The 288358-nt window shown below is 37.7% G+C and overlaps 6 protein-coding genes across 11 annotated transcripts; 3 read left to right on the forward strand and 3 right to left on the reverse strand.

Annotated features, from left to right (window-relative positions):
- Positions 1–67909: 67909 nt before the first annotated feature.
- On the forward strand, positions 67910–165966 carry LOC5576634 (pancreatic triacylglycerol lipase). 5 transcript variants are annotated; one of them, XM_021840081.1, is made up of 8 exons: positions 68046–68753; positions 76222–76318; positions 76426–76606; positions 139441–139583; positions 157727–158602; positions 158679–158894; positions 158969–159302; positions 165059–165966. In XM_021840081.1, exons 4-8 carry the CDS (start codon positions 139454–139456, stop codon positions 165162–165164), a joined length of 1662 nt encoding a protein of 553 aa, XP_021695773.1. In that variant the 5' UTR covers positions 68046–68753; positions 76222–76318; positions 76426–76606; positions 139441–139453; the 3' UTR covers positions 165165–165966. The 5 variants fall into 5 exon arrangements, with proteins under 5 accessions (XP_021695775.1, XP_021695771.1, XP_021695773.1 ...); XM_021840079.1 differs by lacking the exons at positions 68046–68753; positions 76222–76318 and adding an exon at positions 67911–68038; XM_021840080.1 differs by lacking the exon at positions 68046–68753 and having other exon boundaries at positions 75767–76318.
- Positions 165853–175487, reverse strand: LOC5576633 (serine/threonine-protein kinase Nek5). Its single transcript, XM_001662740.2, has 2 exons — positions 175213–175487; positions 165853–166888 (listed from the first exon to the last, which is right to left on the reverse strand). The coding sequence occupies exons 1-2, from the start codon at positions 175278–175280 to the stop codon at positions 166108–166110; spliced, it is 849 nt and encodes a 282-aa protein (XP_001662790.1). The 5' UTR covers positions 175281–175487; the 3' UTR covers positions 165853–166107.
- Positions 175488–176677: 1190 nt separating this feature from the next.
- Positions 176678–178019, forward strand: LOC5568438. Its single transcript, XM_001652221.2, has 2 exons — positions 176678–176951; positions 177012–178019. The coding sequence occupies exons 1-2, from the start codon at positions 176937–176939 to the stop codon at positions 177876–177878; spliced, it is 882 nt and encodes a 293-aa protein (XP_001652271.1). The 5' UTR covers positions 176678–176936; the 3' UTR covers positions 177879–178019.
- An 8448-nt stretch (positions 178020–186467) lies between these two features.
- LOC5576635 (probable U2 small nuclear ribonucleoprotein A') lies at positions 186468–188684 on the reverse strand. 2 transcript variants are annotated; one of them, XM_001662738.2, is made up of 4 exons: positions 188475–188684; positions 188259–188406; positions 186905–187374; positions 186468–186636 (listed from the first exon to the last, which is right to left on the reverse strand). In XM_001662738.2, exons 1-4 carry the CDS (start codon positions 188554–188556, stop codon positions 186617–186619), a joined length of 720 nt encoding a protein of 239 aa, XP_001662788.1. In that variant the 5' UTR covers positions 188557–188684; the 3' UTR covers positions 186468–186616. The 2 variants fall into 2 exon arrangements, with proteins under 2 accessions (XP_001662788.1, XP_001662785.1); XM_001662735.2 differs by having other exon boundaries at positions 186468–187374.
- A 17893-nt stretch (positions 188685–206577) lies between these two features.
- Positions 206578–208362, forward strand: LOC5568436 (eukaryotic translation initiation factor 3 subunit G). The gene is made up of 3 exons (XM_001652219.2): positions 206578–206738; positions 206913–207369; positions 207867–208362. The coding sequence occupies exons 2-3, from the start codon at positions 206916–206918 to the stop codon at positions 208229–208231; spliced, it is 819 nt and encodes a 272-aa protein (XP_001652269.1). The 5' UTR covers positions 206578–206738; positions 206913–206915; the 3' UTR covers positions 208232–208362.
- Positions 208363–232730: 24368 nt separating this feature from the next.
- Positions 232731–284729, reverse strand: LOC5576631 (facilitated trehalose transporter Tret1-2 homolog). The gene is made up of 5 exons (XM_021840085.1): positions 284344–284729; positions 274677–275374; positions 261611–261876; positions 234060–235196; positions 232731–233997 (listed from the first exon to the last, which is right to left on the reverse strand). Exons 2-5 carry the CDS (start codon positions 274682–274684, stop codon positions 233810–233812), a joined length of 1599 nt encoding a protein of 532 aa, XP_021695777.1. The 5' UTR covers positions 274685–275374; positions 284344–284729; the 3' UTR covers positions 232731–233809.
- Positions 284730–288358: the final 3629 nt, after the last annotated feature.

Raw genomic sequence — 288358 nt, forward strand, 5'->3', positions numbered from 1 at the left:
TAGTTCAGAAATATTCTAGGAATTTTCAGTTGATACATTCCCAATTTGTCCAAAATTTCTTCCAGAGTTCCAGAAATAATCAAAGAGTTCTTTGTGATCCTCAATAAGTTCAGAAATATACTGGAAATTTTTCGTTATCAGCAACATTCCATAAGTGCCCAAACATTTTTGCAGAATTTTAAATTATTTACTAGCAATTCAGAAAATAACTTGTAGATTTTTGTAGTCCTAATTAAGCTTTGAAATATTCTAGGTATTTTCGATAATTCTTTAACATTCCAAAGTTATTCAAATATTCTCTCAGGATTCCAAAGTATCCATCAACAAAACATAAATAATATCATTTATTTCTGTAATTTTAAAATAATTCTTAAATATTCTAGGAAACTCTAGTAATACTTCAATATTTCAAGGAAAATCTTATTTGTTCACATATTTTCTCGAAACTCCAACGGTATTCATCGAAAATTCTAAAAAAATACTAGTACATACAAAAATAATTTTAGAATTCTTTACTTAGTTCAGAATAAACATACGAATCTCTAGTTACCCGTCTAGACATTCTTCAAGAATTTCAAAATATTCACCAATAATTCATAAGTTATATTTTAGTTCTCTATAATTCTCAAATGGTTCAGAAATATTCAAAGATTTTCTGATAATCCTTCTTTCAAATTTATACCGTTGTATTCTCAGAATTGAATGTATTCATCAACAATTAAAAAAAAACCGTCATCATGCCTCATTTGTCTAAGCATTTTTCAATATTTTCAAATTATTTACCAACAATTCAGAAATAATCTTTAAGTTCTCTGCGATCCTCAATTAGTTAAGGAATATTCTAGAAATTTCTCGTTATTCATTTTCACATAATCCAAAAATATTAAACTACAATTCATATATACCCTCAGGGTTGTCTATACTACTCAATAGGATCAGAAATTTTCTTTTAACATTCCCATTTTGCCCGGATATACTCTCAAATATTCAAATGAATTTACCAACAATTCAGAAATATCCTCGAACATTTCTGCAATACTTAATTAGATCAGAAATATTATTGGAATGTCTCGTTATGTTCAACATTCAAAATCAGTTCAGACTTTTAGAATTTCAAAGTATTCACCAACAATTTAAAAATATTCTTAGAAATCTCTGTGATGCTGAATTTGTTCAGATATATTCTAGGAATTTCTCGTTATCCTTCCACTATCATATTACTTTTAGACAATCTCTCAGAATTCTGAAGTATTCACCAACAATTAAAAAATAATCTTGCAAATTCAAAAGTAATCTTGAAGTTCTGTTCTGTCTTTCATGAATACAGAAACAACTTAGGTATCTTGTTATCCGTATATATTCCAAATTTTGTCCAAATATTCTCCAATAATTCCAATATATTCATCAATAATTCAGAATGAATCTCATAGTTCTTTTTAATGCTCAAATAATTTAGAAATATTCTAGGAATTTCTGGTCATCCTTCAACACTCCAAAATTTAACAAGATGAGTCATCCTGATCAATGTTACCCCGCTGATCAATGTTACCCCGGATTACGGTACATTGAAATTATGAAAGAATGTGTTAACATAGACCCCAAAGATCTTTTATTCTTTTTCTTGGCATTAACGTCCCCACTGGGGCAGATCCGGCTACTCTGCTTAGTGTTCTAAGAGCACTTTCACAGTTATTAACTGAGAGCTTTCTTTGCCTATGTTGCCATTTTCGCATTCGTACATCGTGTGGCAGGTACGATGATACTCATTGCCCAGGGAAGTCAAGGAAATTTCCATTACGAAAAGATCCTGGACCGACCGGAAATCGAACCCAGACACCTTCAGCATGGCTTTGCTTTGTAGCCGCGGACGTTAACCACTCGGCTAAGGAAGGCCCCTTTTGAGGATTATAGAGAACCCTGAGAGTATATTTGAATTGTAGTTGAACACTTTGGTTTTATTAGAAAATGTCTAGACAAATTTAGAATATTGATGATAACGAGAAATTCGTAGAATATATTCAAACTTATTACGTTCCACAGTGATCTCTAGGAGTATATCTAAATTGTTAATGAATAATTATTATAAAATTCTGAAATAATGTCTGGGCACTCAGGGAATGTTGAGAATAACGAAAATTTTGAAGTATATTTCTGAATGTATTAAGCATCACAAAGAACTCTTAGCTTATTTAGTATCATCTGAGAAAATTTCTGAATTGTTGGTTTCTGCAAGAATGTCTGGGCACGGATGGAATGTTAATGGAAACTAAGAATTTCTGATATATTTATGAACTTATTGAGGATCACAAAGAACTCTTCGATTTTTTTTGAATTGTTGTTCAATAACTTGGGAATTTTTTGGACAAATTGGGAATGCAGATGATAACGAGAAATTTTTAGAAAATTTCAAAACTGATCGAAGATTTTAGAGAATTTTAAAATTATTATTATATTATTTTTGGATACTTTGAAAATCAGAGAGAACGTTCGAAAACAATGGTATATGGAAGGATAACAAAAATTTCCCAAAAAATCTGAACTGATTGAGCAGAAATCTATGAGAATATTTTTGAAAGGTTGTTACTTTAGAATTCTGGGAGAATATCTGAATAAATTTTGGAGTGTTGAAGAATGACCAGAAATTCCTAGAATATTTCTAAATTATTTGAGCATTAAAAAGAACTATGAGATTCATTCTGAATTATTGATGAATATATTGGAATTATTGGAGAATATTTGGACAAAATTTGGAATATATACGGATAACAAGATACCTAAGTTGTTTCTGTATTCATGAAAGACAGAACAGAACTTCAAGATTACTTTTGAATTTGCAAGATTATTTTTTAATTGTTGGTGAATACTTCAGAATTCTGAGAGATTGTCTAAAAGTAATATGATAGTGGAAGGATAACGAGAAATTCCTAGAATATATCTGAACAAATTCAGCATCACAGAGATTTCTAAGAATATTTTTAAATTGTTGGTGAATACTTTGAAATTCTAAAAGTCTGAACTGATTTTGAATGTTGAACATAACGAGACATTCCAATAATATTTCTGATCTAATTAAGTATTGCAGAAATGTTCGAGGATATTTCTGAATTGTTGGTAAATTCATTTGAATATTTGAGAGTATATCCGGGCAAAATGGGAATGTTAAAAGAAAATTTCTGATCCTATTGAGTAGTATAGACAACCCTGAGGGTATATATGAATTGTAGTTTAATATTTTTGGATTATGTGAAAATGAATAACGAGAAATTTCTAGAATATTCCTTAACTAATTGAGGATCGCAGAGAACTTAAAGATTATTTCTGAATTGTTGGTAAATAATTTGAAAATATTGAAAAATGCTTAGACAAATGAGGCATGATGACGGTTTTTTTTTTAATTGTTGATGAATACATTCAATTCTGAGAATACAACGGTATAAATTTGAAAGAAGGATTATCAGAAAATCTTTGAATATTTCTGAACCATTTGAGAATTATAGAGAACTAAAATATAACTTATGAATTATTGGTGAATATTTTGAAATTCTTGAAGAATGTCTAGACGGGTAACTAGAGATTCGTATGTTTATTCTGAACTAAGTAAAGAATTCTAAAATTATTTTTGTATGTACTAGTATTTTTTTAGAATTTTCGATGAATACCGTTGGAGTTTCGAGAAAATATGTGAACAAATAAGATTTTCCTTGAAATATTGAAGTATTACTAGAGTTTCCTAGAATATTTAAGAATTATTTTAAAATTACAGAAATAAATGATATTATTTATGTTTTGTTGATGGATACTTTGGAATCCTGAGAGAATATTTGAATAACTTTGGAATGTTAAAGAATTATCGAAAATACCTAGAATATTTCAAAGCTTAATTAGGACTACAAAAATCTACAAGTTATTTTCTGAATTGCTAGTAAATAATTTAAAATTCTGCAAAAATGTTTGGGCACTTATGGAATGTTGCTGATAACGAAAAATTTCCAGTATATTTCTGAACTTATTGAGGATCACAAAGAACTCTTTGATTATTTCTGGAACTCTGGAAGAAATTTTGGACAAATTGGGAATGTATCAACTGAAAATTCCTAGAATATTTCTGAACTAATCGAAGATTTTAGGGAACTCTTAGATTATTTTTAAATATTTTAAGAATCTGAGAAAACGTCGGGATAAATTTGGAAGGATAACGAGATTTTCTTAAAAAAATCTAAACTTATTCAGCAGAGATCTATAAGAAGTTTTCTGTTTTTTTATTGAATACTTTGGAATTCTGAGAGATTGTCTGAATAAATTTGGAGTGTTGAAGGATAACCAGAAATTCCTAGAATATTTCTGAACCATTTGAGGATCACAGAGAACTAATTGTTGGAAAATGTCTGGACAAATTTGTAAAATAAACGAATAATGAGATTCCTAATTCGTTTCTGAAATCATTGAAGAATACAGAGTTCTGCAAGATAACCTTTGAGTTCGCAAGATTGTAATTGAATTGTTTGTGAATATTTCCGAATTCTGAGAGAATGTATGAAAACGATTTGAATGTCGAAGGATAACGAGAAAATCCTACGATATATCTGAACAAATTAGGATCACAGAGATCTGTGGGAATATTTCTTAGTTGCTGATGAATACTTTGGAATTGAGAGAGAATATCTTAATTAAATTTAAAGTGATAAAAGATAACCAAAAAAATTAGAATGTATCTGATTTATTTGAAGCTTACAGAGAGCAACATAAATACTTCTGAATTGTTGATACATAGTTTGGAATTTAGAAACGATGTCTGAATAAATTGAGAATGTTGAATTCCCCTGGAATTTCTTGGAATATTTCTGAATCAATTGAGGATAACAAAAATCTCTAAGTCTTTAAATAGTTTTTTAATAATATTTTGAAATTATGACAAAATTTGTGGCCAAACGTTAAACTAATTGAGCAACACAGAGATCTGTGAAAGTATTTCTAAATTATTATTGTATAATTCGGAATTCTGAAAGAATATCTGAACGAATTTCAAATTTTGAAGAAATATCATGAATGCCTAGAATATTGCTTAAATAATTGAGGATCAGAGAACTATAAGAATATTTTGGTATTTTCAAGATTGTTTTTCTTTTCGAGAGAATGCGTAACCAAAATTAGTATTAAGAAGGATAACGAGAAACTTCCAAGATATACCAAAACAAATTGAGGCATTATAAAATTTATTTTACCCAATTGAGTATCACAGTGATCTCTGAGGGTATATATTATTTTTAGAAAAATACTTTGAAATTATGAGAAAATGTATGGACAAATTGGGAATGTGGAAGGATGTCCAGAAATTTCTAGAATTTATTTCAAAATAATTGAGGATCACATAGACCTCTGGGAGTATTTATGAATTGTTGGTAGTTTCTTTGTTTTACTGATAGAATATCTGGACAATTTGGGAAAGTTGCAAATAACTAGATGGTCAAAGAGACTCTGACAGAATTTCTAAATTGTTGGTAAATACGTTGGAAGAATATAGAGGAAATGTTTGAACAAATTAGGACTGTTGAAGGAATACTTAAAATATTTCTGAACTAATTGAGATCTATAGAGACTTCTTCAATTATTTCTGATTTATTGATGAATAGCTTGAAATTCTGAAAGAATGTCGGGACATATTTGCAATGATGATGGATGATGAGATATTCTTAGTTTATTTTTAAAATTATTGAGAATCAAAGAGAACTTATCTGTAAGTTCTAAAAATTCCATCCATCCATCTGAAAATTCCAAATTATTCTTATAGCTCTCTGTGATCCTCAATTAGTTAAGCAGTATGAAGGAATTCTTTATAATCCTTCAAAATTTCAAATTTGTTCAGACATTCGCTCAGAATTCCAAAGTATTCAAATACAATTAAGAAACACTCTCACAGATCTCTGTGTTGCACAATAAATTTAACATTTGTCCACAAATTCTCTCATAATCTCAAAATATTTGACAAAAATTATCTATAGCCTCAGATCTCTGTTATCCTCAATTGGTTCAGAAATATTTCTAGAATTTGCAGGAGAAATCAACATTTTCAAATTATTCAGACATTGTTTCAAAATTCCTAACTATATATCAACAATTCAGAAGTAATTTTGTTGCTCTCTGTAAGCCTAAAATAAATCAGACATATTCTGAAATTTTTTGGTTATCCTTTCACACTTAAAATTTATTCAGATATTTTCCCTAAATTTCAAGATATACTAAGAATACAACTAAGAAATATTCTCAGAGATCTGTGTGATCCTAATTTGTTCAGATATATCCTTGGAATATCTAGTTATCCTTCGACATTCAAATCATTTTCAAACATTCTCTCAGAATTCGGAAACATTCGAAAACAATTCAGATATAATCCTTGCGAATTCAAAGGTTATCTTGAAGAACTCTGTAATATTCAATGATTTCAGAAACAAATTAGTAATCTCGTTATTCTTTTATTTTCTAAATTTTTCAAGACATTTTCTGAGAACTTATATATATTCACCAATAATTCATATTTTATATATTTTAGTTCTCTGTAATCCTCAAATGGTTCAGAAATATTCTAGAAATTTCTGGTTATCCTTCAACACTCCATATTTATTCAGACATTCTCTCAGAATTCCAAAGTATTCAACAATAATTCATAAATAGGGGAAGATCCCCCAGTACCGGACAGCACCCAATACCGGACAAAGTCGAAACATTGAGAAATCATGGTCCAATCAAGATGGTGTATTAGTATAAAAGAAAGCTATAATGTAGACTAATGTTTGCGTAGAAACACACATCCTTGAAACATGCATCCCTTTTTAAAAAAGTAGAAAAGTTTGAAAATCTTTAAAAAATTGACGTATCTTCTTAATTTTGAGCCTATTTAGTAATTATTTTGAATATGAAAAAATACTTTGGATCCCGCAAGCATGATCGAACATAATCCTTATTTGATAGTATGAATGTATTTTGTACCATTGACATTAATTGAAGTAAATATGGACAGATTACAATTTTGGTTAAGCACCTCCTGTCCCTCAGTTTCGGACAGCTTGATTTGTTATATGAAATTTTTGAAAATCTCAAAATACCTTCATTTTTCATGGGTTCCGTCGACCATGGTATCAAACATGCAATAAAATTAAGAAGAATGAACATTCATAACAACATCGTAAAATGTGCTGTTTTTCATCATATATGAAAGAGGTTTTTGATAGGCATCTTGCAAAACTCAAATTATTTTTGTAAATGTTGCAATTGCATTGAATTGGTAATAATAAACTATTTCTATAGTGTACACATTCAATGATGTTCAAATTTACAGAATTCGAGGCATTTCCAGACCGTGTCCGATATTGGGTGCCACCTTTCAAGATCGATCAATTTGATACTAAAATACATCATCAAAACTCAATGTCAAAATTCATATTTATATTTTCAAATTTATTTTTGTACACTATAAAAATGATAATATTTATCATAAATGGGTAACACGAGCCCATCATATCAATATTTTTCGAATTATGAATTTAGTGGCTTTAGTGTCCGGTACTGGGGGATCTCCCCCTACTCAAAGATCTCTGATCAATTAGACCAGATTTTTTTTTTAAATTTTTCGTTATTCTCCAAATTTATCCTGACGTTTTCTCATATTCTCAAAATATTTAATAATAATCTAAAAAAATCTAGGAATTTCTCGTTATCATCTGCATTCCCAATTTGTACAAAATTCCATCCAGAGTTTCTTAGTTATTCAACAACAATTCCGAAATAATCAAAGAGTTCCTTAAGATCCTCAATAAGTTCAGAAATATACAATAAATTTTTCAGCAACATTCCATAAGTGTCCTAACATTCTTGCATAATTTTAAATTATTTGCTAACAAATTAGAAAATAACTCGGAGATTTATGTAGTCCTAATTCAGCTTAGAAATATTTTAGGTAATTCTCTACTTAGTTCAGAATTAACATACGAATCTCTAGTTATCCGTCCAGACATTCTTCAGGGTTCTCTATACTCCTCAATAGGATCTGAAATTTTCCTTCAACATTCCCATTTTGTCCGGATATTCTCTCAGATTTTTAAATTACTAACAATTTAGAAATATCCTTGAACATTTCTGCAATCTTTAATTAGTTCAAAAATATTCTTGGAATGTCTCGTTATGTTCAACATTTCAGATAAGTTCAGACATTCAGAACTCCAAGAGAACTTAAAGTTGTCTGTAATCTTTCTTGTGTTTAGAAACAGCTTAGGAATCATGTTATCCGTAAATATTCCAAATTTGTCCATACATTCTCCAAGCATTCCAATATATTCACCAATAATTCAGAAGTAATCTTATACTTCTGTATAGTCTTTCAATTATTTAGAAATATGCTGGAAATTTCTGGTCATCCTTCAACACTTCGAATTATTCAGACATTCTCCCAGAATTCTAAAGTAATCAACAACGATTCAGAAATATTATCATAGATTTCTGCTCAATCAGCTCAGATTTCTTGGGAAATTCTAGTTATCCTTCAATATACCAATTTTTTCCAGATTTTCTCTCTGTTTCTCAAAGTATCCAACAACAAATTAATAATAATTTTAAAATTCTCTACAATCTTCGATCAGTTTAGAAATTTTCTATAAATTTCTCGTTATCATCTGCATTCCCAGTTTGTCCAAAAAATGCCTAAGTTATCAAACAACAATTTAATAATAAGCAAAGTGTTCTTTGTGATCCTCAATAGGTTCAGAAATATACCGGAAATTTTTAATTACCATGAAAGATCCATACGTGCCCAGACATACCCACAATTCAGAAATTCTCTCAGAGAGTTATGTGATACTAAATAAGCTAAGAAGTATTTTAGGTATTTCTGATAATGCTTATATATTCCAAATTTATTCAGACATTTTCCCAGGATTCCAAATTATTCATCAACAATTCAGAAATACTTTAATTTATTTCTGTGATAATCAAAGTATTCAACAACAATTTGAAAATAATTCAGCATTATCTGAAATCCATTATAAATTTACAAATAGTCTAGGATCATCAACATTTCCAAATTGTCCAAAATTTCATTCAGAGTTCCTAAGGAATTGACCAGCAATTCAGAAACAGTCCAACAGTTCTTTATGATTTTGAATAAGTTCAGTAAGATACTAGAAATTTCTCGTCATCATCAGCATTTCCCATGTTCCCAGACATGTTTTCAGAATTTTAATGTATTCAACAATTCCAAAATTCGCTTAGAGGTTTCTGTGGTCCTCAATTAGTTCAGATATATTCTAAGTATTTCTGGTAATTTCTTAACGTCCCCAAATTTATACAGATATTCTCTTAGGATTCTCAAAGCATTCATCAACAACTCAGAAATACTCTATGAGGTTTTTCTGCGTGCTAATTAATTAAAAAATATTTTAGGATTTTTTCGTTATACTTCAATACTCCTATTTTTTTCAGATATCCTCTCAGAATTCCAAGGTATTCATCAACAATTGAAAAATCATCTTACAAATTCAAAAATAATCTTAGCAATCTTTGTTACTTTCAATGAGTTCAGAATCTACATGAATCTACATCCCTCATTATCTTTCCGTATAACATTTGTTTCCAGACGTCCTCTTAGATACTCAAAGTATCCAACAACAATTTAATAATAATCCTGGAATTCTCTGAAATCCTTGGTGAGTTATCATCAGCCTTTGTTTTTCTTCCAGGATTCCAAAATATTGAGCAACAATTCAGAAATAATCCAAGAGTTCTTTGTGATGCTTAATACATTCAGAAATATACTACAAAGTTTTCGTTATTCTCAACATTCCCTAAGTGTCCAGACATTATTTCAGTATTTCATAATAATTATTAATTAAAAATTTAGATACACTCTTAGAGATCACTGTGTTACGTTATTAGTTTGAATATATTCTACGAATTTCTCGTTATCATAAATATTCTAAATTTGTCTTGACATTTTCACATAAAACCAAAGCGTTCAACTACAATTCAAATACACACTCAGGGTTCTCTAAAATCCTCAATAGGAACAAAAATGTTCAAAACAATTTCCTCTCAGCATTCCCATTTTGTACGGATATTCTCTCAGATTGCCAAAGTTTGTAAACACAATTCAGAAATATGCTTGAACATTTCTGCAATCCTTGATTGGTTAAGAAATATTCTTAGAATATCTCGTTATGTACAACTTTCCAAATAAGTTCAGACATTCTCTCAGAATTCCAAAGTATATATCAACATTTAAACAATCATCTTAAATATTCAAAAATATCCCTGAAATTCTTTGTTTTTATATTTTGTTCTGAAATAACCTAAGAATCTAACATTTTAAATTTGTATGAATTTCAAAGTATTAACCAACAATTCATAAATACTCAAAGATCTATGTGGTTCTCAATTAGCTTAAACATATTCTGATTTTTTTAATATCTTCCAACTTTACCAAATGACGCACACATTCTCCCATAATTTTAAGATATTTACCAACATTTCAGAGTTTCGCATCCCCAATAATTTCAGAAATATTCTATGAATTTCTGGTTATGTTTCGACATTCTCAATTTTTCAGACGTTCTCTCAATCCTCCAAAGTATTTACGAACAATCCAAAATCAATATTGCATTTTTAAACATAATTTTAAAGTTTCCTGTAATCCTCAACTAGCTATGAAATATCCTAGAGATCTCTTGAATCCGCGATAATTCAAAATGTGTACAGGCATTCTTCATGAATTCCAAAATATTCACTTAAAATTCAGAAATAATCTTTGCATTTTCTGTGATTTTCATTTAGTTCATAAATATTCTAGGTAATTCTTGTTATTTTTCAACATTTAAGATTAGTCCAGAGCGAGAGTTACAAATTATTTTTCCACAATTAAAAAAAAAACATTCAGAAATATTTTGAGAAAGTCGAAAGTTCTCGTTATTCTTATCTGAGTATTTACCAACCTTTTATAAAAGATCTTAGAGGTCTATGTTAACCTTCAGGTTACCCTTCAACATTTCCAATTTGTCCAGACATTCTCTCATAATTTTAATTTATTTTCCAACAATTCAGAAATACTCTCAGGGATCTCGGTGATCTTCAAACAGTTCAGAAATATTCTATGAATTGATCGTTATCCTTCAACATTCTCAATTAAAACATTATGTGGATAATGCAAAAATAATTTTATTGTTCTCTGATATCGTCAAGAAGCAATTTTTCGTTATCATCAACAATCCCGATTTGCCTGGGCATTCTTCGGGAATTTCAAAGTATTACAAACAATTCAGAAATTCTCCTATAGATGTCTATGGTGCTCAATAAATTGAGCAATATTCCAGGTATTTCTGGTTATCTTTGAAAATTTCTAATTCGTTGAAACATTTTCCCAGGATTTCGAAAGTAAATTGTTGATCTCTAAAATAATCTTGTTAATTCAATACTGATCTTAGAGTATTCTGTACTCCAAAATTTGTTGAGAAACAACCTAGGATTCTCTCTGTTATCGTTAACATTCCAAAGTTGTCCAGACAATCTCTCAGAATACCAAAATATACAACATCAATTCTGAAATAATTTACCAATTCTCTGTGGTTCTCAATTAGTTAATAAATTTTCAAGAAATTTCTCGTTGCAATCAACACTTCCAAATTACTCAGACAATCTATAAGAATTTTAAATTATTCACCATCTATTCAGAAATAAAATAAATAACAATAAACTGATTATCTTTAGGAAAAAAAAGCTTTCAGCCGCTGTTTATCCGTCTTTATATTTTGAAATACTTTCAGAGAGAATATTTTCGTGATCTATGTTCGATTCAGACATATTCCAGGAATTTGTCGTTACCTGGCTACAATCAATTTTTTTTTGAGACTTTCTCTTAGAATACCAGGTATTCAACAACAATTCAAACATATTTTTATAATTCTTGGCGATCCTCAGGATTTCTTGTCATTATCCGCATTCCCAATTTGTGCAGAAATTATCATAGAATTCAAAAGTATTTACCAACGATTCAGAAATATTCGAAGAGTTTAATGTGATCTTCATTTGGTTACGAACTAATCTATCAATTTCTGGTTATTCTTTAACATCCCCAATTCATTATGAGATACTCTCAGTATTTCAGAGTATTCATCAACAAATATGAAACATTAAAAAAAAATCAAATATGACCTAAAAGTTCTCTGTAATCCTCAATTAGTTCAGAAATAACCTAAGAATCCCTCGTTATGCGTCATCATTCCAAATTAGTCCAGACATTTTTTCAGAATTCCAAACTATTCACCAATGCATCAAAAATAAGTATTGAGAAACAACTTAGAAATATATTGTCATATATATTGAGGTGTTCGGTAACCAAATCTCACTCGCTCTACGCGCGTGTGTGTACATGAAATTGATAAGTATGGGTTGTAAGAAGCTAAGGGCAAATATGATCTCAACATCGATGTTACTGAATCGATTCAAATTCAACATGTCGAATCGATTGACCGATGTTTGCTCCTAAAATACGACCAAATGCAATTTCGCACGATTTCTTAATTGTTTCCATTGAATAACGATTGAAATACAAAATTATATATGAAACACTTACAGGCTAATTCAAATCTAGGTTTATGATTTATCAAGTCATTAAAAAATACTTATCAATTTCTTCCTCTGGAATCGAAACAAAAAATTAAATGAAGAAAATCGATTCAATCGATTTTTTGTGCTCCCAACATCGATAAAAAAAATGAATTTTCGGAACATCCATTCAAAATCACCAAAATTTTAAAAACTTCAAAATAATCTTATAGTGCTCTGTGAAGTTCAGAGCTTTTCTTCCCTTTCTTACTATCCTCCAACATTCAAATATGTCCACAAATTCTCTCAGATTTCCTGAGTATTTGCCAATATTTCAGAAATACTCAATGAAATCTGCTTTGAAAAATCAGAACAAATTGAGGTTAAGAAATATCACATATTTCCAATATGTCCAGGCAATCCCCCAGAATAGCAAAGCATTCACCAACAATGCAAAAATAATCTGAGAGTTGTCTTTGGTTCTCAATTAATTCATTTTATGCTTCAACAATCTGATACTGATGGAGAATGAATGGACTTCCCCGCTATGTGGTTTCTTTCGATGACAAAACGAAGTTTTTTATGGAGGTGCTGAAAATCGAACCCATGATCACTAATTTTTTTAGCAATAGGGTCGATGTATCAATAGCCGCATAGCTTAGAACAAAAAATCGTATAAAATCGGCAAATAACGCTACCGTCATTATTTTTTCAACATCTGAAAGCTTTTTATCTTGGATTTGTGGGAATAATATGAAAACTACGAAAACTCAAATGTTTGCATTTATTATCGCGTGTGCCACTATAGGAATACATGTGCCTATAGTAGCTCTATTTCTAATTTCTGTTCCTATAGCACTAGCATCACGGCGTTGGCAAAATACTTATCAAAACCGTATTTTTACAAAACTTTTATATTTTTCCTACAAAGTGTGGATCAAAAGCTTTCGTTTGATGAAAAAAAAAGTTGTTAATTCTTCAATTATTTTGTGAAATAAAAAATAGTTTCTCTCAGTAGTGCTACTATAGGAACAATAGGTTTACTATAGGCGCAAGGGAGCTCAAATTTTAAGCAAAACTAATTATTTCGATCATTTTTTGAACAATATCAAGCTGTGTATCAATGGTACTTAGATAAATAGCTCCTGACCTTCATGTCAAAAAATGTTTTGAAAAGGATTATAGCTAAAACGCCGTAAAAAGCCACTAGTGTGACTATAGGGGACTGTCCACTAAGGGAGCACCAACCCTAGATATAAAAAAAAATGTTGCTCACATTTTGTTTGCCGACAAATTGTTATCGTTTTTTTTTTCAATTTTTATCAAACGTTTTGCAATACTTCTTACAATTTCTTTGATACTATTGAAATGGAAAACTAGCCTATATGATTTCAAAGCCAGGTAGATCGAATTTTCGATCCACAAAATATAGTTTATATCTATGCTATATAGTTCGTCGGAGATAACAATTCTCAAAAACTCATATCTATGACTATAGAGAAATTGACTAAAAATTATGATATTTTGCTCCACTGTGACAGGCTACCAAAGTCGTTCAGCCCAAAGTAAGTTATTTCAGTTCCTTGAGTAATTGTTTTGTTAATGTCCACCCAATTATGGCATTCTTATAATTTCCATTATCTGAATTACACGCGATTACAATACTCCCCATAGCGGTACTTGGATGAGCTCACTACTACCAAGAAAATTTGAATTTGAAAGCTGGCTATGTTAATCCCAACGGAAAAGCCTCCAGTTTCGCCTTAAATTCATAGTTTCGGAACCAGATTTTTAACCAAAAATGTGTGAAAAATTTAATCTAAATCGAAGATTATCGGACACGATTCCTTATAATTGCTGGATAGAATTCATCCATTGTTATAATTAAGAAATGGTAAAATTTGTTTTCAAAGATTCATAATAAGATTTTATCAAAATTTGTTACAATTAATAGATGAACACATCACGTTACAAAAAATTATAACAATAACAACTATAACAATAAATTTTGTTATAAGCTACTTGTAATTGGAACAGAGTGTGAGCATCGTTTATAATCAAAATAAAATTATATCATAGTTTGTTATAACAATTTTGAAAAAAAAATGAAGGCAAGTAATGATATTATTAAGTTTTATTGTTTGAGTAATATTTGCCATATCATTTGATGATGTCACTAACTGTGGCGTCATCTTTTTCCCTTCAGAAGGAGTAGCAATTTATACACCATGTCCATGTTCAGATGAGCCGAGAAGACGTAGAATCAATTCAGCTTGTTCAGTTCAGTTTAGTGTGCCAATAGCCTCAATAGTAGGAGCGGTGGTTCCTTCGGTTCGAATCACGTCGTAACCAAGATTTTTAAATCAATGAAAAAACTTGTTCTTATCTCAGTCTAAATGTCATTTACTAAAAAATAAATTCACACTTTTAACTTTCCTGTTGCACACTTTTGAGCGTTTGTAACTTTTTAACGAAATCACTTAGCGCTCTGTAACTTTCTGACTTTTTTTCTATAACACTATATTTCAACAAAAATCAAAAATAAAATTTGGTAGGCATTTTCCAGCTAAATTTCAGACTTTTTATACTCAAAAGAATCATCAACGCACGAATTTGATGAATCTAAGTTTGACCGGGTTTGATGGCATAGAATCAACGCCAAAAGAATCAAGGTTTGGCCATTTTTGGAAGGACATCCTTGGCACGATGCCCACGGAAATAGGGCCAATTTGTAATTTCCATAGAATCCGACAATTCACATCTAAATTTGCAGAATTTAATAAAAAAAAATCGCGAGAAGTAATCTAAGCAGTTCTGATTCATGTCTTGGCCACTCGGTAGCCATATAAACGGTTTTGTAGGTTTCAGAGGTCCTGGTAATGTGGTCAGTTTTTAACTTCCATAGAATATATAAATTTTCAGAATTTAATGAGAAAGTCACCTGAGGTACCTAAACAGAGTTGGGCCATGTTTAGGCCGATTGTATCCCGTTTGATATAAAGTCGTTTGGCATAATGGCCATTTGGCGTAATGGCCGTTTTACATAATGAGTGATTTAGAATGATCAGATTTAAAAACAATTGAAAATATACAAACTTTGTCTTTTTGAATATACCGAATTTGAAATTTTTTACCGAGATCAACACCAACGAGCCCATGGCAAAAATTTTTGGTGGTGGTGTTCGTTCAGAGATTTTCCAATCCGTAGATGCCAAAAAATAGTTGTTACATTAGAGAGCCTAACTTATTAAAACTCGCAGTTGATAATTAGGGGATCGCTTATATAACATTTCGCGGCGTATCAAGCGCTGTCCCAGTTGGGACGTAACACTTGATGAAAACTACTTGCAAATTTATGGAACATTCATATGCAAAATATTGAAAGCGCTAACCCAAAGATCATTGCAGCATAACGAAGAAATAGCCTATACACGAGAGCAGATTACATTGCGGAACACGTTTTTGTCTCAAGTACCAAAATACCGCTATTTACTAAATTAAGGGTTGCTGAAGCCACATTGGCGTTTTCAGAAATATCATAGAACGTCTATTTTTTGAGATATTGACTGTTGAAAATGCAAAATTTGACTATTTCTGTCAACTTGCATGCAAGTTTGTTATATTGTATAGCAATTTATTCACTTAATTTTCCACAAATCATACTTAAAATTTGTTTTATACAACTTTGACCACCTGTAGCTAAAAATTATGACGAGAATTTGGGTTGCTGTATCTGAGAACGGCATCAGATACAGCAACCCCAAATCTACTAGAGACACATAATTTGATCCTTGAGACACATGTTTAAGATATGACACAAAAAAAAATCTTCTCATAGCATAACTTGAACTAACAACACATTTTAAAAAGAAAAAAATATGTTTATATATTAGCAGGTCCAATGTAATGATCATTCTAACAGCTCGGTATGCAAGAGTTGATAAAACAGCAAAATATAAAATTGTATAACAATTAGCTCTCCTAAACATTATTCACAACAGTATTAATATAAAAACCAGCTTATATTTAAAAGAAAACAAAATTTATAATTGAACAAAAGAAGATTGGACGTCAAAAACTGTTGCAACATAATAATACGAAGGAAAGAAAAATTGCGTTCAGAATCATCGGAGTAACTGCAGTAATCGATATCTCTTTTCGCAGATTCCTATAGCGCAACTCAAAATATTAACTTACATTTGAAAGAAGGCTAATTTCTGAATAATAATAATAAAATACTGTTGGAAATTATCCTCTTAATATGCTTTAGTTTATTCAAAATTCAATGTTCAAGCCCAAGAAACGTAAAAACGAATATTGTCTTAAGAAATCCTTGGTTTTAGGCTCATTATGCCAAGCGACCATTATGCCAAACTGCTTCAGGACAAATGACTTTACGCCAAATGATCTCCCACCTTTAAGCCATTCGGTGGCCGTATAACAGATTCCGGAGGTTTCAGAGGTCTCGATAATGTGGTCAATTTAAAGACTGGACTCGGAAAAACTGAGACACATAAAAATGATCACCAAAATTTCATTTTAAATCGGATACTTCTCATATTTTCAGGGATTGAATAACTATAAATAAGCTATTTTTTGGCATAATTTATTTATTGAATTTCCTTCCTCAAGCTGAATGCTCGTACATTTCTCTTAACACTGCTCATGAGATCTTGGGCGAGGCGTTGCCCATCTTTCTTACACAATTCCTCCCAGTTTTTCTTCAAGGCTTCGTCGGTTTTGAATGTTTTTCCGCTTTTCTTCCTTACCGATTTTAGCAACAAGGCGTGATTTTTATGTTGCCTAAATGGGGAAGTTGCTAAAATCGGGAATTTTGAAATGCTTATGGTTTTCATTATTTTAATCTCTAAAAGTATCAGAAAATGCGTGGCAACTATTACGAATGATGTGAGCATTGTCTGGGAGTTTCTTTAATTCATCTTTTGACCCGAAAGCAGTATGGAAATCACTTTTGAATCACCCCTCGGCAAATTTTACTACGGGACGAGCTGTCATTATGTAGATTGAAATGCCATTGAGTCTACAAATTTAAATCTTCATTTATCATTTTTAATGTCAAAATTAAAATATCAAAGCACAATACGAAAAACTGTATTTTTTCCATCGGTAAACAACCCAATTGATGCTTCTGATGAAAATACAATCGGTAAACTAAATATACAATTTGCGATTTTATTTCTGTGGGATTTTCTGTAATATCCGAGATTTATGAGAAAAAGGCTTCGCAATGTTTTCTTCATCAGCTGTTATTGAAATGCCAACAGAAATACCAATTTATGGTGCTTCCTAAACTATGTAGCAATAATTTATTCTGCTTGCCTGCTTTATAGGGCTTCTCCTATACGTTGAACAAAAACTTTGAAATATGCTAGTTCTAATCATAAGTCGTTCATATTACGATTCTTAGCTCGCACTGGTCAGCACCATTTCCATTTTGACTTATTTTTACTTTGTTTCAATTCAAAATGTTAGGTTTCAGTACTTAATAACCAATTGAAAATATTTTCCAATGTGTTGCCAAAATCGGGAAGAAAATGTTGCCAAAAACGGGTGTTGTCAAAATCGTGAAGGCACTGTACTCCTTCGCGAATTTGTCCATCTTTCTCTTCCGGAATTTTTCTGGAACCTCCATGCGGGACGTACCGACAAAAAACTCGAGGCCGGGGATTTTTTTGGTGTCCTCCTTAATGTATGTCTCGTCCTCCATGATGACACAGCCTGGCTTGACCAGCCACTCATGGTACAGCTTTTGCGCACGCAATTTGGCCACCGTGTTTTGTTTGTCAGTCCGGCTTGGCGCCTTCCGAACCTTAAAAACACGTAGCACAGCCCGCTGCATGCTCTAATGGACAAACCACTTCGATGAATTGATCTTTTTGGCCACGCCTCGGGTGGAAAGGCTTGGGTTATTCTTAAAGTACTGCCTAATCGGCGTGGAAGATCAGGGGGTAATCCGTTTTCGGTTTTCGGCTGCTGCACCGCTCGATGGTCTTCGTCTCCTGGAACGTTTTCACAACGCGGGACACGATGGAATGGTGGATTCCAAGCCTTTTGCTGAACCATCAGTGTGACTTACCACGATTGTCTATCACCGCGCCCAAAATTTATTGGTGTAGCTCTTTTTGTTTCGAATGCATCTTGAAAACTACTTGACAGATCGTGATAGAATTTTGCACACATAAACATAACACTTTAAACTAGTTTTACCAAAAATTTTATTAATTTTTACCCACACGATAAAAAATAACACCCAAAACAAAATGTCACATATTTTCCAAGTTAAATCTTTACTTTTTACATAGATCTCAGCCATGGGACATATCAAAATATTCATAATTCTATTAAAAAAAAACCTGCGGTAATCTAAACAGTCCTGGGCTACATTTCGGTCACATGGTGATCAAACAGTAAGTTTCGAAATTCCAAAGGCCCCGAAAATATGGAAAATTTGCAATTTTCGTAGTACCCAAACATGTGACATATCATAATTTGAAGAATCAAATGAAATAAATCACCTGAGGTAATCTGAGCAGTCTTGGCCATTCGGTGGCCATACAATAGGTTCCGGAGATCCCAGAGTTCTCGGTTAAATGGTCAATTTGCGATTTTCTCAAAACGCATGGGTAATAAAGTTCCTAAAATTAAATATTATGATTATGATGATAGTTATATGAAGATTTACAACACATTTGAAGCAGATAGCATTTTTAATTTTTAAAGGCTGTTCATAAATGGTCTCGTAAGATAATGTGTAAAAGTTTTACTATTTTTTACGTTAAATTTACTACATTTGACTCTCCATAACTCGATATTTCTGAGACACAAACAAAACTAAAATCAAAAGAATAAATTCTGAGTTTCTTATACTTTTATAAACGCTTCTGTGAGACAAGAAAATTATTTTATTGATAGTATTCAAATATCATTTAAAAACTTTTTATTTAAAATGCTAAAAAATATGATTAATAAATTTTTTTATTGACAATATTTTTTTTTATTTACATGTTTTTCAACTTTTACTACAACATACAAGACTTTATTCATTTACAAAGAAGAAATAGTACATGCTTCACCGAATAATACGGAATTGAAAATAGATATTGACTTAAAGAGATAAATCCCCCTAGGTTCCAGAGGATCCAGCAATGCAGTTATATTACATATCATCACTCACTCGATATTTTTACTTTCAAGAAATTCTGCAAACTTTGTTGTGTCGCATGGCTGAGTTATGCGGAAAGTTTAAAATGACCACATATCCGGGGTCTCCAGTATCTATACGGGGGATCAGAGTGCCGTTGGCCATTAGACAGTTATAGCTGCTCCAAATTGTTAATAGTGGCAATGATTTCAGTTCTAATAGGAAGCTTCCACATATGCAGCCATTTGGGAACCACCACAGATAATTTCACGTCCCCTTTCGTGAAAAGCATGCGCTTCCAAAAATTGCCAGACCTTGATCTGTTCAGCACCAATTCTAAGCGGCCAAACTCGGTGAATCTTTGGTTTTGGCCCGGATTCGTAAGATTTATGACGGTTATTACGGTTTTTTCAGTATACAATATTGGACAAAACATTTGCAACTTTTTTGATTTTCCATACAAAATGAACAACTTTGGTGAGCTAGATCTCAGTTATTTATGGACCGATTCGAATGAAACTTTCACAGAACATCAGATATAACTTGAATTTTAACATATATTTTTGAATAATTTTTCCAATCACAATTTTATAAGTAATAACGGTTTGACTATAGTGAAATTTTTGACGAAAAATTCAAAACTTTTTATTTCAAAATCTGATACCCTACACAAAAACTGTCCTCAGCAAACTTATTCATATCGTCAAAATCTACAACTTTGCTGAAGATACCATGAAGCTATTCCTTCAATATGTTAAGTTATGTCAATTATAAAAAATCGTCAAAAAGTTCATTTTAGTCAAACCATTACTGCTTTTCAACTTGTGATTGAAAAACCACTCAAAAATATATGTTAAAATTCAAGTTATGTGTGATATTCTGTGAAAATTTCATTCAAATCGGTCCATAAATAACTGAGATATAGTTTATCAAAGTTGGTCATTTTGTATGGAAAATCGAAAAAGTTGCAAAGACCTGTGCGCCGAAATAGTTTTGATCGGCGGCGGCGTGAGAGCATTTTTATACCGGCGGCGGCGGCGTGATCAGTGTCACGCCGTTAACAAGTTTCGGCGGCGGCGGCGTGCATCGGCGTGGAGAAAATTGGACATCAAAATGTTTGAGTTTGTCTTCTTTTTTCTGGCGTTACGTTCCTACTGGGACACACACTACTTCTTAGCTTAGTTTTATACAAGCACTTTCACAGTTATTAAGTGAGAGTTTTCCTTGCCAAAGTTTCCATTTTCGTATTAGTGTTTCGCGTGGCTGGTTCGATGGTACTTTATACCCTAGGAAAGTATGGAAATTTCCTAATATACGAAAAAATCCTGAACTCGCCGGGGACATTGCCATTAGCCTAAGAAAGGCCTCCAAGAAACTTTATGTATTGAAATTTCAAGAAAATTACGTTGAAAACCCTCTAGCGGTGGGACTTGAACCCACAACCCAAACCACAAGATAATATTAATAATATTAATAAATATTTTCGCGTTTAATGCTAGATAAATTTGGGTGCATATATATAAACTACAATCAAAACGATGAAATAGTTAATGCACCATCAAAATAATTCAAATTACAGCTTATGTATGGACTTATGGAAATATTGTTGGTAGCAAATACCTGATATATTCCCTGGTAGGATACTAACCGAATATATTTGAAAAAAATATTCATTATTATTAATCTTTGGACAAAATCTGAAAATACTTCCTGGGCGAATCCTTGAGAAAATGAATAAGAACCAGGAAAAATACTCGACGAACCAGAAAGGAACTCACAACAATATTTGGCGAAATTACCACAGAAAAATGTGTGTGATTTATCAAAAAACTGTGTAAGCGGAATCTTTAGCTTTTTTTTACTGAAATTTTGGAAAAACTATTTGAAGAATTCTTGCACGAATGATTGAAGATTTCTCAAAGCAACCCTTAAAAAAATCAAGGACCTTATTGAAATTTTAGCAGAAACATATGGGCTAGTAAAGACTTGCTTGGAAGATGTTCTGGAGAAAACTTTGCAGGAACGCCTTCAGAAATACAAGAAAAAATCTGGTGCGCATCATTGTAAGTATTACTGAAGGAGTTCTAGGACGAATCCTAAGTTAGTATTTTAGAAGAAATCGTTGCATAATCCCTAGAAAAGTTTTTGGACGTATCCCCAAAGAAACGCTTTGAGATCTATTGTAGTATTACCTAAAAAAGTATATTGAAGTATCGCTAGAAAATGGGTTGAGTAGTTCTTGGAGTAGCTCTTAAATGAATCTCTGGCTCAGTTCTAAAAAAAAATACAAACAAGATTATTTAATAAATATCCCGTTGAAAAAAAAAGGTTACTTGGAGAAACTTTAAGATAAAGACAAAGGTTTCACTTTTTTTTGAAGAATTAATGTTGAGTAATTCATGAACAAGTGAATTATGATCATTTTCGAACACATTTACATGCGGAATTATGAGCGATATTTTGCTTATGCACGTGAAAGGTGAAGAAATTTGTGAATTAGCTGCATGAATCCTGGAAACAATTCTACAGGAGTTCTAAGAGGAATAACTGTACTGCGTGGAACTCCAATTAGCACACTACTTTTCTATCAAATATAATACATTTTCGCCTATTAAAATAATACTATATTAATACATAAGCATAAGCACTGATGACCGTACAATTCGTATTTGCTACTCCGTGATTGACCAGAATAATCGAAATTGTACAGGGAAACAACAGATGTAGTTTGAGAGTAGCATACCATCTTCAATGTACATTTTCGAGGACTCTGAAATTAGTAATGTCAATGGAAGCGCCGGCTTACGGTCATCGGGGAAGGGAAGAAATGTTAGTGTGACATCCCATTGTTACTAAAGACCGAGTATACCTCTGCATCTTCATGTTTGTCATGGGAAGGAGTTTTATTAGTGGAAGGGCTTAAAAGCTAAATGATCAGGATTCACCTTGGTAAGTGATGCGATTCATTTAACCTTTGTATAAAAAGCTATCTATCAATGCGTCGACATCTTAAACATCGAAATATTCAAAGGTTTGAATCTCGAAATTTTATTAATCGTGTATAAGCGCTTATGTCAACACTTTAAGTTTCGAACCATTCATAGTTTGTTCAACAAATACAAAAAACTGCATGTCATGGTACAAATGTGTTAATACAAGCATGAAACCAGCTCACCAGTTGGTAATCCATCCTCGACTGAACAGTTACAATCTCAGCGTCAACACGCATAAGCAGGGATACATAACACTGCGGAACATGTTTTTGTCTCAAGCTACAAAATACCGCTATTCACTTAATTAAGGTTTGCTGAATCCATTGCCGTTTTCAGAAATATCATAGCACGTCTAGTTTTTGAGATATTGGCTGTTGAAAATGCAAAAAAAGACGATTTCTTGTAAGGCAATTTATTTGCTTAATTTTAACACAGAATTCAATCTATATGTGTATAACAACACTTATCATCAAAGTTTGCAATACTTTCGATGCGGAAAAGTTTTTTTTTGATGGATTAGAAAATTGTTGTATTTTTCCATATATAATAAACGAAGAATTTTGTATAGAGACTGCAAGCATGTTGAAAAAAATCGGTTTAATCGAAATTTAATCGTGCAATTTCAATCAAATTATATCTGAAATGAAAGTTCAAGTTCTATTTTGCATGTTTTGTGGATTAGATTACAAAAAAAATTGATAAATTTTACTTTAAATTTCATGTAAACATCAATAAAACCAGTGTTTTATACAACTTTGGCGCTAAAAATTGTGACGTGCTGGAACATTTCTGAGAATGGCATCAGATTCAGAAACTCCAAATCTACCAGAGACACACAATTTAATCCTTGAGACACGCACAAATACCATTTTTGTTGCGCTGTGTAATCACTCCGATGGCATGCGAATGAAGTGCTAACTGAAAAAATCACTCCGAGCGCGCGGAAACTGAATCGGACAGCTTGGACCTTCGCAAAGCACTATCCAAGTGAACCGACAAAACACTCCGAGCGCGCAAAACCAATTCGGACAGCTAGGGCCTTCGCAAAACACTCATAATACTATATTGATACAGTATATATACTATGGAAAATAACCGAAACTCTAGCGAGAATGCAAAATTGAACCAGCTATATATATTACCAGAATTCCTAGTTCAATAAAAGAAGTCAAGTCAATAACAAGTATAGAAATCTATCATTCAACCGCTTAGATAGAACGATAAAAATGTGTATAAAATAATATGTTTGGGTTTATTTAAAAAAAAAGTGGTATTTTTAGCTTATGAAACCACTGTTTTCCATTTTTCTGATGGAAAACGAGCTGTGTTTAGTGAATTACTTTCTTTAGCAGTGGTAGCTTATTTAGTTTATCAATCCATTAGAAAATTATGAAATGAAATTTTTTGAAAGAAATCTCGTTGAAATTTGCAAAGGAATTTTTGAAAGTACATTGGAAAATCGAGTAAAATTTACTAGATAGTCCTAGAATCCTAGAACAAGCTTTGAAGTATTTTCCTTGGAAATATTTTTGAATGAACATTTGATGGATAAAATCGAAGAAGTATCTTCGGTGGTATCCCGGGAGAAGTCGCTGGAGAAAATCCATGTGAAAATTACTGGAAAAACTCTAGGTGATTTGATTGAGAATATTCTGAATAAATTTCAAGAGTGATTCTCAATGGATTACCTACTCACAAATGCAATTGAGAAATGTAGTCATCCTATATCCATGTTATCCTTTGAGAAATTTCAGACTGCTGGCAGAAATCTTGAAGATATCTTTGTAATAATTTCTCGATAAATCCCTATAACAACGTTCGAAGTTATTACTAACAGAATTTCTGAAGTGTTTCTTAATCAAATAATTGGAGGAAAAAGTGCAGAAATATATGTAAAAATCCCGGAAGAGTTCTTTTCTTGTAGGTTTATAGAAGTATTCCTACAAGATTTTTTTTTTTTTGAAAAAAACCCCTGTATTATTTGTTATAACACAATTGTTTTCAAAAAAAAAGATTGTAGGGTAAATCTCTGAAGTAATTTTTGAGAGAATATTTTGAAGAATCCCTTCAGTTTCCCGGAAAAGAAATTTCAAATCAGTTCTATAAGAAACGCCAGGGGAATCTTAAAAATATATGTGGAATTATTTAGGAAGAAATCAACAAGCATATGAGAGAAATCTTTGAAAAATCATCTTTGGCAATAATTCCTGGGCAAATATCTGCTTCAATTATTTGAGAAATATTTGATAATCCTCCTATAGACATTCCTGAGTGGTGTCTTGGAGTAAATTGATTAAATCCTTGATGAATTTTTGTAAGAATCCCTTTAGGAATTCCTTAAGCAACATTGAATTATTTTGTAAAGCATTTTTTTAAATAAAATTATCTAATTTTACGAGCCGAATTATTTATCGGCGTGAAAATACAAAATCGGCGGCGAAATGCTGATCGGCGTATGGCGCGCCGCCGATGCCTCATTCGGCGTTGGTGTGACGTAAAATTGATCGGCGGCGGCGGCGTGGCGCGGCGGCGCACAGGTCTAGTCCAATACTGTATAATATTGAAATTTGATTAGAAAATGCCTTCGAAATTGCTGTGCCAAATCCGGGTGACCCGTAACTTTTTTGAATGATTAGGAAGATTAAAAACATTTGTTATAACCATGCTGAGGGTCGTGGGTTCGAATCCCGCTGGTCGAGGATCTTTTCGTAAAGGAAATTTTCTCGATTCCCAGGGCATAAGAGTATCTTCGTACCTGCCACACGATATACACATGCAAAAATAATCAATCGGCAAAGAAAGCTCTCAGTTAATAACTGTGGAAGTGCTCATAAGAACACTTATCAGAGAAGCAGGCTTTGTCCCAGTTGGAACGTAACGCCAGAAAGAAGAAGAAGTAATTTTCTCACTGCAATTATTTGATATTCATCATCGCTGGAGTGATGATTTCCTTAAGACTGGCATTGGAGTATTATTTCTTGTAGAATCACATAAATTAATAATTGAATTCCAAGATTTCCGCCCATTTTTTCTACTCCAAAGGACTCGAGTAAAGATTCATCGGCTAAAAATCGTTCATTTCACTGTGTCAAATGCAAAATAGCTTGGATTTTATTTTGAATTAAATCTAGTTATTTCTTCTATACAATGTCAGCAATTGTTTCAAGAGAAAAATATGAGACGTGAAGAAATATCCATTATTCATTTAACAAAAATGGACGTTTTCGTAAACAGCTTAGCTTACCTTATGAGGAAATCATCAATATGAGTTAACCGAAACACTTGTAGTTGTAGCATATTCTAGCAAACAGCGACAAACAAAATAAATTCTAACCATATATTCCAATGGTGGCCTGGTATCAGCGAGAACTACTTCAGTTTTTTAGCTATGGTTTCAGTGAAAGTGTACTATATCTATCACAGGCCATCACTCAAATTCTTACTGACGTGATTTGCTCTTATTTATGTAAGAGTAACTAAAAGAACGGCGCTTGTCAACAAAAAGACGATTGAAGTTTTCATTTAGATTATTGAAGCAAGATATGTCCACCTAGAACTCGTTTGAGCGAAGGACAACTCGCTCAGAACTTGTTCTACTGAAGGGTTCGTCGCTAGCTAATTGAAGTCTTTTGATCTGTCTCATTTTGTATGGCCTAGTATTCTATAGCAGAAACGAGAGCAGAATGGAAATTACTTGTTTAATTGGGGTAGTTCTGATTCTAACCATATCTAGAACAAGAACATGATATAAATGACGTAATACGTGAAGAACAAACTTCACACGCTTTGATGATAATTGGAAATGACTCACAGACCCAGTTGCGTGCGGTGTGTGATGTATGAAACTCTTACCAAACCACACAGCCGGTCTCAATAGGCGGAAATTTTCCGAAAACCTACTTCTCATTCACTACGTACGCCATAAGGCAAGCTATTCATTTGCTATCTGATTTTATTTCACTTCTTTTACAGGAGTAGAATTTCAATTAGCCTTGGAGCTCTTCGCGATCCAATTGACGTCAAATGGAACTAGTTAAGAACGTCATGGTTGCGCTTTGAGAGCAATCGGGAACTCATTTTAAATTGTTCAATTGCGTCAGTTAGCTAGGATGATTTCACACTTTTTAGAAAGTTTGACAAATGACCAAATCATACAATCAGCCTTGGCTATCGATCTTATCGAACATTAAGTCAGATTAGGTCCATTGAAAGAAACGCAAATGACTTCCTCCTTGTCCTTTGTAACTAATGCATTGACCGACTGCATTCCACTGGAAGGAAAGTGAAAGCTCGGATCGCTTTGAAACAGGTTCTCCAATACGGCAAAGGGTTCAAGACAAACATCGAGGACACACACGCGGCCCGCAGATGTAAACAAAAACATAATCGCTACCACATTAGGGTTAGATAATCTATACTTTTACACATTCACAAGATCGTTCCAAGATGATCGAATGCAATTAACTCAGGGGAGGCGATGGCAGTGATTATGGATTCAGTGAAGGGTGTGCGATATTTGGAACTCCTATGTCGTTTCGAAAACAAAATAAAACGGAATTTCGCAAAATATCGAATCAAATACGTGAAACAAAAAAAAAATAAAAAATAAAAAATAGCATGCACTGAGATTCGAGCCAAGGACCTTCCGATTGGTTGCCACGTACCCTACCACTCAACCACATCGTAATCTTATATTACGAGTGATCGATACGAATGAGCTGAAGCAAAGTGCACCGCTTAGTGTGTTCACACTGGATGTTACGCTTATGAAAAATCATGATTATGACTCCAGGAACCATAATTTGTGATTTTGATATGATGACCTAACCAATTTATGCATTTCATGATTTGTAAATCATGATTTGGGGATCAGATTTTTATCCGTGTATCCAAATAACTCATGTCCAATTCATTTCATGTTCAAGTGTTTCAGGTGAGATTCACTTCATGTGATTCATGTCTGATTCACTTCATATGCAAGTGTTTAAGGTAATATTCACTTCATATACGAGTAATTCAGGACCGATTAACTTTTTGTTCAATTTATTCAGATATGATTCGCTTTATATCGAAATGATTCATGTCATGTAACATTTCATTTCTGAGTAATGCAGTACTGATTCATTTTATATTCAAGTGATTCAGGTCCGATTCACTCAATTTTCAAATGTTTCAGTTTCGATAAGCTCATATTCAAGTGGTTCATATCTATCAATTCATTCATATTCAAGGGTTTTAGATCAAATTCATATTCAAATGTTTCAGGGATAATTAGTTCCATATCGATTCAGGTGTCATACACCCCAGACTACAGTTATTCAGGTTTGCTTCGTCTCGTTATTCGATTATTAAGGTTTATTTTGATTCACGTCTCAGTACTTCAGAGCTTATTTACTCATTTTAAAGTGGTTCATGTCTGATTCATTTCATATTCAAGTGTTTCAGGTTTGATTCATTTAATATTCAAGTGATTCAGGTCTAATTCACTTAATGTTTCACAAGCTTGAAACGCTCCATTTTACATGCTCATTAGAGCCACCCAGCGGCAAAATTGTGAACCAAACAGTTTGTCTTCCGGATGTCCTTGACCTTCTGAACAACTTTGCCGAAGACCCGAACTGTCTATCTCTTGTGAATCACAAGCTAGAACTAGTATAAAATGCTAGGACTAAAACTAGTTTGAAATGCTCAATTTTACATGCTCACTAGCGCTACCTAGCGGAAAAATTGCGAACCAAACTATTTGCTTTCCGGATGTCCTTGATCCCCAGAACAACTTTGCTGAAGATTCAATATTCAGCTGAGTGTTGCAATTAGAGATGGGCAAAAAGAATTGGAGCCGTTCAAAAATTCCGGATCACTAAAAAGAACGAGTGATCCGTGGCTCATTTTTTGGCAAGAGTCGGTTCATTTGATCAGCACGGATCAGACCAATAGATACCCGGAAAAAGAAAGACCCGATCCTCTTCCCCGATTCTCCTTCGCTCGTTTCTTGACTTTATTATTACGCTTGACACGTGCCTTGCTTTGCGCGCCACGCCACACATGCAAGCATAGTTTTCTGCTGCATCGTGCTCTCTGCACTCTCAGCAGTCAGCATAGACAGACAAATTTGCCTCGCCCACTTGCACACATGAAAATGCAAGATATAGATAAAAAGAGCCCACTTGAATAGCAAGCACATTTCTGCTTCTTCCTTTTGTTTCTGGTCGGGGAAATCGGCCGAGTATATCGTGAGTTCCTGGGGAAGAATGTACGAAGAATGAGAGAGAGAGAGAGAAAGATACGAAAGGTGCATATCGCGCAACAGCGAGTGAACCGCTTTTTTTTTTCGTTCGCTCGGTTCAGTTCGCTATTCTTTTGCGAGTCGCTGAGCCAATGAACCGTTCAAAAGATCCAGTTCCCCAAAATGAGTGATTCGGATCGGATCCATTCACTGAAAAGAGCCGTTTTGCTCATCTCTAGTTGCAATACTTATTTTAGTGAGTCCGTATTTATGACGGGTAGTGTACAAATGCAAAAATGATCAAATAGAAAAGAAAGCTTTCAGGTCATAACTGTGGAAATGCTTTTAAAAACACTTAGCTGAGAAGCAGGCCCTGTCCCAGTGGAGGCGTAATGCCTAAAAGAAGAAGAAGAACGAGAAAATAGTCTGACAATACTAAAGTTAATATTTCAGATATTTTTATGAAACTTCTTAGTTTTCTTTTTTATTTGTACATTTATTTCATAGAAGACAAGAATTAAAAATTGATTACACTGTGTTTCAGAACCCAGAGAATGTAAAAATTAATGTGGGAAAGAATCAAACTTGGCGTTTCTATATTGCAACAGTAGAGAAGCATTTTAAATTTGATACATCAATCAGATTAATCTTAAAGTATGATTTTGAAAACCATAAATGAACGATCAGACAATTGAAAAGCTGCAGAACTTTTTGAGCGAGATATCCATTTAGTTCAAATGGTACTATTGTTTGTACCACACATAACCACTGTTTACAAAATGATGTTTGAAAATGCTTACTCCTTGAATATTGAATTCCAGATATCTTGATCAATATTTCAAGTAATGAAATTTGTTATGGACTATTCGATCATTTTCAGCTTTGATTTTCAAAAAAAAAATACCCATGGCTATTGATTTAAAAAAAATAGTTTTGAGCTTACTAGGCTTTTTAGGAGTCTAAGGGCCAATTTCTTCACCTTCGCTTAAGCCGTAAACCACGTTTACCCATACGATTAAACCAGGTTTAAGGCCTAAGCGGTGGTGAAGAAACCGCTTATAAGGGTTCTAAGCTTACCTAAACATTGATTTCTTTTAGTCATCAGTGGCTTAATTTCGTACCAAGGAGTGATATCAAGTGTTGATCCAGATTATAAATTCATACTCATGAGTACATTCCAGAGAATAACGTTGCCTTGCGCTTCCACTCTTTCATCATAATAGCACGCCTTCCTTTACGCCTGATACTTAGGCAGTCTGCTAACCAAACAGTAAGCCTCTCTGTCATAAATTTAATACCCCTACACCTTCCCGCATAAATAGGCGTAGACGCAGTGGTATATAAGGTCTACTGTGGGAGCCAGTTTGATGCATCATCAATACCTCCCCCTTCTCCACATTGGTCTGCATTCAGACGTGGCAGGCCTAAAAATAGAAGATCATCAGCACTTATACATTGAGGGTGTCTGTTAAACCCAAGCATTCATTCTTTGTGCAGCTGGTCTGGCGATTCTGGAGTATTCAATGGTTTATTACAGAATGATGTTTGGTTCCTACGTCTGACTCTTCTCATATGTCCATGGCTACTATGTTAAGTGAACTACTGTGATGTTGTGAGAAGTTTAGTAATGTACTCAATTAAATTACTACAGGCGACCAATCAAGCTTAACCTCAAGCTCATTATTGTCGAATTGGTCGGTGTTTAGTCAAACTGAACTGAAAGCTTTTTAATGATTCCAGTAAAACTTACTTCAAGAATTCGAAAAAACAGATGTTTTGCATTATTCGCTTTTATATTGGAATGTATCTATCTGATGGATTATCTGTATCAAAATTGCATCAAAAAGATCAGAACTGTTTGAGTTATTGACTAATCTGTACAAGGCTAAAATATCATGTAGTCCGGTCTACACCGACCAATTGTGTGTTGTGAAGTTTTTTGCATTTAAGAATGTTTATTATGTATATTAAATTTCAAAATCATGTACGGTGCGGTATTGACAAACATTTATTAAATTCTAGTTCTAAACAAGGATTTGAACATGGTATAAACCTGAAAGCTTGTGAGGATGCTTATGATATATTCCCAAACCAGATTTTATCTCCAAAACAAGTACCAACTAGCTTATTTGTTTGAAATAATTGAATTTTTGTTAGATATCAGGGAGTTCATTAGAAAATTGCATGCATTTAGACGTTATTCGCGTAATTATTGAAATTTGACTATTCATTATTTATATAAATATTGTATTGTTAAGAATTTAAGAAGCATATTCAGATTCAGGGAGCTTTATTATGTAGGGTTTGAAAACCACCAATAATCGCAAGTGATTAATTTCACCCCGAAATAAGATCCCGCGATTTTTTATTTTAGAGATATTTGTTAGCACTAAAAGGACATTTGTTAAAAAATTTCGATACTTAAGCCAAGAAGGCTCACCTTCGTACTTGTTTTCCTGCATTTAGTTTTGCATTGTCAACATTATAGAAAACAGACAAGAAAACCCGTGACTTTTTCGACAAAATTTATAGTTTTATCATTGTTTGCTTAAAAACAATTTTTAAACATCCTTCTATGTAACAAACAAACTGTTAAAAAATACTTTTAACTACACGAAAAGGTCGTAAAACTGAGTGAAATTGATCCATTGATGGTTGAAATCGGTTGAGCCACGTGGACTTATGAACGGCCTCTGTAGAATTTTTAAGGGGGCCGCAACTCTGAAAGTTTGGGAACCACTATCTTGGACCTTGCTTTGAGACCTCACAAAAAATGGGAATTTTTTGGCATTCTTCTCCGAGAGCATTAAAAAATAACGTCCATCGTTTGAGATGGGATGGTCTACGAAAGTGTGACAGTGCATTTTTTTCTTTATTTTTAACTTACAGCTAGTTCAACACTCGTCAGAAGAGGTTACCGAAATAGTGCTTCTACAAAAAAGAAGAGGACTCTAAGGGGGTGCCCCTTTCGACAGTGAAAGTGCATGTATTAGGTGTTGTAAAAAGAGAGTTCCTAGAGGGGGGGGTCTTAAAATTCCGATCGTTGTCATTTCTTGAATCTTTCCAAATACTACTTTCAGACTAGAGCTTATGGTATTTTAAATCTAGTTTGTACTGGAAATAACAAGTATGACAATTGATATCCAGTTAGCCTATATCCCGATCAAGGTATCTAGAAAGGAGGTATATCAATGATTTCCCCTTCCACCATTTTGAATTAGCCAGCGACACACAGTGGGACGGAATCAAAAAAAGTGGGACATGTGGGTTTGCGCCAAAACTATCGGTTTTAGCGTTTTGGTGTCTTCTGCAATGTTTCTTCTTTTTAAGAGTACTTTATTATAGAAATAAAAAAAAATCGTTTTCAATTGTATACACTGAGAAAAAAAAATTAACTTTTTTATTTTTTCTCAAAATTGAAAACTACCTAAGGAAGTATTGTAGGTAACGTCATTTGAAGAAACTTTGTCGAAGACGAAAAAATTCTAGCTCTCATACTTACTAAGTTATATGGTAAAAATGATGTTAACCCCCTTAAAAATGATTTTTTTACAATATCTTTTTTATATGATTTTTTTAATTTTTACAATGTTCTACAATGTTGTAGAAACTTCAAAAATACACATTTTTGCTGAAGAGACTAAAGCGCTATCTCTTATTTTGAAAGAGCTATGAACTATTTCTTATTTTTTATACGTCACCTTTAAGGGTTAACAGCTTGCAAAGTTGCAGGTAGTAGCAGTTAATTTTGACGTTATACTGTTCAGTAACTTACACACTTTCAAAACATATATGAACCAGAGCGGGATCCAATGGGATCAATAATGTTTTTTAAGTTTAACGATCTTGATGTTATAACATAATATTGCAGTTTTCAACAATTATGATGGTCATATTATGCTTCTGATTAATTTTATATTGCTTTTGAGGTTCATATGTATTGCAAAACAATAGTAAGCAATTGGTTTCAATATTGGAGTACCTTTTTTAACTCATGTTAGAATATTGATTTATTTTCGGAGATGTTTCCTTCATCCAAATTTAGTTCATATTTGTTCAACAAATTCATCGAATTCTAATATTTTCTTCTGCTGGAGTTATAATTAAAGCTCATTTAAATCATTTTCTTCCCAATCTTCATCGTCGGAGGAATTTGACCAATCGTTGCATCAGGAAGATTTCGTCAAATTCACAGCCCAAACACTGGATGTTGTATGAAAATGTATTTGTCAATAAGTTGCAAATAATGACCATTGGCGTAGGAACAAGGGAGGGCTGCCCCCTTCCAGAATCATCCAGGCCCTCCTAGAATGTTTGATGAGAATAAAAATAAAAACAACTATTTAACATGAAGCAAAACCTTAAAAAACGTCAATATCCTGGAAATGTTATTCCCAAAGTTGTTTTTTGTTTTCTGAATAATCCAAATAATGCTGTTTCAGCATAAAGCAGCATACACTGCTTTCTGATTTATTATGTTTGTTTAGGATACCCTGCTCGAGGTGTCCGGTGATGATGATTTGCCTTATATGAATTCACTAAAGAAATCCATACATCAACTTCAAAATTACAGAAGGAATTTCTCAGACAATATATAGCGTGAATTTTTGTCGAAAAATTAGGTTTAACTTTCGAAGAATTTCGGCATAGGTATGTTTTCATCAGATGAATGGCTAAAAAATGTAACAAAATCGACCATAGTGTTTTAATCCAGCAACACATTTTTTTTTTATTTTGATTCAATGTTTTAAGTATTTTCGCATGAATAAGTTTATTACTTAAACTATATTTTTTCACAAAACTTAATATTTCATAAATTATTTGATTTATTTCCAAGCATTCCTTTCAAAAACTTTTCGATATTCTGTATAGCGTTTTAGTATAATTAAATTCCTAAAGGAATATAGAAGGGTGGCTTCAGAACTTTTGCAAATCTCATGGAAATTAGTCAACTAATATTTTGGGACTTGTTCAAACTTTCATATGCCTACTGTTCATTAACAAGTTGATTCCGGAACAAGTTTCCGGATTTACCCCAAAAATGCTACTTAATCTTATAAGTTACAGGTTTGCCAAAGGCCAAAGAGAGCATGCAGACTTACCTTTTTATCCCCAGGGGCTGCCTAGCCTACGTTCTCTAACGGTACGACGGCCTATGCCGCCGGATGCTGGACGCCTTTCGCTCACACCACTTCACCGCGGACACTTCAATTCAGCGGGCCAGCAAAATTGCCTCACCGCACTATTCCCACACTAATTTCGGGTTTGGGATCTCGTTTAGAGGTTTCGTTTCTTCCTCCACCGGTACACCACACTGGCTACTTTCGGGGCACGCCAGAAACACGCGGTCACACCTCAGGGCCTTTTCACCTGGTCCCTGACACTTCTCGACTGCGCTGGGCACTCCCGGGTAACTATTCACTCCACTCCGTTCCACTAATCTTCTTCGCGGCCAAATTAGGCTATTAGGGTTTTAAATGATATTTTGGTATTTACTTTCGGCTACGCACCCTGAATATCGGGTATCCTTTAATCTCGCCAAACACGTCCGTATTCCACGAGCCACAAGTACCAAGAGACCGATCTTCTATCCCTCCGATCGAGTCGGAAACAGCGTCGCATGGTCTAAACTTTTTGACCTTCCCATTTTCGCCCATTCGTATCGCGAGTGGGGTTTTAGAACAGCGGGGGATACTGAGCTTGAGACGTTTTTCCGACGGCGTGTTGATAGGCGAGTTTTTCAAAATAAATTTAGTATTTATTGGATTGTGAGCATATATAATTTGTTTTGTAATTTTATGGTACATTAGAAATGTAACATTTCCCCCGGGGCACAATAAAAAAATGTATGAAATATATTTTTTTGAATAAGCAAAGAAAAAACCAATGAACAAATGTAATAAATAATAACGAATTAACGAAAACAACTAATGGAAACAAAATAATTATTATTACAAATCGAACAAATTGTTTATTTATAAAGTGCTCGAGTTGGGGTTCGCGCATTTGGGGGACTCCCGTGATCTGGCACGCCATCACGGTGGGTCCAAATTTTTTCTGGTCGGACTCCCCGAACACTCGTAATGCTCTGCACTCAAAGAGAGCTGCGCTGGTCAACGAATTAACCCTAAGCTAGTAGGTCCTCATACCTTCTTACAACCTAAACAAACACCGAACAAATGAAGTTCACAAAGGTGGACATACAATTATCAAACACTTTTGGTTCACGCTGCTTGCAATCGGAAGATGATACAAACATCCCCCTGGTCACTTCTTATGATGCATTAGGAATCCCTAGTTAACTATCTTCCCTGCCGAAAGACACACCTGGATTCTAACGATCTATTCATTATTAAATACACATAATGGTTGGCCGGCCATATAGATGTGATCAACATTCGATCCTGAGATCATTCAGTAATACTCGCGCGAGATTTTTAAGAATGAGAAGCCTTTTTGCTTCTTTGAACGGTTGTTTCTCCTATGCTATCTCCTAAACACCCTACTCCTGCTGAGAGAGACACTGGACATCACAGAGTAGAAACAACAAATCCACAGCATGCAATTAATCTCTCTCAGAGCTCATGAGAGAGAAAATTCACCAGTGGATCGGTGAGTAAGTAAGCTTGTACTCTCACCGGAGGCTAGCTTAATGAACCAATTAATAACTTCAGGGCGAGCTCTTTTTCGGAGATTGTATCGGTTCGCACTTGTTTCGTACGACTTTAACAAGCTTTTCTTTACGAGGTCGTAAATTTCACCACTGATTTGCTTTTGCTCATCAGCACATAACCCGGATGAATAGTCTTCCTTTCGACGTATTCGTTGGTGATCTGTGCCAGTCACAGCGATCTCGTGGTTGTGGGTTATAAAAAAGGGGGTAAATCCCGTCGCAGAATGAACGGTGTTGTTAAACACATGTTCAATGTCTGGTATGTTCAGATCCCAGCAACGTTGATTTTGCTTGCAGTAGGTCCGAATTGCGGCGTTTATTGACCTGTTCAGCCTCTCCACTGGGTTTCCTTGGCTGTGGTGCCTAGCGGTGGTCCAATGCTTGATTTCAAACCTATCTAACAAAGCCTTGAACTCCTTGGATAGGAATGTGCTGGCATTATCTGTTAGTACTATTTCCGGGATGGAATTCCGAAGAAACCAACCTTCTCTTAAAGTCTTGCACAGACTTCCTGACTCTATTCGTCGCATCGGATGCAGTTGGCACCACTTGCTAAATAAGTCTTGTATAACAAGGATATGCATGTATCCTGATTTACTTTTAGGAAGTGGACCCACATAGTCCATGGCGATTATTTGCCAGGGATGGTCTGCCACCTTCTGTTTTCCCATAGTCGGTATTGTGGGTACGTATGCTGGCTTACTTTCTTTGCAGGTTTGGCATTTCTGGACGAATTTTCTAGTATCCGACGCCATATGCGGCCAGTAGTATCGGAGTTTTAGTCGAGACAGGGTTTTCTCCACCCCAAGGTGAAAACTTTCCACATGTTCTTTCTCGATGATTTGGTTTCGGTTCGCAGGAGGAGGGACCAACTTCCACTCGAACCTTACGTCGAAGGGTTCATCATCAACGCCGACGTATTTCCACAATTGGTCTTCCTCGAATCGAAAGTCTGAATATTGCTCGGGGTCATCCGGAACCTTTCGTATCAACTCATCAAAGGATACTCGGGATTCAGACGAGCTAGCGGAGCAAATGCTACGGGATAGTGCATCGGGGACTATGTTTTCTGAACCCTTACGGTGCACTATTGTCATGTCCAGGTGTTGAAGATCTAGACTCCAACGACTCAATCGTGAAGCAGGGCGCCATTTGTTGTTGCGAATGTATTGAAGGGCCGACGCATCCGTGATTAGGGTGAAGTGTGATCCTTCGATGTAACCACGGAATTTGTCAATCGCAAGAAGCGCCGCTAAAGCTTCCTTCTCCGTGGCGGAGTAGTTCTGCTGGGCGGAATTTAGCTTCTGCGAGAAAAAGCTTATCACTCTCTCTGAACCTTCTTGAAGCTGCGTTAACACTCCGGCGACTGCGCGGTCACTGGCGTCTGTTTGTACAGTGAACTCCATATCGAAGTCGGGATTAGAAAGGATTGGAGCAGTGATAAGTCGTTCCTTGATGGTTTTGAAGGCCCGTTCGGCTTCCTTCGTCCATCGAACAATCTTAGGTTTTCCAGCCAAAAGGTCTGAAATCGGAGCGGTGATTTCACTGAAGTCACCAATAAACCTCCGGTAATAATTTATTATTCCCAAGAAACGGCGAATTTGGCGGACGGTTTTTGGAGCTTCGAAATCTAAAATTGCTTGTACCTTCGAGGGGTCGGGTTTGAGACCATCGCGAGAAAGGAGATACCCTAAAAACGGGACCTCTGAACGGCAAAATTGTGATTTTTGTACGTTAATCGATAGATTCGCCCCTCGCAGCCTCCTAGCTACTTCCTCGAGAAGCTTGATGTGCTCCTCGAAGGTTTCGCTGGCGACGATAATATCGTCGAGGTACACGAAAATCTGAGGTTCTAATGCACCCGTCCCGAGTATCTTATCCATAAGCCGGGAAAGTGTGGCCGGACTATTGGTAAGACCAAAGGGGAGGCGAGTATATTGAAACATACCTCTGCCTTGAATACAAAACGCGGTCAAAGGTTTCGATTCTGGACTTAAAGGTATTTGGAGAAAAGCGTCTTTAAGGTCGATTGTGCTCAAGTAACGAGTTTTTCCCAATCGTCCCAGTATTCTCCCCACGTGTGCGAGAGGATACGCATCACGTTTTGTTCGCGCGTTAAGCTTACGCGCATCGAGGCATAACCGAATAGATCCGTTCGGCTTTTTTATCGGTACCGCATTAAGAGCCCAATCAGAGTTTGACTCTTCGATGATACCGAGAGCGAGAAGCCGATCGATCTCTTCGTTAAGTGCTTTATGAATGGATGGAGAGTATGGGAAGGGTGTTATACGAATTGGAGCGGCGCTCTTAAATTCGTCTTTCAGTTCTATAGTGTGTTGGACCAGCGAGGTTATCTCTAACTGGTCTGACATAGCGGGCTTGAAGAGTCTCTTGACATGTTCTATCTCTCGATCCTGCTCGGAGCTAAGCTCGACGAGATCAGGAGAGGATGTGAGGCATTCTTCAGCATTTATCTGGAACAAAAACATATTGTCCATTGAAATGTGAATGTCGAATGCATCAAAGAAGTCTATCCCTGCGATACAATCGACAGGCAGATCTTCTACAATAGTGGTTTCCATGACTCTGGTTTTATCCCCTACTGTAAATGGGAGGTAAACTCGACCAGTAACTTGCAAGGGGTCGCCAGAAGCACTTGTTAGAGTCAAATTTGAAGGGAAGATTTTAGTGTTAGACAACCTCCAGATGGGTGATGTTTTATCGGAAAGTAAGGTTTTTTGGCTGCCACTATCTAGAAGCGCCTTAACCGAACGACCGAAAATAGATATATTTATGAATGGTCGGTTGTCAGTTAACACAGAGAGAATGGAGTTCGGGTTCAAGTCTGGCTTGGACAGAGCGTCACCGTTGAGCATCGGCTCGTACCCAAGCGCAAATAGAATTTCATCGATTGTATTCAGTGCTCTTTCGCTGGGCCGGTCTCCCTCCGGCGCGCAGAGTTTTTTGCACAGAAGGGACAACGATGGGTTGGAAAACCGCTGAACCCACACACCTGACAATGTACCTTGTACGGCTTCGTACACTGGTGTGTCAGATGCTCCTGACTACGACAATTGAAGCACACAAATTGGTCATTGAGTGGAGTGAAGTCTTGTGTTTTAGACTCCATGTTCATTGGTGTTTTCGAATCACTTTTAACGTTGTCAGCGGATGTCTTCTTCTCGTCAGTGGCAATTTTATTCGGAACCTTGGCATTAGGATTTCCCGTGCCGGGTTCCTTTCGCGTCCACGGCTTTCCACCTCCGCTTCCCTGATTAGGCCCATAACCCTGGCGTGGCGTGTAATTTGGGTTATTATTCGGACCCTTATTTTGAAAATGGTTCGAATTCGGACCTTTTCCTGACTGGTTATTGTTCCCCCCGGAACGTTTTTCAGCAACCTGAACCGCATTAGTCTGTGAGGAATTTTGTGGTTTTACAAACAAATATGTATTGGTAGCGTCTATTTCCTGTCCTGCCATCTGTAATGAATACAGGTCATACAGCTCTCTACCAATCAATGCACGTTTGTATTCTGGACGTAGATTGCGTCGCACAGCTTGTACAATCTCGATCTCCGACACCGGGGCTGTAAGACTTTTGAATTTCTTTTCAATGTCCAAGAAAAATTCCAAAAATGTCTCCGTTTTCTGCTGCCTTTTCTGGTAAATATCCAGTAAAATAAAATGATCCAGGTCTGGATGCCTAAAGGTCAGCTTCAAATTAGCAATGAGCTCCGAATACGTATTGAATCGGTGCTTATTACTAGTGAACCACAATTTGGCACGACCTGTCAGTAAATTCCCAAATGAGCGCAGAAGCTCATATTCAGATATTTGTTCTGACTTCGTCCAATCACTCACCTCCCACAAAAAGTCGTTTAAACCCATTCCACGGTCTTCACCGGCATATCTCATAGGCCATTTCACAACCGGAATTGTTTTCACTCGGTTGGCCGTTGGATTGAAATCCAACTCTTCGAAAGGATTTATGCTAGGAGCGGGAGTGTGCACTGGAGGAGGGGGTGTTCTCCAGCTTGTTCCCGACAGGCCAACAGCGGGAAGATCACTACTGTAAAATCCCTGTTGGGGAGCATGGGGCACTGAATAGGCCGCGCTCCGCATTGGCTGTGAGATAGAATACGGTGCTGGCTGTGAAGGTAACGGCACATAGTTCCTTTGGGAAATAAAAGGGTTAAACTGGGAGTTACCTCCAAAATTGTCATAATTCCGAGCACCATGATGACGAATGTCATATTGATTTGTTTGCGAAAAATTCGCATTGCTCTGTGAGGGTTGGTGTGGAATATGCGAAAATTCACAAGGATCGGACCACTGAGGTCGAGCTTGAGAATATTCACTTGGGTGACTCATCCTTGGTTCAGGACGATCGATGTTTCGTATTGAACCGGTGGGAAGGTTCTCACGAAATTCGTCCCAGCGTGAAAACACGAACGGTTCACTACGATATATCTCACTGACTCTGGGAGTATCAGACACAGCTGGTCTGGACACGCGGATTTCAGGTGCTGATGAAATCAAATTGTTTGGATCCTCTTCCAAAGAACGCACTGAATCAAACCGAACATGTCGCGATTGTTGAACACTGCACGACACTTGATACCGCGGAGTGGACCAGATGGGAGGCATCTGTCCTAATGAAGTAACACTCACGTAAGAAACACTTGTCGATGACGTAGTCACCATCGTAGGCAACGATGACGAAACTACTACTGTCGACGGAACATCAGAACGTGTGCTTCGCGGAATCGCTCCGGCATTGGTCACAACCGGCACCACTTCGACTCGATCGTACACTCGCGAATCCGTTTCAACCGCACCAATTGAATTCGAACGTAAATTGACATATCCTAAAACGTTTTGCTCCGATCGGCTCTGCATCGAGCTAACCGGTGTTGCTAAATTCGCTTCTGCCCCTACAGGTGGCGCTAAATTTATTAAATCACTTTCTAATGCTGCCCGAGCTCCTAGGCTGACTGCACCTTCCAAATCAACTAAATTCGGCGAGTCGGGGATAGTTGGTAAACGAACATCTTCCACGAAATTCGTTACATAAGTTTGGACCACATTGGAAAAGATCCAGTTTGCTTCATTAACGCAATCTCGAGTGGCATATCTTCTCTTCAACAACTTCAAACGGTTGTACAGGTGTAATAATCCCGTTTTCGACATCTCCTTTACAACATCTTCCAACTGGAGCTCTACCCACGCTCTCTCCAACCTACGCTGACAAATACTCAGCTCTTCGCGCGCTCTCCGATGGTACACGAATACACGTTGGAGCCCTTCTACCTCTTCCCGTATCGCATTTCGCAGTTTCCTACGCTGAACTGTGATAGCACTCTGTCTATCGAAATGCATATTTCTAATCTCTAACTCGAATTTCAATTCATCATCGGTTAGAAATGTAACCGACATTTCATTTTGGTACGCTTTCTCGAAATCGTAGCTCATTTTGCCAAAATCAGAGCTCTTCTCAAACCTCTAAGCTACAACCCTGAATCAAATTGAATATTCTATTGGATATTGTTGCAGAAACGATCATGCAAAAAAGGAGCGGTAGAAATTTGAAAAACAACTATTGCCTTGACACTGACTCAGCTCGGCCGACAAACAACTTTTTTGGCTACTGCTGGTGTGCCTTTTATCTTCCACTCTATAGAAATTTGTTATAACCTAGCTATATGCGCGCGCACGAGTATACTCTACGCTGCCCAATGAATCAACGGATAGTGGGTAGTGAAATGCGATACCACCAACGAATGAAGCAGTGTGAACCAAATTATAAAATTTCGCAATTTGAGAGTTGATTTTTTTCTCTAGTCAAACACCAAAGGAACTTCCCTCAACGTCCAATGAAAAAAATCAACTTTCAGAAAACTGTAGGCCAATTTTCCGTTGGATCGTCAAATATAAGTTACAGGTTTGCCAAAGGCCAAAGAGAGCATGCAGACTTACCTTTTTATCCCCAGGGGCTGCCTAGCCTACGTTCTCTAACGGTACGACGGCCTATGCCGCCGGATGCTGGACGCCTTTCGCTCACACCACTTCACCGCGGACACTTCAATTCAGCGGGCCAGCAAAATTGCCTCACCGCACTATTCCCACACTAATTTCGGGTTTGGGATCTCGTTTAGAGGTTTCGTTTCTTCCTCCACCGGTACACCACACTGGCTACTTTCGGGGCACGCCAGAAACACGCGGTCACACCTCAGGGCCTTTTCACCTGGTCCCTGACACTTCTCGACTGCGCTGGGCACTCCCGGGTAACTATTCACTCCACTCCGTTCCACTAATCTTCTTCGCGGCCAAATTAGGCTATTAGGGTTTTAAATGATATTTTGGTATTTACTTTCGGCTACGCACCCTGAATATCGGGTATCCTTTAATCTCGCCAAACACGTCCGTATTCCACGAGCCACAAGTACCAAGAGACCGATCTTCTATCCCTCCGATCGAGTCGGAAACAGCGTCGCATGGTCTAAACTTTTTGACCTTCCCATTTTCGCCCATTCGTATCGCGAGTGGGGTTTTAGAACAGCGGGGGATACTGAGCTTGAGACGTTTTTTCCGACGGCGTGTTGATAGGCGAGTTTTTCAAAATAAATTTAGTATTTATTGGATTGTGAGCATATATAATTTGTTTTGTAATTTTATGGTACATTAGAAATGTAACAATCTTTCAAAAGATTAGTTTTCCCTCAACATTTATCCCAAAAACAATTGATTCTGTCAAATCTTATACTGAGATTTCACTGAAAGTTATACTTGAAATTCTTCTGTGAACTTCTTTGGATATTTTTTCCCGTTTGGTTTGTTTATCAAAAGTCCTTAAGAAATATTTCCAAAATACATCACAAATGCAACGCGTCAATAATTCTTCTGGTTTTTTTCTAGAAATTTTGTTTTTAATCCCCGGTTTATTCATAAATTGGAAAGAAAATTGTTTTTGGAATGTCTTTTGCCTTCGAATCTTCAGAGGAAATTTGTTGTTCCTGATTTCTGAAAGTCCATCAGAAATTCCTTAACATATTTTCAATGTAATGCACAATACATCTTCGGTAATTTTCAAAAAATACCGGCAGTATTTTCACGTTAAACTTATAGTGTACTGTACTAAAAATACTCAAAAATAGACCCTTCAGAAAAGTTTGTTTGGATTTTTTAGGGTAGGGAAAATGGGTTCTTTCTACATCAATATGTTCACTATATAGTAACATGAAACTGGAGTAGTTTTTGAACCAGAAAATGGAGAGTGAAAAGTTTGTATATGTTATTTATGGAAGAATCCTGAGATTACCATTCGAAATATAATTGGAGTTATTTCTAAAACCTAAAATAATAGGGGGAGATCCCTCAGTACCGGACAGCACCCAATACCGAACAAAGTTGAAAAGTTGAGAAATCATGGTTCAATCTAGATGGTGTATTAGAAGAAAAGAAAGCTATTATGGAGAGTAAAGTTTGCGTAGAACAACACATCCTTGAAAATGCACACCTTTTTTAAAAAAATTAGAGATGTTTGAAAATCCTTAAAAATTTGACGTATTACCTTAAATTTGAGCCTAATTAGTAATTATTTTGGATATGGCAAAATATTTAAATGTATTTTGTACCATATTTAAACTACATGTGGACAGACGAAAATTTTGGTCAAGTACCTCCTGTCCCCCAGTTTCGGATAGCTTTATGTGTTTTATGATATCTTTGTAATTTTTCCACCAGTGTCTCAAAATATATTCATTTTTCATGGATTCCGTCGATCATTGTATCAAACATGCAATAAAAATAAGAAGAATGAATATTCAGAACAGCATCGTAAAACGTGTTATTTTTCATTAAAAATGAAAGAGGTTTTAAATGGACATCTGGAAAACTAACAAAATTTCAAATTATTCTTTTAAATGTTGCAAATGCATTAATTTGGCTATGGAATACTATTCCTCGAGTGAAAGATTTGATGATGCACAAATTTACAGAAATCGAACCATTTCCAGATTGTGTCCGGTATTGGGAGGCACCTTTTGCGAATGGCCAATTTGGTACTAGAAAAAAACATCAAAACATAATGTCAAAATACATATTTATATTTTTAAATTTAATTTTGTACGATACAAAAACGATAATACTTATGATAAACGGGTAACACGATCACATAAAACCAATAATTTTTTAGTAATAAATTTAGTGGCTTAAGTGTCCGGTACTGGGGGATCTCCCCCTACTGGATGGAATTTCTGGAGATATTTTTAAGGAAGTTCAAGAATGAATTGCAAAATCTTAGTAAGTCGGGTGAAAAAATTCTTCAAAAAAATTCTTTTGGGAGTTTTTGGGAGATTTTTGTTTTGGGAATTTTGTTAGTGTGATTCAATGAAAATAATCTCTGGAAAATATTTAGAAGAATCTGTGGTATTTTTTTGGGGGAGAATCTTAGGCGAACATTTATATAATTCTCTTAGAAATCCCTGAACAAATAACTCGGGATATCTTTGTAGATTTTCTTGGAAAAGTTTTTGAAAGAACAGTTGAACGTATTCCGCTAGAAACTTTATAAGAATGTTAGAATTCTTTAAAAATTTCTTAGTTAGGCATTTTTGAAAAAAAAAAACGGGAGGGTTTTGATTTTGCTCCTTGATTTTAAAGAAATCTAAAAAATAATAATCTGTGAAAAAATCAAATAGATCGGCGGAGATTTTTTTTTTTTTTAATCATGAATAACATTTTTACAATTGAATTTTTTAAATCGCTCATAAAATTTTTGTGGAATATTACGATGAATCCTCTGAATAATTTTTGCTGTTTTTTTTTCAAACAATCAAAAAAAACTTTAAGAAGAACTTTGAAAGCAAACTGTCAAAACTACGAAATTTGTGTAAATCGCAATTATTGCATCCGACATTACTTCTAAACAGTGAATCAATTGTCACCCATCACGCAACAACAAAGACATTGTCACCTCCTGCTCTTGTTGCAACAATTTTATTCCGCAACATCAGTTTATCATCACTTGAACAGAATATGACAAAGATCGATCACCACGTGTGCAGAGATTTTGTGGGCTTCGCATTGCAATTTTCGAGAACTTTCTCCTTGTTGGTAAACATCGACACATTATCAAGCAGCATCCATAAAACAAATTTGGTTTTGCGTTTAAAATAACTGATTAATCGTGAGTTGAAAAGGTTACAACAATGTTGCGCACTGTGATTGTCATGACAATTTTACGTTTTAATTTTGTGCTTATCCGCAACAGTAGCGACAAACGGTTGTGAGCGAGCTTGCTTTGTTGTTTGTTTTTTTGTCTATTTTGATGATAATTTGATTCACTGCTAACCCGCCTAGGCCCCCTCCAGAAAGAAATCCTATCTACGCCAATGATTATTACGGATAATAGCAGAAATCGTTAGGGCTTTATGTAGCCTGTTGATTGACAATTCAGTAGTCACGGTGTTGTATTTTGTAAAACAGAGGCGAAAAACTTCGCATTTCGTACACAGCATCAGCGCGGTGCTTCTGTCGGTGGTCAATAGCGCGTCAATCTGGAAGTTATTAGACAAATAAATAAAATTTGCTAAAATTATATTTCTCGGAATGCATTTCAAATTTCGTTTAGTTTCGAAAAATTCCACAACAAATTGGATTTTTAATTGAGTTTTTCTTCTACTTTTTCTTATTATTTTCGTCTTCTTGGCATTACGTCCCCACTGGGACAAAACCTTTTCCTAAGCTGTTCTATTAGCATTTCCACAGTAATTCTGTGTATCATTGTGTTTCTTATCGACATGAATAAAATGCATATCACATACCCTTACGATTCAGCCATGTGGATAACAAAAACAGTCGAGCTTGGACCAGCTGATGGGGCTGTAACTGGTTCGTGCCTCCTATTCTGAAGGTTGTTGGAATCCCCTTATAGTGCTGAAGAACGACGGCCAGCGCATTGACTATCGTCAAACTAGCCAGGGTAGCAAACGACTGATGGTCAATAAATCTTTATTAATCGATCATGACGAAATGGAAACCGACTGCGACGTTCCGAGCTGCGGCTTATGTGCAGCAAGACCACCGTTTCTAGAATATTCAAACGTTGAATATTCTACCGATGGCATCCATGGGGCAGCACGCGGTACAAATGCCATCACTTGGACTTAAATCGGCAGCCGTCGCGGATAATGACGGTACAAAATTATGGAAATGAATCGCTCTGGTGTTGCATACAAATTATCTTCTCGAGTCGAACCATCAACCATAGGACTTTGATGATAACATTTCGAAACACTGGTTCTTCATACTTCGCAACGAAGGCCTGATCAAGTTTAACCGGAGCGCAGTGATCGATCACTTTCCTTGAAAAGGTCAACCCAGCCCTTTTGGTGATCGACAAGTTTTCTAACGGGGGCAGGGCTCGACATGCCGACCTTCGCCGTGATGTTTTTTTTTTTTAATACAGAAGATCACGTCAAAAGTGTATTTAAACCGAACTGTTGACGTTGAACTGAACCGGCATGCAGTGAGGAAAAAGAAGTTCCAATGCTGTCTGGTTTGGTATTTCGTAAGGATTTTGGCTCTCGTTGCCGCCGTTGGGTACACTGAAATCGACGAAAAGTAATGTTCAAAACAAAACGCTCGAAAACCACCTCCAGCGTAGACCAAGATGTTCGTCGTTGTCAGCAGCAGAGCTGACGAAAACGAAAACAAGAAGCTTCATGACCGCATGGTCATCACAGTACATACTCCTTGGAGCTATTTGATGGCACTGATACGATGGAATGATATCGGCTATCGGCTTTGCTTCTTGTTGTATATATTGTTGAGAGATGAATGGCGACAAATACTGGTAATTTGCATATTTATTTGATCGAGTTTTTACATAAATGATTTTCACACGTTTATTTCATACTCAAGCAATCTAAAAGCTCAATTCCTTAATACGAACATTTCAAAACTAACAGTTTTGAATACATTGTAAATTACTGCAAGATCATAGAATAAATTGTAAATTACTACAAGATCATAAAATCTGCGTCGATAACACGGTATACATTGGAGAGAACATTATCTAAAAAAATAAATGTCTCATGATACCCACGATCGGAACCGTCGGTTTGACGAGGAGTTTCAGAAGGTTTAGAGCGAGAAACAGAATACAAACAGAAACGAAAGAAGTAAACCCATCTATTCCGGGAAGAAGAAAAAACGCCGCCTGGAAGAGATGGAGTGATGGAGCAGCTGTATCGTTCTCGGTATGACGGTGTCTTTATGGACGAACATGAGGTGATTGAAAAGTGCAAGCGGCACTACGATCAACACCTGAATGGCACCGGAAACGGAGGACAAAGTAGCAGGCTTCATCGGTACGGCGGAAGAGGAGTCCAACTCTCACAATAAGTGAAGTTAAGTCTTCATATTCGGCGTCAGGGATCATGATGATTTTCAGTATTATCGGACATTGTTTACATGGGTGAGCAATGTTACCCCATAGCATAATTTTTTTTTCAACGCATTTAATTCTTTTAAAAATCAAAAGTCACAAGCGGTGGGTACCAGTACTTGTTTAAAAAAATAAAAATAAAAAAAACTTGCAACGTTTACATTTCAAAAGAAAAAATTAAGAAATACCGTAATCCGAGGTAACATTGATCATTTTTCTGAATGATTCTTCAATATTTCGTTTGAAAATTCAAATGTTGCAGGTTTTATATTTTTAAAACAACTTCTGCCACCCATAGCTCGAGACTATATACTGTATTTTGTTTATTGAAAGATTTAAGCATGTTAAAAAAAAATGTTTTAGGTGTTTTTTTTTTTGATTTAGTTAATATGGGGTAACATTGATCACCTATATAAACAACGCTCGGTAATAATGAAAATGTCGTTACTTACTTAAATCATGGCCCCTGAAGCCGAATATGAATGCCAAACGCTTACAAGTCATTTACTTTTTGAGTTATTTTAAAATTAAAAACACCTCGAACCTCGGAATACGCCTAAAGGTAGGCAATTTCCAAAGGGAATTTTACATTCTCAACAGTAATTCGGTAATGTTGCTTAATTGAGCATACTTATAAAATTTTTGACAACGGAATCGTTTTCGGCGATGTCATTTTTAGTAAGAATCACATTTTCCTTGCTTATATAGTTTGCAGAACTTATGTGAGACATGAATCTTCGGTAGTGTCATCCTAACCAATCAAAATCATTATTTCGAAAAGTTGACAAATTTACGCATAAGGTAAACACAATTTTCACAAAAATATTAACATTTATTAGCTTATGAATATAAGAAAGAGAAGCACCATTCATGATTTGGAAATGTTTCATCAATAAATGATAATACGAACTTTTGATGAGGTGAGTCATTCCGATCAATGTTACCCCCGCTGATCAATGATACCCCGGATTACGGTACCCCAAAAACTAATTAATGTTACTCCGGATTACAACTCAAGAGCAACAAAGCAGCTGGGAAGGATGGTTTTGCAGCAGAACTTTTAAAATTTGGGCCCGAACAGGTTGGCTACTTTGTCTGCACCGATTGATCTCCTGGATCAGGGATACAGAACAGCCACCGGAGGTGTGAAGGAGGTAATTATATACCCAATATACAAAAAGGGTGAACGATTTTGCTCCCACGGTCTTGTGCCAAAAACACCGTTATCCAGTTAAGAATCAATTAAGTAATAGACACAATGCAAAATCCATTCGCGAACAACTATATTTAACACCCTTTCGATATTCTCACTTAACTTTCAGCGTCATCGACTTACGTTTATAAGATATTTCACATTCAAGTTCTAAAACTGCTTATCAAATCTAAATCATTCAATCCATTAGAATGTTGCTAACATTGAACTGAATTTTCATTGGGTTATCATTAGGACACAGCGCAGAAGGTTCTAGGCAGGCTTAAAGCGGTACGCGTTAAGCATGATCAAGAAATCACAACTCTTTGATAGACCGCTACTGAATCGGAACAAGCATTATAGAGCAGCGTTCTGAGAATCGCACATAGATCTACCCAGTCTTAAAAAATCGTACCAGTCTACCACAGTCCAAACAGAACCGTTTTCTCGAAGAAGCACGTTACCGTCCCGTCAGACGACCTCAAGTCAACCGATCGTGTGTCCACATCTCTGTCATACCTATCGATAGCCGAAGTCATTTTGCTCTGTTACAGGTAAAAGTCATACATCGAAACACCCCCGAGAGGCCAGCGATGCCAGATTGTCAGAGCATGGATTTCGTAGGTTTATTTTGCATGAAACATATTTTATAAGAATAAAAAATTCCGGATGGATGGATGGTAAGGCAATTTGGTTCAAACTTACATCGTATTTGAATGACCCGGAATTTAATTTACAAAGCACAATCTGCAAAATTACATGAGTTTACACCATTCATTTCAAATCCGATTGAATAAATGGAAGGGAGTCACTGGAACTTGAAATTCCAGAAACAATCGAAAGAGAGTAAGATTGTGTTCTGAATATTTTCGAAACTATGTTGAGTTATACAGAATTTAGCAAAAAATTTTGATGAAGATGTTTTAGTTTTAAGTTACATATATAGATTTTTTAGAATGCAGTATGGCTTTCCATGAATAAGCTGACAACCCCTACGTATCCCTATCTATAGATTATTTAGAGATTATGTACAAAATATGTAGTTTCTAGAAGGAAACTTAGAGTTTCTGTAAAAAGCGAGGTATTCTAGTTCGGAGCTTCGGATAGTTAGTTTGTTTGTTTATTTATTTTTAACAAATAATTTTGGAAGAGAGAAAAACCCCTTTGAGTGATTTTTAATTAAAATCTTCTAAAAAAAAGGCACAAAACCACTTTATCTTTTCAAAAACATAACAAAAAAAGAAATTCAAATCTAAAGGTTCATCCGGAATGGATCCATTACAGAACCGATATCGAGATGAATGATTATCCTTTTGTCTGTGTTCAGAACACAAACCACCACTACCAATATATTAACAATTGCAGTATATATTTTTGTTTAGTACATTTCGTGTTACTTCGTCACTATCAAAAAAAGATAAAGTAGTCGGTTACCTTGTATGATAACATATAAGACTCTTATAATAAGAGTACAAATGAGAAGGCGATATACGTACATTTTGCATGCAGTCTTATGGCGTATGTACGTTAGGGCAATTCAAAATTTAAAAATATTTGGGAAAATAATCTCCCATATTTTTCTTACCACCCATCTTTTACTATGGGGAGAAAAGTTTGTACCTACATTCCAGTACCAACAGGTCCGTCCCACTCGGGCTCAGATTGGGTACCACTTCTAGTACTGCATTTGGTCCCTCGGTGGCGCAAAAGGTACCCAAGCTTGACAGATCGCAGTACACTTTTCACGGCATTCTAGATTACCTTAAGAGCCATAAAATTTTGGGCAACTGCAAGGGACATGGGGGTCTTTAATTTGACTTTGGTACAAACGTGTTTGAAACATTTCTTAAAATTTCTCCATAGTAATTCCCATATAAACCAACATCGTCTTTGGGTCACCTTTAAATTCCCAACTAGAAAGCTGAAAATTTCACAGAACACTATTTTTATAGTAAGGATGGTAAGGAAGCAATGGAGGATTGGATTCTCAATTTTTTTTGTATTAGGGTAGTTTAATATGATTAGCGTTAGCGTTAGCGTTAGCGTAGTTACGGTATACTTCGTAGATTGGATACTAGCAACATTCATGTTTCTTTTTAATAATCTCATCCTGAGTACTTTCAAGAACAAGGCAGGGGAGTATACCTTGTTCAAATCATAAACAAGAATACTAAAAGCATGAATATCGCTATTCCCGGCCACGCCCATCTTTACCGTAACTTGGGATAGGGGAAGGAAATGTTGATGTAGCACTTACTTAATGAGAGGCCACCGACTCAGCGACACCCTCATAAGTGCTACGGAGTTGGAGGTTGGGGATGGTATATTGTCAGGATTCGCCTAGAAAGCTGGCGATAGACCATAAATATTTGTTGTTTAAGCGTTTTTAGGGTAGTTTAATATGATTCTACCCCATTAACCCGAATCCCATTACCCCGAACGCCATTAATCCGAAGGCCAATACCCCAAATTCTAAAACCCCGAACGACCCATCACCCCGAATGACATTACCCCGAATTCCAATATCATGGGGAAATGTCATCAATATCATCATGTCAAGATAATTGGAAATTCGGGGAAATAGCATTCGGGGTGATGGAATTCGGGGTAATGGTACATTCGGGGTAATGGAATTCGGAGTGATGGCATTCGGGGAAATGGCATTCGGGGTAATGGGGTAGAATCGTTTAATATACGTATATCGCCTCCACTTTTGTACTCTTATGTGCTATCGCATACGAGTTTGTGTTAACTGGGCAGACAATTTTCTTTTATGTGTAATTCCTCGTGACATTACGACAGTATTACTGCTCGTATTACTATAAGCATTTTTGCATTAATTTCGCTAGGAGTTCTGTAAGAATTAAGGTATTTTGCTAAAGATTCAGATATTGCTCCAAAGATTTTTTCAGGAGTTCATTATTTTCTGTGGCATTCTTCCAAGGATTTTCCTAACGGATTCCTCCAACAACTTTGTTTCGGATATCTCAAGAATATATACTGAAGTTTTTCAAGGATAAGGAGAGAAATTACCTTAGAGATTCCACCAGCGATTCTTTGAAATATTTTTCTAGGAAGTGCTAAACCCTCCAGGATTTTATCCGTCGATTCCTCCATTGATTTCCTTAGTATACCCTCCAAATATTATAGCTAGAACATCTTCGAAAAATCTTTGTAAGATCTCGTAGAGTAACAACCGGACAATTCGGTTGAAGGATTAGTAAAAATCATCTGGAGGAACTCTTAGTTAAGTCTTCGGAAAAAAAATGGGGTAATCCCTGAGGAAATTACTGGAGGAAGTATCGTTGGAGTGCCCATGAGCTTTCTGGAGATAATCGTCTATGCATGTTTTGTAAAATTGCTGGAAGAACTTATGGTACAATTGGAAGAGAATCTTTTAGTGTCCCAGATTGAATCTAATGACTACTTGTTTCTTCTCCTTGAGAATTGGATGTGACGGAGAGTCTGGAAATATGAAAACAGGTACCTACGACGCTACTCAACAGAGACCAAAGCAACGGCGGCAATACATGGCTCCGGATATACTCTTAAGATGATCCAATGGTAAATTTCTTCTTAAAATGCTCTGGAACGATTTTCATAAGAAATAAATGCAAAATCTTTTCGAGGTATCTTTGGATGTAATCAGTAAAAAATATTTCAGATGGCTTACTTGTATCTGTGATGAAATTTCTTCAGGAACTTTGGCAAATTGATGTAAAGAAATTCTGCTTTTCCCCTAGCACCTATATGTACTTGAGCAATTCTCGCTGAAACCAGGCCGCCATTGGCGCCCATCGTTAGAATTCCAATTTTATGTCACTGATCGCTAGTTTTCGATAAAACTTAAGGGTGGTCCTTTCGGTTTTCTCAAATTGGTGGACCCTTCGTACGCTAGCTAGCTGAACAGTTTGCGAAAAAACCCATTTTTTGATAAATCGTGGATATTTCTTCACGTTATATGTCTCATATTTCGCTTGGAACACATAGCAATTCTAGTGGCATCGTATATAGAAAAGATATAGCTTTCATTTAAACTTGAAAAAATTTTGTTTCTTTGTTGTACAAAAAATGATGTTTGCATCGATTGCACTCACCATATACGTCAAAATCGTATAACATGATTTAGAAAATCGTTCATTCGATAGGGCAAATACCATTGCTCACCTAGTTTCTGTAGCCTATCTTACGCAATTTTTCCTCAGCTTTCTGATGGTGATCACAGAATTCAAAACTAGCGGTGCGCTAATGGTGAAAAAACGATTTTTCTAACAAAATTCAAAATGGCGGCCAAATTCAAAATGGACGCCAAAATTTTTTCAAGTTTAAATGAAAGCTATATCTTTTCTCTATACGATGCCACTAAAATTGATATGTGTTCCAAGCGAAATATGAGACATATCACGTGAAGAAATACCCAAGATTTATCAAAAAATGGGCTTTTTCGCAAACTGTTCAGCTAGCTGGCGAACGAGGGGTCCACCAATTTGAGAAAACAGAAAGGACCACCCTTAAGTTTTATCGAAAACTAGCGATCGGTGACACAAAATTGGAATTCTAACGATGGGTGCCGATGGCGGCCTGGTTTCAGCGAGAATTGCTCACTTATTAGAAAGTGTCCAAAAATCAGCAAAGATATTTTCAATTCGCTTCGCAATTCGCTCAAGTTTCAAACAAAGAAGTCAAATTAAATGCGGTGTTTTCGTGTAATTCTAGAAGAAATCTCCCTGCAGCATTCCTTTAGAGAATACAAAGAATAAATACTGGAGGAATTGCTAGAGGAAAATAAACAATTTTTGTAGAATAAATCGTTGCATAATTTTTTATTTAAAAAAAAATCCCTCGAGATTTTCTTAAGCAATATATTTATAAGTTGATGGAGAAACTTTGAGGATATACTTCAAAAAATGTTATGGAGCAATTCTGAATAGTTCATAAGGACGATTTTAATGTGAATTTCTGAAGAGTTTTGCGAATATGATAAAAACGCTTGAAGAATACATGATAAAATTGCGTAAGAGTTGCAAAGAATACAGTCGACTATCCATAACATGATGTTCAAGGGATCATCCACTTATAGAAATTTTAAAAAATCTTAAAATTTAAAGAACAAATTTATTTATTTCCAATAATTTTATCACCCATTTTGTAAGAAAGCAGTATTATTTCGTTGATAGTATTTTGAAAGCAATTATTTAAAATGATTGTAAAATCATATAATTTTTACTGATAAACAATATTACTATTTTTTATGTTTATCAGCTTCCATTACAATTCGCATGTATTTATTCACCTTCAAAAAGAATTACTCCAAGTTCCCCCGAGTACGAAAGATTTCCAAATAAATATCGAGTTATGGAAAGAAATTTACCTCTCACGTAACTTCGACTAGTGGAAATATCAAGTTATGGAAATATCGACTTAAGGAAAGCACGTTGTATGGCAATTTGAAGGGACCAAAAAATCCATCGAGTTATGGAGAGTGTACTTAGAAAAAAATGCACAGAATTCGCTGGAGCTGTAATTGATTAATAATTACGAATTAATAACGGAAAAGCTTATGAGATTTTTTTTGAGAAATATTTAAACAAATTTTGAAGTACCATAAAAAGGTGCAACTTGAACAGAAAATCTGATTATTTCTGCAATAATATATATTTTCAAAACAAGTACTGGTATTTTAGTTATCGATTGCATTGCGATTCATTTTGAATGCACTTCTATCGATTTTATGACATTTCCCGGAATGCCGTTTCCCAAAATGACCCATTTCCCGGAATGCCACTTCCTGGAATGCACCAATAATAAACTTTCGCGGATTTTTTTACAAGAGTCCTACACGAAGCGAACTGGACTATCGAAATTCATACATTTTTTCTTATGAAAGATCGCAAAGTCCTTGATTCGATTTTCTTTTGGAATCTTGTTTTAATAAAGCAAATGCATGAATTTCAATCTGATTTCTCGTGGCCAATTTTCATAAGGGATTTCTATGTATTTTGAGAGTCCATTTGCCTGAGTGTAATATTTGCAAAGATTAACGTGCAACTATTCAACAAGATCGATAATCTTTTCGGGTTGGAAAATTCTTCTAATTTTTAGGGGCATAGAATTTCTTTGTCAATTTGCGAAGAATATTCTCAGTTAATCACTGTAGTAGTACTAATATGCACATTCAACCAAGAAGCAGACTCTGTCTTAGTTGAAACGTCATGTCAGAAAAAAAAGAACAAGATGATATTAATTAAAGATTCTATGGCACTACCCCGAACACCACTACCCCGAATGCCACTACCCCGAACGCCATTACCCCGAAAGCCATTACCCCGAATGGGTCATTACCCCGAACGCCACTACCCCGAATGGGTCACTACCCCGAACGCCATTACCCCGAATGGATAACATTTTGAGACATATTTTAGTTAGAGAGTGGGGAGATAATTGTACGATTCCTTTTGAGTATTTCACGAGTTTGGCTCAAAAATGTATTTTTCAAATATTAGAAGATAAAAAAGCAGCTAGTTGTTAAGCAAATATTTTCTACACACTAAGTTTTGTCCTCTAATTTTGGGAAGATTCACACAGCCACATTGTAATGCTCTGAAGAACAGCCTATTTCGAAAAGAAGGGTGAATTTATTATGAGAAGGATAGCTATAATATGCACAAAATTAGAATGTAGTAAAGTTTCTTATTGGATGTCGGTAGCCACTTCCTTTACTCATTTTTATAGGTGTCGGGCATTAGGATTAAGATCTTCTTAAAGATTTTGTTTCGTAAACGATGGTAATGGAAGTTCACCCTGAGATAGTCGCTGCAAGTGTTGTTCTATGGAACCCGCCTAAAAACCAACCTAATAGACGACCGTTCCGCTATCGCACTTGTACACTTGTACATGTTAGAAAAATCGGCGGCCTCTGATTGACGCTACAGTAAGAACTTTTGTTGATTTGTGGGATAATTACCGGGTACCCCCGTTGGTTTGACCACATTTAATCTGAACACTTTTTAATCTGTACCCCGCTAATTTGAACATCGTTCAGATTAAAAATGGTTCAAACGTCATTTAGCTTATGGAACGGAGTGAAGTGAGATGGAACGTTGTGGAACGGAACGCAGAATCAAAACAAAACAGTGAAAGAGGTAACCAGAAACACGTTTCTAGGGTGACTAGTTGTTCAAATTAAAAATGAACCCCGATGGTTTGCATGAGGTACCGTTCAAATTAGCGGGGGTACACGGTAATTTGAATTTCTGTGAGATAACCACAAAAAAAATATTTTTTTTGATTCAAGATAATGAAGAAATGATGATGGTAGAAAAGTGGTGAGTAAATCCATAAGAGACCTGTCTGTTTTAATACAATAAGATTAAAGAAAAGGAAAATTTCCGATTAGAATTATAGCAGGAATCACTTTAGTGAATGCCTTCAAGATATATTCCTTTATAAATAGCTGTTCTATATGGAAATATTAGTGACTAGCTTATCCAACAGAATCGTGAAAGAACAGCCTATTTAAAAAAGAAGGGCAAATTTCTGGTGAAATGTTTGCAGAAAGAAAAATATTTGTTCAAAAACAAAATTGAAATATGAACACCACCAACAAGTCCAAATACCGGTGATTACGCATCTGGTAAGCAACACCATATTGAGGGTTATGGATTCGAATTCCTTTCAGTCAATAAGAGGCTTATTTTATTAAAGCCCATTCACAAATTTCGTAACTCTGAAGGGAGCAAAAAATTTTGTGGGTGGTTGTCCTCAAAATGTTACAGCCCATTCACAATATGTAGAATTTCCATACAAAAAAAGTACGAAGGGGTGGGTAGGTGTTAAAAATGGCAATTTTTGGTGAAATGAAATTTGTGAATGAACCCTTGAATTGCGAAGGTGCCCACTGAGCTGATAAACAGGCACTGTCTCAGAAAGTATGAGAAGAATATAGTTGCCATCAAGATATTTCGAAAGAATAGCTGGCATATAAAAGAAGGGAAAATGCCAGCTATTCTTTCGAAATATGATGAACATTTTACGTGCCATTAATTACCAGCCTTCATTAGAGACGCATTATTGCACGCAAAACAAAATACTGTACTGTATCTCATACTATTCGGGGTAATGGCTCATTCGGGGTAGTGGCGGTCGGGGTAATGACCCATTCGGGGTAATGGCTTTCGGGGTAGTGACTCATTCGGGGTAGTGGCGTTCGTGGTAGTGGAGTTCGTGGTTATGGCGTTCGGGGTAATGGGATGGAGCCTAATTAAAAACCCACATAACTGCATAAATTTCATGTTAATATATTATTCCAAAGGTGGAGAAGGAATTGTGGAAAGCGTCACAAGAATTACAAAATTGACAAGGGGAGATTTGGTCAAATATGTATATTTTTTTGCGTAAAATAATTTGTGTATAAACCAATGACTCAACGGAATAACCTTAGTTTAAAAGAAGGAAAAAATTATGATGTTTAATATAAGCAGCCTTCTCGCCAAACATTTTTCTGTCGATATTTTTCGGAAGAACGGCAGTAGTTCAAAAGAAGAGTGATTCTCTATGAAAATGGCAGTAGCTATAATTGAAATTGATGTTGATGGATTTGTATATCAGTTTGAACATTTCCATTTGTTGTCATGGCATAACTTGAAAGAACAGCCTATGTATGAAAGAAAGACAATTAATCAATGAAAATATAGATAGCATGGAGAATAATAACTCTACCAGAATAACACAAAAATATACCGACCGAAAAATTCCTCACAGACTGCACATAGTATCATAGTATATATTTAAAATGTCATGTGGTTATTTAGTCTTGTAGTAAGCCTGCAGTTGGAAGGGTTTAGAGGTCTAGAAAATTGGTTTACATGATACATAAATAGACTAAACTAATCGGATTGTTTGAGAATAAAATCTTATCCTTGCAAATTCTCGATCTGATAAAATATGTAGCCTAAACTTTAACCTCACTAACTAACTGAAAACAAGGTATAGAATCTTTATAACTGCAAATATTTTTTTCAGAGGATTCACTAGAATAAGTTTTATTGGACTCTACCTCATAATCTCGAATGCTATTTCCCCAAATTCCATCACCCCGAATGCGATTTCCCCGAATTTACAATTAGCTTGACATGAAGATATTGATGATATTTCCCCACGATATTGAAATTCGGGGTAATGTCATTCGGGTGATGGGTTTTTCTGGGTTTTGGAATTCGGGCTAATGACATTCGGGGTAATGGGGTAGAATCGTTTTATTGATGTGCTGCTAAAATAGCCAGGAAGACTGCTTTACAAATCAGAATTTCAAATAGGAGAACAAAAGTTAAAATCACATTGCCTGTTTCTAAATTGATATTTTTTTAATATTCTAATTCAACATAAAAAAGTTAAAATGCAATTAAGCATGGAATTTCTAAACAAACGATACCTGGCATTGGGCCCAGGGGGTGACTTTGACTACCTTTCCGATGCATCTAATGGCAAGCAAGAACGTCTAAAAACTATACAATCTAGTACCTATTTTCAAAGGATTTTTGAAATCTGTCACATTAATTTCACAATTCTGATATTTTTTGTTGTAGAAATAGTGGTCCAAAGTCACCCTTTTGACCCAATGTTATCCTAAACGACGGAACATCATCTGTTCAAAAGATTTCATTGACGTTAACTATTTTGATTATTCTTGAATATCTTTCTGGGAAATGATTTTCCGGAAAATGGGTCATTCCGGGAAATGTCTTTCCGGGAAATCGTATAGAACCCTTCTATCTTCTATCTATGGTGTTTGTATGTCACGAAATGGCCTGGGAATGGAACAACGTATTTGAATGATGATTTCTCCAGTTTATTTATCAAGGGTTCTGACCAGTGCTGGGAATGGTAATAGTAGTAGGCTTGAATTTCGAGAAAGTCACGTGGCTCTCTGACTACAGTAGTTCAAAAACGTTGAATCTCATCAAGAAGCCTATGTTGGGTTAGCTGTGTTCCTTGAAAAAGGCACAATACATGTGTCCGAAACGTCGAATGTAAGCAAAAATCCGTTTTTGAGTATTATTTAAGACTGAAAGCCATAACCTCAAACATCAACATAACAGTCGTACCTCCAAGAAAGTTTTCTAACATAATTTTACTGAATCGTAGGCTAAAATTCTCACATATTCTTGGAAACGAAGCTTATTAACTCCTGAGAGTATGTTAAGAACAGTTTTTGAGAGTACCACAAAACCTTGGGCAGAATTCTCAAACAGATCTGGATACTACTTTCACGGACAACACATTAAGGACCAGCACAGAATTTTGAACAAGATTCCATAGACTTCTAGCAAGGATTTTCATCGAATTCATTTCGTAATTTTCTAAAATCCTGGGCATGATGACAACCCGTAGTTAAAGTCTCACAAAATCTTAGATTAATTTATAATATTATTTCGAACAGATTTCTGTTGAAATCCAGGACAACATTTTCAAACATTTTAATATAGGGTTTTGGAATGAATATTGGATCAGATTCTGAATAAATCCTAGGCAAAAATCATGTAAAATCCCGGACAGAATTTTTAATTAATTTACCCCAAAATTATTGAAAATGCTTGATCATTACACATTTAGAATATCAAATGATTTCAAATGATACTTGGTGAGATTCTGGCGGAATTCTGAATATATATTTTTTTATAAAATCCTGGACATTATTCTCTCAGGGTGCAAAAACTGGAGTAGAATGTTGAAAAAATATTTTGTCAATATGATCAAATAATAAATCTTCGAACTGTTTAGTAGAATACCTATAAGTAGGTGAAAACCCCAAATTTAGTACTATACCATTTAATTCCACTAGAAATCTAGTGGAATTGAATGGTATAGTACTGAATTCGGTTTTTTCATCTATTTAATATGATCAAATGATTTCGAAAAAGACTCACAAAATCTAGCAGGATGTGCTGTTGTTGAAAAAAAAAAAATACTTCGTCTACTGACTTTTCTTAAATTTCATGCGAATATTTGTGCATTTGAAAACATGGCCCGCCACAGAGTAGTGTTTGATCCTTCGACCTTGACGCTTGCTCCTGCGGGGGCGGGCGATGAGGGTAGGATCAAATTTGTCGCGCGTCGTTCGTTCAGAGAAATGGAAAAGCGTCGCAGATCGTTAGTAGTGTTTGATCTATTGATCGCGTCGCTTGCTCCTGCGTGGGCGAGTGACGAGCACTTGTTCGGCGTACAATACGATTATCGGATTATTTCGCGAATCCGGTAAGGCGTGATTATATCATGGATCGCATCACCAAACATTGGTGACTCCCAGATCTCTACCCCATCCTGCTAACCCAATATCCTTTCCATAACAACCGTGGAGATGCAGAGGTGATCTCGGTCTCTAGTAACAACGGTAGTCACACTAACATTCCTTCCCTTCCCCGATGACCGTAAGGACGTGGCCGGCGCCGTTATTGACTTTTAAATTTGAGCTCTCGATTTGTGCACATTGAAGAATGGTAAGCTAATCCCAAGCCCCATTCATTAATTCCCTGTGCAACTTCGATTGTTCTGGTTAATCACGGAGTAGCAACTAAGAATTGTACGGTAATCTATGCTTATGCTTATGCTTATTATTTGAAAACATGGCCCGCCACAGAAAACTATGTCTGCGTTCTACGTCATATGAAAATTATAGCTTTGTTTACAAAAATAGCCCTAATTTGTAAAAAAACGCTAAAATTGTTGAGACCGAATTCAGGTTCAGCTATAAAAACTACGCTCTTTTAAATGTATTTGAATCCTCTGAGCAAAATCTTAGCTTAGCTTAGCTTAGACTGACTACACATATCAATGGTTGCTATTCCGTGATTGACCGAAGTCAGTGAAAATGCACAAAGAATCAACTAGAAGTTCGGCTGGGATTGGCCATAATCTTCTTCAATGTGCATAATTCAGTGCCTCTATTTAAACAGGGTCAATAACGGCGCCGGCCACGTCCTTGCAGTCAGGTGGGATTGGGGGAAGGAATGTTAGTGTGTAACCTTTGCTATTTGGAGACCGTGTTTGCCTCTGCATCTCCACAAAGGTTACTGGGAGGGATGTTTGTTAATGGGAAGGATCGTTGGGTCACAGGATTCACTTTGATAAGCGATTAGACCATGATAAATAATGATTTGTGAGATATATACATGCTTATTTGTAAATATAATATTTTCATTTGATATGAACAATTTCTATGTAGTGGAAAATTATGCAAACACTTGATGTGACGAACCATTCAAAGTTTGTTGAACAAATACCTAAATGTAACATTCCTACAGCTGCCAGGACGAAAGCATGTGTTATTATATTTTACTTATTTGAAAAGAAACAAAAAACTCGATTGGTTGGAACATCATAGAACACTCTTATTCTTATGCCGACACTTACAGTGGCGAACCATCCAAAGTTTATTGAATAAAGTGAACCTTTCGCAAGTCTACACTTGTAGTGTCGAACCATTCAAAGTTTTTTTTTTAATTACAAAAATAAAGGTAAAAAGGGGTGTTCTGTTCTGAAACGAGCTCACCAATTGATCCTTTATCCTTCACTGTGCAGCCACAATCCACTCTCAGCCTCACTCGTTTGCTCGGCTATATAAAAGCACTCAGACAAAAATAGGCGTGCGACCCGAAAAGGAAAAAAAACTTGGCTTTCTTGACGCACTGCCCAGCAGCAAGCGTCAAGGTCAAAGGATCAAAAAGCACTAACCAATCACGCCACTTTTTCACTTACTAGACCGACGCGCGACATGTTTGATCCTGCCTTCGTCGCTCGCCCCCGTATCAGGTATCAGGTATCAGAAGGCCGGCTCCAAAGGCACGTTCCCCACCAGTTGGGAGATTTGTGCCATCGCCATATTTGAGCCTATTTCATCATCTACCCGATGGGAGAGGAAAGGGAAGGGAAAGATGGGAGGAAATAGGAGTGGGGTCCCTTGAAGAGGGAAGATCGCATAAGCGAAATGAGAGCATGAGCTCCATACCACAATGGGTTCGAACAGCGCCCTAAAAAGGGCACTGCAAAACGCATGAGCGTAAAGAGAGCCTATAGCTCATTACCACAGCGGGTTAAGAAAAACAGGATGTCCTGAAGATTCAGGCTTCTGTATTCAGTTTCACTTAATAAGTGTTTACCAAGTAATTGGAATCGCATTTGCGCAAAAACTGGACAGTTACATATCAGGTGATACGAAGTTCCATAATCGGAGTCACAACTATCACACACAAATGAGTCAGCACGCTGAATATTTGCCATGTGATAGTTGAGCCGGCAGTGGCCTGTCAACGCTCTGACCAAGAGACTGCAATTCTGCTTTGACAGATTTGTTAAATATTTCGCCACCTTTGGAGATGGCTCAGTAATATACAATTTTGTTTGACGACACGACTCCAAACTATTCCAATATTGCTTGTGCTGAGTTGCCGCCCAAGAGTTTATCTGAAGCTTCACCCAGCACTTCGAAATTGGAATAGCCGGCTCAGGGCCAATGAAGTCATGCGATGCTCCATCGCGAGCTAGGGTAACGTATATAATTTGGACAGGCTAGTCGTTCTCTGCTTATTTCCAATGAGATGGTGAGGAATACATGTACGGGAATCGTGTATTGTATTGTTAATACCCTATGCTACTTATTAATGATGACAATTTTCATAACAATTACAAATTGGCTTCAAAAATATGAAAATTGTAAATTGTATCTACAGAACATCTGTGAAACCTACGAATGCAGGAGGATGTGCATTTCGAGAACATACATTAAATGCAATAATAGCGCTCAGAATTAGCATTCATAAAAAGTTTGAAAGTGGAAACATGATTAAATATATCTAAAATTAAAGCTAAGTTCATCTAAAATCTTAACATGAGTATATAAGGCATAAATTAGGGGTTGTCCAAAATAGATTATGGTTTTGGTTCAGTTGATATAATTTGACCATCTGATGAAACACACTAGAATGTCGCATGCATGCATACTTGCAGGCGTTTTTTCTTGGATCTGGGGATATTTGCTTGCATTAAAAGAAATTATGGATTTTCACTAATATACACATCCAATAAGCGAAATAATGCATAAGTCACATGTAAACTCTTACAGTAATATGATATGATCGTCTTTTCAAGAAACCATTGTATGGATATTGAGATAACGCCTCTGTCTAAATTATATTCACATGAGGGTGTCCAAAATGTATATTATACTTATGACATACTTGTGGTATACGTACCATGGTACAATTATCTTGAAATGGGTTCCATACTGACAATTGTCTTCATTCAAGATAGCCTTAGAATAATTTTCTTGACCACTTGTACCATGGTATATGTATCAGATGTATGTCCAAGGTATTAGGTGTCCAAAATGTATGACAGACAGGCTGCCAAAAAACGTTATTTTGGAAGCTAATACTACAGTTTGTAAGCTTTTTCTCCCCAGAAACTCAAGGTACAATGGGACGTTAAGCATATAAGCAACATTGCTTAATAAAATATTTGTATTTAATGTAGTTAATCGATCGCTGTTTCCAGACATATCCTTAGCCTGTCCAAAATACATAATTTACCCTAGCTCATCAGCCAATTCATTTCCAGCGATGGAAGAATGGCCAGGTACCCATACAAGGTTTAAAGAGTTGACTGAATTCAGTTCCTCAATTTGAGTTCGACATGCGATAACAAGCTTCGACCTTGAGTTGGCCGAAGCGAGAGCTTTTATAGCAGCCTGACTATCTGAACAGAAGTATATGACTTTACCCATTACGCGCTGTTGAAGTGCTGATTGCACTCCACACATAAGAGCAAATATTTCCGCCTGAAAAACGGTGCAGTTTCTACCAAGTGATTAAAAGTGATTCAGCCTTAGCTCACGAGAATATACTCCTGCACCAGCTCTACCTTCAAGAAGGGAGCCATCAGTGTAACATACTATATTGTTTGATATACTTCTTTCCAAATAGCCAGACGTCCACTCTTCCCGTGAAGGGAATTGTGTGATAAATGTCCTGTAAGGAAAGTGACAAGCAATTGTGAGATCACTTGGAGCAAGGACAATTTTGTCCCAATTCACCAAAAGTGGAAACAACGAAGTGTGTGTAGATCTACGATTCACTGGATTTTTCTCCAGTAGATCCAGTACCCATAAACGGTAAGAGCAAGAAAGTGCTTCTTGTTTAAGTTATATGTGTAGTGGCGCAACGTCGAAAAGGGCCTCGAGCGCTGCTGTGGGAGTTGTAGAGAACGCCCCAGACATCGCCATCAAGCACATCCTCTGGAGATGGCCCAATTTTGATTGGATTATTCTCACTTCGCCCTTTTGCCACCACACAAGACATCCATATGCCAATATTGGTCGAACAACTGTTGTGTAAATCCATTTGATATATTTGGGTTTGAGGCCCCAAGTTTTACCAAAGGTTCGCCGGCATTGAACGAAGGCCATGCAAGCTTTTTTGACTCTGAAATCAATGTGAGGTGTCCATGAAAGTTTGGAATCTAGAATGACTCCGACATACTTTACTTGATCAGTCACATTAATCTCAGTGCCAAAAAGACGTAAAGGTCGAATTCCATCGCGGTTTCGTCTTTCCGTAAAAAGAACAATAGATGTTTTATTCGGGTTAACCGAAAGGCCATATTGGCAACACCAACTCTCGACTACCTGAAGAGCACTTTGCATCAGGTCGAATAGGGTGCTTATGCACATACCAACTATCAGAGCTAGATAGTCGTCGGCAAATCCATAAGTTGGAAAACCGCAATTATTGAGTTGCCTGAATAGCGTATCTGCTACGAGATTCCACAAAAGTGGTGACAAGACTCCCCCTTGGGGGCATCCGCAAACACTCAATTTTCGAATCGCTGCTTGACGCAATGTCGAGAAGAGATGTCGGTTTTTGAGCATTTGATGAATCCAATTGGTAATCATTGTAGGTAGCCCATGGTTTCGTGCGGCTTCCAATATGGCATCGAAAGACACGTTATCAAAGGCACCCTCAATATCCAAGAAAACACCCAAGCACGATTGCTTCTGAGCGAATGCTTTCTCGATATCGTATACAACTTTGTGTAAAAGAGTCACAGTGGACTTTCCAGATTGGTAAGCATGTTGATTCACATGAAGAGGCATGTTTGCCAAATAAACATCACGGATGTGATGATCGATAATGCGTTCCAGACATTTCAGAAGAAAAGAGGTCAGACTGATTGGTCTAAAACTCTTCGCTTCCTCATACGACGCACGTCCTCCTTTTGGGATAAACTTTACAGTAATATCACGCCAGGATTTGGGAATGTACCCGGTAGCAAAACTGCTTACAAGTAGCTTTTTCAAAACATGTTTGATAGACTCAAATCCCTTTTGGAGCAGAACAGGATAAATCCCATCCGCTCCTGGAGATTTGAAAGGAGAAAAACTATTAAGTGTCCATTGAATCGATTCAGTAGTTACGATACTGCGAGCCGAGGCCAGAGACTCGTAACTACATGAAAAGACATTTGGTTCATCCGTAGATGCTATGTCCACACATCCGGGGAAGTGTGTATTGAATAGACATTCTAAAACTTCTTCATCGGAAGAAGTAAAGTCACCATTAGGTAAGCGAATTTCGTTCACTTGGAAATCCTTAGATTTTGCAAGGATTTTGTTCAGCCGACTGACTTCACTCAAACTGGAAACATTTGTACAAAGGTTTTTCCAGCCAGATCGTTCAGCAGAACGAAGAGCCTTCTTGTAAGCCTTGCGAGCCGACTTGAACGACTCTGATCCAGCTGAACGGCGTCTGTTCCAACTCCTTCTACATTGTTTCCTGAGTCTAGTCAGATCGGAATTCCACCATGGGGTCCCTCTTGTAGTCTTTACAGACCGCAGAGGACATGCTTCTTCAAAAGCTTCTTTAATGTAGGATGTTGTAGTATCAACGGCATCATCCAGATCACTTGGATTTTCAATGGACGGAGAATATCCATGAAATTTGGTCGCAACCAATTCAATGTAGAGTTCCCAGTTTGTTGACCGGGGATTCCTAAAACGCAAAGTCTGCGCAGTTACATTTGAATGTTCAAAGAAGATGTAGCGATGATCAGATAATGATTCCTCATCTGATACATGCCAATTCGTCAACTCGTGACTGATTCTATTCGAACAGAGCGTTATGTCTAACACTTCTTCTCTATTAGAAACCATGAAGGTTGGGCGGTTGCCTATGTTAAGTAATCCAAGGTCTGTACTACTTAAGTATTCCATCAGACTGGAGCCTCTCAAATTGATATCCGAGCTGCCCCAGATGATGTGATGAGCATTGGCATCACTGCCCACAATCAGCGGAAGGCCTTTTGTTACGCAGTGTACGACAACTCGTTTGAAGTCATCCGTTGGGGATGGTTCATCATGTGGTAAATATACCGAACAATAGACGTATTTCCTGTTGAGGTCACCAACAGAAACATCGATTGTGACAGCACATACATCTCTGGTAGTTAACTCAGAAATGAGTGTAGCAACGATTGCTTTATTAACGAGCACGCATGCGCGGGGCATGGAGCGCGAGTTTGCCATTTCAAGCTTGCTAAAAGTAGCAAAAACTGGGTCCACAAGGTTACCTAGATAGAAGTTCCCTCTACGAAAGTAGGGTTCTTGAACTAGCGCCACTTGGGCTGCACCATTTTGCATGAGTCTGCAAAGATTGATCGTTGCTGTTCTTTTATGCTGAAGATTGATCTGAGCTAACCTAACCGTAGCCACTACCCAAACTAGGCAGGATTAAGCTTTTTGCAATCTCAGCACGAAAAAGACCAGCAACGAAAAAACCAGATCGGTATCTATTTAAAGTCGCCAAAGGCGAAAGAGCACAGAATACACTGTGTAAAACGCATAATGCGAATCCATAAAGGTGATAATTTAAATTAAATGTCAACATATTCATAATCCCACCCTTATTAAGCCTCAAGATAGAGGCTGAAGAAGGGCAGCCGATTATCTCGGAGAAACACAAGGTCACCTGCACCATTGCTCCGGGTAGCACAGGAAGGACTCAATACTGTGGAGGGCGTCCTGGTACCCCACAGTCTCCGTTTGCGGTTAGGTTTTATTTAGACCCCCCTAACCATTCATTCTTAGGCACGGTACGCATCACACCATAAATTAGGGGTCACCTGTGAGGTGGACTTTTACCACCGGAACAGGCAATCCGTAGTGTTAATTCTTAGCCAGTTGAAACAACCGCTACCGACACTACGCGGCTATCTAGGCTGCTCGGGAAAAGGAGGTTAATATTGATGATTAACTCCTGACGTGCCCAAGCAGCCACACAAAATAAAGGTAAAAAGGGGTGTTCTGTTCTGAAACGAGCTCACAAATTGATCCTTTATCCTTCACTGTGCAGCCACAATCCACTCTCAGCCTCACTCGTTTGCTCGGCTATATAAAAGCACTCAGACAAAAATAGGCGTGCGACCCGAAAAAGAAAAAAAACAACTTGGCTTTCTTGACGCGCTGCCCAGCAGCAAGCGTCAAGGTCAAAGGATCAAAAAGCACTAACCAATCACGCCACTTTTTCACTTACTAGACCGACGCGCGACATGTTTGATCCTGCCTTCGTCGCTCGCCCCCGTAGGAGCAAGCGTCAAGGTCGAAAGATCAAACAGAACTCATTTGAATCCTCTGAGCAAAATCTCAATAGAGAAACTAAAAAGTAGATTGGAGTAACTTGTACCTTTCAATTTCACCCTAAATGCCTTTCTTTGACAGATACGCGTATTTCGACTACCACTTGCAGTCTTCTTCAGAAAATTTCCATATCCGCACGTACCCAGTGGATACGAGTACTGACACTGAAAAAGACTGCAAATGGTAGTCGAAATACGCGTATCTGTCAAAGATAAGCATTTAGGGTGGAATTAAAAGGTACAAGGTACTCCAATTTACTTTTCAATTATAACTACGCTGTCAAGGATAAGTGACGAACTCTAACTTTAACAAATAATGATCGTAGAACAGACTGTTCATAAGCGTTTCAAAAATGCTAATACCTCATCCATTTTTAATATTGGAATATAAAGCCTCAAATGTTCTTGTTTCCAACAAAAATAGCTCTGACATGGAATGTCATATAAATATTCTTCACTGTTGTATTGCTGCAGAAATTATGCTATACCGTATAGTATGTTGTGAGAAATGTACTATCAAAGTTACCTGAATTAAAAAAAAAATACTCCGTATTACGGCAAGAGAAGAGCAATAATTTTCGACCTACAAGAAATCTGTGCCAATTTTCGTATGCCATAATCGTATAGATAGGTCGAAAATTAGTGCTTTTCCCCTATTTTAATTTGGCAACTGTCATTACAATCTAGTTCTGAAAAAAGTTTGTTACAAAAAGTTTTTTTGTTGGATTCGATTGCAGAATTCAATTTCCGTAGCTTTTGTTCAAGAAATCCGTAGACCAGTACAATGTCTTCAATTCCGTAGATCTGCGGAAATTTCCATATTCTGGCATCGCTGCACGGGACTGCCCGACCAACGACGACGACCGCAAGCGACCGCGGGTGTCGCCAGTCGGTTCCAAAGCGAAAACCTTCCCGCGATCGCGCCAACGATCGGTAAAACGGCCCGAAGTGGCGCGCGATCGGTTCAGTCCCCAGCCAACTGCCAGTGAGTGAGCACGTGCTTTTACGCCTTACGTTCGCGAGTTTGCGAGAGTTCGCGCGCGCGAGTTATTGCGATCGATTCGTACGAGCGGTACGAGGTTGGTCAATCCGTTCCAAAAAGCTGTTCGAGTGATTCCTCGAAACGGCTCTTGTACAAGCTGCTTGCATCGATTGCAGCACCAACTGAAGAGTGTGGAAAGCACGAAAAAAAGAGCGTTGGAAAAAAATAAAACGCGTCACGGTGAAGATGCGAATGCAACGTGATGCATAATGTGCTTATATACTTGAATGTGTCACGTATTTTTTTTTGAGTGTATTTGAGAAGTGCCACCTAGTGTCACCGCATTTTTATTACATGTGCACTTTAAAATTGATTTCTCCCTGAAAAATTGACAAAATTTTATAGTTCTGGTTGAGCCAGTTACGATTCGAATTAGTGAACTCCACCCGCAGCTGTCGAAGGCTGCTTGCTCTTGGCTACAGCTTCAGAAAAATCGAACGTTCATTCCGTGCCAAACTCTGAATAGTGTGATCGAATGATTTCAAGTGGTGCCAATTAACGACTCTACACGAGGAAGTGAAACAAATTTGTAATTACCAGGAAGTTTGTCCAACCTTTGAATAGTGTGAGAAAACAACACATCGTGAGCTAATTTTGAACAGTGCATTTCTCTTCCCTTTCCCAAGGAAGCAACGAAGAAGCTCGTGACCTGTCAATCCAGTAGATCGGTTTCCTGTCGAAAAACCCCCGATAACCAAATCCATCTGTTCACTCTCCCGTTCGCTATAGCTCTCGGTTTCAACCGGAAAAAGGTTTTTGCGACTAAAACAAAATGAAAATGCTCCATAGAAAATTGAAACGGCCTCCATGACAAACGCAGTTATTTACCATTACCGTTCATATAATGATCCACGAATAAACGGAATAGCTCCATTAGGGGTATGATATGGCACCGGTAAGACAACCAATTTTCAAATTAAAAGTGAAAAATTTTATCTATCGCTGAATAATTTCAAAATACACCGTCAATGTCAAAGTATGCTCCATATAAAACACAAAATGTACCCATAGCACAACGAAACAAGTTTTTTTTAAGCATCAAAATACCACTATTTACATTATTTAAGGTCGTTGTATCTATTGCCGTTTTCGAAAATGTCGTAGCACGTCAGATTTTGAGATATTTACTGTTAAGAATCCATTATTTATCATCAACTTCCGTGCAAGTTTACCTGCTTGTTTGCCGATATATGTGCTTAAATTATGACACATATCACTTTTTAAGTGCTGAAGAACATGAAACAACAAAGTTTGTAGTGAGCTCGTTACTAAAAAGGTATTTTTTTATAGTTTAGAAAAGTGTTGTATTTGTCCATATAAAAGAAACAATGAATTATGTATGGAAGCTGCAAGCATGTTAAAAAATTCGTTGGAATAGAAACGGACAATTTCAATGAAATTAGGTCTCATACTTAGGTTTAAGTCCTATTTGTATGTTAATTTTCATTGAATCACCAAAAAAATGTAAGTCATGGTTTAAGGTTCATTCAAAAATCAAAGAACAACAACACGCAAGAATAATTTTCAATTAATTACGCCATACACGTAAAATACCCGTTAAACATAACACCAATTTTATACCATAAACTATTCTATTTAAAATTGTTTCATTGACTTTTGAACTAACATTACGATCTTCTATACAGTTTTCGGTGTCCGGCCATTTGGCCAAACGCCGTTTGTCCGAATGCCATTTGGCCGAACGGGTCATTTGGCCGATTGACATTTAGCCGAAACACGAACAAAAAAAAATGGTTCAACGTTGATGATTATGAGTCATAAGTGTGGCTTAATAACTGATCAGGTAATTAATTTGTTGATTTTGATAATATGGCCGAACGTCATTTTTTCGCTATAATAGTGCTCCAATAGAATAATTAAAACGATCCGTTAATTCAGGACGAAGTTGTGAACTCGCGTCAAGACTCTAAGCTGATAGTTGGTTCGTTTCTGGATTACCAACGGCGTGCTAAGTTTACTCCAGAGTGATTTTCAGCAGATTTTTTTTCTTCTTTTAAACATAAGCTATTCTTTCGATTTGTAACTAAATAGTCAATATTGACAATAATTAATCTTATATTTTTATTGGGAGTTTTACCTTCTTTAAATTATCGGCAGTTCTTTGTAGTTATACTGATATAATAATTGTTTGCATTACACTTGCTTATATTTTCATAAGAGATTTTTCCTTCTTTTGATCATAGGCTGTTCATTCATATTTGAATATGTTTCATAGCTTTTTGGAATTATGGCTTATAATACGCTCATAAAGAGTCTTATTAAAAACATATTTTTAGCACAAGAGTTAACTTTGGTTAGATGTCATTTTTCTCCGAGATTAACTCTGCACCGTTGGTTTCGTATACCAATAGTCAAGTGCACGTCAAATAGGCTCACTGTTTCCTCGTTGAGAAAAGAAGAAGCCAAAACTCGTGATTGCTAGAGCTATGAATAAAATTACGATTCGAAGCATTGAAGCGAACCGATGCTACAGAAGGACGAAAAAGTTTTAAACTGTATTTTAGTTACTGTCAAAAGCTGACTACAAACGCAATGCAAAAATCTCTGCTGGCTACTATTACCGATTGCAGGGAAGTTAATAATTGCTTTCATTTAGGATGTTCTTCTTTCAGCATTGACTTTTTCTTGAACTAATACTAACGATGATTTATCCTTCTTTAAGAATAAATTCTTCGTTGAAATTCAGCTTTGAAATTCATAAAAAATGCATGCTAACTATTGTTCATCATCTATTATTTTCAATTTCGGCCAAACGGCATTCGACCAGATGGCGTTCGGCCAAATGATCCGGAACCACAGTTGTCATGTCTGTACAGCATACAAACTACCAAATAGTATTTGTTATATCAGTTAGACTAGGAGATATTTTGAACTTGTAAATTAAGGATGCCTTCAACTCTGATCTTTCCTAATTTAATACAATTTAATCAAATAGCTTATTTACAAAACTATAACAAGTACTGTGGTCATTTGGTATCCCAAATTCGTAGAGTACATTTTATAAAAACACTTTATCCGTATGTCCTCTGTAGTCGCGGACACTACCACTAGGCTAAGGATGGCCCCAGATGCCCTCCGTAAATTGAAATTCTTGATTGTGTAGAGAAACAAATACACTGTTAACTCAATTTACGAACTAGATCAGGGATCGTAAATTAAATCAATTCGTAAAACTAGGTTTACTAGTCTGCTTGTAAGTTATTTTTATTATTTCATGAAATTGTGCTTTTTGATATTCTAAGCATATCATACATATATATTTTTCTTAAGAAGGCTTAAATGTGTATGAGCTAGGCTCTTCCAAAAAATCAATGGAGAACGGTGCTCCCGAGACCGGTATTATAAAAAAAATACTTTGGGCCCGTTTTGAAGTTATGTCCTTTTGATTGTTCGAGTCCAAAAAATCAAAATAAATCTGAGATATATAAGGCCCAAGCTAATGTCAAAATGAAAAAGTAGTTTTCATCATTTCAATCGACAAATCGAAAAAGCACACAACTGTTTTATTTGCAAAATAGAAAAGCCGTGTTTTTGTTTATTTTTCGCTTTGTTGGTTTTAGGGGCGAAAACTGCTTTTCAATTTTTGACATTTACTCCATTTTTCCTTGGGCCTTTAGCGGGTTGTCATTTGCATGATTATCAGAGAAAATATACCATCAAAGTTGGTTTATTTAGTTATTTGTATCTTCTGAGTTGAGTTTTGAATGAGAATATCGACGAATTTTGAATGGTTGCCCTTTTGAAAGTGTAGTCATTAAAAACACTTATTTTAAATACCGTCGATGGGGGTGACAATGGGTCTAGGGGGTGAGATTGGGTCAAAACGGAAAAATATGTTTTGTGAAATATTTCAGCTAATAACGCTGATATTACTAAAATTAATAATTTATATGTTAGGGAACATATTATTACACATAATTCATAACAATATACATTTTTAGAAATAGTAGTTTTGGTTTACTACATCAATAAACTTGCATGTTGAAACTAGATAAAATTTATAACATTAAATTTCTCCTGTACAAAGTATCACGCATGTACTCTAGCCTCTATCGTTGTATTAGTAGAATGTTGAAAGTCTTTTCATTACACATCACAGGTATTTTCCGGAATCTGTTTGATTTTCCCACAAAAAAAAATATTTTTTTCGGTACGATGTCTAAAACATTGAAAATGGGGGTGACAATGGGTCAAGCAAGAACGATAGTAAATGAAATTCCAAATCCACTTTTTTGACATTTTACTGTGCCGGGTGTTCTCTTTTTTCATTAAGATGTGTTTATTCTTTCTATATACAGCATCTCTGAAACATCAAACAAGTCTACTTAAGTATTCCGTACATTGAATAACAATATAACGCATTTTGACAACTTCTCAAACCAGCAACTGTGTTTCGTGCGCAGCAACATCGTAAATTTTTATCAAAAGGGTGTTTTTTTCTAAATTTGATTATTTATCAGTGTTTTCATATAACAGAAACATCTCAAGGAAGTACAAATGAGTTGGATCGCTGAAATACTGAGATTATGACGTCAACTTCTGCCTGAAATTTATTGATCGTGGAATGTCGCACCGAAATTTAACTATTTGCGAAGGTTTAAAATAATCACTGTTTCAGTACACCTTTGGGGAAACTGAATGGGCTTTATAGCAATGGGGATGAGACTTTGAAGACAATTTGAGGGAAAAACCAAGAAAATTTATGTAAACTTGACGATAAATGTTGGGTTTACATATTTTTTCTCATAGCTCTTCAATTTTCTGTATAATCTTTCTTTTAAGTGAGTTTATCATACTTGTGAAACATTTTAGATATCTTTTTGTCTTGTTTGCATCGTTTTTTATCAATATTTTTCAGTTGTGAATGGTTTTGAAATTATATTCTCAAAAACAAGTTATATTAATTACAGTGACCCAATGTCACCCCCTCTATGGGGTGAGATTGGGTCATTTTTCATTCACTTGTGGTGCCGCTGTGAATAAATATTTGTCTTTAATTTTTTGAACAGTTGTTAATGTACCATCAAAGTACATACACACCAAATTTGAAGTTTATTGGAGTTAAATTGCGATAGTTATTCAAAAAATAAATCGCACATATCCCTTTTTGACCCATTGTCACCCCCAACGACGGTATATCAATAATGCTGTTTAATACAGTTAAGCATGTTCAAATGATTTCAATGACACATTGCACTTATATGCCACAAACATATTTCATAATTATCTGATTTTCATAGGCTCAAGTGCTATAAGACATTACGGAGCCAATTTTGTATTAATTTTATTCATAAAATATTGTTATAGCCCATTCAACTGCCCCCTCGGCTGCTCCGGAAAACTTTGTAGTGCCTCAGAACTCAAACTTTAATTGCTGGGTAATTCACTATTGTGATCATTTGTAGCATACATTACTAAATTTACATTTTTCACTAATCTACAATACTACCTGTAGCTTTCGATAACACATGTGAAAGCTCTGGTTGAATAATGAAAGAACCCATTTTCAAGCCCACTCGTGAAGAGATATCCTAATGGCTTGAAATGCGCCTAAAAATAGTAAAAAATCTCGCGTGATTTTTCAAAACGACCTATCTAACAATTCACACATTTCGAGAAAAACGAGCTTAAAGGTTGTGAAAACATATTTTGAAACTATATCAAACTGAAGAATTTGTCTCCACTGTGTAGCCTTCAGAGGGAAGCAGTGTAATAGAATTCAACGTAAGGATGGACATTTTGACAGTTTATTGGTAAATTACAGTGAAATCTACAAAAAATATCTGATGTTTTTGATCAAAACTATGTGCATAGGATGAATCACATAGGTCGTTTTGTTTCAACAATTGTTACATTGGACATTCACTTTGGTCAATTTGTTTCAATTATAGTAGTCTCGGACATTTTAATTAGTGCACACAGAAAACTTGTTTTATTGCATTTTGCACCCACGTGTGCTCATTTTGTTGTGGTGTGATAATCGGAAACGCCAGCTGTACTTTGTTGTGACTCATTCAATGCCACGGCGTCGCCATTTCCCCTCCGTCTATATATTCTATGTAGCAACAGAAGGAGGGAAGGAGCTGTATATAGGACTTATTGCTCTCTCGCTGATTCTCTCTCATTCTTCCCCTCGTTCGGAAATGGGATTTGCTCACACTTTCTCGTGGACATGGGACTCACATGATGCGAGTTTCCTACTACACGACGGACCGACTGCATTCATACCATATATCACGTTTCTTCTCTCTTGGTGTGTGCAAGCAGCGCATTCTCGTTGCTCGTGTTGGTAACGGGAAATTATACATGGATCTGCATGTTATCATGATCTTTACATCCTGCTGCTTAATATCAGCTTTGCAAGCAATATGCAAATCATATGAAGGGGGAGTGGAAGCCGAAAAAATGTTGATTCATATGATAATACATGTTTCATCAAAACGACCAACGTAATTCATTTTGCTTTTCTACTTGAGCTTTTCAATTTTGCAATGCACTACTACTCTGAAAAAAGCGACTAAAATTAGAAACCTATTCGAGAAATGTACTATGTAACCTTGACATCGTGTTTGTTTATTATGTTACATAGGACATATGGTTTATTCTCTGATCAAAGGTCCATTGGTTTTTTTTAATGTAGAAATAGATTATTTTTTGCAAATGTATCAATACGAGAGTTCTCGCATGATGCTAAGTGATGCAAAACCAATGCCTTACAATGATAATCTCGATTTGTTTACATTTGTTACTTAGGACGTTTTGAAAAGTTAAGTTAAGTTATCCCTTATTATAATTTTTTCATTGAATCATACAACTTGCAGAGCTTAATTTTACTGATCTTCCTTAGAAATCAATACTCACATCACCCCGGATTTCATTTTTCCGCATGTATTTAACCTAAGTTCCATCACCCTGAACGCATCGCAATACATGATTGTCAAATTTCCGTTTTATCGCCCGCGGACATTCTTGGAAATCTTCCCTCGTGACAAACAAAACGTTCCTGGCATCCGATCTGACATTTGCTCAAAGTAAATTACCTAGTCAAAGCGGGTCTTCTCACAAGCTGAACAAGTGAGCATTTCTGTATGTAGACAGTCACGGGTGTCCTTGGTAAACAACACGCTGTGAGCTTTTCTCTAGCGGACATTGCCGAGAGCCGTCTTCCCCCGCAGCAAACAACACGCTGTAACTTTCCTGCAGCGGACATTGCCGAATGTCATCTTCCTCCACACGGAGAAAACGGAAAACCCATATTTGAGTATTTTTAAACTTACTTTTGCAAATGAAAACAACTTCTACCACATTATCATAAAATTAGATTAACGCACGAACCTCCGGAATTGAGTGGAATGAACTCACTTTTGAGTACTACATTTTCTCCGTGCACGGCAAACAACACGCTTTCGATCTAACATTTGCACAAAACAAAACAACAAGATTGATTTGAACCTCACCACTACAAACACTCAATTTTTCTCTAGTAAGGGATAATTTAATTGCAAGCTTTTTTCATGTAATGAAATAGGAGCTTTTTCGATACGAAATAATATTTTCGAAAGGACACATTCATGGTCATGAAATCTTTGACATTGGAGAGGATAACAGAAAACATTCATATTTTATGAAACAAAAAAATCAAATGTTTTGTCTTCAGAAATTGTTTCCCAACTTTGTAGAACATACTCCGATCTTAATGTCTGCAGAAACTAGTCTACTAATCGAATCATACGGTTTTTGGTATCAGTTAAAAATGTTGTGTAACATGAAATACAGTTCTATGGCCTATATTTCATATACAAACGCAATAAAATGCTTTATAAGTATGATGAAATTTAAAGATAATGATGTTGCAATTTGATTTTTCAATACTTTCTATGCAGCATTGCTTTAGCAACTATCGGTATAATACGTGTTCTTTATGGGTCATACTTTTATATTGGCGGTGAATTTTCCAATTATTTACTATAAAATATTATCCACTTTGAAAGCCTCGCTAATAAAGAAAATAATAATTATTATTATTCACTTCAAATCATAAAATTAGTTGATTTACCGGTACCACTTACCTTTTTATGAACCAACTTTACTTATTCATGGAACATGCCACAAATTGTAATGGTAAATAACTGCTTTCGTTCTGGAGCAGTTTTCAATTAATCACGGAAATTTTCAATTTATTATTTGTGCGTTAAAAAGGCTCCCGTTTCGTCCAGATTGTGATCGTACCATCCCAAAAAGAGAGTGAGTCGTATCGTCACCAGCTCGCGTAGCTCATTGCACAGAGTACATCCGAGTGCGTTTATATTCGCCTGCAGTTGCATAGACATTTATGGGCCGCCTTCGAAAGTTGCCCATAGGTGACGGCGGCATTTACTCCTCTTCTCCTTATCCCACCCACAGTCTTACATACATATAGTCCCAGAGGACGACGTTTCCCAGCATTAGAAGATAGAGAAGGAGAGTGTTTGCACCGTTTCCAACTTAAGTGAAGAAAAATAGGCTCACCAGCTACAACGAAAACGAGGAGGACAGCAACGGGCAGCAAGAGAGAACCCCCGCTTTGATGCATATTATTGCAAACGTAAGTAACATTTTTTTATCGTATACCTACCTACTGAATGATATGTGTCTGCTTTTTCCTTTCGCTGAGCGTACCTGCAGTGTTTTGGATTCGTAATCCATTCGAGTGTGAATTTATGCTTCTTGTCACGAGTTTTAAGCGTTTTTTGCTTTCTGCTGCAAGTCATGTAAGAGTGCTGGGGTGGTTCCTTTACTTGTTTTTTTTTAGATGTGGGATCCAATATTCATGATTATGTGCGACATGAGTTAAATAGGGAAAGTGTACCAGTTATGGCTATAGTGGTTCCCTATTTGGCCATATGTGTTCTCTCGAAAACTTTCACATTTTGAACGTTTTAACATCAAGATTCATTTGATATCAAAGTACTAAAACAAACAGGATGATTAAAAATTTTATTATTTTTTTACTTCAAATGAAAGCTGCATCCTTCCTTTAGATTTATCAAAAAATTGACTTTTTTGCGCAAAGTATTTAGCTAGCTCGCGTGCCAAACTTGATAATTTGTTTATGGAAAAACAGCCAACGCTCATAGATAACACAGTGGATTTTTTGCTTTGTCATTCCCTGAAATTTATGGCGATAAGATATTTTCCTGTGTGGAATGTCGTCTCAGCCAAAAACTACAAACCGGAATTTATGATACGCACAACATACGGACCGATAATTTGCGTTCTGTTGATAGAAGAACCATCTTCGTTAGCAACTCATCGTGACATTTGATTTTTTTTTATGGGATTGTTATTTTGAATCCACTATACATCGGAATGACATGCAAAATTTTCAAAGGGTTACGAACATACAGACTTGACACCTAGATCAATCACTTTCAAAATCTATCACCCAGTTCACACTATTGTCATCTGGTGAGCATAGTCTCAGAACAAAAGGACCAAAAATGCTTTGCCGAATGACAAATGACCAAAAAAACAAATGGACAAATGGTAATTTACGACTGTTAAGGTGTTTACCGAACTATTCTCTATTTTAGATTATATTAAACTTTTGGTAGCTAAACATGTTAATTAAAATATAACATTTAATTTGAATATTGTCTGTTATTTTAAGATATCCCGCATGCTTCATCTGTATTACCGCATTATAACATACGAATGTACATCGCCAACAATGCCAATGCTTATAGATACGGTAGACTTTTTGCTATGTCATTCACTGAAAATTTATGACGATCAGCTATTTATCTATGTGGAATGTCGTCTCAGTCAAAAATTACAAACCGGGATTCATAATACACAGAACACACGAACCGACATTTTTTTTTCTGCTTGTTGATGGGGGAGAACCATCTCCGTTAGCAAATCATCGTGACTTTTGATTGTTTTATGGGTTTGTTATGCTAAATCTTATATACATCGAGATGACAATCCAAATTTTTGAAAAGCTACGTTAGAATCTTTCAACGGAAAAACAGACTTTACATCTACATAGAACAATATTTTTCAAAATCCATCTCACAGTTAACATTATCATCATCTAGTCTAACCATAGTCTCAGGACAAATAGTCAAGACAGACCAAGTTAGATGATATTTTGGAGTAGTATTGATATGTTAAGAACTCGCATCAGCTCTGATTATTGAGATACTATGTTGATACAGATGAATCATCAAATATTTGCCGTATCATAAAACTCATACTATTATTATTATTATTATTGTTTATTGACATAAAAATTTTGGAAGAGGGAAAAACCCCTTTGAGTGATTTCCATTTGAAATCTTTCTCAAAAAGGCACAAAACCTCTTCATCTTTTCAAAAATACGTTACAAAAAACAAAAATATATAATTAAAGGCTCTTCCGGAGTAGATCCATAACGGAGCCAATGTCTTCCAGGTGAGGTCATCATAATTAAGGATCATCCAAATGTTTCACAGAGCCAATCAACGACACGAAAAAGTTCTGAACTTGTATAGCTGAAAAGAAAAAGAAAAAAGAAAACAAAACAGCAAGTATCAAACATGATAGGAAATTTCATATAAATATTTATTTAAAATTTTCAATATGGGAAGATATTTATTTCCCAAAATATCACGAACAGACACAGGAATATCAAAACCTAATCTGATTATGTTGTCAAAGAATTGTTCTCGTGGTCCTCTAAATCGAGAACATTTAAAAACAATATGATCAATGTCTTCATAAGATTCATTGCATTCACAAATATTTGAATCTATAATGTTCATGCGGTATAAATAACTATTACAAATATAATGGTTGGACATCAATCTAGAGAGGGAACAAATAAAATTACGCCCAACATACAAGTTTTTAAACTAAGGAACTAGCTTTACCTTCGGGTAAATAGAATAACAATAACGCCCTTGGATGCTCGTGTTCCATGAAAGTTGCCAATTATTCAAAGAATACTTTTTCAATTTTGTAAAATATTCAAAATAATAAATATCGCGATTGTAAGTTATACCACAAAAAACACCCAATTTTGCCAATAAATCAGCCTGTTCATTACCATAAATATTACAATGAGCTGGTACCCAAACAAATTTAATAACATATCCCCGAGAATATAAACGATGTAATAAGCTTTTAATTTGCAAAACAGTACGATGTGTTTTGAAATGAAAATTACTACAACTTAAAGCATTAAGACTACTAAGGCTATCAGAACATACCATATATATGTTAGGAGCGGAATTTTCAATTAAATTACAAGTAAAATACAGAGCAGTTAATTCAGCTGTGAAAATCGATCACGGAGATTCCAATTTATAAAAGTGGGCTAAATTGATGTTGAAAACTCCAAATCCTGCCATATTACCCACCAAAGATCCATCTGTAAAAAATATTTGATTTTGTTCCACTCCAATAAATTTTCGATCAAATAAAAATTTAGCCATACGAAAATGAGCATGACAAGGAATTTGTTTTAATTCTTCAAGTAAAGATAAATCAATACATGGGCGGAAGGTATGGACATCCATCATAAAAACCAGGCGTTGAAATTGGGATAATGGTTTCTTCAGAACAATATATGAATGATTGTAAAATTTTGTTAGTTGGATTAATTTCGAAAAGGGATTTTAACAGATCAATTATAGGATGATTATTTGAAAAACAATTTATTAAAAACTAACAATTTAGTTCGTGTAAGCGACTTCTTAGAGGAATAATGCCAGCAAGAATCTCAACAGATTTTGTATGGGTAGAATTCATTAATTTTAAACAAATTCGCAAACACCGAAACTGAATTTTTTTAAGCTTCGAAAAATATGTCTGAACAGCACTTCCAAAAGTAAAACAACCGTATTCCATAACTGAACGAATAGTTGTTTTATAAAGTGTAATCAAATCAGAGGGATGAGCACCCCACCATGTTCCAGTAATCGTACGAAGAAAATTGATTCTCTTTGAACAAATTTTTTGAATATATTGGATATGATAAAACTCATACTATTTGCTTTGAATCGCACTCCATATAAAAAACATCGTAATCTATAAACGTTATAAAATGGTCGGTCGGATATTTTTGCAAAATAAATTAAAACGTTATTTCTGTGTGAAGTAAAGATTTCGGTAAGAGGTGAGGTGATGATCGTTGCAAATGATTTTATTATTTATAAATAGAGCTTCAATTTCAATGTAACTTGTAGCAAATGAATGTTGTTTGTCTTAAGTTGCACCAAATTTTATCTTGTGAAGTTTTTAGTGTTGAGAAAAGTTTATTTCTATGAAAATAATGGGCCGTATGAATAAAATGTAGTAAAGTTGAGTTTACTACATTCTCGGTAGTAAACGCTATATATGGAATACGAGTGGAACATGTTTTTTGTCATTTTCCTTTCTACATCTTTCGAACATACTACAAACAACGCATTGCTATGAATAAAGGTAGCATTTACTACAAAGCTACTGGTAGTTAGCTTCAGAGGTTGCTACACATGCTTTGAGATTGCGGAATTGAATGGAATAATTTACTTTTGAGTAGAAATCATGGGAAAACGATATGAGTTTTGATATTTCGGAAGGTTTTACTTTGAGTTTTGCTTAGGAATTCTGAGGTTACGAAAACATTCACCCCGCCTATTCTGAGATTCCGGTAAAATTACCGGCAGTAGCAATTTGTAATATTCGTGTAAATTCTGGCATTACGATAATTATGTTATTTTCTAGAAATTTTAGGATGTCGGTAGGAATTCAGATATTTATTATGTAATTCTGAATTTTACGTGTATATTCTGACATCTCATATTCTCAGATTTCCTTTGGAATTCCGGAATTCCTGTAGGAACTTTGGGATTCCGATAGGGATGTCGTATGTTTTATGATAATTCTGGAAGTTCAAATACCATTCTAGGAATATTACGGAAATATTAGAAATCTGGTAAAAACTCTAGAATTGGGGTGGGAATGGGATTCCGGATATTAATCTCTTAGAGTTCTGTGGGTATATTTGAGACGGTATTTCTGTACGAATCTATGAGATTGCGGTGGGATTCCTGCGAATTATTGTGTAAATATTTGTAAATCTGAAAATCAATCTTTGTAATTATTGTAAAAACCTTTAAGATTCCGTTGATCTCCAGTTCCGTTGGAATTTCAAAGCAAAGCTTTCATATAAACCTTTGGAATGTCTGTAAATATTTTATAGATTTCAATGGGATTTTTTGTGAAATCTATAAGAATTTTAATAATTTCAAAGGGAACCCTGGTGTTTTAGGGGAGATCCTCATTGAATTCTAACGACTACCAATGGATTCACTACAATTCCCATAAAAATCTCTACATTCTAAGTTCTAGAAATTCCAAGGATACTATCAAAAACCCCACCAAAATAACGACCCAAGTAACCATGGAGCATTATATTATTGCATATATAATGTAGCTGCATTGCCGTAAGCCTACCATTTAAGTAGTTTAAAAGTGGAAAAGGGCCCTTTTACAGTTGCACTAATGCAAAAACGACGATAAAGCAATGAAGCAATTTATAAAGTAACATTAGTGCAGCAGTGCAATTTATAAAGTGATATTAGTGCATTGATACATTTGTAATGTAGAGTTAATGCTATATTTCTTGACAGCTCTTGAAATATGTCGAATAAAGGCAATGTTACATCAATGTTGTTGATATGCAGTAGAATACGTGCAATGTTATAATGCTTGTGGTTACTTGGGGAGAATATCACAGAAACACTTAGAACTTCCGGAATTCAACATGCTGTTAAGAACACACGGGGAGCATCAACATTCTACCGAAATTTCATCAGAATCTCAGTACTGGTGCTAGAAAATATGTGGTTCCTAATTTGATAGCTGTAGTCTCAAGATCTCTTTATAGATAGTAAGCTAATATTAAAAAAAAATCATCAATCACTGGCGTTGGCGACGACCGAAAACCACTCAGAAAATTCTTTGATGTATCATCATCATAAAATCATAGACATAAAGAGAACACCAGCCAAATCGCAAAATTACTCTACAAATCTTGTCAAATTACAGCACCTTCATGATTTTGTGCAAACTGTCGCGTAATCGATTAGATTCCATGCATTTCCTTCAGCGTCACTCTGAATAGATTGTACTTTACGTGCAGAATCACTCTGCACTCTGAATGGAAATTTCTTAACGTGCAGCTTAAGTCACTGCTCATGTTCGAAAGTAGTAAGTACTACATGTTTGAAAAGTTTTTTATTCATACCAAAAGTGTAGTAAACTTTGTGGATTTTGTTTTTGAGTAGATGCTACATGTAGTAAAGTTCAACGTTTTTTATTCATATCAGCCAATGTAAAATTCGTAAATCATATGCGGTACGGTAATGGCAGACATAAATAAATGTCTGGTTCTAAACAAGAATTAAAACGTGGGGATAGCCTGGAATGCTTGTAGAGCGCTTTTGGAAATTTCTTAAAATATATGTACTGAGTACACGCACCCTGAAAAAAGTTCGCTTTTCGTACACAGCTCGAGCAAGGTGGTGTCGGCAATGGCTAAATGTGCGACCGCTCTTTAGTTAAAAAATCACTCATATTTTCAAAAAAAAAAACACAGATCTAAAAGCTTTGTGTTTCAAAGAGCATAACAAAATATGAACTCCTAGGGACGAATGACCTTCGGGTTCATGCTTAGGATACTCGAAACGGGCATCTAAGAGAGCCGAAGGAGATGTGATGTTGTGAAGGACAATATGGGATCGTGACGGACTTTGGTTTCAGGTTGGCCGCTTGCGCTGCAGAATCTTTACCCGTTCTGTGGCGTAGTTGGTTAACGCGCACAGTCTAGCGTATTGGGAGTCGTGGGATCGAAGCTCACCAGAACGATTCCTTTATTTTTCACAATTTTACATCTCAATTTGTCCAAATTGACTTCTATGCCTACGAACTGCAGTTTTTTTTATCAAATATAACAAAACTACAATACTTTTCATTCTTTCTATTCTTGCCTATAATGTTTAATTCTATGGCTCAAATTTGAAGACATAGGTTTCCAATTTAAAACAGGCGTTTTTATTTCGAATTATATCACTAACAAATTACACGTACAACTAAATTTTGGTATCGTGATATTTGTTCATAACTTAGGGCGGTAAGATGCAGCTTTTCAGCAAAATCAAGCTACAACCCTTAGGAATTTTATAATGGTTGAAAATTATTTCTAGTTGGCAATTTTCCCGGCGTTTCAGTTCTCAGAGTACTCTCATACTTGTCACACTACAAACGAATGCAAAAATGATCATTTTACCTTAAGACTCTCAGCTATTAACTGATTCTATTCAATGAACTTTATGTATCTACGAATATTTTTTCTGAATATACACGGTGTCCTAGAAAGTATGGGCACGACTTCACCATACTGCCATTTCAAGACTAGTGAAGATAAAAATTCAATTAGTAATGTGTTGATAATGTAACTTTTTTTTTTTTTGAAGCATCTCTTATCAGTCTTTCACAAATCGCATTATTTTTGAGCGACTTTGTTTTACAAAATTTGTTCTCTGTCAGAAAGTGCGTATAGTAAAAATATGAAAAATATATATTTATCAGCGCCGATATGATTATTGATCAGACTATCACTTATTCAAATTGAATTTTAAACTTAAGCACGTAAAATTTGTATTGGAACTAAAAATCCGATTCCAGCCATGATAGAAACATGAATAAATCAAAAATTAAAGTTGCCTATCCATGGGGGTTCGTAATTCTGAAATGTATTATTTTTTATTACCATTTAAATACCTGAAGAGCCAAGTACCGTTTTGAATCGAATCCCGGACAGCTTCAAATTCCGGACCCTCAACTTTGTATGGGAAAAGTCACTCGAAATGTTTCAAAATTTGCCCTGTTTAACGGCCAATTTGAGAGATGATTTCAATAAAAAAAAGCAATCCATGGAAATTTACAATGTTCAACTAGTTTTGACGTCTTTCTAACGGCATAGTGCATGTAAACAATAATTTAACTATTAAAATTGTGATTTCCAAGACCTGTCTGGAATGTGAATCAAAGTGTCCGGAATATGAAGCAAAAGTTTGATTGTGTCCGGAACAAAAATCATAATGAGGCCAAACATTTCTATTTATTTAATTTTTTTTTTTTTTTTTTTTAAATCTTTATTAGAGTGTATTTTAACACACGAGGGCTAGTTCTACACTTATTTATTTAATTGAATTTAAGATGTGAAATCCGAATCTACACCCATCGTTCGAAATTTAAGTGTTTGCAAGACCTGATTACGCTAAAGTTTCATACAGGACAATTCAGTTTATATGTGTTTTGATTAGGTGTACTTAACTGAAGCCTTAAGTGTCCGTAATGTGAATCAAAACGGTAAAATGTAAATTCCATTTATTAAAAAGTGAGTGAAATCATGAACATTGTAAAAATTGAGAACAGCCAACACTTTATAAATGGATATTGAAGGGATCATCGTTTATGGGAGGTATTGAGATAAAGAACAAGTATTTTTTAATTTAGAAAATTTTCGTTATTTTCACAAAATTCATTCGCAAAAGTCATTTAAACGTTCAAGATAGTGAAATTTCAATACATTGAAACATTGCATGAAAATATCGGGTAAGAGAGGTGAACTAGTATGGTAAACTGAAGCAGATAGCATCCGGTATGGTATCAAATTGGAGAAGTATCGATTTACATTTATTGGTCAAAGTACGCTAAATTGAAGACACTAAGCATGCCATCGAGCTAGGAACACAGACAAAAAAAACAGAATGTCGAGTTATAGAAGTTTACTGTATCTATTAGATTAGATCTTATTGTCATATTATTTCGGATACAGCTTGACTGCAGTATTCATGAAGATGCTTTTCAAGTAAGTAGCTCATTATTAATAGCTCTATTTTTTTGTAGTTTGACATATTTGTTAGATTTTTTCGAAACTTTTTCTTGGCCGCTACATAAAAAAGACATCATCAATCAATATTGCAACTTCTTTGATTTTCTACCAAGTTGAGGACACTTTTACATGATGGAATTCTAGGAATAAGCAAAGTGCTCGTTGAAAGTTAAGAGGCCCGTGTTGAACCATGTTGAAATGTCCGGATTGGAGCAACATACATTTTGTGATTTTTAAACTAGTTGAACACAAATAGTGCATAGGCATATCGAAACCAAATGTTCAGATGAAAGCTAAGGCTAAGGGTATTCGATTTTAAAATAACACACAAAGATTGAAGCTATATTGTCGCTTATAGAACTTAGGAAAAAAAATTGCTAACCGACAGTACACTAGAGCACTTGAAAACACCAAATAAATATTAAAATCAAAAAGAATAATTGAAAGCCGTCAAATTTATTATGCCAGGTGGTGAGAAGAAAAACGGTACAAACGATCTTCACATAAGCGCCAGTATTTAGAAATGCTTGACGGTCCTATTTAGAATAGGATCCGAATTGCAACAGTTTCTCCTACGATTTGAGCTTGCTTTAAATTAATAAAAAGCTGATGAATTAATATTTCCATATTTGATCGTGTTGCAAGCAGTGGTCAGTGGTCTGGAAAATCGGGGAATCACCTGCACCCTGCGTCTGCAGTCATCCTATCGATTGAGCTACAATCGGCAAAATACAGATCGCAGGATGTAGAAAATTCAGTAGACAAACAAAAAATTGCCATTTATCAGGTGCAAGACGGTCGAGAAATTACTATAGGAAAAAAATGATTGTGGTGTCTAATCAGAGACATTACTGTATCATGAAACATGATATACCTTATTATAATAGTCACTGTAGATCATGTCAATAGACGATGGGAAAAACGAAAACAAATTATAAAAAATAACTCAGTCAGCGTATGGAATTGATTATACGATTCACTTTCTCTTGGAAAAAAAATGTTAAAGATATTTTAGGATTGTATCATTCTGTCAATCCAAAAACACCTGAATTCAAGTTCGAACCAAACCTGTTTTCTAAATCAACAACAAACCGTCGAAATTTGACCCAACCCCAACCAATACCCGATAAAGCCCCCCCCGTATCATAGCTGGGGTGGAGATCTAATAACATCGTACATTGTTTACGCCAGCAGCCATTTGACCGCCCAGCCCAGGGGCTCTTGGCTGAACATTCACTCTGTCTGGCAAGTCTGTGGCGATCTCTCGAAGCACGCTGCTTGCTGGCCAGTGCACAGTGGTTCGAAGGCGACCAAAACTTTAAAAATAAAAGTAGTTTTCTCAAATCAGATTTTTTTTTCTCATTGGATTTTCAAATGAGATACTGTTATTTTGGGAAAACTTGCGATTAGGTTTGAAAGTATACGTAGCTCTTTTAGGGCTCTGCATTGTTAAGATTGTATATGGGTTTTTGACGTTTACTGGCCTTGTTGCTTACTAATTTCATTGAAAAGTGAAAGAGAGGGACTGATTTTTGTGCAGAGCCCCATAAGGATTATCTTTCTATTTGATACGCTGTTACTATAGACAAACAAACATAACGCCTAGAACAATTTTCTTTAAAATCCATCGTCCAGTTCACAATATTATCATCTGGCGAGTATAATGCACCAAATACTGTTTATATTTGCAACAATAACTGCAGATGACGGTAGTGTGAAACATCGAAAATGAAGAAAAACGATGGTTGCGCCTCTGGTTATGAGGCTTGAAACATAGCAAATTTGGAATTGCCGTTTAGGCGAAGTAGGCCGTCATTGAAATTTGTACGCGTCGTTGATGATTGTTGCTTATTCATAGGGAGACTTACGGCTTCGGCACCATTCGACTATTATCGGCAACCAAATTTCAAACACCAAATACACAGTATTTTTCTATCAAAACAAATCAGTGGAAACGTTCAGATGATTCTTTGTTCTGCCCGCTTCCCGCTGGCGAGATTTTCGAGACTAAACAAACGATATCGCCGGAGATGTCATCAATTAAAATGAGCACGCCTCAAAATGCGACTGATTTGGAGCTGCCGAAGAGATTCACCAGCAGTTGTTATGGGAATGTTGCCGAAGAGAGTGAGGCTGCCGACAATAGTCACACTGACAAGGGATGTTCGCAGAGTTGTAAAAACGTTTCCAAAAGCATTTTGATTAGTCTGTCGGTGTGAACCGATAGAGGATTGAGCAACGCATAAATGTAAATAGACAAACACGGAATTTGTCAGCTGATGTCCGAGAAAATTCCAAAATAAGCACGGCATCGGCTTAAGCTGCCGAGAATACGTAAGTTCCCCTATCACGAATTCGAATAGAAGAAAATCAGTTGGTTTTGCACTGACACAGCTGAAAAAGTATCAGCATACTTTATGCATGTTAGCGCGTACAGTGATACTTTTTCAAGTCAATGTAAACTATCAAGACTGAGTTTTATCACTTTGAAATGTAAGCTGAACAGTCATCATTGTTGCCAAAACGAATGACGGGCTACTTAGCCTTAAATGAGTGTTCGGTGATAATTTATTCTATCTTATGTGTGTTTGTGTCTGTGCCATTACGTTCATAACAATCTTAGAAGCCATGAAACACATTATAATTAGAGAAGTGTTTAAGATATGAAGAGCCGTTTTTTGCATTCTTAGTAAGTCTGTCCGGTTCTCGTTGTGTGAGTGCGAAAAGATATTCATGTCCTAACGCTTTTATCGTGACAATAAATGATATTTTTATTCGACATTTGTTCCAATGTTCCAACATTAGACATTCTATGTCAGTCTTCAAAAAATCCCACTCCAAGAGCTGCTGAGATCGAAAACCATCAGAGCAAGATTAATTCCACGCGCATTTTTCGTTTAAATCCAGGCATGCAATGAATCATGCCACGTGTATGAGAGGATTGAATCCCAGGATTCAATCGTTGATCAACTGTTAGCCGGGTAAATGAATTGAGTAAGCATTGATACCGTGGTGCATCAAAACCCGGACGGTACCAATATCCGGACACTCCAAACAATGTTATAAGAATAAATGTAAAATCACTGTTAAAACGTTTGAATTTGTTCGTATCTTTTACTTTCAACATCACTGCTCACTTTAAAATCAATTGCAATCTAGTAACCATTGTCAATAAAATAATAAATATAAACATAAAAAAGTCACTCCGGTTGAAGGTCTTTACGTTGCAGAACAAGATGTTTTGGTGAAATACTCGACAATATACGGACGGTTATTAATTCGCGATAATATGTCTGAATTGTATTATTCAAGAAGTGTTTTCAGCAGAGATGTTCATGAAACTGTAGTTTATCGGGTCTGTGGTACCACGGTCGTGAAATATTGTGGGAAAACTGATAAAACTGTGTGATAAAAGACTGTCCGGGATTAAGTGCAAGTGATTTAAAATCCGCACATTACGACATTACCCTATGTTTAACAGGTAAAATTATGAAATTAACATCTGTACCAGAAGAAAAATTATGGAAAAGATTGTGTAAGTGATAAAAGTGATAATAGAAACATTTAGATATGCAGAAAAACAGTGAAAATTTCCAATTCGTACAGTTTGAAGCTCGGAGCACTTCCTTCAAGTAATCGAAATGCAGTTTTACTCATTTATCATACTTTGGAATTTTATATGATACATGTAGACATCCAGTGCTCAAAAATAGGATTAAATAGCTTTAATCTGATGCAGTTTGTAGTTTTTCATTGCTTATGTTCCATATTAAAGTATATGTCCGGATATTGATTCAACGGTGTCCGGATTTTAAGACATGATTTGCATCGTGTGTCCGGATTTAAGGACAAGACATGCTCCAATGTTTCAACGTTTTTCACGATAAAATTGTATCTTTAATGAAAAAACTCGTCATTTCAACCAAAATAAGGGTTGAAACTGTATGTTACATAAAAAAGTTTGAATTAGATCTCAAGAAAACTAACTTCAATTAGAGGTTAAACATTCGTCTCTACTTAAGCGTCCGGATATTGATGCAGCACGGTATTTCATTCCATATCGGATGAAAACTTAGGTCTGACAGGACACATTTGGAATGTGTCTGAAAGATTTTATGTTGCACAGCTGCTTCCAGTGACCAATTTTTGGAAACTAGCAACAATTTTTGATAACATTCTGACCTGACGTAATGGCTCATCATGTAGACGGAACTCCGAGCTCTTGAACAGAAAATATGAATCAGGTGCAGTTGATTGAATTTCCGTTGAAACATGTCTGGATTCAACGAAACTCCGGCGTAAGAATTTTTGTCTAAATTCATTTCTCCTTGACTGAAAATAACTACAAGTAGTCCTAATTTGTAGTGGTATGATACCATTTCTACTCTATCCTTATTTGCTGAATTTCATTACCTTCCTATTACAATGTCTCTTGTTCGGTAGTCAGGTTTCATTTGTCCCAATCCCCTACGAAACGACAAATATTCCACACGAAGAGCATTTTACCTTGAATCGATTGCTTATGAGCATAATGACAGAGATTCAATCGTGGGATTGAATCCTTGCATAAATCACGCACGCTGGGATTGGAAAAATCAGGATTCAAAATGATCCCTCGCATTGAGATGATTTCAAAGCATGCTTGTTTAAATCTGGGAGCAGAAGGATGCTCTTTGAAGACTGTTCTATGTAACTCATTAATACTATACCAGGAGCTTAGGTATAATTTTGAATGTTTAGCCGACATCTGCTCTAGATAGAACCACTGTGCAGGTGCTCGATCGATCATCATACAGTTGGCTCATAGCAGCCAGCCGTTCAAATTGATACCGATCGAACACACGTAAATTTACGTAATTTTTTGCAACGGTTTGTTTTGACACGGCAATTCGCGTTTCGACGTTTGTTCCAATCTCAGCTGGACAAATCGCGTACAAGTGGTGTCTAGTCTGGGGTCGATACTTCTAAGTCTGACCGATGCGTGAACTGTCGACTAAAGGACGTATTGCCCAATTCTATCGAGTGTTTCGCATGCTGGGTGAAAAAAATGTGGATTTTTCCTTCTGAGTATTTTAATTGGCGCTGCATGCCTTACATCTCCGGTGGCTGCCCAAGAAACTCTTCTAGAAGCTTACCCGCAAAGGTCGAAGCACTTGAGATGCTCTCCATAGTTGCACCTCAACGCGCGCGGGTACTCGTACTCGTATTGCCATTTCAAGGATTTCGAGTCTGCGTACCAGATTTTTGTCGACATTTCAGCACGAGTGGTTTACCGATGCACATGCAAAACTCGGATCAGGTTGACGTAGTTAATGGCAGTTGCTCCAGATGATGGCGACACGCTGGAACTTCTACGGCATTGATATGTGACTGAACGGCCTTGCGGTTGCTCAGTGTACTTAGTACCCCGTGTCGGGGTAGGAAGTCTTGTGGAATCCTTTTTTTTTTCTCAGAACGGCGCCAGTGGGTTGTTTTGTAGTTTTTTCATGGTTCTCCCCTTTTCCTTCTTCACACCGTGCACAATAATATGATCGTTAGCTCTTTGCGGACGTTCGGTTTGTTGATCCGATACGGGTGGCAAGCAAAAGTGATAAATTCCTTTGTCCACGGCTATTTTGACGTAGAACTACGTCTTTCTTTTCTATACAGGAGTGAAATTGGAATTTCAAAACCAAGAGCGTTACGTTGGCATGAAATATTTTAAACGTTTATAACTTTTCGCTGGCTTAACAAAATTTCTTGATTAGCACCTCAATCGAAAGACAAGACATCAAAGCTTCATGTCGTTTACTTACTGAATCCCAAATACCTGTTCAAATAGTTTAATAACTGTTTTAAAAGAGAGCATTGATTTCAAGCAAATCTATAAATAGGGGTGGCTAGAGAAAATTTGACGTCATTTGCTTTTCACTCTCCGATTGGCTCGCATCTCAGCAAGCGACAGATCGGCTGACCGGGCGTGCTTCTCAGGCACAGACATCGATAGCGAAGGACGCCCCCGTTTGTCTTGCTTCGCTCAAATCAAACTGTTGAGCGAGCGAGAGAAGATGCCGTCCGAAGCTAAAGCCATTACCGCTGCCACCGCCAAGAAGAAGAAGAGGAAGCAGTCCGCAGGAGAATTTGCGGTCGAACTGTGAACACGGTCGGGCGAGCCATTCTCGCTTTGTGGTTCACCGCTTGTTTGCGTTCACCAAGCCATCGTCATCGCCGCCGCAAATTTCATCGGCCAAGGAGCTGTTGACCCGCGCTTCAAGATTTCGACTCGTGATAAAATCAGCATTGGTGGTCAAGAAGCAATCCCGTTAGGAACAAATACCAGAAGCCCCCTGAGTTGCTGGTCCGAGGAGCTGCTAATCGAGCGTCGGACTAATGTGATCGCTCTAGATTTCAAGAGTGAGCAACGTTTCCAGCAACGAAACATTCAGCTGGTTCGTCGTATAAGCAAATTACTTGCTCAAATTTAGCTAACAAAGCCATCGGCCCTTTTCAGGGCCATCAAATTTGTGGAAAAGAGTTAAAAGAAAAATATTTACGACTTCTTATATTTCTAAATAAATTTCACAGCTACGTACAAAATTTCATTTGTCATGAATAATTTATGACTCAACAATTTGAGACTGTAATCGCGGGTGCTGCTGCAGTGCCGTCGGGGTGAGTGCTCAACATTTCACAACGATTGTAAAATAGAGTGGCATTTCCAACAGCGTCTTTAAAGTTCCATATTTTGTGGGAACACTTTGATTAGCTAAATTATCACATGTAGGGGAACTTACGTATTCTCGGCAACTTAAGCAGATGCCGTGCTTCTTTTGGAATTTTCTCGAACATCAGCAGACAAATTCCGTGTTTGTCTATTTACATTTATGCGTTGCTCAATCCTCTATCGATTCACACCGACAGACTTGTCAAAATGCTTTTGGAAACGTTTTTACAACTCTGCGAACATACCTGGTCGGTGTGACTATTGTCGGCAGCCCCACTCTCTTCGGCAACTTTCCCATAACAACTGCTGGTGAATCTATTCGGCAGCTCCAAATCAGTCGCATTTTGAGGCGTGCTCATTTGAATTTTTGACATCTCCGGCGATATCGTTTGTTTAGTCTCGGAAATCTCGCCAGCGGGAAGCGGGCAGACTGAATGTTTCCACTGATGTGTTTTGATAGAAAAATACTGTGTATTCGGCGTTTGAAATTTGGTTGCCGATAATAGTCGAATGGTGCCGAAGCCGTAAGTCTCCCTAATAAAATTGCGACATATTAAGAATGCCTTTGAAAAGACATTCTCATTGAACAATTGTAATAATTTTGGCACCCATGGATCAGAAATTTACCTTCATAATAAAGAAAACTATTGATTATCAATAGCTCGTATTGAATATTTAGTTAATGTCTACCCTTCCAGCAATTCATGTTCGACCAATTTCTCACGCATTAGCATTCTCCGCAATTTTCAAGAAATTCTAGGCCCAACACATTATTGGCACATACCCATTTCCCATATTGGTCGATCAGAAAACGAACAGCACAAAAGGGAGGAGCATCATCTGCTATTCCAAGGTTATAAAACATGCTGCCTTCGTTGGATTCAGTTTCATTCCAATTCCGCTTTCGAGCTGGTAAGAGCTCCTCCGAACTTGCTTAGCGAGAAGTTTTTCACTGCTAGAAACCTGCTGAGCTGTTAATCCAGCATCTGGTTAGAGAAATCGCTCAAGATTTCTAGGTTGACCGATCCGCGCTTCTAGATTTCGACTCGCGGTAAACTCCGCATCGGTAGTGCAGTCAAGAAACAAGCCCGCCATGCACCAATACCAGAGCCCCCTGAGTGGCTGATCCGAGGAGCTGCTTATCGAGCGTCTGGCTTATGAAATCGCTCAAGATTTCAAGATTGAGCTACGTTTTCAGATTTCAACCAAATCCCTGTGATCCGCTACCCTGTTGCTGTTGTGCACCCATGAAATATTCAGCTGGTTTGTCGTATAAGCAGAGTACTTGTTCAGATATACTCTTTCGTTGGTGATTCTCCGTTTTATCATGGCAACCAACTGATAACATCCCGTAGTGCTATTCATCTGTGACAGCATCCAAGCTCAATCGGGCCTTTTCAGCGCCAACATACGTTCATAAAAGGGTTTATTGGATGATATTTACTGATTTATCTATAATGATCTAAATATCGCGGTATTCTACAAAACTTGATTTGGTTCACATAATTTACCCCACATAATTACATGAATTTGAGAATTTACCGCTGCAGCGCCGTCAGACCGTAATAACATCATAGTGCTTAGCATTGTATGGTTTTTTTAACAGCGTCGTTGATTTATCATAATGGAGGAACACTTCCTAAATTCTCGAGTACGGGAATTGGAAAATGTATTAAAATTGTGACAGATTTTAAATACTGTTCAATAAACTGTTTCTTGACCAATTGTAATGAGCAACTATTGATCTGAAATTTTTCTACATGTTAGTCTATTGCAAATGTCATAGTATATAAATCAGAGCACATTGAACATTGATCAGAAATATTTGAAATTTGCACGAAAGCAAAACATGCGTGATTTTAATTTATTGTAAGCTATTAAATAATGTTGATATTTTTACTGTCCATACGAACGTGCATGTGAATTTTCCAAGATATGTAAATCCCTAACCAAGACATCAACTTCATGTACCTTATCCTAGATTGGTCAATCAGAAGAAGGCTAAAAATACGAAAGGGAGGAGCATCGTCTGCAATTCAAATTATGTAAAACATACTATCTTCGACAGATTCGGTTCATTTAAGTGACGAATGACCTTCGGGTTAAAATCCCTCCGTAACAACAACAGGGTTCGGTTCATTTCATTTACACTTTCGAGCTAGTAAGAACTTCTCGTGATAAACACAGTATAGTTAGTAATATTTCCTAATGTGCTTACCACATACTTGCTAATATCTCTTAATTCATATCGTAGCGTCATACAATATCTGATCACGAATAATCTACAATACGACAATTTGAGGATGTTCCGAGAACGCTGTTGCAGTGCCGTCGGGATGCACTAACAGCATAATGCTCATCTTGTACATCCCTAGCCAAGACATCAATTTCATATAGCCTATTTTCCAGATCAATGCAATAGACAACATGTAGAAAAATCAATTCAGATCAATAGATGCTCATTACAATTGGTCAAGAAACAGTTTATTGAACAGTATTTAAAATCTGCCGCAATTTTAATACATTTTCCAATTTCCGTACTTGAGAACTTAGGAAGTGTTCCTCCATTATGATAAATCAACGACGATATTGGAAATAAAATACAATGCTAAGCACTATGATGTTATTACGGTCTGAAGGCGCTGTAGCAGCGTACACGGGTAAATTCTCAAATTCATGTGATTATGTGGGGTAAATTATGTGAACCAATTCAGGTTTGGTATTATACCGGGAGATTTAGATCGTTATAGATAAATCAGGAAATATTATTCAATAAACTCTTTTATGAACGTATGTTGGCGCTGAAAAGGGCCGATTGAGCTTGGATGCTGTTACAGATGAATAGCACTACGGGATGTTATCAGTTGGTTCCCATGATACGGAGAATCACCAACGAAAGTGTATAGCTGAACAAGTACTCTGCAGATTATGTCGAAATGTCCGATTGTCGCCGGTAGTGGCCGCGGGAGCCGTAGTGCTCGGGATGGATTGTCCTCCATGACTGGTCCTGGCCGGAAATATTCGTGGGGAGAAACTCGACCCTTTGCTGCAGGAATTTCATTAACAACTCTTTGGTAAAGCAGAAATTTTCCGAAGAAAATTCTGCTAAAAGTGAACTTTTTCAAAACAACTCTTATTAAAAGGAATATTTATCAACAACTCTTTGTTAAGTGAAATCATTCTTAACAACTCTTTGCTTTGTTCGCTACTCGCACACTGCTGTGGCTTTCACGCGCTCTTCCTTGCTGCTCCGCTGCTAGATCCGTTCGTTACGCCGTTCGATTTATGAATGAGCTGGGAGCAGAACAACCACTGGTTTTATTTGCTCCAGTTTCATTCACCGCTGGCGAGTGGTGGGGTTCTCGCTTTGTTGCCTCGTCGCTCCGTATGATACTCGCACGCGATTGGTTAATGCTTTCGCGCTATTTTCGATTGCGTGTTTTGTCGCTGTCTGAACGTTCCGTCCGTTTTGACGTTCGATTGACGCATATTTTCAATAGTTTATTGTCGATAATCAACAGGGGGAGGGTTTTCAGACACTATTTGACATGAACAAAAGAGAGTCCATAGTAGTTCTACGTGAACCCCGCGGTAATGTAACAGACATTACCCACCCCAATTTTTTTTATTCCAATAAAGGAACGTTGAAACATTACGTGACTTTTCTAGGTTTCGATGAGATTTCGGCTTGTTACAACACAAAAGTAATTTGAAACACCGTAAACGCCAAAGTTTTCGAAAGAGCGAAAAAATATTAAAGGTAATAGGTGAACGCCTTCCATTCGATCGAATTGACCATTCACCCGAAAAACCTTTCTCCCTAATAGTTCTACGGCACATCTTACAACCATGTTTTGTGAACATAACCTGATCAGCACAGTAGATGTTTAAATACCAATACCAATACGACCAATAGAAAATTATTTGATGATATTTCTTGGGATTGTTATCCATTTCGGTGGTTGTTTTTGTTTTCAGATGCAAGTCCCCATGTATAAGATGTTTATATATACTCGATATTTCAAATATAATTTTTTTAGATATTCTAGATGGTGAAATCTCGGCTCTTAAAAATTGAAGTAGGAAATCAGCAACTATTTTCTTAAACATCTTTGAATTTTTTTGAGCTGCTTTTCAAGCAGGAAAGCAGATCTTTTGATACACATGTTTTAGAGAATGCAGATATTATTTTGTTTGAAACATGGAGTTCAGATGAATTTAAGCTGACCTTTAAGCAATTTTAAGCTTGTGTTCAATATAATTCATTTTATTTAAATATGATTACAATTTCTCCATTTTTAAAAGCAAACCGCAAACAAACATTTTTCCGATGATCGATGATACTGTATGAATTTTCGACAGTAATACGATTTATTTATAAAACGTGATCGTTTGAAATGAACTTTTAATAAGAAACTAAAAGCTAACAATTTAAAATCAAATCTTAAATGATTATTCTAAATTATAAAACTCTTAGAACATGTTATCTGTACAATACGGTTCGCCTTTTTCGTACACTTTATGTAGTTTGGTATACAATAATATAATATGTATAAAATATGGAAGTATCTACACCAAGCCTGACCAACCTTTTTTTTGATCGAGGGTCAAATCTCAGAAAGCATATTGTGACGCGGTCCAAACTTTTTTCAATGCAGCAATTTAAAAATTTCTGTGATAATATTGCCGATGATTTTGTGGGAAGTCTGCTTATGATTACATCCAGCCTAGGATTATTGTGCTTATCATTATATCCAGCCCAGGATTATAAAAAAAACTCCTAATACATTTGTGGAATTATCTCAGAAATTTCATAAGATTCTGTCATTTCATAAGATTCATAAGATTCTCATCTAGTGTACCGTTAAGTCACCAGTCACCGTGCGGCCTCCATTCGCCGTGCACATATACAAATTCCTACAGAATATTCATACAATTTTCACAAATTATTCTTTTGTCAGCAAAATAAGATAAAACTGATGAAATGAAGTAGTTTTTGTCACAAAACATTTTGAAAAACCTAGTTTATGTAGTAAAAATCATGTGAATTCTGTTTGATAATAAGATTTTTGAACACTCTTAGTAGAAACACCAAAAGTTCACATTTTTCATTTTAACGATAGAGTATGTTTTTTTTTTCAAAATTTCAACAAGTTTTCATTGTTGATACTATTAGTAAGATGTATTTCGTCGTATCAGAAATGAGATTTTATGCAAATTAGAATTTTATATTGTATTTCAGTCGAAACCCAAATGCACGGTGAATGGATCCCTCTCAGTATGTATGGTTCCTATTACCGTGCACTAGTGTAAAAGGCATGAAATTATTTGGTAATATTAGATTTATTGTTGTATCGTCATTAAACTACTTCATATTTAGTTTCTGAGTGAATATGGAATGATATGGACAATACAGTTAAACCTCCTAATACGATTTTAATGAAAAAATAATTATTTAGCCAATTTTTATACTTTTTAAGGATTTTATTGTAAATGAAGACTTGAACAGTCTTAAAAATAAGTGCGCTCACTATTAGCAACATAGTTGCTCCATCAACAACGTTTCTTCAAGAAACAAAATTAAATCATGGCGAAATCTATACGCACGGTGAATGGTGCACTAGTGTGCACGGTAAATGGTGACATAGAACGGTACGAAGCGACCTTAAAATGAGATTTTCAAACATAATTTTTGAGTAATTTTTAGTTATGCATCTGTAGTTTTAGATTTTTCCCTGAATTATTATATAATTGTACGCCACGTAGTGGTATTCTAATACGCTTCAAATTATTTGGAAAAGTTATATAATTTTTTGAAGTGCAAATTTTTCTAATGCACGGTGAATGGTAGCTTGACGGTACTATTATAGTCTGAATTTGTGATACTTTCAGCGTAAAGACTGGAACGTGCAAAAGTTGGTCGACAAAAAATCGTATTTCTTTGTCAAAATTCATAATACAAAAACTTTCTTATTTTCCTTTGATAGCTCAATGTATATATTTAATAGAAAAAATGTTCGTTTATTATTTTGGTTTGCCAAATCTGAACTGTCATGCCTTCAGGTTAACCTCTTCCATGAAATTTTGCATAGTGGTATCATCGACCCTATTCGCCGCCAAACGCCTTGGGCCTTGGTCAGATGGAATTTCAGAAAAAAAAACTAATAAATCCATGGAAAACGGAGCAGTTAAATCAGTTTGTCAATCAGTTTTGGGTTGGAGGGTTGTGGTTGTGGTTTTTGAGTACCAAAATCACGTTATTCTTATCGTACCACTCGATTGCCTTTTTCCCATAATGACAGCTCGCCAAGTCTGGTCAGAACAGCACAGGTGCACAGGTCTATTAGGTTTCTCCAGGAATGGTATCTTTTCGAGGCACTCCTAGACGTAGATCTCTTGATTTATAGTTTACATAGTAATGAAAATGTCACTTTTTAGACCACACGTGCATATGGCATGTCGGACGAGGTATTATTTCGGGAATTTAGATAGTTTGATGGTTTTGGAAATTTCGGCCAACTTTACTTTTCCTGATGCGGTATAACACTCCGTTCCAGGAAGCTTCTTGAAATCCGTCGTCACACAAGTTTCATACGAGAACGTTGGATACTCTTGCTGGGCGAGCAAAATTTTGACAAACTGCTCTTCTTACATGGACGTCATTTTGAAAACTGGAGAGTAAAAAGTGAAAACTCTTTAAAGCAACCATGCACTCAATTTTGAAATGCATAATGTCAGATTTTTTTAATGCATTTTCAATAGAAACACATCAATTTGAAGTTGACCAATTTTTGCGCGTTTTAGTCTTTAATATCCCTTTTCGTTGTAAATGTGGTATCGAACGGATCTAGATTTCTTCAAAAAGTTTTGCTTCTTCAATGTATTCTCTAAGATTTTTTTTGGTCTATCATTTTGAATAGAATAGCCAACAATGTTTTAGCGTTTCCGAGCAGTAGCTTATAGCAGAGTTGTAACTAAGTTTGTTGCTCAGTAAACACTACTTTCGTCGACCAACGCAGAATTTTTCTACCAAAAATGTTATTTACAACAAATTTTGATATAGTTTCGATAAATTTAATAAAATTGTAATCCTCTGATCAAGTTGGCGTAAGTCATCAAAAACCGGACAGTTGTTCAAAATGTGTTCCACTGAGTTCGTGATATAACAGGTGTGAACCCAAACTTTTACACGATGACTTGAATGACTGTTTCATTGATTTTGAATAGTTTTTAGATTTTTCCGCCAAGATTTCGTGAGCGCCCTTCAAAGAATATAAAATTAACGATTCTAATGACACCTTGTTTTGAAATTTTGGTCGATCCAATGCTGGAGAAATTAGCTATGTTTTTTCAGTGTGTTATTTTAAAAATGTCACAACTTTAAGTAAAAATTTAGTACACAAAATTCAAAAAACGTTTTTAGAAAACTACATACGAAGTAAGAATAACTCTTTGCCTTTCGAATCCGGCTTAGAGAGTTTCAATTGGACGTGTAATTCCAGAGATATGGACTGAACACTTTTGTATGTTTTTTTAGGCGGTGAATCCAAACTTATGCACGGGAGTGTATATAATTTGAATGACAAGCCCAGCATGTTCTTTACTTCAATTTGAAATCCATGAGTTTCTAACTTCGTAGCATTGACTCATGAATTTGTTTTCCTTAACTGAACAATGCGAAGTTAGTTATTACATGGAGTCTGAAAGGCGACTCTCTCCAAGGAAAAATAAAAAAAAAATCGAAAAAGAAAGGTACGTGTGTATTACAATTATATAACAATAGAATAAGGATCTATGCCGACACTAGTAGTGGCTAATAATCCATAATTTGTTTGAAAATTACGCAAAACGGAACATGGCACAATAAAATTGTGTTATCATAAGCATGAAACGAGCTCACCAGTTGATAATCCATCCATCCATCACTCCCAGCAAAAAGCATAAGCAAAAATAAATCCACCCGGCGGTAAAAAAAAAAGAAACCGCTTACTTGGGCTTTCCAAAGCGCACTTTATATCTGCTCAGTGGGTTGGCATGCAACCAGCGTTGCCAACTTTTCAGATCTGTCTAGAATATTCCAGATTTTTGAGGCCCCATTTTATAAAAGTTTGGAGGATCCAGATGAAATTTTGTGACCAATTTGTAAGGTTTTGTAATTAATGTGTAAGGTTCTTCATATACGACATAGGAATATCAGACTTTTCCAGACAAAAACTTTCAAAATGTTCCAGAGTTTTGAAAAAAAAACTGTTTGCAACGTGCTTTACAAACTTATTCGACAGGAAACAATGGTGCTCCTAGCGGGAAGAATAGATCAAAGTAATCCAGGCTGAAAGTAATTGAACGAACATTTCAGCATGATTTAAACTTTGTTATCAATAATAACAAATTACCCAAGTAACACCAAAAACATCTTTCTACGCAACAGGTAGAAGATAATGTTTTACAGGAGGATTATAGGTGAAATCCATAACAGCTTTTGTAATATTAAAGCTGTAAAATAGTTTTCCTAAAACATATTTCACTCACACATAAAACAAAAAAGTGACGAATTGCCTTGGTAAAAATACAGTTCCATGAGCGTTAATATAGCTTTATAAGAACTTATTACCATTGATACAAAAATAAGATTCTAAGATGTGTTTTTTTTTCATTGGTTTCCTACCAAATGCACCAATATGAAGAGAATCGTTCAATTTGACCTGAATAATTTTGATACCACTCCCGTCTGTCAGTGTTTTCTTCCTAAATTCGGATACCCTGTCTCGTGATGGCAATGAAAGATCAGCTGGTAAAAGCTATACAGACGACATGGAGTTGAGCTTCTTTTTGAAGTATTCTAACATGAGATAGAATTATTATCATTAGGTCGGAATTACAGGATGCTGAAATACTTTATTATCCCGCAAACAATGGTGTACTGCACTTGTGAAAATGTTTTTGTAGGCGTGTTTCTCCGTCAATCGCACCTTAGTCTGATACCAGACAGTTTCATCTCGAGTTCTACAACTTACATTATTCCTAATGGGGCCGTATTACTGTTTTCCGTTCCGTTTCGAACAGTCTACTACACTCGTGTTGGAATACATTTCTTCCGTTTATGAATGTCCCAAAATTGGTTCTAAATCCTCGGTAGATTATTACATGCTCTTAAAACAAATGCATTTGAAAAAATAGACGCTATTATGTTGTTTGCCTTCATCGTTTTTACTGCATTGTTTACAGCTGTTTTAGATTTAGTCGTTACTTCTGTTATGTTAAGAATTCTTTTATAAATCATCCATTCCACGGTATTATTAATGCTCTGATTTCATCACTAGACCTATGCAAGATGTTATATAAGCCGCCATTTTTTGCGCTTTTTGAGCTATACAAGCGTGCGATATTAAGTCAATTATACAAGAAAAATACAACCGAACATGTATAACACGTGCATTTTAAACAATTATATGACAAGCAGTGTTACTTGGGTATCCATACGTCCTATCAAAATGTGGTCTTCGGCAAAGTTGTGACTGTGTGGCTTTCAAATGAATGAAGTTTGTTCAATTTTCCATTATTATGACGAGCAGTTAGATGACTGGACACAAAAAGTTTTTCTATGATAATTTTTACAAAAGCGTTTTCTATAATAATTTTTATATAAACATCAAATGGCGAGCGCACAACCAAATTCCTTCCAAATCACTTCAAATATTGAGAGAATGATTTTCATCATAATTGGCACATTTTAAATACAGGGGAGCAAAAACATCAAAAATTGCATCAGTCCAATGACACATATTCAATATAAATTAAAAGTCACAAATGGTATTTCAATCTCCATAGCGACAACTTATCCCGAAGAAAAATTAGTTACCTTTGCTGGTTGACATGTTAATTGAATAGAATCTGTGTTTTTAACTGATATGAGAAATTCTTACATTGTGACGAGGTTGGTGGTCTAATGGCTACCGTTTCTGCTCCATAAGCAGAAGGTCATGAGTTCAATCCCAGGCCCGTCCTTTTCCTCGTACTTTGTAGTTATATATCTCTCACTTGCTTCTATCTTCCATTCTTAATCTATCACACTCAAAAAAAAACTATTCGTTCATAGCAAACGCCAGAGACGGACAAGAAACCGTTTCCCTAAAGCTACCATCCTTCCATGCGCACGCCTTTCCTTACGCCTGATACATAGGTAGTATGCTAATCACAAAAGCAAACCTCTCTGCCATGCCTTTCCCCCAATCAATACACTCCCACATGTACTGGCGTAGATGCAGTCGGACTCCACGGTCTACAGTGGACCAGTATAAGTGCAACATTATTTCTTCCCCCTTCCCCACATTGGTCTGCATTCTGACATGGCAGGCGCCATTGTTGCCTAAAAGTAGAAGATCACCAGCACTTATGCACTGAGGGTGTCTGTTAGTCCCAAGCAGTCCTTCGGTTTTTTTTTTTTTTTTTTTTCTTCTAAGCAATGGGGGGATAATCTGCTCAACAGACGCCGTGTGGGGTTAGGGACCATTTACTACATGCAAGCAGTAAACAGGACTACACCCCCGACCCACTAAACCATTTCCATTGCCGCCAAACCCTTCGTCTCTCCGGGACCACCAAGAAGGCATTGCTTCGAAGAGGGGCTATTGCACATCGCATCCTCCAGGTTAGCTGCGTAGCCATGCAGCAACGAACATCGATGACACGCTTAGGGGGGTCCACCAAGGTAGCATGCTGGCGCTTTGCCAGCTTCCCAAGTGGTCCTCACCTCCCGTTGTCCGCTGAAAGCGGGCAGGGTCGACCACTACGCCCGCGCCCAGCTGCACCGCAGGTATCAAGAACTGATACTGCGGGCTTCGCAATTTGACCTACTGAAGGCTCAGGCCCTATCAGCTAGCACCAGCTGGGATTGCTGACGAAGGGGCCTCCACCTGCCCCGAACAACCAGAGGCTCGTATCCACCCAGTAGGCCGGCGCCACGACAGCAGCGCTACCAGGATGTTCTCCCCGCGGCCACTTAATCGCTGTAAGGGTCGATTTCGACCGTAGGGCACCGGTATGACCTACGTGGCCGACTGCGAACCCTTGGACCACCTGTTGTTTAGCGTCTGCACTAGCCACTCCTCGAGTCCACTCGCCACCTCCTTTGCAGTTCCGAGACGATGTGGGTGATAGCCGATGAAACGGCATTCCAGCCAAACTCGTCTTCACACATCCTCTGGACCAAATTGTCCGGAGTCGTGTCCCGACCGCATGTGGCTAACATGCGGTCACGCATTGTGCGGAAACGCGGGCACACGAACAAAACGTGTTCCGCCGTTTCCTCTAAACCTGCACAAACTGGACATTCGGGAGAACCCGCATGACCGAAACGGTGTAGATACTGTCTAAAGCAACCATGGCCCGAAAGGACCTGTGTCAGGTGGAATGTTAGTTCCCCATGGCGCCTATTGACCCAGATATCTAACCTCGGAATCAACCTGTGAGTCCACACTCCCTTGGTGGAACTGTCCCACGCACGCTGCCATTTGACCATGGAGGCCAGTCTGGCAGTCCTGCGTATGCCTCTTGTGCCGCGCATTTCGAAGCACTCTATGTCTTCCATGATAAGGATACCAATAGGCACCATACCGGTGATGACGCAGAGTGCATCGTGTGACACGGTACGGTACGCGCTCGCAACCCTCAGGCACATTAGCCTATAAGTACTCTCTAGCTTGCTACGGTAGCTCTTGGTACTTAAGGCCGTGCCCCAAGCCGGGCCACCATACCTCAGTATGGACGAGGCGACACTGGCCAGAAGCTTTCGCTTGCTGGCGTACACCGCAGAGCTATTGGACATCATCCGGGACAGTGCCACAATAGCTGTGGAGGCTCTCTTGCAGGCATAATCGACGTGGCTACCGAAGGTAAGCTTATCGTCGATCATCACCCCCAAGTGTTTGACGGAGCGCTTCGAAGTGATCGTGCAGTCGCCTACACTGATCACCGCTTGCTGCACCGACTTTCGGTTGTTGACAACAACCACCTCAGTTTTGTGGTGAGCCAATTCCAGTTTCCTGGAGCTCATCCACTCCTCCACAATTGCGATCGAGTGGGCTGCAGTCAATTCCACTTCTTCGATCGATTCACCGTAGACCTGCAGCGTAATATCGTCGGCAAAGCCAACGATGACCACACCCGCCGGGAATTTTAATCTCAACACCTCGTCGTACATGACATTCCATAACACCGGGCCCAGGATGGAACCTTGCGGGACTCCTGAGGTTATGTGAAAGCACTTCCGACCCACCTCTGTGTCATAGACTAATACCCGATTCTGGAAGTAACTTCCGAGAATCTTGTACAGGTACTCGGGTATCCCCAGACGCAGGAGCGCATCGGCAATAGCCGCCCAACTGGCACTATTAAATGCGTTCCTTACATCCAGAGTCACTACTGCGCAGTAGCGAATCCCCCTCCTCTTACGCTGGAGTGCTATCTCAGCGGTTTTCTTAACCGTCAGAATAGCGTCTACGGTGGACTTCCCTTTCCGGAAGCCGAACTGGTTGCTTGAGAGACCATTTACACTCTCAGTGTACCTCAACAGTCTGTTGAGGATGATCTTCTCGAGCACCTTCCTCGCCGTGTCAATCAAGCATATTGGTCTATACGCCGACGGGTCACCAGGTGGTTTCCCCGCCTTTGGCAATAGTACCAGGCTCTGCCTCTTCCACGCATCTGGAAATACTCCCTCGTCCAGGCATATCTGCATAGCAGATCTGAACATACCGGGAGCCTCCAAGATTGCGACTTTGAGGGCCAGGTTTGGAACTCCGTCCGGACCTGGTGCCTTCCCCATGCTTAGGGATTTTGCAATCCCTACAAGTTCCTCATCGGTTACTCTATCCTCATCGCCAGCCCCAATCCCCGGCTGTCCTACAAAAGGAGGCCATGGGCTAGGGTTGTGGCGCGGAAAGAGCCCCTCGATGATCCCCTCCAGCATCTGTGGAGATTGCTCCGTAGGAGCAATTGCACCTCTTGTCTTCGCCATAACGATCCTGTAGGCATCACCCCACGGGTTCACGTTGGCACTCTGACAGAGTCTCTCAAAGCAGGCCTTTTTGCTTGCCCTTATCTCGAACTTCAGCGCGACTTTGGCAGCGGTGAACACCGCCCGTCGTTCTTCACGCTCCTGCTCGGTACGTGCTCGCTGCATCCGCCTCCTGGCCCGTAGGCAGGCACGGCGCAGGTTCGCAATTGCAATTCCGAGTACTTGGACTCTTCCGTCTTGATGATGATCGCATCACCCTTTTCGCGCTTGGCACCTACCCTCCTACCTTTCTTAGGTCTGGTATCCCTGCGCTCCTGTTTCTCCTGTTTCTTCTTCTTCTTCTTCCTCACTACGGTTGTCCAGGGGGCGTCCCCCCCCTGCTCCGCCCTGACCTGTGGTGATGGAGGACCTCTCAAAGGTCGCAACACCCTGTTCCCATCACTCCGTGAGGGGCCAGCCTTTTCGGGCCCACCCTTCTCGGCTTTCCGGGACGCCTGGCTGGGGTCCGATTTTCCGGCACTTCTGCCGGTTTTCGGGGTTAATATCCGCCTGGCCTTGCGAGCGCCGCCGGATAGCTCCTCCCCTGACGGCTGCCTCGCGCGCTTCTGCGATTGCTTGTTGTAAGCATTCGCTTCCGCACTTTTGGGGCTACCCGCGAAGACGAAGGGCTCCGTCTGGGTAGACTTCGGCACCTTCAATTTCACGGGTTCTGCCGCAGCCACAGTCGCCATGGGTTCAGCATGGTTCTGCTTGGCCGCGAACATCGACTTACGAAGTCTGAACAGGGCCTGCTTGAGGTCCTTGCTGATGTTAGACTTCGAGGACGCAAAGTCAATTATGCAGTCGAGCTGCTGTGCAGCCACTTCCATCGCAGAGAGCCCATCTCTACTTTTATTGATGGCCCTCATCAACCACGCTCCATCCATAACCTCACCCGATGCGTTAGCCGGGGATGAAATATGGTTTCCAGCACTGGCACTACGTGCACTGCTGCCTCCTCCTGCTTCCGCTCTCCTCAACGGAGACCTAGCTAACCCACTTCTTGCGAAGGGGTTCGCTTCCCTACTACTGCTACTACCTGCACTACTACTATTATTTTGATTTTGGTTTAAGTTTGTATTCATGATTGGATCCCACGAGTAGCACGGGAAAAGAGGTCCACCACGCCAGAGCCCTGCATTAACGCGGTAAGGGACAAAATACTGTGAGGGGTGCCCAGGTGCCCCACAGGCTCCGTTAACGGCCGAACATCTTTTTCACCCCTTCGACCATTCATTCCTCAGCACGGTTTTTCGCATCACACCTTGAATTGGGGTTACCCCGTTTGGTGGACTCTTACCACCGGAACAGGTCGTCCGTAGTTCTATTCTATACGCCGGAACTACACGGCAGTCCTTCGGTTGGTTCCTTGTGTAAGTGCAGCTGTTCTGGCGATACTGGAGTAGCATCCACGGGCGACCAATCAAGTTCAAACTCAAGCTCAAGATATGAGAAATTATTACATTGCTTTTGGGGCCCCTAGGAATCCGGGACCCTCGCACCTCCTAGCTCGTCTGTCTCGGCCAATTGACACACGATAAATTCATTGTAACAGGAGAATTTGTGTAATTAGCAAACTATCAATTCAGCTGACGAAATTTTACCATATTATTTATTCCTACACCAGAAAGACGTTCCTACTGATAGGTGGATTAATCAGAATTAGCTCTGGTAAGTTAAACAAATGTAAGCTAAGAATGAAAAAAAATGATAAAAATAACCATTTGAGATACAAAAAATATTTTTGATTCGCATAACCAGTCTGTAAATTAATAGTATTCAGAAAAACCTGAAGTTCATTGACACAAATATGAGATGCAAAATCATGAAAAATATTGGAATCGTTCTGATGGGCTTCGATCCCACGACACCCCGGTCGCTAGACAGGGTGCGTTAACGAACTACGTCACAGAACGGGTAATGATTCTGCGGCGTCGTCAGCAAACCAGAAATCGAAGTCCTCCACGCCTCCACATTCTCTTTCACAACTTTGTATCACTTTGGGCTCTCTTAGATGCCCAATTCAACACTCCTAAACGTGCATATGAACAACAAAGAGAGATTGTTGTTTTTAGCGTCGATACTGTTCGCCACGCGACTTTCTCGTAAGTCATAAGCAGCGTTGCCAACCTTCCAGATTTGTCTGGAATTTTCCATATTTCTGAGGCCTCATTTTACAAAAATCTGAAAGATCCAGATAAAATTTTGAAATGAATTTGTAAGGTTCTCCATACGACATGGCATAGGATATCCGTTATTTTGTAGAAAAATTTTCAAAAGCTTCCAGATTTTTGAAAAAAATGACTTGGCCTCCCTGTCAGTGAGTGGAATACAAACATCAGTGTAGCCGTACGGTGGCCTGTGAGAGAAACTGAATGCTCGAAAGGTTGTTGCCGGCGTCAGCATTTGAGAATGAAGTAAACAGTCATTTCCCTAATCATCCGCTAGGCGGCGTTAGTTTCAAATTTTCTTATTTTTTCTATATCTCGTGATTCTGATGTGCTGGAAAGTTGGTGTCTTTATCAAAGTTGTTCAGCAGATCAAAAGCTATCTGGCAGTGACAAAGATTCGAAATTCATCCGCATCATGGCGCAAGTAACAAATTTCTTTCTATTTTTCGATTGGGAATGCATTCGCTAGGTGGCGCTAGCAACAATTTTTCTACAATCTTTATCTTAAGCATCTGATTAGCTAGAAGGTTGGTGTCTTCGACAAAGTTGTTGAGCAGATCAAGGGCTATCTGACAGTGACGAACCTCATTCGGAAATAATCCGCTAAGTAGTGCTAGAAAAACAACAAAAAATTCGCTTGGTGACTTTGCAACAAAATACGTCAAGATAAGATAGAAGAGATGCGTCTCTGGCGAAGATGTTTAGTAGGACAATGTTTATTTGGTGGCGAATAATTTGATTGAGAATTCATTTGCTAAATGGCTGATGGATGATTTATCAATGCTTATCATAAGATAACTTAATGTGTTATCTTTTTGCGATTCAACTTTGCTCAGGCATGGCTTTCTAGTTTGAACACGTTGTGCTATGTGGTAATCAACGTTCGTAAAATATTATAGAAAATGCGGGTTACTCATCAGTGGTGTTGTTTATCCATAATATGATTGGGTTTGGAGTGATCCAAACAATCACTTGCAACATCAACAAATTGAGATCAAGGTCATAAATATATGCTTCAAATGCCGTCATCGATCTGAACTTTTTCGTTTTCGTCGGAACGGTTGTTCAACTCGAACCTTGACACCGTGCAAAAATTGGCACCACATGCCGGTCTGTCCGTTCGTTGTCCTACACAGCACCACTCCAATGTGACAGTGTGTGATTTATAACGAGTAAACTGAACGGGACCTTACTTATGTCGGTAGGAGAGTATGGTGTATGCATGGGCAAAGCTCAAATAATATAGCCTGTTTCACAGCTTAGAGTTCATTGAGCACTTCTACAGTTATTAACTGAGAGCTTTGTGTGGCAGGTACGATGAAACTTTATGCCCAGGGAAGTCTAATAAATTTCCATTACGACAAGATCCTGGACCGACCAGGAATCGAGCCCAGACAGCATCAGCAGGGCTTTGCTTTGTAGCCACGGCGCTAACCACTCGGCTAAGAAAGGCCCCACATCACAAGTAAAACATATTTTAGCAATATGTATGATTTTGCTATATTAAATGATTTTCTGAATATTAACCTAAAGGGGAAGTATAACTTGGTTTTGATAGAAGGTTCTTCTTCTATCTGGCATTACGTCCCAATTGGGACAAAGCCTGCTTCTCAGATTAATGTTCTTATGAGCACTTCCACAGTTATTAACTGAGAGCTTTCTTTGCCGATTGACCATATTTGCATGTGTATATCGTGTGGCAGGTACGAAGATACTCTATGCCCTGGGAATCGAGAAAATTTCCTTTACGAAAAGATCCTCGAACAGCGGGATTCGAACCCACGACCCTCAGCATGGTCATGCTGAATAGCTGCGCGTTTACCGCTACGGCTATCTGGGCCCCATAGATGATAGAAGGTTGCACACAGTAGTAAATTGATGGAACAACTATCGATGCCCCAAGAAGCCCCATCTTTCTCTATATGGGTACCGCTACGGGTTGTTACCCTTTGCTCATATATGCCCATGGATTGATTTCATCTAACGAAACTGAAACAACTCTCTCAATCACATGCTGCTAGGGCGTCCTGAGGTTGTTTTCAATCCATATACCTACGCCACAACTCGTCGTCTTAAGAGATTTACTGGCGACTGTGAAATTTCATGGTGCTTTTGTGTCTACACAAGAAACCTCACGACACAACAAAGCAATCAACTTGGTGCAGCAGCAAATTGTGCTAACATACTAACTAAAGCCAAATTCCAAGCCGAAAACAGCTGACTGGTCTGGGTCAGCTTGAGGAATTCACAAACACTGGCCAAGACTAACTGGGTATGACATAAAAGATAACTTTTTTTTAGTGTCTCTTCAATGAACTAGCTGACACGAAACAATGAAATAGGAAGCGGAGTACGGGGCAAATGTGCCTCAGTAAAAAATACATTATAGCTACATTTTACATTTCTCATAATACAAAAACTTTTTAATGAACGGTGTACAAACTTGCAAAATACTATTCAATATATTAAATGTTTGTTTGTTGTTTTGTTTTTTCAAGGATCACAAATCAATAAATTTGCATTGACCCTCGAATACTTCTCGTCCGTTAAAGGCATTTGGGCTAGATAAATGAATTATGTTATTTTCAGATTTGTTAAAGAGAATTATTTTTATTATTTTCAATCGTTTTCTTTTTTTAAGAAGCCTACCCCAAAATAAAGGTGATCTCTAACTACGGTACAACTGTAACATAGTAAAACAAACTCAGACTAACGCTGATCCCCAGAAAAAAAGAGACCAAATTGCTCAAGGTGGCATACTCGTCGCACCAAACTTCGTTATGTGCAGCACTAAACAGACGTTAAAATCTGGGTTTACACTCGGCGCTGCTGTTTGTTTTCGATTAGCACCAATTTGTCAGCGTAGGTAGGTGAAGTTTTCGAGGGCAACCGAAAAAGTGACGCGGATCTTTTTGAGGTCTTGCGCTGCGACGTGCTGTTGGCGTTTTTCGAATATGGGTCGATTTTGGTCAATTGGTTTTATAGTTTCAAAGTGCACCGAACCTGTCAGGTGAATGAACTGCTACTGCGCGTAAAGTGTTTTAGAGATTAATTTGCATTTTCGATTGAGTTGTATTAGGTTTAATGTTTGCGTGTGCATTAAGATTATTTTTGGGGTGTCCATTGATGATTTAGTAAGAAATAAGCTTTTATTCGCATAAAATCAGTTTTTAGTCAAGTGTTTGAAATTTCTAAGAAAAACCCAACTCTGCTATATTACAATTAAAAAAATAAACATAACATATTGATTATTGAAGGTATTTGAACAAGTTACTCTGTCATTTTCAAAGCTAATCACAAAATCTAATTTTCATTACCCAGAACTGTTTTAAAAACTATTTAAAAATTGTGACCAGGCCTTTTTCTCTTCTTTTTTCTGTGGCCTAACGTCCCAACTAGGACAGAAAATGCTTCTGTCTGTAAGGCAGAAAATGCTACTAAGCATCCTACTGGATATTGTAAGCGTCGCTTTCAAAATTATGTAAGCTACCGCGGGGCAAGTGGGAACGAAAAAAACGATAGTTCAAACCAATTGTTCAATAAAATTTTCATATGTCAATTTTTTTCAAATCCAACAACACAATCACATTTTGGCAACATATTTGCTGGTATGTGCATGAAACTGATTGAATAATTTCGAAATTGTGAAAACCTTGAAAGAAAGTTTTAAAATGAGCCATTGGACGCAGTTACCTCGCTAAACGGGGCAAGTGGGACACATCCAGTTTCATGCGACAATCCACATCAGTAAGTTAACCATTACAATAATAGGATTGATAAATCATAGATTTTTTATTTTAAGTACATATTTGATGTACATAAGGGATCAACCATGAAATACGTAACGTTTATCATTTATAAGTTGTTAATTAAAATGTAGCACATAAACAATCAATAATTGACGAAATTAAAAATATATTTTGCTATTATTCATATGCATGGCAGAAAACCACTTAATGGGGTGGAATTGTTTTCCATCATTACTTAATTTGGTAGAAATAACAAATAAAGTTCAAATAAAAGAGAAAAGTAATCGTTCTCATGATGCATTTCAAATTTCATCTTTGTGTTTGTTCAATTTTAAGGGCGTGTTTCATAAATAAAAAAAAAAAAAAAAGAATAATTACACTTTTCTTCTCCCTCTAATGCAATTACGTAATTTGAGATTGATCTTTTTTGATAAAAATCATTTGTTTGAATGTTTTAGTGCTATTCTCTAGGAAAATGTATGCAATGTATACGAAAAGTTTTGATTTTGGTTTTTGTTTTGATAAGTCCCACATACCCCGGGTACAAAGATATTTTGGGGTAAGATAAACCATCGAAGATTTGATATGTTTTATGAACCACATGGTAATAAAAATAACAATATGTTTAGTACCAAATATATTCCTTGTCATTGTATCTTCAACTTTCTAGAAGAATACCCCCATGAAAAACTTTTCCTAAGTGAGCTATGACGAAACGCCCCACTTACTTATATATCCTCCTTGAGATCTCCATGTAGGAACGCAGTTTTCACGTCCATCTAGTGAAAATGGAAACGCTTGTAGACGCCTACTGCTAACACCGTCCTGATAGTGGCTAGTTTTGCAACTGGCGCATAAGTCTCCTCAAAATCCACGCCATGACGTTGCAGATAGCCCTTCGTTACTATGGCCTTATAACGAGCAGCTTGACCATCTTCATTTTCCTTTACGCGGAATACCCATTGGTTTTTAGGGGCTTCACACCACGCGGGCAGGACGGTTGTTCGCAACTAACAATCGGTTGTGGATGCTTTTTAACCGTTCGATGACCCTGGAGGGATCGATTCTGCTTTTCGTATAATTTTGAGCAGAAAAACCGACTGTGGTATCCTAGGGTGTTTAGTTTGAACGCGCTTCCTTTCGTTTTTCGATTATCTAAAAATACAGTACCACCCAGTACAGTTTTTCAATGGGCACAGTACAGTTTTTCAATAGGCGTGAATTTTTTTTTTTTTTTTTTTTTTTTTTTTTTTTTTTTTTTTTTTTTTTTTTTTTTTTTTTTTTTTTTTTTTTTTTTACGCGTATCGTTATTTTATACAATCCGATGACCCTGGAGGGATCGGTTTTGCTTTTTACTGGTTATTGAGCAAAAATATTACTGCACAATCGACAAGCATTTCGCGAAATACTATTTATACTATAAATAAGCTATTGTTTTCTCTTTTGATTGCCGGCATTCAAAAGATTAATTTGAAAACGCTTAAACAACAAATGTTTATGGTCTATCGCCAGCTTTCTAGGCGAATCCTGACAATATACCTTCCCCAACCTCCAACTCCGTAGCACCCCAAGTAGCACTGGTAACAAATGCAATATTTTAGAAAAATAAAACAAATTACATTGCCGTTGCATTTCAGATAATTTGTAGCATACCTTATTGATGATTTTCAATTTTCGTTACTAAACTATTACATTGTAACTTACGCTTTGTTTACATTACATAGGTGTTGCATTTTTACTTGCATGTAACTTAACCTAGAGCTGTCAAAATGAATAAGTTACATTGAAATTGAATCTGAGGTTGCAAAGAAACAAAAAACACGCTAGGTTACATACAGATTACTAAGCCACATGTGTGTAACAGCATAAAGTTTGTTTACCATTTGTCATAGGGGAAGGGGTGAAAAAATGAACAGGATGGTCAAATGAACACCAAACTTGTTACGCATGAACAACAAATTTCAATAATTTTTATTACGCACGGATGATTTAGAGCATAAATAAGAGTGTTTTTGTTGAATTGAATAAATTGAAGTCAGAACCACGTCCAGAAATTAAAACTGATGTAATTTTAGGCACGGAGATGTTGAGGTTTTTCAATGAGGTGAATATCGTAATGATAATATTATGATGTCGAAGCAGAAACCTTAAGAACTGTTTTCGAAGGGGTTATAATCATTCATAGATGTTTTCTTAGGACTGTGATAAGAAAAACTCAAAAAATGTTTGTTTTTGCTCGTGTGTTTTACCACCGACATAAAATGAATATTTCCATAATATTTTAATGACGATGAAAGTATGTGAAAATTTAGCTGTCTTAGTCTTAATTCGTTTCGCTGCGTTAATTAACTTTTCTTTTTTGATGTTGTGCGATAGAACTAGTGTAATTAATAAACAAATTAATAAATGAAGGACAATTTGTGCGAAGACATCGAGTTACATTTGTAATGTTCTCTTTACTACTTTTGTGGGGAAGGCCAATCTTTGAGCCGATGACACGGAATGACGAGAATTCGTTTAAGGGGGCAGGATCCGTCATCAACTCGATAATTTTCAAAAGCAGTTTTTTTGTTCAAAATCATGAATATATTCATGTGTTCACTGTATTTTATTCTCCAACCGAAACACAGTGAACACATTTTCGACGAGTAAATTTCAGTTTTGAACAGAAAATGGCTGTTGAAGTTTCGATGATTACGAAGACGGATCCTTGAACGTTAAAGTGTTTGGGTCCTCTAGACAATTTGTAATCAAACGTCAACATTCCACCGCAAAATCGCTAGTGTTTGGAGGTGATGTTTACTTCAAAATTTCGAAATCAACATCTCCAACTTAGTTCTAATACCCTCCGTCCACGAATTATTGTGGCGCGTCGATCGTCGCAAGTTTCTCGTTAAACAGTCAATCCCGTAAATGATTGTGTTTTGTTAAGCTTAATTACTTTTAGAGGACAGCAGTCAGTGGCTGTCTTCTTTGTTGAATTTTGTTCCGGGATTAGAACTCCCAAAGGGTCCACTTATGCACTGTCATAGTTAGAATTACGTGCAATAAATATGTTACATTTGTCCTTGAAAAACTTATCGAAGGATCAAAACTTCAATCAACTCGTGGGGGCAAAACCCCCACCACCCTATTTCATAACACAGCTGTTGAATTCAAATTTTCCCAAACGTAATGCCACGCTGAGGTAACGCGCAAATTAGAACCTTACAAATGTAAATTTTTCGCATCAGCATTATTGAAGAATAACATCAGAACAAACGCCTGTAGGTATGCATTATATATACATAATCGATGAAGAGAAATAACTCATGTCTCGCGTTGAGTATCATACAGGCGTATCTGCAGTGATCGATTTCTCTTCGTCGATTTTCTCTTTGGCTTAGTATACAAAACTTAAACGATTTTCGGAACATTTTACGATACTGGATGACAGAGGACAATTACTATTTTCTATCAAGACATAAATAGCAGTCGAAAACATTGACCCGGCCGAGTAATTTGCAGAAGAGAAAATCGACGAAGATATATCGATCACTGCAGATACGCCCTTATGATACTAAACGCGAGATGTTAGTTAGGCCCTATTAAAGTGACAGCACAGAAATGCACAAGGGGCTACCATTAACAACGCAGTTATTTTTTCACAATTTTAGACCCACCTTCCCCCTAGTAGTCATTTGTCCATACACAAAATTTACAATTTGTATGGACCGTGGTCATTGGGCAGAATCTCTCCCCTCCCCCAATAAATGACTACGTGATTAATAACCATAAGCACGCATTTTTTTAATTGATTTATTAACCCTAGAAATACTCAAATGGATGGATGTTGTTTCTACTATTTGTTAAAGAACATAATTAGAGAGATTATAATAAAAAAGCATGTTTTTCAAATCTACACATTTAGATTAAATTACTGGGGTCGGTAAAATTTTACTGGGTTTTGGAACTACCGAAAAATTCAGTAAAATGAAAACTGTCGCCACGCGTAATTGAAAAGCAAATTTCACCATGTTTTATTTTTTATCAATATATGATATAAAAAGGAAGCTCTCTGCAAAATTTCAGTGAAAATCTCTGTTTTTCGATTTCTGACAATTTTTTTAGTTTACTGACTTTTTCGGTAGTTCAAAAACCGACTTATTTTTACCAAACAGATTGAGTGTGTAAATCGCTATTTTCCTTATCATGGGCATATTATCCTCAGTCCCTAATATTGGCACAAATTGATCAATTTCTAAATTCAATTCGTTGTTTCACCTCAGGACGCAAGATTGCATTACTTCCTAGCGTCTTGTAGTGAAAAATTGTTAACAAACCCGCATCTAGTCACCTTTATTCACAGAAGAAAGAATCGATGAAAAGAAATCGATCATGCGACTTGCGCCCTTATTATAGCACACGCTTGAATTTACTTTCTTTTGAGCTTTTTGAGCCATTTGAGCACGTCACAAACCATGTGCTTTCTTGGACGGAGCATTTAATTTTCATACTTTTGTAATGTTCCAGTCAATTGACATAGGGGATTTTTGTACATTATTTGATGATTTATCGCAAATTCATCGTTTTTCCCATTAAGAGCAAGACGATATCGTTTAGGTGTTCATTTTAATACCCCTTCCCCTATTGACAGCAGTGTAATTTATTGGCAGTTTCAGTATAGTTACACATCAGTTTCAAAATAACATAAGATTTCCGGGTAACTAATGTGTAACAAACGAGTAACTTGCTGACAGTGGTCAACACTACATGTCAAAAATTTGTATACGTATTGTAAATTTTGATATAAGAACTTTACTATTTTATGACTAGTTATTGTATTCATAGATATTTTTCCAGTGATTAATTAAAATTGTTCAATTTACAATGTGCAGCCTCTCTAACAGCTTTTTAATAGTTTTCATCATTTTAGATTGGCTGTCCTCAAACAGTTATTCGGAAGTGTTTCTGCAGCAAGATGAAATTAAATGGCGATTTATGATAGGCAACCCAGAAAATCCAACTGCGGGACACGAAACAACGTGATTTTGGAATCACAATCTTCACAAACAATTAAATTAAAATAAAAACACTGCTGATTTGAGTACCACTGTTAATATCCATTTTTTTGGGTCAGTTCTAATGGAATAATATCTCAACAATCCAGGTATCATATGTTATTCAATATAAAATTACTATCTATTTTATGAGCGCGTCAATTTTGAGCAAGTAAAATGATTGATTTGACCACAAATTCAAATCGGCATGTTAAATCTATTATGTACTTGTGCATAATTACGCGTTCGAAAATCATACGTATTACTTTTATTGACATTCAATTCTAAAATGGTTGTTCGGTTCCAAAACTGTCAGAAAGTAACAACAACTTCAACGCCGTTTTATTTATTTTGTCGCAGAAAAACCGCAATCAACAAATTACATAGCAGTCGCTTGTAAACTTCTTATGTAACGAACAAACAAGTTACGTAAGACTCGACTTTTTGCGCTTTTTCGGTTACATATCAGTATTTTTCCATGTTGCAAATGTATCATATTGTAACTATTGAATATGTTAAGTAGCCGTTGCTGTAATCTACTTGTAACAATATGTGCTGCTTGGGACTTATGAGGGTGTCGCTGAGTCGGTGGCCTCTCATTAAGTAAGTGCTACATCAACATTTCCTTCCCCTATCCCAAGTTACGGTAAAGATGGGCGTGGCCGGGAATAGCGATATTCATGCTTTTAGTATTCTTGTTTATGATTTGAACAAGGTATACTCCCCTGCCTTGTTCTTGAAAGTAGTCAGGATGAGATTATTAAAAAGAAACATGAATGTTGCTAGTATCCAATCTACGAAGTATACCGTAACTACGCTAACGCTAACGCTAACGCTATGACGAAACGCCCCACTTACCCCGGATTCTCACTTGCCCCGGGGTACCCTAATAATCTATTCCAGAACATTTTGAAGAATCTATCCTAGAAATTTTGGGCCCTGTGAGAATAACCCAAGTAACCATTAGCCCGCTAATTCGCCTTGAGTGCTATATAGTGCTGTTATACAGCTGACACGCTCTATATTAGCCTATAATAGCCCTATAAGGCCAAAAAGGCGAATTAGCGGGCTAATGGTTACTCGGGAATGTTCTTGATTTTATAAAAATAATACTCAGATTCTATCAGAAGCCGACCCAGTATTATTAGATTGAGCAGAATGTTTTGAAATTCTAACACCCGAGCATGGGAAAATTCAATAACTCACCCGAACGCTACCGATAAAAAATAGCAAAGTATCTGCTGCCACCGAATGTTCAGTGACAGCCGAATGCTACTAGGGTGGGCGCGATCCCGACGAATCGCAAACGATTGAGATAACCCGAAAATCTAAAGACTCGCAGAGCAAAGAGAGAACTAATCCGCTCTTAACTGGGAGACATGAAAGAACGCGTTCACCATTCAATCACTGAATGCCTTCGGCTGAATGTACGGATTTCGCGCTCACTGAATCTTTCCGCCGGGTGTATATGCAGTCAGTGAGAGCTCATCAGCACTCAAACACGAATGCCACTCGAGCGGAATCGGAATGTAAATAATCATTCGCTACTGCAATCGGATGCCTTCGGCACACGGATTCTGCGGTGAATCTTCCTGTTGCAGTCTTTTGTCTTCAAAGGTTAGTGAGGCTTCCAGCCACAGACTGGTTCGCCTCCAAAATGAACAAATTAGTCGAAGACACTTCTTACCTAACTCTAAAGTTTATACTCAGGGTGGACCCAAAATATCAGTTTTTGGTCTACCTTTTTTGTTTTCAGTTTTACGTGAATGTGGGCTACAGAAGAGTTGTAGAGGAAGCAATGATACCAATGCAAGTTGGTAATTATGGAATTTAGAAGTTATAAGTAAATTTAAATGAGTTATGTAGCTTTAAAAAAAAAAGTTGAATAGGGTGGCCTTATTAAGGATTTCATTTTGACTTAAACTTTTTTTGTTTCAGGAAATTTGTGACTGCGCTCTTCTGCAATCTACTAGAAAATGTTAATTGGAACAACTTTGTCGAAGACAATTTTGATCTAACTCTTCATTTGAGCTAAGTAAATTGATTCTGAGGGTTTAGCTTTGGATGGATCCGAAAAATCATGGGGTTGGTACGATAAATTTTCTTAGCGGCATTTTAAAAGAAAAACTTTATGTTCACTGTCAAAATGTAAGAACGCTATGTTTGTAAATTGAGAAAAATCACTTCGATAATACACTTTAAAAACTATTTAATTTGTTTACCGGCATATCGGTCTGTTTTGCTCAAAGTAAGAGGGAGCATGGAGAAGAAAGCAATGAATACTAGATGGAGAAGTACCGCAAGGGAACGGCGAAAGAAATGGGATTAGATGTTGAAGAGGGCATACCATATGAAACAGTATTACTTGAAATGTTCTTCCTTGTGGCTAACGTCCCCTATGGGTACGGCTTGGGTAACTCACAAGATTTTATGCTTTTCGGCGTGCTGCCCTCATTAAAGTTGTAGGTTTCAATTAGATCTTCAACTTTTCCATACAACAGTTTTTGGAGAAATGTGAATCAAAAACTGTAGAAATGATGATACGATTCAGATACTGGTCACCTTGTATTTATTATTAAAAACCATTAAAATGTGTAAAAGGCTCTACATGTTTTGTATCACATTTCCCCAAAAAACTGCATATGCAAAAGTTGTACATCTAGTCAAAACCTACAACTTTGCTGAAGGCAGTACGCCGTTAACTTTAAAATCTTGTGAGTTACAGGCAAATTTCGAGTTTTTATAGGTATTTTTTAAGCAAATTTTCTCAATTTACAAAATTTTTTTTTTTTCAGCAAAAGTTGCCAAACGAATGCCGCTAAAAGAAATTTTTATTGAATCAACTACACGAGCTATGAGCATCTAAAAACTTCATAGTATATCACTTAAATTTACTTATAACTTAAAAAATCACAAGAATCACAAAGTTGCATTATTCAGCAAAAATTTGTATCATTGCTTCCTCTACAACTCTTCTCAAGACCACATTCACGTAAAACTGAAAACAAAGTAGTTAGACAAGTAAACGGATTTTTCGGGTTGACCTCAAGCTAAACTTTCAGAATCAATTCACTTAGCTCAAATAGAGATTCAAATCAAAAGTGTCTTCGACAAAGTTGTTCAGAATAACATTTCCTAAAAGATTGCAAAAAAGCGCAGCCTCAAATTCCCCCAAACAAAAAATTTTGAATCAAAATCAAAATACGCCACCTTATTCAACTTTTTTTTTGACATGCAAATCTCTATTACGAACAACTTCTCCGAAGACATCATACGTCAAAATTGTTGATTCGGACCATTGTGCATTGAATGGCGAAAACTTTGGTGTTTTTGATTTAAAAAAAAATAAAAATTAAACAATTTCTTGTTATTACTGTTCAAGCACCGGTTTAGGTCATGTTACCAGTTGTTGCCATAATGAATTAAGCGCCTATGAAAGGATTTGCTGGAGAATTTCTAGTAAACTTACAAAGAAGCAAACAAGTTTCAAAAGAAAAGAAACATAGATTTTCCGTCTTTCGAAACTAACAGTTACCAATTATGGAATCACAAAATTTTCACATATTGCTTAAGAGAATTGCAGCGAAACTCGTAAATAGTAATTTGAAGATGAGTAACTCCTTCCAGTTCTTCTATCGAATACCCGGCCAAGTTTACGAAGAAGTCTTCAAGGATTTTCCAACAAAATCTGGGTGAGTGGATTTTAAAGAATGTCTTTGGTATTTTTTGAACAAATCAGATAGTTTCCAGAAGTTAGTGGATCCCTAGGAAACCTTTAAAGATGTCTTCTAAGAATCAGGTCTACTCTTGAGAATTCTGAAGTATTGTACCTCAAAGATTCCTTCAAGATGTCTTGGAAAACGAAGTCCTTTGGGAAATCCTCAGAAAAGTAGTCTTTCAGAAAATATTCCAAAAAGTCTTTCAAGGAGACCACAAGGAAGTCCTCCAGAAATATGTGCAAGAAGTTTTCCATGAAGTCTTTCAAGAATTGTCGTCAGATAAACTTCATGGCAATCCTCAAGGCTTCTATCACAATGTCATTCATGATGTCCTTAAGGAAGTCCTTCAGAATTTCTCTCATAAATCCCGCAATACGCCCATTAAAAAAACGTTTAACGAGTCCTCCGATAATTGCTACTGTACGTTCTTCAGGAAGCCCCTCATGAAGTCCTTTAGGAAGTAAAGTAAAACACCTACCCCCAATGGTAAATAAGCGAGAAAAATTGGATTTTAACATCGCTCTCTCATATCGCTCTCTTTCGTAGCTGCAATTTATCAAGCTTGTTAAAACTTGCGAATCATTGCTGATTATGGACCGCTTCACATGCGATGTTTTTATTCGCTTGCTTTGATCATGCTTCAAAATCGAATAAGAACGAATTCAAAATCGAATAAGAACGAAAGGCCTGAATAGCAGTAGTTGTAAGCCTACCTTTTTTCTCTTAAATTCGTTACCTTTTCTGCCATTTACCATCGCAATCACTTTCTCTGGAATACACATTTTAAAGCAGAATTCTCATACTGTTGTAAACTCATCCGAACTGATAAATTTTAACCCTAGCTACTAGGATCTTAGAAGCTGTTCTCATACTTCCTTAATCCGTTTGTTATCGTGCCTTTACTGTTGTATAACGATGTTCTATCTGATATCTAATATCTTGAAAGTCCTGTAATAATTTCCGAATTGCAAAGATACTGTAGAAGCCTTTTTAAGATAATTTTTTTTTTTTGCAACGAAATATTGAAATTTTGTTGATACAGTCCTGAGGACAAGACAACTACCAGGATTATTATAGCTTTCTTTACGCTTTAAAATATAGAAGTAATTTAACGATAGACAGTATGACAAGAGATACATGACCTGATGATGTTCTATACAAAAATCATTTCTTCCCAATTTTTCTAGTGGAACGTAAAATATGACTGTTGGGAAGGTGAGTCTGGTTTGTGAATATTTTGTTAACCTATGCTCTAGAAATCACTCCATTAAGTCCTACAGGAAGGTCTCCAGTAAGTTATTTTGACATGTGACAAGAATTTAAAGTAAGGTATATATTTTTAAATGTTTATCTATGAAATAGCTAAATTTAATCTTCTCTCAATCTTTTTACTTCTCTAGTTTGTTTAATCAGCATTTCGGACCCATACATGAACATAAATGTGAGGAAAATGCGAGTTCGATGATCCGCTCTTAAATTATTCCATGACTTCTTCTTCTTCTTCTTCTTCTTTCTGAGAATATATTCAAGCTTTCAGCAGTCTTGCTATGCTGCCATGTACTAGCTAAGCAAACGTCTCACATATCGTAAATTAACTCATGACCTAATCAAGCGTAAGATTGGTTCTATCACTTGAAAAGGGTTCATTGATTAGTTTATTCATCAAGCAAGCAGTTCCAAGCAGTTCCATTCAGGTGAAACCGAGCACGTAACTAATCGTCAATTGAATAACTTTTTTTTTTTCATTTTCAAACGATCGTAGTGGAATCCACGGTCATTTTCCAGCCATGTTCCGTGCGAAAGCACATAAGAAGGTATGCAATTTTCCAGTTTCGATCCTGTCATCGCATTGCAATTATCGAGAACGGTCGGCAAATCGCATTCAATAGAGCATTAAATTACCGAGCCGCATCGTCACGCAATCTAATCGACCTCTGATTGGCGATTTTTGCCATTTGAGCGGATAGGTTGACGGATTGGAAAAATGTGCTTCATGAAAGCAGAAGTTGATGTGAACTGTGTCGAAATTTTAGGAAAAATATGGGACGATGAATTACGTTGTTGAAGAAGACAACCCACGGATTTAACGAGTGGAACGGCGTTAACAGCCACGTAGAAGTTTTGCCAAAAAAATCAACATTAAACCTATGTTATCTGTGTAAATCACATAACTAGACGGTCAGAATCGACAAACACAGACTAACGGGCAAGTACCTCTAGTTTTAGATGCTAGAGGTGGGAACTTTTTGAGGTTCGTCGCTGTTTCAGTTGAAATCACCTAATAGTTCATCATATTTGAGGTTCGTCGTCTGTTTTAGTTGAAATCACTTAACAGTTCATAATCCCACAGATAAAAATAACTCGTTTAGTCTAGTATCTACGACTCCAAACTGGCATACAGTACCTAGTTACATAAGTTTTTCGCACAACTTTGAATTCAACCACCCTTATGGGTTTAATCGTACAGTCGTACAATGTAGTGCTGCCACGCCATAAAACAGCCCGGTGCAGGTCAGCAAATTTGCATAGGTCTAGAAAGTAAACAACGGCAGACGAAAGTTGAGAGATGTTGTAACTTGCTAGCACGCTTGTACTTGCTACCGCCAACTGTAATCACGACCTGGTTAGAGGCTCGCCCGTTTAAGCGAAACTGTTTAAGAGTTGTCCTGCGCTGTGAGCAATATTACTGCAGAAGGCAGATGTGTAGAATGGTCACCGAGCGATAACGTCAATGCAAATTAGCTCTATGACAGTGCTTCTCAATCTTAGATCTGCATTTTATGGCCCATTATGGACGTGTCGTATGCAGTGTTGGGAAACTCGTGAGTACTCACTGAAAACTGCAAACTCACTCGCGAGTATGAGTTGTACAGCTTGAACTCTCGCGTGAGTATACTCAGTCGTGAGTTTCAGTTGTACAGCTCATACTCGTGAGTGAGTTTTCGACTAACATTTACTCACTCGTGAGTAATTTTACTCACTTGAAATATTGTAAATATTCTAAAAGCTTGCGAATGGCTCAAATAAATAATAAGTAATAAGTAAGGCTATTCTTGGGGTGTCCTTATTCAAATGATAACATGAAAATTTTATTCTGAAAACTATTTGTTGCACGCAAAACGTTATTATAATATGAATTCTTAACACAAGCTGTAATTTATGTTTGGTGTTTCGCTGCGCACGTTGCATCGTAAATGCTCTTTTCTTCTAACGTTACACCTCTACTGGGAAAGATTCTGCTTTTAGCTTTGTGTACTTATGATATGAGCATTTCCACATTTATCAACTATGAGCTTGATTTATTTGTTAATTGACTATTTTTTTTATTCTCTACTTTACGATATGCAGCACTACTGCAATAATAAAAACCTGAGACAGAGACTCGACAAAACGTATCTGAGTTTTGTGCCAAAACTAATAAGCCGCTGATTGGTATGCCAAACAGCGTTGCCAGCAATATTTTGTGCGACTACTTCAGCACCAGCTTTTCAATTTTCACTTTTTTTCGGTTTTCTGACAACACATAGATCATAAAAGAGGAGCAGAAATCTAACAATAAGTCAGGTGTCACATGTCTTAGATAGAATCGAACAAAAGAAGTTAAAAAAATATTTCAGAAAATTATTTTTAATTTATTTTTTATTCATTTTGGGACTAGATAAAACGTTGAAAATGATACATTTTTAAATGTCTGTTCCTTAAACAGCGCTATTGAAAATTATATATTGAAAAATTATGCAAACTTGCTATTACCACATAACATTAATGACCAAACAATAATCAGAGGCCCGTATAATGGTTCAATGAGGATTAACTTATCATTCAGTATCTATATAGAAACCAAGCAAAATATAATAAATTCCGAACATTTTTCTGATCAGAAATCTTTATTCGGCAACGTTGCATACAAGTTTTCTAGAACAAACTTGAAAATTACATAAGGTTAGCTAAAAATATTCAAAAGCGAAATTACATATGAAATGGCCAAGATGCCAATCGCAAACCAAATTTATGTGAGGTACCGCGGGGCAAGTGGGTAAATGGGGTAAGTGAAAATAATTTGAATATTTTACTGAATATATGTATTCACGTTTCAAACTCATGCGTAAACCTTTGAGGCCATTCAGAGCATTACGATAGATAAGAGATTCCTGCGATTTTTCAACCATTATTGCATAATAGAGTGAAAGATTGTCTACCTGTCAACTATTACTCCGTTACAAGTTGGTGGCGTGCAATCTTGTATTGATATCTTCAGTAGAAAAAAGTTGCAGAAGATAATTCTCTGTACCACATCTAAGTTGTACTCTCTGACAGTTTTAAACTGAAAATAAAAGTTTTGGGATTAATTCGACCTAGACATAAAAATAACTAAATTAAAACACCATCAACTTTCTAATCACGTGGGGCAAGTAAAAAGTTTCTCATTAGAGATTGATTTTGTGTTTTCTTTTTAGGTAGCTATTAGTAAACAAGGTTCGCAATTATCATAGAAAATCGGAACGTGCTTTAAATTCAAGAAACACAATACTCAAAACGATAAAAGCTATTACCAATCATGGAACTTCTCTAAAAGAGATTGGAAAGGAAAACGTTGATTGAAAAGATGCAATATAAGAGAACGCACGGGAATCTCATGGAATGTAAATGTAAAGCTTGTCCAAAACATAAAAATGGGGTATGGGTCTATCCACACAAAAAATAATCCGAACACTATTGAAGGATTCCGTTCCAAAAAATAATTTCTCTTGAAGAGTTATCTTATGTCATATCCGACTTTCTTTGAAACAAATAACGACCGGTGAAAATTCTACAGAGCCGAAACTGAACAGGAGAAAATTGAATTGACAAGAATAAAATTTTCTTTGTTTACATGTTTCTTACCTAAGGAACAAGACGCCTTAACTAATGTTGAAGTTAATAGAAATCGTGAATATAACTAAATTTCAATTTATTGTTCAAAAACTTGTGAAGCAAGTGAAAAGTAACATTTTGCATGAGCTTTTTCTGTATTTTTTTCATTTTTACATAAAAATCAATTTTAGCATACTGTTTATATTTGGTGGGAGTTAAGTTAAAAAATAAAGACGACCTCATTTATTTCAATTTAAAGTCTTTAGAATTTGAAGAATCTCAACTATACGATTTCCATTACCCACTTGCCCCACGGTACCTTATTCCATTTTTACTAATATTTCAATTCAACTTTGAATATCAATAGCATAAACGCGTTCAGAAAAAGTTACAGTATTTATTTTATGCCACTAAACGAAATAAATTGGCCTGGAAAGTATTTGAACACAACCGGACTTTTGGCCATTATAACTTGTTTATCCATTTTGAAAAACTGGGTCTGAATTCGGTATAGTTTAAACAACCATACTATAAAACTGCATATCACAATACACACTGAAGTCGACAACAGCTGTAAACACATTAAATTATTTACATTTACAGTCTTCCACCTAGTATAGCACATACTTATGTACAATCTTATTTTGCTATGGAAATTGGTTACTCACCATACTCACAAAGAGTAACTTGCTCACTCACCGAGAGTAATGACGTCATACTCACTGCGAGTATTACTCTTTACGTGAGTAATACTCGCAGTGAGTTATGACGTCATACTCTCGCGTGAGTTAGAGTAAGGAATGAGTGACTCACAGCGTGAGTATTACTCGCAAACGAGTACGAGAGTGAGTATTTTTTTACTCGTGAGCACGAGTTTCCCAACACTGACTCGTATGTATAAAATTCACATAACAGCTCGAGGAATACATGTAGTTAAAAAAATAATTCAGATTTTCTGCATCTCAGATGTACAAAGGTCTCTAAAGACGCAAATTCGAAGGGCAAATGATGTAATTTTCCGTATTTTAAGACTTCATATTGCAAACTACAAACAATTTTGATCTTACTATACCAAATTTCACACAAACGACGTAGGGTGATTTACGGCTTCGGTACCATTCGACTATCATTGACAACCAAATTTCAAACGTCAAATACACAGTATTTTTCTATCAACACACATCAATGAAAACATTAAAATGCTTCTTTGTGCTGTCAGCTTCCCACTGACGAGATTACCGAGACTGAACGAACAATTTCACCTAAGATGTTATCAGTTCAAATTAATTCGCCTCAAAATGCGGCTGATTTGTAGCTGCCGTTCTTATGGGAAAGCTGCCGACAACGGTCACACTGACAGGATCTGTTCCAAGCGTTGTAAAAACGTTTCCAAATTATAGTAAATTTACATCGTGCGAACATTTACACCAAAGCAATATTTTTGTGCCTAGAGTGAACTTTACTTTCCCGTAGTGTTGAAACCTGTACAATGTCAAACGTTATGTAATGTTTTCATATCAAAATCTTGTTTTGAAAAACGTTTTGGCCATGTAGAGCGAATTGTCGTTAGGTAGGTCGTAAGAGTCTCGAACTCTTATTTTGGGAAACGCTGCTGCTCACCATATGAATAGGTCATGACCAGCTTATTTACATTCTCATTTGTCTGCTGGCGGCATAACTCACGGTGTCATAATAAACCGTATGAAATATAAATATTGTGCAAAGTGACGATAACGATGTTTGCTTGAAATAAATAAGGACTGTTCATTTTATAAAGTGGACACCTTGTACATGCTGCATCTTTTTAATTTATCAATTTCAATCGGTTTTCTGTAAATCGTTCGACTAGTATTGTATAATGTTGTGATAATAAAAAATCTACAAAATGATTAAATTTTACACGAGTATGGAACAACCCTTAGAACGATCGATTTTTGGAGGTTATCGAAATCAATCATTGTTAGAAATTGGCTGGAAAATTCGACAATATATATATTTTATTTTCAAAAAAAAAACAAGCTTGTTCTTCGAAAGCATTATCAATCAGAAGCCTGATGTACGAAATCAAGTTATTTTTGGAGCAACAATTTAAAAGGTATAATAACATCATTTTCACCGATATTTTTAGAGGAAAACATTAATAATTTGAATGGAATTGATATGAATTTTTTTTTGGTTTAAAGTTCGTCCTGACGGAAGCACTAATATAGTATTAATATGAAAAACAATTTACGCCTCCATAGGGTTACTTATCTAGTCCCCACGTCACATTTTAAGCACAATATAAAAACGATTGCTTTATTTTTAGAACACTTTTCAAAGTTCTTTGACAATCATCAAAATTGGCAACACTGCTGTAATAAAATCGATTTTATTTTCCACATATTATTTTCATAATATGTTATTCTGAGATAACTTATTGAAACATTCGAAGAAAAACGTTTCCAATTTGCTGTAGATCGATAAATATGCGTACAAGATTTATAAAGTATGAGACTTTTTAGTAAAACGATCATAAAGAGTAAAATGTATACTAAAGACTACGGTTTAAACTATTGATTTAGTTTTCATTTATACAAATATAGTTTCGTTAGTAATCTAAACTAGTTTTCAACACACTTTTTACTTTTATTCTTTTGCTGGGAGTGAAAGGATGGTGTATAAGCAAATTTGGTCATAAATGGATAAATCACTAAAGTTACCTAATTTCAGAGAATGGTGGAATATAATTGATTTTTTTTAAGCTATACCTTTAGTAGAATAAAAAAGGATACAAACATACAGTTTGTTCATAAATATGAGAATGTTTGTTTTGCGAAAAATATTGTTAAACTTTGACGATCAGCTTTTCTCAGAAATTTTCTCGATTCCCAGGGCATAGAGTATCTTCGTACCTGCCACACGATATACGTATGCAAAAATGGTCAATCGGCAAAGAAAACTCTCAGTTAATAACTGTGGAAGTGCTCATAAGAACACTAATCTGAGAAGCAGGCTTTGTCCCAGTTGGGACGTAATGCCAGAAAGAAGAAGAACGGGTTTAAATCGTGTAGAAAAGTTGGTTAAAATAGGGGTGGTTCAAAATGTCCAAATGGATGGGGTAGAATGCCATCAAGTATGGAGAACTAGTAGTTAGCAACCATGTTTCTCCATGAGTTAGCTTTGTGGTATGGAAACGCTTATTCCTTAATGAAATCATCGGAAAACCATAATGTTTAGGCAAAATAGGGAAAAATGTTGAATTTCACCGGAAAATTAAGGAAAAATCTATGAGTTTATGTCTAAGGGTTGTGGCGGCAACTCTTGGGTAAACATATTTCAACATCGTTTGGCAAAGAATACAAATTGAAACGTTTTAGGAATGATTTAATTAGGTGGGCCATTTAACCCCATCAGTGCGTCTTGGACCATGTTCCCCTACTGAATCTGCAAAAGGTGCGTTGATCTATTCCGTTTTTTAACTAACTGTGCCTGTGATTAGGGTCAAATGCCACTTTAAGGATTTGTGTCGTTTTTTCCTAATGAGATCCACTTTTTAACGCCATTCGAAGTCCTAACAGTTACTTTACAATATTTGCTAGCAACCATCATGAAAACATTTCCCAAATTAGAGTTTTTTTACGGGTTTAAATCGTATAGAAAAGTTGGTTGAAAAATGGGGGTGGTTCAAAATGATCAAATTGGTGGGGTAGAATGCCATTTAGTATGGAGAACTAGTAGTTAGCAATCAAAGGAAACGCTTATTCCTTAATGAAATCATCGGAAAACCTTAATATTTAGACAAAAAAGTAAAAAATGTTGAATTTCACCGGAAAATTAAGGTAAAATCTATGAGTTTTTGTCCAAGGGTTGTGGCGGCAACTCGTAAACATATATTAAAATTGTTTGACAAAGAATACGTTGAAACTTGTGATTCATGCGTCTGCGTCACACACCATTTTCGAGATTCCCACCGATTACACTGTTCGACAAAAAAAGTCGATCTGAACGCACAGAGACCGGACAACCCGGGCTTGACAGTATAAAAATAAACAAAAATAATGGCGTTTTCAGAATGTTCGTGTCTGCCCCAGGTCATTTTTAAAATATACTTGAACTTTTTGCATTTTTTATTTAATAATCTAATCTGATCAATAAACCGACACAGTGTTTTCAGGACAGCGGAACTCATGTACCATATAATGTTTTAAACGTTAAGTCCAATATGAAGAGTTGTAATAAGATTTGCAGGAAGCCCTCCCCCCTTTTTTTGCACCCACCCCATTTTTAAAGTATCGCAAATAATGGAATATTTGATGTACAGGGGGTTGTCAAAATAACTGGGACAGGCAAAAATTGGGCCAACTTTGGAATGCTGTAACTTTGACAAAAATTGACCGATTTCAATTCTTTAAGAAGTAATGGACGGGTCAACTAATCTAGTTTTGAGGTGCATTCACGGAGATGAACTATGACCACCAGATACCGGTGATAATCCGGATTTCCGGAAGCATGTCTTATGCAGTAAAATTATGACATGTTTTTAGCAAAGGTCTCGGCTAAAAATTCAAAATTTCATTACACATGAAGATAGAAGATCAAATTCTGAAGCAATTGGTGCGCCAAGTATTAAGATCGATCCTGAAACAACCAAGATATGGCCATTTCCCCGGTCCCAAAAGTGGCCACTGTAGTCAATTATCCATTTTAGGTCTACATTAGCCCTATTTAGCACAAGACATGAAAAATGAACCGTCGCACGATATGTATTGGAGTTCAATTTCAATTGTCCCTAATTACAGGTTCCCTCGGGGACATCCGGTGGTCCCGGAAGTAGTCACTGTAGTCAACTATCCGTTTTGAGTCTACAGTTGCCCTATTTACGACAAGACATGAAGAATGAGCCGTCGCATGATATGCTTTGGTGTCGAAATCGAAATGTCCCCTATGCAAGGTTCCCCCGGGGCACTTGGCGGCGCCATGAGTGGCCAAATCTGTACAAGACTCTTTCTCAATTTATAATAGGGTATTTTATGATAAGCTAGGGAGAAAACAATATTGCGCGACATATTTTGAGTGAATAAATTGTTTGATCCCAATTCGGATCCACTACCGGCACCGATTCCGGGGAAATGGCCATATCTTGGATTATCACCGGTATCCGGTGGTCATAGTTCATCTCCGTGGATTCACCTCAAAACTAGATTAGTTGACCCGTCCATTACTTCTTAAAGAATTGAAATCGGTCAATTTTTGTCAAAGTTACAGCATTCCAAAGTTGGCCCAATTTTTGCCTGTCCCAGTTATTTTGACAACCCTCTGTATATCAAATATTCCATCATTTGCGATACTTTAAAAATGGGGAGGGTGCAAAAAAAGGGGAGGGCTTCCTGCAAATCTTATTACAACTCTTCATATTGGACTTAACGTTTAAAACATTATATGGCACATGAATTCCGCTGTCCTGAATATAAAACACTGTGTCGGTTTATTGATTAGATTAGATTTTTAAATAAAAAATGCAAAAAGTTCAAGTATATTTTAAAAATGACCTGGGGCAGACACGAACATTCTGAAAACGCCATTATTTTTGTTTATTTTTATACTTTCAAGCCCGGGTTGTCCGGTCTCTGTGCATTCAGATCGACTTTTTTTGTCGAACAGTGTTATTGTCCACAGAATTTTACGCTCGAAAACACCAAAGGCTTTCCGGTCTACCTCTTTCAACGTCCACGCTTCGTGCTCATATAGAGCCACCGGAAGAATCAATATTTTATTCACGTGGTTAAGTACCCAGTCAACATTTTGGTTGGTATAATTTTTGTTATTCATCATTCTATATGAACCAAATCAATCGTATAGAATGCACGAAAAGGCTATATACCTACCAAAGTGGAGGCTATATGCGTACTTGGCACGACTTTTTTAGACTTTCTGCGATCAGATATACGATACCACAAAATTTGGATGAAAATAAAAAAAGTTTCCACCTAGTCTCGAACGTGGGACCGTTCAGATTAGTAATCGGACACCTTAGCACTGTACCAACAAGGGTTACATAAAAGATGAGTGATTATTTGCAAATATTAATTCATGTTTCATGTTCAGCGACACTTGCTATGTTATTCTTTGAGGTCCATCATCAGCAGAAACCAAGTTTGGGTGGCAATTTATGCTAAGTTATTGCGATTTCATATGATGTTTTCTGGATGGATGTATGATCTGTCATTTTATACAACTTAACGCGATTCTATGTTGCAATATTTACGACATGTTTTGTTGTCAACACAGATTGTCGTTTATGAATGGTATTGGGGATTTATATACAACTCGTGTTGACATTGATAACGCTTAATCTGGCATGTTGTGCGATTCTGATTTCGGACATACGAATATGTGATTTTTGATGCACAATCTTATACGATACGTGGTTCACTGGGTAATTCGTAAAAGGTCCTATTCGCAGCTGTAACACGTCGTTTCATTTCGTGGGAAACCTTGTTGTCACATGTCACAAGTGTAAAACAGGTAAACAGATTCTTCAACAACTTCATTTTCATCAAACACTACCTCAGCACTTACACCACCGAGCCTACCTCTATCTCTACTTGCAACCATGTTCTTCGTTTTGGTAGAATCAATGGTCAGGCATATCCTCACTGTCTCCTTCTTCAGAGACACGAAGGCCTCCTCTACTGACCTGCGATCGATTTCAATAAGTTCGATCATCCGCAAAGCCAAGGAGCATGTGCTCTGCACGCCAGATCTTCTGCAATGTTGAGCAGTAAATTCAAAAGAGTGTCTCCCTGCTTCAATCCGTCTAACGTTACCAACGAGGTTGACAACTCGTGTGCAATCCGAACACTTGATTTCGAACCTTCTAGTGTAGAACGTATTAGTATAATAAGTTTCGCCGGAAAACAATGTTCAGACATTATCTGCCACAGTTCATTTCTTCTAACTGAATCCTACGCCACCGTGAAATCAATAAACAGGTGGTGAGTCTGCCAGTTCTTCTTCTTCTTGGCATTAACGTCCTCACAGCTACAGAGCCTGCTTCTCAGCTTAGTGTTCTTATGAGCACTTCCACAGTTATTAACAGAGAGCTTTCTTTGCCAAGGTTGCCATTTTCGCATTCGTATATCGTGTGGCAGGTAGGATGATTCTCAATGCCCAGGGAAATCAAGAAAATTTCCATTACGAAAAGATCCTGGACCGACCGGGAATCGAACCCAGACACCTTCAGCATGGCTTTGCTTTGTATCCGCGGACTCTAACCACTCGGCTAAGGAGTCTGCAAGTTACACTCCCGGAATTTATCTAGGATCATTCGCAAGGTAAACATATGGTCCGTTTCGAGCGGCCGTCACGAAAACCAGCTTGTTATTCAGTTCACCGACGAAGGACTCCTCGAGCAGTCTCAGCCTGTCAAACAGGATGCGCGTCAGTACTTTGTACGCCGAGTTCTGCAGGGTAATCCGCATGGCGCGAGTGCGAAAAAAAATTCGCGTTTCTCAGTTAGTTTGTATGCTTCAAATAAAACTGAAAATTGTGGCTTCTCAATCAAGGATGAAGGATCAGTCGGTGAGCTCGTTTCATGCTTTTTTTTTTAATCTATAAAATATATATGACCGCACATTTAATCGTTACAACGGTGGAACATAAATATGATTATTCAACAAACTATGAATGGTTCGTCACTGTAAGTGTCGGCATAAACTCTAATTAATATTTTTTGTTTTATATTTTCATATAAAATCGCTTGCCTTTTACCTTTATTTTTATAAAAAAAAAGCTTGGAATTTTCGGTCTGTTTGTCTGTGCTAGAAGTATAGACTTGCAAAACGTTCATTTTATTCAAAACACTTTGAATGGTTCGCCACTGTAAGTGTCGGCATAAGAATATTATGTGATGGTCCAGCCAATCGATTTATTTTTTCAATTTGAGTAAAATATTGTTACACATGCTTTCGTCTTAACAGCTGTAGGAATATTGCTTTTAGCTATTTGTTCAACAAACTTTGAATGGTTCTTCACTTCAAGTAACGACATTATTTTCTCCTATTTGGAAATTTTCCATGTCAATTGAAAATATTATATTCCTAAACATGTTTATATCTTACAAATAATCGTTTATCATTGTCTAATCGCTTATCAAAGTGAATCCTGTGACTCAACGATCCAGTAGCGTAGCTAGGGGGGTGCGGTGGGTGCGGACCGCACCGGGCCCCGAGATCATAGGGGTCCCTAAATCGTGGTAAGGGTATGATTTAATATAATAAATTTGATTTCTAGAAAACTAACAGGTTAAAAGCAGATGAAAACTTATTTGAAGGTGACGTTGATCGTCAATGTGTAGGGCCCCATAATCAATTGTATTAGTGATTAGAAAAGCTTAAACACCTCAAAACTCATTCTCGATAACTCGGTTTAATTATATAATTCATACGGATCTACCTAAACGTGCGGGGCCCATAATCGTATCTGAAACTGATTTGGAGGTATGACCTTGCCGTTTTTCATTTCAATTATAATTTAGAATAGAAATCGGTTACCATCTTCGGGACATGGTTTGTACACAATCAAGGTTGGTAGAAGATCTCTTTTTAGAGGCTTAGGCTCTATTTTTAAGATCTCGAAAGTTTCTATTTCAAGCATTTTTTTTCACAGGTTCTTAAAGAGTTTTACTTTTCAGATTCCTCGAGGAAAAACTTCAGAAATTCTGATACCGTTTTGATTCATATTACGGACACTTAAGGCGAACCATAACTCATCATAAAGCATATAAAATGAATCATTCTGTATGATTCCTATGTGTTATCGAAACTTTAAAACACTTAACTTTCGAGCGATGACTGAAGATTATCGAGACTTTCAGCCTGTGGCTGGTTCGTCTCCACCCATACAAAGTTGAGTATCCGGAATTTGAAGCTGTCCGTAATATTAATCAAAACGGTAATGGATTAATACGTAATACATAAATGCTTCATAGAATTTATCGTTTTCATTGAATCGCCCACTAAATCATGCATGGTTTCTTCAAAGAACTGTGGGGAGTCGGATATTGAGTGATGGCCAAATATTACATTTTCCGTTATCTTGATCTAGTTACACTAATAGAAAGTATCCTTCTGTGAATATTATATTTGATCCAACTTCTCTATACGCTATAACTATTATCGGCTTGAAGTAACGAATTAAATTTTAGCGATTTTTAATATATCATTTTTTGGGAGTTTGAAAAGAAATAATGTCACATGTATACCAAATTCTTTCTAAAATTTACATTACAAAATAAAATACTTTGGTGATATAAAAGTCACAAGCGGTGATCTTCTTCAAAGCATCTTTCTTAAACTTTGAAACGGTTGGAACTCTACTAAAAAAGGATTATTTACGTAAATGCTAACTTTTCTGTTTAAAATTGTTGGCAATATCTTGAAATTTTGGAAGTACAATAAAAATTTCCAAATTTGGTAGTCAACTATACCTACTACCTGTAATAGATCATATTGGGTATTCCCTTCTTCATCGTAAAACAGTGTAGAAGAACTGAAATAAAACTAATTACGATTTGATTTTCAAGTCACTTTAAGGCATTTTTTCGAGAATTGGAAGTTACTATATAGTCACTTATTTTTCAAATCTGGTCATTAAAATAACATTTTTCATCACTACTTTTTGCTACCAGCCCTGGGTATACTTCTGAAATTTACTTCAGAAATTTCGATTTTTCGAAGAATTCGTAGGAGAATTTCTATGCCAGTTTCTCCAGCTTGCCATTCAGGATTTTGTTTATGGATTTCTTTAAGGGTTCACCCACATTTACCCTAGAAAGTGCTTCAAAAAATACTCCAGGGATTATCCGAGGAAATATATTTAATACGTTTCCAGGAATTCCTCTTCAAATTTACCTGGAATTCTTCATGAAGCTCCTCTCTAAAAGCTTCCCAACGTTTTATGCTAAATTACTCCTGCATTTCTTCCTAACGATTTCTCGTGTATGTTTCAAGTAAAATCTTCATGGCTTCTTCTAAAGATCATAGTAAATATTGTAGTAATTCCAGTCATCAAAGCAATTTATCTACGAAATCCTTCAAGACTTCCTCAAGAGTCCAATAGTTCTTTCAGAGCACTTTGTGAAAGTTCATCATGGTTTACTTTCAAACTTAATCAAGTTTCATCAGACATTTAATTAAAAATTTGGGAACTTTTGAATTATTTCCCGAAATTTTGAAAAAAAAATTTCTGGAGATATTAGTGGAAATATGTCTGGGGAAATTATTTGAAGACACATTTGGAAACTTTCGCTAAGAACTCTATATTCTCTAATTTTGTGAAGAGATCTTAGGATCAATCTCCGGATTAATACCTGGAAGAATTTACTGGTTGAAATCTGAACGATTATTTGAAGGAAATTCTTGAAAATCCTTTGAGAAAATACTTTTTGAAATCTTAAAGGTATTGTAAACGGGAATCTTGGTGGAAGTTTTGAGAAAATGATAGTGAAATCATTGTAAACATCCCTGAAGTACTCATGATTTTCTTGAAAAATTTCTGGAAGGTTTTTTGAAGGAATTCATGCTGGAATCTCTGAGGTAACTTTTATGGTTATCCTAAGGAGAATCCTACGTTGAATTTCTTAAGGTATAATATTTTTTAGGAAGTTCGTGAAAATCGCAAAACGAACTCCTAATGAAATCATTGGAGTACATTTTGTAATTAGTTGAAGCAAACTTTGGACAATTTTATTAATTTAAGGCTTTCCTTCCATCAATAATTTCAAAATTAAACAAAACACAAAATTTAGGAAGCGTCAACCTTTCGATAGAATTCCCAATTAAAGTTGTATATGAATCATTACCTGACATTTTTTTCATTAAACGACTACAACAACATTATCAACATATCTACATAAGTTCCATCATATTAGTCATAATTCTCTATAAACTATTTGGTCATCGTTTATTTCAACAGTTGATTTCACATTAGCGCTCGCATTTAGACGGCGTTCACATTAATTTTTTGAGGGCCCCTTAATCGAACACCGCACCGGGCCCCAAAAACCCTAGCTACGCCACTGCAACGATCCTCCCCATTAACAAACATCCCTCCCAGTAGCCTTTGTGGAGATGCAGAGGAAAACACGGTCTCCAAATAGCAAAGGTTACACACTAGCATTCCTTCCCTCAATCCCACCTGACTGCAAGGACGTGGCTGGCGCCGTTATTGACCATGTATAAAAAGAGGCATCGAATTATGCACACTGAAGAAGATTATGGCCAATCCCAGCCGAACTTCTAGTTGATTCTTTGTGCATCTTCACTGACTTTGGTCAATCACGGAATAGCAACCATTGATATGTGTAGTCAGTCTAAGCTAAGCTAAGCTAGGCTAAGCGAGTTCTGCAGGGTAATCCTTCTGTAATAGGCACGCTTCAGTCGTCCCCTTTATTGTAGATTGGGAATATGAGGTCATTCAACCAGCTGGTGAGAATTTCTTTGTCCTCCCATACCTTCAGAAGTACTCGGTGGATCGACTGGCAAAGTTATTCACTTCCGTGCTTGAGAAGCTCAACCAGGAACTCGTCTTTATCAGTAGCCTTACAGTTCTTCGGCTTTCTGATAGCCTTTTTAACCTCTCCTATGATTATTAGGTCCACAGCTTGGTCGTCATCATCAATGTCCATCATGTTTCTCGCTACATTTCCTTTTTTTTTCAACAATTGCAGCTGGCAGCCACCGCCGTTTTATTGGTCAGCAAATTCCCTTCTCGATCATTGCACATGTCGGGCACTGGTACGGTTTTGAGCCGCACGCCATTGACTGTTGCATAAAATCTCCACATATCGTTCCGGTTCATGCTTTCTTGAGCTTCAGCTACCACGCTTTCTTCGTGCTGCCTTTTCTTTCTGCGGTGGATACGCTTTTCTTCGGCTTTCGCTACCCTGTACCGCTTTCTGTTCTGTCGGCTACCGGCCATAAGCACGCGGTATCTGACGACATGTTTCATATCTGTCATTCTCTGGCACTCTTCATTGAACTAGACGTTTCGTCTTCATCGTTCATCAGCGCCAATCAATTCCCGCGCCGTTGAAGTCACAGCTTCGTATATAGCGTCCCACAGGCTGTCAACATCACGTTGATTCTTCCCAACTGCTCCTCTAGCTGCTGACGGTACTGTCCAGCAACCCCATCAGTCGACAGACGTTGGATATTGAAACGCAGCGTTCTGTGGAACTCTTGATACTAGATAATCGCGCCCGAATTTTAGCTACAACGAGATAATGATCCGAGTCGATATTAGGGCCTCGGAAGGCCCTGACATCTATGACATCTAAGAAATGTCGCCTATCAACCAGAACGTGGGAGCTGGCATCGTCATTCAGCCAACGCCAAGTATGTTCTTGTGTGCAAAGTAGGTACTGCTGATTGCCATACCATTGGTAATGGAATGGAGGCTTCTGTTCCAATGACGGGTCGGAAGAAGTCTTCTCTCCCGATCTGCGCATTAGCCTCGCCGATGACTATCTTGACATCTTGTTTTGGGCACTCTCCGTAATCCTTATCTACGCTCTCATATAATTCATCCTGCATGTCATGCGGCTTATCGTGCGTTGGCGCATAGGGCTGATCAGGCTGTAGTTGAAGAACTTGCCCTTCATTCTCAACACATAGACTCGGTCGCTTATCGGTTTCCGTACATGCTCTGGGTACGTAGAGGTTAATATCACGTTTTAACCGTGAAAAGTTTGGGGTCAACAGCATTGTTGAATGAATCACTTCCGGCACGATATTCAGGACATGTCCGGTATAACGATTGCTTTCAATAATATTGTGGGTACAAACACGTTTCTTGGGGATCCGGGACATATCTGTCAAACACACAGTTTTAGGTGTCCACAGAGGTCACAGATAGCTAATTCTATACGACTGTATTCATCAATAGATTTTTAGGTTTTGACCCCAACGAAGTCTGGACTTACTCCTGAGCCAATAGATGAATGCAAATTGAGACAGATATTAATTTGATGCTATTGACTTCGAGAGAACCGGTTGGAATATAAGTTTTCGACAGATGATTGAGGAATCGTCGAAAACAAACGTTAGGTACACAAATGTTAAATTGATTAACATAAGGATAAAAGTACGAGTTGTATAGTGCATATATTTTTTAACATATGAAAACATATTTTTGTTTCAAAATTATTTAAAAATTGTTGCAAAATCTTTCTCAAAGGTTAAACAAATGAGAAAAACCAGGTTCAGCTTATGAGATAATATTTAACTGGCAAAAATTTGAAAAAAAAACTGTCATTTTTCGGTAAAAAATCATGTTTTTATGCAGATTTTGTTGAATAACTTGGCCAAAACATTTTTTAGTGAAATATGATGTATGAAAGGTTTGAAAACAATAGAATTAGCTTCAAAAGCATGTAAAAATATTTGAAATCGGTTGAGAAATCATAAAATTATGGGCAAACAAAATTGTTTTTTTTTTTAGTAAAATGATGGAAGATTTGTAATAAATTACTTTTAACTAAAACTTGTTCTGATATTAGACAAATTTGGTGTTCTACAAAGTTTTTATAAATTTAATTTTGAAGGAATTGATGCTTAAAGTTTCAAAATCGGTTGAAAAATAACAAAGTTATGTTTACTTCACTGAAGGTCATTGTTTATAACCTGAAATTTCACCTTCAAGCCGCTTGCACCACCTCTGAATGTTAATATTCTTGGCTCAGATTTTAAGGTTCCTCTTTTAATGTGATTTGAATTCAGTAGAGCACACGAATTTTTGGTTTTGAGAACTTTTGAAAAATAAGCCGCACCCTAATACACAATTATTTGATAACATTCAGGAAGGAAACCACATATATTAGTTGCAATATATCGTCATCATTATTTTTCTATCACCACTTTATAACACTCCCGCCGTTGCATCGATAAGTAGCCATCACTTCCTTTCCCACTTCCAACGGTTCAACCGCACTTAAACCTGACATTGCGCTACCACTACGCATAGTACTTAGCTGTGCAAGCTAAGCGATAAATAATAAAGGAAGACACCACTTCGAAGCAACCCCGGATCTCCAAGTGGCATACATAGGTTTGCCGGTTGCAATATGAATAGATAGAGTTAAACGGCTTGGTTGGCCATCACCGTGGCCAACTTCCCGGCCAAACTACCAGTACACTGTTATTGCTCAATTATGAAATTTCTTTTCCTCCATTTTTCAACATACCCATCAGCTCGAGTCGTCGTTGATTACTACCGACTGTTACGCATCGGCCCATAGAGCATAGTTTCCCAAGCTGTGAAGTTTGAAGTCCCATAATTATCATTTTTGAAAATTCTGTAGGATTCTGTTCACTAAGAGACTTTGCACCAATTTCAATTATTTGAATCTTGATGATTCGGAAGAAATATAGAAGATTATCTGAAAACAGTCCAGCTACCAGGATTTGGTTAGTTTCAACTGAAATATTCTGCAAATAATCTCCAATCTCTTCAAAAGACAATAACACATTCAAAAAAAAACTCAAAACCGAAAAAAATTCAAAAACTTTATTTGATTGTTTTCTTTAATATTAGTAACGCCGATAAACCGAAAAATGTTCAGAGAATTTGCAAAACTTTTAGCGGACTCTCTAAAAAAATCCTGTTGGTTCAAAGTCATCCTAAACAATACTAAAAAAAAATAACAGAAACTATCAAAAATAATTCAATTAATTAGACAGAATTATTATCCTAGAATTCTTCAGTTTTCTGTCCTAGTCCTAGCTCTATCCTAGTTGGGACGTAATGCCAAGAAGAAGAAGAAGAATGTACACATATTAAAGTACCTGAAATTATTTTTTCACTGCTTCTTTTATTTGAGGCTTTATCACGATCAAAGCTTTACGGAGCCGAAACGCGAAATTATTGTAAAACATTGAAATATTAGAAATATTGGAAATCACAGTTATGTTCAACAGGAGACTTTCGATTTTTATCTGATGTCTTTTTTATCTGATGTGGCACGAAAGGGAACTTGAAGGTTAGGTTGGTCATCCAACTGGAAAATTTGAAAACCTCTGCCATAGAGACTTAGACTTAAATGAGTATGAAGGTTTGCGAATTGCTCACCTTGTCAAATCACAGCTGTTTTTTCTGCCTACATTCACCACTAATTAAATTACAGTGTTCTCTCTCACTTAACCAATATCGTGATCATTTTTCGTTTTGTTTGCAATCTTTCAGACACGCCGCAACGATGTTGGGCTATCTTGCTTCATCATTGTTAGTTATAAGCACCATCTACTCGATCGATCCCAGTAGCGCCGGTCCGCTGGATGCCTTGAGCTGGGCCCGGATGGACAACATCAATCTACCATGGTTGCCATGTAAGTGATCAGTGTTCTCCGTAAAACATCCCACGCCATCACACATTGTAGAATGCGCTTCTCTGTAGCATACCTTTCTCGCTATCTTCTACCTACCTATTCAATTGCAACTTTCCCAGATTTCTCTCTAACCTTACCAATTCTTATTCTATATGTTATACAGACAGGGAGGACAAGGCGAAGCGTACGAACGCACATTTCACTAGAAAAAACGTGGACTAGGTAAAACGTCAAAAGTATGACTCTCACTCAACCAAAGACGGTGACTCAATCATCTTCTTACTTAGCGTTTTAGGACTGTCGGAGGCACATCGGGCATGGGGCGCAGGAAATTTTTTATTTTCATCGGTTCATCTTATAAAACAGTAATTTATTTTTTGAATGTCATTCTCTTTCCACTGCAGAACACTTTTTTGTCTAATGCCAAAATACCTCTGTTTACTTAATTCAGAATTCCTGAATCTAGTTATGCTTTCAAATATATCCTTGAATTCAAACTTTTTGTGTTAAAGAATACATATCGATATAGTTCATAATACCTTCGATGCTCAAAAGTTAAGATGATACGTTAGAAAAGTATTGTATCTTGCCATATAGAAAAAGCAGAGGCAAAACAAAGACACCTGTTCTAACAAGGATCGAAGAGAGATCAACAGATATGGAAGGAAGCACTGAAGAGCAGGGATTGAATCCTGAGAAAATTGAGACAATCTCTCACGTATCGCTCTCTGTAACTATCATAACATGCTGCACATTATGAGAAACTGTTTATCGTATACTGCTACAACTTCGATCAGATTGGGGGGATAGTAGTGCATGATAAAACCCCTCTAAACATGCTCCAAGCGTGGGGGACATTATTGCTATTGGAAGTTCGTGGATTGTTCATCGTGCCAGTAAAGAAAAACACCTATCCCCAACGGTAAACAAGCGAGAAAAATGGATTTTATCATCGCTCTCTCTTTGGGGCTCTCGCTCGCTGCTTCCCTTTATCAGACTTGTTACACCTTGCGATACAATGGCGATCGTGGACCACAACAGATGGGATGTTTTTATTTGCTTGCTTTGATCGTGCTTCATACTCAAATGAGAGCGAATTCTGCAATGCCTGCTGAAGAGTATTCTCGTACTAGCACCCAGAAAAACTGTTTTATTGCTTTAGATCAGGGATTGGATCCTGAGAAAATTGAGAGTTTGTATCCCTTATTGCTCTATGTAACAATCATGATTAGCAAAACATCATGAGAGCTTGTTTATCATCTTCTGCTACAGCTCTGATTAAATCGGGTGGATAACAGTGCCTGATAAAACCCATCCGAACAAGTTCCAAACATTATTGTTATCGAATGTTCGTGCCAATCCGATGCCATGTCAATCAAATAAAACACCCTCAATGGGAGACAAGCGAGAGAAATGGATTTTATCATCGTTCTCTCTTTAGGGTTCTCGTTCGCTGCTGGTATTTTTCAAACTTGTTACCTACAACTTGCGAAACATTGCCGATCATGGACTGATACAGATGAGATGATTTCTTCGCTTGCTTTGATCGTGCTTCGATATCAAATCAGAACGAATTTATTCTGCATTACCTGCCTTAGATAGTTTCCATCTAACTTATTGCTCAGTTGCTTAATGTTCAGCATGAAGTCTACAGCTGTGACTCATTATGTCCGCTCAAGTGCCATGCTGGTTGTAATATATGCCCAGCGTGCTGAACGCTGCATTAGAAGGCGCTTACAACCGCCAGTGTTTATGAAAATTGGTAAATCATGAATTCAAGAGAAGCTCATTTATCCATTATATTGCTGGTAATGAAGAAGTGCATTTTAAAATTAGACAGTCATTTCGATCGTAATCTGAGAAATTACCCAAAGAAAAACCCTATTTACAAATCTCAGCTCATCATTTGCGCCCCATGTCTCAACCAAACCAACGTGAACTTGACCGCTACGAAACCTTTTCTTCATTTTTCATCTCTCTGTAACGTAGGTGTACCAGTAATCACCAACCTAAGGAAAAGTGAAGTTCAAAAACAACAAACAGCAGATTTTTGAATGCTGTCAATACACCAAACGATAGCTTTCAGTCCAGTAAGCGATTGATGGCTATTTACATTGTAAAACGGCGTATTATTGTTGGTGGCGAATCTTTTTCTACAGCTGTTAACTGAGAAATTTGACAATTAACAATATTTGCATTCGTATATCGTGTGGCAGGTACGATGATAGTCTATGCCTATGAGAAAATTTCCTTTGCGAAAAGATCTCGTCCAGCGAGATTCGAACCGACGAGCTCGGTCTTGTTGATCAGCTGCGCGTTTATCGCTACAGCTACAAACGTATGATACTGGTACTATGACGAATATCAGTACATCCGCCCTATGCCCCGTACGGTTTAGGGTCACTTTCGGTGGCGGCGCAAGATCATCGCTGTTGAATTGGAGGTGATAGAAATCGCCGAGTAAAGAAAAAAGCAATGCAAATGCTGTTCGGTGAATCTCTAATGCTCCGCCGCCAACTTGTTCCATTGTGTTTGCTCACAATCCGCCGAACAAGTATGCTAATTAACGATTTGCCGTTGCTATTTTCGATGTTATTCGTTTTAACAGTTTTGGAAAGAGCGACGGTGATGAACAAGGTTGGTTCAACGAAACTGTCGAAAATATTGAATTTTACGCCATGGTGGCAAAGATCATTATCGATGGCGGTGTTTTCTTATATATTTATTTTTTCTTCATGGCAAGGTGAACTTGTGTTGAGTAACTTGTGCGCCCTTGGAAGTTATTTGTGAAGGTCGTTCAACTGGGCGCATCGAAGACGGTATTGAATGCTTCCGCATCTTGAGGCAACGGCACATACTGGTCGGCAATAAAAGGCATCGATAATAAATTATGTATCAATTTGGGGTTGTCGTCACACAAGATCAATTTGAGACTATATCAAACGTAAGTTTAGATAAAGAAAAATAATGTAAAGCATAAAAATTTTGTAATATGTAGTTTGAGGTCACAAGAAAAAATATAGAAGGACAGTTCTACCCTGAAAATAATTGTAAACTTCAAACAGTTGATTATCACCCTGTTTAATACCAGCCAAACATTTGCGACTGAGGATTTTCGATAGAAGGCCTCTATAGGCTCATTTTAAGCATCTCTAAAATATTCTTCTTCCTTTTGACATTATGTCTGCACTGAAGCAGAACATGCTTTTCTGTTTAGTTTTCTTATGAGCATTTCCATTAACTGAGATTTTCATTTGCCAATTGACCAATTTCACATTTATGTGGCAAACTATGCCTTAGGAAGTCGAGAACATATACAAAAGGTGAATTAAAGTCATCTAAGGTTTGTAGGTGCTAAATGTTTGCTCAGTATCTGTATTAACGCTAATCGTTCTATTTTTGACAGGTTTCCTATTTTGCAGCGTTCGCTGCTTCAATTCAACTGTTATACAGCAGAAAGCAAATAATCTAGGCTTATAGCGCTAAAATTGTTAGTTGGCTACGCACCGTTTTGATTCATAATACGGCCACTTAAGGCCTCAATCAGAAAGCATATAAACTAATTCATGCTGTGTGATTCCTTCGCGTTATCAAGCTTCCAAGCACTTAACTATTAATTGTTGGTTAAAGATTTTGATTCCACAACATGAATAGTTTTAAATAAATAGAAACTTGGGATTTTTTATAATTCTTATTCCAGACTCTTCCATACGTTTTACTTATATTCCAAAAAAAGTTCATTCTACATTTTTTTATTTAAATTTTGTAATGATTCTTTGCTGGTGCTCAAGAATATCCAACTAAAACTTATTTTTGCGTTTTTCGATAACTGGTAAAATTGACTTAAGGAGTACTTGCTTGTAACTGTGCAAAATAAAAACTTTTCAACACGAAAGCAAGATTTCCATATAATAATCATTAGACTGGCCCTTAAACAAAAAAGTTGAAAAACTCAACGGGGCACCCCTTAGATAAGTGCCTTAGGGTAAGAAAAAAGCTCTCTCAAAATTTCAACTCATTTGGTTGCTCCCCCAGCTGGCGCATTCAATTTGAAATTTGTATGGAATATTTGTTTCAAATATATTGGAAATTGACCCTATGCCACTGTTTCGTTCCGTAGACTAGTAAATCGCGTTCAATTGAGCCCAGAATGTCAAATTCACTAGTTGATACCTTAATGAACATAGTTGCAGAAGGTTGTATCTGGTTTTAAGCTCATTTTAATTAACCTTTCAGTAGTTGAAAGTTAGGCTTGAATCAGCATTGCCGTACAATCGCATATATGCATGCACCTTGTACCGCAGCTCGCCCAGCGTCATAGGTGGCTATGATGCGCTTAGTGGCTACCATGCAGCTATGTTGAAGAAATACCATGCATTATTGCAAATCTACTTCAGATAGTTAAAACACCAACTTTCTCAATTTTAATCATCATACAACCTTCTACAACAGGGGTTTTCAGCCTTTTTGGTTCGCGGAGCACTTTTTGATATGAAATTGCTGCGCGGAGCACCTGTTCTTCATCACCACTTCGTTTGAAATCTGGAGTTTTCGCTTAAATCAACCGTAGGAATTACGAAAACTATGCAGTATAGTTTTGGTCAATTTTTCATTAAGGGGAAGTTGAATCGAAGCCCAATTTGAAAATTTCAAGGACACAAATCTGGAGAACCAAAAAATATTCAAGCTGCAAGCTAGATCGATTAGTCACTTGCTTTTGGTGACTAATTGATCAAGTTGTCAAATCTATAACAAGTTATTCTATTTAATTGAACATGATTTTCATTTTAGGCTCAAACTGTGACAATTAGACATCTTAACGAAACTATATTTAATATTTCGTCAAATAGTAGTGGCTTGAAAACGACAGAATCAATTTGGCAAGGAAATGTTCGAACAACTGAGCGAGTTTCTGTAGCGAAATATACCTTTTTAAAAGCTAATTCAAAGTTTTTGAATGGATTCATTACAAGTTCAGCTTACACGGAAATATTCATAATTTTGAAAAATCTGGGTTTTTTTTATCACGGTATCAAAATATCGATTATTATTGAAGTTTTATGTAACTCAGTTTGTTTTGACGAGGATAAATATCCCGACAAAACATCTACACCCTGAAAGTTTTAAAATATCTTGTTAGGTGAATTCATTTCATTTCATTTTTCTGAGTTGTTTTTCATCCATCCAATTCCAGAAAACACAACTTTGCAGTTAAAACTTAAAATTTTCCCGGAAAGATTTTTTTTAAGTTGAAATTCACAAAATATCAGCCCTCATTTTGAACGTTTTCATAAAAAAAATGATCGAGAAACATCGTAACATCGAAAGCATCATAAGGTATTCATGGGCGTAAATAGCCATCAGACTTGAGGGGGGCCACGGCCCCTTCTCATGAGAGACAAAAGTCGTAAAGGATTTATATAACCTAATAATGCTTGTTTCGATAATATGTGTGAACCGATTATAGTGGCGCAATTTCATACAGAGGTAGATCAAAACCTGAAAATCGTCCAAAACCGATTGATCAACTTTCTTAGTTACCAAATGTCACTTTTATGGAAAAATAGTAAACGTATTTAAAAATCTTTTTTTTTCGTTTTATATTGCCAAGATGACGTATTCAACCCAATCTAAAAGATCTCGAACAGAATACAAGGATTTAAAAGCAAACTATAATCAGGATTTACCTTTCCAATTCGATTTAAACTAGAATTTTTGGAAATTTATAAAACAAGATAAAGATTTAAATGTATCAGTTCAATTAAGGTTCAAGATCAATGTGAAATTCTAACCTCTTGAAGCCGACAAGTAAAAAAAAAACCCAAGCCTTTGAAAAAAAAAACGCTTGCTAGTTTGAAAATATGGATTATTGTTGCTCAGTATTTCTGTAGCGAACGATTCATTTCTCTAAGCCTCTCGAAACCAAAATTTGAACATAGGATTGAATAATACCTTTTTTGTTAGAGTTAAAAACTTTAAATCCTAAAACTGCTTGGCTACCGTATCATATTGAAGAATTGAAGGTTTTTTTTGTATTCAAAAAAAAAAGCTGTCGTCAGCAAATTCGTACCATAACGGTTGTTTGAAGAAAGCAGGATGGAAGGTATTTTGCTCATGAATTTATTATTATCCAATCAGACTATGGCAGGGCAATAGTTCGACATTAGTGGTATAATCAAAATTTTCATAAAAACAAGAGCAGTTGAAAAAAAAATACTATACAGTAAGCCTTCAAAATATTTGCTATAATTTCGCTGATTGTCTTCAATGAACTTTTGCTTCACCTGTGGGGCAAAAGTTCGCTGGCCGAAACATAAAATACCGACACTTTTATGACAGACATGCTTTATACCAGCCATAAACTTATGTTTACAGATAACTTACTTATTTTTCATCATAAAATTGCCCAAAGCTCAAAAATAGGAGTTTTTTACAAAACTAAGTGAAAATGTGAAATGTTGGTGACTTTTATCGCACGATCGGACCAATTTCTCTAATTTTGAAGATAATATATGAATTTGGGGTAATTTGTAAATTTCTCTGCGAGCTTACATGGGTCGAACTTTTGCCCCGCTGATTAAAACTTTTGCCACACTATGGGCCAATAAATGATTCCAAGCAATTATGTAGTAACTAAAACACCTCACAGTATCCTTATGATGCCTAAAAACGCCCTTAAATAAAAAATCAAAGTAGATTTGATCATTAATAATTTCCATGCAATGAAAGTTTGACCAAAAAATATATTTTTTTCTAAACCTCAATCGATTCTTATGATATTTGTAGTGAAAGTCTCTTACTTGACCACTGTGGCATTTATAAGCATTGATTTGAATTGAGCTAGAAATCTTAAAAAGAAAATCTGGTCCACTCGAACTTTTGCTCCATTCTCTTTAGTAATGTTCAATTTTGAGCTACTAAAAATCGAAAAATAAATCCGATCGGCCTTAAAACATAAATGTACGACTGCGAAATACATATTTACTGGAAAATAGATGAGCTCATGCTTGAAAACAATTAGTTTTTATACAGTAGATTGACAAAGATATGAGTAAAGGTCACCTAACAAACGGCTGTTTCATTAGACTTGGTAGCAAATCTGTTGGTCTCGAGATGAACTAGCCCAGGGCTAAAAATCTCGTTAACAAAGACAAAACAATAATTTATGTAATGTTCATATAACCTACGTAAGACGCCAAAAAATGTTGCGTAGGAAAAATAAATAAAAATAAATAATAAAACGTCATATTATAAACACTTATAGCAGAATTTAAAGCGTGTTTAAAATAATCTTCAGTATGAACAAAGTTTTACGTTTGTTCTACAGAAACAAATAGTAACGTGATTTTATTATCTTTTCAATCTAAAAACTTCAGAAAATTGGTGTCAATATAACATTGAAAAAAAAAATGTTGCGACATCTACGACTTTACACGGTTCAATGTTGTTGTTTTGTACGAATCCACCACTATCTTACTATACGTAAAGGGATTTCAATGTTCACAGTTTTGCTGTCACATTTGAATACAACTGCTTCACTGTCGTCTACTTACCAGCAGTTCAGATTTATTCCCGACGTCTCGGAGACAAATTTAATGACTCACAAATTTGAATATGAAACATTTTAAAGTTCGCGAAAAAAGTATACAAACTAAAGTTTACTTGCCGCACCATTGTTTATTTTTGAGATTTTTTTTGTAGAACTTTACCATAACTCTCATACACAAACATTTCCCAGTAACAACGATTCGTTCTAGATAATTGATCACAAAATATCGCAGCTTGATTCAAAATATGAAGAGATTTTGGTTTTCTAATTAACAATACCACTAAAATGGATCAAGCCAGTTCTACTAATTCTAAAACATGCTTCAATAAACTTCAATATCGGGAAAAGGCAAAAAGGAAACAGTATGGCAGTATGTGACGTTTTAAAATTACATATTGCTATTGCCTATCAAACAATGATCATCCAGAAATTTATATTCAAAATGCATTTAACGCATCATAATGTTTGATACTAAAAACTAGTTTTAACTATATTGTCATTTCTTCGCTATTTTTTTTCGGGGGGGCCAAGCCCATGATTCGGGGGGGCCAGGCCCCCCCTGGCCCCTCCCTATTTACGCCAATGAAGGTATTGATGAATTAAAACCACCTCTGAATTCAATAACACAGAGAACAAAACAGCGGTATTAAATGAAAATCAATCGATCGAACCCACGAGTTACTAATCAATCAAATTTTCATCGCGGTCGGTTGTTTTGTTCTCTAAATTTGTAGGGTGCAAAACTGCTTGAGCACTTCCATGATTTACTTTGGCATGGGGGTTTTTTGCTCGGCCGAATCGGATGGAATTTTTCAAATGATGCATAATATGGGATTAGTAGCTTTTGAATAAAAATCCTGCCGAAGCGAATCAAAAGTGCCAAGAATAGGTTCTAGCTCTTTAGTCTTGAAAAATTTAGGTATGGCTTGGGTTGGTATAATTAAAAGCGTATTTTAAAGCAAAAAGTGGAGATATTTCTGAGCATTAATACAAATTTTCAAAACTGTCGCGGAGCACCTGTTAAGGCGTAGCGGAGCACCAAGTGCTCCGCGGAGCACGATATGAAAACCGCTGTTCTACAATATTGTTTGCTATGGTATCAAGTAGTGCTTTTGACATTCTGGGTTCAATTGAACGCGATCAACAATTTCCCTGACCCAAAGAGGAGATGATATGCTGTTTCCCATATGTGTGAGCTGAAAATCCCATATTAACTTCAATTCAATTGCGCCAGCTTATGGAACGACCAAATGAGCTGAAATTTTCAGGAAGTCTTCCTCTAACACTAAGACATAATCCTAGTGCCCCGTGGAATTAAACAACTTTATTTTTCTCCCATACTGAGCTGGGCCAGTCTAATAATCATCTGCAATTATCGTCTTATTCATCTGCTAATTGGGAAAATACAGAAAGACTTTGGCTCGGCACACCCCACAAGCCACTGTAATTTAGATCTGCGGTCAAGCCTTACAGAAGTTGCCTGAAAAGTTTATTTCGTCATTCTTGGTCTCCCATATAACAGATTAACTAGATTCGTCCTGAATCAGTTTGTTCTGGAACATCTCGAATCATTTCCATCGGATTCCATTTCCGCATTATCCAACAGATCTGGGTCTCCCATGACTGGTACTCATGACTGTAAGCGCATTCCACATCATGACGTGTGTTTTGAGAAAACATTCAATCCGATATTTATTTCATCTGATGATTCATCCATGGACATACAGTATACTATCCGTAACTCGCTATTCCGCATCTCGATATCGAGTTATAGAACGTGTAGTAAATGTGGGTTTTCATGGATACCTCGATGGTCCCTTTAACCAAAATTACCCTGATTTTGTGTTTTTTAACACGATATGTCCCGAACTCGACAGTCGCTTTAACATCGAGTTACGGAGAGTTGACTGTACTATAATAACTATTTTTACGGCCAAAGAACATAAATAGCAAATGAAACAACCAGTGCATTAATAACAATGAGTGTTTTAGTAGCTGAGCGGTTCCATTTAAATTCGAATGTCGGTTTACTTTTGTATTTTTTGATTTGGATGAAATTTTGCACATGCTTTCTTTATGCCCAAAAATGCCTATTTGCATCATCGGCTCGCCATTTTGACTCTAGCCTTACTTTTGAGAAGGGCCTAAGAAAAAAAAAACCCTTAATAATTTTCAAAAAATTATAACTTAGAAACGGTTTGTCCGATCAGTTTGGTGCCTTTCGCAAAGTTTTAGGTTATTGTTGGGACTATCTGGAAAAAAATATACACTGTAAAAAAAATGTTGTAATTTTTTATATATCGAAAATAAAACTTAAAAATCAATTTTCTCAAAAATCGTATTTTCTGATTTTTTTTATTTGTTAGAGTAGACAAAAAATGAAGTCTATTGCACAGTGGGTCAAGATGGAGAAATCATGGACAAAAAAGTTATGATTTAAAAAAAAAAGGTGAATTTGTTGAAAATGGTCATAATAAACTTTTCAAATGTTTCGGTAGCAATTAGCAAATTTTTCTCATATACCTTTTTTGTTGAAAATTTTGCGTACTTTCATAAAATCGGGTCGAAAAGCATTCAAAAAGTTTATTTAGACCATATTGAAAAATCAACCTTTTTAAAAAAAAATCATAACTTTTTTGTCCATGATTTCTCCATCTTGACCCACTGTGCAAAAGACTTCATTTTTTGTCTACTTTAACATATAAAAAATAATAAAATAATCAGAAAATACTTTGCGGAAGACTCCAAACTGATCGGACAAACCGTTTCTAAGTTATATTATAATGACCGAAAATTGAAAATTATATCATAATGTTGTATTAACCCATTAACGCCCGAATTATTTCACATTTATAGTAATCACCTGATTCTTTCTGGAGTATCGCATTATGATAAGAGAATACAACCGTCATTTAAATGGAAATCTACGGTCACATTTTGTCACAGTACACAGTGGGTCATATGTACGCAAAATATTGAAAAAAATTAAAATACAGTGGGATTCCGTTTTTGGCATGCTCCGTTTTTGGCATGCTCCGTTTTTGGCATGCTCCGTTTTTGGCACCCCCCGATTTTGGCAACAAAATGGATCCGTTTTTGGCAACATTTCTGAATACCATTAAAATTTGTAATTTTTTGTAAATATTATCGTATTTGTTGCTTTATTCATTTGAATAGGAGTCAACTAGAAACCGATTACATTCAAGAGCTCCATTTTCGTCGATATTCCTCAAAATCTCATCAACTACTAAGGGCTCCAGCTTATTTACTTCGGGATGGTCATTGGTCATGCATTCACAACATTTCATGAGGACATTAATCTTCACCAGTATCTCAACTAGAGACCAATCTCTTTTTTAAGGCAATCATACTGAGTGACCAGCCCACTTGAGTCTGCCAGTAGGTGATAAAACATACTGTTCTTCAGATTTGGAACAGCTTATTTGATCATAGGCAAAAGCACCGACATAAGAGCAACAGAAAGTCTCACACCGAGTTACAATCTTAAATTTCGTAAATTTCTCATCTTTTTAGCGCACTGTTCTTATTATAATAAGGATACATTGCGTATCTAAAAACACACTGCAGTAAAAGATACAAATACAGCAAAATGTCATATTGTGTATATTAATATCATAATATAATAAATATCGTAATACATAAATATCATAACTTTTCAGTAATTTCATATAAAATTGCGTTATTTTAGTGAATCGTAGAACTGTCAACATATTATCCATAAAAAGAGTGCATATTTTACTATATTATATAGTATTGTTTTAAGTATGTGTTTCACCTGCACCCTAATAAAGGCGAACATAGTCCAAACTTCCATAATATCATTGAAGTGTGCGATTTTTGTACTGTGATATTAGTGTGTATATTGATTTTTCTGCTTCAACTATTTTGAGCTACGTTCCCTTTTTGTTAGAGATTCTGAATGACGTTAGATATGTTAAGAGACGATCTAGAATTCTATATAAGATTTTAAATCAAGGATACAGGTCTCAACGTAATCAAAATGTTCCTTATGAGCTGGGACTATAACTTTCCTAACTGTACTTTGGAGAATCTTTAGTGAATTCTTGGTTCTTAAGGGAATTCTCAGACATTTCAATTGATTCTTAGAGATGTCTGCAGATTCCTAGCGAACACTGAGAGTTTTTTGTGGGATCCTGAGAATGTATATTTGGTTATTGTGGATTATGTCCAAAACCTGGTGATTCCTAATAAACTCTTAAGATTTCTAGGGTGTCCTGTAAATTCCTAGCGGGATAATGTGAATTTCTAGAGGTATTTTGAGTATTTATGGCAAAACCCATGGGATTTTGAAAAGATTTCTAGAAAAAAAAAATGAGGAGTGCTAGTGGTAGCCTAAAAATAATAAAAAAAAAAAAAAAACAATTGAAAATTTTCATCGGAGACTTGAGAATTTTCCGCGATATCGCAGAGGAATCCCAAAATGTTTATTCCTAGCAAAATCCTTGATGAGATCCAGAGAATCCAGAGAAGATCATGAGATCCTACGGATTCCTAGCAAGATGCTTTAGAACGCTAGCGTTTTCCTGAAGATTCCTTTCGAAAACCTGTAGATTTCTATCAGGCTCTTGAGGTTTCATAGCAGAATCCTGTAAATTTCTGTTTATTTCATAAGGTAGGTTAAATTTCATAAGCTCAATTAAAAATCATCAAGTAAAAATGATAAGAAGCTTGTTTGTGCATTTTACAAAAATACGAACCGTATTTATGGATCATGAAATGTAGTTGTATATGTTTACCCTTTTGACTGAAATCAATCATTCATTATGAAATGCTTTACTTTATCAGAAACATAAATTACAGGGAGCAATTCTAAAGTTACCTAACTTTGTCAAATTTTACACTAATGCTCTAAAGTTAAACTATTTTTAATGTTCATTACATTAAACAAAAGCCAATGTCATTTTGCAATATCCAGCGCTTTTGTTTTGTAAATAAGTTTTTGCAAGAATACAGTTAAACATTTTATTCATTTTTTCGTATTCTTACACAGTTTTAAGAAAATGTCCAGTTCTTGAATATAGGTCACTTATGCGATTATTGATTTTACATGGCCCACTCATACAAATAGTGTATATATAAAGCTTCAAAAAATTATTGAAGACGTTGAGTCGTAAAAAGTATGTAGAACGTTTGCCACAATTAACATTACGGGGATATATATTCATAGCAAAGTACAACCTTTCGGAAAACTGCTTCGAAGTGAACCGTTCTGAAGTCTCGCTGCCATTATGTTCCATAAGGATGATGTAATAACATTCAAATGATGTTTTCAAAACCAAAAGTTGAAAAATAAAATTTAAAATATTGGTTCCGATTTTGGCACGGTTCCGTTTTTGGCAACTGAAATTTTCGACTTTGTTGCCAAAAACGGAATCCCACTGTACTTGATTATATTGTTTCTGCAGAAATCCTGAAGGCTTCGCACAGAATTCCAACAGGATTCCCTCAGGATTCTCGAAGAATATCACAAAATCCACATTGCATTAATTCCAGGATGCTCATGAAAAAACACACTGAATTCTCATAATGTTGATGATTCCCGCAGTATTTCTACACAATACCCAAATAATTCTTACAATTGACTCTTACCAATAAGACCAATCCAAATTCCGAGAGTATTTCTATGTGATTCTCTCAGGAATACTAACTGTTTGCCATATAACTATAAGACAAGATTTCAACAGGGCCATCACAAGAATCTCAGCATTCTCGTTAGATTCCCAATGTTTTTGCTCACTATTTTCGCAATTTTTTTTACTAAATTTGCACAGACTTTCAACATAACTCCAACAGGATTCCCTCAGTATATCCTTGGGTTACCATTTAACAATTCCCACTGGAATGCCAGAATCCTCACTGGAATACAAGCATTCAACACTAGAATCCCAAAATCTACACTAGATACACAGCTAAAAAAATGTTGTAAATTTAAGTTTATTTTCATGCACATATTTGGAGCATCAAAATAAACCTAAATTTCAACGACCAATCCATTATTTTTCAATCGAATTCACATTAAATTTACACGGTCATGTAATATTCAACCATTTCTAGTTGAAAATTGAATGTATATTCATTTAAATTTACATGATACTGTAACAACACACGAATTTGAATTATTTTTACAGTAGACTTCAAATTACATCACATTGAAAATTAAATATTTTTTTCTGTGTATCCATGATCTATGCTGGAATCCAAAGATCCACTCTGGAATTCAAGAATCTACACTGGAAACTCAAACTCTTCACTGGTATCCATCAATGAAACCCTAGGATCCAAATCTGAAATCCATACTGGAATATCCCAGGATACCCAGTGAATTTCAAAGATCTACACTAAAAATGCATTATCTTCATTGGTGTTCAAATATCTACACTGAAATCCTAAAATCCACACTAAAATCCCAGCATTCACATTAGAAACCAAGGACCCATGTTCTAATCCTGCGGTTCACACTAAAATTGCAAGGTCCATCAATCCTGAAAACCCAAGGTCCCTACTGAAATCTCAGGTTTCACATTGTAATTCCAGGATCCACACTGGATTCCAAGAATCAACACTAAATTCCTAGAATCCACACTGGGTTTCGCAAAATCCACACTGGATTCCCAGAATCCACACTGGATTCCCAAAATCCACATTGTATTCCCAGAATTTATACTGGATTTCAAGAATCCACACTGGATTCCCAGAATCCATACTGGATTCCCTGAATCCACATTGTATTCCCAAAATCTATACTGGATTCCCAGAATCCACACGGGATTCCCAGAATCCACACGGGATTCCCAGAATCCACACGGGATTCCCAGAATCCACACTGGATTCCCAGAATCCACACTGGATTCCCAGAATCCACACTGGATTCCCAGAATCCACACTGGATTCCCAGAATCCACACTGGATTCCCAGAATCCACACTGGATTCCCAGAATCCACACTGGAGTCCCAGAATCCACATGGGATTCCCAGAATTTACACTACAATCTTAGCGTCCACACTGAAACCCTACGATCCACACTATAACTCCAGGATTCACACTGGAATCCCAGGATTCTGCACTGGAAACCCTGGATCCACATTGGCATCCCAGGATATATTCTGAAATCTCAGAATTTACTCTGGAATCCCGAAATCCACACTGACTTCCGGCACAGAAACCATTCTATAATTGTTCAGGAATCTCTGATTTGCAAACCACGCTTATGGTAGTATAAGACGAGCGTGGTGATGCCGACAAGAGCTGGTGACAAAACAGAAATGTTTCATGCTGATAGCGCAACCTAGAGGAAGAAATATTAATTAAAAAACCTGTCATTAGACTGCCCATAATGTCTTTCACAACTTTTTCAAAGATACCAACCATCCATTTTGTCTAAAAAATTAACTGTATTCAGAAATGTTACTGATCTCAAAATAGATCACTGGGCGTTCGAGGCATCTGATCTCAAAATAGATCACTGGGCGTTAATGGGTTAAAATCGCTGTATCTTTAAAACGGTAAAAGTTAGCCTGATTTTTCCGTACACCTTTTTTGTTGTAAATTTTGCGTACTTTCATAAAATCGAGTTGAAAATCATAACTTTTTTGTCCATGATTTCTCCATCTTGACCCACTGTGCAAAAGACTTCATTTTTTGTCTACTTGAACATATAAAAAATAAAAAAATCAAAAATACGATTTTTGAAAAAAATGATTTTTAAGCTTTATTTTCGATATTTAAAAAATTACAACATTTTTTTTTTTTACAGTGTATATTTTTTTCCAGATAGTCCCAACAATAACCTAAAACTTTGCGGAAGGCACCAAACTGATCGGACAAACCGTTTCTAAGTTATAATTTTTTGAAAATTATTAAGGATTTTTTTTCTTAGGCCCTTCTCAAAAGTAAGGCTAGAGACAAAATGGCGAGCCGACGATGCAAAAAGGCATTTTTGGGCATAAAGAAAGCATGTGCAAAATTTCTTCCAAATCAAAAAATATAAAAATGAAATTTGGGAAAAAAGTCGTCATTTTCTGTGGAACCGCTTATTGGTATATTATATTGTATATAATCGCATAACAGTCTCGCTACGATTTTTCTGCATTTTAAGGCAAATTTTCAACTTGAATTCAAAAGAAATTTATTAGGTTTATTCGTATACTCAACAAACAGTGATATGTAGAAATTTAACACATTTTAGGCCAAACAGAGACTCAAAATGGAGCGAAATTGTTTCCACATTTCAATCGTCTTTTTCTCAGTTTGTAGTTTTCCAACATGGGACTGTAGTGCAAAGAGAGGCAGTATATTTGGATTTCCAAAATTGTTAGCACTGTTTTCTTAAACAATTCGTTCAGGTATTCTTCTCGCAGAGGTTCTTAGGATTCATAGAGCCGATTTTCTCCACAGATTTAGCTACGAATGTCTCCTGCCTTTTATGCAGAGAGTTCTTCAGCAGACTCTTCCGGAAATTTCTCGAATAATTTGTCAAGTGGGCGTTGAATGGGAAAAAAGTGAAGCAAATTTTCCATCCATTCCATCCAAAACTCATTATGTGTTTCCGCCAAAAAATGTTTTATCAGTTACCCCAGCGATTCGTCCGAATATTTATATACAAATTTCTCGAGCGACTCCTCCCGAATTTTTCAGGGATTCTTGCAGAAAATCCTAGGGGTAGTATCCAGTGTTCCTTTTTGGGGTTGTCCTGGATGAAAGTTTTACAAAAAAATATGAAGTAACTTGATAAATTAGTGGCGGAAATTCATTGAGCACATCTTTGAGAACTTTTGAAAGTATTTCTGGAGGAATTCTTGATGTAATACCTTAAAAAATCCTAGACTGATTTTTGAGATAATTTCTAGAATTATTTTTTAAATGTTTTCTAGTTAAATTGGAGTATTGAGAAGATTCTTGATATTTTTCTGAAGAATCCTTGAATGAATTTTTGGGGTCATATGGAATAATATTGAAATATGGTTAAAAAAAATCCTGGATAAATTCAGAAAAAAAAATCTGAGAAATACTTCGAAGAATCGTTGGATAAAATCCGGAAGAAATATTTAGAGTATAACCTGAAGGAAACTTATAGAAAATGCTTGAATTACCTTCTGACGTCATTCCTGGAGAACATCATGGAAAAATTTAAAAACATGAGATTACCTTATGAGGATGCGCAGAGAAATGTTTGATCGAGTTCTTTAAGGAATACTCATAATAATTCCTAACAGCACAGATAACAGATGTCCATTAGTTGAAAAGACTAGCGCCGTCACACATCGTGTTAAGTCAATCAGAGCCAGTGGTGAATATCAGTAATTTGAAATATTTCATATTCACTTCAGGCATCTCCCATGACAGCTTGACGACCACCACGATGTTGCTACAAGTTGTCTTACACAGTTTCACAATCGGACTTGAACGTCTGTTATCTGTGTTAACAGTATTTCTTGGTTGCTTGTAGTTCGTTTTTTTTTTTAATAGGGTTTCAAAGCCCCTGTTTTTGGATACGCAATCGTTACCAGCCCTTTAATCATAAAAAAGTCTTGAAAATGCAAAAGAACATTAATTCTTGATGTGAGCAGATGAAACAAATACTTTGAGCATTTAGCTTTAAATAAGCGGATTTATTTCCCTTTCAACATGCCAGTGATTTGATATTTGAGAACAACTAAATTGGACATCGTGCGTAAACAACTGTTAAGTCCGATAATCAATATATTTTCATAGCATACCGCAAACATTTAAAAGATAGATAGACCTTCTAACTTTTTAGTACCAGTTGTTGCCATGCCCTATTTCACTATACGTTTGATTGTTTTAAAATTTTGAAAAGTTTTTGTTGTTTGAACCACCGTGCCCATAACTGGTACACTTTCCCTAAGTAAAAGAAAACCGAAGTTAGTACCACAGATAACAGATGTTAATACTAGTACTATACTATACTGTGTTAGTACTGAGCCAGTTAATTCCACTAGAGCTATGGAGAGATGACTGTAGTACTAAAGCTCTTCCTCGTTCTTTCCATTTCTGGCGTTACGTCCCAACGAAAAAGTTTCCAATCTAAAAAAAATCTGGCGTTTGGTTTTGATTTTCTATTACAATTGCATCACAGTATCGATGCAGGAAAAAATCGTTCCTAGAGTTTATTATGCATCAAATCCTACTATCATATGTACATCATTTTCAGGTCTACTTAAATTAATCGAAGCATATTATTATCCTGTACGTCCAATACGTATGGAATTGTAAATACATATATTTATATTATTTCATTATACATACTTACTGGAATGCGAAGAAGTAGAGTTTGAGCAGCCCGTAACATCTTCATCCCCATCATACCGTTATCGTATTACTGAACACTGATCCCATTAACGACAATTTACAGCTCTTACGAAAACCCCCCGATTGCGACGTGACCAACTCATGAGTACCTCTCTTCAACTACTTTCAACTACTTTACAGCAACTATCCAAGACGATTTACTCGTACTTTCCAAATGGGTGATAGTAGCAATCGAAAACATTCCCGAAATAATACCACCCAATTCCCCCTTTTCCCACGCAGATGAAAACATGACCCGTTGCTACGGTGAGCTGGGCTGTCTGAACATCACCAAAGAATGGTACCATCTGATCTTCCGACCGTTCAACGTATTCCCACTGCCCCGGAGTGTGATCAACACCCGGTTCATCCTGTACACGGAGAAGAACCCGACCGACGGCCAGTTGCTCCAGGCCGAAACGAAGGAAACCATCATGAAGAGCAACTTCCGCTCGGATTGGGATACCAAGTTCATCATCCATGGGTTCATCGATACCCCACTGTCCAACTGGGTATCGGAGATGCGGGATGAGCTGATCACTCGCGGTGGGCTCAACGTGATCGTGGTGGATTGGGCCGGTGGATCATTGCCTCTCTACACGCAGGCTACGGCCAACACTAGACTGGTAGGATTAGAGATAGCTTATCTGATCAAGAAATTGACGGAATACAAAGGACTTAGGGCGGAGGACGTTCATCTAATAGGGCACTCGTTAGGGGCACACACCGCTGGGTACGCTGCGGAGAGGACTCCGGGTTTGGGTAGAATTACAGGGTTAGATCCAGCTGAACCGTACTTCCAGGGGATGGACCCTATTGTAAGACTGGACCCGTCGGATGCCTCTCTGGTAGACGTGATCCACACCGATGGACGAAGTGTGTTCCGGTTGGAGATACCCGGATATGGCATGTCCCACGCTTGCGGGCATTTGGACTTCTATCCAAATAATGGCAAAGAACAGCCGGGTTGTGCCCTCTCGCAGGAAGGAGCTGCCACCATTCCTCTGACGCTGATCAAAGACGGAATCGAGGAAGCGTCCCGGGTTCTACTAGCTTGTAACCATATAAGAGCCATTAAGTTATTTATCGATAGTATTAACGGAAAGTGTCCGTATGTAGGTAAGTTTCGAAGTATCAATGATCTGATTGTGTATAATTCAACATGTAACTAAATAATTCGGATAAATATCTGCAGCCCATCGCTGCCCCTCCTATCAGCATTTCCTGAGCGGGAACTGTTTCAAATGCACTTCCGGAAACTGTGCTCTAATGGGTTATCACGCGTCGCTTCCAATCACAACCACCAGACAGAATATTTCTGAAAACGATATCGCGGTCGGCTCATCGATTCCGGTAGCGCCCCAACCGGGCAAGTACTTCCTAGCGACTGGAAGGGATTTCCCATTCTGTCGTAAGTTTCACCCAAATCCTCTCTATCAGATCAGAAGCCTTCTCAAATTTCCATCTACTTCTATTTATCCCCAGAACGCCACTACCGGTTCACAATCGAGCTTGCCAAGCCAAAAACAGCGGAGCCATGGGTCCAGGGCCACCTAACGGCTGGGATCTTCTCGGAGCGGGGTGCAATCCGAAGTCTGGACCTCACCCCAAAGGGCACGGCACGGTTTGAGCATGGCACAGTCTACCAGGTTGTGGTTACCAATCCACACGATCTGGGCGATCGAATCCGTAAGGTGGAACTGGCCTGGACGCACGACATGAACGTGCTGGAGCCTACGACACTGTGCCTGTTCTGGTGCAACAACCATCTCTACGTAAAATCGATCCAAGTGGAAACCATGCAGATGCCATCGCGAGAGTAAGTATTTAGTTTTGGGCCAGTGGGAATGATCATCATCGAATCTACTGAGCAATTTCCAATTTCATTTGACGCGAAAAAAAAATAATTTTGGCGGCTACTTTGTATTATGTCACAATAAACGTATTTTACCATTAGCGAATCGCTCTGAGGACAGCATCAGAAAGCTGAGAATAAACTGAGTAAGATAGGTTACAGAAACTAGTTGAGCATATTTACCCTATGAAATGAACGATATGGATATGCTACATCATGTTCTACGATTTTGATTTATGTATACATAATTTTTTGTAGTTTTATCAGTTTTTTTTGTGATTTTGCATGTTTTGTGACATGAAATCATTAGGGGTCATTTTGACCCACTTTCTCCTAATATAAAAATCTGAAATTTTGCAAAACATCTTATTTTATATAGAAGAATAATCCCTGAAAATTTCAGTCTGATCGGAGAACATCAACAAAATTTCCCTTGGAAAGGGAGTTGCGGTTCTCGCGAACTGACTCTTAATTAAAAAATCTGGCGACCATCTTAAATTTTGACGCCATCTTTATTTTAAATAGTAAAACGAGTTTTACTCCTCGTTAGCACTTAACACGTTGAATTTCGTGACTACTGCTGAAAACAGGTCATGCTTACTCAACATATTATTATTCTTCTCTTTCCTGGCGTTACATCCCAATTGGAACAGAGGATTTTTCTCAGTTCTCAGCTTAATTAGTTGTAAAAACAGCCTCTTATATAGAAATTTTATTTTTATAATGCTTTTCATTACTTCATGAGGAGCTTCTCGAAGAAGTTTGATGCGAATTACTAGTTTATTTGCTGGATTGAGAAAGAAATTCATGAAGCAAGTATTTCATGTGGATTTCGGAAAACCAACCAAAATAATCAGTAGAGATATTTTTGAAAAAAAAAACAAACTGAGATAAAATTTTGGGGAAATGCCTGGAAAATTCAGATTCACATTAGAAGAAATCTGGGCTTATTCTACGAGTGGCGTGAAGTGATAATGGTCGGTGTCGTATTCGGGATGTTGCCCTTCAATAGACTCACACCAAAATATTCAATTCAATTTTGTCCCACCAAAATTTCCTCACGTGCACTGTTGGTTTGTGCTTTGAATGCAAGGTGCGTGCTTCTGCTAAACTGCCATATAAACTGACGTGTGAGTATTTATTTCTCCATGTTGAAAATTTGAACGACAATTCATTCGTCAACAAAACGAACGAAGGTTGACAGCTCTGTCGAGATAGTGGCGTTCTTGTTGACGAATTGGTTCGGCTTTCCTTTATTTATAAAGGCCCAAACACAATGATAGTGGAACGGCAACGGAAAGCGGGACCGGTACGCCAGCATGAACTATAACATGCTTGGCAACTCAGTGTTGACTTTCATTCGTTGACAGCTCAGTCGAGATGGTGTGATTCATGCTGGCGAATCGGTTTCACTTTCCGTTGCCGTTCCCTTATTATTGCGATTGGGCCTTAACTTTTTAATAAATTTTTGCAACAATTTATAGAAATTTCCCTAAAAAAAATCGTGGAGGAACAACTATAAAAGATTATGTGAATATTTCTGAGGAAATTCTTAAAATCATTTCATTAGGACCTAAAAAGACACCGACACGTTTATGCTTCCAGTGTACGACTTGCCCTTTGAAGGAAGCACCACACTAGGCAACGGACTAGCATGCAACACCCAGTGGCAAAGTCGAAATACGTTCCTGACGAAAAGTTTTTCGGGCTGAAGCGGGAATCGAACCCACACTCCTTGACTCGATGCGGCTATATGCTTGGTAACACTAACCGCACGGTTACAAAGCCCACTTACTGCAAATATTGATAAAAAAAAATCTGAAAGAATGACTAGAGCAATTTACGGAATCATATCTGGAAGAATGATACAGATAAATTATAGGAAATTATTCAAAGAAAATATTCACATGAACTCCTGAAAAAACTTCTGGAAATATTCGTTGCAAATTGTTTGGTATGATTTCCTTGGTTGTTTACCCAAAAACGGCTTCGATAAATTTATTCTTGAAGAAGCCCAAGCACGCATGGAACAATTGTTGAAAAACATACTACGTTGAAAACAAATTTCTGGAGAAGTTAAAAAATATTCCAAGATTCTTTGCTAATAATAATTGAAAAACATTTCGGAAAACTTATAAATATGTTTATGATTTCAATACTTTTCTGTAATTGAAGTAAAGAGCATAAATTTTCTTTCCAAGAGAATTACTCTCTGAACTCCCTAAAAATGAATAGCTCATTTCTTTTCGCTTGGGTGCTGTCAGTTCAATCAAAGATGGCGTCGAAACAACAAGTACTCCGCGAGCGTGTTGTACGGTTTTATGGGTTCACCGTGCGTTCTGAAAGAAAGGAACCCGACCAACTTGCCACAGTGCCGTCCCATTGACGATTTTTTCGGCTCGCTCAGTGCCCTAGTGTACAAAAATAAATGATGAGCGTATCCTTGGCCCGTTCACCACGAGGATCCGGAGTTGTATCCGGAAAATGGACGTCAGTGTCGTCCAGCGCTCTCGTGAGGGCATCACGACTAAGTTACTCTCCCGTGCAAAAGTTTGGGTTCACCCCCTAAAAAACATGCAAAAGTGTTCAGTCCATATCTCTGTGATTACACCGTCCAATTCAAACTCTCTAAACCGCATTCGAAAGGCAAAGAGTTATTCTTACTTCGTAAGTATTTTTCCAAAAACATTCTTTGAACTTTGTATACTAAATTTGTAATTAAAGTTGTGACATTTTTCAAAAAACACACTGAAAGAACATTACTTATTTCCTTAGAATTGGATCGACCAAAATTTTAAAACAGAGTGTCATTGGAATCGTAATCTTATATTATTTGAAGAGCACTCATGAAATTTTGGCGGAAAAATCTGAAAAGTATTCAAAATAAATGAAACCGTCAGTCAAGTCATCGTGCAAAAGTTTGGGTTCACTCCTCAGTATGGTGTATCGTGCAAAAGTTTGGGTTCACCTGAACTTACTTAAATCTGTGAAATCTTAAACCAATCATGTACGCGCCATTATTTGCGCTCAAAAAAGCTTTAAACTATTAAAATTAGTTGAAAAATGGCAGAGATATTGACAAAAATGATGTGCGTGTGGCTCAGATGAACCCAAACTTTTGCACGATTTACATCATACTGAGGAGTGAACCCAAACTTTTGCACGATGACTTTATTGACTGTTTCATTGATTTTGAATACTTTCCAGATTTTTCCGCCAAAATTTCGTGGGGTCTCTTCAAAGAATATAAGATTACGATTCTAATGACACTTTGATTTAAAATGTTGGTCGACCCAATGCTGAGGAAATTAGATATGATTTTTCAGTGTTTTTTTGAAAAATGTAACAACTTTAAGTAAAAATTCAGTAAAATTAAATAAAAGTTTTTTTTTAATACCTACATACGAAGTAAGAATAACTCTTTGCCTTCCGAATGCGGCTTAAAGAGTTTCAATTGGACGTGTAATCACAGAGATATGGACAGAACACTTTTGGTTGTTTTCGAGGGGGTGAACCCAAACTTTTGCACGGGAGTGTACATCATTTATTTATTTATTTATTATTATTTTTTTTTTTTTTTTTTGAGAGTAAGCATTATGTTTTTAATACAAATTACTGAATTCATTAAAATAATTTTTCACTGTGTGACTGAAGAAAATCTCATTTTTTATTGAACACCCGTTAGAAAAAAAACCGGTTGAAACCTCTACATGAATTCCTTGTGAAATTGGTGAACGATTACATGGAAAGTGCTATGAAATAATTCCTACAGAAATTTATGAAGTTTATGCTAAAGAAAACTATCTATGGGAAGGTTTGGGAAACTTTCTTGGAGGAATATCGGTTGGATTTCTAATATGAAATACCGAAAAAGTATTTAGTACTGAATTGGAGCAGTTTTAGAAGGCATTCCTGGAGAATAGGGTCCTAAAGCCCTGTCCCAATTTTAGCGCCAAACGCTTAAGTTTAGGCCAAAAACACGTGTTTACTCAATTTTTCAATGTTTTTTGTTTGTTTAAGTCCAAAAAACATGTTTTAATTTTTTTTTAGATTTTGTCACACCCCTTGGCTTACACTCAAATTTTGGGTGTATTTTGTTTTCCGTGTCTCTTCCGAAATGTCAGATAGGAACAACCCAGTGTTGAAACTAAAACCCCTGTGGTGTTTTTGTCGACTAAGCGAACGTCAAACATGATCAAATGTGTCAAGGTTCATTTATGGATCAATTTTTTAAATTAAAGTTTAAATATGATATAGCCGTTATTTGAGCGGGAAAAATTGCTAAAGTGCTTGCAATGACATGCTCTTTCGTATTTTTTCACGTATTATTCACGGGAAAAATGTTAGACATATTTAAAAACCAGCTCGCGAAAAAAATTTAATACATTTCAATAACAAATTAAAAAAAAACCTAGCAAAATTGCTTGGAAGCTTTCGTAAATAATCAGTTGTAACCTTTGATGATTCTCCGCAGCAATCCCAACATAAACTGTTGAATCTATTTTTTAAGCAATCCATAGAAAAGTCACTTGAAAAATGTCTAATAGAGCTGCAAAAAATATTATATGGGTAGGAGTTACTAGATGACAATCTCTTCAACTAATTACTGGACAACAGTTTAGAGAATTTTCTTACTAAATCATTCAAAATTTCATAATTGATTTTGGGAGAAATTGTGATAGGGAATTAGGTAAAGAGATACCTACATTGCAAGTAAAAAATCCAACGAGAAATTCATACAGAGATAGGAATCTCATAAATAATAGTGGATACTAAGAAGATTCTCAATTTAACTAAAATAAAGTTCTGGGCATTGTGTGGAATTTTTAGAATATTTCCCTGCGAAACAACTGAGAAAATGTCTGGGAAAATGAGTATAAACTCTCGAGAATTCGTGAAGAATCTGGATGCTGGATGAACTCTTGAAGCAAATCATGTATGAAATTGTTTTTGGAGGAATCCCTGCAAAAACTCGCGGAAAAACTTCTAGATAGGTTTTTAAAAATATTTCAGTAAAACTTAAACTTCTTATGTACTAGAAGCTGAAACCATGCTACACCTCGCGGCAGAATTCTATTTTTACAGATTGTGCATACAACATTGTTTGCAGTTCCGTAGAAGACCACTTGAGGGTATCAGAAATTATATCGGAATGCATTCACCATTATTTTACAATATCTGAAAAAATGTTGTGTTATGATTCATTACGCAACTCAAAACAGTTGCGTTATGAGAAAGCGTTGCGTAATGAATCATTCCAGCACTGGTTTCAGTTGTGTAATGACTATTCCCGCACTGCAATTTCAGTGCAGGAAAGTAGGCCGTTTCATGACAGATTGGCGTGATGAAAAACAGCCTATTACGATGAGAAATTGCAAAAACTACTATTTCGATACAGTCCTTATCATTAACAATTTGTCTTAAGGTGATATAAAAACAGCCAAATTTCGAATTTTCATGTTTACAGATCTAGAGAACTTGACAAGCGTTCGCGTTAAAAATGTGATCGATTGGAGATTGGTTGCATGCTGGTAATGATCAATCGATCAAATTTTTAGCACAGAGCGCTGTCTGGTTCTTTAGACTAATGCTATTGAAAAATTGAATTTTGGCTTCGTTTCATAACCATCTTTAAACGAATCATAACAATAACTGCTCCTACATATACCCAAACTCCACAAAAATACCAAATTGTAAACGAATTTTTTCTTCCCAAACAGGAAGCGCAACACCGAATACTCGAACAAGCTGTGCGCCCCGAAGCGCGATTTTGCCGACATTGCCAACCGCGGAACGTACTCGTTCTACGACAACTGTAAGCGATGAAATGGTTTGGCCATACATACCGAATGCCGCGCAAGGCTCCGCCCCGACCCTCCGGATCCTATTCTGAAATACTCTCGTAAAATTATGAGCTTTAGCTAGAAGATGAGACGAAGCCTAATCAAGTTTGGAATGGCACCGATAGATTATTTGTTGATTTGTTTCTGTTACAGCATTGAACCTTTCGCGAGTAAGGTTACCCAAAATTCTCTTTTTTAGTCCAATAAGCGAGGCCCAGTTAGTGATAGACTCATTCAGCTAGGTTCGCACAAAATGCCAAGATTACGGTGATCTGTTGACGTCTAACTATGGTTTCGTATGATATAGGAGGGAAAAAGTTTCATATGTGATTTAGTGCGTTTATTACCTATCTCCTCCGAACCGAATGGGTGTAAAATTGAATGTTTGAGAAAAACCCGTTATTAGTTTTGATTGAAGCTGAATGAGTAAGGATTGTTGAGAGAGAGAAAAGTCATTTATTTTTGCCTAGTTAAGAAACGAATACAAGTACCATAAACCACGTGTTCCCTACAAGTATATTCAATTGTACAAATTTCTCTTTAGTTCAAGCAAGACGTGACCGTTTCCTGCGTGCTTTTATTATACTTTGTAAACATATGGTTGATTATTTAGACGTTGTAAGAATATTTCTATGAAATTTATTTATCCTATTGACTCAAATCTTGAAAAATTTACCTGTTGTCATGGTTAAATTTTCAATTTTAACTTCTGAATCTGTTCTGTTTTTGTTGTTGAGATAAAGAAATGCCAAAGCTTTTAACACCACCGTTAGAAGTTGATTTCTGTAAAACTATGTTTATTTTAGATCCACTTCTTCTCAAAGACAGGCTATTTTCGACATTCTTTAGATTAAACGCTAAGAAATGTGATACATTCTTCAAATAAATTATACAAAATCAGAACCCACCTTTAACCTTCTTGGATATCACATCTCCCTCTTCATCAGTCGAATAAACGGCTCATGCTTTAAAATCTTCTCTAACGTCCAGCGTTTTTTCGGATCCACTTGGAACATCATCTCGCAAAGCGTCTGAATGTCGTTTAGATATCCCCTTCCGGAACAGTCTATCTTCGGCGTTACGAATCGTTCTTTACCGTCCTTTCCTATAGCTAAGCAGTTGTCCACAAACGGATGTTCCAGCATGCACAATTCATAGAAAATGATTCCCAGAGGCCAGATGTCGCTTTTATAATCGTACGGTTTTCCACTGGCCACTTCAGGAGCCATGTATAGCGGAGTGCCTACAATAGTCATATTCAGCTGGTCCTCTGGCACCACATTTGTGAAAATTTTTGCTATCCCAAAATCGGCCAACTTCAGTCGGTTATCTGCGTCAATTAGAACGTTCTCCGGTTTCAGATCACGATGGATAACTTTTCGCTGGTGGAGATACAGCAGGGCTTCGGCCATGTCGGCAAACTTGGCCATCACCGACCGTTGACATAGAAACTCGTTCCGTTGCGAGCGCCGTTGTAAAAACTTGGCCAAATTGCCACGTTCAGCAAACTCCGTCAGCATGTTCCACGAATCCTCGGTTTGGAAGAATCCAAAGTAGCGAAGGATGCGCGGGTGATTGATCTGCGATAGGATGGTGTGCTCTTTGAGTACCGCCTGGTAGGCATAGTCCGGGCTGTTATATGGGATGGATTTCACCACGATGCGACGGCTACGTTTGTCTTTCTTGTTGCGGAACAGGCACACGTGGCTGCAGACAAAAAGGAAGAACATCTGATGTAGAAACTCGCTGGAAGTCTGGAAATTTTTAAGGGGCACCATGTTCGGTTTGTATGAAATTTCTTAAATTAATATCAAATACACACTGGACCATTCCTTAGCCGAGTGGTTAGAGTCTGCGTCTACAAAGCAAAACCATGCTGAAGGAGTCTGGGTTCGATTCCCAGTCGGTCCAGGATCTTTTCGTAATGAAAATTTTCTTGACTTCCCTGTGCATCGTGCCTGCCACACAATATACGAATGCGAAAAATGTCAAATTTATAAGCATTTCTCATGAGAACTTTAAGTTGAGAAGCAGATCTTGTCCCAATGGGGACGAAATGTCTAGAAGAAGAAGAAGAAGACTACACATAAGACTTGTCAGCCAAGAACTCCATGGAAATTAGGCGTTTAGATCTACAAGCGTAACTACTGATCTTTAGAAGGTTTATGGACAACGTATATACGCATGTAAGCTCATGAAAATATATTCCGTTAAGTTCCACAACCGTTCAAGGTTTTAGAGGAACTTCTTTGATAAAAGCCCTTCAGATCTACAAACGTAATCAGAGATCTTTCGGAGGATTGAAAACAAGATATATCTGGAACGAACTAATATAATACCTATCCAGCTTTTTACGAGCGCTAATGGCTGCCGCAAACAGGCTCGCTTTCTGGTAGGGATCAGTCGATAAGACGTTTGGTTTGGGTCCGTTCAATATAAAATGGCCCAAGCCAAACGTCAAATCGACATATCCCTACCAGAAAGCGAGGCCGTTTGCGGCAGCCATTAGCGCTTTTAAAAAGCTGGATACGAGCTTATATAATTACACATTACCAAGATTTGAGTTCAACGACTATTTACTGTTACCCAAATTGTTGTCAGTGTACTTGGAGTACAGCTGATGGTTACAAGCGTAGCAAGTGACCTTTCAGAATTTTGCTAAAACTGGGATAATATCCATACATGCGCATGTTGGAGGAGAATAACCACCGTGCAACCCCTCGTTGCTACCAATGTTGCTACCAGCAGCACGATGATGAGAGAGAGCAAATACATTTTTCATTCGTTCGTTTTCCTTTGTACGAGTAACACGTTAATAAATCATTGTTCGTAGTTTAATCGCGTTTATAACCCTTTTTCTCCGATTATTCCGAGTTATCCCACTGTATTCTGCTAGTGGACTTCCGTCAGGTTCTGGCCCCAGTGTCGGATATCGGGAAAAGTGCGGTGTTTCGTCGAAAAATCCGGAAGAAAGTGCGTTTTTCCGAGAACTGTTCGTGCGCGATTGGAACGAGAAGATGGCGGACAATCTAAAAGCAGTGTTTCCCAAGCTCAGTGGTGCAAATTACGCTTCATGGCAGTATCGCATGCAAACGATGCTTGAGCGTGATGAAATTTGGTATGTCATTGATGCTGCTAAACCCGAGGAGGCGGATGCCACTATGCCGCAGTGGAAAAAGGATGATGCAAAGGCCCGTGCTATTATCGCATTCTTTGTGGAGGATAATCAGCTGCGTTTCATCAAGAAATCGACGAATGCGCGTGAAATGTGGAACAACCTTAAAACGTACCACAACAAAGCGACGATTGGGAATCAAGCATCTCTTTTGCGACAGCTCTGTGCTCTTAGTTTGGAAGAAGGTGGTGATGTCGAGCGGCATATCGAGCAAACGGAGGACTTGTTCGAAAAATTGGATAACGCTGGTGTCGAGTTGCAGGAACTGCTCAGGATAATTATGCTGCTACGAAGTTTGCCGAAGTCATTCGACAGCTTTGTCACTTCGTTGGAAAATCGTCCCCAAGCTGATTTGACAATGGACTTCGTAGTTTCTCGATTGCGGGATGAAACCCAGAAGCGAGCGAGTCAGTCGTGCGGTCTCGTAGCGGAGAAGGCTTTGAAGGCAGATGTGCAGAAAACGGAGAAGAAAAAGTGTTACTTTTGTAATCAGCCAGGACATTACCGTCGCCAGTGTCGAAAGTTTTTAGCGACGAAGAAGAGTGAAAAGCCAAGTGAATCAAAGCAGGTGACGTCTGATCAACATGCGAAGCAAGCTCAAGCTGAAACCCCACCGGCTCAAGTGAGAGATGATACCGTCGTGTACGGGGCCGTTTGCTTTGTCGCAGGAGGAGCGATTGCTGGTGCATGGACGGTGGACAGTGGCTGTACCTGCCACATGACTAATGATCGCAGCTTCTTCAATGAATTCAAGAAGGACGTAATAGTCGACGTGACCCTAGCAGACGGCACTAAAACTCGGTCGGCTGGATGCGGAACTGGAGTACTCTTCGGGATGAACGGAGATGGAAAACGTATCGCGATCACCCTGGATAACGTACTATTCGTTCCCAACCTGGAGGGCGGATTGATCTCGGTCAGAAAGCTAGCTCTGAAGAAGTTCGTGGTCACCTTTACGGAAAATTCTTGTGAAATTAGAACGGCTGAAGGCGTCGTTGTAGCAGTTGGCGAAATGGTTGGAAGCCAATATAAGCTGAAGGTAGCAGAACAATGCCTGGCCGTGAAGGGTAATCACAGTGAAAAGTGTCAGCACACCTGGCACCGCAGAATGGGCCACAGAGATATGGACGTCGTGAGTGTAATCAACAAGAACGATATGGTAAGCTGCAAGACTGCGGTGAGCGAATCATTTGTGAGTGTTGTTTGAAGGGTAAATTAGCTCGCCGGCCATTTCCACAGATCACAGAGCGAAAATCACTGCAGCCTTTGGATTTAATCCATACGGATCTGTGTGGTCCTATGGACAACCCGACTCCCAGCGGAAATAAATATATAATGACCATGATTGATGATTGTACACGCTATTGCGTGGTATACCTCCTCAGGTCGAAAAGCGAAGCAGCTAATAAAATAAAGGAGTACGTTCGATGGGTCGAAAATCTGTTCAACCGTAAACCCCGAGCCATCAGGTCAGACAGCGGGGGTGAGTATGTCGGAACCGATCTCCTGAACTTCTACAAGGCCGAAGGTATACACTATCAGTTCACCACTCCATACACGCCACAACAGAATGGAGTGGCTGAACGAAAAAATAGGGCCTTGCAAGAAATGGCGAACTGTTTGCTGCTTGATGCTGGACTTCCCAAACGGTATTGGGGAGAAGCAGTAATGACGGCGGTTCATCTCCAGAACCGTTTACCGACGAGAGCTGTGCAACGAACACCGTACGAGTTATGGACGGGGCAGAAACCGGATTTCAAGCAGCTCCGTGTATTCGGATGTGAGGCTTATGTCCACATTCCGGATGTAAAACGCAAGAAATTCGAACCGAAGGCCGAAAAACTCATCTTCGTCGGATATTCTGAGCACCACAAAGGATTTCGTTTCCTCAATCGCAAAACAGACAGGATCATTATCAGCCGCGACGCACGATTCGTTGAATTGAACAACGGTTCAGAACAGCACGCCGATACCGAAAAGCTGAGCGAGCCAGTACTGGTGGAAGTGGATGTGTCGCAGAATAGCGGATGTGAAGTGGAAATGATTGACAATCCGGGCGAAAGAGTGGCAGAAGTGCCTGAACAATCCGAAGAAGAAGTTTATGAAGACGCTGAAAGTGATTTCCTTGGATTTGAGCTGGACGATGATGTTTATTTCGGAGAAGAGCAAGAAGAGCAAGTGAGAAGATCGAATCGCGCCACGCGCGGTGTTCTGCCGAGAAGATACGATGGTTTTGTAGTCGGACTGGCAACCCATGTGGAAGAGCCAGCTGATTATCATGAAGCGTTGGCGATACCCGAGTGGAAGCAGGCAATGAAAGAAGAAATGCAAGCTCATGAAGAAAACAATACGTGGACCCTAGTGTGGCTTCCAGCCGATAAGAAACTGATCGGTGCAAAATGGGTTTTCAAACTCAAGAAGAACGAAAGTGGTGAAGTGATTAAATATAAAGCAAGGGTTGTAGCTCAAGGCTATACCCAAAAGCGCGGTATTGACTTTAAAGAAGTTTTCGCGCCTGTGACACGTTTGACAACGTTGCGTGCTTTGCTAGCAGTAGCTGGAAAACGTGGTATGGTGTTGAAGCAATATGATGCTAAAACGGCATACTTGAATGGCAAAGTTGACGAAGAACTATATATGCGACAGCCCCCTGGTTTTGAAGAACCCGGACAGGAGGAGTTTGTGTGTAAGTTGCAGAAAAGCATTTACGGACTCCGGCAATCCGCAAGGTGCTGGAATCAGGCACTTCACGCAGGATTACTGGACATCGGTTTCAAACAGCGAGGATCGGATCCGTGCCTCTATGCGCGCGAGAACAACGGCGTTACAGTATACTTACTTGTGTACGTCGATGATTTTTTGATGGCGTGCACTGACGAGGCCGTAATCGATCGAGTTTATGCGGAACTGAGGGAGAAGTTTGACATCACATCTCTTGGAAATGTGCGTTATTTCCTCGGGCACGAAATTACCAAAGAAGGTGGGTGTTACATGATGCAACTAACAACTTACATCGACAGTTTGGTTGAAAAATTTGGCATGGAAGCGTCCAAGCCAGCTAGAACACCGATGGACTTAGGCTACGTTGCGCAAAACGATGACAGCAAGAGCTTCCAGGATACATCACTGTACCGGAGTCTGGTGGGAGCATTGCTATACTTAGCAGTGAACGGGAGACCAGACATTGCAGCAAGTGTTGGTCTTCTTGGTAGAAAGGTAAGCGCACCAAATAAAATGGACTGGACGGCAGCTAGAAGAGTCGTTCAATATCTGAAGGCGACGAAAGACTTCAAGCTTAAGTTTGGTCCTGGTAATGGATGGATTCTAACTGGCTATGCAGACTCGGACTGGGCAGGAGACAAGCAATCGAGACGTTCAACTACCGGATATGTGTTTTTCTACGGTGGAGGACCGATATGCTGGGTCAGTAAACGGCAAGACAGCGTAGCTTTATCGACGTTGGAGGCAGAGTACAATGCTTTGTCTCTAGCATGTCAAGAAGCAGTCTGGCTCAGGCGCTTACTCAAGGATTTGGACGAGCTTCAACCGGAAGCAACAACCATCTATGAGGACAACCAAGGTTGCCTCAGCTTCGTTAAAGCAGAACGGGTCAGCGGTCGAGTTAAACATATTGAAACGAAGGGCCATTACATCCGCGAACTGTGTGAACGTAAGGTTGTGACACTGCAATATTGCCCCTCAACCGAAATGATTGCGGATGCCCTTACAAAACCTTTGGGACCAACCATGATGACGAGATTTGTGGATCAAGTTGGACTATCGAATTGAGGACATTTGGTGGTAATTCAGGAGGAGTGTTGGAGGAGAATAACCACCGTGCAACCCCTCGTTGCTACCAATGTTGCTACCAGCAGCACGATGATGAGAGAGAGCAAATACATTTTTCATTCGTTCGTTTTCCTTTGTACGAGTAACACGTTAATAAATCATTGTTCGTAGTTTAATCGCGTTTATAACCCTTTTTCTCCGATTATTCCGAGTTATCCCACTGTATTCTGCTAGTGGACTTCCGTCAGCGCATAGAGTTAGACTGTTTTGAGTTCAACGAATGTTTAAAATTATTCAAAACCTCCTTTAAGTGCAGGTCATCAGATCTACAAGCGTAACTAGTGACTTATCGTAGGTTCACAAACAACATTTTTACCCATATATGCTCAAGAAGACATATTCCGTCAAGGTTATTTAAGATTGTGATTTTAGTACAGCCCTACATTTCTAGAAGCGTAACCAGTTTCTTCAAATTTTGAGTTCAGCGGCTTTGAAGGTTATCCTAAAATTCTTTTGAATTTGAAGTCCTGTCTGCTTGGGCATGAACCCGAAACATCTCTGGATAAGCGTAAACAATCATTAATTTCAACACTAATACTAATTTTTGGCAATAATAAAAATTCAAGTTTTATTGCGATTTTTTTACCACTTTAGTGATCAGAATTTCGTCTTTCTCAGATTTCGACTTCGATTTCGCTGCCCCTATTCAATCACCGCCGCCCATGCAATTATCCTGATATTCATGACAGTTTTCTCCGGCCGGCTCAGTGTTTACCATTTTTTCTTTGTTCTCGACTCACCAGCTGGTCATGTTTACACAGCAAAATCAACTGGCCATCTGATGTTTACAGTCATCATCATTGTTTTCGTGCCCCAGCTGATCGTGCTCTCGTCTCAAAACCAGCTGACAGCGACTGAAATCAATGATGAAACGTGAAAGGTGTCTGAAAATGTACCATCGGTGCATTATTGGCAGCTTCACAACTTCGTCATAGGCCTTTTCATGTGACAGATCCGTCTATGCATTTGTTTACATTGGTGGAGGACCGATGCTAACACGGGCCTGTCATTTTCATAGAAGAAATGTCAAAGTGCTTCCCAATCAGCTGATTTGAGACGTCATGTGAATAGGCCTATTAAAGTCTAATCCTTCGTGAAAATTACAATACAATATTTTTAAAAAGAAAAAAAAATTTTTCTTGTATATTTTTATAGTGGTGTTAGTTTGCGTGGGCGTGCTAAAAAGGGCTCAACAGCAACTTTTCCGAAAAAAGGCTCAAGACCTCTTGGGCACAGATTTATCCAATTTAGCGAAGTTATTAGTGAAAACCTGACTTAATCCACCGATGGTGAGACTGAACCCTTCTTACATTTCCATACAGGTATGAGATTATTATTATTCATCATTCATTTGGAACCTTGTACCAGTACAGTGGGGATTCGCTCGTTGGGGTTCCGCTACATGGAATGACTCGATGGTTGGATGTTCGCTGGTTGGAAAATATTCCAACTAAAAGCACTCAAATGTCAACAGAAAATGTTAAACTGACTTTGACGTCTGAGAATCATCGCTTTGAAGTCTCCATATATAGAACAAATGCGTATGTATATGTGCGTTTTGTGGCGATTTGCTGTCCAGATGCGTTCATGTTGAGCATTTTCACCAGCTGTCAGTCTTTCCTACTAACGGGTCGGATTCGCTAAATGGAAGGCAGTCGTGTTCCAACCAGCGAATCCCCGGTGTATAACTAAACTTTAGGATGTTGTGACTATGTTCTATCTGCCCTAATAGTTTAATGGTTTGCGAAAAAGTCCAGGGAACTGCACGTCAAAAGGCGGATAACGAACTTTATTAGTTTTCATACGCTTATTATCATAGTTTAAGAGGGTCTATAAACCCATGTTGCCATCCTGTAAAATAATATAGAAAAATGGAAAATTGATGTCCTAAAATGATTTTGCCAGCGATTTTTTAAAGATTTATGTGCAGGTTTAAATTAAAAAAAGGGGAATTTTAGAGATTTTTGAAAATAATGATTTTTATCTCTGTAATTTATAATTCGATTGCTATATGGTTGTGAATGATGTCCGAGCTTTCAATCGACGAAAAAAGAGCTTAAATTGGATTAAAAATAGCTGAGAAATTGATCAAAATGTAAAAAAATGAATATTTCAGAGAATTTTTTTCCAGTACTTTAGAAAATTCTTCCAATGATATCTCTGAAACTAGCAATCCGATTTCAATGAAAATTTGAAGGCTTATGATTGAATGTCAGAGCTTTCATTAGCCGATAAAAGAACTTAAATCGGCTCAAAAATGGCTGAGATATCGATCAAAATGCAGACAGTTGAAAATATTAGAATATGCTTTTTCTAGTACTTCACGATACTGTTTGAATTATAACTCTGTAACGAAATGTCCGATCGCAATGAAATTCAATAGCGTTCTATGGGAATGTTGTAGCTTTCTTTTAGAGCTAAAAGTGTTTAAATCGGTTGACAAACGATAATTGAGTGACATTTTTTGTAACACACACACACATACACACACATACACACACACGAACATGTGCTCAGTTCGTCGAGCTCTATCGATTGGTATATGAGACTTGGCCCTCCGGGCCTCGGATCAAAAGTCGGTTTTTCAAGCGATCTTTATACCCTTCTTATGGTTGTAAGAAGGGTAAAAAGGATCGATGAAGAGAATTCGCCCATATCAGTTGGGCCCTGTTGAAGTAACAGTGCAGAATTTTACTATGGGGCGTACATGTCCCCGTGACTATTTTCGTAGATTTTTTCGAAGTTTTATGTCTGTTTGTCTGTGACACAACGCTAAAATATGTTCAGAAAAATAAATGAGCTCTCTGTTACAATGCGAAGAGAGTAACAATAAGCCAGGGGAGTTGGTTCACCTAGAACGAATTTATATCAGAGAAAAAATAGATTTTGTATGAAAATTTACAAGTAAATGAATGACAGGTTCATCCACTTCTCCAGGCCTATGAAGAGAAATCGATCATTGCAAGTGCGCTCTCATGAAAATTCAATAATAGAAATCGTACTTTACCCTCCATAACAATTAGTACCAAGCTGTGCTTCGAACTCCAGGTTCGCCAAGTCAATATTTTGCAGCATATTGTTCACACGATAAAACAGAAAATTAGCGAATACTTTAAATTAGCTGATCACGAATATAACGTATTATTTAGTCAAATGGGTAAAAAAATAAATAAAACACTATCAAAAACCATCTAAACCGAATGCACATAACATTGTACGACTTTGTGATGCTGTAACTGATTTAACAACGACTTTGCATTTCCATTGTTTCGCGCGGGTTGATTCATTCAGGAGGATTCATCGCTGCATGTCCCAGAAATGTTGGCAACGCTGGACGTTGGGATGAATGTGCGCGGTGAGAAGTGAAAAGCGATTTCGACTGTATTTTGTGGTGAGTTGTTGAAGCATCCATCTCTTTTACACTGGGCTTTACAGACGACATCACTCACGATGTGCAACCGTAAACGACGAAACCGGGGATTCTCATCGGGATTTGCACTATATCAATAAATTAATTAACAAAATAATTCAGCCAGGATGAATAATTGGATAAAATAACGTTTTTCTTTGAATTTATTTGTAATTCTAGCTGATAAATTATCATAGAAAATGTTTCTCAGTAGCAAATTATATTCATACATCTCAGATCTCACTATTCACTCGCATTGGTACGGAATTCACGGTACTCCTTTCTCGCGTTCGCCAGTGGTGCCAGTAGGATAACTAATATAATTTGGACCTCTAAATCGAGCTCTTCTGGACCAACCCATCATGCGTGTGATTTCGACACATTCTAAACAAGTGCTCCTTTCTCGATTTCTTGACACACGAAGATGATTCGCAATATGATGCATCTCAAAGTGATATAAAATGGATAAAATGTCTAAAAATGAAGCATAAATCAGCACAAAATCGATTTTTTAGCATGTATGATAATTGCACACGGATGTATTGCCCCAGAAGAGCCCGATTTTGCCACTTATTGTGTACAACATATTTCAATGTTCAGGTAACTTATTTACTAAATGATGTAAAGTTATAAATATGTCATATATCCAAGCAACTTTCATAACATTACACTCAGGCAAATGGACTATCGTTAAACATAGGAACCCCTTATGAAAATTCGCCACAAGAAATCGGATTGAAATTCATAAATTTGCCTTATGAAACTAGAATTTGAAAACAAAAAACGCTTCCGCGGCAACCTGGAATCGAACCATGAACCTTGCGATCGATAGGCCCGAGCGTACACCACGCGCCTATCGACGCCTTGATGTGGAGTGATGCTAAAACAATACATAAAGCGTTCGTATTGCAATACTCGTTCCACCTTTCATAAGGCAAAACGTATGAAATTCGATAGTCCAGTTCGCTGCGTGTAGGAAACTCAAACGGATTTCATTTCAGATTCTCGAAACAAGTTTCCGCATAGCAATCTCAGGAACAAATCAAAATATGGCAACACTGCCGCAGCGTCATCACCCATCAGCGCAGTGAAAGTTTTCCATTTTTCCTCGCGTCGTGAGCAAAAATCGTGTCTCAAAATCCGCAAATGAGGATGTGAGAAATCCTGTTTCCGCAAAGAGTGGCTGAAAACCTTTCGTCGTTCACCAATAATATTTACGTTTGCGAAGAAATTGTCGCCGCCGTTTTGTGAATTGTGGGCGCGTTTAGCCAGTAGTAAAATCGCCAAGCACGGATTCTGGTGCATTTGCCTGTTCCTCCGCCATGGGGCCATTGGATGTGAGTTCTAAGCGATTTGGGTTGGAGTTGATTTCCAGTGATGAATTTATCCACTTTCAGAAGCCGAAAAGCGCGTCCAATGAGCAGAAGGAGGAGCTGGTCAAAATATTCGAAGAGTACAACAACCGACCGAAGCATGAAAGTTCCGAAACCGATTACAAAGAGCGTCAGAGATTTTGGATTGAGGCAACGCATCGATTGAACCAGATTCCTGGCGGGACTATGAAATCCACTGCCAAGTGGGTCAAATATTGGGCAGACGTTATAATAAACCTGAAGCGCAAGTGTCGATTAGTGGCGGAGGGAAGATCGAAAAAGATCGGTCCCAACCAGCTGGAGATTCGGATACTGACGGCAGCCAACTGTTTCGACGTTCTGGATCAGTGGACCAAAGCCCTCGGAACGGATAATATCGTAACGTTGGATGCAGCCATGGTGAATGATCACGAAGAGTATTTCCCGGATGATAACGGTGTCCAGAAGGAGGAAATCGTTATCGAGCACTATGCAGACGATCAGCTGGATGAGGAATTCGTTACAACGTTCTCAAAGCCCATCGTAAGTGAACACGTCCAGGAGACGGTTACAACCGAGTTGGAAATCCGGAAACCCACCATCGAAGAGATGAAGAACATGGCCGTGAATGCTGCGGTCACCACGACGGAATACGTGGAAATGACTGCGGCAGCCCTCGAGGGGACCAGCGAGTTCCTAAAGCCGAAAACCGTCCGGCCAAGCGAACACCAACGGCTTCGGGAAGATCTAAAACGAACCTCAGAGAAGCTCGAATCGGTGATGAAGAAGCGCCGGATGGACGATTCCAAAATTGCCATCGCCCAGGCACTGACCAACATGTCTGCCGCGATGCTCCAACTCTCGAATGGACTTAACGAGCTGGCCAACGCGCTCACCAACGATGCAATCTAACAACGGTACAAAACCGACTGTCGATTATCCGGAACGTATCGGTGCACTTTAGGGATACGTTTGGGGTTGCTCTATTTTAAGGTATGATTAAACATTGTGTGTATGATAAATTGTGGAAATAAATTTAGAACTTATAATCTATCCTTAACCTTAGTCCGCGGATACAAATCAAAGTCATGCTGAATGTGTCTGGTGTGTGGTGCTTGTGGTGAGCACTTGAAGATTTGAGGGAAGGTTAATACTTGTACTCAAGCTTTACTAACGCTTCTCAAAAAAGTTAATTGTATATAAAATTGAATGATTCAGAATTGCTTTCTGACATTCTGATAGAAATTTCTCTTCAAATCTGCTGGAAATTTCCTCAGCCCTTCGTTCGTTTTTTTTTTAAATAATGAAATGAGAAATTAAGAAGCGCGAAACTGATGAGCGATAGACAATAGAATCATCAACACTGTCAAATGGGATATTAAGCATGCGACTATTGTCGACACTATAATTTTTTTGGCAAAACAAAATCCCAAGATCAAAATGTTTGTTGCAACCCTATGCAGGTATTATTAAATTAGGCTGTAGAAAATGATATATAACTGATCACTTAAGAATGCGTTATTATTATTATTTATTTATTTTTAACTAATAATTTTGAAAGAGGGAAAAGCACTTAAGAATGCGTTGCAAGGTAATAAATATTCGTAGTCGGTTTTCTTCGAAAACACAGGTACAAATTGGTATTCGTCATCAAACGTCAACATCCCACCGCAAAATCGCTAGTGTTTGGAGGGGATTTTAACCTCCAAATTGCCAAATAACCTCCAAATCATCACCTCCAAGTTAGTTCTAATAACCTCCGTTATATGAAATATGGTGGCGCGTCGATCGTCGCAAGTTTATCGTTAAACTGTCAATAGGTAGATTGTTAAAATTGCCGAATCAAACGCGGAAATCATTAAACAGATCATGAAATTAAGACTGAAATCATAATAATGATAGATTATCAATGTTCCGTTCGTCGTGCGATTTGTTACTATGCTGATACTATGTACGACAAGCAAGGTTTCCCACTACATACATCGATACAACAGTACGAATACTGAAGTACCATAACCACGCGTTGAAAATTGTTTAATATCCGTATACTGCCGTGAATCGCAAGTCAGTCCCATCTGTAAAAAGTAGGCATTGAGAAAATAAGGTGTGAAGTTTCCAAACTCGTTTTTCATACGAATATTCAAAAAATTCTAGAGGATTGGAACATGTTCAAATCTAAATGAAACTTTGACAATTTGCTTTTTACTTCGATATCATTCTATGAAAAATATAAAGATGATCAAAACACGGTTCATTTTTGTGTTACAAGGTGCGGAAATCTGTAGTGGGACTGATATGCGGTTACTTTTCATTATGGGACAATTTGACTTGCTGTTTTTCCTCCTTTTTCTGAACAAATCTTATTTCCTCATTAGGGCAGCTGAAAGTGCATAGGAAGATAATGCTAAATTTGCACTTAAAATCTCGGATCCAAATCTAAATAAAAATTGTGTGTTAGGTAACGTATAGGCCAACAAAACATAATTGCGTAGGAGTTTATAAGTTACTCAGGGACTTGAAAGCACATAAAAAAGCACTTTACATTAATTTATTAGTAGATCAACACTAATGCTCACATTTTTATATTCTCATTTCATCATGGTCCTCAATGCTCGAGCGGAGGCGAACATCCTGGAGATGTAAATAATCAAATGCGCTACGATAAGGAAACGTAACAGATGAGAAACTAACGATACATTTATCAATTTTAAAACCCCGTTTTCATGTTAACATTTTGTTTCTGTTTTTTCGTTTCAGCAATCTAATAACCGAACCAACTCTACTATCTCTATTTCATTTCTGCTTCGTTATATTTATAGTCCCTCTGGTACTAAACTGCCCATAGTCGCATAACAGTCCCATAATTTATGGGATATCCTATACGTATGGGACTGTTATGCGAGTATGGGCAGTAAACCGAGTGGCGCGCCTTCCGCTTTTTTACTGGCGCTGTATTTCCTGTACATTTGGCATAGTGTCGGAGGTGGTATACTGTATAAATCATCTGATTTGCTATACAACGCGCAGCGCGGACAAACATTTCAAAAGGGCACATCGACATTGGTAAACATTGGCTTTGCAAGACGCTGTTGAGTCCAATTCAACTCGATCACGCTCACCAATACCACTATCAGGAAGAGCTAACGCCAATCTTTCTGATAGTGGTGTTAGTTTGCGTGAGCGGGCTAAGAAGGGCTCAACAGCAACGTTTCTAAAAAAAGGCTCAAGACCTCTTGGGCCCTTTTCAAATGTTTGTCCAGTACTTTCGATATTGTGCTTGGCGTGTAGGGAGGCAGTACTGGTGATGATGGGGAGGCCGCTATTCGCTTTAGTGCCAGAGGTACTATATCTATTTAATGTATCTGAAACTTGTGGGACCGCAGTTTGTATTCAGCTTTCAAAGCGAACACACGTAGTGTTGACTCTCGGTTAGCGTTTACAGTTTTTTGTCTGCGAGTCGCTAAAAGCTCGATTTCGATACTATGGCTTCCAAGGAGGACGGCGCTGTTCGTAAGCCTCGCGCGCGGAAATACGGTCAATCGTCTCCTGGACCATACATTGTTATTGCGAAATCGGAAGGAGACAATCTCCAAATATCCAAATTGGCAAAGTAGGTGGCTCACGACTTTGGCAGAGCCTATGTGAAAGCGTTACCGTTGTCACGTAGGAAGACAAAATTCCTCATGGCTTCAGCTGAAGCAGCGAATGAGTTATCTACCAAGCAATACGGTGCGGTTAAATGGAACGTTCCCCAAAGGCTAGTCGAATGCTTGGGGGTGGCTTATCTCGAAGACGTCGATGATGAGGACTTGGATTTTCTAACATCTTTTGAGAAATCCAAATGTTACCAAACCGGCAATCCCGAAGTGATCGAGGTTAGACGCATGCAGAAGAGAGGTGATAGAGGTCCAATACCACTAGCATTGGCGGTTATCACGTTCGCTGGGAATACTATTCCTTCACACGTCGAATTGGATAACGTTTTGTATCCCGTTCGGCAATACAATTATCCGGTAAGACAATGCCGACAGTGTTGGAGATTCGGCCACGTGATGAAACAATGCAAAAGCAATCGTAGATGTAATTCATGCCAATCCGAAAGTGTGGACGAGGATCACGAATGTGTTGGTGGGCCAGTCTGCGTTAACTGCTCCGGAGATCACAGAGCCAACGACAGCAAGAAATGTCCCACTATCAACAAAAAACGGGAAGAGGAGAAGAAAAGGCAATCAAGTTTTTCGCAAGGGCACGGTGTACTAAAATTAAGAAGGTGATATACTCCGAAAATTGACAGCTACTTGACGACGTCATTTCTATCCACCTCGAACAAATTTGCGAAAAAAATGATCTAGTGGTCCGGAAGGTATATGGTACGATAGGAGTGACGTCACATGTTTATAATGAAACTCGATATTTACATCAGTGAAGAGACTGCCTTGTTAATTTTTATGCCGTGCGCAAGGGAAGACTGACTGGTTTGCTGCTCTATCTCCGACTACTGAGGTTGTAGATGTGGATAACACATCTACTCAACAAAGCCTCAATACAAGCAGTACTCAGCGTACTGTAGAATCTATCTCAGCCACAACTGAAGAAGCGTCAACATCGTGCACAACAGAATATGCAAGAGCGTTAGGAGCTAACGACGAAGAGGCGGCAAGCATGAAGCGTAAGAGCTCGGAGAAGCACTATATCAGTGATGATGAGGCGTACCCACCGTTGAAAGTACGATCCACTGTAGTAGTGGATACCATCGTCAGCAGCGACGATGATCAAATCGAAGAAGGGGAGTCCTCAGGCTCTCTTCAAACAAGTTTTGATGCGGGAGAGGGAAGCATGGGCGAAGAGTTCTCCGATTTGGGCTCTCCGAGTGTGATCGGAAACATACACCGTTTTCTGATGACTGATCAAAGTAGTGGAGGGGAGATTGATTCTCCCAACCGTTTATGAAATTCGACAAGAACAACACTACGTCCCTTATACCTCTAAAGTTTCTCCAGTGGAACTGTAGAGGTATCAAGAAAAAACATGCCTCACTAGTAAACCTCACAAACACTCACGACATAGCTGTAATACTACTTTCGGAAACACATTTAGATCCGTCTATGCAATTTCAACTGAAAGGGTTCAAGATTATGAGGAAAGATAATCAGAGCAACTCTAGAGGTGTTTTGATAGCCGTCAACGAACACATGAACCCCGTTCCCTGTCATCTCAATGGACCTGCTGGGATCGACGTTGTTGGTTGTTCAATCAACAGTTCTAGTGGAGTTATAACAATAATTTCAATTTACATTCATCCAAATTCCACAATAAACGCAAGGGAGCTAGAACTATTCCTTAACTCTATCCCCAAACCATTCATAGTGGGTGGAGATTGGAATGCAAAGCACTCGATTTGGGGTAATGCAGAAAACGATAGGAGGGGCAACGTTGTTTACGAAGTTCTGGAATCGCTAGGGTTGGTCGTCCTCAACAATGGAAATCACACTAGATTCGACCGATCAAGAGCCTCTAGTGCCATCCATATAACAGTTTCATCAGCGGATATCAGCTTATGCTTCACTTGGGACACGTTGAATAATCCCTTCAGTAGTGATCATGTGCCGATTGTGTTCGAGATGGAGTTTTCTTCGTGCAATACTGGGAATGCTAGAGCTTATCACCGCATAGATTGGGAGTCTTACTCAGTAGAAGTCTTGAGAAGAATTGATTCTTTGAGGTGTGAGAGTTTTGACGATTTTTGCAATATTATCCGAGAAAGCATAGCATCTATTACATCGGTGAAAAATGTAAACCCCGGGAGGAAAATTCCGCAACCGTGGTGGGATTCTGAACTACAGACGAAAGTGGTGCAAGTACGCGATACTTTTCAGAGGTGGAAACGTAGTGGTTATTCAAGAATTTTGTACGAGTGTTATCAAGCATGTGACAAAGAGTTCAAGCAAATGGTCAAAATTAAAAAACGTGAAGCGTGGAAAAAAATTTGTGATTCTTTAGACAGTGATACATCATTACCTACGCTGTGGCGGATGGCCCACAAATTCAAAGGAAGACACAGTTGTGGTAATCCTCCAAGAGATCCTGAAATGATGGATGAACTGCTACAAAGACTGGCCCCTTCGTCTACTCTAGAACCAGTGCATCCTAGTCTGCCTCTAGTGTTGGATGGCGTGGATCAAGGTTATTTTTCCATTCAAGACCTGAACAGAGTGCTAGAAGAAACAAGTGATTCATCGCCGGGTATTGATGAAATATCATACGCCGCTTTGCGGAAGCTTCCTGCTGCTGCCAGAACAGTGTTGCTAAGAATTTATAATCAAATTTTCGTCACAGGAGTCATTCCTGAGAGTTGGAAAATATTCAACATTGTGCCGATTTTAAAACCTGGCCAAAGATCCGATTTGGCCAAATCGTACAGACCGATTGCGCTAGCGTCTTGTTTTAGAAAAGTTATGGAGTTACTGATTAAAGATAGGATCGAGTGGATTATGGAATCGGAAGATATCTTCTCGGAGAACATCTGCGGATTCCGCAAAGGCAAGGGTACGCAGGATGCCCTATATTCAGTAATTAACATTGCTCGTGAAGCCATAACAAACCGTGGTCATGCGCTGTTGTGTATGCTAGACATAAAAAGTGCTTACGACTGTGTCAACATCAACAAATTGGCTGATGAACTTTTACGCTGGCGAATACCAGTCGAACTGGTACGAATTATCTATTGGCTATTTCGGGAACGAAGATTAATTGTGCAAATCAATAACAGTGATGCCCAAATGCGGACTACTTGGTTAGGGCTCCCTCAAGGTTCTCCGCTGAGTCCATTGTGCTTTAATATATATATATAAACCATGTAGTACAAAATGCGACAGCCAGAGAGGGGATTGTTCTAGTCAGCTTTGCGGATGATTTTTCGTTGGTGACATCTGGAAGGGATATTGCCACCAGTGAGCATGTAATGCAACAAGGGTTGGATGGAGTAGTGTGTGATCTCATGAACATCGGTTTGGAGCTATCGCCGTCAAAGTGTTGTACATTGTTATTTGCTTCACGTAAACCCGTATACGACCCGAAGCTGTTCATCGGTAATCAAGAAATTCCTCACGAATACAACGTCAAGTTGTTGGGGCTGTATTTGACTTCAACTCTCTCCTGGAACGCCCACGTACATTACGTAAAGCGACGAGTGTCTCCATACATCAATTTTCTTCGGAGTGTGGCGGGTCAAACATGGGGCTCTCACCCCTCAATACTATTGAAGATCTATAAATCATGTATTAGACCAATACTAGAATATGGATCAATATTTTTTGCGAATTGTCCAGAGTGGATCTCCATCCAATTAGATCGAATACAGTGGCAATGTATTAGAATCTGTATTGGATCCACAAAAACGACTCATACGCAGTCCTTAGAAGTACTGAGTGGAATTGTTCCACAGAAGATCAGGCGGGAGTTAGCAGCAGAGAACTTCGTGAGAAAGAGATTCTCTTTTCGTAGATGGCACGAGAAGTACGCAATACCAGTAATGGATCGGAATGATTCGTCATCTGCTATCAATAGAAGTATTCTGTTGATGAGAGACACATTAGCAGACAACACCCTGTTACTTGATCGGCTGCCTTGCTATTTATACGAAAGAGAAGTTAAACACTATATGCCAAGAGTCGATCTGTCCGTTCGAGAGAAGCCAACAAATGTGGACCAAACATGGAATGAGCATGTTCAGGATATTTTATCCGCTAAGTACGATGGATATGTGTGTGTTGCCTCGGATGGATCCAAATGTGAAGATGATGTAGGAGCTGCCGTTACATCGGACTGTCTCGAAGAAGCTATTATAAAGAAACTCCCAAAGTACGCCTCCGTGTACAGTGCAGAAATGTTCGGGCTACTCTGTGCCGTGCAATGTTTAGTGGAACAAGATACCAGGAAGTTCGTTATCCTAACGGACAGTATGAGCAGTCTAATCAGCCTTCAAAATAACAGCATAGCTAGTTCTACTCCGATGTTGTGGTTCAAGATCCGGAACAAACTAAAACATTTGTGGGATGCAGGATATGAAGTCACCTTGCTGTGGGTGCCTGCTCATAAAGGAGTGACGCTCAACGAAGAAGCAGACAAGGCGGCAAAAGAAGCGGCTATACGTGGTCAAACTGACCCAGCAAACATCTACAGCAGGGATATTCGGTTGAGCTCGAGCTCAAGTGGTATGAGTAAATGGCAAGAGAAATGGAACTGCAGTGACAAGGGAAGATTCTGCCACAACATACTATCAGTTGTCTCCACAGTACCATGGTTCTCGGAGCTGAATTTCTCACGTCATGAAGTGGTGATTTTATGCAAACTAATTGCGAACCATTCCCGATTGCCTTCCCATCTCTACAGAAACGGAATAATAGACTCTCCTGAGTGCAACTGTGGGGCAACAAATGCCTCTCCAAATCATATTTTTTTGAGTGTACACAATACGAAAATTCTGAACTGAGACAGCAATTATGGAGAACGGTACGGCAAAGAAACGTTCCTCCAGATATAGAAACTATTCTTAAAAGAAGAAACATTAGTATAATGAAGTGTTTATGCGAATTTATAATTGCTAACGAAATCGATTTGTAGACATTATATTTAGATTAATTTAAAGTACAAAGCTTGGCTGTAAAGGTGAAAAACAGAGGCCAGATTAAGCAATAAAGAAACTTAAAAAAAAAAACTTGTGGGACCGCTTTAAATACCGGCGCCTGCTTGTGGAAGATCCCGGTGTGCTATACGGTATACTGCCCATATTCGCATAACAGTCCCATGTTCTATGGGATTTCCTATACACATGGGACTGTTATGCGAATATGGGCAGTATAGGACATGTTAACGGAGGGGCTTGGTAGGTTCTCACCTAGCCCGTGTCTAGATAGGCGGACGGATGTCTGCCAGGGTGTGGATTGAGCCTAGGTCCTAAAGGCCTGTCCCAATTTTAGTGCCAAACGCTTAAGTTTAGGCCAAAAACACATGTTTACTCAATTTTTTAATGTTTTTCTTTTGTTTAAGTCCAAAAAAATGTTTTTCTCTGCTATAAATTCACTCTAGGTGAACCACTTCTCCTACCTATGCTCACAGTCACAAACTATACGATTTCTTATACCCAGTTCCCTCACGGTACCTTCATTACACTGAATAAAAACTCTTTATCCATTGTTTAGACACCAAGAAAGTTATTTTGAAAGGCAGTTTTCTATAGCGTTGAATATGACCAACAAACCTTTATTTTTTTTATTTTTTCGCGTGGTAAACATGTCTTTTGATCAGAATTTTACCATTCATAATGGTAGTGTTTAATACACTGAACCAACTACAATTTAGTTTGAATTTTTTGACGTTGAATTGATGGTGATAATGCAGGATACTCGCTGTGCCCGCCTATCCATACAGTCCTGACAGCAAGATATTCCCACTAATTATCGTCAGTATTGCAGTGTTCTCTTATAATGAATAATCATCTCATTAATCTAATTGAAATGCATTTTTCATTTATTTCAACCTCCTCGGCCTCAGCAAAGCTGACAAATCCTACGTGTATTTGTATCTGTTCTTATATTTATAATAAAAATTAGGAAACATAAATTCGCTTTCCCGACCGACGACCATCACTTTCAATCTGTTTCCATATTACCTGCAAGAATAAGCAAAGCAAAATGCAATTCATTAGTAAATTTTGAGGAAGCCAGGACGTATCAAGGGAAGGGGATTCGCATAATAGCTATCGGCCCGCGTAGGTCCACCAGAGATCAATCTGCAAGAAAACCGAGCGTCAGTACGATTTGGTCACAAGGAATAGGAAATCAACCGTTTTGTTGGAACCTTTTGCCGCAAACCAATCCACTCCGAAGTCTGAAACGAAACGGAAACCAAATTTAGCCGAACAAACGGTTGCAATTTACCATTGAAGTTGAATTCGCCCGTTATCTGCCCGGACTGCAGCATCCTGGTGAGCCTTTCCACCTCGTGCAGATTCGTGGCCCGTTTGATGGCTTCCTTGATCTTCTGAATGTCGGCCGGAGTCGCGTTGTGAACCGTTGGTTTATCTGCTGCCGGCATGGCCAGTTTTGCTTTACGCATGATCTCCCGCTGCAGCTCTTTGCCTTTTTTGCTCTTGAACAGCTCCTTGGCCGCTTCCCGTTCCTTTAGTTTGATCTTTCTGAAGTCCAGCAGCCGTAAATTGGGAAACCGAAAGGCCACGTACTCCCGGTAGTACTGCTTGGTCGAAACGGGATTCGTTAGCAGTGAGAGGGATTGTAGCTTTGGCAGTTTCGTGAGTGGTTCCAAGTCTCCCAACTCTTGGACGTTGTTCCCCGTAAGTACCACACTTTCCAGATTTGGTAAGGATTCATGCAGAGTATCGCTGACCCTCCTAGAAAGTAAAAGCTCAAGATAAACCCATTCGCGCTAAAACAGTTACGGTGACTCAAAATCATTCGTACAGGGCACTATTTTCACATCAAGTCAATAAAAAACTATCAAATAATATTTGTATCGACTTCGAAATACTTTACTTCAGTTCGTCAATCATAAACTGTTTTCTTAAACTTTCATCTTTGGACTAATAAAAAGCATTGAATTCGTATCTAAAATTGATGTTATCATATCATACAACATTTAAATCTTACCTTACATTTGATTGCCAATGAAGCGTTTAAAAAATTTAGGTGACGCTTGATCCCCTTTTGAACACATGTACTAATGCTCTTCTTCTTGGCATTACGTCCTCACTGGGACAGACCCTGCTTCTCAGCTTAGTGTTCTTACGAGCACTTCTACAGTTATGTGGCAGGTACGATTATACTATATGCCCAGGGAAGTCAAGAAAATTTCCATTACGAAAAGATCCTGGACCCACCGGGAATCGAACCCAGACACCTTCAGCATGGCTTTGCTTTGTAGCCGCGGACTCTAGCCACTCGTACTAATGTAAAATAAATGAAACTTAAATAATGTAATACATTTTTTTATATATATGTGATTTCTCAAATTAAAAGAGTCTATTTAAAAATATGAGATTGATCAAAATTCTCTAATTAATATTATTGTTTGAGTTTGGTGATACTTGATACCGCTTTCTATGCACTGAAGGTCCTAAAATTGGCAATGTTTCGATGAAAGTATTAATATTTTAAAGACCTGTGTTTTTTATTACTTAAAACAAACTGCTTCGTAGACATTATTGTTTAGTCTTGAAAAAACAGTGCCCTGTACGAATATGAATTTGAGTCACTGTACTTTCAAATATAGACTTACACTATCCGGTTGTTGTTCAAAAGAAGACACTTGAGCCGCGGAAGATGGGGAAAGCCGTCCAGCTTGCGGATGTCGTTATCGGAAAAGTCGATGGTATCGAACTGATCCAGAGTTGCTCCCATATTTTCAATTTGAGGTATTTTGTAGCCTGTCCGGAAGAAGCCATCTCAATCACAACAAATAACCTCTCACGATTTGTAAACCACTAAAACTTACCGCGCAAGTCTAGCTCTCGATCCCGACAGGGATTCATATACTGCATCGATTGATTGATCAAATCTGGCGTTAGTTTCACCATTTTGGGTGAGGAAATTCAACGATTATCACGAAATTTTATCGAATTTTATTCGTTTAGAAACTTTTTGTAAAACGCCGCTTGTGTTTTTGATGTTTTTTTGGCAATCGAAGTTTGACATTTGTCTGACGTGACTGCCGCAGCGGCCGGGCATTTCGACCACCCCAGTGAGAATAGTATGCGTGCTGTGTAACAAGGGGCCTTCTTCCCGGGAAAATGAAGCATATCTCGCGTAACAATTCTAAAGGGCCAATGATCCAATTGTAAACAAATCGGGTTTTGATCAGGGTGGGTGTACGGCTGACAACTACAAACAAAGCTCACCTAACAATCATTTTCTCGGGCGGGCCGGCCCAAACAGCACAGGTCGAAACGCGGGCCATGCCAGGCAGCAAATGCTGATCCATTTCAACATTCAAACAGCGGGATGCCTAGTAGCGTTGAGAGCCAAACGAATACACCCACAAAAGATGAACGGTAGGTTCTTGGTACCGTAAGACGGGATAAATTTCGTACTTTTAAGAGAAAAATCTTATTATGTCTGCATTCTGTATTTAAGATTCTTGTTGTATAGTTTTGACACAAGCAATCATATATTAATTATCGATTGCAGTTGGCAGATTCTGAAACGATTCATTATGAATGGACCTTTAATTTCTCATATATTTCTTATGTAACAATTCTAAAGGGCCAAACTGTAAAAGACAAAAGATAATAGGGTCCTAAAGCCCTGTCCCAATTTTAGTGCCAAACGCCGAAAACACATGTTTACTCAATTTTTCAATGTTTTTCGTTGGTTTAAGTCTAAAAAACATTTTTTCATGTTTCTTTAGATTTTGTCACACCCTTTAGGAGTCGTCCATAAATGACGTAGCATTTTAGGGGGGAGAGGGGTCTTTACGAATTTGTGACGATGTGTGACGAGGGGGAGAGAGGGGTCCCAACTAGTGGACGTAGCATTTTGAATCATGTCTGTGAAAAGAGCAGCACTGAAGGAAATATTGACAAACAGTTTTTTTTTGTCAAATTTTGTTTTTTGTTTGAGTTTTTAAATGGGTTTTGGTATGATGATTTAACTTGAAAAAAATAATATGGTGAGATATGTTTTTTTAAGAAAAATTTAAATTTTCCTAATAAATGCAATCAAACATATTTTATAAAGCTTTAAAATATATGTGAATATTATTAAATTGATTAAAAATAAACAGTTAAAAATCTGGGTGCTGCGGTCTGACTCAATTTGCTTGTCAAGCGGGAGCCTGATTGTCGGAGCCAAACATTCCAGATTGTGGTTATGTTACTTGTGAGAGAGTAATATGACTCAATTCTTAACATGAAGCATGTTTCAAGATTTGCTTGAAAATAAAAAGGGATTCACTTCGCAGCACCCAGTTCAAAAGTATAAGAAGTTAATTATAAACCAATGCTTTGTTGACATGGAAAACATAATTTTCCATTTGTTATCAAAGAATAGAATGATCAAAAATATTTTATTCATGTTTTCTGTAGGGGATTTATTTTTTCAAAGGAATAATGTATGATAATTTAGCCAAATATTTTTATTATCACAGAGAAACAAGATATTTATTCAGTGAACTATGCGTTCAATGTTGCGAGAGATCTCTACCAATCAATTCATCGATATATTTTGATATATCAATAAGCTACCAATACGGTTATTGAAAAAAAAATCTGCACTTCAAAAAATTATATATTTTTTTCAAATAGTTTTAGGCGATCTAAAATACCACTACAAAGCGATCGATTATATAATAATTCAGAGAAAAATCTATAATTAGCGATGCATAACGAAAAATACTCAAAAAATGTCATGTTAAGGTCGTCTCGTACCGTTCTATGGGACCATTAACAGTGTGTTTATTTTTGTTCATGATTTCATTTTCGTACCTTACCTTACCAGTCAGGCTAAGGCCTGGGTGGCCTCTGCTGTACGTAGGAGACGTCTCCATTCGACTCGGTCCATGGCTGCCCGTTGCCAGCCACGCATTCTGCGAAGGGTCCGCAGATCGTCCTCAACTTGATCGACCCATCTTGCTCGCTGCGCACCACGTCGTCTTGTGCCGGTCGGATTGTTTTCGAGAACCATTTTCACCGGGTTGGTATCCGACATTCTGGTGACATGCCCGGCCCACCGCAGCCTCCCAATTTTTGCGAGGTGGACAATGGTTGGTTCTCCCAGCAGCTGGTGCAATTCATGGTTCATCCGCCTTCTCCACGTTCCGTCTTCCATCTGCACTCCGCCGTAGATGGTCCGCAACACCTTCCGTTCGAAAACACCAAGGGCGCGTTGATCCTCTGCACGTAGGGTCCATGTTTCGTGCCCATAGAGGAGTACCGGTCTAATCAGCGTCTTGTAGATGGTCAACTTCGTGCGATGGCGAACTTTGCTCGATCGGAGCGTTCTGCGGAGTCCAAAGTAGGCACGATTTCCAGCAACGATGCGTCTCTGGATTTCTCTGCTGGTGTCGTTGTCGGCGGTCACCAGTGAGCCCAAGTACACGAATTCTGCGACAACCTCGATTTCATCACCGTCAATATGAACTCGAGGTGGGGGGCGTGCCGTGTCTTCTCTTGAGCCCCTCGCTATCATGTACTTCGTCTTTGACACATTGATGTTCAGTCCGATTCGCCTAGTTTCAGCCCTTAGTCGGATGTACGTATCCGCCATCGTCTCAAAGTTCCGTGCTACGATATCAATGTCGTCGGCGAAACCAAGTAACTGAACGGACTTTCTGAAAATCGTGCCACTCGTGTCTATCCCCGCTCTTCTTATCACACCCTCTAAAGCAATGTTGAACAGTAAACACGAAAGGCCATCACCTTGCCGTAACCCTCTGCGAGATTCGAAGGGACTCGAGAGTGTCCCTGATACTCGGACTACGCACATCACTCGCTCCATCGTCGCCTTGATCAATCTTATCAGTTTGTCCGGGAAACCGTATTCGTGCATAATCTGCCATAGCTGTTCTCGATCGATTGTATACTTACTTACTTATTTGGCTTTACATCAATTATCTTGATAAAGCCTCGCCAACAATATTTCGCCAATTCCCTCGGTTCATGGCCGCTTCTCTCCATCCTCGACTGTGACCCACACTCTCCAGGTCCTGGTGCACCTGGTCAATCCACCTAGCTCGCTGCGCCCCACGCCTTCTTGTTCCGACCGGATTCGTGGCGAACACCATCTTTACAGGGTTGTTGTCCGGCATTCTTGCAACATGCCCTGCCCAGCGTATCCTTCCAGCTTTAGCTACCTTCACGATACTGGGTTCGCCGTAGAGTTGAGCGAGCTCGTGGTTCATCCTTCGCCACCACACGCCGTTCTCCTGCACGCCGCCGAAGATCGTCCTTAGCACTCGGCGTTCGAAAACCCCAAGAGCTTGCAAGTCCTCCTCGAGCATAGTCCACGCCTCATGCCCATAGAGGACTACCGGTCTTATGAGCGTTTTGTACATGGTACATTTGGTGCGGGGGTGAATCTTTCTTGACCGCAGTTTCTTCTGGAGCCCATAGTAGGCACGACTTCCGCTGATGATGCGCCTTCGTATTTCCCGACTAACATTGTTGTCAGCCGTCAACAAGGATCCGAGGTAGACGAACTCGTCCACCACCTCGAAGGTATCCCCGTCTATCGTAACACTGCTTCCTAGGCGGGTCCTGTCGCGCTCAGTTCCGCCGACCAGCATGTACTTTGTTTTCGACGCATTCACCATTAGCCCGACTCTTGTTGCTTCGCGTTTCAGGCGGGTGAACAAATCTGCCACCGTTTCAAATTTTCTCCCAATAATATCCATGTCGTCCGCGAAGCAAACAAATTGTCCGGATCTCGTGAAAATCGTGCCTCGACTGTTAAGTCCGGCTCTCCGCATGACACCTTCAAGCGCAATATTGAACAACAGGCACGAAAGTCCGTCGCCCTGTCGTAGTCCCCGCCGAGACTCGAACGAACTGGAGTGTTCGCCCGAGATCTTCACGCAGTTTTGCACACCGTCCATCGTTGCTCTGATCAATCTTGTGAGCTTCCCGGGAAAGCTGTTCTCGCCCATGATTTTCCATAGCTCCATGCGGTCGATACTATCGTATGCCGCCTTGAAATCGATGAACAAATGGTGCGTAGGGACCTGGTACTCACGGCATTTCTGGAGGATTTGCCGCACGGAAAAGATCTGGTCCGTTGTCGAGCGGCCGTCGATGAAACCTGCTTGATAACTTCCCACGAACTCGTTTGCTATAGGTGATAGACGACGGAAGAGAATCTGGGATAGCACTTTATAGGCGGCGTTTAGGATGGTGATTGCACGATAATTTTCACACTCCAGTTTGTCGCCCTTTTTGTAGATAGGGCATATAACGCCTTGCTTCCACTCCTCCGGTAGCTGATCCGTTTCCCAGATTCTGACTATCAGCCGATGCAGACAAGCGACCAACCTGTCCGGGCCCATCTTGATGAGTTCGGCTCCGATACCATCCTTGCCAGCGGCTTTGTTGTTCTTTACCTGTTGAATGGCATCCTTAACTTCCCCCATCGTGGGAGCTGGTTGATTTCCGCTGTCCGCTGTGCTGACGTAGCTATCGCCTTCGCTGTCCTGACCTTCTGTGCCTGTGTTCTCTGCGCCATTCAGGTGTTCATCGTAGTGCTGCTTCCACCTTTCGATCACCTCGCGTCCGTCCGTCAAGATGCTCCCATCCTTATCCCGGCACATCTCAGCTCGCGGCACGAAGCCTTTGCGGGATGTGTTGAGCTTCTGATAGAACTTCCGCGTTTCATGAGAACGGTACAGCAACTCCATCTCTTGGCATTCCACCTCTTCCAGGCGGCGCTTTTTGTCCCGGAATAGGCGGGTTTGCTGTTTCCGCTTCAGTCTGTATCGTTCCACGTTTTGCCGCGTTCCATGCTGCAGCATTGCAGCCCGCGCTGCATTCTTCTCCTCTAAAACCTCCTGGCATTCCTCGTCGAACCAATCGTTTCTTGAGCTCCGTTCCACATATCCGACAACGCTTTCGGCAGCGTCGTTAATGGCTGCTTTGACTGTCCTCCAGCAGTCCTCAAGAGGGGCCCTATCGAGCTCGCCCTCATCCGGCAACGCTGCCTCAAGATGCTGCGCGTACGCATTGGCGACATCCGGTTGTTTCAGCCGCTCGAGATTGTACCGGGGCGGGCGTCGGTACCGTACATTGTTGATGACGGATAGTTTTGAGCGCAGTTTCACCATCACCAGGTAGTGGTCGGAGTCAATGTTGGCGCCACGATAGGTTCTGACGTCGGTTATGTCGGAGAAGTGCCGTCCATCGATCAAAACGTGGTCGATTTGCGATTCTGTCTGCTGAGGTGATCTCCAGGTGTACCGATACGGGAGGCTGTGCTGGAAATAGGTGCTACGAATGGCCATGTTCTTGGAGGCGGCAAAATCTATCAGTCGTAGGCCGTTCTCGTTCGTCAGCCGGTGGGCGCTGAACTTTCCAATCGTCGGTCTGAACTCCTCCTCCTGGCCAACCTGAGCGTTTAAGTCTCCTATGATGATCTTGACGTCGTGGCTTGGGCAGCGGTCGTACTCGCGTTCGAGCTGCGCGTAAAATGCGTCCTTGTCATCATCAGTGCTTCCGGAGTGTGGGCTATGCACGTTGATTATGCTGAAGTTAAAGAATCGGCCTTTGATTCTTAACTTGCACATTCGTTCATTGATCGGCCACCACCCGATCACGCGCCTTTGCATATCACCCATCACTATGAAAGCTGTTCCCAGCTCGCGTGTGTTGCCGCAGCTCTGGTAGATGGTATGATTACCTCTAAACGTTCGCACCAATGCTCCTGTCCAGCACACCTCCTGCAGCGCTACGATGTCGAAACTGCGGGTCTTCAGTACATCGGAGAGTATGCGAGTACTTCCAATGAAGTTGAGAGATTTGCAGTTCCACGTACCGAGTTTCCAATCGCTAGTCCATTTTCGTCGCTGTGGTCTTTGCCGATTGTTCCGGTCCGTATTCTCTCGTTGACGTTCCTGTGCTGATGTGTTTTTACGGTTGGCTTGCAGGGCCTGACACCAACCCCCTAGATTTCCGGAGGACCATTCCCCCTAAATGTTCGGAGGGCCATAGTGCGCAGTTTTGCTTAGAGTCCTTCTCTGGCACTCGGACGATGATCAGCCGCCCTTGACATGGGGAACAGACGCTGTTGTGAGCCGCTCCTAACGTGGAGTACAGACGCTCCAGGTTTGCAAAAGCAAACCCCCCCTTCCCTGTCAGCATACGACCAAAGTTCCCACCGGGGGTTGGTTACCCGATCTTCCCCAAGGTTACTCGTACCCCGGCCAGTACCACGAGGAGGTAGGGATAGGAGTTGCTGGGCAAGAGGCTAAGGACCGCACAAAGGGGTCTATTTTATTCCTGCAGGTACGTGAGGTACCAATGGTACGCCATGCCCAGCCATTTACCGCGCCATCGATTGTATCATAGGCCGATTTAAAATCGATGAATAAATGATGTGTGGGTACATTGTATTCGCGGCATTTCTGCAACACCTGGCGGATGGCGAATATCTGGTCCGTTGTTGCTCGTTCGCCCATAAATCCTGCCTGATATTATCCAACGAATTCTCTAGCAATTGGTGATAGACGGCGGCATAGAATTTGGGAGAGTACCTTGTAGGCGGCGCTCAAAATTGTGATCGCACGATAATTGGCGCAATCCAACTTGTCGCCCTTTTTGTAGATGGGACACACGACACCTTCCATCCACTCCTCCGGCAATACTTCCTCCTCCCAAATCTTGGAAATAACCCAGTGCAGCGCTCTTGCCAGTGCATCACCACCGTATTTTAGCAACTCGCTAGGAAGTTGGTCCACTCCAGCGGCTTTGTTGTTTTTCAACCGTCTAATCTCCGTTTCTACCTCTTGGAGATCTGGAGGCGGAAGTCTTTCGTCGTCCGCGCGTGCTCCCAAAGTTATTTCCGTGCCACCTCCGCTACTGGCCACATCACCATTAAGGTGCTCGTCGTAGTGCTGCCGCCACCTTTCGACCACCTCACGTTCGTTCGTGAGAAGATTTCCGTCAAAGTCTCTGCACATGTCGGCTTGTGGCACAAAGCCTTTGCGCGAACGGTTAAGCTTCTCGTAGAACTTCCGTGTGTCTTTAGCGCGGAACAGCTCTTCCATCGCTTCGCGATCTCGTTCTTCTTGATGGCGCTTTTTGACGTAGAAGTACGTCTTTCTTCTCTATACAGGAGTGAAATTGGAATTTCAAAACCAGGAGCGTTACGTTGGCATGAAATATTTTAAACGTTTATAACTTTGCACTGGCTTAACGGAATTTCTTGATTAGCACCTCAATCGAAAGCCAAGACATCAAAGCTTCATGTCGTTTACTTACTGAATCCCACATACCTGTCTAAATAGTTTAATAACTGTTTTAAAAGAGAACGTTGATTTCAAGCAAATCTATAAATAGGGGTGGCTAGAGAAAATTTGACGTCATTTGCTTTTCACTCTCCGATTGGCTCGCATCTCAACAGGCGACAGATCGGCTTGCTCTGACCGGACGTGCTTTTCAGGCACAGACATCGATAGCGAAGGACGCCCCCGTTTGTCTTGCTTCGCTCAAATCAAACTGTCGAGCGAGCGAGAGAAGATGCCGTCCGAAGCTAAAGCCATCACCGCTGCCGCCGCCTAGAAGAAGAAGAGGAAGAGGAGAAATTGCGGTCGAACTGTGAACACGGTCGGGCGAGTCATTCTCGCTTTGTGGTTCACTGCTTGTTTGCGTTCACCCAGCCATCGTCATGCCGCCGCAAATTTCATCGGCCGAGAAGCTGTTGACCCGCGCTTCAAAATTTCGACTCGTGATGAAATCATCATTGGTGGTCAAGAAGCAATCCCGTTAGGAGCAAATACCAGAAGCCCCCTGAGTTTTGCTGGTCCGAGCAGTGTTAGTTATCCGTAACAACATCGAAGCTAACAAAGCCATCGGTTCTTTTCAGAGCCATCAAATTTGTGGAAAAGAGTTAAAAGAGAAATATTTCCGATTTTATTTATAACTTCTAATATTCCTAAATCAATTTCACAGCTTCATACAAAATTTCATTTGTCACGAATAATTTATGACTCAACCATTTCAGATTGTACTCGCGGACGCTGCTGCAGTGCCGTCGGGGTGAGTGCTCAACATTTCACAACGATTGCAAAATAGAGTGGCTTTTCCAACAGCGCCTTTTATGTTCCATATTTTATGGGAACACTTTGATTAGGAAAATTATCCCATGTGACAAAATTGCGACATATTTAGAATGCTTTTGAAAAGACATTCTCATTGAACAATTGTAATAATTTTGGCACCTATGGATCAGACATTTACCGTCATAATAAAGAAAACTATTAATTATCAATAGCTCGTATTGAATATTTAGGGAATGCCAATCATTCCAACAATTCATGTTCGACCAATTTCTCACGTAATAGTATTCTCCGCAATTTTCAAGTAATTCCAAGCCCAACACATTATTGGCACATACCCATTTCCCAGATTGGTCGTTCAGAAAGCGAAGAGCACAAAAGGGAGGAGCATCATCTGCTATTCCAAGGTTATAAAACATGCTGCCTTCGTTGGATTCAGTTTCATTCCATTTCCGCTTTCGAGCTGGTAAGAGCTCCTCCGAACTTGCTTAGCGAGAAGTACCTCGCTGCTAGAGGCTTGCTGAGCTGTTAATCCAGAATCTGGTTTGTGAAATCACTCAAGATTTCAATATTGAGCTACGTTTCCAGATTTCAACTAAATCCCTGTGATCCGCTACCCTGTTTCTGTTGTGCACCCATGAATTATTCAGCTGGTTTGTTGAATAAACAGAGAACTTATTCACATCTTCTTCTTCTTGGCATAACGTCCTCACTGGAACAGAGCCTGCTTCTCAGCTTAGTGTTCTTATGACACTTCCACAGTTATCAACTGAAAGCTTTCTTTGCCAAAGTTTCCATTTTTGCATTCGTATATCGTGTGACAGGTACGATTATACTCTATGCCAAGGGAAGTCAAGAAAATTTCCATTCCGAAAAGATCCTGGACCGACCGGGGATCGAACCAAGACACCTTCAGCATGGCTTTGCTTTGTAGCCACGGACACTAACCACTCGGCTAAGGAAGGCCCCAACTTATTCGCATGCATTTGCAACTTTTTCGATTTTCCATACAAAATCACCAACTTTGGTAAGTTAGATCTCAGTTATTATGGAAATATTTTCGAATGAAACTTTCACAGAACATCAGATGTAACTTGAATTTTAACATATATTTTTGAATAATTTTTCCAATCACAAGTTTATAAGTAATAACGGTTTGACTAAACTGTAATTTTCGACGAAAAATTCAAAACTTTTTACCTTAAAATTTCATAGCCTTATACAAAAACTGTCTTCAGCAAACTTATTCATCTCGTCAAATTCTACAACTTTGCTGAAGATACCATGAAGCTATTCCTTCAATATGTTTAGTTATGTCAATCATAAAAAAATTGTCAAAATATTCACTTTAGTCAAACCGTAACTGCTTTTCAACGTGTGATTGGAAAAATCACTCAAAAACATATGTTAAAATTTAAGTTATGTCTGATATTCTGTGAAAATTTCATTCAAATCGGTCCATAAATAACTGAGATATAGTTTATCAAAGTCGGTCATTTTGCATGAAAAATCAATAGAGTTGCCTTTTTTTTCTCAGCGAAGAATTATACCATCAACGAAAATAGCGCGAAAGCAATAACCAATCGCGTGCGAGTAGCGAACGGAGTGACGAAATAACCAAGCGAGAACCCCACCACTCGCCATCGGTGAACGGAGCTCGAGCAAATAAAACCACTGGTTGTTCTGCTCCCAGCTCATTCACAAATCGAACGGCATAACGAACGGATCAAGCAGCGGAGCAGCAAAGAAGAGCGCGTGAAAGCCACAGCAGTGTGCGAGTAGCGAACGGAACCAGAGAGCAACGAAGCGAAAGCAACAACTGAAAAACATTCAGTGGACGGATTAGTAGTCAGCGCCAACCGGCGATCTGTTGGAAACTAACGCCAGGGAAATATACACCATCTGCCTCTCCTTACCATTCATATTCTTGTACTTGATGAATTCAATGAAATGGTTTGGTTTGGCGATGGAGCAAAGAGTTATTAAGGATGATTTTACTTAACAAAGAGTTGTTGATAAATATTCCAATCAATAAGAGTTGTTTTGAAAAAGTTCACTTTTATCAGAATTTTCCTCGGAAAATTTCTGCTTTACCAAAGAGTTGTTAATGAAATTCCTGCAGTAAAGGGTCGAGTTTCTCCCCACGAATATATCCAACCAGGACCAGTCATGGAGGACAATCCATCCAGAGCATCACGGCCCCCGCTTCCAAAATTCTCGAGTACGGAAATTGGAAAATGTATTAAAATTGCGACATTAAAATCAATAAATTGTTTCTTGACCAATTGTAATGAGCAACTATTGATCTGAATTGATTTTTCAACATGTTGTCTATTGCGTTAATCTGAGAAATAGGCTATATGAAATTGATTTCTTGGCAAGTGATGTACAAGATGAGCATTATGCTGTTATTGCATCCCGACGGCACTGCAGCAGCGTTCTTGGAACATCCTCAAATTGTCGTATTGTCGATTATTCGTGATAAATCAGATATTGTATGATGCTACGAGATGAATTAATAGATTATAGCAAGTTTTTGGTAAGCACATTAAGAAATATTACTAGCTATATTATCACGAGAAGTTCTTACTAGCTCGAAAGTGTAAATGAAATGAACCGAATCCTGTTGTTGTTACAGAGGGATTTTAATCCGAAGGTCATTCGTCCCTTAAATGAACCGAATCTGTCAAAGATAGTATGTTTTACATAATTTGAATTGCAGACGATGCTCCTCCCTTTCGTATTCTTCGCCTTCTTCTGATTGACCAATCTAGGATAAGGTACATGAAGTTGATGTCTTGGTTAGGGATTTACATATCTTGGAAAATTCACATGCGCGTTCGTATGGACAGTAAAAATATCAACATTATTTTAATAGCTTACAATAAATTAAAATCACGCATGATATTCAATAGTTTTCTTTATTATGACGGTAAATTTCTGATCCATGGGTGCCAAAATTATTACAATTGTTTAATGAGAATGTCTATTCGAATGCATTCTTAAAATGTCGCAATTTTGTTACATGTGATTTGCTTATCAAAGTTTTGTGAATTTTGCTAATCAAAGTTTTCCCACAAAATATGGAACATCAAAGACGCTGTTGGAAATGCCACTCTATTTTACAATTGTTGTGGAATGTTGAGCACTCACCCCGACGGCACTGCAGCAGCGTCCGCGATTACAGTCTCAAAATGTTTAGTCATAAATTATTCATGACAAATGAAATTTTGTATGAAGCTGTGAAATTGATTTAGGAATATAAGAAGTCATATATAAAGTCGGAAATATTTCTCTTTTAACTCTTTTCCACCAATTTGATGGCCCTGAAAAAGGCCGATGGCTTTGTTAGCTTTGATGCTCTTACAGATAAATAACACTGCGGGATGTTATCAGTTGATTGCCATGGTCAAACGGGGAATCCTCAACTCAAATGTATAAATTTGAGCAAGTTATTTGCTTATACGACGAACCGAAAGATTCGTGGCATGGATGGCGCACAACAGTAACAGGTAGTGAATCACCGGGCTTAAGTCGAAATCTGATGATGGCGGCGATGACGATGGCTGGGTGAACGCAAACAAGCGGTGAAGCACAAAGCCAGAATGACTTGCCCGACCGTGTTCACAGTTCGACCGCAAATTTTCCTGTGGACTGCTTCCTCTTCTTCTTCTTCTTCTTCTTCTTCTTCTTGGCGGCGGCAGCGGTGATGACTTTGGCTTCGGACGGCATCTTCTCTCGCTCGCTCGACAGTTTGATTTGAGCGAAGCAAGACAAACGGGGAAGTCCTTCGCTATCGAAGTCTGTGCCTGAGAAGCACGCCCGGTCAGAGCAAGACGAACTGTTGCCTACTGAGATGCGATCCAAGCGGAGAATGGAAAGCAAATGACGTCAAATTTTCTCTAGCACCCCTATTTATAGATTTGCTTGAAATCAACGTTCTCTTCTAAAACAGTTATTAAACTATTTAGACAGTTATGTGGGATTCAGTAAGTAAACGACATGACCCATTGATGTCTTGTCTTTCAATTGAGGTGCCATTCAAGGAATTTCGTTAAACCAGAAAACAGTTATAAGAGTTCAAAATATTTCATGCCAACGTAAGGCTCTTGGTTTTGAAACTCCAATTTCACTCCTGTATAGAGAATTTTTATTTTACTTTCAAACTGTGCGGCATAATCAAATGCAAACGCATTCAGTTCCCGATGGTAAGCGCCTGTGCTTTTACTGTTCATAAGTCGCAAGGTGGAACTTTCCCCGAGGTCGTGTACGACTATGACAAAAGCCAGGATCAGCAATTGGTATATGTTGGTTTGTCGCAGGTTACTTCACTGCAAGGGCTATTTTTGACAAACTCTTCCAATTTGTTGACGTTGGATAACGTCTTACGGCAACATACTGGGGTACAATTTCGAAAAACGAAAAATCGCTCGCGTCACGATTTTGACTTTTAATAACTTACTAACGCCCGGATAGATTTTCAAGATTCTTGCACCAATCGATTGGAAATCTTTCGAATCTACTCCAACAATGAAAACTATTGATTATCATGACTAAACTATTGAAAAATTGGGAAATATCGAAGCATGTCTTATTTTTTATAGAAAAGCACATTTTTCTTGTGTATTCCTGACACAGACATCATTGCGCGATATCTTAGCCACTTTTGTCATTCAAAGGGAAACGCCCCTTTCGGTCTTCTTCTTACTTCTCTTTATTATCTCGTGTTCAGTCGAAGCCAACCAAACTCGACTTCACGCGCGCATCAGTCAATCGTTGACCAGCAACCGGAGAAGGACTCATATCGGAATAAAATTTACACGTTCGTCGCTGCTGCTGCTGTTTATTCCCAAGCTAAAAGCTGCGGGTTCCGTGTAATTGCTCATCATGGCCCTTGGCATCCAGCTAGCCCATCGAATTCGTGGAGAATGCGTCCAGAAACCTTGATAATTACCGTCGGAGGAGTGAGCAAACCATCGAATACAAGGATGGACAAGAGAGCACAAAATTACCGACCGCATTTTAATTTAATCGTTTTCGGTGATCTTTTGGTGTGTTTCTGTCTAACAATGGAATGAAAACCCAGTTTGATCGACGGTGACTACCACCAACCGTCCTTTTCAGGACGACAATTTCATTTTAAAAGAGTTGTGAGAATTTTCCACCGTGAAGAGCGACATTACTGATGATTGAATGTGATTGATTCAGATTTTGGTCAGTCATTTGCACGCAACCATAAATGGGAAATAAATTTCCCATTGTGCGCGCGCGGGGCAATCCTCGACAGTGTGTGCATGAGTCGGATAAATTGCGAACGGCACTTGAATGAAGAATTCCTCCCGGTTTGTTTCGCATTTAGAGATGATCGCATAATGCCGTTGTCGCCGTCGCTACCTAAATGATACTAGAGCGATCAGTATCAACTCGTCGAACACAGAGCTAAAACTAATAAGCAACAGCTTTGTTGACGTTTCGATTTGGTAAGACATTGTCGAACGAATGGAAATACGCACACAGAAAAGACTGCTACCGCCGCCCGACCCGAACGACGGGAACCTATGTTAAACTTTGTTTGCCATTTATCTCCGTTGAAAACTAATCATCCGAAACTATAATTGATAACTAAATAAATTATTGAATCAATTGTGGCAGTTGTTTGAAATTGTGCTTCAATGCAATTTCAGCACGTTCGCCACGGATACGACGAGTATCGAAAGGCTTCGGAACCCACTTAAGCAATCAATCTTAGTGGATCATGCGTGGACCTTCAAGCGGAATATTTGTTTGTTGAGCAAAAGTTATCGCTCATGCTTCTTCTACCATCCGGTTGAAGAGTTAATCGAACCAACCAAATAATAACACAAAATGTTCATAATAGGTCAACAATGGCATGCAACAAATAGTGTGAAAATTGATTAGAAGAGCACTTATTTTCGACCTACAAGAATTCTGTGCCAATTTTCGGATTTTCATACAAAGTAGGCCAAAACCGTATCGAAAATCGGTCGAAAGTTAGTGTTGGGTCGAAAATTGGTGCTGTTCTCTCAGAAATCTTTCATAAGTTCGTGACGGTCTCAAGCCAGGAAATAGAAGATACTAATGTTATCCAACGTCACTTTGGCGGTCGTATCTCGGAAACAACCTCTTACTTTTTAAGTTCCATCACGCCAAAGGCAGCAATTCTCTCAAGAGGGTTGACTTGAGGAATGAGCTGCAGCGCTTAGGCAATCATCGATTAGTGACGCTTTGAGACGAACTGCGTGAAATACTGGATCATAGCGGCCAAGCCTGCATATTGATGAGTATCAATGTACAGAGCCTAAATGCTTAATGGATATTGCTACAGACCAAAGCACTGGACCGATTCTATCGATTCTAACGATCGAAGCACCCGAGCTATCAAACATCTAATCTACTGGAGGAGTTTGGCGAACTACAGCTGGAGCCAGAAACCGATCACCCAACCAAGCAACACAAGGAAGCAACGACCAAAAAACAAATTCAATCATCTGGCATTATTCCTGGAACACCAAACAATGGTTCTCGGAACCACAGAACGACAAATGGTTCTTTTCAGGACTACCAAAATGAGTCCAAAGTATACTTCTGAAAACTTCATCCGATCAATAACAACACAAAACTAGTACACTTACAAATTCATACACTAGACAAATCAAATTATTAATCATCGTAGTTCTACGTCAACCCCGCGGTAATGTAATAGACATTACCCACCCCAATTTTTTTCTTCGGAAGATCGAGTTTTGTCTGCTCCGCGCCTGTTTATACCGTGCCTCGTTCGCTCTCGTGCGGTGTTGCAGCATTCTCGCCCATGCTGCATTCTTCTCATTCTTCAACTGCTCGCATTCGCCGTCGTACCAGTCATTTCTCTGATTCGGGGCCGCTGGACCTAGTGCTGCTGTTGCGGTGCTACCTATGGCGGATCTTATGTGCCTCCAGCCATCTTCAAGAGTGGCGGCGCCGAGCTGCTCTTCCGTTGGTAGGGCCACTTCCAACTGCTGCGGGTATTCTTGGGCTACTTCTGAGTCCCGTAGCCGCTCGATGTTAAGCCGCGGCGTTCGGCTTCGACGCGAGTTTGTCACCGTCGAAAGTTTTGAGCGCATGCATATAGCAACTAGGTAGTGATCCGAATCTATATTCGCACTGCGGTATGTGCGAACATTGGTAATGTCAGAGATGAATTTTCCGTCGATTAGAACGTGGTCGATTTGGTTCTCGGTTAGGTTATCGGGTGATCTCCAGGTGGTCTTATGGATATCTTTACGGGGGAAGAAGGTGCTTCGGACTACCATACCACGAGAGGCTGCAAAGTTGACGCATCGTTGGCCGTTGTCGTTAGATACGGCGTGCAGACTGTTCCGCCCGATCACCGGTCTGTACATCTCCTCTCGTCCTACCTGTGCGTTCATGTCGCCAACAACGAGTTTCACGTCACGCGGAGAGCATCCGTCATAAATCTGCTCCAGCTGCGCGTAAAACGTCTCCTTCTCGTCGTCGGGTCTCCCTTCGTGTGGGCAGTGTACGTTGATGATGCTGTAGTTGAAGAAACGGCCTTTTACCCTCATCTTGCACATCCTTGCGTTGATCGGCTGTCACCCGATAACGCGTTGTCGCATCTTGCCCAACACTATGAAGCCAGTTCCTAGCTCATTTGTGGTGCCACAGCTTTGGTAGAAGGTAGCCGCTCGATGCCCGCTTTTCCACACCTTCTGTCCAGTCCAACAAAGTTCCTGCAGCGCTACGATATCGAAGTTACGGGGATGTAGTTCGTCATAGATTATCCTGTCGCAACCTGCGAAACCAAGTGACTTGCAGTTCCATGTTCCAAGTTTCCAATCGTAATCCTTATTTCGTCGCGTGGGTCTTTGCCGATTGTTCCGGGTCGTATTATCTCCTATGTTATTCGCAATAAGGTTTTTTACGGGTGGCTTATTGGGCCTACGCCAACACTCCTGTCTCGCCGGAGCGCCATCGTGCCAGCTCTGTTTAACGTCCCAACTAACACTAGGACGATCGCGCTGATGGGGCTACCACCTTGGATTTAGCTGTGCGCGATTCAGCATTTCTTGCTCAGCCGCTGGATACCAGAACAGACGCTGTTTGAGCCGCACCTCCTGGTGAACAGACGCTCGAGACGTACCTCCTCAATCTAGCTGATGTCAGAAGGACAACAGTGCCCAGGCTGCACTACCAGCTAAGTACGCAACCCTTAGCTGGCGGTCTTTGTCATCGTTTGACCCGTGGAAGCGTGAGGTAGGAACTTGTGAAGACCAGAGCTGTGTTGAACGCTCCTTCCTTGTTGTCGACTCACCGTTTTGCAGCCCATTTCATTTTCGTATCTTCAAGAAATATTGTTGGTGGAGAGACTATGTTGCTAGTAATGTGCGCACTTATTTTTAAGAGTATTCGAATTTTAATTTATAATAAAAACCATAGAAATTTACTTAATCATATTTTTTTTATTAAAATCGCCGTAGTCTTTTACAAGGATTGCTTAACTGTATTGTCCAAACTTTTGTTTTGAACAACAGGAAATAAGTTGATTTAAAACTGTTTTTCAAATGACGCGCTACGGTATATCAAAATATTATTCTGACGGTTCAGTCAGTTATTTATATCAAACTTTGTTTTGAGTTTCTGCATTTCAATGTTTTAATTTAGCACAATCGCTGTGGATAACAAATAAAAAAATAAGAAGAGGGGGGGGGGGCTTGCTCGATATGCTACGTATTTTTCAAGGGGGTATCAGCATTTGTGACAAAATGCTACGAGGGGGGAGGGGGGTGTAAAAAATCCATTAAAAAATGCTACGTCATTTATGGACGGCCCCTTAGCTTAAACCAAAATTTTAAGTATATTTTGTTTTCCTTGTCCCTTTCGAAATGTCAGTTAGGAACAACCCCACACTGAGAACAGCGTTGCGGTTGAAAATACTATATCAGAGGGTTAAATTAAATACACAACGCCACTTGATTTGTGCAGACTAAATTCGCATTTATTTAGAATATTTTGTGCATTCAGTTTTACCATGGCACCATTTGTATAGTAAAAATTACTATATCATGGTTAAAAACTTGCAGCAGACCAGAATCGAACCGAGGATCTGGCGATTGTCAAGCGCGAACGCTAGCCGCTCGGCTGTCGACGCGGTTGGATTGAGAGGGAACAAAACGCTAATAAAAAGCGTTCATGATAGCTCAATCGTGGTTGGAATAGTAAATTTAAAAACACGTTCATGGTTCTCATTACTGCAACGCTTGTTTCAGTGCAGTGTTAAAACTAAAACCTCTGTGGTGTTTTTGTCGACTAAGCGAACGTCAAACATGATCAAGTGTCAAGGTTCATATATGGACCCAATTTTTAAATTAAAGTTTAAACATGATAAAACCGTTATTTGAACGGGATAAATTGCTAAAGTAGTTGCAGTAACATGCTCTTTCGTGTTGTTAAATAAAAACAAGATTTCATTAAAAATTTTAGGACCCAATATCCTCCCATTTCTCCCTTCCCATTCCTCTCCCATCGGGTAGATGAAGAAATAGGCTCAAATATGGCGATGGCACAAATCTGCCAACTGGTGAGGAACGAGCCTTCTGATACCTGATTCCCACTAGTACAGAATGAACTTAATAACACCCACACACACAAACACGGTCCCAAAGGCTTTTAGGGTAATTATGCGAGGATATTCCATTTCTGAACTGTTTCTCTTCCAGCAGTAAAAAATATTTAGGTATTTCAATTTTCCCGGTTTTAGTATTTCGACTTACCAGGTCAAATCCTCTGGAAAATAAAACCGGCGTTAGTCTAGTCGACAAAACGATGGGATCGACTTCGAACTGTCATCCTGTTCTGTCACCGAAACTCGATCGGCCATTTTCGCAGTGCTGGTGAAAAACGAAAGCACGAAACAGCTTATTTTTAACAATTTTGTGCAAGAATCCCTTCTGAATCACCAGTGAAACATTCGCAAAAGCTAAAGTAAGTAAAACCCTTCGAATTAATGGTGATTGTGGGCAGAATCAACCGTGTTTTGATGATGATTTCTCGATTGTAAAATGAGCAGTCAATCATCACGTTTTGGCTTCTCTCGTAGACACGAAAGCATTTTCTGCTAAGCTGTCACTTAACTTTTTTGCTTTACACTTCCCACAGACGATGCCTGCACTAGACGAAATCAAATCTTCCTGGGCCGATGAGGTGGAACTGGATTCCGGATCGCTTCCGCCGCCAACCGAAATCATCGAGAATGGCCAGAAAATTGTCACCGAGTACAAGTACAACAAGGACGACAAAAAGGTGAAAGTGGTCCGGACTTACAAAATTACCCGGCTGGTGGTCCCGAAGAGCATTGCAATGCGGAAGAACTGGTCCAAATTCGGCGACTCGTCCAATGACAAACCCGGTCCCAATCCTCAGACCACAATGGTATCGGAAGACGTCTACATGCAGTTTGTGAGCAACAAGGAAGAGGAACAGAAATCGGACAACGCCCTGGATTCGCTGAAGAACATTGCCAAGTGCCGTATCTGCGAGGGAGAACATTGGTCGCTGAGCTGTCCGTACAAGGGAACGGCGTACGAAGCCGGAAAGGCCAAGCCTGTGGTGCCAGGTGAGAACGATCTAGATATTACAGGGCTGGTAGCGAGTTTCCTTTTGCTTACTTGGTCACTTTTATGAAGCAAGTCATTTTAAAGTTTCTTGTTGGCGAAACAAGAGATGAATTAGCCTTGGGATGCCTCTACGTCTCTTGACAATCTACAAGATAATTCTATTCACCCTGTTTTATGATATTTTTGCACGATTGTTTCAAAAGTGAACAAAATTATTCTCTAGGTGTGCAAATTGTGGTACATACAAGGTACAATCAATATAATGAAAAACAAGTTTGGTTTTCAATAGTACTTAACTAGACTTACAACATGCAGTAGATCACCTCAGTTGTTTATTTTTCATCGCCGTAGAGTTTATATATTTTTTTTTTATTCTCATGTCTCTTTTAGTCGCTTTTTTGAATACCATAAGTCACTATTTTTGGCACCACTTATCGCTAACAGCTCTGTTAAATAATTAATACCGTTGTTCTTAATGACAATCGTCTAATTACAGTACAACAAGAAATGGCGCCAACGACGGCAAAGAGTGGCAAATACGTTCCTCCGAGTATGCGAGACAGTCAGAAGCCTGGCATGGGCGGAAACCCAAGAGGACGTGACGACACCACCGCTATTCGCATTTCCAACCTGTCTGAAGCCATGACGGAAGCCGATTTGGAGGAGCTGGTCAAGAAGATCGGCCCTCACAGCAAGATGTTCTTGGCCCGCGATAAAAATACCGGCCTGTGCAAAGGTTTCGCCTACGTTCACTTCAAATCCCGCCGCGACGCTGCTACCGCTATCGAGCTTCTTAATGGGCACGGTTACGACCATCTGATTCTGAACGTGGAATGGTCCAAGCCTCAGAACCCACAGTAAAATGAAGAAAAAACAGTTGATAAGCTAAGTGCTAAGAATTAAGTTGTGGTACGCGTTATATTCTGATTCATGTTGATGTAATCCCAAATGGAAAGAATGCTTTTCAATAAATTGCGAACTGGAACAAAAAACATTGCATTCTAATGCTAACACGACTTTTTGCCTCTTTCCCATGATATAGAGTGCCGGTGCCATAAGTGGACTACCTAAGCAGGGTGTCTACTACCTGGAAAAACCTGGGAAACCTAAAATTCTCAGGGAATTTTATTCAACCTGGAAAAAACCTGGAATTCTCAGGGAATTTTGGCCACACTCAGGGAAATAATTTAGAAACAGTAATTCATGGCTGAATATGTTTACCATCAACTATTTCGAAACTATTTGTGCACACTTTATTTAATATAAAAAATCTCGGCTGCGCCGCTTCAAAATGCAACTTGAACGATTCAGTTCATTAATAAACTTGGACGTGTTCCGTGAAATGCTTTCAAATAATTCACCATATATTTGTCATAAAGTACTAAAATCATCGATTATTCGTAGTTCCGGAAAAATTTCTGTTTGTTGCAGGTTATGAATCTGCATGATTAAATATTTCAAAGATAGCAGTAATATTATACAGCTTAACAAATGTTATCTTTATTGCGTGTCTCAAAGATCAAATCATGTGACTAGTAAATTAGGGGTTGGTGAATTTGAAACTGATTTCGAAACTGTTTCAGCACATTACAATGTTGAGCTACGGATCCTCAAAGTAGTATGGAATGCTGTTTTTCAATGTTGAAAGTTTAACTATGATTGGTAAATAGTGATCTAACCCATCAATAATCATCAGAATAGGATTATGTATGATTCAATTTTGAATGCACGAATAATTGTTGAATAAAACGATTTTTTTAACATGCTACCATCGTCACACAAAATTATTCGTTCCTTTTTAATATGGCAAGATACCATACTTTTCTAATATATCAACAAATAACTTTTGAGCTTTGAAAGTATTATGAAATTCGCAGAAAAGTATTCTCTTACACATTAATTTGAATTCTGTAGTAAACTAAGCAAATAAATCTTCATATAAGCCGGTTCTTGCATGTAAGTCGTTAGACAATGCATTTCAACACCTAATATCTCAGATTCAGTTGAGTCAGTCGTTGGGTGTAGACGCATTTTTTAAGCGCTCCGTAGTTATTTGAAATTATTTTTTTTTCTTCTTCTTTGCTGTTTACAAACATCGCGCGCGACCGGTAAAAATGCAGTGCAGTGTTAAATCATGCAATATCAGTGACGATCGCTTCCTATGGAAGTGCGAGTTCTGCTTTAAAAATTACCACGCGGCATGCATTGGTGTGCAACGCCATCAGGAGAATTTTGTTTTATCATATATGGTACCTCTATGCGGCGATTGCCAGCATAATTTGAAAACTGGAATTGACACCCGCAAAGTGCTCCATCAACAGCAGCAGCTAATCGATTCAATTAAAGCACAAACTGACGCCAATCTTCGAGTAGCCACCGATCTTAAAAAACTCAGTGCAATGGGGGATTTATTTGACCAAATTGAGCATCAACTGAAAGAATCGGTGTTGTGCATTAAAAATAGCACATCGGCGAGCGTGTCAAATGCTGTATCGGTATTATCGCGTGTGGCCGAAAAGCATTCAGAATATAGGAATGATATGCCCAGCAACGATTTGATTGCACTAAAAAACCATTTGACTGGTCTATTAGATATTTCAATGAAATCTTCAAAACAACATATTGAAGATTTTGTAGAGGCTTTGACGGTAGATCTGACTGATGAATTAAAAAAGATCTGTACCGAGGTTCAGTCTTTGAGTAGCCTAACCATTGAGATGGCTGCTCATTGCAACGAACACAATGCTAGCATTGGCAGAGATCGATTTGCGGAAGATGAGTCACCGCCAAGCCTATTACAAGAGTTGGCTGAAACTGCTGATGTAAACTCTGGTTCGAGTTCCGGTACCGCAGGTTCACCGCCCAGTTTAAATTCTGATTCAAATAATAACAAAGAAGACAACTCTGGCTGGCGACTCTTAGGCACGAGGAAAGTATGGAAAGCGAATTGGGCGGAATACGACAAACGCCAACTCCATCTATTGAATCAGCAAAAGCAGGCTGAGAAAGCCAGAAGGCGACGTAAGCGGAACGTGACCCGCAATGCTACAACCAACAGTTTGGGTGATAATGTAAACAACGTTTACAACAACAGTTCTGTCAATACCCCTATCCGCTTAAATTCTATGAACTCCCGCCGTACTGTTTTCGGCAATCGTAGGAATGCCAATACTAATAATGCAAACTCTTTCCACCTTCCACCCGATCGTGAGCTACTTGCAGCAGCAAAACATCAGTTTTCACGTCCACCGCTAAACTACCAACCAACGATACAATTTGAAAAAAGGGAAACCATGAATCCCTACCAACCAAACGCCCCCACAACTTCACGAAACATGCCACAAGGAACTTTTTCAACTTCATCATCCTACGTAGAGTGCCCCTGTAGACACACGTGTTTTCGCCAGAACTGACGCTCTCTCCAGAGGAAGCAAATTATGACGACAATAACTGTGCGGAAACCGATGCTCACCAGGACCTGATGACTTCTCAGCCGTTTACGCTCAACCTGACGCAGTCTCCAGACGTAGACCCTGACGATCCAATAGTGGGTAATATTCAACAAATTGTTCTAGGTAATATTTTAAATAATAACGATGTGTCTAATGAAGGATCTGGAATTTCAAGTAATGCTGTGCAAAGTGGTGTGTTTCCAAAAACTTTTTCAGAAGCTACCGAAATTTTGGTATATTGCCAAAATTTCAATCGCATGAGGAGTGCATCAAAAATGAACGATATTTATAAAAGAATAGTAACTTCATCCTTCTCGGTTGTTTTGGGTACTGAAACTAGTTGGAACGAAAAAATTAAGAGTGAAGAAGTTTTTGGTAACGATTTTAATGTATTTAGAGATGATCGCGATCTGGTTCTTACCCAAAGAATGTCTGGTGGGGGAGTTCTCATTGCAATATCTTCGAAATTCAATTCAGAATTAATTGTTTCATCAAAATATAAAGAGTTTGAACACGTATGGGTAAAAGCACATATCGCCGGTGAAACACATATATTTGCTTCTGTGTATTTTCCGCCAGACCATGCTTGCAAATTATCATATGAAATTTTCTTTCAAACCGCTGAAGAAATTTTGTCGCAGTTTTCTCCAGAATTCAAAGTGCATATCTATGGCGACTTTAATCAGCGTAATGCTGATTTTATTCGTGATTCCGAAAACGAAAATGTTCTGCTGCCGGTTGTTGGTGAAAACGAATCATAACAACTTATTTTCGAAAGAGCTGCATTTTTAGGTTTAAATCAAATCAATCATGTGAAAAACCGACAAAACTGTTATTTGGACTTCTTATTCTCAAACATAATGGAAGATTTCTGTGTGAACGAATCTCTTTCTCCACTATGGAAAAATGAAGCGTTTCATACAGCTATCGAGTACTCAATCTTTGTTCATAATTATCATAATTCCGACTATTATGACTTTGAGAATTTCTTTGATTATAAAAACGCTAATTATAACGGCATCAAACAGAAATTGAATAGAATAGATTGGCAATCCATTTCGAGAAATCAGGAAGATTTGGAGTATGCAGTTACGGGTTTTTATTCAATTTTGTCGGAAATTATTCAGATGGAAGTTCCACTCTTGCGGAGACGTCGTAGGAATGGGTCAAAAAATCCTGTTTGGATTAATAAGCAAATAAAAAATTTGAAAAATCGTAAGCAAAAGGCTCATAAAATTTACAGACAACAAAAAACTCAAGAATGTTTAGAAAATTATTTGTATATTGTCAACCAACTTAATCAAGCCATATCTACTGCACTTGAAGAGTACAACACAAAAATTGAAAATGATTTAAAATCTTGCCCTAGGAATTTCTTCAATTATGTTAAAACTAAGATGATGTCTAACAACTTTCCATCTAAAATGACATTGGATGATAAAGTAGCAGATAATCAAGATGACATTTGCAATCTCTTTGCTGATTTTTTCCAAGAGACTTATACAAACTTCTCGGATAATGACCGTGATTTTGAGCACTTTTCTAGTTTTCCTGATTTTACAACCGATGTAGGCGTTAGTCAAATACAGGTACTGTTGGAATATAGGTAGTGTCGCACCTCAGGTAGAAGAATCGTCGGTTGAGAAGCATGCGTCGTCGTAGGTAAAAGTGTGGAAGATTTGTTGTGAGGTATAATATTTGTGTAGGATGTTGAATTGTAAAAATAGATACCTGGTTTGAATAAAGAGAGTTGCAGCTGCTGATTGAGGTATCAGTCAGTTAGCTGCCCAGTTGAAGGAGACATCTACTGTATTGTATTTCTTTATGATTTGCAATCGGATGTGGACGGGCTAGCCTCGCTAGGATCTGCGTGGTCTTAGCGGACTAGCTCTTCAAAAGGTTATGGGCCCAGGAACGTGTTCTTACAGCATGTATCGTTCTGGAGGAGGATTGGCCGCATAAGTCGCGTGGCGCAGTACGGAATCCTCAGGCTGGATGGATTGGTCGCAACGAAGGACGGGATCTATCGGGAACGTAGGCGATACAGGACACTGGATGGCAGCTGGCTGGTCAAAGGAGCTCGTGGACAGGATCGAAGTCAGGAGGAGCTCGGATGGATGACGGAGCATGTATGAAGTTCGGAACGAGGAGGAGTTTCGAGACAGGAGGAGACGATCGGGAGTCGAGGTTGCGACCCTAAGGAGGAGTGTTGGAATATAGGTAGTGTCGCACCTCAGGTAGAAGAATCGTCGGTTGAGAAGCATGCGTCGTCGTAGGTAAAAGTGTGGAAGATTTGTTGTGAGGTATAATATTTGTGTAGGATGTTGAATTGTAAAAATAGATACCTGGTTTGAATAAAGAGAGTTGCAGCTGCTGATTGAGGTATCAGTCAGTTAGCTGCCCAGTTGAAGGAGACATCTACTGTATTGTATTTCTTTATGATTTGCAATCGGATGTGGACGGGCTAGCCTCGCTAGGATCTGCGTGGTCTTAGCGGACTAGCTCTTCAATAGGTACAAGACATTTTAACAGGACTGAAGAATTTAGATTCCACCAAAGGATCAGGGCCTGACGGAATCCCACCTGCTTTACTGAAAAACTTAGCCAATGAATTTACAGCACCATTATTCTGGCTGTTCAACATGTCACTTGAAAAGGGCAGATTTCCAAAAGAATGGAAAAGGTCATTTCTTATACCCATTTACAAGTCTGGTAAAAAATCTGATATTCGAAATTATCGTGGAATTGCTATTATTTCATCCATTCCAAAACTATTTGAATCAATCATTAATAAAAAAGTATTTAGCCAAATAAAACATAGAATAACGAATGTTCAACATGGTTTCTTTAAAGGTCGTTCTACTACAACAAACCTTTTGGAATTTGTAAATTACACTTTAAATGCAATGGATAGAGGTAACCACGTCGAATCACTTTACACCGACTTTAGTAAAGCATTTGACAGATTAGATATTCCTATGTTGATTTTCAAGCTAAATAAAATGGGAATTGCAATGAGACTCCTCAACTGGATTGAATCGTATTTAACAGATCGCCAACAAATAGTAAGATTTGAGGGAAAACTATCTAAAACTGTTCATGTTACATCAGGAGTTCCCCAAGGTTCACATTTAGGCCCATTGTTATTTATATTGTTTGTTAATGATATTTCATATGTGATAAAACATGTTAAAATTCTTATTTATGCTGACGATATGAAGCTTTTTATGGAAATCAATAGCAAAAATGAGAGCGACATTTATCTGAATGAAATAAGCACATTTGATAAATGGTGTAGTAAAAGCTTACTTAAATTAAACGTCAAAAAATGTAATCTAATCACATATAGCAGAAAACGTAATACACCACAGATTACTGTCTCTTTAGAAAATCAAGATGTTCAAAGGTGCGATAAGATTAGAGATTTAGGTGTTATATTAGATTCTAAACTTACATCTACTGACCATTATAATACTATTGTTTATAAAGCAACCAATATGCTAAGCTTTATTAAGCGTTTTAGCTCCAATTTTCGGGACCCATATACGATTAAAACCTTGTACATTGCTTATGTAAGATCAGTTTTAGAATATTGTAGTATTGTGTGGTCCCCACATATGAAAACACATGATGATAGAATCGAATCAGTACAGAAGCAATTTCTTTTATATGCCTTACGCAAATTAGGCTGGACAACGTTTCCACTGCCATCATACGAGGCTCGATGCATGCTTATTGACATCCAAACTTTAAAGGAGCGTCGCGAATTAGCCATAATTTCATTTGTCAATGATATAGTATCGCATCGTATTGATTCCACCAATCTCTTATCTAGTTTGAATTTCTACACGCCCGCCAGACAGTTAAGGAATCGGAATTTGTTCGCATCAAACAATCATCGAACTAATTATGCCAAATTCGGCCCAATAAATCAAATGATGTTTCTTTATAACCAGCATTACACAGAAATTGATTTGACCATGTCGCGAACGAAGCTTAGGCAATATTTTAATTCCCTGAGATATAATACAACATAGTATTAAGCAAACATGTAGTCTACAATTGATTGACGAAATAAATAAATAAATAAATAAATAAATAAATAAAACTAGAAAATATTTTTGAAAACAGCGATGGTTTCAGTAACTCTAATTTAAGTAAATAGCAGTATTTTGATGCTTGAAACAAAGAAAATGTTCCGCAGTGTAATTGTAATGATTAATTCACGTACACACTAGTAAAATGAATACTTTTTAATGAAACTTCTGAATAGACCTTTTTCGTCAGATCTTAGCCCGATCTCAGAATATATTTGAAGCATTCCTGTTGTTCGTAGAAAATCTAATGAAATACAAAAAAAAACATTTTATGTCCTTTGCAGAGTTGGTAAACCTCTCTTTTAAGATAATTGGTGTCTATTTCAATGCAAGTCATGAAAAAGTTTCTGTGAAGATTAATAAATCCACTGAGGAAGAATCGCCCCAACGCGACTTACTCTGTTGACGTTCCAGTAGAGAAAGAGGCCGAGCAAACGATTGCTACGATGCCGTCGCTTCTCGAGGAGTAATTACAGCGTTGCCAATATTACTAGTGCAGTATACGTGTAGAGTTACCATAACGCCTATATGCTTGGAGTCACTAAATGCGTGGCACTGGGATTTCCATCTCCCACATCCTCCTTTTCCTCCGTAGTACAATATTGATTACAATATAAAGGTACATATCACTTTTGGAATGTATCGCGAAAAAAAAATCCCATTTAGTTAGTTTAACAAAATCTTCTTACCTAATTGATAACAATCAGAGTTTGAACGACAGTTTTACGAAAGATGAGTACGAATGTTTCATCTCGGCTGCAATGATTTAATCAAAATGGGAACTTTCATTCGTTTGTTAACCTCCTTAGTGAAGGAAACAAGACGCCATCGTCGGTCAGCAACAAGCTTCCTTTTTTTTCTACTATAATATTGACCCGTCTTTCTCCAAATATCCTTACTTGATCCGACAGTGGAAGCCCTTACAAGGTTACAATTTCATCTCAACATAATTTCTTCGGAAGATATCTGATTACCAAGTTAGCAACGTATTATGTGCCTGAATTATTACTATTTGTTTCACACTTGGCGCGAGATCGCGGACCTGGTTTTGGCTGGATACTTCGTTGAACAATATGCCCCAAAAGGCCGCACATTGAATTATTCATCGGTTAATTAGGCTTGTTACTAAAGATGCGTTCCTTGGAGGATTTGATTGAACTGAAGCCATGGATCGTGATTCAGTAAAGTAATTGAAAATTATGGTATGTGGTTATTTCTTTTGTGACGACGCAGTTCAACAGCTTGGATCGACGTGGTGTTCGCAGCACGGGTGAAGTGGTCCACTTTTAGATCCTAAATCAATATGCTTTGTGTCTTGCAGTAGCTAAAACAACATAAACTGTCTCATGAAGTTCGTGCGGCTCTCGTAATGTGTTGACTCCACAGGCCATTCAAAAAATTGAGTGCGAAGTAACTGCTTATGATCATCAGGATGATAATTGCAGCGCTAGACTTTTTCATCAAACGTACATGGAAGCGAACAAACACCTCGCCCTATTATTGATGCATGCTTAAATATGTATCGTGTTCTTCATGCTTCAGGAACCTGAATCATTTTTCGATATTTTGGACTAGTTTGCGGTAACGTACCGGATTTTACAGAATCTGACGCAGATTTCTTGGCCCGTAGCATTTGTTAGAATTTTTTTTGCCCATGGCCAGACACAGGAGCTTCTCCCTTAAAACGAAATCTATAGCGTTGCTGAATGAAGCAGTGATTTCGAAAGTTATCATACAGTGTCGCCAGTTTACCGAAGTTTCGACAATTCATTGGCTGACGTTCTTTCTTGTCTTATAGATCCCTGTTTTGGGTTTCGGTCCACATTTCAACGATGGTTTTAGTCACATGCAAAAACTTTTCTTAAACACGACGTCAGCTAAATTGTACAACGTCATTTTTCATGCAAAGCACTTTCTCATCCATGGTTCTGTGCTGCGTGCTGTACACTCTTATTTTTTTTTTTGCTTTTCTGAGATTAACTATTCCCTAACCTAAAATCTACCTGTTCTATAAATACGAAATCTTAAATTTGTAATAAAGACAATTGCAGTAGTTTACTGCTTGTTTCATAAATTCAATTTTCCGAAAATAGCCATTTAGCATCGTGGAACAGGTAAAAAAATTGAAGTTATGTGTCTAAAATTAACCCTTCCACTGATTCGGTTAGATGTTCTTCATTATGGTCATCTGAAGAATATTCATCGTCACTCTGATGGCCACACATGTATTGTCCCGCTTCAGATATTCTATCACCGAAGGGAGAAGGCATGTTGAGAATTTGCTAATCTATTTGTATTCTATTTGCAATGATACGACGTCGACGGAATTTCGTCGTCAATGTGTAATTTACTTAGAATGATTCAGATGATTGGAAAGTAAAACAACTAATACTGTTATACTCTATATTCACTCCGACGCGACATTTGCATAGCGACTCCTGGGAGCCATACGACAGCAAAACAACTCTGTTCTGTAGTGAGAATATTGCTAAACCATCAGTGCGACATTTGCGCTGTCCGACATGTAAATTCAAACGCAAAACACTCAGCTCTGTGATACGTGTTGATATGATATTTGCGTTACAGCTGTACGTCGCAAGAACAACGACATCAAAACAAATTCTTTCGATTCCGTCAGTGCACCATTTGCGAAATGTCTAAGAACATCAAACTGCAAAACAACAAGCACTGTGATACGCTTCTCTCTTTTCTCCCTAAGCGACAAGGCAATTGCGGAGTGGTTTTTAAGAACCGAACGACGGCAAAACATTCTTGCAACGGGGAATCGTCAGTGCGACATTTGTGCTGAATGGTAGGTACGAACCATTCCACCGCAAAACATTCAGCACTTTGATAAACTGTCCGACATGATGTAGCATTTGCACAGGAACTGCGAGGATCCGCTCCACGACAAAACAGTATCAACGCTCCGGATCTGAGATAGCAAAACAACATGCACTAGCATTATCCGAGGAAGTCATATTTCCAATACATGTCACTTTTACGCATCACATTCTTCTACGCCATTTTCTCCTCGGCATCTTCTTGTAATTCACTCGCGGCAGCAAATACAAATTTCGATTTTAATTAACTACTTTTTTACTCAATGGGGCGATTCTTCTACCAATGGATTGACTGAAGAAAACAGTATTCCAGGAAAACAGACTTTTCATTACTTTGCTGAAGATTGGCAGGGAATCGCCATTGTGAAGATTAATAAATCCACTGAGGAAGAATCGCCCCAACGCGACTTACTCTGTTGACGTTCCAGTAGAGAAAGAGGCCGAGCAAACGATTGCTACGATGCCGTCGCTTCTCGAGGAGTAATTACAGCGTTGCCAATATTACTAGTGCAGTATACGTGTAGAGTTACCATAACGCCTATATGCTTGGAGTCACTAAATGCGTGGCACTGGGATTTCCATCTCCCACAGTTTCTATTTTTGAAGGAAGATCTCTAAAGTCTCTGTTTTGAACATAATGGTCTCTAAAGTCGCTATATTCATTATATTGCTTGCAGTTAACCCTGATGCAAAATTATACACAGTAACATTCAGAGACTATAATGCGACTATTCAACAGGCTCATCTAGATTTTGTTCTCAGATCCCTCGAGGAAAAGCTTCAACAAATATCCCAGTAATTCCAAGAGATTTGATCTGGAATACTTTCAAAGATGTTCTCTAGATTTTTTTGTAGAGTTCTCTACTACTTATCCCAAAAATTCATCCATCGAATTTTCAAAGGATGCTTAGAGGAATTTCTCCAGATTGTGCTCCCGTAATTTCTTAATTTATTTCCTTGATACACTAATTCTTCAATCGATTCCTCTAGTTATTGCTCTAAAGAATTTCCCAAAGATTCATATACAGAAATTTCTTCAAGGAAGAAATTGTTTTGAAGAAATTCGCTTAGATATTTTCCCAAGGAACCCCACAAGAAATCCTACGCTTTTTCATGTAAATTCCTTTAGAGTTCATCCATGGTTACTTCCTGGAATCGTTCTAACAGTTTCTCTAGGTCATTCGAGGAAATCTATTAGGAAAGAAGGATTTCTCAATAAACTCGATCGTCGATTCATCATAATGCTTCTAGGAGTTTCTTCAGCATTTCATCCAAACGTTTTCCAATGAAATTCTCGAATAAAATATCCTTGGAATTTTCTAAAGTTTATTCAAGTTTCCACACCAGCTAACACTACTGCAAATTTTCCACTAATTACTCTGATCATTCTCATTCAAACTTCTTTGAGAACTCCTTCCGATGGTATTCAAGGAATTAGAACCCTGAAAATTCTACGGGATAAGCTATTCGATTGATTTTTGTTTTCAATATTGTAGGAATTTCTCGGACTCCAAATAACTTGTACCACACATTTTCACAAAAACACAAAACACATTTATTATATTAGGTTTTTTTTCACATCAGAAAATTTCCATTTTTTCTTTCATATCCCGCGTCAACAAAACACTACTATCTTCTAACTCGTCATTCTTCAAACTGACTACCCACTCAATCCATCGGGAAGTCCACGATCTCTTTTCTCTTTCGCTCTTCGTCATTCATCTCCCATGCAAGCCACGCTTCTCGTCAAGCTCTGTTTTCGTTCCATTCGTTCCGAATGATGGAGTAGGATTTCCGTACGCATTTTATTCTCTAAGGCGGTAACTACACTGATGCAAGTTGTATAGATAAATTCGAGTCGAATATTTTTCCTTACACACCATCTTATTCCTACAAATATCTTAACAATTGATCTAGGAAATCTTCTAAAATTTCCTCAAGTGCCCAGGAGTTCTTTCAGGGAACTTTGTTCATCAAGAGTTATGTACTTTAAACCATACACAAACTTCATCGGAGTTTACTTTAGGTTTTCTTCTAAAATATTACTCATCCAGGTTTTTATCAAAGATTTATTTAATAAAAAATGCCTTAAAAAATATTCGAAGACTTACTTGGGAAATATCTCAAAGAATTACTGGAGTAATTTCTTAAGAAATCTTCTAGGGTACATTCAGAAAGTATCCACAGAGAAATTTCAACTTGAATATTCTGAAAAACAATGTTGTAGGAGATTCTAAGAAAGACCCAGAGGTGCTTTCTGGAGAAGATACTGTTTTTTAGATGTTCTAAACGGGTATTTTTGTGAGTGCCCAAAAGGAAGCGATGGAAGAATCTTTGGAGCAATTCCCGATGAAATCTCTGAAGTGTTTTTTATGGTTCTCCTTCGAAAAATCCATATTGTATTCTTGAGGGTTTTAAATAGAAATTGTAGAGGGAATCCCTTGGAAAATAATGACTAAAGAACTAATGAAATCTTTGTTTTTTGTTAAAGTGTTTTGAAGCCATTTAAGACCTACTGTTAGAAATGAGTTCAAATTCATTTTAAATTTATAATTCGATAATCATCAGTATTTAAGAGTTTTTCTTGAGCCTGGAATTTGCTAAGACCTGGAAAAAAAACCTGGAAATATCAGGGAATTTCATTTCAGTAAACGAGTAGACACTCTGCTAAGCTATAAAAAATTATAACAAAATAACGAAAAGCAGGAACGGTTCACTTATTCTATCTATCTATTTTTTTTTTCTATCTTTTTATTAACGAGATTTTTAGCCCTGGGCTAGTTCATCTCGGGACCAACCCCCAAGTAACCACGAAGCTTTATATGAATACTTTATGTTTGCTCTATAGTATGCTATCAGATTTTGTTTTAAAGTGACATAACCTTTAAGAGCTTTATAAAGCATAATTAAAGTAGGAAAGGGCCCCACAACAACCAAATTAATGCAATACTTGGTAAAGCAGTTTTAATGCACAAGCCCTACTAAAGCATTTATGTTTGTATATTTAGGGTTCATGATGTATATTAGCTTAAAACAATGTATGTTTAGGGCTTGCGTAAAAAATAAACAAAACAATGCATCCATTGACTACCTTTCAATGGGTTTCTTTACCAGCTTAATGATTTTTTTTGTTGGAATCAGGATTCGAACCCACAACTAGGATGATGGTGCGCTGGATGCCTGGCGCGTTGGTGTCCTGTGCTAAAGCTGCTGATGTAATAAGGTAGGATAAAAGTTCCTTATAAACGAAGCCATTGTGTGTGTCAACATTACTATTCACCCAGTTATTACGATTAGAAAGAATTCTCTTCGGCGATTGATTTCCTTTCCTCACCAAATGAAACACAATAGAAATAATTTGATCACCATTCTTTCTCGTAGAGGAAATAACAGAACTTAATCCACAAAACAAAGACGTAGCGCATTAAACAGATTTCGGGGGAGAGAAATTGATCGACATTTCTTCTCGCTCCTTATGAATAAAAGAGTCTCATAGATAAAATACAACAATTTTGAATGAATACTTATATCCTTAGATTATGAAATGGGGGTTCGAGATGAAAGAAAGTCATTTCATTATTCTTCCATATTCCACAAAACGTAATGAGCGAGTGCGAACGTGATCGATCGTCTTACTTATTCATTACAGATTCGAGTGCGTTTAATGAGGTTATGTTATCTTGTATGACAGCATAACTGTATATTCACTCTAAACGCTTAGCATAATGCTATAGGGGATTTTTTTTTATTACCGTACGGGTTTGGGCCGAAGGGTCTCAGATTTTCATGAAACTTTTTCCATAGGCAGGCCTCATGGATATATGAATAAAAAAAAATTGAGAAAAATTCAGGGTCGCCTATTTTTCCGGAAAACTCAGGTGGAAATTTTTTGTTTTCCCTTGACACTACTTACTTTGAAAAATCATAACTCAAGAACGAAGCATCGTAGAAACAAAGTTTTTATATGAAAATTTAAGCAAATTTTCTCAAAAATCCAAAAAAAATATGAACTGGAAAGAGTTTTCCACAAAATTTTCCACCGTTGGGAAAATTCGATATTTTCGAGAAGGTAATTTTATAAGCTTTAATCACTGAAATTTTTGGAATGCACTTTTTTTTCGTTTTTGAGTTATGGCCAATTTTGTGAAAAATGTCCAGATGTGCCATATAAGACTTTTCTTTGAAAAATCATAACTCAAGAACGAAAAATTGTAGAAACAAAGTTTTTATATGAAAATTTAAGCAAATTTTCTATGAAATCCAAAAAAAAATATGAACTGGAAAAAGTTTTCCACTAAATTTTCCACCGTTGGGGAAATTCATAAAGAAAAGCTGGAAAATCTATGCCCGAACTCGCGGAAATTTTTTAATAAAATATTTTTAAGAAAGAAACTTTATAAACTTCAATTCTGGTAACTTTTAGGATGTACTTTTCATTAGTTCCTGATCTATGGTCAATTTTGTAAAAAATGCAAAGATTTGCCATACATGCCTTTTCGTTTAAAAATCATGACTCAAGACTCATCATGACTTGTCGAACCGGATTCAAATTATCTCAAAAATATGAAATTTTTGAAATGGAATCAGTTTCCCAGGACATTTTTCACTGTTTATGAAAACAAATAATGAAAACCCGATTAGCTATTCCAGCTTTCAAACAAAGTATATTTGAAAAGAGCGATCAATAAGATCCAATCCTACAATATTTTTCAATACGCTCATTTTTTGTTCCTAAATCATGATCAAATATTGCTAGGATGAGCTGTTTGAACCATATATTTACAAATTTATAAGTTCATAAACAAAATTTCTTAAGAACGAAACTACATAGAAACAAAGGCAATTTTTTCCTGTTAGGTAACTACAAAATTGACAGTTAAATAAATGAGTAGACAATATGACAAATAGGTATTTACCAATTCAAGTTTAAAGCGGCTTGAGAATCATAAGTTTACCAAAAACTAACAAAGAGCAGTGAGAAAGTGCAAGTGTTGTCTATCAGCTGTATATTCCTCGTTATATTTTTTTGGAAAGTGAAAAATGTTTTCCCGAAGCTGTTGAAATGGACAAAGTTCAATATTACGAATACAATTCTTTATGCTGTAACCCCTTCGGACTGGACGGCCACAAATCAGTAAGGACAAATCTACGATCGATCAGCCAAGGCCTCATCAGTAAGCTTCATTCGGATGGAGTTCGGTGGATTACGGAAAAGATGAAAATTTGCGTGAAGTGTTCCATTACCGGTTCGACAAGTCATGATGAGTCTTGAGTCATGATTTTAAAACGAAAAGGCATGTATGGCAAATCTTTGCATTTTTTACAAAATTGTCCATAGCTCAGGAACAAAAAAAGTATATCCTAAAAGTTACTAGAATTGAAGTTTATAAAGTTTCCTTCTCAAAAATATTTTAATAAAAATTTTCCGCGAGTTCGGGCATAGATTTTCCAGCTTTTATTTATGAATTTCCCCAACGGTGGAAAATTTAGTGGAAAACTTTTTCCAGTTCATATTTTTTTTTGGATTTCTGAGAAAATTGGCTTAAATTTTCATATAAAAACTTTGTTTCTACACTGTTTCGTTCTTGAGTTATGATTTTTCAAAGAAAAGTCTTATATGGCACATCTGGACAATTTTCACAAAATTGGCCATAACTCAAAAATGAAAAATAAGTGCATTCCAAAAATTTCAGTGATTAAAGCTTATAAAATGACCTTCTCGAAAATATTTTTTTGCAAATTTTCCACAAGTTCGGGCATAGTTTTTCCGGCTTTTCTTTACGAATTTTCCCAACGGTGGAAAATTTTGTGGAAAACTTTTTCCAGTTCATATTTTTTTTTTGATTTTTGAGAAAATTTGGTTAAATTTTCATATAAAAACTTTGTTTGTACAATGTTTCGTTCTTGAGTTATGATTTTTCAAAGAAAAGTCTTATATGGCACATCTGGACATTTTTCACAAAATTGGCCATAACTCAAAAACGAAAAAAAAGTGCATTCCAAAAATTTCAGTGATTAAAGCTTATAAAATTACCTTCTCGAAAATATTTTTTTGAAAATTTTCCATGAGTTCGGGCATAGTTTTTTCGGCTTTTCTTTACAAATTTTCCCAACGGTGGAAAATTTTGTGGAAAACTTTTTCCAGTTCATATTTTTTTTGGATTTTTGAGAAAATTTGCTTAAATTTTCATATAAAAACTTTGTTTCTACGATGCTTCGTTCTTGAGTTATGATTTTTCAAAGTAAGTAGTGTCAAGGGAAAACAAAAAATTTCCACCTGAGTTTTCCGGAAAAATAGGAGACCCTGAATTTTTCTCAATTTTTTTTTATTCATATATCCATGAGCCCTGCCTATGGAAAAAGTTTCATGAAAATCTGAGACCCTTCGGCCCAATTTGTACGATAATAAAAAAAAAATCCCCTATACTAAAATAATGCTACAAAGCATTTACAATGTTAATCAAATGCATCATTGCTTGACAGTTATTGAATAAATGCATGATAACATTATTAATGCAAAAAATGTTGACTTTCGACCAAATTAATGCAATGGTATAATGCTTGTGGTTACTTGGGTCGGCTTTACTTCCCTTCCGAAGGAAGTCGTCACTATAACATTTACGTCTTAAGTGACTGTCTCGGGGATGGGATTCGATCCCAGGTCCTTGGCGTGAGAGGCGTGTGTTCTAACCACTACACCAGGCCCGTCCCCTTGGTTCACTTATTCGAATTATGTTGAAATTATGACAATAGACCATTATCTTATATTTTACATAAAAATTTCAGTGTTGTAGCTGCAATAAATAAAATAATATTCGCGTTTCCCAACCCCCCCAACCCACCCTCGTGACCCCAGTACAATCCGGAATATCTCCGGCATGATTCCGAATTCAGCATTCTCCATTTATAATTTATGGTTTCAAAAAAATCAAATGGAAATTGACGCAATGGCAGCTATTTGAAAATGCCTTGTCGGAGGCCGGTAACGTAAAGGTTAAACACCTCAAATTTAACAAACGTCATTTTCTGACACAAGACGCAATTTATCAATATTGGTAGCTCTGTTTTTCTTTTGTTCTATGTTATTTGACAGCCCGAAACTCAGCCCGATTAGTGAAAGTCTTTCACTAAGTGGGCTACAGGTTTAGTGCAACGAACGAAAGTTGATTGTATCTTGAAAGTTCACCTAGAAAAGTTGGGCTTATTTCCAAACGACGTGCAGTGATGAGCTTCGAATGAGTATATCGTCGTTGCCTTGGTATGATCTCGATTGGCCATTTCTCGGTCTTAGGGGTCATGCACAAATTCCTTACAAAAATTTTGGCAGACTCATACAAAAAAACGTGACAAAGGGGGTGGGGGGGTGGGGGTCAAAAAGTTGAAATTTAGCGTGACATAATTTGTGTACCATCCCTTACGGAAAATCTGGAACATCCGTATAAATTGACATATCCTGAAAGTTGACTTAGATAGCTGGGATTTTTTTCCAAACGACGTGCACTGCATGTTTGTAACATTCGACAAAAGTAGGCATTGAGTAAATGGAGCACCAAGTGTGCATTTTATGGCAGTATGAGAGGAAACTAAAATTTCTAAAAATTACCAAGAACTCAAAAGTGCTTATTTGAGGCTGATATTTTGTACAACTCATATCGCATACTTATTCACCCAGTCATAAAATAATTCTGATAGAAATTTAATTGCTATTACAGTACGAGGCTCATTAATAATCTCAATGTGACTGTTATGCGGTTATTTTTCGAATTTTCTAGAACAATATCACAGATTTCATTAAGTTGATCGATAGTATTTATAATTTGATGACTCTCCCCGTTAATAACTCCAGTTTGTCAAAAATGTCGAATGTGACTGTTATGCAGTTATGGGCAGTGCAGTGATGCTTCAAATTAGCATACCATCGTTGCCTTGGTATGTTCTCGAAATGCAATTTCCTGGTCATCCAGAACATCCGTAAAAGTGGACACATCCTGAAAATTGACCAGTGCCGTTGTTAATTTGGTAATTCGGGGTGTACGGTAAGATTAGAAATCCTTTATAAGTTATCATATAAAGGATCACTAGGTAAGATCATTCAGTGACTATTAACCCGTATAGGCCTGAGTGATAGCAAAAATTCTAAAACCCTCACCGCTCAGCGAATTCTTAATGGATTCAAATGATTTTTTGTCAGTATACTGGCACACATATCTAGTTTCTAGAATTGGACAGAGGAACGCGGAAATATTCTTGTGGCCGGAGTTATTCCGGTGAATCACTGGGTCAGGTCGGGTGAGAAGGGTACTGTGCGTTTGTGCCCCTGAAGGTAGGCCCTGGAATCGGCTATAATGTGGCCACTACATGACGGAATTTTAGAAAAATTGCATCAGTGCAAACTTTTTGAGAAACGATTGAATTGGATAACTATGAGTTCTGCATTTGATTAATCCTACAAATGACCGTTTTTGAGTCCAGGGACGCCTCAAACTTATGATAAAGTGGCCAATTTGAATCTGAACATCTGTGCCAAGCTTATGGGAACGCATTTTAGTGCATAATTATGTTTAATTTCTACTTTTCGGGAGTTGAAACGGTTTAGTATCCAACAAATCTACTGCCAGTTCTTCTGGTCTGAATGGCCACATCAGGTATATTTTAAACGGTGCAAAACTCTTAATTTATAATGTTGAATATCAGATCTTAATGATTTATTCAAACTAAAATGATTGTCATTGCAAATAAATAAAGGTAACTTGGCATGTCCCAAAAAATAGCCCTTTTTTACCCGACTTGACCCAGTGACCCACCGGAATAACTCTGGCCACAGGAATATTTCCGAGTTCCTCTGGCCACTTCCAGATACTAGATATGTGGGCCAGTGAACTGACAAAAAATCATTTGAATCCGTTAAGAACTCGCTGAGCGGCGAGGATTTCCGTTTTTTTTTTCTTTCACTCAGGCCTATACGGGTTAATGATGGCAATGACATTGATACGATTCTTAATCCACGAATGCAAATTAGTCGCAAGAAATTGCAGCTCTGTAGGTCAATTGTCAGGATAAGTCGGTTGTTACGGATTTTTCAGATTTTCCGGAGTAAAGCTAGGTATGCTGTTTCGCTCAAGAAAAGTAAAAATTTCTGCCCAAGAAATGGTCAAGAAATTTCCTACAGTGAGCTCCATTTGAATTGACATTTCTTTTCAACTGCGTACTGCGATCAAAAAATAGTTATTTATGCAACAAGATGCAAAATGATGATTTTTTCAGCACAAGTTGTACATTTATCCAACGAGGCTCGCCGAGAGTTGCATACCACATTTTTTGCTATTACGAAAAACTCCGTTTTAGCTGGATTATTTCCTAAAGTACAAATAAACGTTTCAAGAGAACCACGTGGCCAAACATCTATGTGTTGTATCATTTCAGTATTTTTCAATCGCGTAGGCCGTGATACAGTAGTGGCTAGGAATGTCACAAATTTTCTCTTTCACATCATGATCTATATTCCATATTGAAGGACACACAGGTAAGACGGCGCATATTGTAGCGGGCTCTGATGCATCTTCTATGAATGTTGGACGATCCAGTCCCAAACCAGAATCACCAGAATCACCAGACTTTATCGGATCCGGATCGCACATCAGATATAGACTCAGATGCTATGGCAGAAGATATTGGGAGTTGACGCCACCCAAAACAGAACTGAAAAGTGCTACTTTTCAGCACTGAAAAGAGTGCTGAAAGGTAGCACTTTTCAGCATTGTTTTTTGGGTAGGAAAAGCAGGCCGTTATGTTGTGAATCTTCTCAATGAAAAGTTGATTGATTTGCAACGGAATGGCAAAAAAAAGCTTTTCTTGAGCATTTCTTGCAAGAAATTTCCCACGCATCGAGATAGGCGATTACTTTTCTGTTGAAGTGCATACTTCGCTTAACATAAAGTTGCCATCAATGACTTTTCCAGATCATGAATATAAGAGAGGAGCACCATCCATTTTTTGAAAATGCTTCATCAATAGATGTAGATTCGAACTGTTTACGAGATAAACCAATCCGATCAATGCAGGGGGGGGGGGGGAGTGGGGTTGGTTATACGCAACGAGGTGGGCCTACCGTCATGTTTTGTGTAGCATCAGCGTTTACTCCTTGGCTTGGCCCACGTTTTCAACCTTTGCTGTTTGGGCCGGCCCGCGTGAGAGATGATTGTTATGCAGCCCACAGACGCTCAGATGGTTTGACCAACATTGACTCCGCCCCCAAGTTAGTCAAACCGACTTATGTTGATACAACCGTTTGACCAACTGTCAAGGTTGGTTACAGCAACACGATATTTCTTCGCATGTTTTTACACACTTAAATTGTTTTACGGATTCCTGTGAAATCTTAACAGCTGAACAGTTCGGTGAAATAAATCAACGGAGTACGGTAAATTTTTAGAGTATTCGGTAAAAAATCACCGTAATCCACTAAGGGCGGTTTCCATACAGACTGGCGGCCAAAAATATTTTTTCCATATCATGTCGTATTTATGAGTTTTATGATACAAATTTGATGTTTTATTTTCAAAAACAAGTTTTCGAGACTAACTTTTGAATAGGGCCTATAGCGAAATATTAAACTTTGTTATTTATAATTCATATAAGCCATTTATGCGATTATCGTTGTGCAAACCATTATCAATATTAAAACTTACATAGAAATGATGGAATGAATGATTTAGCGAAATTCAGTTATTTTCTGAATTAGTTTTTAGCTGTTTTCAATAGAAAATGGTTAAAAATATTGGAAAAATTCAAAAAGCCTTAAATTAAAAAAGTGCAAATTTGTGCAGCTAAATTCTTTACGATCCTTTAGTTTACATCTCAAAGTACCTTTGGAACTGAATTTAAGCCTGGGACAACTTGGGACAAAAAAGTACTCGATGTGTGAACTATAAGCTTATTCGATTTTTTTAACCGCCTTATAAAAAAACATCATAGAAGCCACTATTTTGAAGCTTTTTTTCATTATTTTATTGTTACTAGGAAGCCTTTTTGTAAGCTTTCAAATGGTGTAAAAACATTTTACGTAAGTATTATAGTAAAAAAGTTATATTCATTTGAGTAAACCATAGTTTTTGTTAATGAAAACAAGTTTTTCTCCATAGGCTCAACTTTGGCACCTCATATCTGAGTGTGCAATGCAAATCATGCCCTAATATTTTGGGGGTTTCTTAGCAGACATGTTAACAATGAAATGGTGAACAAGAATTGAAATTTGGGGCACATCACTTTTCTGATTATTGGCCACCTGATAAGCCATAGTGTAATCCGAGAGTCTAGTGATTATGTGATTGTTATTTTTTCGAATGCTGTGGCTGTGGGGGAGAATCTTTTCGCGATTTTCTGGAAATAATCGCAGTAAGGAAGAGAAGAACTTTCAACATTTAAGTACCAGAAGAAATAAATATTTAAGAGGAATTCCAGTTATAATTCGTACGAAATATTCCGGCAAAACTCAGAAATCATGACGGGTCTTTTGCGGGAAATATTCTGAGCAGTCATTGATATGGGATTGGCCATGGGATTTTTTTTTTCAAACATTCTATCCAGAATCTTTTAGTCGTTTCCTCTAGATATTCTACTTTGAAGTTTTAAAGCTACTAATTAAACTTTAACACTTCACTTTTTGCAAAAAATAAGATACTAAAATCACTAGTAAGGCGAGCAAATACCTTTAAACTCTAATATGTGTTGCTTATCTTGACAGATAGGCCTATTTTGTCTGCGACTTACAGACTTCTTCAGTGTCGAGCACTTTTAGTATTTTATTTATTGCAAAAAGTGAAGTGTTAAACTTCAATTAGTGGTTTTAAACATACTCTAATAATCCCTCCTTTAAATTTAATATTAAAAAAGTGTAGTTTGAAGTTTTTCCAGGAATTCATAAGCTATACTAAGGATTCCACCAAAAGCTCTTCCTGGGATTCTACCACGAATTTTATCAATAATTCCTTTAGAAATTTATCCACAGATTCAACATTTTTCAGGTATACCTTCAGGTGGAATTTTTCCAAGGATTCCTTTAGAGGTTCCTCTGCAAATTATTGTGGATTTCATAAAAAAATCCTCCAAAGATTCATTTAAGAATTCCTCCAGCGGAACTTCAAGCATTTCAATACAGATACTACCCACAATTCATCCAAGGATTCATCAAGTTCCTCCAGGGATTCCACCAACAATTCCTCCAAGAATTTCATCAGAAAGCCTTCAAAGATTTCAAGAGAAATACTGCAAAAAAAAACAATCATCAAAACTTGATCAGCAGGAATTCCTTTAGAGATTCCACTTGTAATTTTTTGAGAGGATCCCCCAGGTTATCCTTCGGTATTCCTCTAGAGAATCTTCAATAAATTCTTTTATAAACTCCACCAGTGTTTCCTCTAAAGATTCTTCCTTGTGTCTCTGAAGGGACCCTACGAGGCATTCGTCCTGGGATTTCTGCAGGAATTACTTCAATAATCTAATATAAATTTCTCCGAGGATTCTTCAAAGAATTTATCCATCAATTCCATCCAGTATTTCTTGAAGGATTTTTTCCAAGGAATCTTCCAGGAATTACCTTAGAGAATCTTTCAGAAACTCCTTCAGGGATTTCTTTAAAAGTTCTTCCAGAAATATATAAATGATTCTCTCCAGGAAACTCTCTAGGAATTAATCTATTGATTTCTTTGGTGATACCTCCAAGAATTTCTAAAAGTATCCCAAGAACCTCAAGCATTATAACATTGCACGTATTCAACTGCATATCAACACCACTGATGCAACATTGCTTTTATTCAACAAATTTCAAGAGCTGTCAAGCAATAAAGCATTAACCCTACATTACAAATGTAACAATGCACTAACATCACTTTATAAATTGTACTGCTGCATTAATATTACTTTATAAGTTGCTTCATTGCTTTATCGTCCTTTTTGCATTAATTTAACTGTAAAAGTGCCCTTTTCCACTTTTAAACTACTTTAGTGGTAGGCTTACGGTAATGCAGCTGCATTATATGGATTTTTTTTTCAGAAATGAAAAAAAAATCTTTTAGATCTACTTTAAATATCAGTTAACTCCCTGGAGGAATTTATGATAATCCTGAAGCACAATCCTAGTAACACCTTTGAAGTATTTTATGGTTGAACTTCTGGCGAAACTCTGGTAGATTTTTCTGGTGGTAATTCTAACGAAACTCTGGTGATGTTCTCAGTGATAACGCTAGAAGAACTCCTTGTGAAATTCCTTAAAAAATTTCTCCCGCGAAAAATTACAGGTGATATAATTAGGGAAAATACAGTTGAACTATCTGAAGGAATTACTAGTGGAATCTTTATAGGAAATTGTAGTCAAATAGCATAGAAAATTCGTTATTGGATAATTGGAGTTCATCTTGGTGGCATCCACGAAGGAATCTCCCATAGAAATCCCTGAAGGAATTCCTGTTTTATATCCCAGGAGGAATCCCTGACAGAGTCACTGGATGATATACAAGTAGATTCCCAAATTACAGGTAAAACTATTATAATAAATTTCTGATAATATCGCTGGAGGGTTCCTGAAAACCTCCAAGAATCCCTGGAGTTATTCCACGAGAAATTTCTTGAAAAATCCGGATGAATCCCTTGAGGATTTCCTTAAGGAAATGTGGAAGGAGCCCCATGATGAATTCCGCGAGGAATCCTTTGAAAAATTCCGGAAGGAATCTTTTGAGTAATGCCGGAGAACTTATAAGAATTTCCTGAAAAAATCCCTGGAGAAAATCCTGATAATCTTCGAGAATCTTTGGAGATTTTGCTGGAGGAATTCCTTGAGGATTGATTCCTTAAGGAATTTCGGGAGGTATCCCTTGACTAATTCCGGGAGGAATCCCTTAAGGAATTCCAGGAGGACTACCTTGAAGAGCTCTTGGATGAATCTCTTGAAGTATTCTCTAGAAGTTTGGGTAGTATCTCCTAATAAATTCCGAAAAGAATTCATAACAAATTAACCCAGAATAACCCTAGAGGGATTCCTGAAGGAACCTTTAGAAGAATTCCTAATAGAATCCCTGACAGAACTTCTGATGGAATCCCAGGAGAATTTATAATAAAGTCTTAGAAGTTTTTCCAATGGAATCCGTGAACAAACTTCCGATGGAATCCCTGCAGAAATTCCCAATGGAATCTATTGAAGAACTCCTTCCTATGGAATCCTTGGAAAAACTTGTGATGTAATCCCTGGAGTTATTCCTGATAGAATCATTAGATAAACTCTTAATAGAATTCCTGTAGAAATTCCAGGTGGAATCTCTGAAGGAACTCCTAATGGAAACCCTAGAGGAACTCCTGATAAAGTCCTTAGAAGAACTTCTTATGGAATCCCTATGGAAGCTCTTGATAGAATACCAGGTGGAATGTCTAAAGAAAATGCTTATGAAACCCCTCTGAAGGAACTCTTCTTGAAATCTTCAGAAGAACTCCTGATGTAATTCCCAGAAAAGATCCTGGTGTTATCTGTAGAAGAAACTTCTGATGCAATCCCTCGAGGATCCAGGTGAAATCTCTGAAGAAACTTCTGATACAATCTCTAGAGGAACTCCTGATGGAATCTCTTAGGGAACTTCTGTTAAAATTTCTGAAGAATTGAATGATGATTTCTGAAGGAATTCCTAACGGAATCCGGAGGAACTCCTGATGGAACCCTTGTAGGAAATCTTAAAGATATTCTTGCAGGACCTGATAAAATCATTGGAGGAACTCTTGATGAAATCCCTGTAAGAATTCCTGATAAAACTCCTGATGGAACTCCTGATAGAATGCCTAGAGAAATTCCTTATGATATCCCTAGAAGATCCTGATGGAATTCTTAGGTTCTATGGGATTTCCTATGAACATGGGACTGTTATGCTAATATGGGCAGTTTAGTAAGAATAGGATTTCGGATATATAATAATACTTTAAATATTTCTTTTCATGGTTTTCTTAAAAAAGAATGTATCTCAATCGGTTTATTATAACTTTAATCTTACTGCCTCGGTACTCGAAACCCTACCGAGAAGGTGTGTAACTTTATCGCATGGAACTTTTAGCGCATTCGCCCAGACTTTAATTAACCTGCCACAACTAGCTATATCGGTCTCTAGATTTACGTTACGGGTGGTGTGTATGGCGCAAAATATTTAATTAAGTACTACCCTAGCTAATTAGTATAACATTTCTTTACTGGACCGAGTAAGTTGCACTCTAGAACAATTTTACTTTTTCGCTGTAAGTTTGAATCCGCTATCACATTGACAGTATAGGACCGCGATTAGCGACTAACCTAGAAATCGCATCAAATTTTCACATTCCGGTTCGTGCTCGCTCAATCGGGCATTACCACGCTGTCTTTAAAGCACTTTATGGTCTGTTGGTTTCCTGAGTTTCTTATCCTAACAGTTGTTTGTTTTTTGACCATATCTCGATTAAATCAGATCATATCGTCGCACTGTATCTCACTTTTTCGATTTGCATGCAAACTCGATTCCGGATCGAATTGAGCATTCTCAGGGGGATGTCCGGGAAGGTGAAGGGTACGAATGGTCTTGAAATAAAACATGTGCATCGTCTGTATAGCTTGTTCGCCAATTGTAAATATTTTTTTGTCGATTACAAATGTGATTTTCAATACAACTTTTGTCAAGAATTAAACAATAAACAGATAAAAGAAGGAAATAAAATTTGCTACTATAGTCTTTCAAAGAGTCAAGTGCATAGATAATACTATAAGAACTGAGAAATGTAAACATACATGTAGAATCTAATATAGACCAACAAGGGTAAACTAACGAAATATAAGAAGTAGTGGCGCTCTCCTTAACAAAAAAGATACTTTTCTAGCCGATATTTTCGGCGAATCGTAGCGCGGAGACAAATTAAACAAGGGGGGAGAGAATATCACTTTCCTTTTCCATATCAAACAATTAAAAATACTTCTCGTTTCCTCGTATGGCACACTGGCTGAAGGAGTCGTAGGAAGACGGCAGTGGAACCAGCCAAACCGATCGCCTACGGAAGCAACTTGTTCTTTTCCACCGTCAGCAGCTGGGGTTTGGAGTTGTTATTAAGCTGTTGCCCCTCAGCTTCTTGTTGCTTGGACTTCTTCAGCGACTTGATGCGGCCCGAGAAGTAGTCTTCGATCTCCTGCAGTGTTTTGCCCTTTGTTTCCGGCAGGCAGAGATAGAAGAAGACGGTTCCTGAAGATTTAGGAGCTTCGTTAGGATACTTGAATGACACATGAAGTTTTAATGAAACTTACCCAAAAATGAGATGCACCCATAGAGGATGAAAGCACCATGCCTCTCCAGCAGATGTGCCAGGAATGGATAAGTCTTGACCACGATGAAGACAAACGTGTGAGCCATGCAGGTCGTGAATCCTCCGACAATTCCCCGGACCTTCATCGGGTACAGTTCACCGATCATAACCCAGGGCACCACCAGGAAGCCGAGCGTGCAGGTGATTGTGAACACGAATATGCACGCCACTGGGAACCACGTGGCCGTAGGGGCAATCGGAGGAACTGCCATTTCCCATGTTCTCTTGTAGTACAGATATGTCCCCAGGCCAATCATTGTGACACCGCATCCAATACCGGAAATGAACGTCAAAGGGCGACGACCACACCTTCGGAGCAATATGGCGGCTAAGATCGTGAAGATGAACCGAACTACTCCCAGCATAATTGTGCAGGTGTACTTGTCCATTGTGGTACCGGAATCTTGGAAAATCTCCACAGCGTAGAAAGTGATGGTGTTTACACCGCTGAACTGGTACATCATGAAGTAGAGAGTCAAAATTCCGAAAGGCTTCAAGCAGGACGGATGCAGCAAAGCTTGGATTGTCTCCTTTGTCGTCAGTTTCTTCTTCTGGTTACTCTTCTGAGCAAACGATTGCAATTGGTTAACTTCCTTCTCCAAGTTGTACGTAGATCCTCGCAGTTTGGCCAAACTCTTCAGCGCTTGATCCGGCTTGTTCTTGGAAACCAGATAATTGGGAGTCTCTGGCATGAGTAGCATCAACGCAAAGGCCAACACCGGAAGGCAAGCGGAGATTGCCGACAGCGTTTTCCACGTCGTCACAGCTCCTAGCGTGTATTGGAAAAGCACTCCTAAACTGATACCCGTTGAAGCCAGAGCGCAAAGCATACCCCGTAGATGCGGTTGGGTTACTTCCGATGTGTAGACACGGGCCGGGGCACCAATCATTCCGGAGCCGAAACCAGTCAGCACTCGGCCCGCGTAGATCATCTCTACGTTGGTGGCGCAGGCTATCACGATCCAGCCGATGATCATGGGAATTTCCGTTATCAGCAGGGCCTTCTTGCGTCCGAAGTTGTCCATCACGTAGCCACTGAGAAGGCACCCGATGGGGGTTCCGATGGCGGAAAGTGATGCTGGAAGAGAAATAACACAAAGATATGGTGAGAATGGGTTTGCAGATGATCTGCAATAATGCTATACCACTTGGTCTAACTTAGTCAAATGAAATGGTTATCACGGCTGAGTATTTGCGCACTTCAATATGAATTTTGAAGTTTCGATTGGTTTAGCCGTTTTCTCGGAATCGTCCGTTGGAATCTAATAGAGTGCTAACAGCTTTTAGCCAAAATTCTGTTTACTGTAAAGTATCACAATTTTACAGAAATTCCAGAAACATCTAAAAAGCGAACTTATGCAAGAATATCTGCTTCAAAACAATTCAATTTTCGAAATTTGAAAATTTTTAATTTTGGGGTGATTTTCTGGAGAAGTAATAGCTTAAAAGAGTTTCCAGAAAAAAAATCTTACTGAAGTTTTGAAAAATCTTCTTTTTCTTCTTTCTGGCGTTACGTCCCAACTGGGACAGAGCCTGTTTCTCAGATAAGTGTTCTTATGAGCACTTCCACAGTTATTAACTGAGAGCTTTCTTTGCCGATTGACCATTTTTGTATGTGTATATCGTGTGGCAGGTACGAAGATACTTCTATGCCCTGGGAATCGAGAAAATTGCCTTTACGAAAAGATCCTCGACCAGTGGGATTCGAACCCACGACCCTCAGCATGGTCATTCTGAATAGCTGCGCGTTTACCGCTACGGCTATCTGGGCCCCTAAAATCCAAAATTATTAAAGCTAAAGTTGAAAATTTAGTAAAATTTTTGGAAACGTTTGAAGGCAAAATTTTTAGAAGTTACAACTCCTGGCGGAATCGATTGATAAATTTGAGAATGATGAAAAATATTGTAGAGGACTCCTTAGCCGAGTGATTATAGTCCGCAGCTACTGGGTTCGATTCCCGGTCGGTCCATGATCTGGTTGGTTGGCTTGAATTTATTAACGAGATTTTTAGCCCTGGGCTAGTTCATCTCGGGACCAACGGCTTTGCTTCCCTTCCGAAGGAAGTCGTCACTATAACTTTTTACGTCATAAGTGACTATGTCGGGGATGGGATTCGAGCCCAGGTCCTCGGCGTGAGAGGCGAGTGCTCTAACCACTACACCAGGTCCGTCCCCGGTCCATGATCTTTTCATAATGGAAATTTCCTCGACTTCCCTGGGCATAGAGTATCATCGTACCTGCCACACGATATACGAATGCGAAAATGGCAACTTTGGCAAAAGAAAGCTCTCAGTTAATAACTGCGGAAGTGCTCATAAAAACACTAAGCTGAGAAGCAGGCTTTGTCCCAGTGAGGACGTTAATGCCAAGAAGAAGAAGAATGTAAAGGACACATCTAATAAATCCTATAATGAAAGTATGACGAAATTCCTGAAGAATTTTCAGTTGAAACGTTTGTTGCTACTCCTCGATTAATTTCTAGCGAATTAACATTTTGCACTATACGCTAAGAATACGAGTAATGCCACAATAGATCTAAGGGCTGTAATATAAAAAATACCAAATATGTATCGATATCCACACATTCCAGTGTTTTGTTGGTCCAAATTCAGACGCTAGCGTAAGGTGAGTGCACCAGTTTTTCCAAAACTTTGTTCACCTTTGTGGCGACTTCAGTGCTTTTCTAGACCCGTGACTTTTGTGATTTTGTGTAGTAAACTGTTCAGAATCCTGGTGAGTTGAATTTCATACAAAATATGCAAATAAATCATCAAAATGAAGTGTCCGGAGTTCCGGGATTATATCAATTTAATAGTAGTGTACGGATTTCGAAGCAAGGCACATCACTTGTATTTGCATATTTGAACCTCTTTTACAAAATTAATCGCACCATGCCAAATAATACACATTCAATATCATAATAAGTCACAATGCCTTATGAAAATAGATATAATCAATTATAAAAACTATGTTTGAAGCACAGGGTCAACGGTGCTCAAGTGTTCGGATTTCGAGTCAAAACGGTATACATGAAATTCAGAACAAATCATTCGAAAATTTTCGACAGGGATTTTAGGTCTATCCCTGCTGGAATTTTAAATTTCAATAATTCCTAAATAATATCGTGAAAACATCAAAATTTTGCAGGAGACACCTCTGCTAAAATTGTTTGTACTATTTGATTATTTTTGCTGAATATAGGACTAAACTGTGTTGAAAAAAAGGTAGTTTAAAAAGCAAACTATTGAGATATCTAAACTAACTAGCCCCCGACTAACAAAATTTTTCGTGACACTGTACTACAGAAACATAATCTAGTTTTAGTTGAATATAATAATTCAAGACCAACAATTGAAAAGGCCTCAAGTCCAAAATGTAAACAAATAGGTTTTCTGTTGATTTCAGTGTATAAGAGCCCATTCTTACTAAAACATACAATAGTCATTTGAAAATATGCATAAAAGTTGAAAAAATAACATTTTTCTAAAAGGCCCCATCTCATTTTCCGCTAACCAGGATATTCATCGCAAATGCGGCCTTTTCTCAAAAAGGCCTCATTTCTATATCTGACGGAAACCGAGTTGAGGCCTGTTAAACAAACATCAAAATTGCAATGTAGATTGCGAAAAACGTTTCAAACTCACTAAGTAGATGCAGGTTATACTACGGAGCGACTGCTCCTTGTATTATTTTATACAGTGGTTGTCTAAACGGCGAACATTATCGGGTTCCTGTAGACTGATGTATTTTGTATCATACTACCTAATAATACCTGTGTCATCCTGTCTGTACTTCACAGACAATCAATAAAAACACGATTTGGTTTCAATTGCATGAAAAATAACGTTCAATTGCAATATTATTTTAATTGAACCAATATTTCCATACATTTTCTCGACGACAAACTCGCGTAGCACATACAAAATGTTCATGGATGACGAAGGGTTCAATCAATCACATATTTAATCGACCGCACGAATCTTCTCTTGCTGTATGGATCTCCATTAGACTGATGCAAATTTTGAAGTTTTTGCTCCCCTATGCTTAAACGGTGTCAATTATGATAAAAATCATTCTCCTAAAATTTGAAGTGATTTGGAAGAAATTTAGTTGTGCACACGCCATTTGAAGTTTATATGGAAATTACTATGGGAAAGCCAAACCTTTTGTGTTCAGACCTCTATCTGCTCGTCATAATAATATATGAAAAAGCGAACACACTCTTCCCATGTAAAATCTTCCCAACTACAATTTTGCCGAAGACCACATTTTGTTGGGACGTAAGGATAATTTGTTACTCTTGATTCCAAAGTCTAAACCTGAGAGGGAGAAACCAATACAAAATTTCTCTACGTCACAGTGAGCCGAGATTTTGCTGTCACGAACTGTCACTGTGAGCCCGGATCTTAAACAATGGACAAACATGAAAAAAGCGCGTAATTAGCCTAAGCATATTTTTTGCATTTCATCAAAAGTAGCAAAAATCGAATAAGAATCAATTCATGCACATTTAAAAGTAACGTCACGTTAGCACCGTTTTTGTCTAATTGAATGTAACGTATTGGAATGAGGCTCTTTTTACTGTTTTTATTAAAACTGAAAATTAAACGCATAGAAAGCTGTGGCCCTTTTTCAATGTTTGTCCAGAAAGATCGGAGGTACACAACAAATGAAAACTAGCGATTTTCACTAAGCCTGCCTTGATTATCGTTGGCAAACTGGAGTTATCTTGCAATTTGGAAAACAATTGTATCCAATTTCGTGTGTAGTATCGGTGCCTCCCTCCCAGGTCTAAACCATGCTGAGATGATCATTCAATTACTTTCAGAGCAACACTGCTTTTTTGATGTAGAACATAGTAGCCTGGATTACTTTGATCTATTCTTCCCGCCAGGAGCACCACTGTTGCCTGCCGAATAGTTGGTGAAGCTTACTGAAGGCAAACCCACTTTATGATGATGAATAACAATTTTTCCTGACGTCCAATCAAAATGTGGTCTTCGGCAAAGTTGTAGCTGGAAGAATTTCACATGAAAAGAGTGTGTTCACTTTTCCATAAAATATTATGACGAAGAGATAGTGGGCTGAACACAAAAGGTTGGCGTTTTCCATAGTAATCTTCATATAAAGTTCAAATGTCGTGTGCACAGTCAAATTTCTTCCAAATCATTTCAAATTTTGGGAGGATGCTTTTTACCATAATGTAAATCGTTTAAGCATAGGGGAGCAAAAATTTTGAAATTTGCATCACTCTAATCTCCATGTACTTTACTTCAGCACTTAACACTCTTCTACACTTCAAATTTCTTATTTCATCATCAATTTTAAATGATTTTCAAAAGGCCACATCAGAAGATGATGAAAAAACAAGCCACAACTAGAAGGCCTCAACACATTTTAGAGTTAACAAAGGCGTCAACTCACAGGCCTCATCAGCGTCGGCCGGCGTCTATGGCCACAAATGAAAAGGGCTGCACAGCTTTTGGTGAAATAAAAGGCTCATTTCCTTTGACTCGTTTTTTTAGCAGAATTTTTTGCTAAAATGATAGTAATGAATATTCATAGCTATAAATTAGTTTATCTATCGACTTTCTGGACGATAAAATAACATACAATGCTTAAATTCATAATTTAAATTTGATTTATTGTTTGACAAAACAAGATTGCATTTTTCTCATTGTTTACTTTTTGGAGATGAGGCCTTTTGAATTGTTAGTCTTGAATTGCTTCAAGGAGCACTATACATTTCATCTTATTTACTTAAGTATTCCAGTTTCCCACAGTGTTCATATAGCAAGGATTTACATGATTAGCAATGGCCTACTTTAACTGGACGCTTCTTTTCCAGTCAATGATAAAAGACGACCAATCAACCGTATCAACATATCAGCAATATACATGACTGACCATGCTAGGTATCATCCATGAACGAGGCTCTAATTAAACGCCAAATTACGCCTGATAGATTGATCCATTGATATAAAAATGCATTTGGGGAAGGTTGAAAGTTTAATCAGTTTAGAAATTTTCCTGTTACGTTATCATTGAATGCAGTCTGATTGTTATCAGAATCGATATAAAAACAAACGTTATCGCGTGAAATAGTTTAAAAGATTACTTTTTCAAATCGACGTAAGTAACTTTCATACGGTTTTGAGAAAATTAATTCAGAAGAATCACAACCTGTCTTCTAAAACTGTTTTAAAATGAATCACCTTTTTAACATTTTTTCGCAGTGTACACCACTTAAATTTAGCATACAATCAGCTCGCGTTCAAAAACTACGTAGTTTCTATTATTTCCCAAAAAATTATACAAAATGATAAGCCGTTTCATCAAGTTACTTTCGACGTTTTTCTATCAGTGTAAAATCGGCTCAAGTAGTGTTTTGTTTTGATTCGTGGTTAAGTCACTTTGTCTCTCCATACAGCGGGTCGGCGAAAATAGTGGTTAGGTTGCGAAAGTTGAAAATCTTACTTTCGTCGTTTTGTAAATCCGGAAATTGAACGTTCTAAAAGTGAAAAGTTGAGTTGGTACAGAGCGGTACGTGTAGAAATCCGCCTGCTTAACACGTAGGATCGATAAAGTAAGTTTGTATACTTTTTTGACTTGAGTCTGTATGAATAAGTTTTCGAGAAATATCAAATTGAAAACAGGCGGTGGCTCCTACGACTGTAACCACGCCAAACTCATATTCGTAAATAACTTCAAATGTGCGATATATTGATGTTTCAATGCATACAATACACTTGCATTTGAAGTCCGCGCTTTGATGGATAGGTGCTTCAGCCCGTCGATAAAGAATTTCCATAAACCATCGATGAGGCGCGCGCTGCACACACCAAATGACAGTTCAAGGCAAGAAGGAAGCGTGCACGACGCAGTTTTATTGCACCTCGTTGCAGAAAGCCGCGCCACCAAAGCAGGCGGCACTTTGTCCCGTTTCTAGAAGGTATGGTTTAAGAGGACCATTTGTATTAGTCATAGGAAAATTAATTGGTCTGACGAGCAATGTTTACTTCGATTATTACGTCGAATGCTGCTTCGGCTTCGAATATGAGCATCTTCGATTTTTTTTTTACAAATCTCATCGTCAGGGAGTTAAAATTGTTTCAAAATGCATATAACTTTCGTAATCTGCCTTGAAATATAATTCCAAGTATGGGAATACGCTCAAAAACACGTTGAAAAGTATTAGAAATTCCTTTTTTTGTCCGATTCCTGTCATAGAACATCACACTTTTAGTATGTGTGATGTTCTATGAAACCCTCATATGAGCAACTTTATTTTGATCCCATTGTCTCCCCATTGACGGTGCGTACTAATAAAACACACTCATGCTAGAAAAGTTTGAAAAATTTCCACCAGAAGTAAGGTAGAATCGAAAAACGTGCACTTGCACCGTTACGCTTACGTTCGGTTCGTAATCACACTCCTAAGTGTCGTTGCTGGAACACTGCACATAGTGCAAGCCTGAATGTGCAAGTGTGCCTCTATATTTACTGAACTTAAGACATCGACTGGAAAGATTCGTTGCCGTTGGAAATATTCGAAGTAGGTACCGTTATCCGGGGGCAAATTGATCACTGATGCGAATTTGAAAAAAAAATGTAAGGTTATCTTTAGTGTCGTGTACTAGACTCGACACTATAAATCAAATAAGACTAACCACGCTCATATCCCACATGATACAATGATATTTGTCCTCTATTTGTGAGAAATGAAATCAATTTCACCCACTTCTACGGTACATTACTTAGGGATCGTTCAAATATTACGTAACGCAACAGGGGTTAGGGAGGGGGTCTAGCATAGTGTTACGGTCCATACAAAAAAATAAAATTTTTCATACAAAAGCTGTTACGTGGGGGAGGGAGGGGGTCTAAAATTGGCAAATTTTGTGTTACGTAATATTTGAATGAACCCTTATCAAGCACTACAATTCGGCGAGTCATAGCAACCGGCAGCCGGTTAGTTGTATATCGGCTACTATTATCTCATTTGAAGTGCTGCCGGCTGTGCTGCATAAAATGTTGTTGTTGCTATTAATGTTCAATGTAAGCACAGACAAACAGACGTCACACTCTCATCATAGGCCATCAACCACCTTTTTAACGGTCGGTTCAAAAATATGGTAGGTGGCCGATTCACCACCCGCAGCGCTCGCATCGTTTTTGTTCGTGTTTGACGTTTGCACACTACCGCCATCTGTTGGCCTATCGGCCAAACACACCGATTTTAGCATTGAGCGTACATGTCCTCATGACTATGATTTTGATCGACATTTGTTCTAAGTGTTACGTCTGTTTGTCTGTGATGTAAGGTTCGACGTGCTTTCTGATGCGATGAGTGTCGCTCGTTGCCGATGTGACTGGTGTAGTTGTCTCCGCGCTAAGCTTCACGTTTGCCCGACGAAACACGCGGGTGACGCCTGGTAAACGGGAAGCCCTATACCGGTTGCTGGCAGACAGCTGATCGGCTCGCGAGTCATTTCTCGATGCGATGGGGTTAAAGTAGTTTCTCGCAAAATGAGGACTTGTGGGGTAGATTATAATTATAATTACAAAAACGGGGATGTCTTGATATAAAACAATAGACACAAAAAATGATGATCAAGATGTAAAAAAATCAAACTCATATTCTTAATAATTTTGGTGTTACGTCCCTACTGGGACAGAATCTGCTTCTAAACTCATTTTTTATGAGCACTTCTCGCATAACTTTTGATCTCGCCCTAAAAGGCTTTGGTAACCGAGTGTGTAGCTTGTGTTGTTGCCGACCGAATGGAATAGATTTACACGTTACTCAACAAAGCTACGTTGAATAGAAGATCATCCTCTGTCACCCAGTGGTGATTATTTTCATTCTGGTCCATTCATTTGCTTAGAAACAAGAAGCTACACACCAATGACTTTTTGGGCGAGATCTCAAGTTATGCGGAAATTGGGAGCTTACATTGTTAATTGATTGTTCTTTAAAATGTGTATCTTGTGTGGCAAGCACGAAGATACTTTATGCTTGGAGAAGACGAGGAAATTTCATGCCCCTTATGCACACCACGTTGATTTTTGTATTCTGTAATTATGGAAGGACGTTCCTCTTCCTTTGCACCTTAAATAATTGAAAACCGAAATCAGTACTAATCCATTTAATTCCAGTAGAGTTTGTATCCTTAGATACGCTTATTACGTATTTTTATTAGATACGTGTATTGAGGTCAGAATTAAATGGTATAGTACTAAATTCGATTTTTATTTATTTATAGATATTCTACTAAGCTTGAAGATTCATTATTGCATCATCTTACAGATCTTCACCCGAGCTGGGAAACGAATCTGCTTTCTCCGGATCAGACTTTTACTCCTTAACTTAACTGGAGATTCAAATTATCCAGCTTTTTACAAACGCCAATTGCTGCCACGAATAGCTTCGCTTTCTGGTAGGGTTCAAACGATATGACGTTTGGCTATGACGACCCAAGCCAAACATTGAATCGCCCTATCCCTACCAGAAAGCGAGCCTGCTTGCGGCGGCCATTAGCGGTTCTAAAAAAGCTGGATTGAATGTCTGTATCATCATATACAATATCTCTCACTTTTCGGCCTATATATTGCACAATGATAAAATTTGAAGCCCCACAATCTGATGGTGATTATTTTATATCCCGGTCCGGTCAAAACACGTTCCGGGTTATACAGTGCAGCCTCGCGAATTTGAACGATACGTCATGCAAACCATTGGGGTGCATTTTTAATTTGAATTTTCAGACACCCTACCACCGTGTTTCTGGTCAGCCCTTTGACTGCTTTGTTTTGATTCTGCGTTTCGTTTCGCGATTTTCCATTTCGCTTTACTCCGTTTCATGATGAGACAAATGACATTTGAACCATTTTTAATTTGGAAGATGTTCAAATTAGCCGGGTGCAAATTAAAAGTGGTCAAACCAATAGGGGTTTGAAATTGATTGTAAAATAGTAATAGGTAAAATGCGATGGTGAATATTTTGCTGAGTTTTTCATGAAATGCTTTGCCAACTATTTTCAAGGCGTAAGCAATGTAAACGAAAGATCTTAAACAAATTTGTGGCAAAATATTTGCTGGATGATTGGTGAGATCTTTGGACTTTTGTTTTGGGACGTGCTTCGGTAGACTTGTAGGAAATACTTCATCTGTTTCTGTTCGGGATGAACCACTGCGACCAGTTTTTTTGATCTTTTGTGGTATACCCGTGCCCTTTGTTTAGTGCATGTCGTTCTACTCCATTACTATTGAGAAATAATGAAGTAGTCGTTTTTTATACAAATATCATTCTTTACCATTTTTCATAGAGCCTCTTTAGAAAAAGATACCGCTATTTATACCTTTTGGAGAAAACAGTTTGTCACCATTAAACTCTCAAAAGCGCGCCCCTTAATCAGGTTCGGCCACTAAGCTGGTTGAATGATACTGATTTTGACCATGCATCGGTACTCTAGCGTATCAAATTATTGCTTCTACTTATAAGGTTCTAAGTCGTTTTTTGAAACTGTGAACAGGTTTCATCGCATGAGACATTTAGATTCCTTGAAACAGAAAGCTTATTTTAGAATTTAAGAGTTCTGCTACTCCACCGATTCGGAATCGTTTCCCTCCTAGATATCGAATGATAAACTCTTGAACTCGGAAAGTACTTGTCTCATGAGTTCAAACCAACCTCAGTTGCTGATTGAGCCATTTTTCCACTTCAACCTCCTCATCATCTAGGACAAATAGGTGGGTCTTAGTGGCTTGTTATTCTCTTATACTCTTCCGACCGTAACTTATAAGTATTCACAAGAACAGATACAACAAGAGTACAATATGGTAGATCTTACCCCGTAACGCACCTCGTAAAGGTGATCTACCCGCGTTACGGGTCGTAGGAAATACTTAGTCAAGTCTCTAACCGTTGGTAGGATCTCCAATTGCCGTTCAAAACAACTGTAAAAGTAGATATCGAGAAAAAGGGTCGAGAGGTTAACGAACTCGTTTTCCATCCGAAAATTGAAAAAAAATATATCCAGGGGATTGAGAAATGTGCTCACTGCTGTTCGTAAGCACGCTTAAGAGAGTCGAATTAGGCATCTGAAAGAGCCGAAGGGGATGTACACTCAGGCAAATGGACTATCGATAAGTTTAAGAACCCCTTATGAAAATTCTCCACAAGGAATCGGGTTGAAATTCATAAATTTGCCTCAAGAAACCAAAATTTAGAATAACATTTTTCGCGGCAACCTGGAATCGAATCAAGAACCTTGCGAACGATATGCTCGTGCGTATACCACACGTATATCGAAGCCTTGATATGAGATAACGATAAAACGATACAAAAAGCGTTCGTATTGAAATAACCGTTCCATCTTTCATAAGGCAAAATGTATGAATTTCGATAGTCCAGTTCGCTGCGGGTAGAGTTGTGAAGAAGAATGTGGGGTCGTGACGGACCTTGGGTTAAGGTTGGCCGACGACGCTGCAGAATCTTCACCCGTTCTGTGGCGTACCGTCGATGGGGGTGACAATGGGTCTGGGGGGTGAGATTGGGTCAAAACAGAAAAATATGATTTATGAAATATTTCAGCTAATAACGCTGATATTACTAAAATTTATAATTCATATGTTAGGGAACATATTTTTACGCATAATTCATCAGAATGTACATATTTAGAAATAGTAGTTTTTGTTTACTATATCTATAAACTTGTATGTTGAAATTAGATAGAATTTACAACATTAAATTTGTCCTGTGCAAAGTATTACGCATGTACTTTCACCTCTATCGTTATATTAGTAGAAGGTTTAAAGTCTTTTCATTACACGTCACACGTATTTTCCGGAATCTATTTGATTTTTCAACAAAAAAATCATTTTTTTTCGGTACGGTGTCTAAAACATCAAAAATGGGGGTGAGATTGGGTCAAGCAAGAACGACAGAAAATGAAATTGCAAGTCCACATTTTTGACATTTTACGATGCCGGTAGTTCTCTTTTTCATTAAGATGTGTTTATTCTTTCAAAATACAGCATCTCTAAAACATCAAACTAGGCTTCTTGAGGATTCCGTGCATTGAATAACAATGCAACGCATTTTGACAACTTCTCAATCCAGCAACTGTGTTTCGTGCGCAGCAACATCGTAAAATTTTATCAAATGGATTGTTTTTTTTTAATTTAATTATTTATCAGTGTTTTCATATTATAGAAACATCTCCTGGAAGTACAAATGAGTTGGAACACTAAAATATCGTGATTATGACGTCAACATCTGCCTGAAATGTATTGATCGTGGAATGTCGCACCGAAATTCAACTATTTGCGAAGAATTAAAATAATCACTGTTTCAGTACGCCTTTGGGGAAACTGAATAGGCTTCATGGCAAAGGGGATGAGATTTTGAAGACAATTGGAGGGGAAAAAAATAGAAAATTTATGTAAACTTGACGATCAATGTTGTGTTTACATATTTTTTCTCATAGCTCTTCAATTTTTTGGAACAATCGTTCTTTCAAGTGGGTTTATCATACTTGTAAAACATCTTAGATATCTTTTCATCTTGTTTGCATCGTATTTCATCAATATTCTTCAGCTGTGAATGGTTTTGCAACCATATTATCAAAAACAAGTTATTTTAATTACAGTGACCCAATGTCACCCCCTCTATGGGGTGAGATTGGGTCATTTTTCATTCACTTGTGGTGCCGCTGTGAATAAATATTTTTCTTCAATGTTTTGAACAGTTGTTAATATACCATCAAAGTACATACACACCAAATTTGAAGTTTATTGGAGTTAAATTGCGATAGTTGTTCAATAAATAAATCGTACACATCCCTTTTTGACCCATTGTCACCCCCAACGACGGTAGTTGGTTAAGACGCGCAGTGTATCGTATTGGGAGTCGTGGGATCGAAGCCCACCAGAACGATTCCATTATTTTTCACAATTGTACCTCTAAATTTGTCAAAATTGACTTTTGTGTCTACGAACCTTAGGTTTTTTTTCTCAAGTTGTAAGTGGTGTTATGCAAATCTGTGTAACTTCCAAAAGTGAACAACTTTGCCGAACAAACTATCCAACTTACGTTTTTTCAATCTTATTGAGAAAAATTGGGGGTTCGTAAAACAGAAAATATGGTTAATTTTTAAAAAATTGCTACGACTAGATGTCAACCTACAGCTCCAAGATATTCGACAAAATTGAAGCATAGTTTAAGAACTCCCCAAAACGGCCATTGATGTTTTCAAATTTTGGCTTTAGATGGCAACACTGATAGGGTTTCATCAAAAGAGCATGTTATATAGATGTGTTACAATAACAGATAGATAAAGATATCAATCAAGAATGATAGAAAATCAGTTGAAGAAATTCCTGAAGGAACCACTGAATGAATTAGTAGATGTTATGCCTCATGAAATCAGGGAGAATTGGAGAAAGTACGACAGACAAAAAGTATTCAAAATAAATCTTTTTAGAAACTCCTATCAATTACTGGGAGAGAGACCCAGATAGAAGCTCTGGAGAAAGAGAAATATCTAAGAATCTAAAGATTCTATTCGAGACAGGAATGTTTGGGTGGTGGTTTGAAGCGGAATGTCATTAGAAGTTTACGGAACAAGTTGCAGAATGATGATTTTTACAGCACAAGTGGTAAATTTATCCTACGAGGCTTGCCGAATGCTGTAAAAAATGAGTTCTGCAACGAGTTACGTACAACATTTTCTGCAATTTCGTAGAAGATCGCTTGAGGGTATCAGAAATTATATCGGAATGCATTCATCATCATTTTACAATTTCTGAAATACTGTTGTGTTATGATTCATTACGTAACTCAAAACAGTTGCGTAATGAGAAAGCGTTGCGTAATGAATCATTACAGCTTTGGTTTCAGTTGCGTAATGACTATTCCCGCACTGCATATTTCAGTGCAGGAAATTAGGCCGTTTCATGACATATTGGCGTGATGAAAAACAGCCTATTGCGATGAGAAATTGCAAAAAAAAATTTAAGATGGAATCTCAAGGAGCAATTACAAGGAGCAATAAAAAACATTTAAAAAATCTTTGAGCTCTTCCAGAAAAATATCATTCATCCAATCTAGGTTACTACTCAACTAGTTTCTAACGAATTTTGAAGGGCATTAATGAAATTGATAGACGACATGGAGGGATTCTTAAACAAATCTTTATGCGATTTGACAAAATTAAACTGAAAAATCATATAAATAATGTTTTGCAATTTCTCATCGTAATAGGCTGTTTTTCATCTCGCCAGTCTGTCATGAAACGGCCCTCTTTCCTGCACTGAAGTATGCAGTGCGGAAATTGTCATTACGAAACTGAAACCAGTGCTGTAATGATTCATTACGCAACGCTTTCTCATTACGCAACTGTTTTGAGTTGCGTAATGAACCATAACACAACATTTTTTCAGAAAATAATGGTGAATGCATTCCGATATAATTTATGATACCCTCAAGTGGTGTTCTACGAAATTACAAAAAATGTTGTACATAACTCGTAGCAGAACTCGATTTTTACAGCACTCGTCGTAATTATCCTACTCGGCAAGCCTCGTAGGATAAATTTACAACTGGTGCTGTAAAAATCCTCATTCTGCAACTTGATCCGTAAACTACAATTGTTTTCGCAGTAGTCACCGTCGTGTTCAAGTAGTGCATCAACTGATGGAAGCAATATTTTAAATAGACGTAAAGCAAGAGAAGACGGAGTATTATGCGCCCCTTAGGAAGAACTCAATATAGAATGTGATTTTCGTCGAAATGTTATTCTAATTGGGTTTACAGGGAAGTCGCATAAAAAGGTTTCAATTAGTGAAAACAGGCATTGGATCTAAGAAATTCGATTCAAAATAACCAAGATCAACGATTTTCAAAACAGGGGGGGTATAACGCGCCACCACAGTTCCAAACGGATTGTGGTGAAACCCAGCTATTTAACAAATTTTAATGTATGCAGCAGATACTATGTCTCGAGTTTGGGTTTATGAGGCATAATTTGAGTTTCTTCAAGGGTTTCTGTGCAATCATTAGGTAAGGCGCATTTTGCCTCATTTCATTTACTCCTAAGGTTGCGAAAATCTTTTATGATTTTTTTTAAATTTTTATATGGAAATTAGGAAATGTTTTTATGTGAGAGGCGTTTAAATCAACAGATAAATCGTGACTAAAATACTTTTATTTTGGAGATTTACACCTATTGCCCCTATAAAATTGAAGGTATAGCCTAAAGATGACCACTTCATGCAAAAAAAATGAAAGGTATAGCCTAAAGATGACCACTTCATGCATCATTCGAAAGATTTCAGCTGCTGCTCCGAACAAAACATACCACACATATGACACATATGAGAAAATCAACTCTTGTTGTAGCACTGGTGCAGCTACTGGGACACGTGTACCTATAGAGCGATCTCATGTACAAAAAATAAATGTATTTTCCCTTGTAGTGAAGTTGGAAACCTTTCGACTGACAACGAAATTTTTGGTACCGGTACCCTAGTAATATTTATGACAGAAATCTGGTGAATTTCATAATACAGTGAAACCTCCATGAGTCGATGTTCCATTACACGATATCGACTCATGGAACCATACTAAAAACCAAATTTTATGGTTACTGTGATGGTTCCCTCAAAGAGCTTTCCAAAGCATTTCTGTTCTATTATTAATTCAATGAGTCGATGGTCCCTTCTGATATCGACACATGGAGGTTTGACTGCAATATTTATCGGTATATTCCTTGCAAGATTTGTTGTGGATTTTCGACGAAATTTTTTATAATTTTTGATGGAATCCTGGTTTTGAAATGCACTCCAAAAATTTGGTCATGGCACAATATTATACGAATGTTAATGCTGGAGACAATCTTTGTCAACAAACCAGCTCATCCTGAATTTAGTTTTCGCAAGCGAATTAAAAATTATTTTAAAATAAACACAAACACCTAGTGGGAGATAAAAGTTCTTCTCAACATTTTTGAACAATATTAACAATATTATTTTATTTTTTTCAATTAGGCATACATTATGTCCACATGGTTAATAGAATTGTCTCATCTCATTATACAAATTTACATAGTCGTGCGTCATCTACCTGCAAACTGACGAACCAGGCAATTTGTCAAAAATCAGCTGGTTATTTCGAAAGTTTTAGAGAGGCATAATTACCAAAACAAACACACTTGATTCAGCCAGGCAAACGATTCCACTTGAATCAACGCCGAACATCGCTGTTCAGAGCGTAAAGTTGTTTATGATTTTATCATTGCTCTCTACGCGTAGAGACCTGGTTACTTTCTGATAACAGCCGTATCAGTCAGAAATACACCAGTCTAGTGCCCATTCCGTCATTGTTCAAATGATACAGCTCGGAAGCCATACGACCCTATCGCTATCATCGCTATCAGCTGTCGAATTTTGCACAATCGATTCGTGTTTGAAAATTTTAACACTTGATAACGCCCGGCACTAAACGAATAAAGACAAGCTATATATTATTCGAGTGATCTCCCAGTGCCTCAAGTCATCGGCGCAATTAGATTTACAGCCCTTTCGCATGGACGTTTATTGTCACCATAATCGCCCGGTCAAAGACATCTCTTCTTGAGCAAGGTTTATCTCTGGGTTTCTTCGGCCGTTGTTGTTATGCACAAAAACTCACGACTACGGTGGGTGGACTGCCTGGTGATGTAATTGGCTACCATCGACCAAGTCTTTGCTTCCCATCATCGCCTTGTTGTGTGTCATGTGGTGCATCGACTTGGGTAGCCTTTGTTCCGCACGGTGACATGCAGGAGGATTCTTCTTCGTTTTTTGGGGGAGATATAATTCGCTAACGATATAAGCGTGGCGTTTTTCTTATCAGAGCTTGAGATATCGCAATCAATGGGACCAATAAACGGATATCTCATTGATCTATCGTGAGATGTTATAGTATTTGCACAGAAAAACAGACGTAACAGTTAGAACGAATTTTATTAACCCCCTTTGTTCATTTTACACCATCATCACCTGGTGAGCATATTGCACGAAAACTGTTTTGTGCACCAATACCTGCAGATGGCAGTAGTGTAAAACGTCAAACACGAAGAAAAACGATGCGCGCGCCTCTTGACGAGAGGTTTAAAACATAGCAAATTTGGAATCATCGCTAAATGAGTGATCGGCGGAAATTACTTCACCGTAACGTCTGTTTGTCTGTGCTATACAATTAGTATGATTATCGAACTTCTCGGACGAAAAACAATGATCGCGTTAACTTTTTAAAGCATTCTACGAAACAATCAAATCGAGTGGGCGCAATCAAACCCTAAGGCTGTGAACCGTTTCACCAGTTCGTTTAACTATTAGTTAAAATTTGACATTTCAATAGTTATTTTCCCCTCAAATGGTTAAATTGAACATCGCAGTCGACCCATTTGAGCTTTGACAGTCGAGTAGTTATTTCAGAACATAGTTGACAGATGGTTAGTTATTCTCAAATTCACGGGAGCAAAAAATAACTTTCGAACTGTCAAGTTTAACCATGCTCCAGAGCAGGGTTATTTCTAACCGGAGGGGAAATAACTATCGAGCTGTCAAATTTTAACTAAAAGTTAAACGAACTGGTGAAACGGTTCACAGCCTAAGAGTTGAGGATATTATAAGCCATTTTACGAAGCCTGGTCAAATGACAGGAGATCTGGGATTTTTCAATCATCGGCGTCAGTTTTCGCGATGATGATGGTTGATGACTGTGCGCATTTCTAGCGTAGCTTTTCATCCAGGCGAAAACTTAAATAGTGAAAAATGATTAAAATATTTCTGATCACAAAAGTGCTTTTTTATGTGCAATATGGGTAACAAAGAGGTAGCTGATACAATAACTAGGTGTAATGTTGCAGTAACGAACATTTTTGGATCTCTTTTTTGTCATTTTCTCCATGTCCTCGTTTGGTAAGATGAGGCGTTATTGAAAATCACGCTGGATTTAATCCCAGGTCTCCTGTCAATTGACGCCGTTGCGGCGATCAGCTGTTCCGAAACGTCTCGTAAAATGGCTCATTGCTTCCCATCTGCAAAAACAACAGTATTGCTCATACTTTTCCTCCCTGTACACAAGTTGTCTCCCAACAAAGCCGGTCGCTCTCGGTGGCCTTAATAAAACTGCACGCCAAACAATCAAACTACAATAACCAAGTGCACGAAATATCCGCGTGTTTCAGCGTAGCAAGTTGTTTATCCTGTGCGGTACAGTTTTTCCTCAAAAAGAGCTGCCATTTAAGAACGCAGTGCAGGCTAGGTTCCTTATAATCTTACTTTAATATGGGAAAACTTTAAGAAAACAATATATAAGGTACAGTGGGGGAAGCGTACCAGCGGGGTAAGTAGAACATTTCTCGCGTAACATTACTAAAGGACCTATCTAACATTGAGAGGCTCTCTTTGTTTACTTTCTCTTTCATTAATAACTGAGTCACATTAATCTCTTCTGTTGCTTTTTTTGTATGAAACGCTAGTCAAGGAAATTGACTTTCGATCTATAGTGAAAAACTTCCCAAAATCTTTAGTATTCCACTGTTATAATCAAAAGAGAACGAGAGAGGAGAGAATCTCTCATTTGTACATAGGTCCTTTAGTAATGTTCCGCGAGATTTGCCCATATTCGCCTTCCTGGTGCATTGAAGTCATTTTTGGTCAATCAGCATGGTAAAGAAGAACTTTGTAGAGAAAAGAGATAGAAATCTGAAATTTTCTGTCTTTTCCTAATTTCTCAAAACGAACATTTTCGTGCAAAGATGATGATTAGGGACAATGGAAATTCGCGGCAAAAATTTGGAATTTCGCGTGTGACCAAAGCAATAAAATCGAAATTTCGCGGCTTTGTTACGGCCCCATTATTTTGACCATATTTTACACAAAAATACACATTTTCAGTAAAAATAGTCATTATACATGTAAATGACATGAAATTTAAATAAATACGGTTTTTATTTTACGAATTTTGATTATAAGTTTGATATTAGATTGGTACTACAAAATCTAAAACGAAAATTACAAGCTTGAACAACGTTAAAGTTAAAAATAAAAGGTTTCAAAATTTTCGATGTAACTTCGACTTCAAGATGAATAAACTATTTTCATAAGCAAACAACTGGATTATATAGATATGGATATCTAGAATGGAACTCTGGCCATTCTGGGCACAAGGGCACAAGAGCACCAGGAACCTGTTTTAGAGGGAGCCGGTACATATCGAATTCAGAGGTTCATACGCATGTATGGTACGACGGTTTAAATTTCATTTTTCATTCCGATTTACAAGAGTATGAAGAGGACCATTTTCAGACCATCATATAGTTCCATCATGCGGCAAAAAATATCATAATTGTTCATCCAGATCTAAACAGACACCCTGCCAATTATCAAACATAAAATTCTTCTTCTTGTTTTTGGCGTTCCAGGACCGAGCCGGGATAGAGCCTGCTTCTCAGCATAGTGTTCTTATGGGAACTTAAGCATCCAAACCATCACAATTCCGGGTCATTTGGCCGAATGCCGTTTGGCCGGAATTGAAAACAAAAGTGAATAACATTTAGCATGGATTTATAATGAATTTCAAAGAACTCATTCAGCTTATTCATAAAGAAGGTTTCACCATCATTGATATACAAATAATTAGCTTTCTAGTAGTAGTTTAAGAAAAAGTTCGTGCTGAAAAAAGAACATCCTAAATGTACATAAGCAGTTATTCACTTCTCTGCGCATCGCGTTTGTAGTTAGCTTTTTACAGTAGCTAAAACGGTTAAAGATTTATACGTCCTTCTGCTGGATCGGGCTGCTTTGATCCCTCGAATCGTACTAAGTAATATATGTCATAGCGTTAGCAACCACAAGTCTTGGCTTCTTTGACTTAAGTATTCCCCGAGTCGTTTATTACGCAAGCACCGGTGCAGAGTTCAGTTCACATGTTGCAATCTTAATCTTGGAGGAGAATGACATCTCACCCAAGTTAAGCCTTGAGGTAAAACAATATGTTTTGAATAAGACGTAAGGGAATCTGGGGTATTCAGGAAACACAACCCAACGGTGCCTTTTAAGAGTATTTGTGAAGAATTTGGAAAAGATTCGTCAAGAGCTGATAGGAGTGACCCGCAACCTGCGATTTTACAAATCCAGCTTCGAAAAATGTTTAAATACTTCTAGAATATTTATAGAATCCCCGAAAAGTCGTTTTGCTCCTGGGGCGCATATTACCTCTGATACCCTCATTATAAGCTTCAATATCAATAACTATGAGCAATAATTCATTCTTGAAAGAACAGCCTAAGATCAAAAGAAGGGTAAATCTCTTATGAAAATTTAAGCAAGTGTAATGCATATAATAATTTTATCAGTACAACTACAAAGAACTGCCGATGATTTAAAGAAGGTAAAATTCCCAATTAAAATATAAGGTGAAATATTATCAATCCAGCTTTTTATGAGCGATAATGGCTGCCTTAAACTGCATCGTTTTCTGGTAGGGATCAAACGATTTGAGGATTGGCTTGGGTTCGCTCAATATGAAACGACCCAAGCCAAACGTTATGCGGACTGTTCCCTACCAGAAAGCGAGCCTGACTGCGGCAGCCATTAGCGCTTTTAAATAGCTGGATAGTAATGAACAGGGTTGAGAAAAAATCTGAAATTCATTCTACAGTAGCAAAACAAAGCCAATCGCAGTCAGCGAAGCCAGTGAAACTCACGCCTATCGCTGCTGTAGACAAAGAGCCTTGAAAATTGCAAAATACCCGTTGCTAAGGGCAATCCAAAACTACTATAGAAAAATGTTCTATTTCCTGCTGCATTTCCCGCATTTAGAGCCTTCAACGATAACGATTTAGAAAATTCATGCACCCAACATAGGCTACTTGATGAGATTCACGTTTTTGAACTACTGTACTGGGAAGAGCCACGAGATTTTCACGAAATTCAAGCCTACTACTATTACCATTCCCAGGTAATGAAACCAGTATAATTCAAAATAAATGCTTATGTGCAAAAGAAGGAAAAAAGTCTGATGAAATCATTAAAACACTTGAAACATTATTACAGCGTTGGTAATCCAGAGGCGAATCAACCATCATCTCAGAGTCCTGACGCGATGTGAGTAGTTCACAACTTCGTCCTGAATAAACGGGTCGATTTTATCATTCTCTTAGAGCTCTTAAAGAGTGACAAACATAACGTCCCGTCACATCATAAAAACCAACAAATTATTTAGCTAATCAGTTATTGGGCCACACTTATGAATCCTACACATCAGCGGTGTTGCAATTTAATTTTTTTGTTCATGATTTGGCATTCGGCCAAATGACCCGTTCGGTTAAATGGCCTCCAAGAATTTTTCTAGGGATTTTTGCAGGAAATCCTCTAGCGATTTCACCAGAAGTTTCTGAAGGATATTCTTCCGGAATGCCTCCAGTGATTCCTCCAAAGTTTCCTTCAGTAAAATCTTTACTGGGCTTTCTCCAGGAATTTCTCCAAGGATCAGGGATTTTTTCCCAGAATTATTGCAGTGATTGCTTCAAAGACTTCTTCTGATATTCCTCCAAAGATTATTAAAGCGATTTCTTCTGATATTCCACAAAAAATCTTCCACAGACTTCTTTAAAGATTCCTTCAGGAAAATCTCAACTAGGATTTTTTTTTCCACAGATGTGTAAAGGCTTTCTCCAGGTTACACTACAGCAATTTCTTCAAGGATTATTTCAGATATTTCTCCAGTGGCTTCTCTAGAAATCGCTCAGGTAGCCCTCTTGAGATTCCTCTAGGAATATTATTCCTGGGATTTCCTCCACGTATCGCTCCTGGAAATCTATCAAGAATTCTGCCGAATATTCCAACAGAAATTCATCTAGGGATTTCACAAGAAATAACATCATATGGATTTGTTAAGAGTTTCGTTCAGGAATTTGCTCATACGTACCTCCTTCGCCGCCTTCTAGGAAATCCTCAAGGGATTCCCCACGACATTTCTCCAGAAATTCATTCTGGCCCTCCAAAAATCTTCCGGGAATTCCTCCAAGAGTTCATCTAGAAATTCCTACAGAAATTCACTCTTGCACTCCTTCAGGAATTTCATCAAAAAGAATACAAATTTCTCCAGGATTTCCGACGCGAATATTTGTTTTAGAGATTTTTATAGGAACTCCTTTCCTGAATTAGTTTTTTGGGAAAAATCCCTCGATAGGTTCTTTTAGGGGTTCCTGGAGCAATCCTTGGAGGAATATTTAGAAAAGAAATGTCGAGTAATCACTAGTGGAATCTCCGGTTAAATCCTCGAAGAATCGCTGGAGAAATTCTTGCAGGAGCCTTTGGAAGGATTCGAAAGGAAATTTCTGAAAAAAAAACCCTGTAGAGATTTTTCTATGAAAAATCCCGGAATAATCTTTAGAGGAATCAATACAGAGGTTATCCTGAAAGAATTTATGTAGAGATTTTACTGGAGGTTTTTTTTTATATATTTTCCCAATGTCCTCCCTGGAGACAAACTTATGGAGGAACCCCGGAGGTTTTTTTTTGAAAGCCTAGAACGAATCAGGCGAACACTCCAGTTCGTTTGAATCCCGCCGGAGACTACGACAAGGTGATGGGCTTTCATGCCTGTTGCTCAATATTGCGCTAGAAGGTGTTATGCGGAGAGTCGAGCTCAACAGCCGGGGTACGATTTCAACGAGATCCAGTCAATTTGTTTGCTTCGCGGATGATATGGACATAGTCGGCCGAACATTTGAAAAGACCTGTACACTAAAGTGATGCAAATTTTGAAATTTTGGCTCCCCTATGCTTAAACGAGTTTAATTATGGTAAATAGCATCCTCCCAAAGTTTGAAGTGATTCGGGAGAAATTTGACTGTACACACGCCATTTGAAAATTATAAGGGTATTATTATGGAAAACGCCAATCGTATGTGTCCAGCCCTCTATCTCTTCGTCATTATATTTTATGAAAAAGTGAACAAACTCTTCTAATGTGAAATCATCCCAGCTACAACTTTGCTGAAGACCACTTTTTGTTTGGACGTCAGGATAAATTGTTATTCATTATCATAAAGTTGGTTTGCATGTTGCATGCTTCACCAGCTGTTCGGCAGGCAACAGTGGTGCTCCTGGCGTGAAGAATAGATCAAAGTAATCCAGGCTACTATGTTCTACAGCAAAAAAGCAGTGTTGCTCTGAAAGTAATTGAATGATCATCTCAGCATGATACATACTTTGTTATCAATAATAACAAATTATCCTTACGTTCCATCAAAATGTGGTCTTCGGCAAAGTTGTAGCTTGGAAGATTTCACATGAGATGAGTGTGTTCACTTTTACATATATTATTAAAACGAGGGGTTATAGGACTGAACACAAAAGGTTTGCCTTTTCCATAGTAATTACCATATAAACTTCAAATAGCGTGTGCACAACCAAATTTCTTCCGAATCACTTCAAATTTTTTGGGAGGATCATTTTCATCATAGATGAAATCGTTTAAGCATAGGGGAGCAAAAACTTCAAAATTTGCATCAGTCTACTGTACACTCGCCTGAAACGCGAGGCAGCAAAAGTTGGACTGATGGCGAATGCGTCCAAGACAAAGTATGTACATGCTAGCTGGTGGGGCAAGGCGCGACAGGGCTCGCCTAGGTAGCAGTGTTACGATAGACGGGGATACGTTCGAGGTGGTCGACGAGCGCGTCTACCTTGGATCCTTGCTGATGGCTGACAATAACGTTATCCGTGAAATATGGAGGCGCATCATCAGTGGAAGTCGGGTCTACTATTGCCTCCACAAGAAGCTGCGGTCAAAAAAGATTCACGTCCGCACCAAATGTACCATGTACAAAACGCTCATAACTTCTAAGGGCATAACACGCGGACGATGGTCGAGGAGGACTTGCAAGATCTTTGGCGGTGTGCAGGAAAACGGTATGTAGCGGCGCAGGATGAACCACAAGGTCGCCCAACTCTACGATGAACCCAGTATCCAGAAGGTGGCCAAAGCTGGAAGGATACGATGGGCAGGGCATGTTGCAATAATGCCGGACAACCCTGCAAAGATGGTGTTCGCGTCGGATCCGGTTGGTACAAGAAGGCGTGGAGCGCAGCGAGCAAGGTGGGCAGATGAAGTGCGTATCGATTTGGCGAGCGTGGGGCAGAACCGACGATGGAGAGATGCGGCCACGAACCGAGTATTGTGGCGTGAAATTGTTGATTCCGTGTTATCTGTTTAGATGTTAACTAAATAAATGAATAAATGAAATGAGAACGAATCTCTGTAGAAACTCCTGGGGAATCTTGGAGTAAAACATGTAGTGATTTGCCTGGTGATAGCTCTGGGAGAATTTCTGGATGAAATTCTTGAGGAATCCTTTGAAGAATTCGTGAGTTGTAGAACACCTTGAAGAATTCCTGATGAAATCCTTAGAGAAATTCCTGGTAGAATCCCTGAAACGATCCGTCGAGGAATCTCAGAGAAGAAATCTCCAGAATTATTCTTGGATTTCTGGAGAAACTCCTGTAGGAATCTCTGAAGGATTATCCGAAAGCAATTTATGTAGAGATATTATTGGAGAATTTTTTTAAGAGATTTTCTTATTGTAATCTTTTTAGAATTTTTTAGGATAATTTCTGATGAAATGTCAGCAGTAATTCAATCTCTGGAGGAATTTCTAGACGAATTTTTGGAGCAATTCCGAAGGTTTTTTGGAAAGCCCAGAAAGAATCCCTGTAGAAATTCATGGGGAATCCCTGGAGGATTATCTGGAGAAATCCTTAGAGTAAGTCATGTGGCGATTTGTCTGGGGGTAACTCTGGGAGAATTCTTTAAGGAAATTCTCAAAGAATGCCTTGGAGAATTCGTGAATTGTGGAACACTTGGAGGTATTCCTGGTAGAATCCCTGGAGCGATCAGTGGAGGAATCCCGTCTATGTATAGAAATTTTCCTGGAAGAATCCTTGGAGAAGTCTCTTGAAGATTTTTTAAAGGAATCTCTGAAGGTTCAGAAAAAAAACGCTTAAAAAATCCTGGAGAAATCTCCGGATAAATTGCGGAATAATCGTGTAAGTATTGGAATAGATACTGTAATGATAAAAAAGGCACGTTTTCACATAGTGATGGCTTTCTGAGTTTCTCGTTTACACAGCTGATCTTCACGCTTGACAACAACGCTATTCCCATTATTTCAGGTGACAATCGCTGCAAAACAGGAACTTACATGCACTGTTCAATTATTCGAGAACTTTGCGAGGAACACTTCGTGCAACTCACGACGAAGGACAACGAGTCCGGTGCTCTTCCGTCAACCGAGTCTAAAATTATCACCATTAGCGGATATTGAACTCTACCGTTCTGAAATAGTTTGTCTCTCAAAAATTTCCTATAGGCATTCCTCATTTGGTTGGAATTAAACATTCAGACCGTGTGTTAATCAGCTGAGCACGAGCTTACTTTTTTCTCGAGCCGGCAACAGCTGTTCAACATTTGTTTTCCCTGCTACAGTAAGCAGTCGGTTAGTGCGGATTGCGGAAGAAATGATCCGAGCAAAAAAAAACATGTTCCCGTTCCCCAGTCACCCATACAGTCAAGTGCACATGAGTGGCGGCATCTAGCGTTGGCCAAAGAGACTAGAGACTGGACGTGAATCACCGCAAATTTTCATATGTTATAAAATTTAACTATTTTGTTGGGGCCTTCCCTGGCCTAGTGGTAATGTTCGCGGCTACAAAGAAAAGTCAACTGATATATGACGAGATATGGTTGCTGTTAGTGTTGCTTGGGAAAAGACCTTTGAACACGAACAAAAAATAATGTTGCTAAAATCCATCATCATCTCAAGTTCACGAGGCGATTGATCGCTTCGCAGCCGGCTAGCTTGAATTGAATCCAAAATTAGCTCTTCCTCGACGTGTGCCCGCGTCAATCAATGATTGTGCTGTGCTGAATCGATAAGTGATTGTATTGTAGGAGTAGGATCAACTCGAATTTCGATGAACGACGATTTCGTTACAGAGAAACAGACGTAACATTCAGAACAATTTCTTTCAAGATCAAATTTCTATTTTGCACAATCATCGTCTTGTGGCCATATTGTACGATGTACGATAATGTGCAACAAGGTCTACAAAAAACGCTAATGTGAAACGTCAAACATGATGGAAAACGATGTGTGCGCCTCTTGTTGTGAGGAATGGAACTTACGGAATTTGAAATGAGTGTTACATCTGTTTGTCTGTGGATTCGTTGTTTTGAACGCGATGATGCTGTAGATGGGTCGATCTAGAGCTGTTATGGTGCAAATCTGTTTACCAACAGAGCAAGAGGCTATTTTTTCTGTGTAGCAAATTGTGCGGCCACACCGCTTGCAAAAACAAAACACGATAAATTTTGCGCTGCCCGCCCGGTCCGATGGGAAACGGTCAAACACGATACAGAGCGATGCCGCACGAGGAAGCAATGTGCCGGCATGAAATGAGAGATAAAGGTAACCAGATTCGGGCAGTTGGGGGAACCTTTTTGTAAACACTTTTATTTGTGGACTTGTTATGGGAGCGTTTACCCGTGCTGGGCAAAGATCCCATCGATTTGACAGACACTTTGGATCCATAATTCCATTGGTGACTTGATAATTGCGAAAAAAGTTTTTTTTTATTTCGAAGGGATTGATCCACAGTTTGCACAGTTTCAAAATATTGTTAATAAAGTTAATGTACTACAAAAATCGCCTAATTAAAACCTCAATCAGGTGTTATGTGAAATAGACAAAATGACATTTCGATTTATATAATAACTAACCAAAATTCGCCGAGGAGTGACTCAAAAGCGATTTTCATACTTATTTCAAAGACTCTCAAAACATAGTTTGAAGGCACCAAACATTTTGAAAATCTGGCTCTATTTCAACTTAGATTCAGAATATGTAAATATCTAGATACCCCTAAAATCCAATGGCTAATGTATGTGCAACAAAGCAGACGATTTTGCTTACTGCGTTCCTACAAATCGTGTCTCTAATTATAGCCTACGTTAACCCAAAACCAAACCAAAACATGCGAACCATATGGAGGACTACTAGATCACAAACAGGGAATCGTACTTCGCACCCAGCTGACTGCGATTCTAAGTGCATTGATGTGTATCTCAGATCTCTGGTAGTCTGCGCCAAGATTTCTTTGTTTGCTCAAAGTTGACAATTAGTAGGAACAAAGTCTTCTAAGAAATCTTCTCTTGCTTGGATCAGAGTACGTCAACATGAGTACCAACAACTCGGAAGGGGGAGTTAAAAATAACGGTTTTGTTTACGGACGCAACTCGTGCTTCGCACGTCTCGTGATGCTGACTGGGAAGTTGGTCGAGTTGAGTCTGGTCAGTTTCTAGAGAGCGTTGCTGCTCTGTGTAGCTACTTGGCAACCATAAAGAGTTCAAGAAAAAGCTGATGCTACTTACCGACCCATGATGCTTGGCTTTCGTCCACTGGAATCAACGAGTCCTGGGCGTGTAACTGGGGAATGACGACGGCCGAGAAGCCGAAAATCAGCCCCGTGTTGATGGTGCCGATGTTGGCAATGAAGGCAGCTATTACTTGGCGCATGGCTTTGCCGCGCTCGCGTTTGTCCGGTTGTCCTTCGAGATTCGGTAGCGTGACTCCTTTCTCGTTGGTGGTCACTATCTTGGGCACCGGGCCCTTGTCGACGAGGGCTGAGTTTTCCATTCTGGTGGTGGAGAAAGGGGAAATTATATCCATTAGTTGACGAACAAATTGGTTTAACAGGGTACCAATGACCAATAAGCTATAAGAATAAATTCATATTTTTGTAATTCATATCGCTTGAGTAACTATAGGAACACATGAGTATATATTAGCACTATTTCTAATGTCTGTTCCTGTAGTAACACTAGCAGCGAATCTTATTGTCATTTAAACAGACACATGCTCTTCATCGTAAAATTAAATATCGAGATCTATGTTTTTTTTAAATTAGAGTTCAATGGGTGACCCTATGTGTTTTTCCATAGTAAATCCCAAATTTAAACGACTGGCGCTAAATTATAGTTTCACCGATCGAGCTGAAATTTTACACAGTAGCTATCAAACCCAAATGGCACCCAAAAACTGAACTGGAGCGAGAATTTATATTTTTCATATAACTATACTACCCATAAACACATAATTGTCTCATGTGAATAGGAAATCCAGCAAACATGGGACTGACATGCATTTATGGGCAGTATATTCCTCGCTAATACATATTACCACATTTTGAATTTTTTAGGAGCCTTTCTTAGCCTAATGGAAATGTCTAATGCAAAGTCATGCTGACTTAAGCAACCAAAGGTTCGAAGTAGTTAACCAAACTTCAGTTTTCATTAAGTCCGTTTAAATTGCTAAAAGAGAATGATATTTACCATCAAGTAAGCATGAAGTTCAATTCAAACAATAGACATATAAAAATTAGACCGCTAATGTCGCTGCAAATCTTGTGACCAACATCTAGTTTGCATGTTTTAGAGGTGGTACTCAAAGTGTCAAATTTCGTATCGTAGTAACGTGTTTTCGAAATCAAAACAAAATGTCTGCCACAGTTCTTGCCTTCGCACTCGAGTCTTGTTTTTTTGGAAAAACCGTTTTCGTGTGCTCTGAAAATTTGTTACTTTAAAGGCAAAGTGTCGTCTCACAGGTAATTAATTATTATTGATGCAGGAAGCGCAAATACACGAACGAATCTCTCTTTATTGTAGGATCGCATCGATAGAGCACGTCAATGATACGGATGGTGGATTAGGTTTTGCTACCAGATTCTTTCAAACCGTTACTGAAAAAGTTTCTGTTCTGGCTCGGCCATATGTGTGTGAGGAAGCTTGGGAAACCGTGAATGCTTTTTAAGTTTGCACTGTGCGCTTCTCCCTTCAACTAGTTGAGATTATACCTAATTAATTTTGGTTACATATGGTAGGACAAAAAGTAAAAAAATTAAGCAAATAAACGTTTTTTAAATTCAAATAAAAACAATTATGTTTCCCATACGTGTGTCCGACCAGTTACCGACTGAATATTATGCCTTCTTTCATTCTCGATAAAACTAGCACCACAGTACACATAAGTGCCCCAGCAACTTTAAACACGTATCGCTTCTAGTCGGTCACACAGAGGCTTCTAAACGAATGAAATTCTAGCTAATGGAACATATCGGCGATTGACTCAAAGTTTTTCATATTGTTTGTGTTCTTCATCCATCAATTTATTCCAATTATTAGGTTTTATTACACTTGCATTCCTTATTCTGCCCGTATCACTTCTTTTTTCACATTGACGTACGATACAAAACAAAACAAATGATTTGACACTTTGAGTACCGGGGGATTGCGCCAAGAGAAAATCAAGGTTACTGTGGTTGATTCATTCCCATCACAACCATAGTATGAACGAACAGCGCCTCTAGCGTTCTAAATCTAATATTTCTATTATTCAAACTTGTTCTGAACATTCTAGATGTTGATAAGTTTACCAATTACTCTATTGAGAATCAAGTTCCGTCAATATCAGTAGTGTTCTCTCAATCAGCGAAAAAAAATCTCTGAAATTAGATTCATACCAAAAGTGAACATTGGGGTTAGCTGCTAAAGTACAATCCAAACTATTGGTTGCTTGGGAAAGTTGTCGATCGCTCCTGGATCTTTATGTAATGGATATTTTCTTGACTTTCATGCATGGAATTGCACGTTATACGAATGCAAAAATGGCTAATTTGGCAATGAATGCTCTTAGTTGATAACTGGTGAAATGCTTATTACAACACTGAGAAGCTGGGTGTCCCAAGTAATATTGGTAGCTGAATAACAGCTTATTCAGCTAAAGTTTTGTTCGTACAGCCTCTTTTCAGCTGAATAAAACGTTATTTAGTTATCAATGTTACCTGGGGTCTGACCAAATGGGTACGTTATTACAGAAAGAAGGATAATATTTGTAAAATAATGAACAACATCCCATGTTTAGTATTATATGGTTACGATAAGTAATATATATTATTTTTCTTTTTTTACAGATTCGGTTTTTGTTACTAAACTTTCAACAGCCGAACGTTTTTTTTAATTTCCATTTGTTTGGAATTTAACAGACCCAATTATTAGGATTAGTCATGTACTCTTAAACACAATTTAACAAATTCCAACACATTTTTCATATTATTCTGATATGTATTTTCATAACAACTTAATTTGTAGTAAACTTGTACTTTTATAAAGGCAACTTTGGAAATATAGTGCATATAGCGATGCAACATATTTTTCTTAATACTTCAGTCGTCACGCTGTTGAATTTTGTACAACACCGCTGAAAAAAAACTCGTTTTTTGTTCATAACAGCAGTGCGGTGGTTCTGACGGTGGCAAACCGCGCGACGACTGGCAGGTTGAACAAATATTCGAGAACTGTCAAAACGTATGGACAAAGAAATCAAGCATGATCTAGATAGATAACTTTATGATATTAGTTGATCTTCCGTGATGATTTCTTTGCTTCGATATTTCGGTTTTACTACCAATGAAGAAGAGCCATCTGTTGCCATTCCAGTTGTGATTTTCGTTCGATTGACAATTGGTCAGACAGACTGAACTAGATGATATTTTGGACTTGTACAGAAAAGTGAAGTCAATTTTAATTTTTCCGATGTTTTCTTGATACAGATGTTTTATCAAATAGATAAGTTTCATTATAGCAGCATACAATGCAAATATTATGATATTTCAAACATATCCCAATTTTTTTTTTTTTGAAATTATTCAAAAACACTTGGTCAAGTCTGTCTGAACACCCACTAATTGATTGGCGCACACTTTTGAACGCAGAATTATCATGAATGTTTAATAAATTTTAGAAATAATTGATGCATTATAATTAAAAAATGGGTAAAGCAAATATTAGGAGCCGGATCCTATTGTTGGCACTTTTGAATCACTTCGGCAGTGGGGTTTTATGAAAGCTCTTGAGCTCATATTTGGCCACAATATGAGTCGTGTTGAAGCGCTTTTTATTGCAATGTTCCATACAATTTGACCGAGAAAAACCCCCCTACCAAACTTAATCATGGAAGTGCCCTAGTAGCTCTGCACCCTATGTGCAATATTTATTTTTAAAATGAAAACATTTTATATTTCGCAAAAAAAGTAACAGGATAAGTACATTCATCTAAAATTGTGTTATATCAAAACAAACACAAATTAAATTATTTGTTTTAATCTATTTTACAAACAATTTCTAAACTGGCAACACTGTTCCATGATTTTACATTCTGAAAAAAAAAAAATCCAATGATCGAAAGTACCTTAGGCTTGAATCGAAGCACGTTTTCTTGGAGAACATACAGTAAAGCGGTAAAAATGATCATCGTGGTAGCCATAAAAAACAACTTCTACTATAGTTTAAATCTAGAACTCTAAATAAAATTATTGAGCTGACCGTATTTGAATGAGAAATTTATATTTCTTTCTGCTTTCCAACCTATAAACCAATGAAGCTTTTCTCATAAACTTTCTGCTAGTGTACAAAGCCTAAATGAACATGAAAATGCTGTTTGCTTCTTTCTTTATGGGATTTGTTCCTTTCAAAAGTTGGTACAAGTTGGATTTCAAGCGGTTTCATTTTCAGTGCCTTTGATTGAGAAATATCGGATGAATTCGATGGAATTGAAAATTTTAAAATTAAATTGTTCTCACTTGTTCAGCTTGTTCTTAAGACAAAGACTTAGTTTCGATATTCTGCTAATATGTGTACACAGAAATTTTACAGAGAGTTAACTCTCCATAAATCGATATTGAAGTTACCATCGAATTGGGAAGGCATCGAATAATAGAACAAAAATCAGTGCATTTGCGGTTCTAGGGACAATCGAGGTAGCCAAGAAAATCATTTTTAGTATGGTTCTATAACTCGATATAGAGATATGGAATATCGAGTTAACGATAGTTAACTGTATCTGTTAAATTTGGCTTGAATGCTTCAAAGTGATTTTTGAAAGTTGAATTTTTGTCTTTTTTTTTTAAATTAAGTATTTTCATCTCACCAATTTATTTGAACCCCTCTCATCGTGACAACATGTCTAGTTGAAAGTTTCAAATGAAGAGCTTTTCGTTAATGTGGGAATATCATAAGTTGAATTTTGAAAGCATTAGGAGAAATCTTCATTTTTGCTAGTACAGTCAACTCTCCCTTACTCGATATTGAAGGGACCATCGAGTTAGGGAGGTATCGAGTTACAGAACACATAACCAGTGCAACTGCGATCCAAGGGACATCGAGGTAGCCATGAAAACCAACTTTTACTATGGTTCTCTAACTCGATATCGAGATACGGAATAACGAGTAAGGGAGAGTAAACTGTATGATGAAACAATATCCAAATTTTTTTGCAATATACTACAAGTAGGCGAAAGCATAACTAAGCAAGTGAGCCTATTTTTCGTCGTCGCCGGAGTACTTTTTTTCGGTCTGCGCGTCTTTTGCTTCGTAGTGGTTCGTGAATAACACAGCGTAACACCAATGACATTTTTGCGTGTCTCAAGGATCAAAATTTGTGTCTCGAGTAGGTTTGGGGTTGCTCAATCTGATGCCATTTTCAGAAATGTTCCAGCACGTCACAATTTCTAGCTACAGGTCGCCAAAGTTGTATAAAACATTGATTTTATTGATGTTTACATGAAATTTAAAGTATAATTTGTCAAACTTTTTTGTGATCTAATTCACTGAGCATGCCATTTTGCACTTAAACTTTTATTTTGGAATAAATTTGGTTGAAATCGCGCGATTAATATTAAATTAAACCGATTTTTTCGACATGTTTGCTGTCTCCATATAAAATTCTTCGTTTCTCTTATATGGGAAAATACAATACTTTTTGAAACCATCAAAAACTAACTTTTCCGCATCGAAAGTATTATGAAATTTGCCGATAAGTATTGTTATACACATAAAGTTTGAACTCTATGGCAAATTAAGTAAATAAATTACCATACAAGCTGGCAATCTTGCATGCAAGTTGGCTAAAATAGTCAATTTTTGCATTTTTAACAGCCAATATCTCAAAAACTAGACGTGCTATGATATTTCTGAAAATGGCAATGGATTCAGCAACCCTCAATTGAGCGAATAGCGGTATTTTGGTGCTTGAGACAAAAACGTGTTCCGCAGTGTAATCAACCAAGCGAGACATGTAGGCGAGCAATGTGCTCTAATACAGATGAGGAGATGCTTCTGTATAATACACAACTGTTTGTATGTATCAGTGTACTCGTTTCATTTTCACACAGCAACCCATTGAATCGTAACTATGTGTGACGTCATATAGTTTGTTATCGAAAGTTTGTGAGGCTTTGTTGCTAGCCACTCTTTAGTTACCAAGGTTGTTATGTGTATTGTTACTCAAACCAAAACATGACAAAATTCAGCACTAAAATGGCACTACAGGTGATTCATGTAATATAGTTCTAACTTTTGCTCTATTTTAGGAAGATTTCTACAACGCAGGAAATAAAACCACGGAAGGTACCCGTGAAATACTGAGCCGTGAAGTTTTGAAATTAATGGGTGTGTATGAGATTTAACAACATTTCATCTATGAATGTAGTGCGAATATTCATTATAACTGGGAAAAGCAGATTTATCTGCGAATTTATTGTTGGAAAATATGACTCCTTCAATCCAATTATACAAATAGCAATAGTAAATCTTCGAGCAAATAGTAAGCTTACGAGTTGGCTGCAGATGTTTTCCCGTCTACCCTTGACTAGTTCTACAATATAGAACGTTTTGTACCCACTCACCAATGTTCACATTGCCCAAACACATCATTTAAATGAACCCGTATGACGTCACCCATTTCCACTCATATTTTGTGTTGATTTTACACTGCACTAATACAAGCACACGAAAACTTTCTCCTCACCTTTTATATAAAAATTGGTAGGCGAGAGGCGTGTAAATAAGCAAGCGATAAAAACAAAAAAAAATAGATTGGAGCAATGTGCATTATACTCTGTAATCAGTGAACCCGCCTTGGACATATTACATTTTATTTCCGCCCTAATTGCTTGTCTTTGACGGATACGTATTTTGACTACCACTTGCGGTCTTCTTCAGTGTCAGTTAGTCGTATTGTGGATACTGCACGCTCAAAAAAGAGTTCTGGAAAACGCGAACTGTCAAAAATACACCATGAATTACCATCATGTTTACGCATAAACATGATCTAGTGCACGGTGTATTTTTGCTTGTTGACGAGTTCACGGATACGAGAACGGTTTTTTTTTTGCTGTGTGCGATTTGGACAGGGAGCTTGGGACTGCATTCTCCTTGCTGTAAATATTTCGTGGATTAGGGGCGGGATCTTCGACCCCATCTATTAGGAGCAGGCTTTGCAGAATTTGCTCTCATTTGAGTATGAAGCACGATCAAAGCAAACAAAGAAAAATATCCCATCTATTGCGGTCCACGATTGTCAATGTATCGTAAGTTGTAACAAGTCTGATAAATGGAAGCAGCGAACAAGAGCCCCAAAGAGAGAGAGCGATGATGAAATCCATTTTTCTCGCTTGTTTGCTGTTGGTGATAGGTGTTTTTCTTTGCTGGCACGATAAACAATCCACGAACTTCCAATAGCAATAGTGTCCCCTAGGTTTGGAGCATGTTTAGAGCGGTTTTATCATGCACTACTATCCCCCAATCCAGTATACGATAAACAGTCTATCATAATGTGCAGCATATTATGTTAGTTACAGAGAGCGATAAGTGAGAGATTCTCTCAATTTTCTCAGGATTCAATCCCTGATTAGGAGTATTCTGTCAATCAGGGGCTTGATTTTACAGTTTCACTGTAAAAACTGTTTTCTGGAAGGAGATTCTTTTCCCCTGACGAGGGTTTCGTGCAAGTGTCTCTGTTTCGGGTCCACAAACCCGTTTTGGACCCTTCATGACTGCTCACAAACAATCAAATTGCTTTTCAGATTACTCCAGTGCTATATGTAAATGCCTTGCAAAAAAAAAGGTGGAACCAAATCATCACCATAGAAGAAAATTCTAACAAAATAACATGTTTAGGCAAACTTTGTCAAGAGGAATTTTATTCAAACGTTTCGTTAGGCTTGAAAGCGTGTTTGAGCAAAATATCTCCGCGGGTAGTGGAAGGGAGCGATATTTACAGTATAAAGAAGCTGTCCTTCAATGATTTGACGTACCATGCCCACACAGTTACGGATCACCCACAGTGACGGATCACTTTGGCGTTCAACATCGGATAACTCCGCTCAAAACATAAACGTTGACGTAAAACATATTTTTCCCATGTTATACTATTTATCTACTACCATTTAAAATGTTAAGCACAACATTCAACCGCTAAATAACGGTGTATTTGACAATTGTTTAGTTGGTACCACACAGCTATCATTATATGGTCGTTTTCTGTAAGAAGTTCCATCAGCATTCATAAGCTCCCACAGGTGGTAAAATTCAAATGTAATAGCATAAAACATGCTCGTTCACTTCGATTTAGTATGAATTCATCTTTGGAAAACATTTTTCTTGATTATTGATTCTAAATACCGAATATTAGCACTTCTGGCTAGTGATCCATAATATGGACCAGGAAATGATTGTTTACCACGGTTATGGATCACTTCCAAAAAATGTAGAATTCTGCCATTTTAAGCATTGGATTCGACATTTTCAGGCAGTAGCACTAAGGACAAAACTAGTGAAACATCAAGGTTTGTCAATTTCGTTTTTAGCAAAAATGGGTGAAAAACTTGGTGTGGAGCGAAAACAGTTCATGTCTCTGTTACTACAATGCAGTATCACAAAAAAGGGCATTTTACGCTATTTTTAGCAGTAATATGTGACACATTGCTAACTTTCGCCAAATCATGCAATACAGATACATTGAGTTGAAAATCTCTTGATTTTGCGCACTGATCCGTAATATGTCACAATTTGATCCATAATAGGAAAATTGGTCCATAATATGGTTTTCAGAAACCGATACAATTTTCAATTTGTATGCTATCCTATGTAAATATTACACTCAAAATACAGTTTACTAACTGAAGTTCCGATTTGAAACGATTCAATTCGTGCTTTTAACAGTTCAGTCGTCGCGCTGTTGTATTTTGTACAACACTAGTGAAAAAATCTCGCTTTTCGTTCACAAAAGCAGCGTGGTGGTTCTGACGGTGGCAAACCACGCGACGACTGGAAGGTTAAATTACAATTTTACGATTTCCTTGTCGTTTTATTGAATTTTATAGGTTGGACTCCACACTGTTTAATTCATAACTGTGGGGTCATGGTACTTACAACAATAAGTGTTCATTTAATGGGGTTATACTTGAAATTGGGGCCTTCCTTAGCCGAGTGGTTAGAGTCCGCGGCTACAAAGCAAAGCCATGCTGAAGGTGTCTGGGTTCAATTCTCGGTCGGTCCAGGATCTTTTCGTAATGGAAATTTCCTCGACTTCCCTGGGCATAGAGTATAATCGTACCTGCCACACGATATACGAATGCAAAAATGGCAACTTTGGAAAAGAAAGCGCTCAGTTAATAACTGTGGAAGTGCTCATACGAACACTAAGCTGAGAAGCAGGCTCTGTCCCAGTGAGGCCGTTAATGCCAAGAAGAAGAAGAAGAAGAAGAAGATACTTGAAATTAAATTTGAAACTTTTTATATTTAATCTAAGTAAGAATGAGTTATCGACTTGGAAAAAAATAAGCTTAAACCCCAATTTGCACGGGTTTAGGTAAGTTAGATGATTTAGTCAAGTTGCAAACATTTTGGTTTTTTAAACATGTACAGCTAACTGGCTATGTTGAAAACTATTTTTCTTTTTGAATTCTTGTATATTTGCCTAATTATCTGATATAGTAGATGAATGTTCGACTTTGTTTTTGTAGAAGTTGTAGCAATCGGCTGCAATCTGCCCTTCGTTACATCACCTAGTGACACCCATGGTAACCGGTTTGTTACTGTGAAAAACTAATTTAGTCGTTAGTAAAACTCCTACAAGCTAGACGCATTACAATAAAGCTCTCGTTAACTGTTTGCCTGTCCAAGTTCTTCTTGTCCACGTACCCGAATCGCAACAGGTTATGGGCCCAGAATTCAAGAATTTGGCGTGTGGTATTCCACAATTCCGTGGACATGATGATCAGTACGAAAACTGGAGCTATAGAGTCAGATTGTTTTTGGATGCGGCTGGGGTTTCGGAAGTGCTGACCGGAGTGGCTCCGGATGTAGCTGCCGAAAAAGCGAACTTTGAGGAGTTGGATCGAAAAGCGAAAGCGTTGCTGGTAAGCTGCCTTGCTGATGAATGCCTGGAAGTTGTACGAGAGCGAAAAACGGCAAAGGAAATGTGGAGTAGTCTCGAAACAACATTTGCAAAGAAGTCAGTGGTTAATCAAACGCTCGTAAGGAAGCAGTTGGCAAGATTGAGAATGGAAGACGGAACAGACATGCGAAGTCACCTCATGGAGTTCGACGAGCTGGTGCGCAAGTTGAAAACGGCTGGAGCTTTGTTGGCAGAGGGGGATTTGGTATCGCAGTTGTTCCTAACACTACCAGAATCATACGACCCGTTAGTCACCGCGTTGGAAAATGTACCAGAGAATGAACTCACACTGGAAATAGTGAAGCAAAGACTATTGTCTGAAGAATCGAAGCGTTCGGACCGACAAGGCAGTTGCACGGATGATAATCTTGCGGCGTTCACGGGAAATTTCCAGAACCGGAAGCAACAATTTGATGGAAAATGTCACAAATGTGGAAAACGTGGACATTTAATGAAGGATTGCTGGAAACGACTGGAAGATGAAAAAGAATGTACTAGTAATGCCGTAAGTTTTGTAACTAACGTTTCGAGAAAATGTATGAGAATGAAACTAGATTCCGGGTGCAGCGACCACCTAGTTTGTGAAAAATCAATGTTCACCAGTCTTCGCAAGTTGGAAAGCCCCGTTGAAATCCTAGTGGCAAAAGATGGACAAGCCATGCAAGCGAAGATGGTTGGAGAAATTCGAAGATTGAGAAGCAACGAAGGGATCGAGATAATTTTGAAGAACGTTCTTTACGTGCCAGATCTGCGAGAAAATCTAATTTCGGTGCACAAGATGACTAAAATTGGTATCGACGTTGTTTTCAAGAAAAACGATGCTCTGATCAAGAAAGATGGTATACTGCTTGCTCCAGGGAAACTGAAGGGCTGTTTATATGAGCTGGAGCTATTCAAGAGTACGCGCGAAGGTTGCTATGGCAAACGAGTTGCTGATCAGTTAGTTCGAGATAAGCCAAACGAAAATATCTTCGAAACTGATGAGCAACATCTGAGAAATCAGAAGCACTTGTAGCTGTGAAGCAGATATCATTGAAACAACGTGAACGAAGGCGCCCAGACATTGGTGGTTCAGGATATCAGGTCAAAGTACAGGCACTACGAAATCATCACAAACGGTGTGGAGCTGTGCAGAGTAGATGGCATACAACAAAAATGGCAATGCATACCCGAGTTCTTTGTATTGATAATTTCAAAATTCCTGTTTCTACCAAGGTATCAAGATCTGGTGATATGGATGCTCGATTGAGAAGGGGGTGTAGAAGTTGTAGCAATCGGCTGCAATCTGCCCTTCGTTACATCACCTAGTGACACCCATGTTAACCGGTTTGTTATTGTGAAAAACTAATTTAGTCGTTAGTCAAACTCCTGTAAGCTAGACGCATAACAATAAAGCTCTCGTTAACTGTTTGTCTGTCCAAGTTCTTCTTGTCCACGTACCCGAATCGCAACAGTTTTCAACAAAATTATTTAAAAATAAATTAAGTTTATAAATTGGATTTTTGCCAGCTACTAACAAGTGAAAGTATGCAATTTCGTCAGTATTCCAGAAACGGGCTGAGGCTTTGGTCAATTGGTTCGATCCAATTTAGAGACATATTAGAGAAGGTCCAATCCATGTTTGCGCCTTTTTTTCGATCGTTACGTGTGGATTAATATCAACCACTCTATCCGCAGTATATCACTCTCGATTTTAGCACGGTTTTCTGTTCGATTTTACCACGCCACAATAATTGTATTAAGTTCATGCATTTTACAATTGAAGAATAACAACTAACATACATTTATTTAACCCATCTTTCACGTGCCTTTTATTGAATTTCCTTTATTTCTAGAAATAAAGTTAAAATTTCGATTAAAAATAGGGCAAACGCTCCCTTAGTGGAGGTAGCTCCAATAGTGGAGGTAGTGTGTTTTGGCATGTTTCGTACTAAGAAATGATTATGTGATATTTTTCTATGATGCACGATGCGAAAATGATACAAGTAATCGAATAATATTCATGAATTTGGCCCGTAAAACTATTTAAAACAATGATTATGCTTAATTTTTTTGCTCCTTTGCACCTATAGTGGTGCATCAGTACCCATAGTGGAGGGTCCCATAAGAAATCAATGGATTGCGCCACTAAAGGAACCATTCCTAAAACATACCTCCACTAAAGGAACAGTGTTCCTATTATTGGTGCAAGGCTTTTTGCAGGGAAATTTCAAATGAATCGTGATTTTTATACATTTGAGTGATAGAAGGATTTGAGATCTATCGAATGATACATTAAAATCATATATTTCATGGTTTTAACACCATGTTTTACCAGTTTTCCCTTAGGTGCACCACTAATGGTACACTTGCCCTATATAGTAGAAAAACACATCTTTATTATATCACGCTTCGGTATACCACGCCAATTTTTGGTTCCGTGAAATAATCGAGAAATTACTGTATCTCGGGAACCAGATCACCGAAGATCCCAATTGCCACAGATTCTTAAAATGAAGTACTTTTCGAGAACTTATGATACAAAAATGTAAAAAAAGCCAAACATGATTTTAGTATTATTTTGTGATAAAACAAATGATGCTACCGGCAGAGGGTTTAATTCGTGATTTTTTTTTATATATTTGTTAAATGTACTTTAGTGATTGGTTTCTCTACTTATCTTAAGAAAAAGTAACTGAAAAAAGTTTTCTCATTTGCTTTTACGAGCAAATATTGAGGAACTGTTTGCTAATTCTTACTCGAACTGGCATGCAAGTCACGTACCACGAATGTTAATATTAGTTCCGTAAAACAACAAACACTTAAATTTGTTTTCGACTCAATTCGGTACTAACGTGAACTTAAAAAGTACCTCACCGCTCATGATTGATGATTTTGTTCTCTAAAAATAAATTTACGAATATGGAGACAATGAAGGAACGAATTACATAACAATCGGAAACCTAACAATATATCCCACTTTTGGGTTTCCAGATCGCTATATAATTGCGCGTTAGACCTTGAGTTTCTGCAAACAGGAATGACGATCGAAATCGTTTCGGTTTCACTCGAAGGTAGCTATCTCTCCGTCAAACTCATCTAAATTCAACGATTCAAGAACCGGCGGAAAGAAAACCGAAAACAAGCTACACACTTATTACTCACCCCGTCATTTTATCGCTGTTTTTTTTCTCCTACTTCTGCTACTTTATTTACACCACCGCCTCGCTGGCTGCCCGTGTTGTTCTAAGGCTCAGAGCTCGTCAGAACGATCTACAGCAATAATTCTGCATTCAGTCAGACTGCCGTTGACACGTTTTTCTTCTCGCGGATAAAATGTTACTACCAGAGCACAAAACAACACCACTCGGATATGCACTTTCCCCTTGTGTTAGCTTAGGTCTTTTTTTTTCAAATATTTTTCTTAGCACCAACAATCAGCATCTACAATGGGTTTGGAATATTGCACACACTTCACTGCACTGCGCGATCTCTGGGTTTTACACTTACGGGGTAGAATGTGTTGAACAATGGAAATATTTTCAATTTTGTCACAATCGGTGCTATACGTACAAAATATCACAGTTTGGGGAACTTTTAATTTTTGGTTTTCGAGGTGTTACACGCCCCTAGAGGAAAACTACACTTTCTGGGAGGTTGCACCACGTAGATTGGCAATAACCGGCTCTGGCCAGTGGAAAGATCACTGTCATTTTTCGTCGGCCTTTGGACGCCGCCCGGATGTGGGTTGTTGTCGTTGGACCCGATTGGTCGGGATAATTACGAACGATTGTCCCGGCAGGGCATCAACTGTTCTGTTTCAGCGGTTCGGAGCCGGCTTCTCGTAGTTTTGTTGTTGTGCCCTGTATGGGGTAAGGCGATGTGGGAAGAGAAAGAGACACAAAATGGAAGAGGATTAATTAATTGGAAAATACTTCCTTGTTGCGAAATTCGTTGGATGGGGAGCGTTCGTTGGATGATTATTGGGGCAAATGAATTGATTTTCTCCATGTGACTTCGTCTTTAGTAGCGCAATTGAATAAAAATAGAATTAGAAATGATAAGTTGAACGTTGTCCATTTGTTGTGGTGTCACTGGCACAACATGAGAATGATCTGATCTCATTTCAGCTCCTAACTATTTGATGAGCTACTATCACCGTTCGTGTATTGCATTAGGGCGGTACAAATTGCAAAAAAGTATGATTTCCATCTTTAATAGTTTTATATCAATCCTTCTGATGTAAACGGAATTCTGCTGCTATGGTGAGGATTTAAAGGTGGCCAAAAAGCGACGAATTATTTTATAAAATAAACTTAAATAAATTGTGAGGCCCAGATAGCCGTAGCGGTAAACGCGCAGTTATTTAGCATGACCATGCTGAGGGTCGTGGATTCGAATCCCGCTGGTCGAGGATCTTTTCAGGAATTTTTCTCGAATCCCAGGACAGTATCTTCGTACCTGCCACACGATATACACATGCAAAAATGGTCAATCGGCAAAGAAAGCTGTCAGTTAATAATTGTGGAAGTGCTCATAAGAACACTAATCTGAGAAGCAGGCTTTGTCTCAGTTGGGACGTAACGCCAGAAAGAAGAAGAAACTTAAATAAAATGTTTTACACTTCATATCCGTGTTAATATTAGTATTAATTATCAAACATTGCTAATATCGAAAAAACTTGCAACTCACATGTCATGTTTTTATTTGAAGAATGGAATGGTATTTGTAGAAAAAATGAATAGTAAGAACGGGGTAAATACTTAATTATTTTAAACCGACATCAGTTTATAGTGAATATTCGCCTGAATTTTATTTAATTTTGTGGATTTTTTTGATAATTAAGCTTATTCAGCTTTTTAGGCATGCCATAGATTTTAAATCACCCCTTTCTGACATTTCTCGCATACACTATAATGTTTTTATACCTGAATCAAATTAAGCTTTGTTGAAAAAACAGTTAAGTGGGAACGTGAAAAGTTTTCACTTTTGTGTTGTGAGAACTACAATTGAAAACTTGTTTCTTATTTCATTTAAATTACTTACTCTTTTAGATTGATAACATGCGGACATCCAACGAATAAAGAATCGGCATTGGATACGATAACTACTTGTTGGAACGAACATCTCTTTTTTTTCAACGGATGCGCATTTTGTTCGTACTCAACATATGCGTAACCACATTTCTGTGCAATCCTGTGTACCCTCCAATTTGGTGTGGTATAAGACACAACATATCAGGATAATGAATGTGTGTCACTGCTTATAATATAAGATTAATTGAGGTAGACTAGTTTCGAACCCCTGAATCGTTTATTTAAGAATTACTCAATTTTTTTTTCCACAATTCAATTCTCTCATCTTTTCTGTAATACAAATATGGTTAGTAGTTTTATCAAGACAGCTGCTCGTTCAGATGGACCATACTGTTGTTCAGTTAAGTTTGAGATTGGTAGATTGACTTTGCTTCTGCCATATATACTCTTTACAAGCTTGGACATTTTTCATGATGCGTGAAATTGTATAATAATGGTTAGTCATAAATATGTGGTGAATTTTTAAGGATTAAAAGAAAATTAAGCTGCAAAACAAATGCTGTGAAAACACGAATGAAAATTATTAACAGTCGAATCAGCGATCTCATACTACAGCCTACTTTGACCAAACTATAAAATCAGTCGGCAAGAAATGTCGAAATCGAATCACACCCTGTCGTGTACGCTACCTATAGCGTAAAAGCTGGATAGCAGCTACACTAACACTGCCCATAACTGCATATTTGTAACATTCGACAAAAGTAGGCATTGAGTAAATGGAATACCAATGGCATTTAATGGCAGTATGGGAAGAAACTAAAACTTCTAAAAATTCTCAAGAGCTCAAAAGTGCCTATTTGAGGCTGAAATTTTGTACAGTTTATATTGCATATTGGGTGATCAGACAGAAGATATTTCTGATAGAAATTTCATTGCTACTACATTACGAGGCAAATATGCAGTTATGGGCAGTACATCAATTACATAAAATCATAAAATGAAAAAAAAAAACTAAAACTCTACATTTTTACGGAAGTTTAAATCATATTTGTTAAAGATTATTTAAACGCAATTTTTATAAATGTTACCTTTTGAGCAACCTGCGATCAAAAATAGATAGTAAATTTTAGTATGACCAGTTGATCGAGTAAGTGGTAGGTATTTTGAATCGATACCGTACAACGAAAAGATTTGAAGATTCACATATTTATGATGGACTAAAATGAATCACAATATACACTCCCGTGCATAAGTTTGAGTTCCCCCCTAAAAAAAACATTCAAAAGTGTTTCGTCCATATCTCTGTGATTACACGTCCAATTATAATTGGCGCATTCGAAAGACAATGAGTTATTCTTATTTAGTAGGTATTTTTTCCAAAACCAATTTTTGAATTTTGTGTACTAAATTTTTACTTAAAGTTAAGTCATTTTTCAAAAAACATGGCCGATTTCCTCAGCAATGGATCGACCAAAATTTCAAATCAATGTGTCGTTAGAAGCGTAATCTTTTGATCTTTGAAGAGCACTTGGCGGAATAATCTGAAAACTATTCAAAACCAAAGAAACAGTCATCGTGCAAAAGTTTAGGTTCACCTGAACCCTTGTTCACATATTTTCAGATGTTGAGCTATAGCGGTGGGATTCATAAAATTTTCCAACATCTTTTCAAAATCAAATTATGATATGCGATCATAATTTGTTCGTTTCGAGATGTGATTTTGATATTTCCGTCTGCCCGGGATGAGATGGAAAGTTCGATTCTTAAGCATTCACTTCATGTTTAAGTGATTCAGGATTGATTTATTTCATATTCTAGTGATTCCTGTCAGATTCACTCCATGTCCAAGCAGTTTAGGAACGATTCACTTCGTTTTCAAGTGATTAATATCTGATTAATTTTATATTCAAGTGTTTCAGGTATGTTTCCGATTTAAGTTTAATTTTTCGTTATCTAAAATCAATCTATGCACGTTTTGGACAATGATTTATTTTTATTAGCAAATTTATGAATATTGGATTTTTATTTTTGAATATCCCTATCTTTTTTTAATTTTCTCTTAAGCCTCTTTAGGTTACCAATTTTTATTGTACAAATTTTTGCATTACACGTTATATTATACCCAGGTAATAAAAAAAAACAATTTTTCAAATATAATTCAAAAATACAAAAATGTTTCAAAATTCTAATAAAACTTTCCTAGTATGCGTCTTATGGCCCAAGATTTAAACCAAAAAAAAAACTGTTTGATCCCCGAGTTAAGGAAAAATACACAAAATTGCAAAATGTACCCCGTCTAGAGGCGGGGCTGGGTATTAGACGGTTAAGATTTGTTCTGGATTAATCAAGCTAAAATAAAGAAAGCTTGTTCGGGATTTTTGCAAAAGTTTACTGGCTTGTAATTTCACATAAAGTTGAAAAATTGATGATTGCATATACCCCATTAGTTGGACTAAATTTCTCTTCTCAGAAATTTTCTTCATCATGAATTGTGAAATGAGTTTTCTCTTTGAGATGTTAAGTTTGTATTTACATTGAAGTACCAACATACTTTTTATAGTTGTACTTTTTATAGTTGTAATACATCGATATACCGCAACTACAGTCGCCTCTCCACATCTCGATATCGAAGGGACCATCGAGATAGGGAGAAATCGAGACAAAGAAGATTAATTTAATGAACACTAGATTGAAAATCATTCCGTTACTAAGAAAATAATAAACAAACAAACTTCATTTCGAGTTTTCAAATTGTTCTGAACCTCTTGATTGTGGTCTAGTAACCTTTGATTATATTCATATCGACATATGGAGAGAAATTTGGGAACATGAAATCAACAGGAACACATCGAGATATGGAGATATCGAGATAAGGAGGATATCGAGATATGGAGAGAGAAATCATATGCAGAATGAAGGGACCGAAGCAATCATCGACATAGGGAGAGATATCGAGATGTAGAACATCGAGATGTGGAGAGTCGACTGTAGATTTTTATTTTCGTTACCTTATAGCGAAGTTACGTTAAGTTTTCGCAAGTTTTTTTTTCTTTGTTCAGATTTATTATTTGATTTTGTTCAGATTTCCTCTTTGATTAAAAAAAAAAAAGAATAAAACATTTGTGTTATTCATCTGGCATGCGCTTTTAGCCAGTCTTAAAAACCATTTCAGGTTATTTTTTTTTCTTTTTCATACATTTTTTCTAGTATTTTGTCCCTATTGAAACAAATACTTCAAATAAATAAATGTTTTTATCCAAATATTGGTGACTATATGTCTGAAAGATATTCTATGGCTCCCAAAAGACAATGAGTCAATGTTTCTCTCATCAACTAAATGTTTAATTAAAATTGTAACATTTTCAAAAATTGCCGATCAGACATAGCTAATTTAAATTCAATGCGCCTTTAGAACCCTAAACATAATTTTTTTCAAAGAGATTTGCATAATTTTGTCGTAATAATCTTAAAACTATTTGAATTCAATAAGACAGCCATTCAAGTCATCGTGTAGAATTTCGGGATCACACAGCCATAGAAAAATAAACAAGAGAGCAGCGCTCTGTCCCAGGTATCTGTAGCAGATACATTGCAGAAATTATTTTGGTAAATGCTGGAGGAAACTCTGAAAAAGTTTATACAAATTTGTGCTGGAGAAATTCCTGAAAAATCGTTTCAGAAATGTTCAATGAAACTTATGAAGAATTTCTAGATGAATATGGATAAAATTAAGAAGGCATCAGTGGCGCGGGAAGTGGGTAGGACAGGTAGGACATGTACTACGCACAAAAACACCTGGGTAGGACAGTCAAAGGATCGTTCTACCCACGATTCACTGTGGCCCTTTTTCAATGTTTGTCCAGAAAGATCGAAGGCACACAACAATTGAAAACTAGCGATTTTTACTAAGCCTGCCTTGATTGTCGTTGGCAAACTGGAGTTATCTTGCAATTTGGAAAACAATTGTATCCAATTTCGTGTTTAGTATCGGTGCCTCCCTCCCAGGTCTGGAGCCTTTTACCAACTGTCAGTCGTTCCAACACGACCCGTTGTTCCAACAAGTGAATCCCCGCTGTATAATATTAATGATAACAAAAGTTGATTCAATGAATGATCCTAAAGACAGGACTAGGGTTCTTTTCAGAGACTTGGACTCTATTTTAATGCAAGTTTCTGAATAGTCTCTATTTTAAGGGTCTCTAAAGTATCTATTTTAACCAAAATTATAGAGGCTCCAAAGAAACCTTCAGACCATAACGGGTTCAGAAGGCTCTTGAAAAAAAAATGTCTCGGATTTTTGAGCACGGTGTTTTTTTTTAAGAAACGCTGCAAGAATTCCTCCGCCTGTTCATGTGGATTTCTTCAAGAATTCATCCACGGTTCCTCCCAGAAATCGAAATTTCCTTGAGAGGTTCTTCGAACAAATCTATTTTATTCTAGGAATTTTTCCATCATTTCATCCACTCCACTCCCTGCAGTTTTTATTTTAAGTTTCTATAAAAATTCCTATGCTTATGTTCATTTCAGTTTTCACACCAGTAATTCCTGCAAAAACTTCCATAGATATTCTGTTTAATGTTTTTTGAAAAAATTAAAAAAATATCCTGCAGAATACTATTCCGAGACTCGATTGATTTTTTTCGATTGTATTAGCAAATTATCCAGCAAATTTTTCTAAAACTTCCTCAAGAGTCCAGGAGTTATTTCAGAGATCCTTGTTCATTAACGGTGACTTAGAAACTTACACAAGTTTTCTCAGAAGTTACTCTAGAAATTTCTAGAAATACCTCCCGGATTAATTCTTCAGAAAAAAAATATCCTCGGGATCTCCCTGGAGACATATAATGAAAGAGTTAACGAAAAAAACTTTCAAGACATGCTTGATAAAATCTCAAAGAATTACTGGAGGAATTGTAGAAAGAATCTCTGGAGCAATTGCTGAAGTTATCCTTAGAGTAATCCCTGGTTTTCTTGTATAAATCCGTAAAGACAACTTTAGGGGAAGCCCTACAGTTTTCTGGAGAAGTTATTGATTGAATTTAAGAAGATGTTTTGAAGAAGATGTGGAATCTTGGAGGATGTCCCAGGAAAATCGATGGATGAATCACTGGTTAAAGTCTTGGAGGAATTAGGACTTTCTTCTCACACTTCTTCAATTTTTGGATGATTAAAGATGATTTCTGAAATAATCTTTGGAGAAATTCAATTTTTTGCGTCCATGAGTCCTCTCATGGCGTAGGGGTAACGCGCCCTAACTAGAGATCAGGGAGTCTTGAGTTCGATTCTCACTGAGAAGAAGTGTAACTTTTTCGCAAAAATTCACATCGATTTGTCCATTTAATCGATTGCAGAGTATATGTATTGTTTAACTTTTCGGTAGTTGTTAAACGTCCACTCGGCTTGTTAGCCGTAAACCACGATTCATAATTAAAAACAAGTGTCATTTCTATGATTCTAAACAAATAATTATTAATTTAATTTTATCATTAAAACTTCAATAAATATACGGAAAATCGTTTATTTTTGTATTTGATCCGCCCTAGTATTGCATTCGAGTACCATTTATTGGTATCTTGCTTTGTTATTAAATTTGAGGTCGGTTGAAAACAATTTTTCGGAACACATAATAGATACAATCTGCACAGTTTCAAAACAAATCGCCCTTTGTCCTATCCTATTGATCACACACAGATCTTTAAACTTAGCCCGAAACACCATGTGATATAAACGAACCGCCGTCTAAATAAATCTCGCGTAACTTTTCAAAACGTCCTAAGTAACAAATGTAAACAAATCGAGATTATAATTGCAAATCATTTGCGTTGCACCACTTAGCAGCACACTAGAACACTCGTTCTGATATATTAACAATAAATTAATCTATTAAAAGCTTAACAAAATGACCAATGTTCAAAACTGCATCGCTTTTAATCAATTGTTACATTGGACCTTTGATCAGAGAACCAACCACATGTCCTATGTAACATTTATGAATAAACACGATTCTAATGTTACATTGGACATTCCTGAATAAAGCTTTGAAATGGAGTTTAAACGGTAGAATGATTTGTAGAAGCGTGTCTGAGACACTACTTAGATGTAAAGAATGCCATAATAACTGCTTCTCAATCATTTCAGTCGATATTTTCAGAGTCGCACTGCCTCGCAAAATTGAAAACGCTCAAGTGACAAAAAGAGAATGAGTTACACAAAACAGTATTTTGGTCTTTTTGCCAAACTATGTTTTACCGTTTCGATGGATTGGATCAGCTGCAACGTCTCTTTTCATATTATTGGCACATTGCATGCAATACAGCCGTCACCACCACCACGTCATGCAGTGGGAAACTCACACATGATCATGTGGGCGAAACCGTCATAAAAACGGGGGAAAAATTGAGGGAGAATCAGTGAGAGAGCAAAATGTCCTACATACAGCTCAACGTTTCCCTTCCTTCTGTTGTTACATAGGACACATAGACGGAGGGGAAGAAATGACGTCGTGGGATTGAATGAATCAAAACAAAGCATAACTGGTGTCTCCAATTAGCACACCGCAAGAAAATGTCGATATTTTCAGAGTCGCTCTGCCTCGCAATATTGAATACGCTCAAATATTAATAATAATATTAATATTAATAACAAAAAGAGAACGAGGTACACAAAACTGTATTTTGGCACGGCAGCAACACGAGCAACGTGCATGCGCGACTTGCGCACATATAGGTATTTGCAGAGCAATCATTCACCGAAGAGCGGAGAAGGTGTATGTATTTGTTTGGCATTGGTTTCCTACAACACAATCGACGGCGCCGTCATCGTCATCATTTCCCACCGCTATTTCTTGTTTGCGCCGACGGCTGGTGCCGAATGCAACACAGTCGTCACCACTTATCGTGCAGTGGGTAACTCACACACGAACAAGTGTAGGCGAAACCAGCATTGAAACGGGGAGAAGATTGAGAGAGAAACAGCGAGGAAGCAAAAAGTCCCATGTACAACTCCACGTTTTTCCTCCTTCTGTTGTTACATAGGACACACAGACGGAGGGGAAAAAGTGACGTCGTGGCATTGAATGAATCAAAACAAAGCACAGCTGGTGCCTGCGATTATCACACCGCAACAAAATGAGCAGTTCAACTTGAATGTTGAAGCAGTTCAACGCACGTGGATACAAAATGAAATAAAACATGCTTGCTGTGTGCTCAAATCAAAATGTCCGATGTTACTATAACTGAAACAAAATGACCAAAGTGAATGTCCAATGTAACAATTGTTGAAACAGAACGACCTATGTGATTTATCCTATGAACATATTTTTGGTCAAAACGTCCTATCTGATGTTTTTATAGATTTCAGTGTAATTTCCAAATAAATTGACAAAATTTCATTTCTTACGTTGAACTCTATTACACTGCTTCCCTCTACAAGCAACACAGTGGGGAAAAATTGTTTCATTTTGATACAGTTTCAAAATATATTTTCACAACCATCAAGCTCGATTTACTCGAAATGTGTGAATTGTTAGATAGGCCGTTTTGAAAAGTTACGCGAGAAATCCTCTTCGTTTCCCATGGCAGTTGCGCCAGTGAACCACATTTGTTAGTCAACTTCAAGGCACTATTCAGCGATAACTTTCAGTCTGGGATGCTTTTATCACATTCTTCATTCGTACAAACAACGGGCACTGGGCCGGCATGTGCAAACACACCATTTGCGGTTAAACTTTGCAAAAATAAAAAACTATCATCACTGCCACACTACAACTGATAAGACGGACGTGGATGGATACTCACTTTCCGAGAGTTCACAGCCGAATGTCTCACATGAACACTGAACTCCAACGTTCCCGACTATATTACAGGCTTGGCTGGGTGACCGACGCTAAATGGTTTCCTTGCTGCGATCCAGAAGTTCCGTGTAGATTGGTCCCCGGCTGGACGTGGACTGGCAGTGGCTCGTGTCGTTCATCGGATGTCTATTGGCACGCCAGGAACGATATGTGCATATCATATGTGAATGCAAGCCAACTGTGGAAAGCCTGCTGTATCTCCTATCCTATCCCTAAACTCTGCCTTGGGGTTTTGTTGTGTCTGCTCTGCCGCAAGAAGCGACGTTGGTCACAATGGACGGAACGATTCAAACTAAGCCGCGTTGTGTGTCAGACTAAACCACTTCGGTTCGCTTGCTAGTCTACTTAAATTGCCCGCTCATCTATCGCCGCCGCTATCGAACACCCATCTCGTGCGCGCGCTCTGCCGTCGATCCGATTGGCAGCGGCGCGCAGTGGTCCAGATTGAAAAAACTCATGACAAATATTACACATTCTTACCATATTTCAAGTTTTGATCATGACAAGTGTTATGGAACATGTTTTAGGGTTGCAGAACGTACTTTGAGCATAGTCACAATATTTTGGTTTTCACAGAACAAAATTTTAACAAAATTGCTATTTTCCATACATTTTCTGACTCTTTACTTTTTCAAAAAATTAATGCTTAAGCAAACTTAGGCAAGAGAATCCTATTTCTTTAATGGAGAATTCCTCCTTCTCCTGCCAAGAGAGCTTTTCGAGGAATTTCCATATGATTTCACGAAATCATTTTTACATGAATTTTTTCAATGTTTGAATAAACCTGGAAGAATTTGTATAGGAATATTTTCTAGATAACTCAGAGTAATATTTGGAGAAACCGAAACAAGAATTTCTAAAGGAATCTTTCTATGAAATCCTGTAAGAATTGCTGAGAGAGTTTTCTATGTGGTTTCGGTATTGGAGTGCTGAACGATTTTCTTCAGCAAATTTTGAAGGAATTCAACTCAGCATATCTCGAGAAATCTTTTAAGGATTTTCAATGCCAATTCATGGTAGAACTGCTAGAGAAATTCCTGAAGGGATCCCTGGAGGAGTTTTCATACCTATTGTTGAAGAAAGTTCTAAATGAATATCGGGAAGAATTCCTGAAGGTGGAAATTTATGAACTAATGAAGTAATCACGTAGTAATCTCTGGAACCTCAAGAATTTACATCACGATTCATTGCAATGTAGAAAAGGAAAAAGAAGATACTTTAGATACTGTGTTGCATAAAATAAGAGACGTTAGAGATGTTTGTTCACCTTTGTTCGTATTATCGAAATATGCTTTGGTACTTTCCTAGAATTTATAAAATATTGTGTACAAATATTCATTTTGGCTTTTCGGCTTGGTTCAGGATATAGCTCATAACAAAATGTTCCCAAATCAGTTACTGACCTCCTCTGACTCAAGATATTGGATGATTAGCAGAACAATGTATTTTTGAATCCAAAACCACGAAGTTCTGTTAAAAAGTACTGTTCTATAGCGTTGAAATATTTCCCGTTACCAACTCAGGTCCCCTCAAAACCAGATTTGCTTTGCCTCCATACATTTTAGTTTGTTTAAAATTATGTGTTAATGGTATGAAAAATTCGCATCATGATTTCGGGGCCCCTAACCGCAACCACCGCACACTGGAGCAGATCGCTGTTTTTGACGGCCAAAACCTCTAGTACTCTGGATATGCAACCTAGAGGTTTGGTGTCTTCGACAAAGTGTTTTGGAATAACTTGTACTATGTTTTGACACATTCAGATTTGATCTAGATAAGTGAAAATAGATCTAGATCAGTTTTATCTTTTGATAGGAGCGTCCTAGCAAAACACTTTCTTCTGCAAAGTTGTTCATTGAGGCATTTTTGACATTTCTTCCGAAGACACTTACACTCTATCACTGACGTGGATTACGATATATGACAATTTAGTAAAAACAGCCAAAAAATCGATTTTGAGCCTTTTTTCATACAAAAAAATGTTAAAAAATATTTTGTCATCAAGTATGAAAAGCTTAACTATAACAAAGTAAATATACATCATTTACTAGCAAAATTTTCAGATTTATTTAAATTTTTGGTAAAAACAGTCTAAAAATAGTGTTTTACAAATTCCAGGATAACTCCTGAAGCGGCAGATGGCGGCAGCTAATTTTTTGTATACGACTAGTCAAGAACATAAGTTACATTATCGCGAAGAAAGAAAAGGTGGGCCACATGGGGCTTTTTTGTTGTAGTGGTTTGAAAATTTGATGAAAATATGTTAAACATTTTTTATATTTGTGAAACTTTTCATGAATTTATATTTTTCAAATGTATTTCTGAAACTAATGGCATGTTGACGAAGTGTTTTGAAGAAGTCATCTCTAAACTGGTGTTCCAATAAACTTTTAAACAGAATTCAAGATAATTTGTCCCATATGTATATCTACCTATCTATCTATCCTTTGATTTTTATAAGAGTAATAGTATTGTGTTTAATGAAAGCCATATTATACGATACCAGTTTGGTGATGACTTTTTCACAACACTTCGTCAACATGCATAATGTTTTAGAAATACATTTAAAAAAATATAAATTCATGAAAACTTTCTCAAATATAAACATTTTTTAACATATTTTCATCAAACTTTCAAACCACCACAACAAAAAAGCCCTACGTGACCCCACTTTTCTTTCTTTGGGACAATGAAATTTCTGTTCTTGACTAGTCGTATACAAAAAATTAGCTGCCGCCATCTGCCGCTTCAGGAGTTATCGTGGAATTTGTAAAACACTATTTTTAGACTGCTTTTACCAAAAAATTAAATAAATCTGAAAATTTTGCTAGTAAATGATGTATATTTACTTTGTTATAGTTAAGCTACTCATACTTGATGACAAAATATTTTTTAACATTTTTTTGTATGAAAAAAGGCTCAAAATCGATTTTTTGACTGTTTTTACTAAATTGTCATACATCGTAATCCACGTCAGGGATAGAGTGTAAGTGTCTTCGGAAGAAATGTCAAAAATGCCTCAATGAACAACTTTGCAGAAGAAAGTTTTTTTTGCTAGGCCGCTCCTATCAAAAGATAAAACTGATCTAGATCAGTTTGCACTTATCTAGATCAAATCTGAATGTGTCAAAATGTAGTACAAGTTATTTCAAAATACTTTGTCGAAGACACCAAACCTCTAGGGTGCATATCTAGAGTATTAGAGGTTTTGGCCGTCGAAAACAACGATCATATAGGTTTTATCATTGAATAATACATGAGAAATGGCTTTGCATGATTGAGGCTTTACACGTTAAGTGTAAATCTAAGATTTTTTGGGGTGCACCTCAAAATTTTGATCGTTGCTATTCAATGAATACTCAATCATGGTCTTTCATATTGAAAACATATTTGATGTGACAATAAAATCTTCGTTGAATGCAATGTTACATCATACTTAAAGTTTCATGAATATTTATTATGAAAACCGATGAGACGAATATAATGTTTCCTAATAAACGTTGTTTAGTACGAGTTACATTTAAACACTTTAAATCACTGCAGCAGAACACCCCTACTGGATGGAAATACCATCCGTGGATTCTAAACTACACAGCAAAAAAAATCTTAGATTTACACATCACGTATTTATAGCTTCAATCATGTAAAGCCATTTGTAATGTTTTATTCAATGATTAATCCTACAAACACAGCAATTGTATCCAACATGGCTAGTAACATCCTATAAATTGTACACAAAACGATGAGATCGTGAAATGATTCAGTTTCACTCAAGATTGCAAGCATTCCCGAATGCAATGAGGCAGTTTACATTATTTATTGTTGAATGTTCAGTCATAAATCGTTTTACGTGATAACTATAAAAGTTTAGGAGCAATGTAAATTTAAGATTTATTAAGATTTATAAATTGAGAAAATTAACGATTATTAAGATTTATAAATTGAGAAAATTAACGGTA

The sequence above is a fragment of the Aedes aegypti genome, chromosome 2, assembly GCF_002204515.2.
Source record: "Aedes aegypti strain LVP_AGWG chromosome 2, AaegL5.0 Primary Assembly, whole genome shotgun sequence".
Classification (NCBI taxonomy): Eukaryota; Metazoa; Arthropoda; class Insecta; order Diptera; family Culicidae; genus Aedes; species Aedes aegypti.

Excerpts from the sequence above, each read along its gene's own strand:
- LOC5576634 (XM_021840079.1), top strand. The coding sequence starts at position 139,454 with ATGTTGGGCTATCTTGCTTCATCATTGTTAGTTATAAGCACCATCTAC. Across the intron at positions 158,603-158,678 it reads CGGAAAGTGTCCGTATGTAG|CCCATCGCTGCCCCTCCTAT; the intron begins GTAAGTTTCGAA and ends AAATATCTGCAG. Across the intron at positions 158,895-158,968 it reads AAGGGATTTCCCATTCTGTC|AACGCCACTACCGGTTCACA; the intron begins GTAAGTTTCACC and ends ATTTATCCCCAG.
- LOC5576633 (XM_001662740.2), bottom strand. The coding sequence starts at position 175,280 with ATGCTGCAAAATATTGACTTGGCGAACCTGGAGTTCGAAGCACAGCTT. Across the intron at positions 166,889-175,212 it reads GGTACTAATTGTTATGGAGG|CCACGTGTGCCTGTTCCGCA; the intron begins GTAAAGTACGAT and ends TTTTGTCTGCAG.
- LOC5576635 (XM_001662735.2), bottom strand. The coding sequence starts at position 188,556 with ATGGTGAAACTAACGCCAGATTTGATCAATCAATCGATGCAGTATATG. Across the intron at positions 188,407-188,474 it reads TCGAGAGCTAGACTTGCGCG|GCTACAAAATACCTCAAATT; the intron begins GTAAGTTTTAGT and ends TCTTCCGGACAG. Across the intron at positions 187,375-188,258 it reads TTGAACAACAACCGGATAGT|GAGGGTCAGCGATACTCTGC; the intron begins GTAAGTCTATAT and ends TTTACTTTCTAG.
- LOC5568436 (XM_001652219.2), top strand. The coding sequence starts at position 206,916 with ATGCCTGCACTAGACGAAATCAAATCTTCCTGGGCCGATGAGGTGGAA. Across the intron at positions 207,370-207,866 it reads GGCCAAGCCTGTGGTGCCAG|TACAACAAGAAATGGCGCCA; the intron begins GTGAGAACGATC and ends GTCTAATTACAG.
- LOC5576631 (XM_021840085.1), bottom strand. Across the intron at positions 235,197-261,610 it reads AAGCCAAGCATCATGGGTCG|CATCACTTTCCGCCATCGGA; the intron begins GTAAGTAGCATC and ends TTTCTCTTCCAG. Across the intron at positions 233,998-234,059 it reads TGGGTGCATCTCATTTTTGG|GAACCGTCTTCTTCTATCTC; the intron begins GTAAGTTTCATT and ends CTAAATCTTCAG.